The sequence below is a fragment of the Dipodomys spectabilis genome, unplaced genomic scaffold (genome assembly GCF_019054845.1).
Source record: "Dipodomys spectabilis isolate Male_0828 unplaced genomic scaffold, ASM1905484v1 ptg000422l, whole genome shotgun sequence".
NCBI lineage: Eukaryota > Metazoa > Chordata > Mammalia > Rodentia > Heteromyidae > Dipodomys > Dipodomys spectabilis.
Genome location: NW_024871099.1, coordinates 4,541,601 through 4,785,393, shown reverse-complemented (window position 1 = coordinate 4,785,393; position 243,793 = coordinate 4,541,601). Strand labels below are relative to the sequence as shown.

The window sequence follows — 243,793 nt, the reverse complement described above, 5'->3', positions numbered from 1 at the left end:
AAGAGAAGTCGGCCAAGCACCAGGGGCTCACATCTGTCATCCTAGCTCCTCAGGAGACTGAGATCTAAGGATCGAGGTTTGAGGCCAGCCTGGGAAGAGAAGTTTGTGAGACTCTTATCTCTGACTAACCACTAAAAACAAAAAGAAAGAAAACAAACGCTGTGACTCAGTGGTAGCATGCTGGCTTTGAGTTGAAAAAGCCAAGGGCCTGAGTTTAAGCCCCAGGACCAGCACACACACACACACACACACACACACACACACACACACACACACTCAGGAGGCAGACACAGAGGACCTAGGCCAAGACAGCGAAAGATGCGGAGATCAATGGGCATTGTGGGGTCCACTGTGAAGACCCCCATTTGGACCCTCCTGATGCTCACGGGGCTGATAACCACAGGTGAGTCCGGCTCCATGGTTTCCCTTTTCATTCTCTAGGCCTTCTCTGCCCTTTCCTACCAACCCCTCTGTGTTCACAGGCCTAGCCCAGTCACCCACACCAGCTGCAGCCCGTCGCGGCTTTTGGGAGCTGCCTAAAAACCTGACGGCTGTGGAGGGGACCGCGGTGGAGCTGCGGTGTGGGGTCACAGCTCCGGGGAGTGTCATACAATGGGCCAAGGATGGGTTACTTCTAGGCCCTGACCCTCGGATCCCAGGCTTTCCAAGGTACCATCTGGAAGGAGATCCAACCAGAGGTGAGTGATCAGAGCCTGAGACAACCCCCCCCCCCCCCCCCCCCGCCCCTTCCCCAGGCCACCAGCAGAGGCTGTGGCCCTAACTTTGGGGGTCTCCCCACAGGTGAATTCCACCTCCACGTGGAAGCTTGTGAGCTCAGTGACGATGCAGAATATGAGTGCCAGGTTGGCCGTTCGGAGTTGGGCCCTGAGCTCGTGTCTCCTAAAGTGTTTCTCTCCGTCCTGGGTATGAGAGAGACCCCTCCTCCCTACCTCCCTCTGAACCCACCAATCTGGGCTTCCAGCCCTCTCCTGCTCTAGACTCAGAGGGCCACACTCCCAGTCTGTCCTGTCTCTGACTCTGGAAACATGATTTCTTTGTTCTCTTCCTCCTCCTCCTCTTCCTCCTCCTCCTCCTCTTCCTCCTCCTCCTCTTCCTCCTCCTCCTTTTCCTCCTCCTCCCCCTTCTCCTCCTCCTTCTTTCTCCTTCTTCTTCTTCTTTTGTGCTGGTCCTGGAGCTTGAACTCAGGGCCTGGGCACTGGCCTGAGTGTTTTTGCTCATGCTAGTGTTCTACCTCTTGATTTACAGTGCCACTTCTGGCTTTTTTTTTTTTTTTTGTGGTTCATTGGAGATAAGAGTCTCACAGACTTTCCTTCCCTAGGCTGGCTTTGAACCCCAATCCTCAAGATTGAGGTTCTGATCCACAAGATCTCAGTTTCCTGAGTAGCTAGGATTACAAGCATGAGACACCGGTGCCTAGCTGCTCACATCTTTCTTTTCTTTTCTTTTTTTTTTTTGCCTGTCTGGGGCTTGAACTCAGGGCCTGGGTGCTGAGCTTCTTTTGCTGAAGGCTAGCACTCTTCCGCTTGAGCCACAGCACCACTTCTAGCTTTTTCTGTGTATGTGGTACTGAGGAATGGAACCCAGGGCTTCATGCATGCTAGGCAAGCACTCTACCCCTAAGCCACATTCCCAGCCCTCACAGCTTTCTTTTTTTTTTTCTTTTTTTTTTTTATTTTCTTTTATTTTTATTTTTTTAATTTAATTTAATTTTATTTGTGAACATACTGTACAGAGGGGTTACAATTACATGGGCAGGATAATGCGTACATTTCTTACCAAGCATTGCAGCCTCCTCCTTTGTTTACCCTTTACATCCCTTCCCCCTCACATCTTTCTTGATATGACATTTTCTTACCAGTTCCCCCCAAGACGCTTCAGCTGACCCCTGAGGCCGGAAGCACAGTTACCTGGGTGGCTGGACAGGAGTATGTGGTCACGTGTGTGTCTGGGGAGGCAAAACCAGCACCTGACATCACCTTCTTCCAGAGTAAGTGTGGGGGGTCATTGGGAGCAGCATGACACCCCTGAAGTGGGGACAGGGTGTGTTCTTGTCTGTTGCTTTCTCCTTCCTTCCTTCCTTCCTTCCTTCTTTCCTTCCTTCCTTCCTTCCTTCCTTTCTTCCTTCCTTCCTGCCTTCCTTTCCCTTTCTCCCTTTCTTTCCCCCTCTTCCTTCTTTTCTTTTTCTCTCTTTTTCCATCTTTCTTTTTTCCCTCCCTCCCTCCCTCCCACTCTCCCTTCCTTCTTTCTTTCTTTCTCTTTCTTTCTTTCCTTCCTTCCTTCCTTCCTTCTTTCTTTCTTTTTTTTTTTTGGGTCCGGCTGTGGAGCCTGAACTCTGGGTCTGGGCACTGTCCCTCAGCTCTTCAGCTCAAGGCTAGCGCTCTACCACTTGAGCCACAGCGCCACTTCTGGATTTTTTTCTTTTTGCTTATGTGGTGCTGAGGAATCGAACCCAGGGCCTCATGCATGCAAGGCAAGTGCTCTACCACTGAGCCACCTTCCCAGCCCTTTCTTTATCTTTCTTTTTTAATCTCTTTCTTTCTTTTTTGTGCCAGTCCTGGGGCTTGAACTCAGGGCCTGGATGCTGTCCTTGAGTTTCTTTTTTGCTTAAGGCTAGTGCTCTACCTTTTTTTTTTTTTTTTTTTTCTGGTGATGGGGCTTAAACTCTGGGCCTGAGTGCTGTCCCTGAACTCTTCGGCTCAAGGCATAGCATTTGATCATTTGAGCCACAATTCCACTTCCAGCTTTCTCATAGTTTTATTGCAGATAAGAGTCTTGAAATTTCCTACCTGGGCTGCTTTTGAACCTTGATACTCCAGATCTCAGCCTCCTGAGTAGCTAAGATGACTGGCATGAGCCACCAGTGCCAGGCTTGTCCAGTACATTCTAGGAACCAGAAAAGGGGTCATGCCTGACACTGGGACCCAGGAGCCAGCAGGAGGAGACATAGAGGGGAGGCATCCAGAAAACCAAGACTGCTGATTTAGAGCTTAAGAGAGGCTGTGGCATTGGGAAGGTGGCTTAGTGTTAGAGTGCTTGCCTAGCATGCACAAAGTCCTGGGTTCCATTCCTCAGTATCACATAAACAGAAAAACTAAATAAAAAAAAAAGAGGCTGAGGCACTAGTAGGACAGGGGTGATGATGGCGGTGTGGAAGTGAGAAACTGTGGATGGCCTGCAGGGTAAAACACTCTAAGGAGGTGAGCAGAATGGAGAGGCTGCCGGGTGCTGGTGGCTCATGCCTGTCATCCTAGTTACTTAGGAGACTGAGACCTGAGGATCACCGTTCCAAACCAGGTCCAGGGTAGGAAAAATCCATGAGACTCTTATCTCCAATGAACTACCAAAAGCCAGAAGTGGAAGTGTGGCTCAAGTGGTAGAGTGCTAGCTTTGAAGGGAAGAATACGAAGGGAAAAACTCAGGCTCTGAGTTTAAGATCCAATACCAGCACAAAAAAGAAAGAAAAAAGAAGGGAGGGAAGGAAGGAAGGAAGGAGGGAGGGAGGGAGGGAAGGAAGGAAGGAAGGAAGGCAGAAAGGAAGGCTCCTGAATGAGTGGAGGGGATGGAACTGGCACCTCAAGTTCTTTACTCTAGAACAGAGAGGGAGCGGTTATCAAATCCACCTGGAAACTTCCAGGCCATGCTCCCCAGAATCTACTTTGAGGGGAACCCAACCCTATCCCATTGCCCTTCTCGTTCCTCAAGGTGAACAAAAAATATCTGATGTCTCTTCTGATGTGAGTGAGGGGTCCCAGGAGAAACTCTTCACCACCGAGGCCACGGCTAGGTATGCAAATTGGGGGTTTCCTTCTTCCCTGACCTCCAGACTCCACCCCCCAAGAGCCCCATATATCAAAGAGACCAAAGCACAGAATATTGGGATGCAGATAAACATCTGGTCCAATTCTTCACCTGAACACTTGAAAGTCGTTCATGGGACCCTGAGGTTCAGAATTCTATTTTATTTTATTTTGTCAGTCATGGGGCCTGAACTCTAAGCCTGGGTGCTGTCCCTCAGCTCTTCAGCTCAAGGTGAATGCTCTACCATTTGAGCCACAGCCCCACTTCCAGTTTTATGGTGGTTTTTATTGGAGATAAAAGTCTCATGGGGGGCTGGGAAGGTGGCTCAGTGGTAGAATACTTGCCTTGCATGCATGAGGCCCTGGGTTCGATTCCTCAGCACCACATAAGCAGGAAAAACCAGAAGTGGTGCTGTGGCTCAAGTGATAGAGTGCTAACTTTGAGCTGAAGAGCTGAGGGACAGTGCCGCGCCCAGGCCCATAGTTCAGGCCCCACGACCGGCAAAAAAAAAAAAAAGTCTCACAGACTTTCCTGCCCTGGCTGGCTTTGAACCGTGATCCTCAGATCTCAGCCTCCTGAGTAGCTAGGATGACAGGTGTGAGCCACCAGTGCCTGGCTTGTAGTTCAGAATATTAAGCACAAAGATTCATCCAGGGGCTCTGCTGCTCATGGCTCAATTCCCAAATCTCACCCATGGGGCTCCAGATCCTAGAGGAAGTTAGTGTAATGGAGACTGAGTTCAGATGTGGGGAACTCAGATGCACCCCCTCTTCATCCTGACTGCCTACACTTCAGATGGTGACCGAACCCCAACTTCCTACCTCAGGGTAACACCGCAGAGCTCCGATAATGGGCAGGTATTTGTCTGTGAAGGGTCCAACCCAGCTTTGGTAACTCCCATCCAGGCCTCCTTCACCATGAATGTTCTATGTGAGTAGAAAACAGAGGCAGCTGTGGGCTGTGGGCTATGGGGGGAGCAAGGTCTGGGAAGGGGGTGGTTCCAGGGTTCCAAGAAAATCCAGGCACTCCGAGAAGACACAAGAGTCTTCAGAGGCAGGCTACGTGGTATTCCCTAGTCCCCCCAGGACCTCCTGCCATCGAGTGGCCAGGCCTGGACAAGGGACATGTGCAGGCAGGACAGAGTCTGGAGCTGCCCTGCGTGGCCCGAGGGGGAAACCCACTGGCTACCATACAGTGGCTAAAGGTGAGGGAAGAGGCAAACATGGAGGTGGTGGGGAGGAGAGGGCAGGGAGTGGATGCTGGCTTCTGGGCTGGTCTAAGCCTGTCCCTTTGTCCAGAATGGCCAGCCGATGCCCACAGCCTGGGGCACAGAACATACCCAGGCGGTGGCCCGCAGCCTCCTGGTGATGACTGTCCGGCCAGAAGACCACGGAGCACGACTCAGCTGTCAAGTCTATAACAGCGTATCCCCAGGGACCCAGGAGCAAAGTGTCACACTGCAGGTCACCTGTGAGTGCAGTGCCAGCTTTCCAGCTGTCAAACTCATGTCCCCGAGGAACATCTGTCTGGGTCCTAAATCTTTTTATTTTTGGTTGGTCGTGGGGCTTGAACTCTGGGCCTGGGCGCTGTCCCTCAGCTCTTCAGCTCAAGGCGAGCGCTCTACCACTGGAGCCACAGGGCCACTTCCAGATTTCTGGTGGTTCACTGGAGATAAGAGGCCCGCCGACTTTCCTGCCTAGGCTGGCTTTGAACCATGATCCTCAGATCTCAACCTCCTGGGTAGCTAGGATGACAGACGTGAGCCACCAAATCACTTCTGACACTAGGGATCTCATCATCTGGTCTGTGGTCTGTCTGTCTGTCTGTCTGGGCTGGTCTGTGATGACCTCTCATTCCTTTCTATCTGTCCTCCAGTTCCTCCCAGTGCCATAACCATCCTGGGATCTGCATCACAGTTGGAGAACAAAAATGTGACTCTCTGCTGTGTCACCAAGTCCAGTCGCCCACGGGTCCTGCTGCGATGGTGGCTGGGCGGCCGGCAGCTGCTGCCCACGGAGGAGACAGTTATGGATGTGAGGAAGGGACCAGCCTCCAAGACTTGGCCATGATTCCTCATCCTGATAAAGGGACAGTGTGTGTGTGTGTGTGTGTGTGTGTGTGTGTGTGTGTGTGTGTGTGTGTGTGTGTGTGTGTGTGTGTGTGTGTGTGTGTGTGTGTGTATCCTGGGGTGGGTCAGATCTCTGAAGTCATGGCTCCCCATGTCTGAAGTTCCTTTCTGCTAGGGCCTGCACGGTGGCCACATCTCCATGTCCAATCTGACATTCCTGGTGCGGAGAGATGACAACGGTCTGAGCCTCACCTGCGAGGCCTTCAGCGAGGCCTTCAGCAAAGAGACCTTCAAGAAGACGCTCACCCTGAATGTAAAATGTGAGTCCTACCCCAGTCCCAGAACCCCCAGGCCTCAGAGACTCTGTCCTGAGGCCCAACCCAGAGAAAATAGTTATTCTTCTCTCCTCTCCTCTCCCTTCCCCACCTCTCCCCTCCCCTCCTCTCATCTCCTCTCAGATCCTGCCCAGAAGCTGTGGATTGAGGGACCCTCTGAGGGGCAGCGCCTCAAAACTGGGACTCGGGTGAGGTTGGTGTGTTTGGCCATTGGGGGCAACCCAGAACCCTCCCTCATCTGGTTCAAGGTGAGTGCCAAGCAAGGCATATGTGAGAAACAATTCCAATGCTCTCCTGAAGAATTATGGGAGGGAGGCTGGGGATGTAGCTTAGTGGTAGAGTGTTGCCTAGCATGCATGAAGCCCTGGGCTCCATTCCTCAGGGCCACATAAACAGAAAAAGCTGAAAGTAGTGTTGTGGCTCAAGTGCTAGAGTGCTAGCCTTGAGCAAAAGAAGCTCAGGGACATGGGCTGGGAAGGTGGCTCCGTGGTAGAGCGCTTGCCTTGCATGTAAGAGGCCCTGGGTTCGATTCCTCAGCACCACATAAGCAGAAAAAGTCAGAAATGGTGCTGTGGCTCAAGTGGTAAGAGTACTAGCCTTGAACTGAAGAGCTGAGGGACAGTGCCCAGGTCCAGAGTTCAGGCCCCATGACAAGCAAAAAAAAATTGAAAGAAAGAAAGAAACTCAAAGACAGTGCCCAGACCCTGAGTTCAAGCCCCAGGACTGGCAAAAAAAAAGAAGGAAGAAAGAGAATTGTGGGAGATCTCGGGGAAAAAATACAACAAACAAAAATTTTCTTTAAAAATAAAATCAAGGGCTGGGAAGTCGGCTCAGTGGTAGAGCGCTTGCCTTGCATGCCTGAGGCCCTGGGTTCGATTCCTCAGCACCACATAAGCAAAAAGAAAAAAGCCGGAAGTGGTGCTGTGGCTCAAGTGGTAGAGCGCTAGTCTTGAACTGAAGAGCTGAGGGACAGTGCCCAGACCCAGAGTTCAGGCCCCACGACCGGACCAAAAATAAAATAAAATAAAATAAAATAAAGCCAGGGGCTGATGGCTCATGCCTATAATCCTAGCTACTCAGGAAACTGAGATCTAAGGATCACAATTCAAAGCCAAAGCCAGCCCCGGCAGAAAAACCCATAAGACTCTTATCTCCAATTATCCAGCACAAAGCTGGACTGGAGGTATGGTTCAAGTGGTAGAGAGCCAACCTCAAATGAAAAAACTAAGAGATAGTGTCCAGGCCCCCTGAGTTCAAGCTCCAGGACTTGTACCATGAGAGAGAGAGAGAGAGAAAGAGAGAGAGAGAAAGAGAGAGAGGGGGGGGTAAAGGAATGTAGGATATAGGAGAAGGATTTGGAAATCTAAGGAATGACATTGGAATGAAGGGGAAAGGCAAAGGAAATCTTTGGGGAATGGTGGGGGAATTCTAAGAAAAAGAACTGAAAAGGGGGCATGGGAAGAAAGAATTCTACACAAGGCTTGGGAATTTCAAGGGCTTTCCTGGCACAGGCTGTCTGGTAAATTATGGATCGAAATTATAGATTGACAGAGGATAGTCAGGGATGACTGGGTGAGGGACAGGGGGCAGATACAGGGGACCAGAGGAAGCCAGAGCCACACTTGGTTTGGGAGGGGCTTAATTCTAGGCTCCATGTCTTCACTGTAGCTAGGTGCCCACTCCCCACAAAGGCCCTGTTTGGTCTGCAACAGGGCCATTTCTGGGCTGATTGGTTGGGCTAGGGCCAGGACAACCCCTTGACCATCCAGTCAGTCTTTGTTCTCAGGACTTGAGGATGGTAACTGAAGCACGACAGGCCCAAGAGTCACCACAGCGAGTACAGCTGGGAAACCTGGAGAAGTCGGGGAGCACCTTCTCCCGTGAGCTGGTATTGATCACAGGCCCCTGGGACAACCAGGCCAAGTTCTCATGCAAGGCTGGTCAGCTCAGCGCATCCACGAGGCTTGTGGTGCAATGTGAGCATGCACCGGGCAGGGACAATTGGGAAGGGTTGATAGGCAGGGAGTTGGGGTGTGGGGCAGGGCAGCTACCACCGATCTGGGGTGCTGGGTGGGGATATGGATGCCCCCCTGAGTATTCATTTCTCTAACCCTTTCCCTAAGTTCCCCCAACCAATCTGACGATCTTGGCCAACACCTCGGCTCTGCGCCCAGGAGATGCAGTAAATTTAACTTGTGTCAGCATTAGCAGTAACCCTCCGGTCAACTTGTCTTGGGACAAAGAAGGAGAGAGGTGAGAGTGTGACAGGCCATCAGTTTCTCCTTGCTTTGGGCCAGATCCTGTTCCTGCCCTAGTAGTATTTCAACCCTTGTAGCTCTCAGGTCTCTGTCCACAGTCCCACCTCTACACCAACCGTGACCTGATCAACTCATTGTTGGGTTACACACAGGCTGGAGGATGTGGCTGCGCCTCCCCAAAGCGCCCCCTTTAAAGGCTCTGCTGCATCCAGGAGCGTTTTTCTTAGGGTGTCATCCCAAGATCATGGCCACCGTGTGACCTGCTGTGCCCACAGCGTTGAGCTCCGGGAAACCATGAGCGCCTTCTACCGCCTCAATGTGCTGTGTATGTGTGCGGGCCTGGAACCCCTTTTGATTCCCTCTGGACCCTACATTTTTCATCTGGACACTGTCTCTTACATCTAGTCAAACATCTATCCTATCTAACTCCTGACCCCTATCTGGACACCCTCTCTCCATCCTTAAACTGGACCCTGGGTCCATTGTGCTTGCGTGTGTGCATTTTGTGTGTGTGTGTGTCATTCCTGGGGCTTGAACTCAGGGCCTGGGCACTGTCCCTTAGCTTTTTTTTTGCTCAAGGCTGGTGCTCTACCACTTGAGCCACACTTCCTCTTTCTGCTTTTTGCTGTTGAATTGGAGATAAGAGTCTCACACACTTTCCCACCAAGACGGCTTCGAAACTCCATCTTCAGAACTCAGTTTCCTGAGTAGCTGGGATTACAGGTGCAGGCCAATAGCACCCTGCTTGCTTGGATCTTCTTCTGAGTTTATCGGCCCTGAGTTTTGCTCTGACACCCTTAAATTCATGATTCTGACTTTAACCCTTGAAACTGTATCCAGTCTCAACTCTACCCCTGACCCCTGGATCTTGTCTTAAATTCTTGGGGTGCCCCCTCTGAAGACCCTCCAGAGTTCCTGGGAGAGCAAGTGCTGGTGGTGACCGCGGTGGAGCAGGGCGAGGCACTGCTGCCCGTGCTGGTGTCCGCTAACCCCGTCCCCGAGGCCTTCAACTGGACCTTCCGGGGCTATCGCCTCAGCCCAGGTGCGCGGGGAGAGCGAGCCCCGAGAGGGGTGCAGCCCCCACCCCAAACTCGAGGACCCAACAGAGGCCCTCTCCTGACCTTCCCCCAGCGGGCGGCCCCCGGCATCGCATCCTGGCTGGCGGGGCTCTGCAGCTGTGGAACGTGACCCGCGCGGACGGCGGCCTCTACCAGCTGCACTGCCAGAACTCGGAGGGCACCGCGGAGGCGTTCGTGCGGCTGGAGGTGCACTGTGAGTATCCTTATCCAATAGGAAACTAGCATCGCTGCCAGCCACGCCCCCTAGGAGACCACACCCTCTGTTTAAAGCCACGCCCTGAAGAAACCCCCTCAGCCACACCCATATGGAGAGTCACGCCCTACAGATGCCATGCCCACAGGACAGCCACACCCACTTATGGAAGCCACCCAACCAAAACCACGCCCCCTGAGAAGCCACGCCCACTACGGAAAGCCACACCCACTACGGAAGCCGCTCCCACTCAAGGCAACTTGCCCATTGAGGACTCCCCTCATTGTAGACTCAATTGGGACACCCCATGGGGGAAACCAGTCCCCAATCATCCCCGAGGCACAGTACAAGATGGGGACAATTTCACAAGCCCTGAGACCTCTCCTTCAAGGTTCCATCCTTGGAAACAAACTATAGCCGCATCTCTGACCTTCCTGGACCCCCTCTGAGACCCCTCTCCTACATGGAGCCCTCTTCCACCATGGAACCAAGCCTTCTCCAATCTCCAATCTCCTAACCAGATGCTCCCACCATCCGTGCTCTCCAAGACCCGACTGAGGTGAATGTCGGGGGTTCTGTGGACATGGTCTGCTCTGTGGATGCCAATCCTGTCCTCCCGGAGATGTTCAGCTGGGAGAAGCTGGTGAGCATCCAGCTTTAGTGAGTGGAGGTAGGGTAGAGGCGATGTAGATGCTTGACTGCGAACTCTTTGGGAATGAAGGCACGCCGATGTGATTCTGTATAATTATATACTTGGGCATGCTGGAACTGTTTGCTGAAAGGTGGATGAATTGGGTGGATGAGTGGATAGACAGGTGAGAGGGTGGAGATGGAAAAATAGGTAGGTAAATGGAAGGACAGGTGGGTGGATGAATATTCAGTAAGTCTACGGATAGATAGATGAATGGCGAGAGGGAGGGACAGATAAATGAACACAGGGATAAATGGCTGAATAGATTGCATGTAATTATGAGTTTGTGTGGGGATAGACAAGGTGAATGGAAGGTATAAATGTGTGGGTGAATGAATGGATGGATGAAAAGATAAATTGGATGAATGGATTGAAAATCATATCTTTTGTGTAGTCTAGGCTGGCTTGGAACTTGCTATGTAGTCTGTGTTCAACTTAAACTCAAGATCCTATTTTTAAGTGCTGGTAGTGAGACTTGAACTGGAGCTCTGGCTTGGCTTTTTCCCTCAAGGCTGGTGTTCTACCACTTGAACCACACCTCCATTGTGTGTGTGTGTGTGTGTGTGTGTGTGTGTGTGTGTGTGTGTGTGTGTGTGTGTGCCCACCGAGGGACCTGAACTCAGGACCTGGTCACTGTCCCTGAGCTTTTTTGCTCAAGGTTAGCACTCTACTACTTAAGCCACAGTACCACCTTCAGCTTTCTGGTAGTTAATTGGAAATAAGAGTCTCCCAGGCTTTCCTGCCCAGGCTGGCTTTGAACCTTGATCCTCAGATCTCAGCCTCTTGAGTAACTGGGATTACAGGCTTGAGCCAAGGACGTCCAGTGGCCTTCTTTCCCTCCCTCCTTCCCTTCTTTCCTTCCATCCTTCCTTCCTTCCTTCTTTCTTTCCTTCTTCCTTCCTTCCCTCCCTTCTTCTCTCCCTCCCTCTTTCCTTTCTTTCCTTCTTTCCTTCTTTCTTTCCTTCTTTCTTTCTTTCTTTCCTTCTTTCTTTCCTTCCTTCTTTCCTTCCTTCCTTTCTTTCTTTCTTTCTTTCTTTCTTTCTTTCTTTCTTTCTTTCTTTCTTTCTTTCTTTCTTTCTTTCGTGCTGAGATTGAACCCAGAGCTTTTGCATGGTAGGCGAACATTCCATCACTGAGCCATGCCCTCAGCCATACATGGTTGAATGAATGGTGGAGGGGAGTGGGGAACAGACAGATGTGCAGAAGAGTAGTTGGCTGGCTTGGTGGAGGAATGGAGGAATTGGATAAATGGTTGGATGAATGGCAGGAGACATTTGATCTTCAGTAGCTATGCTAGGGTGATTGTGGCTGGGAAAATTAGGCAACAGATGAAGCACAGTTTGGGGAACAATAGGTCTAGAGCCAAACTTGGGGCCAAATCTTGCATCTTGGTCCACTAGGGGGAAGAGGAGGAGGAGGACAAGAGCTTGGATGATATGGAGAAGATATCAAAAGGATCCACAGGGCGTCTGAGGATCCACCATGCCAAACTGGACCAGGCTGGCGCTTACCAGTGCATCGTGGACAATGGGGTGGTACCTCCAGCACGTGGAGTAATCCGTCTGGTGGTCCGATGTGGGTAACACCCAAACAAATGCATGTACTTACGAGTGGATGTTATGTATGAACGGAAGAGTGAATGGATAGAGAGCCACAACAGTGGATTAGTGGGTACAGAGAATAATGGATGGGTCAATGCATGGATGGATGGATGGATGGATGGAAGGATAAATGGATGGAGGGACAAAGGTAGGAGGAGGAGTCTGAGTAGAAAGCCCACCACTGAGTCTACCTTTTTTTTTTTTTAATTTTGGCTAGTCCTGGGGCTTGAACTTGGGGCCTTGGCACTGTCCCTGAGCTACTTTTGCTTAAGGCTAGCGCTCTACCACTTGAGCCACCACTTCTGGCTTTTTCTGTGTATATGGTACTGAGGAATCGAACCCAGGGCTTCATGCATGCTAGACAAGCACTGTACCCTTAAGCCACATTCCCAGCCCTAACTCTACAACTCTTAAATCTTCCCACATACCTCTGGTTGATCCCCCACTCAACCCACCCTAGTCGCCCCCCAGGTGGAGCACCCCACTCCCTTATCTAAGGTGGCGGCAGCTGGAGACAGTACCAGCTCTGCCACCCTGCACTGCCGTGCCCGAGGCGTCCCCAACGTCATCTTCACTTGGGCCAAAAATGGAGTTCCACTCGATCTCCAGGACCCCAGGTGAACCCAGAAGCAGCCAGGCCTCAACTCTTATTCCTCCCCACCCCTCCCACCCCCTGCCTCTGATCCCTTCCCTGATCCCTGACCTGCATCTCTCCAGATTCACGGAACACACGTACCACCAGGGGAGCATTCACAGCAGTCTCCTGACCATCGCTAACGTGTCTGCCGCCCAAGACTATGCCCTCTTCACGTGCACAGCAACCAACCCCCTTGGCTCAGACCACACCAACATTCAACTCGTCAGCATTGGTATGGCAGGAGGAGAGGGAGCTGGGAGTGCCCTCCAGTCTGTCACCATGGAGGTCCCCGCTTGCCCTTGTCCAGCAGTGGTCCTGAAACCTGAGACGTATGGGTGACTGGGAATGGCATTTTTATCCTGAAAATCCTCATGGGAGATTGCATCTTCAGGGAACTCCACAGCAAAGACAGCATAAGTGGTTCACACCTGTCATCCTAGCCACATAGGAGGCTGAGATCTGAGGATCACAATTGGAAGCCAATCTGGGGCAGGAAAGTCCATGAGACTTTTACCTCCAACGAATCACCAAAAAAGCCAGAAGTGGAGCTCAGCTCAAAAGATAGAGCACTAGTCTTGAGGAAAAAATATTTAAGGATAGCACTCAGGCCCAGAGTTCAAGCCCCAAGACTGGCACCAAAAAAAAAAAAATATATATCCCAAGAAGAACCAATATATGGAGATATTTCTTTTTGTTGTTGTTGGTGGTGGTCATGGGGCTTGAACTCAGGGCCTAGGTGCTATACCTGAGCTCTTTTCGCTTAAGGCTGGTGCTCTACCATTTCGAGCCACAGCTTCATTTCTGGTGATTAATTGGAGGTAAGAGTCTCACAGACTTTCCTGCTTGGGCTGGCTTTGACCTATAATCCTCAGATCTCAGCCTCCTGAGTAGCTAGAATGACAGATGTGAGCCAACAGCACCAGGCAGAGACATTTCTTAGGATGCAAAAACAACTTAGTAAGCCAGGCACTGGTAGCTCATGCCTGTCATCCTAGTTATTTAGGAGGCTGAGATTTGAGGATCGCGGTTCCAAGCCAGCCTGCAGGAAAAGCCATGAAACTTTATCTCTGATAAACCACCAAAAAACCAGAAGTGGCTCTGTGGCTCAAGTGGTAGAGCACTAGTCTTGAGCTGAAGTGCTGAGGGACAGTGCTCAGGCCCAGAGTTCAAGCCCCATGACTGAAAAAAAAAAATTAGTGTTTTTTTGTATGACTCAATAGACTCTGAACTTGAGTATTTATTTGGTTGTTAAATTGACAGTTGTAACAAAATCTTATGGAGTTTATTCTTTCTCTATTTTCCATATATATATATATATATATATGTTATATGTATGTGTGTGTGTGTGTGTATATATATATACACACACACACACACACACACATACACAGTTGTACCAGTTTGTATATAGTATATCATAGTATATCATACATAGTATATCATGCATTTGTGCCAGTACTGGGGCTTGAACTCAGGGCCTCAGGCTCTTGCTTAGCTTTTTGTTAAAGTTGAGCCACAACTCTATTTATGTCTCTGCTAGTTCATTGGAGATAAGAGTCTCATGACTTTTTTACCTGGGCTGGCTTCAAAACTCAGTCATCAGGGCTGGGAAGTTGGCTCGGTGGTAGAAGCGCTTGCCTTGCATGCCTGAGGCCCTGGGTTCGATTCCTCAGCACCACATAAGCAAAAGGAAAAAAGCCGGAAGTGGCACTGTGGCTCAAGTGGTAGAGTGCTAGCCTTGAACTGAAGAGCTGAGGGACAGCGCCCAGGCCCAGAGTTCAGGCCCCACAACCAGACCCCCCCCCCCAAAAAAAAAAAAAAACTCAGTCATCAGATCTCAGCCTCCTAAGGAGCTAGGATGGCAGATGTGGGCCACTGGGTACCTATTTGAATTCAAGTGATAACAATGACAACTTCCTGTGGAAAAATAGTCTCACAATTGAGCTGGACATTTTTATTTTTTGTCAGTCATGGGGCTTGAACTCTGGGCCTGAGCGCTGTCCCTCAGCTCTTCAGCTCAAGGCTAGCATTCTACCACTTGAGCTACCGCGTCACTTCTGGTTTTCTGGTGGTTTATTGGAGATAAGAGTCTCATAGCTTTTCCTGCCCAGGCTGGATTTGAACCAAGATCCTCAGATCTCAGCCTCCTGAGTAGCTAGGATTACAGGTGTGAGCCACCAGTGTCAGGCTAGAATCTTCTTTCTTTCTCAAGGCCGCCCTGACCCCCCTCTGGGACTGAAGGTGGTGAGCCTGACCCCCCACTCAGTGGGGCTGGAATGGAAGCCTGGCTTCGATGGGGGATTGCCCCAGAGATTCCAAATCAGGTAGGTTGCTGTCTAAGCAAGACAGTGGATGCGCCACATCACTGTCTTTTTTCTTTCTTTTTTTTTTTTTTTAATTTGGTCAGTGACTGGGACTCAAACTCATAGAAACATAGGCTCCATGGTATCCCCCATTTGCAATAATTTGTATATGTCTAACATAGTCTCAGCAGAGGATCCCAGTGGCTCAATAGCTATGTACATATGACCATATAAAATGATGTTAATTGAAATGAACTCCAAGATATGGAAGCGAGAGGCTTTTCTTTGGTTTCTTTGTTTTTGTTTTTTAATATACTGTGTGAAGTTCTTTTTTTTATTATTCATTTCCCCCCTTCACCCCACCCTTGGTTTATCCCCTGTTGTCACTGTGTCTTGCCTGTGTGTGTGTGTGTGTGTGTGTGTTTATCTGATTTAGGGAAGGGAAGGAGAAATCACAAAATGGTGAGACAAAGGACAAAGGGTGAACCAATGTAACGACATTACTCCCAAGACACTAGGTTGGGCCGGGCACCATCGGCTCATGCTTGTAATCCTAGCTACTCAGGAGGCTGAGATCTGAGGATCTCGGTTCAAAGCCAGCCTGGGCAGGAAAGTCCTTGAGGCTCTTATCTCCAATAAACCACCAGAAAACTGGAAGTGACACTGTGGCTCCAGTGGTAGAGCGCTAGCCTTGAGCTGAAGAGCTCAGGGACATCGATTCCTCAGTACCACATACACAAAAAAAGCCAGAAGTGGCGCTGTGGCTCAAGTAAGTGGTAGAGTGCTAGCCTTGAGCAAAAGAAGCTCAGAGACAGTGCCCAGGCCCTGAGTTCAAGCCTCAGGACTGGCCAAAAAGAAAAGAAATGTACTCATTACTTTACTTATGTAACTGTATTTCACTCTTATAATTTAAAAAACAAAATAAAACAAAACAAAAAAACAGCATTAGCTAGTATTCTACCAATAGAGCCATGCCTCTAACCCCAGAACTTCTTTTGGGTGTGTGTGAGCCAGTCTTAAGGCTTGAACTCAGGGCCTGGGTGCTGTCCCTGAGCTTCCTTAGCTCAAGGCTAGTGCTCTACCACCTGAGTCACAGCGCCACTTCTGTCTCCTGCAGGTATGAGGCCCTGGAGACTCCAGGATTTCTCTACGTGGATGTCCTGCCACCCCAGGCCACCTCCTTTACCCTGTCTGGACTGCAGCCTTCTACTCGATACAGGGTCTGGCTGTTGGCCAGCAATGCCCTGGGCGACAGTGGGCTCGCAGACAAAGGCATCCAGCTGTCTATCACCACCCCAGGTGGGCGAGGATGACCTTGAGCAAGTGGGAGAGGGAAGCAGAGCCACCCACTGGAGGCTCACATCTGTTATCCTAGCTGCTCAGGAGGCTGAGGTCTGAGGATGGTAGTTCAAAGCCAGCCTGGGCAGGAAAGTCTGTGAGACTCTTATCTTCAATGAACCACCAAAAAAGCCAGAAGTGGAGCTATGGTTCAAGTGGTGGAGTGCCAGCCAGTCTGGAGCAAAAGAAAAAGCAGCTCAGGGAGAGCACCCAGGCCCTGAGTTCAAGCCACGGGACTATCATTACAAAATATAATATAGGGCTGGGAAGGTGGCTCAGTGGTAGAGCGCTTGCCTTGCATGCCTGAGGCCCTGGGTTCGATTCCTCAGCACCACATAAGCAAAAAGAAAAAAGCTGGAAGTGGTGCTGTGGCTCAAGTGGTAGAGCGCTAGCCTTGAACTGAAGAGCTGAGGGACAGCGCCCAGGCCCCACGACCGGACCCCCCCCCAAAAAAAAACAACAAAAAACATAATATACAGATGAAACAATTGTATGATAGTACCTACAAATTATTTCTTGGTGGTGGTGGTCATTGTGGAGCTAGAACTCACAACCTGGGTGCTGTCCTGAGCTTTTTTTTTGTTGGTAATGGGGCTTGAACTCTGGGCCTGAGTGCTGTCCTTCAGCTCTTCAGCTCAAGGCTAGCACTCTACCACTTGAGTCACAGCGCCACTTCCAGTTTTCTGGTGGTTTATTGGAGATAAGAGTCTCACTAATATATATATATATATATGTATATATATATATATATATATATACATATCCATCATGTAATTAGTTTTGAACTGAAAAAAAAAAGTCTCACTAACTTTCCTGCCTGGACTGACTTTGAACTGTAATCCTCAGCTCTCAGCCTCCTGAGTAGCTAGGGTTACAGGTGTGAGCCACCAGAGCCCAGCTTGTCCTATGCTCTTTAGCTCAAGGCTAGCGCTCTACCACTTTGAGCCACTGAAATCTTCACTTTCAGTTTCTGGTGGTTTATTGGAGATAAAGAATCTCTCTGACTTTTCTGTCTAGGCTGGCTTTGAATCACGATCCTCAGATCTCAGCCTCCTAAGAAGCTAAGATTACAGGTGTGAGCTACCAGTGCTAGGCTACAAATTCTTGATATTCATTTGCAATCTCTTTGTCCTTGTTTCAGGCCTGGACCAACCTTCTGGAGAGCCTGGCCTCCAGCCACCCACGGAGTCTCCTGTAGGCAAGTCCCCCCTCTCCTGAGTCCACTGCAAATGGAGCCTTCCGATTTCCACCCCCCCCCCCCCCAACCATGCTCACAGTTGCTTGAGTCCAGCCATGAACTGGCAGACCCCCAGGCATCCTTAGCTGCTATTCTAAGCTCTTCTGGTCAATTGTCTTTGTCCCTAATGTGTGTGTGTGTATGTGTGTGTGTGTGTGTGTGTGTGAGAGAGAGAGAGAGAGAGAGAGACAGAGAGAGACAGAGACAGAGAGAGACAGAGACAGAGACAGAGATAGAGACAGAGACAGACAGAGACAGACAGCGAGGGAGGGAGGGAGGAGGGAGGGAGGAGGGAGGGAGAGAGAGTAGTCAGGGCCTGGGTGCTATTCCTTAGCTTTTTTGCTCAAAGCAGACACTCTATCACTTAAATCATGCCTTTTTCTTTGTTGTTATTGTTGTTGTTGGCCATGGGACTTGAACTCTGGGCCTGGGTGTTGTCCCTCCGCTCTTCAGCTAAAGGCTAACACTTGAGCCACAGCACCACATCTGGTTTTTTGGTGGTTAATTGGAGATGAGAGTCTCATAGACTTTCTTGCCCAGGCTGGCTTTGAACCAAGATCCTCAGATCTCAGTCTCCTGAGTAGCTAGGATTACAATGCCTCTTTCTGGCTTTTTTTTTTTTTGCTCTTTAATTAGAGATCAGAGATTTACAGACTTTCCTGCCTGGGCCAGCTTCAAACCTGGGTCTTCAGATCTCAGCCAGCTGAGCAGCCAGGATTACAGGCATGAGCCACGGGTGCCTGGCGGTAGAGGAAGGCAGGGACAAACATTCTCAGAGAGTCCTGCACAAGGTCTAGAGTGGAATTTCCTTGACTCCCTGAAGGGTGTCTCCCCCCACTCCCCACCCCTGCTCAGGACCACCTGGACTGCCACTGCTGCCCGTGCTGTTTGCAGTTGGGGGTCTTCTGCTCCTTTCTAATGCCTCCTGTGTTGGGGGGTTCCTCTGGCGGAGGAGGCTGAGGCGTCTGGCAGAGGGTGAGGAGACATCCAGGGCTGAGGGGGGCTTGGGGTGGTTGCATTAGAGAGAGGCCTAGGATGAATGGAAGTCTCTGGAACCTTCCTCCCTACCCCTTGCAGGCATCTCAGAGAAGACAGAAACAGGGTAAGGAGGTGTTTTCTATAAAAGCTCTGAGAGGAGGAAACGGGGCGATAGATAGCAGAGGTCCGGTGCCCCAACTGCCATTCACACCTCTCTCCTGGAAGGTCGGAGGAGGACAGAGTCAGGAATGAATATGACAGCCAGGGGACCGGAGACCGCGACACTCAGAGTTCCACGGTGAGTATGGGTGGGGCAGCCCTGTTGTCGGAGAGTGACAAAACCACACACACTAGCTGGGTGTGGTGGCTCACGCCTGTAATCCAAGTGCCTCCAGGAGGCTGAGATCTGAGGATCGGGGTTTGAGGCCAATCTAGGGCAGAAAAGTTTGAGACTCTCATGAACCACCAAAAAGCTAGAAGTGGAGCTGTGATTCAAGTGGTAGAGCACCAGTCTTGGACAAAAAAAAAGCCAAGTGAGAGCTTGAGGCCAAGTTCAAGCCTTAGTACTCTCTCTCTCTCTCTCTCTCTCTCTCTCTCAGACACACACATACACACACATATCCATTGTCTTCAGTTTACTCACTGGCTTTTCATGGATGTATGTTTTGTTTGTTTTGGCTTGCTTGGTGTGTGTGTGTGTGTGTGTGTGTGTGTGTGTGTGTGTGTGTGTGTTTGTGTGTGTGTGTGTGCGCGCACGCCAAACCTGGGCTTGAACTCAGGGCATGGGCACTGTCCCTGAGATTTTGTGCTAATGCTCTGCCACTTGAGCCACAGTGCCACTTTTGGCTTTCTGGTGGTTCATTGGAGATAAGAGTCTCACAGACTTTCCTGCCCAGGCTGGCTTTGAACCACGATCCTCAGATCTCAGCCTCCTGAGTAGCTAGGATGACAGGCATGAGCCGCTGCCCCCTGGCTTTCATTTGTTGTATTGTATTTGCGGCAGGTCAGCACCATGCAAATAGAGCCGTACTATCATCCCATGAGAGACCTTGGCCCCCGGCTTCCCCCGACACTGGAGGAGACATCTTACCCCCGAGGTGAGTCGTGACTCTCCTCGTTTGGAGCTACCCCTCCGCAGGGCCTTGATCATTCTTCCTTCTGTGCCAACTCCAGCCTCCGCAGGTGTTGAAGATGAGGGCGTGGTCTTTTCTGGACACCTGTATGACGATGTGGGAGGAGCTTACCACCCTCCTGGGACCTGGGGACCCCTCTACGATGAAGTCCATGTGGTAAGATTTGTGTCATCAGCCCATCTAGGCTGGAAACTCACCTCCTGCTGCTTGTATTAGTTAGAGAAAGCTCCCGTGACAAAAAGGCCCGACCTTAATACAGCAGCCTAAAGAAGGCAGTTCCAGAGCCAGGCATGATGGCCTGGATCTAGGATCTAGCTGTTTTATTTTGCAGCCAGGGGGTGGGAGGAGGGGGAGGAGAGGAGGGGGGAGGGGAGGGACTAGTGGGTGTGGTCCTGGGCTTTGACCTCAGGACCTGAGCACTGAGTTCTTGTGTTCTTACCACTTGAGCCACAGCTCCACTTTTGGCCTTTTTGATGGTTCATTGGAGATAAGAGTCTCACAAGCTTTCCTTCCCAGGCTGGCTTTGAACTGCCATCCTCAGATCTCATCCTCCTGAGCAGTTAGGATGACAGGTGTGAGCCATAGCACCTGGATAATTTTGCACAGGCAGGCCTCAAACTGGGATCCTTCTATCACCACCTCCCGCGTAGCTGGAGGTACAGGCTTGTGCCACCATGCTCAGCTGGAATGCCTGGCATTCTGTGTTGGTCTTGGCTACTGTTCTCTGTCATCTCTGAGCTATGAAATTCCCTCTTAACAAAGCGCAACCCCTGCCCGGTGCTCAGATCTTAACTCCTCACATCAAAGAAAGAATGGGGATCGCTGTCCATGGTGCTAGACTGCACGGGCTCTAAGAAGCATGGATGGCGTCTGCTTTGTCTCTGCATGGAGCCAGTCGCGATTTGAGTTTTGTGGGACATTAGGGTCTCCCTCAAAACTCGTCAGCACTGCTTCTTGAGGGTGAAAAAACAGAGCTGATTCCAGGCACTCAGGAGGCTGAGATCTGAGGATCACGATTTCAAGATAGCCCGGGCAGGAAAGTTTGTGAGACTTTTATCTCCAATAAACTACTCAGAAGAAGCTGAAAGTGGTGCTGTGGCTCAAGTGGTAGAGCACTAGCCTTGAGTACAAAGAGGCTCAGGGACAGCACCCAGGCAGAGTTCAAGCCCCAGGACCGGCAGAGACAAAAACAACAACAAAAACAGCTGATGCATGCTGAACCAATGAAGCCAGATTTCAATGAAATCTTATATTTGGACACTCAAATTTGAATTCTGTGTGTGTGTGTGTGTGTGTGTACCGGGCCTTGAACTCAAGAGATCTTCAGCTCTCAGCCTCCTGAGTGGCTAGGATGACAGGCATGAGCCACCAATGCCCACCTTGTAATTTGAATTTCACAGCATTTTTAAAAATTATAGTTCAATATTATCCTTTTCTGATTTTTCTGAATTTATATCAACTCATTCTTTAGCTGTCAGGTAGTATAAAAGCAGGAATATGGAAGGCCATATTGGCTTGTGAGCTAATTTGCTTTTAAGTTTGGTAGAGCTAAGCAACTAGTTTTTTCCTAGACTGAGAACAGAGCTCACACCTAGCCAGAACAAACATTCATGGACTTTCTCTTCCTTTTTTATTTATTTATTTTTTTGTATTGGTCCTGAGGCCTGGGCACTGTCCCTGAGCTTCTTTTGTTCAAGGCTAGCCCTCTACCACTTTAAGCCACAGCTCCATTTCTGGTTTTCTGGTGGTTCATTAATTGGAGATAAATGAGTCTTGTGGACTTTCCTGTCCAGGCTGGCTCTGAATCATGATCCTCAGGTCTCAGTCTCCTGAGTAGCTAGGATTACAGGTGTGAGCCACCAGCACCTGGCTGTCTTCCTTTGTTTTTTTTTTCTTTTCTTTTTTCATTTTTTGTGTATGTGGTACTGAGGAATTGAACCCAGGACTTCATTCGTATTAGGCCAGCACTCTACCACTAAGCCACATTCCCAGCCCTGTCTTCCATTTTGATGGGAGAAATGCTTTGGATCTAATGGAATCAGGACTCACCCCACAATGATCAAAGCTGATGCCATGAGTGGAGAGGTATACCCGTCAGAGCTGTAAGGATAGTTAGTACCCGGGGGTCGATCTTTACAGTTCTAACTGCATTTCTTGCCTGTCAGGGCCCTTACAACCTCCACTGGCCTGAAGACAAGTATGAAGACCCACGGGGGATCTATGACCAGGTGGCAGGAGACATGGGCACTGTGGAGTCGGATTCTCTGCCCTTTGAGCTCAGGGGACATCTGGTGTGATGGCTGGTCCCACAGCTGCACAACTGAGCTTGTGAAGTTCGTTTTTTTTTTCAGGGTGGGGGGGAGGAACAAACTTTCTTTTTTTGTTCTGTTTTGTTTTTATTGGTTGTGGGGCTTGAACTCGGGGCCTGGGAGCTGTCCCTAAGCTCTACAGCTCAAGGCTAATGTTCTGCCACTTGAGCCACAGCACCACTTCCAGTTTTCTGGTGGTTTATTAGAGATAAGTCTCATGGACTTTCCTACCCAGGCTGGCTTTGAACCCTGATCCTCAGATCTCAGTCTCCTGAGTAGCTAGGACTACAGGTGTGAGCCACCAGGGCCCAGCTCAAGCTGGGACATGGGCTAGGACATGGGAAAGGACACGAGCAGGAGGGGTTGAGTTAAAGATGCCACACAACAAAAACCAAACTCTTGGCTCATTTTGAGTTCAAGTATATCTGAAATAGCAAGTAATAATAAATGGAATTTATGAACTAGTGTTGTCCCATCTATTCTTATTTTAATTTTGAGATTTCAATTTTTTATTGTTATTATAAAAGTGGTATACCATTTTGTAAGTCAGGTAATGAGTACCTTTCTTTTCGGACAAATGTCACCTTTTGCTCTGTCTCCTAGATTTCCCCCTCTCATCCCTACCCACAAATTGTATAGTTTGTTTTCAACATAGCTCCCATCTATTCTTGTTTGCTTGCTTGCTTTAGGCTGGAACTGGACTTGAACTCAGGACCTAGGACTCACACATTGCTTTTCAGTCCAAGGCTGATTTCTACCTCTTAAGCCACAATTACTCCATTTCTGGCTCTGTGTGTGTGTGTGTGTGTGTGTGTGTGTGTGTGTGTGTGCGCGCGCGCGCGCGCGTGCGCATATGCTAGGGCTTGAACATAGGGCCTAGATGCTGCCCCCTAATTTTTTCACTTATGTGTGGTGTTCTACCACTTAAGCCACAGCTCAATTCTGGCTTTTGGCAATTCATTGGAAATAAGTCTCACAGACCTTTTTACCTAGGTTGGCTTTGAACCATCATCCTCAGATCTCAGCTTCCTGAGTAGCTAGGATTACACGTGAATCACCAGCACCTGGACCTACTCTTGTTTTCTTTTCCACCATATCAAAAACATTAGAATAGGGCTGGGAAGGTGGCTCAGTGGTAGAGCGCTTGCCTTGCATGCCTGAGGCCCTGGGTTCGATTCCTCAGCACCACATAAGCAAAAAGAAAAAAGCCGGAAGTGGCGCTGTGGCTCAAGTGGTAGAGCGCTAGCCTTGAGCTGAAGAGCTGAGGGACAGTGCCCAGGCCCAGAGTTCAGGCCCCACGACCAGACCCCCCCCCAAAAAAAACACATTAGAATAGACCATGACAGACATGGGAACACACACTCAAAAAGCTGTAGATGAAAAAGAATGCCTATTTTATGATTTCCTTGATAAGCAAAACTCATGTTTATGAAATGAAAACCTTACTCTTACTAAGGACATGCTATTATGTCTTTAGGGTTCAGAGTCTACGGTGCCTTGGATTTATTCTTACACAGCTGAGAAAACATAGCATGCCATTTTATGTTAACTCAAAAATACCAATATATTTTAAACCATACCCCTAATTTTTATGCACGCCTTGATGTGTTATATTAATAATGTCAGGTAAAGATGAACTGTTTCTACGCACACAAACTCTTGACAGGACATTTTCAGGTAGTTGTGGATTTGGTGTAAAACCTTCATTTTCCTAAGCCCCTGATTTCTAAGTCTGAAGCATGTTGGGACAATGGAACCATCACAAGCATTTGCACAAAGCATCCACCAGGGGTCAGTACTGCCTCGTTTGAGAAAACTGGATGTAGCCCAGGAGGGTAGGGACTATATCTGTATATTCTGGGTCTCAAAGCAGAGTTCTATGGGCTGGAGGTTAATAGGGGCCAGTGGGTGTTGTCTGTCTATAAGCAGCCACTAGACCCCAGTGTTAAAGGACAAGTAGCTGTGCAGATGTAGGAGGTAGGACGCAAGCTTGTAGCTCATGCTGGTCATCTTAGCTGCTCAGGAGGCTAAGATCTGAGGATCACAATTCAAAGCCAGCCTGGGCAGATGCTATCTGTGATTCTTATCTTCAATTAACCAACAAAAAGTCAGTGGAGGTGTAGTTCAAATGGTAGAGCACCAGACTTGAGCAAAACAAACAAACAACAAAAAAGCAAAAGCATGCAATCTTCAGATCTCAGCCTCCTGAGTAGCCAAAATGTTAGGTATGTGTGGCTGGCTCTGTCTTTTGTGATAAGAGTTTTCTTGCTCTTTTCTTTTTTGGGAGAACCAAGGGCCTTACACCTGCAACACAGACACTATATCACCTACGCATGCTCCAGTCCTGTTGTAACTCTCAGATACTTCAATCTTCCTACCTATACTTCCCCATAGCTGAGATCACAGGGATGAGCCACCAAGCCTAATTTACTGATGTAGGATCTCACTAACCTTTTGCCTAGGCTGGCTTCAACGTTGGTCCTCCTAATCTCCACCTCCTGAGTAGCTAGGATGACAGATGTGTGCCATTCCTTGTTTTTTTTTTTTACATTTTGACCACCCATACAGGGGTTTTCATTTATGGACCAGTATATCTGTTGCCTGTCTAGCTTCTTTCACCCAAAAGGTCCATGTAGGATTTGATCTCCTGGCTGTGTGTATCCACAACTCATTTTTCACTACCATCTAATATTCCATTGAACGAATGCATACATTGTGGTATGACAATGTATCTCAATAGTCTCAATGGATGAAAATTTACACAGTTTACATTTGGGACTATTGCGAATGCTCTTTCCTGATATGTCTCTTCAAGTATATTTAATAACACTCCAGATACTTGTTCCTCCTTGTAAGCCCTAGAGATTGCAACAAGACATTCTAAGTTGCTGGTCCAAGATCTCCAAACCAAACCACTGTGAACCTTGTGCCCGTGAAACTCACTCACTCAGCTAGGAAGCACCGAGGTGGCTGTTGGGGGGCTGTCACTGGGGGGTTGCCTCTCCTGTTACCGTTAATTTGAACTCTGTCCCCACCTGTTAATAATTAACTGCCCACCTCAAGGAGTCTGTGATGCTAAAGGTTTTCCCAGTTAATCAGTCACAGCTGCACCCCCTGGTTGGGCTGGGGACAGGGGTGCATCCCTTGTTTCCAAAGCCCCTTCTTCTAGTGTGTCAGCTTCACAGGATTCTCCAATGCTCCAAGCCCAACGAGCCCTTTGTTCCCAGGCCAGGCCCTCGGCTGGGGGCTGGCAGGCCCTGCGTTTCGACGGTGGGGCCTTCCGTCTTAAGAGCACTGCAGAGCTGGCAAGGGCTTTGCTGGTGCTGAGGCTCTGTGCCTGGCCCCCTCTGGTCACCCATGGACTGGCGGTGAGCGGCGACTCCCCCCCCCTTCAAGGCCTGGCCTGGAGAAGGCAAGGGCCTCGCTCTGACCCTTCATTCCCTGGTCCTCAGCTCCAGTCCTGGGCTCAGCGGCTGCTGGGTTCCCGGATCTCAAGTGCCCTGCTGAGGTCATCCATCTATGGGCAGTTTGTAGCTGGGGAGTCAGTGGAGGAGATCAGGGGCTGCCTGCAGCAGCTCCATGCCCTGGGCCTCCGCTCCCTGCTGGCAGTGCCCACCGAGGAGGAACCAGATTCGGCCACCAAGACCGGGTGAGTTTGGGGCGGGGGTGGGGGGATGGTGGTGGTGGTGGTGAGGGCAGGGCGGTGGGAGGGGGTCCACAGGCTCCAGACTCTGACCTCTGCTGACTGGGCAGCGAGACCTGGTATGAGGCAAATCTCCACGCCATGCTTCGGTGCGTGGACCTGTCCCGAGACCTAGTGGTCAGCCCCGGCCCCAGGCTCATGCAGCTGAAGGTGACAGCACTCACCAGCCCGCGGCTCTGTGTAAGGCACTGGGGAGACTGGGAGGCAGGTGGGGTGCAGCCACCTACCGCATTTCCCTCACTGCTGTCACTCACGTGCACACGCCCCATTTCAGAAGGATCTAACTTCGTGGATCAGAAGGCCAGGGCCCTGTTCAGAGCTGAGCCCCGAGAGGCTGGCTGAGGCCATGGACTCTGGGCAGGTAAGGGCCATGACAGGAGGCTGCTGTGTGTGAATCCTCAGACCAATGGACTCTCTCTCTCTCTCCTCCAATCCTCAGATCTCAGCCTCCTGAGTAGCTAGGGTAATAATCATGAACCACTGGCACTTGACTTTCCTTGACTCTCCTCTTTTCCCCTCCTTCTTCTCCCATCCCCTTCCCTTTTCCTCCCCTTTCCTCTGTCCTCTCCCTTTTAGACAGGTCTTGCTGTGTAGCCCCTGCTGACCTCAAACCTGCAATCCTCCTAGTCCTAGGGTTTGAACTCAGACCCTGAGCACTCACTGTCCCTAAGCTTTTTTGTTGTTGTTGTTCAATGCTAGTGCCACTTGAGCCACAGCGCCACTTCTGGCTTTTTGCTGGCTCATTGGAGGTAAGAGTCTCCCAGACTTGCCTGCCCTGGCTGTCTTGGAATGACGATCCTCAGCTCTCTGCCTCCTGTGTAGCTAGGATGACAAGCGTGAGCCTCCAGCACCCGGTGTGCTTGTTACTTTTTTGACTTCTCACCATTTCTAAACTTACGGTGGAGAAGCTGAAGCATAGGTTTGAGAAGGATGCAGAAGTACTAACTACTCCCCGTCCCCCCCTCCCCCCCTCTTCTCCTCCGCTGCCCCCCGCACCCCAGAACCTCCAGGTGTCCTGCCTCAATGCTGAGCAAAACCAGCACCTCCAGGCATCCCTAACCCGCCTGTACCGGGTAGCCCAGGTAAGCCGTGAACCCAGGCCTCAACCCCCTCCGCCTCCTCCTCCCCCGCACTGCCCCCTGCCCCGTGGTGGGGACCACAATTTGTCCTCTTCAGTATGCCCAGGCTCAGCACGTGCGACTCCTGGTGGATGCTGAATATACCTTCATCAACCCTGCGCTGTGCCTGCTCGTGTCCGCCCTGGCCCTGCGCTACAACAAGCCTCAGGAAGGCGGGCCCTGGGTGTGGAACACTTACCAGGCCTATCTGAAGGTGAAGGGTGCACCCTGGGGGACTGGCGGGGGAGGGGAAAGAAACGCAGCACCTTGATCCACGGGAACCTGCTCTCCACCCCCTCCTCCCCTGTGCACAACAGGACACGCACGCGCGGCTGGCACAGGATGCTGAGGCCGCACACAGGGCCGGCCTGGCCTTTGGAGTGAAGTTGGTGCGAGGGGCATATCTGGAGAAAGAAAGAGCCGTGGCCCGGCTCCAAGGGACAGGAGATCTCACTCAGCCGGACTACGAGGCCACCAGTCGGAGGTAGGACCTGGCTGGGCTGGACTTGTGTGTGACAGGCATGCGTGGTCCCTGGGGAGGGGGGGCGGGGAAGGGATGGTCCTCTCCCACCAGGTTTGCTGAACAAGCCCCTCCTCTCAGTTACAGCCGCTGTCTGGAACTGATGCTGAGCCAGGTGGCCAGCCACGGACCCACCTGTCACCTCATGGTGGCTTCCCACAATGAAGAATCCGTTCACCAGGCCACTAAGCGGTACGAGGGGGCGAGGGGCAGTGGGTCCCCCTGAGAAGTCCCTCCTTTCACCCCCGGAACTCACACGCCTGGGGTGGGAGGAGGACATTCACAACAGCCACCACTATGCTCTGCCTGTTGGTCCCATAGGCACCAGTTGGATGAAGTATTGTCATTTTCTGGGGGTGTTGAGGAGGTCTGTGAGTCCCAGGGAGTGGCCAGGACCCACTGGAGGTGGGGATGCAATGTTCAGATGTTCATTAGAATGGCTACTTATCATCATGTTTGGAAGTGTAAGCATTTCAGTATCCATGGAAGATTGGGTCCAGGACCAACACCCCCCCAATCACCATGGAAACCAGAATCCATGGTTACCAATATCCTTGGATGCTCTGGTAGAAAATGATGCTGTGTTCGCTTATCACCTAGGCATACCTTCCCATAGACTTCAGATCTTTTCTAGATAACATAATTCCCTACAATGTAAATACTTATAAGTACAGCATTACATAAATATAAATAGTACAATATAAATAGTATATATAGTATATATATAGTATAAATATAAATAGTATAATACTATCTCTTCCTCCTCCTCCTCATTTCTCTTTTGTGCCAGTCCTGGGCCTTGAACTCATGGCATAGGTGCTGTCTCTGAGCTGTTTCATTCTTTTTCGCTCAAGGCTGGTGCTCTACCACTTGAGCCACAGCACCATTTCTGGCTTTTTGGTGGTTCAGTAGAGGTGAGTCCCATAGACTTTCTTGCCCAGGCTGCTTTCAAATCTCCATCCTCGGATCTCAGCCTCCTGAGTAGCTAGGATAACCGATGTGAACTGTCAGTACTCAGTTTAGCCACTATGTGGGTTAATGAGGTGGCCTTTTCTGTAGCATGTGGCAGCTGGGTATTCCTGTGGATGGGCCTGTCTGTTTTGGACAACTTCTGGGCATGTGTGACCACGTCTCCCTGGCACTGGGTATGTGGACGACCAACCTTCCCCACCCCCACCCTCACCCCTCATCCCAAATCTCAGGTCCCATTCCTCTGGCCCAGACTCCTTCTGTTCCTCCCACTCTGAGAGCCTGCAGCAGGCTCCTCTGATGGCCCCTTCCAGACAGGTCAAAATCTCAATATTGGAGGCCCCTGTAGGGCTGTCTGCCTGGTGTCTGCTGTCTCTTGTTTTTGCAAGTTCTTCATAGTGCCGCTGTGGTTTCCTTCACAGGGCCTCAGACTAGAACATTTGTTTCTTTCTGCTGGGTTTTAATGGCTACCAAAGTGCTTTACCCTAAATTCGAGCTTTATTTATTTAGTCCCATGGGGCTTAAACTTATGTGTTGTCCTTTAGCTTTTTTTTTTTTTTTTTCTGGTCCTGGTGCTTGAGCTCCGGGCCTGGGCACTGTTCCTGAGCTTCTTTTGCCTAAGGCTAAGTGCTCTACCACTTGAGCCACAGCACCACTTCCAGCCTTTTCTGAGTAGTTTATTGGAGATAAGAGTCTCATAGACTTTCCTGCTCCAGCTGGTTTTGAACTGCCTCATATCTCAGCCTCCTGAGTAGCTAGGATGACAGGTGTGAGCCATTAGCACCTGGTTAGCATGTTTTGTTTTGTTTTGTTTTCCCTTATCACTTGTGTCACAGCTCCTTTTTTTTTTTTTTTTTTGCTTTTTGCTGGTTAACTGGAGATTTCTCTGCCTAGGCTTGTATTTGAACCTCGATTTTCAGATCTGTCTCTCCTGAATAGCCAGGATTACATGCATGAGCCACCAGTACCCAGATCTTAAAGGTTTTTTTTAGATATTTGCTCTACCATTTATAGCTCTTTATCTTTTTTTAATAAGATGTTTTTGTAATGTGTGTGCAGATATCAGGGGGCTTGAACTCAGCCAAGCTATAGCTTGGCTTTTCTCCTCATGTCTGGTACTCTAACCACTTGAGCTATACCTACAGCCCTCCATTTTGCTGGTAGAGATGGAGATGGAGTCTCGTGGATTCTTTTTTTTTGGGGGGGGGGGGAGGGGGTCCGGTCGTGGGACCTGAACTCTGGGCCTGGGCACTATCCCTCAACTTTACCACTCAAGGCTAGCGCTCTACCACTTGAGCCACAGTGCCACTTCCGGCTTTTTTTCTTTTTGCTTATGTGGTGCTGAGGAATCAAACCTAGGGCCTCATGCATGCATGTAAGGCAAGCACTCTACCACTGAGCCATCCTCCCAGCCCCTCTCGTGGATTCTTCTGCCCAGCTTGGCTTTGAGCCTCCAGATCATAACCTCTCAAGTAACTACAATTCATCTTCTCCAATTCACCTAGTCCACCAAATTCTCAGAAATGAAAGTCTCAGTTGCAGAGAGTGCTTGGGAGCGCCCTTGCCTCAAGCCTGAAGCTGAGTCCTACCACCCTTCTCCCTCCAGGGCAGTCTGGATATGCAGTGTATAAGTCCATCCCTTATGGCTCCCTGGAGGAGGTGATCCCCTACCTGATCCGCCGGGCCCAGGAGAACCGGAGTGTGCTGCAGGGTGCTCGAAGGGAGCAGGCACTGCTCAGCCAAGAACTGTGGCGGAGGCTACGAGGGGGAGACCTAAGGGTACCCCATTAGCACTTGGGGGGTCATAGTCAATAAAGGTCCAGAGTTATGGCCCAGGTTGTTCTCCTGCCCTGAGGCTGCCTCCTTGGGCAAGGATTCCTCTTTGTACTGTCACTGGGACTTGAACTCAGGGCCTGGGTGTTGTCTCTGAGCTTTTGTTGCTCAAGGCTGGTGCTCTACCACTTGAGCTTCCACTTCTGGCTTTTTTGGTGGCTCATTGAAGATAAACCTTCCAGAAGGCTGGGAATGTGGCTTAGTGGTACAGTGCTTGCCTACCATGCATGAAGCCCTGGGTTTGATTCCTTAGTACCACATAAATAGAAAAAGCTGGAAGTAGCACTGTGGTTCAAGTGGTAGAGTGCTAGCCTTGAGCAAAAGCAGCTCAGGGACAGTGCCCAGGACCTGAGTTCAAGTCCCAGGATTGGCAAAAACAAAAAAAACTTGGAGTAGCTAGGATTATATGCATGAGCCACCAGCTCTGCCAGCTCTCTAGATGGGCATTAACAGAGGAGTAAGGATAGGCCTCCTCTAACTCTTGAAGCAGCTCATCCTTGGATGGACTAGGTCAACAGCCAAATCTGGAAGTTGCTTTGTCTCAGGAAGAGCCTGGAGATAAGAGTTTCACACTCTTTCTTTCCCAAGGCTGGCTTCAAACCTCAATCCTCAGATCTCAGCCTCCCGAGTAGCTGGGATGACAGGCATGAGCCACCAATGCCCAGCTCCATTCTTATATTTTGAAATCAGGATCTCACACATGCTAGGCAGGTGGTCTTCCACTTGAGCTACCACACTTCCAGCCCTGGGGGAGACTGAGGCTCTCTGGGGTGCCCCGTGTGTGTGTGATGGACCAGGAGGGAAGGAAGGACAGGCAGCCCAGGAGAGCATCCTACAGGACCTTCACATCTGGATTGGGCAGAGGTTGGGGTCAGTTCTTGGTGTGAGGAGCACGGAAGTCAAGGACGCAAGGTCAGATGGCTCCAGAGAAGTCCTGGCGTGCAAGCAAGAAAGGAGGAGCAAGCACACAACAGCAGAAAGCTCTTCAGCAGACACATCTGCGGGTCTAGAACCTGGGGGGGGCCTCGTGGAGGGAGGCTACTGCGCAGGCGGACCAGGTGGGCCCTAGTGCGCATGTGTGAAGGTCACGTGGCCGTCACGTGCTGACCACTGTGGAGCCTAACGGTAGGTGCCAGCCTAGAACTTTTCAGAGCCCTCAGCTTTTCACCAGAGGACGCCTTTCCCCAGCCACTGACCCTGCCCCATCCTGGAAGCCTCACCTCCACGATGACAACCTCTCCAATAGACAGTCCCAGCCAACACGTCCCATCCACAAACCTGCCTCCCACAGCCTTCATGCCCAGCCTACAGGCCCACCTGTCCAGGCCCCGCCCACAGACCCACCACACAGCCTTCAGCCCCGCCCTCAAGCCTTGTCTCTCACACCCTTCAGGCCACGCCCACAGGGGGGCCCTCTCACAGCCTGCAGGCCCCGCCCACAGAGGACTCTCACACCCTGTGTCCCCACCCACAGACCTGCCTCTCAGCTCCAGGGCCCGCCTCTCACACCCTTCAGGCCACGCCCATAAACCTGCCTCTCAGTCCCAGGCCCCGCCCTCATGCCCGCCTCTCACACCTTTCAGGCTCCGCCCTCAGGCCCTGCTTCTCACATCCGTGGGTGAGGCTCTTCCACCTGGCCGTGGACCCTACTTAGGTTCTATCTTGCTCTCAAAGCCCTTTACCATCCTTGCCTGCCCTGCCCTAGCCCCCAGTCCCCTCAGCCCCTAGGTTTCCTTCAATCCCTTTCAGCTGTCTCCCGTTGACCCCTGACCTTCTGGTCCAGAACTTTCCCTCCTTGCCCCAAGCCTACTTCTGTTCCCATCCAGATGCGCCTTCCTTCCCAGCAGACCCACTTGAACCCCCTTCCCACCCACCCTGCCCCTCCCCTCCGTCAGCTAGGGACCGGATTGTCTCCGTCCCCAGGTCCAGCGCTCATGAGGGCCCCTAGCTGACACCCCCCACCCCCGGAGCTAAGTCAGCAGCCTGCACAGGCCCTCGAGCTTCCCTGTGGAGCTGGGCTCCATGCGCGATCCGGATGCCCAGGTGAGCCGGCTGCATCGCCTGGCTGTGGCCAGGTACACCAGCTGGGGCCTGGCCAGACTCCTGCGAAGAGGTGAGAGGGGACACTTATGAAGAGGTCAGGGGGATGGCCTGTTGGGGAGGGACCAAGGGGCAGCTTCACTGGGCTATCCAGGGCACCGGACTGTGTGCCAGGCTCTGTGGGCTCAGCTGGGGATTCAAGGAGGGAGACTCTGGGCTCCAGATGGTTAGATGAGACCCCCTGGACAGGAATGACACTGCACTTAAGTCTTACACTATGAGAGCCAAGCGGGCAGAAAGCTAGGACGAGAGCTTGGTTAGATGCAGTGTTGGAAAATCTTGGTAAAATGCCGAGCTTGTTTTTCTCCGTGGACTTCCTGGAGGACTGGGGTCCCAGGACACTGAGATGACATGGCATGTAAGGGTCAAGGGTCCCCTAGTCAAGGAGGGATTCTGGAGACTAGGAATTGGGCAAGCGCTTCCCTAAAGGCCCCTACGAGCTCCTCCCCAGGAGGACAGAGCCAGCCTGAAGCCTGGCCACCTGTCAGTTGTCCAGGTGGATGGAGAGAACTCCCAGGGGCAGACAGCACTCTTTCTCTCGGCACTACTGGGCCGATGCTCTGCTGTGCGACTCCTGCTGGACTTTGGTGCCAACCCCAATCAGTGAGTAGACAGACCTCGGGGTCCCCATTCTCCTAGTGCCAAACTCCCCTCCAGCCCCTAAATATCCCTGCCCTACAAGCTAACTCCCAGCCATTCTTTCCATTTTCCTGGTGCCCTCCGGGCTCACTGCCAGCCTCTCATCCTCCAACACCCCATTCATGCCCCGTGGCAGTGGCTCATGCCTGTCATCCTAGCTACTCAGGAGGCTGGGAGCTGAGGATCAAGGTTCAAAGCCAGACCAGACAGGAAAGTCCATGAGACTCTTTATCTCTAGTTAGCCAGCACAAAGCTAGTAGTGGAGGTTTGGCTCAGGAGAGTGCCAGCCTTGAATGAAAAAGCCAAGCAAGGGCTGGGAAGGTAGCTCAGTGGTAGAGTACTTGCCTTGCATGCATGAGGACCTGGGTTCGATTCCTCAGCACCACATAAACAGAAAAAGCGGGAAGTGGCACTGTGACTTAAGTGGTAGAACTGAATAGCTGAAGGACAGTGCCCAGGTCCAGGGTTCAGGTACATGTGCACGTGCACGCGCATACACACACACACACACACACACACACACATATTCATCCTAAAGGGCTCCCATCCTCTAAGGCTACCTATGCTGCTAACGGATCTCCTCTACCCCCAGAGCCTCACCCTGTCGCTTTTTGTCCCTATTCTGACAACATTTCATCTGTTCCCACCCACTCCTGTTTCTTTTGCCCCAGCCGCTGTGTGGATGGCAGCACACCCATGCACGCGGGTGCCTTCTCTGGCCGCAGTGCTGTGATGCTGTGCCTGCTGCAGGCGGGTGGTGACCTGCGTCTGCATGACCGGCAGGGTCGCACGCCCCAAGATTGGGCTGAGCAGGGTGGTGCAAAGCATAGCTGGAAGGTGAGCAGAGATCTGGGGTTCTGGGGGAGAGAGGGGTCTTGAGGCTAATGCCTGCACCCAGCCTCACCCACATACCCCATCCAGGTGCTGGAGCTGTTGGAGCTGTGCCGAGACCACATGGCAGCTCTGGTGCAGGGCAGGGCATTGGCATCTAATGCGATCCTGGGTCAGCTGCAGGCCTGCTCTGGGCGTGGTCTGTGTGGCGCCCTGTGCTCACTGCCAGGATTACAGGCAGACAGGTAACAGCTCCCACCCTGGAGCCCACCTGCCCACCGCCTCCCACCATTCCCATCTATTCACAGTGCCCATTACCCCAGGACACTGAGACCAGGACACATTGGCAGATCCTCTCAAGCCTCAGTCCTGGGGTTTGGCCAGGTAAGTAGAAGAGGTTTTGGGGAACAGGGACTACCTGTCTTTTTAGTGCCTCATGGCCTTGCTCCCCACCCCCAGCTGAGCAGCCTGCGGCCCCTGGCACTAGCAATGGGCATTCCCCTGGTGGACGCCCAGGAGCTGCTGCCAGCCCAGGGTGAGCCGGACTGCACCTACGAGAACAGTTCCTGCACTCTCATGACCAAGTGAGAGCCCCCCCCGTGCCCCCGCAGGGTCCCATGCCCGCTCTCCCCTCCCCTCCAACCCACCCTCTCCCACTGCGTCTTCTCCAGCCTCCTCTGGAGGGGCCACCCCATGACCGTGCGTCAGTTGAAGCCCCCCAAAACCCAGCCTGACGTGCTGCTGGCTGACCTCCAGTGCTGCAGGTACCCCATCCCAGCTTCCCCTGCCCAGCCTCTTGCAGCTGCCATGGTGATGTTTGGTGTCCAGCTCAGGGCCAGCTGGGTGGGAGCAGTCCCCCCTTCCCACTGGCAAAGTGGGGGCCAGTTCTGTGCTGGGGAGGGAAGGGTACCCCGGGCTGGTGAGTGGTCTGCTCTGCTCCCACCCAGTGCCCTGCACCATCCCAGCCTGCTGCTGCTGCTGGCCCTGAGCCTCTCGGCAGACCTGTCAGGGCTGTGCCTCCTCTTCGAGCCCGTGTGCCTGGGCTCCCTCTATGTTGTGTTGCACCAGCCAAGATCAAGTGAGCAAAGATGGCAGCCTGGGTCAGACCTGCAGCCTGGGCCCCTGCTGCTGCAAGTTCTGGAGGCCCTGCTGTTCCTGCAGGCCCGCCGCTGGGCCCATGGCGGCCTCAGCTCCCACGCTGTACAGCTGGTGCGGCCAGGGCTGGCAAAGGTGGGCAATCTGGAGCACGGGCGCCCTCTGCACCCATCCTGGCTACATCTCAGGTGAGAGCCTGCCCGCCTGTCTGCCCACCCTTGGCCCTTCCCCACCCAGCAGCCCCTGACTCAGTAAGCAACTTGGGTTTCATAGGTCACAACATGGCTACCTTCCCGGAGGCCCGGGGCCGGGGCCTCCCCCACCTCCTGAACTGTACCCATGGCTGCCCCTCGAGCTGATCCATAGTGATGTACCTGCTGCCACCTCAGACCTCTACAGCTTCTGCATTCTGACCCAGGAGGTCTTCACTGGTCAGTGAGTGCCTCTACCCCCCTGCCTCTCCCCAGCAGCACCCCAGAGGTACAGGTCCCCCAATACTGCTTCCTCACAGGACAGCTACCCTGGGCTGGGAGAGCGGGTCTGGAAGTGAAGGCTAAACTGGAGGCTGGTGAGAGCCCAGGCCTGGACCCTCTGGTGCCAGCCCCCTACCAGGCCATGGTTGAGGCCGGGCTGGGCCTCAAACCTGCTGACCGCTGGGGCAGTTTGCAAAGTACCCGCTACCTGCTGCGGAAGGCCATAGCCCAGGTACAGGAGGGCAGCAGGAGGTAGGGGCTGTCACAGAGGCCCAGCGTGGCCTGTGTCCTCACACCCAGCCTTCTTCTCACAGGATGTAGCCCCTGAGGTCAGCTCCTCCAGGAAGTGGACAGTGTCCCCTGGATCTCCATGCTGCCCACCAGGTGGGGGGGCAAGGACGTGTGATGCCGGGTGCTGGACACAGCTGAACTGGGCCTGCCCATGCCCACCAAACTGATCCATCTCCCCAGAGAACCTGTACTTTGAGACAGTGCCCAAAGCCAGGCTTGTGCCCCAAGGCCTTGTCCTACCCCAGGTAGGAGCCAGGGGAAGGATCTGGATGCCCAGGGGTGGTGGGGTGCACCTTGGCACTCTATGCCAGCTCTCCCATTGTCCTCTGCAGGCGCTGGACACTCCTGAGTTCTCAGATCACAGTGGGGGCCTGGCGGTCACAGACTGGGACTCAGGCAGCAGCCTGACTCTAAGCAGCGGATGCAGTCTCAATGCCAGCGTTCACACAGACTCCAGCCAGGGCCCTACAGCCCGCGTCAGCCCACGCTGCTGCCAGGGCCCCAGCCCAACCGTGTGGGCACCCCGGTGCTTGCTGTCATGGGTGACTTCTGACCCCAGGGGTCCCCTGACCAGTGACCCCCTCAGGGACTCTCCTCCCTCACTAACCTGTGTACTCAGCCACCCCTGCCCCCTTCGGGGCCCGGCCCTGCCCTGCTGTTCTCAGGCCACCGCCGTTAACTGGTGGGGATGCCCGGCTTTGTGGAACAGTTTGGCCGAAAGTTCTCAGTCAGGATGTGAGTTCTGCCGGGGCTGCTGCTGCACGCTCAGCGCCGACACGCAGGTCCCCCAGCCCCATGAGCCCACCCTGCCTGCTGACCCTCAGGAAGGCTGTCCACACCCCGTGGGGCAGGTAAAGCCAAGGACCCTGACCCATCCTGGGCCCCCACCGCCCCTCCCAGGGCACCGGATGCCTGCTCCGGCCTTTCTCTCTCACAGGCGCCCAGCACTGAGCCAATGGGAGGAGGCTCCTCCTCCAGCCTGCAGAAGTGAGTGGGGGAGGCCCCAGCGGAGAATCCCTGGGCTGGCCCTCATCCCTAAGGTATGCCCAGTTCTCCTTGGCCTCTGCACTTCAGGCCGGACCTGCTGGACGAGAGCCTGACGGAGCTGCCCTGTGGATGCCTCTTGGGAGATCAGCCCAGCCTTGGTGCCACAACCCCTGGTTCAGATTCCTAGGGTACCCATGATATTGCCCCTAGAACCTTCCAGAAGGGGACAAGCCCCACCCCCATACCTGTCTCAAATGAAAGAAAGCCACAAAGCCGCCCTCTGTCTGCTTCCTCCTTCACGAATCTAACCCCAACAGCCACGTTTCCACCATTTTATTCATTAGTGGGGTCAGATGGTTTAGAGGGGCACACGGGGGAGAGGTGGGCAGCCCCGTGCACAGGTCAGGGCAGGCTGGGGGGCTTCTGGAGAGAGAGAGAGAGGACTGGGTGTCAGCCTAGCCCTCTTTCAGATTTGTGCGAGGGCCCCCAGAAGGGAGGGGAGAGGGAGGGGCGTGCTCTGCAGCCCAGCATGGGGGGAGAGGCTATGATTTTAGTTAGAGACCCACATCAGAAACAAGTTACAAAGTTAGAAAGTTGGGGGATAGGTGAAGGCTTAGAAAATACAAAACAAGGGATTGGGCTGGGCCAGGGCAAAGGGGAGCCAGGGGAGGGAGGGGGAGGGGAAGGGAGGGCAGAGCAGAGCAGAGTCCTCAGTCCTAGCTCAACAGTAGCTTCGAGTCTGGCCCTCTGACTGGAGGGACCAGCTGGGAGTGGGGTAAGGGGGTGGGGGGCCAGCCCCCTCCCCTCTCTGCCCCCCATTTCTATATAAAGACCCTCGGTGGTGCTCCCCTCCCCTCCCATAGGCTGGTGGGGCTGCTCTGTAGAGCAGGAGAGGTTCCGGAGGGCCCCAGGGTCCAGGCATCCTATGAGGGGTTCGGGGGCCCCAGGGTACCCGCTGTTTCTGGGGGAGGCGGGGGGCTGGGAGCCCAGGGTCTGACCGGCTTCGGGGGTGGGCGGGAGGGGAGGAGGAGCAGGAAGAGTCAGGGGAAGGACCCCTGGGCCCTGGAGCTAGGTTGACATAGAGGGGCTCAGGATGGTTGGGGCGCCGGGCAGAGTGCTGGGGGGCTGAGTGGCTAAGGTGGTCAGGTGGAAAGCAGGAAGTGGATGATGGGTAGTTGAGCAGAAAGTCGGGGGACCTGTGGAGTGGTGGTGATTGGCCAAGCATACCATATGAGGCATTGAGCCTATCTGGGGGCATGGAGCGAAAGGGGCTCCAGCACCGGTAGGGGGACCCCTCACTAGCGCCCCCTATCTCATAGTACAGGTTATCTCCCCTGTCAAGTGGTATTGGGGGGCCGAGGGAGTTCCTCCAGGCGGGGGCTGGGGAGCTGGGCTGGAAGGATGGAGGACCCAAGGGATACAAGCCTGGTTTGGGGACCCCAAAGAAGGGTGGCAGGCACTCCCGGGGGGGTGAGGAGAAGAAACCAGGGGTTGGGGCCTGCGGGGGGATGGAACATGGGGACTGGGCTGTGGCCTCTGGGGCCTCTCTGTATCCCCCGCCTGCCCTGAGCTGGGCACTGACCTGCGCAGGGCCTTTGAGCCCCCTCCGGGAGGTCCCCAGGGGCCTCTGGCTCCTCACCAGGCTCCCATCGCTTTGTTGCCTGGGTAGGTAGGATGGGGGTCCTGGGGCCCATACCCCCAGGTGGGCTAGGGAGTGAGGGAGTGGCCCACTCCCTGGGGTCCCCACGGGCTCCCCGCCTACCTCGAGGGACAGTGAGCGGCGGAAAGGGGAGCGGGGAGCAGGTGGGGTGACCCCGTGCTCTTGCTGGCTCTGTTGCTCGGCTACCTGCTGAGCCCGCTCAGCCAGGGCCAGGGCCATGAGACGAGCTGGGTTCTTGGGGGGCGGGGGTGGGGCTCCTCCAGGGCGCAGGAGGGCCAGGGGTGGGGGCAGCAATGGTGACTCCATTCCAGGTCCTACAGAGAAAGAAATGGGAGTGGGCTGGGGCTGGGGTGGCCTGGGGTTGGGTGAGGTGGGGGGCGATGGGGGAGGAACAGGACTCACCATGCTGGGCCTGGGCTCCCCGGGAGGCTGGCAGTGCCACCTTGCTGCCCACTTCCTGTTGGCAGGTGTCACTCAGCAGCAAGGGGACGATGTGGGGGTGCAGGCCCGGGCCAGGACTGAGAGCTGGTGTTGGGGAGACTGAGGCAGGGGTCCCCCCAGCCCCCAGCAGTTCCAGGACAGCAGGTGGCACTGATACAGCCAGGGGCTCAGAGATGTCCAGGGCAGCGGGGGAAGCAGGGTTGGTGGGCCCGTGGGGTGAGAGGGTCTGAGGGGCCGGTCGTGGTGGGAAGGCAGAGGCAGGGGCTGGGGGAGCCGGACTGGCAGGAGGTGCAGGGTCCCCCGGGGTGGGGCTGCTGCAGCGAAAGGTAAGGGGATCGAAGTCCAGTCCCCGAAGCCCCTCCAGGCAGCGGGGCGGGCTGAAGTCCAGTTCATCCCCATCATCTAACCAGGCTGAGGTGCGATGTGAGGGGGACCCAGAGAGGGGCCCCAGGCCAGCAGTGGAGGACTCCGAGGAGGAGGAGGAGGAGGAGGAGGAGGATGAAGAGGAGGAAGAAGAGGATAGGCTCTCGCAGGAGCCAGCAGGTGCTGGACCCACCGGAAAAGCATCGCTGCTGGAGTGGGGTCGCCGCAGCCTGTGGAGCCTCTGCAGGCCTAGAAAGAATGGAGGCAGCGAGAGGCCCAGCTGTATACATGCGTACCCCAGGGACACTGGGCCCAGCGCCACAGAATAGCCAGGAAGTGGCAAGAGGCCAGGTCCTGGAGGGCCATGGAGGCTGAGAATCAGAAAGGTAGAGCCAACTCATGGAGAGAAGGCAATGTCACAAAACGTCACACACACACAAAAAGATAACCTTGCAAGCAGAGCACTGGTGGCTCACATCTGTAATTCTCACTACTCAGAAGGCTGAGATCCAAGGACCATGGTTCAAAGCCAGCCTGAGCAGGAAAGTCCGTGAGACTCTTATCTCCAAAGAACCACCAGAAAATTGGAAGTGGCGCTGTGGCTCAAAGTGGTAGAGTGATAGCCTTGAGGGAAAACGCTCAGGGACAGTGCCTATGCCCCAAGTTCAAGTCCCATGACTGACCAAGAAAAAGAAAAGACACCTTGCAAAGACTTTGTAAAGCACGCAGGACTTGCACACTTGCTTATGGCAGCTTAGAATGAGAATGATGACCATTCAATGAGAGGAAGTCTCTGCTGGGGGCAGCAAGCATGAGCAGCTCAGGGAAGGTAGTAAGACTCTTGTAGTTTGCCTAGGGAGTTTGTGGGTGCTTATAATTTTTTTTTTCAAAAGAGAGAAATACACAAGGGCCCTGTATGAGTAAAGTATGTAGTGGATCATCTGCATTTAAATCCAGATTTAAAAAATCCCCCTTTCAATCTGAAATAATACTTAGAGGCAAAAATATCCAGACACAGTGGCTCACACCTGTCATCCTAGCTACTGAGGAGGCTGAGATCTAAGGATCACAGTTTGAAGCCAGCCCAGGCAGGAAAGTCTTTGAGACTCTAATGAACCACCCAAAAACTAGAAGTGGAGCTTGGCTCAAAGTGGTAGAGCGCTAGCCTTGAGCACAAAGAGACTCAGGGACAGCACCCAGGCCCTGAGTTCAAGCTCCAGGACTAGAAAAAAAAAAGGCAAAAGTAAGTCCCAGTTCCTGCCTGCTGTGCTTACCAGCCCCGCTGGCCTGGGAGGACAGAGACTCCTCGCTCTTGGCAGATCTCAGGGTGACGGTGTCTGGGCGGGTGCCTGTAGGAAGAGGCGGCAGAGGTAGGAGGGCCAGCCTCAGACCCCTCCCACCATCCAGATCCCACGGCCTCTGACCTGAAGGCTGTGGTGGGGCTCTGGTGCCCCCTAGCCAGGGCAGAGGCTTCTTTCGGGGTACACTGGGGCCGCGGCCCAGAGCAAAGAACGTCTTCCAGCTGCTGCCTCCGGGCTTCCGCTGTTTCTCCCCTCTCTCCCTTTTCCGCCTGGGGTTCAGGGTGGAATGGGGGTGAGTCTGAGGGAGTGGGGCCTCCAGGCCTCCTCCCTCCTCCTACAGCATCCCACTCACCTTTCCAAGGGGGAAGACCGGGGTTTGGGGGCTGTGGGCTCAGTGGGTGTTCCCAGGCGGCCCTGGGTACGAGCCTGGGCTTCCTCCAGGGTCAGCAGGCGAGTGGAGGGGCCACTCCCTGCCAGGGACTTAGGCCTGGGGAGGAGGCAGCGACCTGGGGAGGTTGGGAAGGGGACAGCTGTCAGCATCGCAGGCCACTTGGGGCCACAGGCAAAGCCAAGCGCCACAGCCCAAGCCCCGGCCCCGCAGCGTGCCCACCCGGGCTGGCAAGGCAGGGGGCCAGGGTGGATCAGGCGGGGAATGGGGGGCAGCAGGCAGGTGAGGAGGAGGAAGGTGAGGCAGAACGAGCCGATGAAGAGGCAGCTCCCAGCAGCCAGCGAGGGTGGTGGCTCTGGTCAGTTACCTCGGGCCAGAGGCCCCTCCGACGAGCTGAGTCCTGATTGGGCTGGGGTCCCGGGCAGGGCAGGGAATCTGGGCGGGGCTGGGGTGGGGTCAAGTCTGGGGACCTCCCACTTCCTCCCAGATGGACCCAGGGCCCCAAGCGCCCCCAGGATCTAGAAAGGGTGAAGGAAGAACGGCGTCCTGGCCAAGAGGTGGGGATCCTGAGCGTAGGAGCTGAAATGAGAAGGAGGGGGGGGGGGGCGCGGGGAGGGATGGGCCGGGGCGGGATCCTCAAGGGGCCAAGAAGGAGTCCAGCTTCAGTGGCGTAAGGGTAGGGCCAGAAGCCCACCTGCCCGCCCACTGCAGCCCTAACACTCAGGGACAGTAGCCAGGATGAGGGGGAGGGGACACCCATACCTGCAGGGTCCAGGCCGGCAGAGGTGAAGGTGTCACTGAACAGAACCTCCACGTGGGTGAGCAAGAATTCCACCACCACCGACTGCACTCGAACCTCTCGAAAAGCTGCTGCTCCGCCCAGCCCCACCGACTCCAGCTCCATGGACCTGGAGGCCAGAACGGGGGCATCCACCACCCCTTCAGCTTGGGCCATGGTTTGCCAGTATGGAGGTAGCAGTGGGGGGATGGCTGTCAACACCTCTGCCCTTCTCAAAGCCATCACATCTAGAACTGGACTTTCAGCTTCCCCCCCAAACCTGCTCTGTTCTCACACTTCACTTAATGCCAATCACCAGAGCTGTCCTCCATCTCACTGTCCCACACACCTGCATGCAGTCATCGAGCCCTGTCCTACCAACTATAAAATCTATCCCGATCATGCTGGACGCTGGTGACTCATGCCTGTCATCCTTGCTACTCAGGAAGCTGGGATCTGAGGATCACTGTTAGAAGCCAGCCCAGGCAGGAAGTCCCCATGAGACTTTTATTATTTATTTTGTTGGTCATGGGGCCTGAACTCTGGGCCTAAGCACTGTCCCTCAGCTCTTTAGCTCAAGGCTAGTGCTCTACCACTTGAGCCACAGCGCCACTTCTGGTTTTCTGGTGGTTTATTGGAGATAAAGAGTCTCATGGATGTTCCTACCCAGGCTGGCTTTGAACCTCCATCATCAAGGTCTCAGCCTCCTGAGTGGCTAGGATAACAGGCGTGAGCCATTGGCACCTGGCTTAAGGATCACAGTTTGAAGCCAGACTCAGGCAGGAAAGTTTATGAGACTTTTTTTTTCTTTTTACATTTTTCTATTGTAAAAATGCTGTACAAAGGGGTTAATTACATGATCAAGGTAATGGGTACATTTCCTATTGAGCATTGTTGCCTCCTCCTTTGTTTTTCCCTTACCATTCCTTCCCTCCCACCTCCACAGCCATGAGACTCATGTCCAATGAACCAGCAAAAGCCAGAAATGGAGCTATGGATCAAGTAGGGGAGGTACCAGCCTTGAGCAGAAAAGCTAAGCGACAGCACCCAGACTCTGAGTTCAGGTCCCAGTACTGGCGAAAGAAAGAAAGAAAGAGAGGGGGGGGGGGGAGAGGGAGAGAGGGAGAGAGGGGAGAGAGGGAGAGAGAGAGGGAAAGAGGCGGGGGAGAGAGGGCTGGGAAGGTGGCTCAGTGGTAGAGTGCTTGCCTTGCATGCATGAGGCCCTGGGTTCAATTCCTCAGCACCACATAAGCAAAAAGAAAAAAACCAGAAGTGGCACTGTGGCTCAAGTGGTAGAGCACTAGCCTTGAGTTGAAGAGCTGAGGGACAGTGCCCAGGCCCAGAGTTCAGGCCCCATGACAGGACCAAAATAAAAAGAGAGAGAGAGGCTCACGCCTGTAATCCTAGCTACTCAGGAGGCTGAGATCTGAGGATCGCGGTTCAAAGCCAGCCCGGGCAGGAGAGACCGTGAGACTCCTATCTCCAATAAACCACCAGAAAACCGGAAGTGGCGCTGTAGCTCAAGTGGTAGAGCACTGGCCTTGAGCTGAAGAGCTGAGGGACAGCGCCCAAGCCCAGAGTTCAAGCCCCAAGACCAACAAAAAAAAAGAGAGAAAAAAAGAAAGAAAGAGAGAGAAAGGAAGGGAGGGAGGGAGGGAGGGAGGGAGGGAAAGGAAAGGAAAGAATAAGATGTTGGGCAGGTTCTCAGGGTGGCTGGGGAGTTACTTGAGGCCCACCTCATGGGAGAGGGCTGGTGGTGGCCAAGCTTACCGTAACAAGTTGGGTGCCCAGACGATGGCCAGGTTGCGGGCATGCATGCTGGTGTTAGCACTGTGTCTTGCCATGCGGGCTAGGTGCCTCAGCAGGTACTCCAGGGTCCTGGGGGTGGGGACAGATAGTCTCAGCTTCCTGAAACTCCAAGCCAGCCCTCCCTGGCCCCCCACCCCCACCCCACCCACCCCTGGCCTTACCTGTAGTGGGGTGGAGGGAGCTGCTGGATGACATCATGGACTCGCACCAGGCGCTCCTCCTCCCCGGGCACTGACATGGCCTCCTGAGGGGGTGAGTGGGCATGAGGGGGCGTGGCCTGGCACGTGGGCACCTGCCACCCTCCCAGCTCCCTCACTCACACTGAACTTCCCATATAGCTGGTAGGTGAGCAGGGGGTTGGGCAGCTCCCGGAAGTAGAGCTTGCAGAGGGAGGACACGCTGTGGATGTCCTGCAGGAAGGCGGGCCCAGACAGCTCAGGGATCCTCTCACTGTCAAACTCGTGCCTGTGACGGCCAGGTGAGGAGAAAGAAGTCTCCAGTCAGCCTGGCTCACTGGCCACGTCCCCTCTTGCCCCACAGCTGGTTCTAGCTTATTCCCCAGGCCCTGTGTGAACGTATCTCAGGATCTTAGGTCTTGCCAACCCTTGCCCTTCCAGCAACCCGATGTGGCCCATTTTATTTTATTGTATTGTAAAGATGATGTGCAGAGGGGTTACAGTTACAGAAGTAAGGAAACGAGTACATTTCTTGTCCAACTGTGTTATTCCCTTTATGTCCCATTTTAAAGAGGACACTGCGGGTTCTTTGCTCTGTAGCTACCCAAGGCCTTCGGATGCCAGAATGTTCCATGCTCTAACCATAAAATCATATTCTTTTGGTTTTGTGTATGTGTGTGTGTGTGTGTGTGTGTGTGTGTGTGAGAGAGAGAGAGAGAGAGAGAGTCCTGCGGTTTGAAGTCCAGGCCTTGGCACAGTCCCTGAGCTTTTTTGTTCAAGGCTAATGCTCTTCCGCTTGAGCTACAGCTCCACTTCTGATGTTTTTGGTAGTTGGAGATGAGAGTTTCACAGACTTTCCTGCTCAGGCTGACTTTGAACCACTGTCCTCAGATCTCGGCTCTTGAATAGCTAGGATTTACAAGTGTGGGCCACTGGCCCCAGGCCTTTCTTTTGGTTTTAAGCAGTCACTGCAAAATGTAGCTAAGACCTCACCATACCCCAGTGCCCCACTCTAGTAGTCCCCACTACAGCTTCATTCTGCCGACTGAACAGCATCATAGCTTGCTGTAGCACTCCGTCCCTCCCCCCCCCAACTCTGGCCTGGCTCTTCTTCCCTCTACTGGCCATGCTTGCCCAGGACTATCCATCCACACAGCCTGTTCCTCACCTCACCCCCGCCTCCACGACACCTCTACTCCCACTCTCCTTCCTGCTTGATGACCCCCTAGTTCCTCAACCCACTTTGCTCCACAGCATGTGTCACCAAGGAAACAATCACCCAGGAAATGATCGTCTCCTCATTTGTCTCTAGCAGGTGGACCCAATGCAGGCAGTGGCTCCCTGGCTGTGTGTCTGGTGCCTAGGGCAGTGCTGGGCATGAGGCCAGCGCTCAGTGAAGGTGATCTTTCAGCTTGGGATGCTAAGCATCCTCTCACTGTTTAGTGGAAGCCCTCTCTGACCCAGCTCTGGTCTGCCCTAACATTGCCCCTGGCTCTGAAGGCCAGTTGTGGGAGGGAGTGGGGGGGGGGGGGTGAGGACCTCACCGAAGCCTCTGGATGTTGGAGGACACCCCCGAGAGCCGGTATATTCCATCCACCACTCCATGGGCCTCGATGAACTCAGAGCAACAGCGCAGCACCTGGGGCACTGGGAGAAAAGCAGCAGGTCAGACCCTGGTGGGTCACCTCCTAGATGGCAGGGTGAGGCGAAGCAGGGCCCAGGTCTCACCATCCTGGCCGGAGTTGCTAAGGTGCTCTCCCAGGTCACAACCGAACACCCTCTGCCGCAGGATCCCCCGCTGCCGTAGCCGTTGGCGGGAAGGGCGGGAGCGCATGAAGGTGCGGAGGAGGCCAGCCAGCTTCCCACGGGGCCGGGGCACCGCTGTAGGGGGCAAAGGGAGGCCACCTGGGGTCAACACAGCCACAGGCCAGGAGCCACACAGGGGCAGACACCTGAGCCCTTGTTTCCATTACCTGAGGTCAGAGCAGAGACGCCCTGTGGAGCTGCAATGCTACCGAGAGGACCATCAGCATCTGTGGGAGTGGGGGGGACAGTGGGTAGAAAGGACGGGGGGCGGTATGCAGAGGATACAGGAGGGCCCCACCTGCGCATGCATTTACCTGTCTTGAGACCAGGACCTGGCCGCTCCGTGAAAAGTTCCACACACTCACTGGGAAAGAAACCCACCTGAGGAAGAGTCAAGAGTCTGTGGCTGGCCACTCAGGCAGGAATGGCGCCCTGCCCCCAACATGCCCCCCCCCTCCGCCCCCAACTAAAGCCAGGCTTACCTGGAAGCCTCGCTTTCCTCGCCACCAGCTCCGATCCTCTGTGGGTGGCATGTCAATCACAGACACAATGTCTCCCACCTGGAGAGGAGAGAGGGGGTGAGGAGGGTTGGGGAGGATGAGGGGACCAGCTGGAGTCTGCACCCCGTCCCCCAGGCTCACCTCAAAAGATAGCTCATCTGGTGCCTGAGCCGTGTATCGCTTGACCACGTGAGCCGCAGCCACGGCAGGGACATTGAGTGAGGCCTCCTCACTGAGGAGCAGCCTCCGTCCATGGTTGTCCAGCTGAGATGGAGGAGGGGTCAGGGGTTAACACAGGGAGACCATGCCCAACAATATCTCCAATCCTATCTGCCTTCTCTTCTTCTCCTTCCTACTATATCCAGTTCTCCAGTTCCCCTAAGACCTACCATATCTCATTTATCTAAAACCCCTCTGGTGTGTTGGGCACCCGTGGCTCAAGCCCATAATCCTAGTTACTCAGGAAGCTGAGATATGAGGATTGGGATTTGAAGCCAGCCCAGGCAGGAAAGTCTATGAGACTCTTATCTCCAATAAGGTACAAAAAGACAAAAAGAAAAAAGAAAAAGAAAGAAATAAAAAGCCAGGAGTGGAGCTGTGGCTCAATGGTAGAGCCTTGAGTAAAAAAGCTAGAGGCAGTATTCAGGCTCTGAGTTCAAGCCCCAGGATGGCACAAAAAATACATAAATAAAACCCCTCTGGTGTAATACCCTCTTAGGCAGGCATTCTAAGTGACACACCAACTTTCTAATAGGTAGACCCTTAAATCCCCATCCACAACACCTGCTGAAAAACACATGCACAGGCATGCATTCGCGCGTGCGTACACACACACACGCACACACACACACATTCTGTCATAGGCTTGTGCCCACACAAACACTAAAATACCAGGGCCTCTCCCACACTCTCCTTTCTTTCCTGTGCCCACACACTCTCTGAAGCTGGTCCTTGCACTGCAGACCCGCCTCGCTCCATCCTAACTCCCAGCCCCAGGGCCCTGGCCCACCTCCATCCAGGTGAGCACTGGGCCGCAGTTGAGGTTACTGTCCACCAGTCCTGACAGGGTCTCCAGGTACTGAAGCAGCAGTGGCACCAGCATCTGGGGGCAGGTCATGAGCAAGGGCTTGTGTGAGGGCATGCTGAGGGCTGCCATCTGCCCTCCCACAGGGCTCTTGATCATCTGTGAGCAGACCTGTAGGCATGCTTCAAAAATATTGTCAGAAGCCGGGTGCCGGTGGCTCACGCCTGTAATCCTAGCTACTCAGGAGGCTGAGATCTGAGGATCGTGGTTCAAAGCCAGCCCAGGCATGAAAGTCTGTGAGACTCCTTTTTTTTTTTTTTTGGGTCCAGTCGTGGGGCCTGAACTCTGGGCCTGGGCACTGTCCCTCAGCTCTTCAGCTCAAGGCTAGCGCTCTACCACTTGAGCCACAGTGCCACTTCTGGCTTTTAATTTTTTGCTTATATGGTGCTGAGGAATCGAACCCAGGGCCTCGAGCATGCAAGGCAAGCGCTCTACCACTGAGCCACCTTCCCAGCCCATCTGTGAGACTCTTATCCCCAATAAACCACCAGAAAACTGGAAGTGGTGCTGTGGCTCAAGTGGTAGAGCGCTACCCTTGAGCTGAAGAGCTGAGGGACAGCACCCAGACCCAGAGTTCAAGCCCCAAGATGGACAGAAAAAAAAAAAAAATATATATATATATATATATACACAGAGAGAGAGAGTGTAAGAGAGAAGAGAGAATCGGGAACTTGGCTCTGGATTGCACTGATACTGCTACGCTGCCCTTCCATGGAACCCCTGGGGCACTTCCCCATGGTCCCCAAACTAAAGAAGGCTCCAGAACCATCCTGTTGGCACTCAAACCATGGATCCCACAGTATGGGACAGTTTAGCCCACACTGGTCTCTAAATATCTCTGTATAGCCTGGTCTTGAAGGCTCCACTCAGGTTGCTGAGGAAACTGAGGCTGAGACAACACACGGTTACCTGGGCAGCTCTGGCGCCCTCGGGGGGTGGGGGGAGTTCTGGGAGGCAAGAAAACCTCCGGTCAAATATGCAGCGATGGAGGTGGGCGTCCAGGGAGCGGAAGTCATCGTAACTACGGAGAACCGGCCAGGACCGGCCCTGTGGAGACCAGGATGGGGGAGGGGGTGGAAGGACAGAGGGAACAGGTCCTGTTACACTGAATCTGAGGACTTGGGGGGCCAGTCCCTCAGGCTAGATGAATGGCAGGCGTCACCTCACCTGACAGGTCACCTGCACCCCAAACACCAGTTCATTCTCTCCAGAGAGGCTGGGGCCTTCCCGCTCTGGAGACAGCAGCAGCTGCAGAAGGAAATCAAGAACCAGTAAGAGCCTCACTTCCTTCTCCATCTTGACCTCTCCAGTTCAACACTGTCTAGGGATCCATGTGTACCCCTCCTGTTGCTCCCCAAGGACAGGGCCTGCTGCTGTCTTATTCAGAGTACAAAGCAGCAGACACCTAATAAAAAGTTGCTGTTGATGTCAGAGCCTGGTGGCTCACACCTATCATCCTAGCTACTCAGGAGGCTGAAATCTGAGGATCAAAGTTAGAGGCTATCCTGGTTAGGAAAATCTGTGAAACGCTTCATGAACCACTAAAAAAGGTGAAAATGGATCTGTGGCTCAAGTGGTAGAGTGCCAGCCTTGAGCACAAAAGCTCAGGGACAGCGCCCAGGCTCTGAGTTCAATCCCTAGTAATGGCATACACATGTGTACAGGTCACTACAGAATAAGTCAAAGGAATGAAGGAGCATCTGGCCCCAGCTACTCCTGCTAGTGACTCAGAGCACCCAGTCACAGGGTCAGGCTTCAGGGCAAAGCAGATAAGAGGGGTTCAGGGCTGGGAGGTTCTCACCTGCCACTTGGGTACAAAGCCTCCTACCTGAATGTGGCCAAAATCAACGTTTTCGTAGTGGAAGTGGGCACAATCAGCCAGCCGGGGGAAAGGACCTCGAGGAGCAGAAAGTCTGGGAGACAGGTGACACAAGACACAAGACAGGGGTTGTGTCATGGAGGGGCAGCTCCCTCCCTCCTGAACTAAGCCCATCCATCCCTGCCCTCCTCACCTCTTCCCAGGCTTCCCCTTCACACTGGGCCCCCCAGTGGGGGCAGCAGGTTGCACGGAGCCCTCCCCCGGGCCATCCAGGCTGTCTGTGCTGCGGGCCTGCGAAGCAGAGAGAAGACTCTGAGGGCCCAGAGATGGGGAGCAGAGAGAAATGGAGCATTGTTATCTGCCAGAGGCCTGCTTGATCCATACACAGTCCAGATTCTGGAGTAAGAGGGTAGGTCAGGGGGATGGGAGGAGGGGAAAGGAAGTCTGGGCTACAGACAAGCCTGCTTCTTGTGTGGTCTGGGGTGGAGGGCTGGAGGAGCAGGGACCCAGGGTGATCAGGCAACAGGAGAAAGGGCATGTGGGCCCCATCTCTCCCTATTGAAGACCCTGTATCCCAAATGGCAACTACTGCAGCTCTGCAGGGTACAGTCACCTCCTGCCACTGTCTGGACTGTCACAGCCCATATCTCCTCCTCCTCTTCTTTCTCCTCCCAACTTCTTCCCTCCCTCAACTTCTTCAGGAGTGCCAGGATCATTTTCATAAAGCACAAATGTGGCCCTGTCTGGCCACAGATCCTGGGCCTTCAATGACCCTCAGTTGTCTTCAAGATGAAACAAGAATTCTGTACTGATGATGTTCATACTTCTTTGAGTTGGCCTCTTTTTACCTCTCCAGGCCCTCTCTTCCCCATTCTGAGCTCTTCCACTTCTCAGAGTCCTGGGAAAAATGTCATCTTCCCATGTCCTTCTACATCTGCACCTCAGTCTGGAACCCCGGGCCCTGTCCCTAGGTTCTTGCCTCAGCCCCAGGTCTCAGCTCTCATGGGTATTTTAGAAAGCCCTCCTTGCGTCTTTAGATTGTACCCAGTTTCTCTTCTGGACTCCCCCATCTCCAGAGGTCTCCCATCCCAGGCTCCCTGACTCTGCCTGAGCTCCCCCAGCACACCTTCCAGCACTGGGAAATGACACTGTCTGCTGACAAGCCCAGTCTGTCCCATTGGACGCTTACCTCCCCAGAAGCAGGGTCTGAGATACCCTACCCCACACCCCCCCCCCCTGCCCCGGCCAAGGACAGAGCTGGGCACAAACTTGGGGCTCTTCACATGAAAGATTGTCCTGGATTCTTTGCTGGGTCCCCAATGCCCAGCCCATGCCAGCTGTGTCACCCAGCAGGAGTTAGATAAAAATGTGATAAATACATTTAACCAGCTGCCAGATGGGCTTCTCCCTCCTCCATGTCCCTGCAACCCCAAGTTCATCCCTGGGTCTCACCCTCGAAGTCTGTCCCCTGCCAGCCCATGCAGCTCCCCAAGGCAGGATGGGATCTGACCGTCTCTGTGCCTGGAGCATGGGGCCTGCACAGAGGAGGTCTCAGTGGATGTCTGCTGAGCGAGGGAAGGAGGGAATAAATGGATGAATGAGCCGGAACAGCATGGTGGGGGGCAGGGGGAGCCGAGATGGTGGAGGAGGGGAGAGGACAAGAAGGCAGAGGGAAACCCTGTGGATGAAGCCAGAGGTACAACAGCCCTGGCTTCCTGGGTGGGGTAAGGAAGAGGAGGAGAAGCTGGAGAGGTGGGGGGGGGGGGGGGAGTAAAAGGTTCAGATGGAGGCGGGGGCAGCAGCGAGATTGGGGGGAAGGCTGGGAATGGGGTGAGGAGGAGGGAGAGAAGAAAAGGGTCAGGCCGAGGATGGAGGGACGGGTAGGGTGGGGCTCAGGCTCGAGACCAGGGCTGCTGGGCGTGGAGGGGACGCTAGATCCGAATGGGGGGGGGGGATGCTGAGCCAGGCGCCGGCATGGGATGGAGGCTGTTCTCCAGCAGACCCCGGCCCGGGGGTGGGGGTCGGGAGGGAACCCCCCCCGGGATGACGGCCCCCATCGGATGCGCGGGATCTTGCCTGGACCGGCCCCTTCTTCTCTCCAGCCCGAGGTCCTCCGCCACTGTCACCGGGTTCAGGACGTGGAGCGTGGAGGGGAGGGCGGGCCGGGGGATGTGCGCTGCGGGGGGGGGGGGGTCGGGGTCGGGGTTCGAGCCACTGGGTGGGGGCCTGGAGAAAGGCGGGCGGGCGCCCCCGGGGTGCCGCGGCGCGGGCCAGGGAGCTCGGGCGGGGCCGTGGGGCGGGGGCGCGCAGGGCGCTGGGACGCGCGCGGACAGACGCACACGCGGACGGACGGACAGACTTGACGGCCGCGTGGGCCGTGCCTCACCACCATGGTCGCGGTGGCCTTTCTCAGGTTCCGACTGCGCTCGACCGCTCGTTCTTCGCCTTCGCCGCCGCCGCCGCCGCCATGGCGACACAAAGGGGAGGGCGCGAGCCGCGCGCGGGCGGCTGCAGGCCCCGCCCTTAACGGCCGCCCGAAGCTCCGGCGCGCGCCCCACGGGTGCAGGGAGAAGGGCGGGGGGGGCGGGGAAAGGAGGGAGGACGCGGCGACGCGTCTCATTGGCCAAACCCAAGGCCTTAGGGGAAAGCCACGCCTACCCCGGTGGCTTCTCATTGGCTCTGTTTGGGGCTTCACATCCCCCCCGCCCCCCCGCCACTGTTTCCCTCGGCCCCGCCCCCTGAAGTTTGACAGCGCCACGCCCACGGCTGCTTCTCAGTGGCCATCTCCCCCTCCTGAGACACGCCCCCCGGGTTCTTTATGCCCGGCGGCTGACACTTGTAACCCTCAGCCGCGGACCATCTCCTTTATCCGCTCTCGGAGACCGCTCCTCTGACGTTCTTAATTGGTTCTATGCCCCTCTAGCAGCTTTTCCAAGTCCTGTTCTGTCAGTCCTGCCTCCGATTCTTCCCCATAGAATCGTAAGGCCTGCCCACGCTCCTTTTTCCCCCCTCTCCATGAACAACCTGTCTGCCTTGAAATATATAATTCTAGGATCTCTGCGACATGGCCTCCCCTTACCCACTGGACATTTTCCTTGTCTCCTCTTCTACCGGTTATTTCAGGCTGGCCTGCAACCTTGAGTCTGTTTTTCTTGCCAGAAATTATGCTTCCCTTGGGGCTGGGAAGGTGGCTCAGTGGTAGAGCGCTTGCCTTGCAAGCCTGAGGCCCTGGGTTCGATTCCTGAGGACCACACAAGCAAAATGAAAAAAGCCGGAAGTGGCGCTGTGGCTCAAGTGGTAGAGCGCTAGCCTTGAGCTGAAGAGCTGAGGGACAGCGCCCAGGCCCAGACTTCAGGCCCCACAACCGGACTCCCCCCCAAAAAAACCCAGAAATTATGCTTCCCATAAAATCCCCAATCCTGGTCTTTCCTACAACTAATTGAGCAATGCCCTGGAAACACTCCAAGAAGGATACTGACATTGGTCATCAATAGAGCCCTAACTTCAGAGGGCCTGGCTTTAATATCCCCATTGTTCATAAAAATACAAATAAAACTCTGATCACAGCTGGACATCAGTACCTCACACCTGCAATCCTATCTACTCAGGAGATCTGAGGATTGAGGTTCAAAGCCAGCCCAGGCAGAAAGTCTGTGAGACTCATCTCCAATCAACCACCAAAAGGCTGGAAATGGAGCTGTGGCTCAAGTGATAGAGATCTACCCTTGAGCAGAAAAAGCTAAGGGATGCACCTGACCCCTGAGTTCAAGCCCCAGTACCAGCATTAAACAAACAAAAAACACACAAACCCCTCCCTCAGCACAGTGATTCCACTTCTGGTGTCAGCTAAATTTGTTTTTGTCTCTGGCAGGTTTGATAAGCTTTGTAATGAAATTTTAAGCTGTAGATTGACAAATTTTTTTAATGTTGCTTTGTTTAAAAAAAAAAAAAAAAAGAGGAGGGCTGGGAAGGTGGCTCAGTGGTAGAGCGCTTGCCTTGCATGCCTGAGGCCCAGGGTTCGATTCCCCAGCACCACATAAGCAAAAAGAAAAAAGCCGGAAGTGGCACTGTGGCTCAAGTGGTAGAGTGCTAGCCTTGAGCTGAAGAGCTGAGGGACAGCGCCCAGGCCCAGAGTTCAGGCCCAACGACCGGACCCCCCCCCCAAAAAAAAGGAATAGGAAGGAAAGGAGGTGACAGCATCAACGCAATTCCTTAAGCTAGCACAACCCTTGGGCCTTTCCACAAAATCCATTTCTTAGAGATTGACTTGGGGAAAAAAATGTTTCATTGGGCAAAAGAGAATATATACAATTCAAAGTCGTCTGGCCTCGAAGGAGGCTCCTTCCCTCCGCAGCCTCCTTGGGGACCTCCTTCTTGGTGATATGGCTGGAGGAGACCAAGGCTTGGGGTCTTCAGTGTGGCACACCAGGAGGGATATTTGAGCTTCCACTTTCCTGGAGAATAGTGGGGGAAGGAGAGACTAGGGTTTGTGCTCAGGATTCAGGTCTTGGGTTGTAAATGGGTCTGGGAAAGGGGCTCAAAGGAGGGTCGGACACCCAATCGGAGAACACCGAGCCTGGTGATGGAGGGTCACCTTTTCTGCTGTCGCAGCTCTGCCCTCTGAGCTCTCAGCACTTGCAGCACAGGGTCGTCCTGAAACTCGCTGCCGTCGGAGTCTGAGGGGCAGGGGGGCGGAAAGCGTGAGACTTCATTCAGGGGGTGGGCTGGATCCCCACCCAAATCCCGGAGGTGAGCAACCAGCTCACCTTCTGCGGCCTGCAAAAGTTGGGCGGCCTGTAATAGTAACTCCTCCGAGGGGGTGTGGCCACCGGAGGGCGTGGCCACGGGTCCCCGAGTCCCCGCCTCCAAGGCCCCCGCGGGGGTCGGGGCAGGCTGGTCCGCAGCTTCCGCTGAGGGCGTGGCTTTACCTGCCCAGAGCTCCCGCCCTCCGCAGGGGGGCGTGGCCTTGGCTCTCTGGGCATCCCCCTCTGATCCGGCTCGGGAGTCAAGCGGAGAGGGCGTGGCCTCTTGTCCAGGGGGCTTGACTTTGGCTTGGGAAGGTCTAGTCTTGCGAATCACAGATTCGGCCTTGGATGGAGGCCTGTCCTCCTCCGGGCTGTTGGGGAACAGCCGAGCGGTCACTACCTGGCCCAGGGCCCCCCTGAGCTGCGGGCCAGGCCCCTCATCCGTTGTCTTGATGCCCCCAGCAGCCTCTTGACGGGGAGCTCTGGTCCTCAAAGGCTCGGGACTCAGCTTCTGGGGCTGAGCGGGGCTGCTTTGTTCTGGGGTATGAGGGCCCTGGTGGGTAGCAGGGGGCCCACGGATGGAGGGCTGGGAATTTGGGGTGGAGGCTGAGGGATCTGGGATGGGAGCTGGGGGAGCCGGGGTGGAGGCTGGATGAGCTGGGTTGGAGACTGGCAGCACTAGGGTAGAGGCTAGAGGAGATGGAGTGGAGGACAGCAGTGTGGGAGGAACTGTCCCTAAAGTTACCCAAGAACTGGGCTGTGGGGCCCAGATGAAGCCATGGGGGCTGGAGGCCCAGAGGACGTGTGGAGAGGCTCCGGGTGGCACAAAAGGTCTCTCTATATAGGTCTCAGGGGGACCAGCCTGAGCCAGACTGGCCCACGGTGGAGCACAGCTGGACTGGGTCCCCACAGAATTAAAGGAGGTCTGAGGGGCAGGAGAGGCCTGTGGACAGACAGGAGGAAGGCTGTGAGAGGGAGAGGAAGACAGAGGAGTTCCCCTGGGGATCCTCCTTCCTCCAGTCCCCTCTGGCCTTGCCCTCTCCCAACTCACCAGAGCGGTAGGGGCTGGGGGCTGGGGCTGCACCCATGTTCCATCGCCCTGGCCTCCTTGAGCCTGTTCGCGTTTCCGACGTTGCCTCCACTGATACAAAATGTCTTCCTCAGGTCGAAGGGGTGCCCGGGAGGAGGGAGAGGCGGTGGCTGCGGTGGCTGCCGCTGTGGCTGCCGCAGCGGCTGCAGCGGCGGCTGGAGCTGGTGTTGAGAGAAGTAGAAGGGTGAGGGTAGGAAAGGAGCCAGTGTGTCAGCAGGCTGTTCACCTCCCTCAGCTGTGCCAGAGACAAGGCTGCTCAGGTGATGCCCAACTCTGTGCCAGAGAGGGATGGGGGAGGGGGAGTCAGAGGACAGACACTCCTCCGGTTTTCAACCTGCCAATAGAGTTGTGTGTATGTGGTACCAGTCCTGAGGCTTGAACACAGGGCCTGGGTGCTGTCTCTTAGCTTTTTTGCTCAAAGTGGCACACTACCATTTGAGCCACAGTTCCACTTCCAGCATTTTGCTGCTTCCTTGGAGATAAAAGTCTCATGGGCTTTTCCTACCCAGGCTGGTGTTGAACTGTGATCCTCCGATCTCAACCTCCTGAGTAGCTAGGATTACAAGTGTGAGCCACTGGTACCCAGCTCAACCTATCTTTCAGTTCATTCAGCCAACTAATATTTATGGAACTCTTGCTATGTGCCATGCATGTGAGTTCTGGACATTGGGGTTTCAGTAGTGAAGAGGCCAGATTCTTCTAAATCTGTCCATTCTCCTGCTCCTGCCACTGCCCTCCCCGTGGTCCAGCCCTACTCACCCTACCTGTACTACCACCACAGCAGGCTTCTTGCTGGATTCCTACTTTCCTTGCTTGCCCATTCATAGCCACAGAGAGTCTGTGGACACCTGAGTGGTCAGGGCCTCTTGGCAGGAATCCTTCCCTAATTGTATCTCTTTCATGGTAAAATTTAGAAGCCTAGCCAGGCATAGTGGCATATACCTGTAATCCCAGGCTGAGGTAGGATGACTTCAAAGGTCAGGCTAGCCTGGCCATAAAGATTCTATAGTGACTCAGGAGGCTGAGATCTGAAGGATTGTGATTTGAAGCCAACTCAGGCAGAAGTGTCCTTAAAACTCTTTATCTCCAATTAACCAGCAAAATATCAGGCTAGAGGCCAAGCCAGTGTGGGGCCCTGAGTTTAAGCCTTGGTACTAGCCAAAAAAAGGGGGGAGAGGGGATATTCTAAATACATTCAAGATAGATTATAAATAATCTCATAAATCAAAATTTGCTTTTAAATAAATTGGATGCCAAATTTCAAAAAGCATTTTTTTTTTCTTCAGACTTTGTTCAAGATGACATGACCAGCAAGGACTAGAGGCAGCAATAAAAGCCTCTGCCTAACAAGCACAAGGCTCGGAGTTCAAACACCAATACTGCAATTCACCTGTCTGGAATCACAAAAAGTGCTAGGCCTCTCATATACATGCTAGCTGTTGACAGCTGAACCAAAGTGTTCTCCACCTGTCACGAATTCATTTTACCCTCACAAGACCTGTAGAAGAATCCAGCTAGCACTCCTCTTTTACAGCAGGGGAGACAGGCCCCCATGACATTCCAAGGTACCCAGCTGGTAAATGGTGGAGAGGAGATTCAAATTCATGCTGTTCTCCCTTTTGGATTCCCAGCACTTACCAGGTGCTTTGGGGCCAGAGTCCTTGCTGGAGTCAGGGGTGAAAGTCATGGGGAAAGGAGGGAAGCCATCGGAGCTGACAGGGAAGGAGGAGCTGCTGGCTTCACTGGGGCTGAAGGAGGAGGAGATGGAGGCCTTGCTGTAGGGAGAAGGCAGAGCTCTTAGAAGCAGTTGGACTAGGCTGTGGCTAGAAGCAATGGGAAGGTTGATGGGCTGGGAGGTGGGCACCTGCGTTTGAGCAGTCTGGCTGCTCTGCTTTGTAGGCTCAGTGTCTCCAGGTCCAGCAGGGATGACTTCCAAGTGTTGAGGCTCTGCAAGGAGAGAGGGGTCAGAGCCCCTCACTACAAAGGCTGCTGGGAAAGAAGCTTGGACAGAAGGCCTGGAGTGCAGTCTAGACTCCAGCTGGCATCTTCATGGCCTCCTTCTCAGGGAAGATGTGCTTCTTTGGAAGCACATCCATCTGGTGCAAGTCCCACCCCCCCCCCCACCCCCACTATTGGAACTGGCTCTACCTTCTGCTTCAAGGTGATTGACTTAAGAATGAGCAAGTAAGAGTGTACCCTAGGACTTTGAATGGAGCTACTGGAAACACCATCACTTTTCACTGCAGAAGCTGAGTTAGCACCATGGCAGCCTAGAGCCTTAACTGGGGCCATCTTGGCTACTGAGAGGGGCAAGCTTGCCTAGCAAAGAAGAACACAGAACCTCAAGCATTAGGTTCCTTCCAACACTGTCCAGACAGCTGGATCTGGCTGTTCCTGAAAGCATCCACTTTTGGAATTCAAATTTACATTCGGCCCACAAGTCCTTTTTTTTTTGTCAGTCGTGGGGCCTGAACTCTGGGCCTGGGTGCTGTCCCTCAGCTCTTCAACTCAAGGCTAGTGTGCTACCACTTGAGCCACAGTGCCACTTCTGGCTTTTTCTGCTTATGTGATGCTGAGGAATCAAATCCAGGGCCTCATGCATGCAAGGCAAGCACTCTACCACTGAGCCACCTTCCCAGCCCCAAAACAAGTCCCCTTTTTTTTTTTTTTTGGTAGTAGGGCTTGAACTCTGGGCCTGGGCGCTGTCCTTGCGCTCTTCAGCTCAAGGCGAGCTCTCTACCATTTGAGCCACAGCGCCACTTCCGGTTTTCTAGTGGTTTAATGGAGATAAAAGTCTCACGGACTTTCCTGCCTAGGCTGGCTTTGAACCACGATCCTCAGATCTCAGCCTCCTGAATAGCTAGGATTACAGGCGTGAGCCACCAGTGCCCGGCTCACAAGTCCTATTTTTGTTTATGATTTCCTGAGTTGAGGATTGGCTTTAATTCTACCCCAGGGCTGGGGCTGTCAGTTCAGGCACCCAGGGGAGGGAGTGCTTTATTTCCTGAAGGAGAACCCTGGCCTGGGATGTGCCGGTTACCTTGGTGGGAGTTGGGACTGCTGCTGCTCTTCTGGATTTTCCTTCTGACTCATTGGCTCCTGCTGAGAAACTTCAGTTGAGTTACAGGGACCAGGAAGAGTGGCTGCCAGGGTCATGAATCAAGAAAGATTTTCAGCTGGAGGTGGATGGGACCAAAGAATATACCTGTGCCAAACTGACCGCTGGTGTCTGGCAACTCAGGTTGCAGCCACCAAAAGTCTGCTGGGGTTGGGCCTGCAGGCTGACGTTCCTCTCGGCTTGTGGGCTGAGCTTGGCGGAACCTGTTTATGTACCTGCAAGCATCAGGCAATAGGAAGGGAAGGGATGAGGACTGCCAGGTAATAATAATAACAACAACAACAAATTATTATTATTATTATTACAAAAGCCAATGTTTCTCAGGGCCTGGCTGCTGTCCCTTAGCTTTTCCTCTCAAGGATGGTACTCTGCCACTTGAGCTGTAGCTCTACTTCTGGCTTTTTGTGGGTTGATTAGAAACAAGAGTCTCACAGACTTTCCTGTTCAAGCTGGCTTCAAACCATGATCCTCAGATCTCAGCCTCCTGAGTAATTAGAATGATAGCCATGAGCCACCAGCACCAGGCAGCTCCAGAACTCTTAACATACATGAAGTGATTGGTCCTTAAAAGTGATAAAGATGGGCAGCCTTCTCCTGCCCTCCTACCCAAACTCCCCTGTCCCTCAGGACTTCTGATACTTACTTGGCCACCACAGAGTCCTCGCTGTCCATCAGGGTGGGTGGCAAGGTGCCCATCTGCCCATCATTAGTGCTGGGTGGGGATGGGGTCGCTGAACTAGATGGCCAGGAGTCCTCTAACAGCTCAGAGGAATCGCTTGCAGCTTTGGGAGCCTGTGGGAGACCGGATCTCTGAGACCTGGATGGGCTTAAGGGCTAAGATGAGGGAGAAGACCAGAAGATAATGCAAGAGCTGAGAAATCAACTTTGTACGGAGCAAAGGCATGAGTATCTCAGTCCAGAAGAGGAGAAACAAACCCCATGAGGTTATTCCACTGTGAACAACCCAGGGTAACTGGGGGAAATGGTGGCAGATCCAGGTGGCAGAGAGCTGGACAGGGAGAGCTACAGGGAGGAAATGTGAGTTCAGCCTCGTGTGTGTGTGTGTGTGTGTCTGTGTGTGTGTGTGTGTGTGTGTGTGTGTGTGTGTGTGTGTGTGTGTATCAGTACTGGGGCTTTAACTCAAGAGACTAGTGCTGTCCCTTAGCTTTTTCACTCAAGGCTGGTGTTCTGCCACTTTAGCCACACCTCCATTTCTGGCTTTTTGGTATTTCACTGGAAATGAGACTCATGGACTTTCCTGCCCAGGCTGATTTAAAACACTGATCTTTATATCTCAGCCTCCTGAGTAGCTAGGATGACAGGCATAAGCAAGCCACTAATACCTGACTGTGAGGCTGTCTCTTAATCTATCTACACATGACATTCCTCTAGTAGTCACTCCTGGTTAACAGGCTAGAACCCAGCACTCTCCATGGGGTATCCTTACCTTGGGACACCAGGTCTGGCTTTTGGATGGCCAGTAATGGCTTTGACCCAGAGTATCTCCAAAGGGGCTGTCTTGGGTAGGAAGAACTGAGCAACTATAAGAAATGAGAAAGGAAGAACCAGATCATGAGCATGGATTCCTGAAAGCAACAGATTATAATTTTTTTTTCTGGGTCCAGTCATGGGGCCTGAACTCTGGGCCTGGGCGCTGTCCCTCAGCTCTTCAGCTCAAGGCTAGCACTCTACCACTTGAGCCACAACACTTCTTCCAGCTTTTTTCTTATGTGGTGCTGAGGAATCGAACCCAGGGCCTCAGGCATGCAAGGCAAGTGCTCTACCACTGAGCCAACTTCCCAACCCAACAGATTATAATTTTATGAAGCACTATTGCACATTCAAAATAACGACAGAAGGGCCTTCTGAAACCACAGCCATGCCAGGCACTGGCAACTCATGCCTGTAATCCTGACAACTCAGGAGACTGAAATCAGAGGATCATGATTAGAAGCCAGCATGGGCAGAAGTGTCCAACAGACCCTTTTCTCCAAATAACCAGCAAAAAGCCACAAGTGGAGGTGTTGTTCAAATGGTCAGCACCAGCCTGGAGTGAAAAAGCTAGGGGCAGCACCCAGGCCCTGAGTTCAAGTCCCAGGACTAGCACACACACAAAAAATAAATTGACACAGGCTAAATGTACACATTTATAAAGGTACAGTTTGATAACTCAATACATATATAACAAGGTATAATGGTCGAATCAGGGTAATTAGTATTTCCATCTTCTTAAACACTTCCCAGGGGATTCTAGAGTGCTGCTGCTCGGGTAACAATTACTAAATCCTTTACTGCACATTTCCCTTAAGTCCTTGGGAGTAGAGTAAGTGGACTACAATTCCCAGGATTCACCGGGCTGGCTCCACCTCGCGAGAAACAAAGACAACGCCCATGGGTGCCTGGAGGCAATTTCAAAAAATAAGCTGAATTTACAAGCTGCCTTTGGGCACCCCCGGGGCAAATAATGCCTGAGGGCCACCCAGAGAGGGTGTGAGAGGTTGACAACCCCCTCGGGAGGTGAAGTCTGCAGCTGGAGCTGCCCGAGGCTGGGCAGGATGTTGGGAGTTGTAGTTCCAGTGCGGCCTAGCCCAACGCTTCAGTTCCTCGAGAACCTGTTGCTGTTCTCGCCCTGGGACCTCCCTTGGCTTCCCGTGGTCTTCGGAAGAGCGATCAGCCTCACCTGCGGTCCATCCCGCAGCTACTTGATGGCTGGACCCTGCTTAGTTCGTTCACCCGACAGACACCGCGCGCATCCGTGTCGCTTAGCAATGCCCTTTCAGCCCCGCCCCTCTTGGAAGGCCCGCGCTGGAAGAGAGTGGCGTTCAAGACGACCAATAGTGGAGAGGGAAATAAAAGGAATTGGAAAGTGGGCAGCTCGAGGGGTCTTGTGATTGGCTGTGAGATTGGCCTGCTTGGAAGCCTGTGTCTGATTGGAGAAGCTGTAGCGTGCAGAAGTGATAGGCAAGAGTATGGACCAATGGACAGGATCTAAGGCTGGGCTAGAACCTGGGGGCGAGTACATTAGCTTTCCTTGCACTCTTGCTTTCTCACCTCTCTTGGTGACTACAGAAGAAACCTCCCTGTTCCAGTCTCATTCCTGTTCTACTCGTTACAAGGCAATTGGGAGTCTAGCCCTCCTTTAGTTGGGTCAGCCAGCCGGTCCCGATGATCACCTAGCCACTTCCTTCTTGCCGCAGAAGCAGCTGGTTGCACCACTTGCCAGGCCCGGGCTCCTGGCCCAGGTAGCGGGATCAAAATGAGCTATTTTGGGCTCCGACGCGCGGCCCCCGAGGGGCCAGACTGGAGTGTTGTGCTCACGCCCCCTGGCCGCTGTGCACCCAAGGCTGAGTCAGAGGCACAGAATTAGGCCCGACCTGCGGGGGTGGAAAGGGGGGCTGGGCCTAAGGTCCTGCTGGAGGTGGGGGTAGGGTCTGTTCAGTGTCCTCCTGACAGTCTGGCCTTGCCACCACATTTTCCAGGAATCTGCCCCCAAGGTCTCTGCGTCATCTTCATAGTTGCCAGAGGGGTGGGATGGATTAAGGGAACTGAGGAAACTTGGGGGGGGTTGGAGATGGGGGTTAGATGGGCACGTTGTGTTCTCTACACCGCCAAGGGTCCGTCCCCCAATATGCCTTAGTTTCTCTTCCTGAAAGCTGAAAAGAAAATTGAATTGACATTTCCCTGGGGTCCTCTCCGAGGCATCCAGTAGGCGCCTAATAAATGGCTAAGTCATTATCGGGTTTCTAAATAAGGACACTCATGGCCGAGTCTGGCCACGATCCAGATGTCCCGGAGAGGCCGGGCCGAGGGGCTGGCACCGGGCACACTATAAATGAGCAGCTGGGGACGAAGGGGAATCGCAGAGCCCCGGACGGCGGCAGAGGAACAGGATGGAGATCCCGGTGCCTGTGCAGCCGTCTTGGCTGCGTCGTGCTTCGGCTCCATTGCCGGGATTTTCTACCCCGGGACGTCTCTTTGATCAGCGTTTCGGCGAAGGGCTGTTGGAGGCAGAGCTGGCTGCGCTCTGCCCTGGAGCGATCGCCCCCTATTACCTGCGTGCCCCCAGTGTGGCACTGCCCACTGCCCAGGTGCCCAGGCCTAGGGCAGGGATACTTCGACAAAGCTGGAGGGGGGGAGTTTCTGGGTTAACCTGGGAAGGGAGGGCGCGGGGATAGAGAGGTGATTTTTAACAGAGTGGAAAATTGTGGCACTCAGAGGACTTTCCAGAGGTCCCCGAGTATGGAATATCGAAAACTGTTATTCTAGTGAGTTAAAGGTGTGTGTGTGTGTGTATGTGTGTGTGTATGTGTGTGTGTGTGTGTGTGTGTCCTTGTCACTGTGAAAGGGTCTCAGAATTCCGAGGCGAGTGAAAAGGCTGGGTCACTCCCAGGAAAGTCTTGAGGCCTTCAAAGGAGGCTGGTGACCCAGGGAATCTGGGGGAGAAGGTGAAGGATTGGAAATGGTGTGGTGTCTCTCCTGGACAGGTAAAGGGTTAGGAAGAATTCTGTGACTTGATAAGCCATTCTGAAATGGAAGGGAACCAGTAACTGCAGAGGGGGAGGGAGGTCTGGTGACCCCAGGGCTCTGAAGACTGGGAGAAAAGAGGCATCTTGGCCGTGGCTGGAGGGGTGGGGGGGCGGGAAGAGAATAAGAGCCCTTGTGGCGAGGGCATGGCTACTGCATGACTCGGTGACACCGGTGGGAAAGGGCAGACAAGCTCCCTCTGGGCAGGCGGAGGTCCCTAACCTTGCAAGGGGAGGGGCCCTATATGAACGAGAGGGGGATCCCAGGGATCGCGGGTGAAAGGGGATATAAGATGGAAGGGTACAGACTCCCCAGGTACAGAGGCCTGAGTTGTTGTAGTACCAGAACCAACCGACTGGGGGGGGGACGGGGATAGATCCTCGGTGGGTGACACCCCCCCCCCCCCCCCCCCCCGTCGGATGACTCCCCTGCCCGTGCTCGCTGTGCTCAGGTGTCCACGGATCCCGGCCATTTCTCGGTACTGTTGGACGTGAAGCATTTCTCCCCAGAGGAAATCGCTGTCAAGGTGGTTGGTGATCACGTCGAGGTGCACGCGCGCCACGAGGAGCGCCCGGTGAGCTCCTGGACCCGGCGGGAGACTTGGAGACTTGCTCAAGCGCAAGGGGGCGTGGCCAGGGGGATGGGTGTGATCTGTAGGGGGGTTTGCGTTGCGGAGGGCGGGGTTTCCAAAATAGGCGTGGCCAGATAGAATAGCCGGACCAGTGTTGCCTTAGAGGGCGTGGCCGGGGAGGGGCGTGGCCAGCTGAAGCCCCTCTCCCCTGCCAGGATGAGCATGGGTTCATTGCCCGCGAGTTCCACCGTCGCTACCGCCTGCCTCCCGGTGTGGACCCCGCGGCCGTGACCTCGGCGCTGTCCCCCGAGGGCGTCCTGTCCATCCAGGCCGCACCAGCTCCGGCCCAGGCCCCACTGCCGTCACCGACTGCTGCCAAGTAGGGGATGCGGAGCATCTGAATCCTGAGAGCCACTTGGGCTCTTTTGAAAAAAGCCTATCTGACTCCGCCTAGCCAGACCCCCGACGGCGCCAAGACAGCCCCTCTGACCCAAGCCAGATTCTGCCTTGCACTGGGCCTTGACGGCCCAGCCTGGCCAGCCTCAGACCGCCCCCCTCAACCCAACACCCCACCCCACTTTCTTGGCTTATATCCCTCTAGGGCTCCCTCCTGCATTCCTTCTGATTCCTATGAAATATCTGCCCTCCCCCCAACAGATGATAAGAGTGTAAACACTCCCCCATTCCCTTCTAGTCAGGCAAAAACTCCCTCACCCGTCCACATGCCCCAGACTGCAAGGGATCTCCCACTGCAGACAGACCAGGCCTTGTCCCCAAGACTCTAGATCCTGCCCTCAAAGACACTCCCCTACCCCAAGCCTATTTTCTTACCTGAAACCCCAGCCACTCACCCACATTCTTGAATTCCTATTAGACCCCCTCTACAGGCTCCCAATCCTTGGGAAAACTAAACAGGCCAACCAGGACCCCAACTTCAAACTGTAGACTTCTCAGACTAGGTGCCTGTGCTAAGTTCCCCTCCCAACTCACTAGCAGTCTTGTCCAGAATTCCAGACCCTCCAGCCTGATAGATATTCTAGACAACGCCCTCCAACTCCACATACTCCAAGAGCCAACTAAGCAGCCAGCTTTCATTCCCACAGCCTGGCTTCCTGTCACTAATAAAGATGTTAGACCTGTGTCAACTGCTTCCTGTCTGGCCAGGAAGGGAGGGGCTGGAACACAGGGTTGGGGGGGTAGAACATGTTTACTGGGGTGAGGAAGGGGAGGGGTCAGGCACATCACTGGCGATCATACATCTCCCGCAGGATCTTCATGCTTTCTGAGTATCGAAGCTGGTTCCGATGAGATGCCTCCTTCCACCTAGGGGAGGCAGAAGGCAGAGGAAGGCCTCAGTAATGGCACAGACAGCCATAGAGGAGGGAAAGCAAGATGGAGAATGCTCACCTCTGGCGGATGCGTTTCCAGCGCTGCATGTTGCGATAAATGAGTGTAGAGGGGGAAGGCTCGGGCTCAGAGGGCTGTGTGGACAGAGAGGGCAGGCTGGGTGGCCACATCTGACCACTTCTTCCCTACAAGGTCCACCTTCCTGTCTCTGCCTCCAGGGTCAAGTATGCCACGGTCACCAGTCCTGCCCACCCCAGGGGCCCTCATTCTGTCACCCATCAGCCTTGTAGACCCACCTCATCATCTGGGGTGCCTTGGGTCTCTGGCTGCAGCGGGGATGGAATGCGGGATCTGCAGGCCTCGCCTGGTGGTCCTGGAGCCGTGGGTGGAGGCAGCTTGTATACATCATGACTCTTGCTGTTGGTGACCTCTGAACCCTGGGGGGGATAGGGAGGGGCCCCATACCAGGCCCAAGGGTTAATTAAGTGTGGCGGTTACCCCTTCCTCCCTTTTCCAGTGACAAGTGTCATGAAGGTCTCACCAAGAAACCCATGCTTGGAGAAGTTATGCTTCAACAACAGAAACAGGATGCTTGCTCCAGAGACACACTACACCTGTCAGTCCAGGGCAGATGCAGCCTGTCTGCTTCAGGGAGTCGTCTAGGAATCATGTTTGTGTCATCTAGATTCTCACCATTCCCCAGGACATAGCGGCCAGGTCTGCTGTGATCTTAGCAGTGGCTCATGTCTGTCAGCTTAGCTACTCAGAAGGCTGAGATCTGAAGATCATGGTTTGAAGCCAGCCCAGGCAGTAAAGTCTGTGAGATTCTCATCTCCAAAGAACCACTAAAAAGCCACAAGTTGAGCTATGGCTCAAGTGGTAGAGTGTCAGTCTTGAGCAAATAAAACTAAGGGACAGTGCCTAGGCTCTGAGTTCAAGCCCAAGTGCTGGCACCAAAAAAAAAAAAAAAAAGAGTGGGGTCATGTCTGTCTACCCTCTCAGATCAGATGGTTAACACCCCACCCCCTGCACTGGCTATCCCTAAGCAGCCCAGAGGGTCCCTTATCTGCTGACCCAGGCCACATCTGATAACCACACTGTCTGCATTAATGATCCCTGACCAGTCTGTTAAAGTTTTTGGAGACCCTGAATCTTAGAAGTCAGGTAGACCTGTCTGGGGAGCCCTGGTCCCTTTTCCTCCAAGTTAGGAAGCCCTATCTGTCTGCCCTAGGGACCTCCATCCATACCTCTAGTTTGAGGGTACATAGTGTGTGTGTGTGTGTGTGTGTGTGTGTGTGTGTGTGTGTATATACACCAACACTGGGGCTTGAATTCAGGTCCTCGGTGCTGTCCCTTAGCCTTTTCTAAGCTCGAGGCTAATACTCTACCACTTAAGCCACAGTTCCACTTCCAGTTTTCTGGTGGTTCATTGGAGATAAGTCTCACCGATTTTCCTTTCCTGCCCGGCTGGGAACTGTGATCCTCAGATCTCAGCCTTCTGAGGTAGTGAGGATGACAGGTGTGAGCCATGCACACGCTAGGTTGAGATGTATGCCTGTCACTAGCATGCACGGGAGGAGCATTCCTTGAGCCTGTCGACCCCACTGCCCACCCTGACTGCTGGGCTGGCACCCACCCACCCATCCCACCTCCTCATCCTCCGGCAGCGGGGGCAGTGGTGAGCTGGGGGAACGCTCCCGCTCTCGCATTGCAGGGCTGTTACGCATCCAGGCTCGGCAGATTGGGTACAGCGGTGTGTTCTCACTGAACTGAGCCAAGTCCACACTCCGGTCAAACAGCTTGATCACATATGTGTCTGGGGTGGTGGGGGTGGGAGGGGAGTGAGCACCGTTGTGGAGCCCCTGGCTCCCTTGCCCACCCTCGACTAGGGCCACAGGCATACTTACTGGATCGCTGAGGCCCTCCCTCGGCCAGGCCGTCCTCCATCTCCCTCCTCTTCTTCCTCCGCTGGTGAGGGAAGCGAGCAGATGGCCTGTGTGGGGGCGGAGACTGTCAGGACCAGGGCGGGGCTAAGCATCTCACCTGCAGCTGGCTGGAACTGTCATCTTACCTTTTTCCAGTAGCTGTGATGGAGCAATCCCTGAGGGGGGGTGGGGGGGCAGAGACAGGGCATTAGCAAGGGGACCCTCAAACAAACACCCACTGAAGTTCCCACAAAAGACACCCTGGGGATACTTGCCCCTCTCCCCTCACCACTAAGTAGGCTTTGTGCTCCACCTCTGTCCCATCTTCACATAGGTGAGTGCTGAGGGCTGCGATGGAACACGCCCAGGGTGGGGTGGGCAGGGCTTAACTGCCCAGATGCCACCAAAACACCTGCTGGGCACCAGTGGCTCACCCCTGTCATCCTAGCCACTCAGGAGGCTAAGATCTGAGGATGCTGGTTCAGAGGCAGCCCAGGCAGACAAATCTGTGAGGCTCTTATCTCCAATTAACCAGCAAAAAAATAAACAGAAACAAAACCACCTGGAAGTGGGGCTGTGGTTCAAGTGGTAGAATTCCATCCTTGAGAGAAAAAAAAAAGCCAGGCAAGACAAAAAGGCTCTGGGTTCAAGCCCTAAAACTGGCACAAAACAGTAACAACAGCTGGGAATGTGGCTCAGTGGTAGAGTGCTTGCCTAGCATGCATGAAGCCCTGGGTTCAATTCCTCAGTACCACATAAACAGAAAAAGTCAGAAGTGGTGCTGTGGTTCAAGTGGTAGAGTGCTACCCTTGAGCAAAAGAAGCTCAGGGACAGAGCCCAGGCCCTGAGTTCAAGCCCCACAACCAACCATGAACAAATAAATAAAAACCTCCTTACTTGTTGTGGGTGTCTGAGGTAGTTTTCCCAGCTTCCTCATCCAGTCGCTCCCTGGTAGGAGAAGAGAACTGAAGACTCAGGAGTGGGACAGTATGGAGTGGCCTCCTGTGAGATACCCTTCTCCCCTGGAGTCTCAACCCGATTCACCCAGGATCAGAGCATCCAACCTGCCACAACACACAGCCCTGAACCCCAGCGGGACCAGGTCCCAACCTGTCCATGTGACTCTTTTCCAACAGGCACTGCAGAACGGCATCCAGCTGGTTCCGAGCCTTAGCCATCTCCAACTCTGCAGGAAGAGGGTACCAAGCAGGAGTCAGCTGTGTGTGTATTTGATCCACCTGGGCAGAGACTGGCCCACACTGGGTCGATCAGTGTCACTCACAGGGAACAGACTAAAGACAGGGATGGTACAAGCGAGATTGCACTAATGAGCCATGGGCAGGAACCAAAGGGATGAATGAATGGTGCCCATATCTCTGTCCTCAGCTTTGGCTTTCCTCAATCTCAAGTTGTGGATCTCATAGCCTGGAAACATCCACTACACCCCCTTTTTTTTTTTTACTAGGGTCTTGCCACTGGCCTCAGTGTCTCAGATCTGAAAATCACAATCTAAAACCAGCCCAGTCAGGAAATGCGAGACTCTTATCTCCAGTAAACAACCAAAGAAAGCCAAAAGTGGAGTTGTGGCTCAAGTGGTACAGCACCAGTTGAGTGAAAAAAGTGAACACACAGCACCCAGGACCTGAATTCAAGCCTCAGTTACCCCCCCCCCCCCTCCCCGCATTGTTGCTCCAGGCAGGCTCTGAGATTCTGAGTTCAGTGATTCACCTGCTTTAGCCTCTCTAGGAGCTAAGGCTATAGAGATTATTGCTGCAGCTCCAGTATTTATGTAAGATATATGTATTTTCAGACCCAGTCTTATTATTATTGGTATTCTGTTTGAACTAAGGGCCTCAAGCTCCCTTGGCTTGCATGCTGCTTTGGTGTTCTACCACTTGAGTCATGCCTCCAGCCACTGATTTTGCTATTGGAGATGGGAGTCTCAGAGACTTCTCTGCGTGGGCTGACCTCTCAAGTATGATCCTTCAGATCTCAGCCTCCTTAGTAGCTAGAAATACAGGCATGAGTTACCAACTTCCTGATTGATTCGTATTTTGTTTTTTATTAACACTTTATCCCATTTAACACGCTACCCCATCTTACAATTATTTTCTGTCTGGATTCTGGGCCTCTCTACGCTACTTCTCATCACCTCTGCTCCAATCCAGAATGACTTCCTGTACCTGAGCTTGATTCCCGCAGGACTTTCCTGAGTCCTGGAATTATTGGAATACAGCGATCGCGAGGATTAATAGTCCTTGCACTGTGGGCCCATCGCACAAAGCCAAGAAAAGGATCCCTTCACGGAGTTACCGATTTGGGACCCTCACACACAACTTTTGGCAACAGCAGTTTAATCTCAGAGCTCCTGGGAGCATATTGGGAGGGTGTGAAGGTAGCAGCCATCGCTTGCCGCCTGTTACAGCGATGGTCAGACGGGCTGCAGGGCGAAGTCATGGAGCCCGCCTTTTCGTGATGGAGCTGTCCGTCAAGGCCTCCCCTACCTAGATCGTCCGGGTGCGCCCCCACCCCCACCCCCGCGCCCTGATCCTCACCTGATTTCTCCACTTTCACCTTCACTGGGAACATGGTTAAGATCGGTTTCTGGCCAGCAGAAAAAAAAATCCAAAAGCAGCAGGCAGGAGAGACCAAACGTAAGCGGGTGCACGGGTTGCACGTCCAACCTAAGCAATGTACAGCCACGACAGCCGCCGGGGCCACTACCTCCCTTTTTTCGCTTTCTGGAGGCGGGCCCCTTCAGCAGTTACCTGTTCCTATTAGTCAGGGAAGCCGTCAATCTCCTCCCCGAACCAATCGGCAGCTACAGCCAGCGCCTCCCAGCTATATAAGTCCACCTTCTTGGGTGGGCCCCGTTTCCGGAAACAAATCAACGATAACGCAAGATGCCTCCTGGGAGTTGTAGTTCCACCTACCTAGACTCAGGGGGAGTAACAACGCCTGCGCCGCGCAGGGCACGATGGGAAACAGAGTGCGCCCCCCCCCCCCGCCGCCGCCTCGCGCACCGTGGTGCCTCCTGGGACTTGTAGTCTTCAGTTGCAGCAACACCAATTTAGCTATTTACAGAATTTGACTTAACTACTCAGGAAACTGGATTTAGTCCCTGAAACGGAGACCTAAACTGGGATCAGGCTAGATCCTCTCTTACGGAGCTCTCACTAGATGCCAACTACCTGCTGGGTCTTTTCAGGTATGACTATGTTTCAAACTATTAGTGTGCTAGGCATTCATCTTAAGCTGTGTGGATATTGCAGTGCAAAAAAACAAACAAAAATCCTTGCACTAATGGACTGTTTTTTACAGAATGAAAGACACCCAATAATCAGCTAGGAAAAACATTGCAAGATGGGCTGGGAAGGTGGCTCAGTAGTAGAGCGCTTGCCTTGCATGTCTGAGGCCTGGGTTCGATTCCTCAGCACCACATAAGCAAAAAGAAAAAAGCCGGAAGTGGCGCTGTGGCTCAAGTGGTAGAGCGCTAGCCTTGAGCTGAAGAGCTGAGGGACAGCACCCAGGCCCAGAGTTCAGGCCCCATGACTGGACCCCCCCCCAAAAAAAAAAAGAAAAAGAAAAACATTGCAAGGTGTCATTGTCAGAGTTCAAGCCCTACCACCAACAAAGAAAAAAAAAAAAAGACTTGAAAGGGTCATAGGGAGCATCAAGATATTTTTCATTGTTGTTGTGGCAAAACCGGGGGGTTGGTACTCAAAGCCTTGCTCTTGCTAGGCAAGTGCTCTACTGTTTGAGCCACCACCCCCAGCTCTTTTTGCTTTTATTTTCTAAGTGGGAGCGTTACATTTATGTGGGAAAACTTGGACCAGGATCCTACTTATACTTCCTGAATAGTTGGGATAAAAGACATGAACCAATCAATATCAAAAGTTAGGGTCCTTTATTATGGCATGTCAGGGAGAAGATGTGAGATGGACACATTTAGGGCTTGAGAATGAGCTTGGAGCCCATAGAGGGAGAAAGAACAGATTGTCAGCCTGTACTGAAGTTGTCAGGGGGTTCCTAGGGGTATGGTGAAGGAGAGGTAGTCCCCAACGGCACCCCAGCGGGGCCGGTAGATCTGGAAGATGGTAATCCAGGTAGTGAGCACAATCACCCAGAAGAGGAAGCCCACAGCAGAACGCCAGACATCTATAATGAGGAACAGGAGTGTAGGGGGAGAGCTGGCTTCCAGCTGCTCTCAGGACTTCCTCAGACCAGCCTTCATCCTCTCCCACTAACCAGGAAGGAGTTCTGAAGGCTCCACCCTCCCTTCCCACCACCAGTGGCTGGCCTCCCTTCCTGCCCTGGACTCACAGCCTTTGATTTGGCTCTGCTCTGTGTAGGCTGGGACAAGGAAGGCCTCTCTGAAGAACCACAGGATGTTCACCAACCAGAGAAAAGGCAGGAAAGCAAATCCACCTAAGGAGGGGGAAAAAAAAACCCACACTAGGACAGAAATCAATAAAGATCTGCCTAACTCCCACCTCCAAAGCTCTGTGTGTATGTGTATACATGTGCCATGCTTGAACTCAGGACCTGTCCCTTAGCTTTTTCACTTACTTGAGCCACAGCTCACTTCCAGTGTTTTGCTGGTTAATTGATGACAAGAGTTCTGCAGACTTTTTTGACCAGGGTTGGCTTCAAACTGTGATTCTCCAGATCTCAGCCTCCTAGTAGCTAAGATTATGAGGTGTGAGCCACAGACACCTGGAAGAAGGCCCATTTTGGAAGGTTCTCTCATACTCATGTTCAATTGGAAGTCTCCACTGTCAAGGCTTTACGAATCCGGGCTCCTTCCTGGAGTCTGGAAATCTGATTTCTCAACATCTCCTCCTCTGGACCCAAAATTCCAATTCTTTTACCATCCTCTCTTCAGAAATGGACACCTAACCAGTGGCTGGTAGCTCATACCTAGCTACTCAGGAGGCTGAGATCTGAGGATTACAGTTCAAAGCCAGCCTGGTCAGGAAAGTCCATAAGACTCTTATCTCCAATTAACCACCAAAAAAGCAGGTAGAAGAGCTGTGGCTCAAATGATAGAATGCTAGCCTTGAGCAAGAAAAACTCAGAGACATTATCCAAGTCCTGAGTTCTAGCCCCAGAACTGGTGCACCTGTGCATGGGCAGCAAGGTGCTGGTGGCTCACGTCTGTAATCCTAGCTGCTCAGGAGGCTGAGATCTGAGTTAAGGTCCTTTATTATGCCAGCCTGGGCAGGAAAGTCCGTGAAATTCATCTCCAATTAACCACCAGAAAACTGGAAGTGGTGCTGTGGCTCAAAGTGGTACAGTGCTATCCTTAAGCAAAAGAACTCAGGGACAGCGCCCAGGCCCTGAGTTCAAGCCCCACACCACCACCAACAACAACAAAAAAGTGTAGGCCTCACATTCCTCTTTCCTCAAGACCCACCACCTCTCTTCCCAAAGACCCAGGATTCAATGTCAGATCTCTAAGCTGCTTTCCCCTTGAGACCCACAATCCAGGCTGGTGGAGAGTCTCAGCAGCCTAGTCTCATCCCCTCTCCCCATCCCCTGGCAGCCAGGGGCTCAGCCTTACCCAGGTAGTATTTCCGACACAGGTTCAGCTTCTCCTCATTGGACACCCGCTCCAAGTTCATAATTGCGCTAAAGCTGGGTAGTCTCAAGGGTCTGCAGGACAAACACCCAGGGTGACAAGTTCAGGACCAACCCCACCTCGGTTACAACGAATCAGAGCTACCTATGGCCGTGAAGAGGTCTGGTGAAAAGAAAGATACGCTCACTCCCATCAATAAATGATCGGGGTTAAGCCGGGCGCCAAGTGGCTCAGGCCTGTCATCCTAGCTATTCAGGAGGCTGAGATCTGGGGGATCACGATTCGAGGCCAGCCCCCCCCCACCCCCCGGGGCAGAAAAGTCAGAGAGATTCTTATCTCCAATTAACTACCAAAAACGCGGAAGTGGAGCTGAGGCTCCAGTGGTAGAGTCCTCGGCTTGAGCCAAGGCAGCTCAGGAAGGCGTCCAGGCCCTGAGTTCAAGCCCCAGAGCGGGTACGTACCCCCCCCCCCCCAACTGTCCGGGATGAAAAGACTGATGACATTTACTGGGCGGCTCGAATGGACTCACCACTCACCGGTGGCGCTGATTCCTTCTGCCTCGGGTGACTTTTTTTATTCTTTACAACGGACGTCTGCGCGAGATTTCAATGGAGTTTGTAGTATTTTTTTTTTTCCGCCCCCCTCCTCCGCCCCCCAGCTAGACAAGGTTGTACGCATGCGCTGCTTGGGAACCTCCGCCAGTCGCGGAAGGGATGTGTGGGCGTGGCCAGATCCTACGCACGCGCAGTAGCGAGTCTCGAAGCACGTGATGGTGACTCGGAAAGCAATGCCAACAAACTACATTTCCCAGTGCTCCGAGGCAACGGAAGTGACGTCAGGAGCAGGCGAGTGTGTGTGCTGGGGGTGTCCGGATCAACATGGCTGAATATTTAGCTTCGATATTCGGGACTGAGAAGGACAAGTGAGAACGGGTGCAGGGAGTGACCTCCCCGGGGAGTCAGGACACTGGACCCAAGTGGTGGGGTGGCTTAGGGGTAGTGTTTCTTGGGGTGTCCGGCCTCTCCGGCCCTCAGTTTTCAAGCTTTTATCTTTGCACCTTTTCCAGGGTTAACTGCTCTTTTTACTTTAAGATCGGGGCCTGCCGGCACGGGGACCGGTGCTCCCGGCTTCACAACAAACCGACTTTCAGCCAGGTGAGACGCGCGGCCGTGCGCTTCATCCTGCGGGTTAACGCCTCCTGGCGTTTCCCTTTCAGCTGTCCATCATCTCGAGCTCCCGCCTTTTCCGGGGTTTAAGGTCCATCCCATTTAGGCTTCCCCTTTACCTGTCCATCATCCCTAGGTTCCGCCTTTTCTGGTTTCTATAGTTATCCTACCACCAGTTGGCTGCTTCTCCCCCCCCCCCCGTGTGTGTGTGTGTGTGTGTGTGTGTGTGTGTGTGTGTGTGTGTGTGTGTGTTCGTGCGCGTGCGTGCCATCCCTGGGGCTTGAACTCAGGGCCTATGCATTGCCCCTGAGCTTTTTTATTCAAGGCTAGCGTTCTATCACTTGAACCACAGTTTCATTTCTGGCTTTTTTGGTGATTAGTTGGAGATGAGAGTTACACGCATTTTCCCCTCCGAGCTGGCTTCGAACCTTGCTCCTCAGCCTCCTGAGTAGCTAGAATGACAGGCGTGAGCCACCAGTGCTCAGCCCTGGCTACTTTCTGATGGGACCTAAGTGTAGAGTTCTCCTTGCCTAGTGCATTGGTCAGGACCCCAAGGTCTCCTGGTCTTCCCAATTCTTAAGGGCAAGCCTACCCCACTCTGAGCTCAGGCCCTACCCCTTTAAATTCTGTTCAGACCATAGTGCTGCTCAACCTATACCGGAATCCACAGAACACCGCCCAGACTGCAGACGGATCCCACTGTGAGTAAAAGGAAGGGAGGCAGGGAGGGCAGGATGGACAGTCCCCAGCAGGCCTGGGCCATCTTCCCATCCCGATTCCAACCTGCATTCCTCTTCCAGGTCATGTGAGCGACGTGGAGGTGCAGGAGCATTATGATAACTTCTTTGAGGTGAGGGCTGGCAGGGGTAAACTGGCTTTCCTATGCTCTAGGAGCTGAGCTGAGTTTCCTCCTTGCCTTCTGCAGGAAGTGTTCACAGAACTGCAGGAGAAGTATGGAGAGATTGAGGAGATGAATGTGTGTGACAACCTGGGGGACCACCTCGTGGGCAATGTCTACGTTAAGGTGCTACTGTCCTCCCCCTCCCTCCCGCTTTAGAGCTCAGAAGTGTTCTGTTGATCACCACTGAGATCTCACCACCCAAGACTAAGACGGCTATTTCCCTGAAGATCTTGAGCTCCTCAGTTTTCTCTGACTCACTTTCCCCTTAGTTCCGGCGAGAAGAAGATGCAGATCGGGCAGTGGCTGAACTCAATAACCGTTGGTTCAATGGACAGGCTGTACATGCTGAACTGTCTCCTGTCACTGACTTCCGGGAGTCATGCTGCCGTCAGTATGAGATGGGGTATGGCTGTGCAGGAGTGGGAGAGGGTGCACGGAGTTGCAGACTCTTGAGGCTGTCAGTGACAGTGGTCTACCCTCTTCTCAGGGAATGTACCCGTGGTGGCTTCTGTAATTTCATGCACCTTCGACCCATATCCCGGAACCTGCGCCGGCAGCTGTATGGCAGGGGGCCCAGGCGCAGGTACCTCAGAACCAGACTACCCAAGATATCTTTTTCTTTTGTTTTGTGCTGGTACCGAGGCTTGAACTCAGGGCATTGCGCTTATCACTTGTTTTTTTCTGCTTAAGTCTGGGTGCCATACTGCTTGAGCCACAGTTCCACTTCCAGCTTTTTGCTAGTTCATTGGCAGTAAGAGTCTCATGGACATTCCTGCCTGTGGCTTGGAACCACAGTCCTCAGTCCTCAGATCTCAGCCTCCTGAGTAGCTAGAATTATAGGCATGAATCACCAACCAGTTCCTGATCCCAAGATGTCTTAGGCCTTAAAGCTCATATTCTCTAAGATAATTCTCACCTGACTCTTTCCTAAGAATATTCCTGCTGGGCACTAGTGGCTCATGCCTATAACCTTAGCTACTCAGGAGGCTGAGATCTGAGGGTCACAGTTCAAAGCCAAATTGGGCAGTAAAGTCCATGAGACCTAGCTCCAGTGAACCACCAGAAAATGGGAGTGTCACCGTGGTTCAAAGTGTTTAGTGCTAGCCTTGAGTAAAAAAGTTTAGGGAGGGCTAGGAAGGTGGCTCAGTGGTAGAGTGCCTGCCTTGCATGCATAAGGCCCTGGGTTCGATTCTTTAGCACCACATAAGCAGAAAAAGCTGGAAGTGGTGCTGTGGCTCAAGTGGTAGAGTGCTAGTCTTGAGTTGAAGAGCTGAGGGACAGCGTCCAGGCCCAGAGTTCAGGCCCCACGGCCAAAAAAAAAAAAAAAAAGTTTAGAGACAGTGCCCAGGTCATGAGTTCAAGCCCCATGAATGGCAAAAAAAAAAAAAAAGAATATCCCTGAGACTTATCTGAAGATCCTCACCTGTCTCAACCCCCAAACCAAATGGAACCCCAAACTAAAAGCCTGGGTTTGCAATTCCAAGTTGGATCCCCCCAATACCTCTCCTAAGATGATCTGGGGTCTAGATACATTAATATCTACCTCATCCTAGCCCAGAGCAGAGCAAAGAGGCAGTCAGGCCTGGGACATCTTTGCATCATTGCCAGCCATCCTAACACAGCTTTCTCCACCCCTGGCCCCCCAGATCACCCCCACGGACCCATGCTGGCCACCGTCCCCGAGAAAGGAACCGCCGGCATTCTCCAGACCACCGCCATGGCCGCTTCTGAGACTCTAGCTCCTTGCCTGAGAGACATAAATGTTCCTGGCCAGGACCCCTTCCCAGTGTTCACCTTACTCTCCAGCCTCAATTTCCCCCTCACTCCAGGACTCCATCCTATAATCTGTTCAACACAGGGACCATCTCCCAACAACCCTCTCCTAATAAAATTCCCTGTCTCCAGTAGGGCTTTGTTGTTGCCTGCCTGTGGGCTGTAATTTCCTTCCATCTTCACAGCTGACAAAAACGGTGAGAGAGGAAATTCACACCAGGTATGGAAGAGGCTTGAGTCCAGATCTGTACTGGTGGGCTGGGGTTGCCTTCCTGTCGGGAAGCTCAGCTTTTCTGCCTCATACTCCTGAGGGAGCTGCCTGGGTGTGATAAGCATGGGAGGCGGAGGGGGCTGGGGGTCAAGAAGGAGCCTTCATTGAGGAGGGCGGGGTCTTTGAATCCCACTACCTTGAGCTGGGACACATTGACTTCATGTTAGGAGCTGTTTTACAAAGTCTTCTTTCCTTTTCCTTTGTCTTGGGGGAGGGGACCACGACACAGGCTGGCTCAAGTGATCCTCTCACCTAAATGGATTCTCCATATTAGCCCTATGAGAATTTGGGGAATGGAAAAGGGAGGAAGAGAAGTTCTATGAGGATACAGTGATGAGCCGAATCTGCAGTCTGGACCCCAAGTTTTCCTCAACCATCTCAAAGCCTTGGGCTACATTTCCAAAGGGACCTTGGAACTCTGTGTCCCCCACACCTGCGACTTCCTTCTTTCACCTGGGTGCCCTGGAAAGTTGGGACCAAGGTGGTATGGGTAGAAATCCTGTGGACACTGCCCCCTAGGTTGCAGGCCTCTCCAGATGGGACCCAGAATCTTCCTCCAGGTGGCCACAGTGCAGGAAGCCTCCCAGTACTGCAGCTGTATCAGTGCTGGTACCCTGACAACAGATGCTGCGCAGCTGTATCAGTGCTGGTACCCTAACAACAGACGCTGCTGCAGCTGCCTACAACTCTTTAGGCCGCCTCCTGGCTCAGGTGGGGGGTTTATGCCTAAATCCTAGTGGTAAGGCAGGGTGATGGTGGAAAAGGAGGTGATAGAGGCAGAGGAGGCGACGTGGGGGGTATGAAGAGGATGTCTTGCTCTGGAGCTAGAGCGCTAAGACAGATGGCCCTGGCCTGGTGAACCCGTGCAGGAGTCTGTGTAGGATATGCTAGGGGCCGCGTGCTAAGGGGCAGCTCTTTAAGTAGTCAATAGGGGCGTGGGAGGTGCCTGGTGTGCAAGACCCGCACTGATTGGCTAAAGGGAAGGGGCCTCGTGGGAAAGGGGAGGCTGGGCTGTACGCTGATAGGATGGGCGCATATAGGGGGCGTGGCCCGCTGGATGGGGCGGGGCTCGGCAGCCCCATTGGCGCCAGCATCTCCCACTAGACAGCTGTGTAGCTCTAGTGGCAGCTCACCACAGGCCCGACTCCTGCCAGGAGTGCACAGAGCAGCAGAGTTGCTGGTCGGCTCGGGGTGCAGGAGGAAGCCTGTGTATGGTAGTCAGGGTGGATGGGGTAAGGGCAAGACTGTGTCTTCCCGTGACCATAGAGAATTCCAGTCTCAGAGTAACTCAAAGCAAACTCTGCCAGGCTTTCTTCTGCCCCTGGTGATGGGTACTCCCTTGTGATCGTGGCGGCCATCCTCCTGCTCCCTGGCAGAGGCTCGAGGCCCACAGGCAAAGGGGTTCAGGGGTTTCCATCCCCAGACCTGCCCTAGCTGGAGGAATCGTCCATACCTACACCACTGTACTCAACCAGAGTGGAACACTGGATCCACTCCTAACCAGATGTTAATGGGAAAGACCGGTTATGTCTGGATGGCCTTCCTCCCTTCACCTTTCCCAGCTGGCAGGTGTCTGGCCCTGAGCCTGGGGCAGCATTCAACACCTGCTGCCTGCTCCCATCTCTGCCTGCTCACTGCCATCCTGAGGGCCTTGACAGAAATGGTGGTAGCAAGAGAGCCATGGCCTCTCTGGGCCGGCTGGGCACACAGCTGGCCCAAGTGGGGCCAGCAAAGGTACTATGCAATCACACTAGAGGAAGCACAATCCCAATGGGGTGGAGGACACACAGCCTCTTTTCCCAGAAGTGCAGATGATCTGTGAGTGCCCCAGGGCTGAGGGTCCCCGCCCGCCCCCAGGCACTCAGTGCTCCACATAAGCAGAGGCTTGGGCTGGAATTCTGCCTGCTGGCAGAATTAGGGCTGGTGGACTTCCTTGGTCAGGATGGGTGTGGGGTGGAAAGTGGGAGTTCACACACAAGGGAAGACTATCACCTCTCCAAACATTGACAGACTTTATTGTGAGGGGTTCCCACCTGGAAGCCCCCCCCTCTTAAATAAAAAAGTGCATAGAAAAGAAGGGATTTAGAAACCTTTGTACAGTATCTACATCCTGGGTCCCCAGGGCGGGAAGGGGGTGATGGCTGGGTAGCCTGGTGGGGTGGACGCAGGGCCCGGCCGGGGTGCCCCACTCCGCCCTGAGCAGGAGGGAGGAGGGAGGCACTCTGGGAGGACTGGAGCCATGGTGAGCTTCTTGTCAGTTGAGGAAGCGGCGGCAGCGCTTGGCACCGCAGTTGCAGGGCAGCTTGTTGCTGGCATCTTCGATGGGGAACTTGTAGTCGTACGTGAGCTCCTCCCCACGCAGGATGCGGCGCAGGGCGAAGATGACAATGTGCTTCTGACCCTCCACGTGGATGACACGCGAGAAGCAGTTGGGCTCACACGAGTGGTTGATGAAGCGGGCAGCGTTGCCATGCATTGTGGCATCCACCACGTCGAAGTCATCCATGCGGAACATGTAGCACCCGATGCCCTAGGGGATGGGCACGCAGATGAGGCGCTGCCCCGCAGACCCACCTGCCACGCACCCCATGCCCCCACTGGCTGGGGGTGCCCACCTTGCCATCGTAGAACTTCTCCCGCTTGTCCGTCAGCACGGAACGGATGACGATGCCCGAGTACTCAATGACCATCTCGCCAGCGTCGATGTTGCGCTTGCAGAACAGGCCTCGCCCATGGATGGCTGACCTGCAGGATGGGGGGAAGCGGCGCTCAGGAGGCAGGGCGGCCACTGGGCAGCCTTCCACAGGGCATCTGTCCACTCACCCAAGCCTACTCACCGGTAGACCCCCACAGCCTCTTTGGACGTCTTCTTGAGGTGGCGAAAACGCATGGCCATGGGCAACTCCAGGCTGGTGGCACGTCTGGTGGCGGACGGCAGTGTCATAGGCTTGTCTCCAGGGATGGTGCCCTTGCACCCCTGCCCACCTGCCTGAGAACCCTCTCACCCCAGCTTGCCCTCCACACCTGGTGGACCTGAGCTGCACTTCATCCTCTTCCTCATCGCAGGTGGCCCCCTCGGGGAGCACCCGGTGCTGAGAGGCCAGGAAGTTGAACATGTCAAAGGTACACTTCCTGCAGAAGGGAAGGAAGGAGGGAGGGTCACAGCTTGTCCTTCAGGGAGATGATGCCTGCCCACTCTGACCCAGGCCCCACTTGCTGCTAACACCTAGCTGAGGGGAACTGGGTGGGGTGCTTGCTTGCCGCGTGCCTCTAGAAACAACTGGTCTATTTTCTTTTTTTTCTTTTGGGTCGGTCGTGAGGCTTAAACTGTGGTCCTAAGAGCTTGCCCTAACCTCTTCAGCTGAAGGCAAGCACTCTACCACTTGAGCTACACTGCTACTTCCGGTTTTCTGGTGGTTTATTGGAGATAAGAGTCTCATGGCCTTTCCTGCCCTGGCTGGCTTTGAAATTGATCCTCAGATCACAGCCTCCTGAGTAGCTTAGTTTACAGGCGTGAGCCACTAGCGCCCAGCTTCCCTGAGCTTTTTTGCCCAAGGATAGCACTCTACCACTTGAACCACAGCTCTACTTCCTGCCTTTTGTGGTTAATTCAAGGTAAGAATCTCAAGACTTTTCCTCCCTGGGTTGGCTTCAAGCCAAGATCCTCAGATCTCAGCCTGCTGATACCTAGGACAAGAGGCCTGAGCTATTGTCACCTGGCTTCTGTCTAGATTTCATTCCCATGGGGTTCCCCAACCTCTCACCGGAGATAGACCTCAGCGCGGGCAGCCCCGTGGGGGTTTAGGGGTGGCTCCTCCTGGCCCTCTCCCTGCTGGTGGTAGCGGAACTTGTAGTGCTGGCAGCGCTGAGCCCCTGGCAGCTGCTCGGCCAGGAAGATGACAGCATCATGGTGGATGCCCAGGAGCCTGGCCCCACTCATTCCTGAGAGGAGTGGAGGACAAAGGGAGGGTGGAGGCCCCGCCTTGCCCTTGGGGATCACCCAGGCACCCCAGGGGGAAGCCCACTTACCACTAAAGGAAAGATGGCGGAGGCGTGCATGCCCTCGGGCCTCCTGCACTTTCTCAATAAGAGCTCTCCAGGCCCCTGGGGTGAGGGTGTGACCAGAGCAGGGTCAGCCCAAGGTCAATGGGACACTTTCCCTCTCAGCCACCCCCCCCACTCACCCTCCAAACTCTCGGCCTCCACGCTGAAGCCGTCCTCACTGCTGATCTCGAAGCGCAGGTGCGGGCCGGCACGCTTGGGAGCCAGGTTCTCCTTGTCCTCCGGGGACAGAGGCTCTTCCTCTGAGCTGGAGGCCTCACCTAGTCACAATCATCAGGGAAGAATAGGCACATCACCTTCTAGAGCCACAAAGTAGTTTCAGAAGCACAGTGCCACACAGTACTGCAGGTCACACCAACTGACACTCCCTCAAAACCAGTCTATCCCTAACCCTATCTGCCTGCTACTGGTCTTCCTCACGGATTTCAGCTCTTGTCGATCTGTTTTTGTGGACGCACTGAAATTCTTTTCCTTTAGTGCTAGGGATTAAACCTAGGGTCCTTTGTGTGCCAGGCAAGCCCTCTACTGTTGAAGCAACCCTCAGAGCTATACAGGGTACATTCCTATGTTACAAATCTATTACAAATATACAGATGCACCCAAATGGATCCAAGACCACAATAGACACTATATAGGTTACTTAAAGGAATTTCTTTGGAGTTCACAGAGACAGGATCTTATGTTGCCCAGGCTGACCTCAATCTGCCTGCCTCAGTCTCCAGAGGAGCTACAGGCATGTGCCATGCCCCAGCTTAGGGAGTACAGTTTAGACGGAGCAGCCAGCATTGGCTGCTGGAGTGTGGGTGGAGGAGTGGTCAAGGACAACCTTGAACGGACAAGGGGAACAACTACCATTGGCAGTGAAGGCCAGGGCAAAGGATAACAAGTTGGGGGTGAAGGTCAAGGCCTCAGGTGGGGACATGCTGAGTGCAACCTTGCTGGTGGAGGCAGCAGAACCAGGAGCCCCAAGTCCAGGGACTGGTTAGGGCTGGAGTCAGGATTTAGAGGCCTGAAGCCAGGAGCGAGAGGGAGGAGACATGGAATGAAGGCCAAGGCCCTGGCACACGGTGGATAGCGAGGGCCCGGCCAGAAGAGAAAGGACGGTGTAGGGTCACGGAGGAGAACAGGCTGTGTAGATGCTGACTGTGAGACCCCACTGGGCACAGACTCCTTTGGACAGCCCCCACTGTGGGCTGCACTAGGGACATCCAATCCAGCTCCATGTGGTCACCACCACCCCTCCAGGCTGTCCCTGCCCTGCACGGTGCAGTCTGCTTCTTCAGTCACAGCTTAGCATTATGTGCTGGAAAATGTCCAAACACTGGGGTGGGATTGTACCCCAGCCTACTGAGCCAGCCAACTTTGCCCCTCTTCTCCAATGCCCAGGGCGCCTCAGCAACCACAGCCCACGCTATGATGCCAACTACACTCTCAGCATCTTCCTCACACACACCCCTACCTGGAACCTGTGGGGTCTGAGGGCAGCTGACCACCTCTGCCCTGACCCTCTGGGGTGCTCTGTTCATCTGCCCCACCCCCAGATAGAGGAATCTCTCTGGGTTCCCTGGGTAGCGCTGCTACCCCCAACCCTGCAGGCCAGGTCTGAAGCGCTCCCAGGCCCTCAGGTGGGCCGCACGGGCTGAGGCACAGGAGCCGGATGTCATCTCCATGTCTGTCTGCCTGTGTCACGGGCTAGCTCAGTGACTAGCGTCCAGTCTCCGATGGGCCTTGCTTCTGCGTGGTTTTGGGGTGTGACCAAGTGCGGAAGGTGGTGAGGCAGGAAGGTGGGCTTACCTGAGTAGTGGTGCCATTGGGACTCGAGCAGCAGGTCTGAGGGGGCCTCCGGGGCCTGCGGGGGGCCCCCATCTGGCAGTGGCAGCAAAGGGGAACGTTCCTGGAGGGACCTGCAAGGAGAGACGTGAGGTGGCAGAAGAACAGGGGTCCCCCGGGACACACAAGGAGCGGGGCCCGGCCACTCACCCTGGGCTCTCCTCTCCAGAATGGTCCAGGTCGAGGACCCCACGCACTGTGGGCGTCTTCATCCTCACTCGACTGAACCTAGCGGAGGAGCCACGGGACTGAGCTGAGCCGCCGTGCGCCCCCTGCCCTCCCTCGCCGCTCCCACCTCAGCCGACTTGCTTACCCACTGCTCCCAAGCCCTGGAACTTGAGGGGCATCGTCCAAGGGTTCCCCCTCTTCGTCCAGCCGGGGATTCTTATTGGGGGGAGGTGCGGGTGGGGAGCGGCCCGAGAAGGTGGACACCCTCTTAACGCGGATGGCCTGGCGCGGTGGGCTGGGGGGCCCACTGCTGAACACCAGTGTGAGTGGGGTTGGGGGTCGGGGTGGGGGCGGTGCGGGGCGCACCACCCCCACACCCACCACCGGCAGCACGCTGAGCAGGGGCCCTGTGGGCAGAGTCCAGGAGGCGGGGGCGGTGGGGGGGATGATTGGGGGCAGAGGGGGCTGCTTTACTGGGGGAGGCATGGGCTCGCCCTCCCCAGCCATCTTCACAAACACTTGCCCTAGCTTGTTGACAAGAATGATTTTGGAGGTGGCAGGTTTGGGGGGCTCAGGAGCAGGGCCTAGGCTCAACACCCGGACCCCAGGGGCCCCTGGTAGCCAGGCAAACGTCCGGGCGGGGTCGGCCGGGCTGGGGGGCAGGCCTTGGGAGGGCTGGCTGCCATTGGCCAGAGGAGGTGGCGGGGGAAGTGACTCTTCTCTGGGACCAGCAGCCCCCTCTCCAGGCCCCCCCAGGTTCTTCAATACAAAATCCACGATTTCTGAAGGAAGGTCCTCAGGCGGCCGGGCTCTGTCCCCTGCGACCCCCAGGGTGCCAGCTCGGCCCACGCCGGGCCCTGGAGGCGGTGTGCCCTGGCCCCGGGGCTGCTGGACTGCCTCGGCCTCACTGTCGGTGCCGTCATCCACTCCATCCAGCTGCTCAATTCGGGGAGTTCCAGGGATCGGGCCAGGGGCGAGGGCGGGGCTGGACACCACCGTCACAGGGAAGTGGATGTAGCGAGGGGTGGGGCTGGCCTCTTCTTCTGAGCTGTCCCCGGGGCCCCCATGGCTGCTGCCCACAGCCCCTGCGGCCACAATCTCCTCCTGGAAGGGCTCGGTCCCCAGCAGGCTGGCTGCAAAGTCCAGGTCGGCAGCACTCAGTCCTGACACCACTTCCATGTCCTCAAAGTCCGGGCCCAGGTCTTCGGTGGGAGGCAGAGGAGATGGGGCCAGGCCAGGGGGAGCCAGCTCCCCTGAGGTAGGTGAGAGGGCCGAAACGACTGAGGTAGGAGTGGGCACCCTGAGCGGAGGGGAGGCTCGCAGAGGAGGGGAGGCTCGCCAGGACAGAGGGGGCCTGGGGGCCAGCGGGCTGGGCCGCCGAGCGCGTCTGGGAGGAGCGGGGAAGTCGAGGTCTCCCACTGTGGGGATATGGTGGGTCAGAGAAGGGCTTCCTGTGGGAAAAGGGCAGTGTCAGGCAGCAGCTCCCCTACCTCCCTCCCAGCCCCCTCCTGGGGGGGGGATGCACCCCTAGGCTCACCAGGGGACGGCAATGGGCCAAAGGAGACACCTCCCAGGGGCCTCCGCGAGGGGGAATAGTTGGGCACTTTGATTCGAGCCCCTGAGAAGGAGCGGGGGGCTGGAGGAGGAGCGCTGCTGGCATCCAGCCGCAGGGGGGGATCCAGATTCAGGATGGGTGATGGGTGCTGGACAGCTCCAGGGGTGAGGGTGTCTGCATCTGGCGGGGATTCCTCATGATCTGCAGGCTCTGGAGAAGCAGGACAATTACACTGGGGGTGAAGAGCACCCCATCAAGGCCTCCCATTTGAAGTCAATGGCGTCTGGCCCAGGCCCCAAACTCTGAAATTCCCCCAAAATCCTCCGTCAGGGCCCCCATACCACTTCCACCCTCACCCACGTCCCTGCACTCCCTGCCTGGCCACGGCACCCGGGCTGGACCGATAGTCAGGCCTGCTCTGCAGCCTGGCCAGTCCTACAGCTTTCCTCACCTGCTCTCACATGCCACATCAAAGGAACCCACCAGTCCTGGGTGCTGGGCGCACTTCACTGCCCTGCCCTGCCCAGGCTTTACAAGCTCTCCTGAGCCTCTCAGCCCACTCGCACCTAGCCAGGCCAGAAGCAGCCATCTAAGCCCCATGGCTGTCCTGTGTGGCCTGTGATGACCTGTCCTTTCCAAGCCTGCAACAAGCCCACCCTGGGCACTGTGCCATGCCGCTCTCAGCGCTGCACTCACTACCTGCCTGGCTGGAACACAGCTGCCCCCCAAGTACAGGGCAGCGGTGCATGCGCCAACCTCCAAGCCCCAAGTCAGGGAGCCATGAGCGCTGCTCCTATCCTCACTGCCCTCAGGCTGGCTGCCTGGTACTCTCCTTTCACTTCCTATAAAATGTTCTGGCACACCCTGGCATGGTCTGTAAATTCTGTTACTGCCCTTCCAGCAAAGCCAGCTCTGCAATTTCTGGGAGGAGGGTGTGGGCAGGGAGGCTCACAGGGCAAGCCCAAGGCCATACCTGGGGACGGGGTGGGGCTGTGCACAATGGTCTGGTTCTCCTCGGCAGCCTCTAGGTGGACAGGCTCCTCCCTAGGCCCCCACGGGCGATACTCCAGAATCCGGCACCGGTACCAGCAGCGCCTCCGAGCATCCACTGTGCTCCAGTAGAGGCGGGAGCACCTGATGGGCATGCATAGAACCATTTGGGTTAGGAGCAGTGGGTAACTAAGAACCAAGATGGGGTCCCAACGACTCCTCCCCTTCCCCGCAGTGCTCCTCCTCACTGGTAGCCGATGGGGAAGAGACGGCCCTCACAATCCGAGAGGTCAGACAGAGTGCCAAGGGAGTCAATCCGGATGGAGCCTGAGGGACCAAGGAGCGGAGAGGAGAGGTGAAGAGAGATGAGACGAGGCGAGGCGAGGAGAGGAGAGGGGAGGCAGGCTGGCGGGGTCAGGAGTGGTGGAGGACAAGTGGCTTACCAATGAGCACATTGATGGCATCAGGTTCAAGCCCTGTCAAGAACTTTCGCTTGAAGTTGATGCCCTCGAAGTCCACATAGACGCGGCGGAGAACATCGAACCCATCAGGGGTCACGATCTCCTGGGAGGCAAGTGGAGGCAAGGCCGTGGGTGAGGACGGAATGACTGTGGACACTGCCTGAACACAGGGCAACGGTCTCCCTGGGCCTGGCGCACCTTGCCATCCAGGAGGTCGGTGTGCTTCTGGCAGAAGACCTTCTTGTCATCCTGGAAGATGCAGTAGCTGGCCCGGGCACACATGAAGTGGAAGTTGCTGAGGCAGGAGGACAGGCAGCAGCCCACCGTGGCTCCGGGCTTCAGGCAGAGCTCGCAGCGCTGCGGGAGAAAGGGCTGCTGACGGAGAAGCCTGGGCCTTGGCCTGGCCCTGGGCAGCACTGCTTCCCCCAGCTTTGAGGGCTGTGTGCACATGTTGAGTGGGGAGAGCGTCCTGAGTGGCACTTGCTCCTTCTACATCACTCTGCCCTACTCTGTCCTCACAGATACCCTGTGCCCAGTACACCTACCATCCAACTCGTCAGAGCTTGGGGTGCTGTCCAGGCCCCACACAGTAAGAATTTGAACTGGACCACTCCCAACAGGAGGGCTACAGTGGAGGAGAGTACCAGCACAGGCTCAAGCAGAGAGTCTACCTAAAGTCCCTAGGCTGTGGGCCCAAACTATGGTCAAAGAGCACAAAAGGGAAATGCTGCTGTTACTAACCCCCCAGGGGAAGGACATGTCCAGCCTCACACTCACCATCTGCCGCCCCCGAGCCACGGCGGCATGCACATTCTTGAGGGACCCGTCGTTCTCCTCAAATACTTCAGCTGACCAAATGGCACAGTTGACGTGTGTCCACTCATTCTGCCCAATGTAGAGGAGCCGTCCCGCCTCCTGGGGGCAGCAGAGGAGTGGCGGGATGGAGGTAGGGAGACTAGGGACTGGGCCTCGCCCCTCTCCCCCTGGCCTCATCCCCCTCCTTCCCCCAGGGGCTCCACGGGGGAACACTCACTTTAGAGTCAGCATCCCCATACTTGAGGCAGAGCGCACACTGCCGAGGGTCCTCCAAGTGTGAGAATGCAGCTGCATCCTTGCCCTGCACAGCTAGAAAGGAGCGAGGAAGGGAAGAGTCACCACTGGGCACCTGGCCTACCATCTCAGAGGAGCTGGCTTCCAACACCCACTTCCTAGTACCTGCTGAGGGATCCCCTGGAGGCTGCCCTGATTCTGGGGTCTCCAGTTCCTGCTGTCTCCACTGAGCATAGACGTGATCCAGGGATGGGGGTAATACCGCGTTGGGGAGGACTCCACTGTGGACAGGCAAAGTTAGCACCTGCCATGGTCCACCAAAGCAGCTGGGAGGGGGCCTGCCCACCCAGCACCTGCCTCCACCAGTCCACGTGGAATCCTCTCAAACAAACCCGACCCTCTCGTGCCCCCTTCCACAAAGAATGAGCTCCACTCCCTGCCTGGAACTCCCCTCCAGCTCGTGACTTGCGTGGCAACACCTCCTGGGTTTCGCCACCTCTGCCCTGACCACCTGGGTCGCCACCCAAACATGGGCTCTTTAAGCTGAGCACAGTCTTCACTGGCTCACTGTCGCTACTCTGTCCACAACAACCTGGCACTAGGTAAAGCAAGTGAGCTCTGGTTCCACAGCTTCAGCCTCTGCTGCTCCAGCCACATTCACCGGCACCCTCCTTCCTGGCCTCCCAGCCCCGCCTCATCCCGGGCTAGCCCTCACTCCTCAACGCCCCAGCTGCTCCCCAGCCCTGCTCACTTTGGCAGCCGGGTACTCCGTCGCCAGTACTTGGGATCATGGGCGTCGAACCAGCCGAACGCAGACTCTAGCAGCTGGGGAGGGGTTAAGAAGATGAGAAGAACTGGCTTCCCTGGCGTGTAAACTGTGTAAGTGAGCCTCTCCGCCCACCAGGACTACTCAGCGCTGAGCTCACCTTTAGCAGGAGCCCCTTCACCTGAGCTCCTGCCCGACGCTCAGGGGCCTCGCCTTCTTCTGCGCGCCTCGTCAGGACACTCACCATGTCCTCCATGAAGCTGTGCTGTAAGAGGCTTTGTCAGGACCCCACCCTGCCCACTCCTCACGCCACTCCCCCACCTCACGTCCACTCACCACAGACGTGTAGTGGCCTTCCTCAAAGCGCTGACCTACAGCTTGCAAACCACAGGCTCCTGGGTGCAGGCGCTTCCCATCCTGCCCACACTGCAAATGAAGACAGTCAGCATGGCCTGCGCCAGGCGCAGAGCAAGCCCAGTGCCACCCCACCTGCCCCAGAGCCCCCCCGACCTGGGTACACAGCAGCAGTGGGACCGCCACCTTGGAGCTGAGCAGGCCCTGGAGCACCTGGCGCAGGCCCCCCTGGAGGGCCCCACTCAGGGCCTCCCGCCATCGGGGCTGTGTGGCACCTGCACACGGCCCACATGTGTAGAGCACGGAGTCTGGCAGCCCAGAGAGAATCTCATAGTCTTCGTCTGCAACAGTTGGGTAAGAAGGCAGTCAGGGGGCATGAGGACGCCCCGAGCAGGCAGACCACCTGGGGTGGTCACCTGTGCACGCTCCAGGGTCAGGGCAGCCCCCATCAGGCAGAGACCAACTTGTACCTGAGAGCCCTTCACACTTGGCGTGCACCCAGTGGTCACACTGCGCGCACTGCATCATCTTGCTTTCGTAGTCATTGTCTTCGTAACAGCGGGTGCAAATTGGGCAGAAGTTTCCTAGAGGAAGAGACCAAGTGGGAAGAGTCAGGTGGGGCCCCACCCTGGGCCCCATTCAAAGATCAAGCACACCTTGAAGGGCGCCTCCATCACAACCCTGTAAGCCGAGTGAGGACTAAACCAGTGCTCCTACCATGCACAGGGCCTTGCCAAGTGCACTGCTCCAACACACAAGGAACACCCCGGGAAGACTTGAGGTTCTGGGAGTGGCTTCAGAAACCAACCAGGTGGCTTCCAAGCCTGACCCCCAGATGCCCTTCTGAGGCTCTGTGTCCCATTTACAATACACTAGACAGGGTTGGCGGCATGCCTCAAGAGCCACCCATCAAGAGCAAGGCTGACTTCAAACCCCAGCTCCGCACATGCGTACACACACATGCATACACACACATGCACACACATAGGCCCCCAATGGGACCCTACAATCAGGAGCCTGGCCTGCTCCCCTGCGCCCCCAGTGCTGTCCCACCTTTCTCATAGAGCTGGGTGCACCTAGGGCAGAGGCTATAATCCCCAGACCACTCCACGTCCCAGTTCTTGCCCGGAGTCGCCCCACAGCTCTTACAGCGCACGCATGCTGAACAGATCTAGGGGAACATGGCAATGTCAACAGATGGGCCGGAAAGGGCTCAGAGAAACAAATGATGGGGAGGGGACTGGGTGAGAGACGCACAAGAGAGCAAGAGGGGGACAAGAGGGCAAAGGGGTCCCCAGCTCAGAGCCCGGGGCTGTGGGATTTCAAGCTGGACTCTGCCTGCATCTTGCCTAGTGAAGTTTGGGGGAGCTGTTCTTGTCACATTCTCAAAGCACTCCCAGCCCTCCCCGGCTGAGAGCTCTGGTTTTAAGCAGGCCCTGGGATGGGGAGGAGAGGAAGAAGAGAGGCTAATAACCCCAACACCAACCAGGCGAGGGCTCCAGTCTCACCCAGTGGCGACGTCTTCGAGTGGCCCGGGTGGGGTAGCTGGGCCCTAGGCAGGCTGGGTGGTAGGCATGGCGGCAGCGCTCACACTCTAGGAGGTGCTGAGGAACAGGGTGGAGAGACAGCGATGCAACCTTACTGCTCATGGATAGCCCTCTGCCAGGCCTCCCCGCCCAGGCTGGCCCAGTGCCTGAACCTTGGATCCTCGACCTTTTCGTCCACAGACATGGCAGAATTTGCAGCGGCGGCAGCACCAAGAGTCGTGATGCTGGGGAAGGGGCCTCTCCGCCTCCTCCAAGCAGAATGGGTGGAAAGGGTCACAGCAGACTTGGCAGAACACCAACTGGAAGTGGAGTGGGGTGGGGGAAGCAAATGATGGCACAGTGTGAGGCTGGGAAGCCAGGGGATTACACCCAGATGAGAGAGCCCAGCCTGCCAGTCAGGGGCTCACAGAGACTGACTTGGAGTCTGTGAAGAAAGGGCTGTGTACCAACCTCATGGAGGCCTTTGCTGGCACACAGCAAGCACACCATTGGCGGCCCCCCAGGCACGGACGTCAGCACACTCAGGCCACCCATCAGCCACACATTCTCTAGGTCGCAATCCTCCTGAGCAAACAGGTTCAGAAACAACCAAAGCACAAGTTATCACTATGCATTTAAAAGAAAAATACACGTTGTTATCTTTAAGTAGTTATGCAGAGAAGTTGCCATTCAACAAGGCTGTTTATGAATATAATTCATCCTGTTCAACGTCAATGCTTCCAGCCTTCTCCATCCCTCCCAACCCAATCCCTTCTATCTAGTTTAATTCTGTAGGATATGCACTGAGGTTTTTTTTTTTTTTTTTTTTTGCCAGTCCTGGGGCTTGAACTCATGTCCTGGGCACTGTCCCTGAGCTTCTTTTGCTCAAGGCTAGCACTCTACCTTGAACCACAGCGCCAGTTCCAGCTTTTTCTGTGTATGTGGTACTAAGGAATCGAACCCAGGTTTTCATGCATGCTAGGCAAGCACTCTGCCACTAAGCCACCTTTCCAGCCCCATACATTGAGTTTTTACTACAATCTGAACCACTTCCTCGTTTCATGTGCCAAGTTATCTGCAAAACCCTGGTTACAAAGCACCTGAACACATCCTCCCAACTGGCCCTGCACACCACTGCCCCCCACAACACACCTTAAAGTCCACACGGACCCGGTGCACGCCATCAGGAGACTTCTGTTTCCCAGTCCAGCCATTGGGAAAAGAAGCATAGGGGCCAGAGACCAAAGCATCCTAGAGATGGAGGAGGGCGGCTCAGAGGCTGCCAGCGCCATCCCCTCTGCAAAGCCATCCTGCCGCCCTACCCCCAGCCTGCTGGGCCCTGCCTCTTGCCCAGACCCCACGCTGCTTTTGGGTGGGTGAGGAGGGTGGGCGGGCCTCACCCCCGGGCCTGTGCTCAGGTGTGGACACACCACGGCACGCGGGTGTGCCCGTCACCCTGACTTGCCAGGTAGCTCCTGGAGAGCAGGAGCCACGCCTCACACAGGGCTGGGGGTTCTCGGAGTGGGCCGTGCTGACCTTGTCCAGACGCCTTCGGGCCTTGAGCTGCAACACAGGCTGCAGGGTGGGTTTGCGGGGCCTGCTCTGCTCCTCAGGTTCTGGCACAGGCAGCTCTAGGCCAACACAGGAAGAGTTTGGTGCCTTAGCCCTCCTTCTACAACCCCAGACTTCCTTCACCAACCACAAGGATGGCCTTTAAGCCCTGCTTAACCAGCCCAGGGAGCAGCAGGCACATCAGTTCCCTTTCTCTGCCCTCAGCCACTCTCTTAAGAGACTAATGAGCCCCAAGACTGGGAGAGTGCGTCTCAGTGGTATAGCATTCATCTAGAATGTACCAGGCCCTGGGTTCCATCCCAAGCACAGCAGAGCAAACTAGAGGCGCTGAGCGGTGGTTCGCACCATGTTCTCTGGGAGTCCGGCGCCGTGGAGCAGGAGCCCCGGGCTCCGAGTCGTCTGAGTCCTCGAAGACATCATAGGACGGCCGCTGTTTGACGCAGCGCCGGGCTGACTTGCGCTGCAGTAGGAGGGAGTCCTGCTCCTCGGGCCCAGGGGTGGGCCCCACCTCCTCCCGGGGCCCCCCAGCTCCCGCCCCCCGGCGTGGGCCTGGAGGACCAGGGGAGGCCTCAGGAGATTCATCGGAATCCCAGGGCAACAGCGTCTTCACTATCGTCCGGCCTGTGGGAACAGGGGACTTGGTAGGATTTGAACTCAGCCACGGACACGGGATGCTTGGGACAGAGGAAAAGCAGAAAGAAGTGGAGCAGAAGAGGAGGGTGGAAGCCATAGGAAAGCGCTTTTGGGAGACAAGGACAGAAGTGTGCAGCTACAGAGATGGAGGGCAGGGAGCAAAGGCAGTGGGCGGGGCCTCTGCTGCACCACACCTCTCCTGAGGCCTTATAAACAAATGCTTCTTAAACCTGGGTACCTTTTTTGGCCAGCCGCTCCATCTTGCGAGCCTCTATCTTGTCACACTTCCGGTATCTGAGGAGGGGAACAGCATGTCACCAGGGTAGGGGACTGTGGTCTGGGGAAGAGAGGAAGCTCTCCATGGATACCAGTCCCACTGCTCTTAGGGGGGGAAAGAGCGACTGGAAGAAAGGCTAGGGCTAGAGGCTGACAAGCCAGGAGGGAAGGGGAAGAAAGAGGCCGTACCGCAGCTACTCACACACAGCACTGCTTCTTCGTGTTGGGGCCCCCAAACTTAGGTTTGTCTAAGCAGTTGACACAGGACCCACAATCCTGCACACGCAGACAGCCCCGACAGTGCCCACAGCGGGCCATCCGCATCTTCTTGCCATGGTGGGAGGGCAGGGGGCGCCGGGGTGTGTGGGCCAGGGCGCCTCCAGACCCCGCAGGCTCCAAGTCTCCCCCAGGGCCTGCTGCTTCCACCTTTCCTGGCTGGGACCCGGATGGTACACTCTCGGTCTCCGACGCTGACGATGTATCTGTTGCAGCAGATGAGAAATGGAGCCATGAGGCCACCAGGGTCCCACCTCTTACCTGCATCCCCTCAACCCACACTTCCCACACTCACGAGTTCTGGCCATGTCAAACCTACAGCTAGTGCTCCAGCCCACCCACCACCTAAACTCCGGCTATCTCCTTGGCTCTTGGTCCTCTTCCAAACCAGACAGCCATCAGTCCCCGTGACATAGCCCCCTACCCTCGGTGGCAAGGTCCTGCCGGTCCCGGAGAGGGAGGGCACTGAGGCGGGGGACATCTTCAGGCACCATGGCCCGTGCCTGACCCAGGGCCACAGCAGCATGGCGGCAGACATGTTTGATGCGGGGCCCTTGCACAGGGGACTCAGGGCCCTGGAGAGAAGAAACCAGAAGTATGCATCAGGGACCGCTCCCCATGCTTCTGTGGCCAGCCTTCCTCAGAGGACCCCCCCCATTCACGGCATACCGATGCTCGCTCTCTCTTAGCTTCCAATGATTCATCTTCAGACTTGACACCACTTCTGTCTGGGACCTGCTTGATGGGCCCCACGGCCTCTTCCATTTGCCCTCCAGGGCTCAGCTGGTAGGGGAATAAACAGGGTCAGGGGCAACAGGAACAGCACAGGGCGGGGTAGGGCTGGAGCAGCAGCACAGGGTCCTGGGGATGAAGAAGGACTGCACTGCGAGTGTCCCGGGAGGCAGCTGCAAGGACCAGGTCCAGGGGCCTGGCCACATCACCATGCTCACCGGCATTGAGGCCGCCACTTTCTGCTGCTGCTGCTGGTCAATCTTAAACAGCTGCACCTTGGCTCTCTTGAGAAGGCTGAACATTTTCTCCTCCACCCCAGACAGTGGTGACGAACCCAGGCTTGTGGCCCGGGCCTTCTCCAGTACGGCTGTGTGCTGCGGTGATGGCGAGGCTGGCTGCAGCTGGAACTGTGGCTGGGCTTGGGGCTGCGGTGGAGGCAGTGGCTGGGGCAGGAGCTGGGGCTGCAGGGCTTGGAGGGGCTGCTGCCCACTGCTTGGAGCAGGAACCCCGTGGGGAGGCACCTCGGCCTTAACAGGAGTGGTGACCACAGGGACAAATCGTGGTAGGCTGAGGTGGTTGGTGCGGCCCACTGCCCGTGGCTCAGGCTCAGCGGGAGAGTCGTCAGCGGGAGGAGGCTCTGGCTCAGGGGCTTCCGGAGCCCCAAGGGGAGTAGTAAGCACCGATTCATAGATCTTCAGGTGGGCTTCACTTGGGGTAAACTGAGGGGCACGAAGGAGTAGGGGCCTCCGGGAGGGAGCAACAGGGGCAGGGGGTGGTGATGGGGCTGGGGGAGGGGCGGGTGGGGGAGGCGGCGTCTCCTGGGTGAGTGAGGTCCAGCGGAATGTGGGCTCCCTCAGGATGGACCGTCTCTTCTCAGGGAGTGGAACTGGGGTGGATGGGGGAGTCGGGGCACGCGGTGGAGATGGGACTGGCGGTGGTGGTTCTTGGGGAGCAGCTGGGGAGGTGGCAATGGGAGGTCGCAGAACAGGGGAGACCTCCACCTTTGGGGGCTTGGGTGGGTCTTCATCCATAAATCGCCGGGGGGTCTTGATGACACGGGAGGAGCGGGCACTCACCACGGGCATAATAAACTGCCGTATATTCTTCAGGAAAGTGGTACTTTTGGGGGCCACGGTGGGACTGTCTTCTGGAGGGCCTCCTACAGTGGTGCTGGGGTTTGGAGTGGGAGGACAGGTGCTTTCTGGCCCGGCCCGAGCAGCTTCCCGTTCTGCCCTCTGGCTGGCAGTCAGAGGAGGCCGGCCCCTCTTTCTAGAGCAGGTAGCTGGGACCACAGGAGGAGGGGACTCTTCCTGCTCCTCAGGGGCTGGAGGCAGTGGAGAGGAGGGTGGGGGAGGGGGAGAGGCTGAGGAGGGAGGAGGGCAAAGTGGAGGTGGAGTTGAAGAGGGGGGTGGAAGGGGGGGAGGAGGAGGAGGAGGAGGAGGAGGAGGAGGAGGAGGAAGAGGAGGTGGAGGAGGAGGTGGTACAGGAGCTGGAGGAGTCAGGGGCGGTGACAATGGCTTTGCTTCTTCCTTTTCCTTGGCCAGCATCACCTCTTCCTCTACCATAGCTGTCTCTTCCTTCTCCTCTGCCAGCTCTTTGTCTCCCTCTGCTTCTTTTTTCTTCTCCTCTCCTTCCTCCTCCAGGTTCTGCTCCTGCTTCTTCCAACAAGGACCCCCTTCCTGTCCAGATTTAACTCTTCTCTGGGGTGTATCCTGCCAGCTTTCCCCATGTTGACCTTGACCCTGACCTGATTCGAATCCCAAGGACAACTGTCCCATCTTCACCTTTTTGGCCTTTGAAACAAACTTGATCATGAGGGGAAGCCCGCCTCGGCCTCTGCCCCTGCCTCCACGGCCTCCTCTCCCAGGCTGTCCTCCATGCCTGGGAGTGCCAGGTCCTGGACCAGGTCCTTCCTTGCACTTCCAGCTGCCAGTTCGGTGTTTTACTGGAACCATAGGAGGTGGGGGCTCAGGCTTAGGGATTGTCACAGCCGCTTCTGCTACCACTACTGCTTGCTGCTTCTTCCGGCAGGGGCCAGCTGGCCGTCCTGGGGGTCGTCCCCGAGACCGACGGGGGGTTGAGGGTTCACATGCCCGGTTCCGGGGGACTGGGGGTGCCTGGGCCCGCCGGAGAAGTTCAGTCAGTGCCTGCACCATCCGTTCTGTGCCCTCCTCACCCCGTTTCCGAGCAGGGGTCTTTGGGGGGATGGGAGTCACATCTGCTAGGCGAGGAGGAGGAAGGGGGGTCGTCTTATGCTTTCGGCCCCGACCTCGGGGGGCTCGACCTAAAAAGGAGAATAGGTGTGGGGAGATGGGTCAAGCTGGCCCTGCGAGCCAAGAAGGGGGTCTCTGTTTTTTTCCCCACCGCCCAGCCTTGCCTGGACTTTGAACACAAGGCACGCTCAGTAACTGGGGGGGGACCAGGCGAACAGGGGAGCGCTGACACAAAGGGCAAGAACAACATCCCTGTAAAGCTAGAGGTCCAGTTTCCCCCATCACTCACCTCGCTGGGATCGGAGCGCAGAGCGCAGGGAACTGGGGGCCACATCTTCATCTGAATGAAAACCCTGAAACTCCTGATTTAGGGGACCAAGGGTGGAGGGAGAAACAGCAGTCAGTGCCCAGGCCTTGGTTCCAGTGGGGGACTCAGATCTGGAGGAACTATCCCCCAGCTTCCCCTTAAATGCACCCCTGCTCATTTACGAGAGAATTAAGCTCACTGAAAGGTTTGAAGGGAGATTTAAAACAAAACAAAAAAACTAGGGCCTTCTCCCCAGGGACAGTGGCACAGGCATTTTCTGAAGTCCTATCTCTAAGTGCCAGGCTACGGAGCAGTGGCTCCCAGGCCAGAAGAAACACACAGTGGGGTCTCCCTACAAAGACGGCAGAGCCCAACTCAAGAAGTGGGATGTCCAATCACACCCTTTCAGACACTGTTTCCTGCAGGAAAATGAGCATGAGGACACCGGAGTGAGTATGTATGAATATGTATGGATGTGAGTGTGTAGGGGGAAATCAATGGCTTATCAGATGCAGTCCACTCTGAACCTTCAGGTCATCATATCTAAGCAACACATCCACACCTCCTTGCCTTTCCGTAATGGCCAAGGGATTATCTCCTGATCTGAACTCAGATCCCGTCGGCCAGTCTCAAGACTCTGCCTTGGGTGGTGTCCCTTTAGCCCCGATTACCCCAGGAAGCCCCTCTAACCACTCTACCATAGACCCGAGGAGGAGCTGAGGCACTGGGGGGGACGTGTCAGAGGTTATGAGGCCCAAGCAGAGAGCAGCCTACAGGTGAAAAAGCCACGCTGCAGCTGCTGCTTCTGCTGCTACTGCTACTTGCTGTCAACCAGTGCGGGTCTTGCACGCAGTCCCCTATGGCCGCCCCAGCCCCACCTCTCCCGCCCTGGCTTTGCTTCTGAGAAGGATCAGCTCGGGACACTTGGGGCATGCTTGCCCCGGAGTATGCCTGCCCGGCTGCAGCCAAGGGGCTCCTCCGTCTACTCTCAGAGGCCAGAGATCGGTGCAGCTGGTCGTCTCCTTCCACGCCGCTAACCTGGGGCTCCTTTCCGCAGGAGAAGGGGGGGGAGTCCGGGCCCTGACGATACCCCCCCCACTTTCCCACGCCACCCTTCGAGATAAGCCGGAGCCCGCAAGCCCCCTTCGGGCTCCGCCCCGCCCGCCGCCGGGGGACGCGCCGACCCCCGCCTCACCTCCTCGTCCGTGTCCCCGTCACTGCTTTCCTCCTCCGGCACGCAGCCTCGGCCCGAGCCCCAGCCACGGCCCCGACCCCGGCCCCGGCCTCGATGAACCCGCGGGCCGGCCCACAGGCGGCGGAGCCGGCGCAGGCCCCGACGGAATCCCAGCAAGCGGAGTAGGGCCGTGTCCTCTCCGGGTTCGGCCCCGCCGGGCCCCACCGCGCCACCGCGCCGCAGGGTTACCCGCACTCTTTCGGCCCCGCTGCCGCGTCCGCCGCGGCCCCCGCCCCCGCCCGAACCCCGCGGCCGGCCCGGGAAGCGGCCCCGCGCGGAGCCAGGCCCGGGGCAACTGCCGCCGCCCGCCGCCGCCGCCATCTTGGCACCGTGAGAGGAGCGGGGAGGCGGGGGGAGGGGCGGCCCGTGCGCAGGGCCGGGGGGAGGGGAGGGGAGGAGGGGCGAAGCGGGGCGGCTCGCCGGCCGCTCGGCGGCCCTCGACAACAACCAGCGCCGCCGCGGGGCCGGCGGGAGCCGGGGGCTGGGCCGGCCGCGCGCGAGGCACCACGGGAGCGGGAGTCCGGGGCCGGCCCGGCCGTCGCTCTCAAAGCCGCACCTGGCGGAGCACTGAGCCCGGCGTTGCACGCCCGGAGGGTCGGGGCGCGGGAGGCTCTGCTTCTGGGAAATGTAGTCCAGACGCCCCCGCTCCTTCCGCCGGGCGCTAGGGCGCGCGAGCGCAGACTACGGGGGTCCCGGACACCCCCCTCCCCCGCCCCCTTCCGACCAGAACCCGGAAAGTCAGTGGGGCCTGCCTCCAGGAGGTGTGGTCCTCGCCTCAGACTCCTCCCATTGTTCTGCTCCCAGCCAGCGACCTACAGGAACTACAACTCCCAGAGTGCCGCGCGTGCGCTCCGGACCCTGGGAACCCGGCAGACGCTGGGAAATAAAAGTTGGTGACGGGCGGGAGGTGCGCGACGGGAGGAGGGGGCGGTAGTGCCGCCGCGTTAGCCCCCGCGTTCTCCCCCGCTCGGGCGGCCGCACTCCGGAGGCCCGCTCTGCCCCGCCCCGCCCCGCCCCGCCCCTCCCCAGCGCGGAGGGGAGGCTCTGGAGGGGGGAAATCTGGCGGCTGCTCCAGTGCGCTAGGAAGAGGGGGCGGGAACCTGAGAGCCGGCCCGGAGCATGCGCTCTTTTCCAGTCCCGGGGCTGGGCGCGCCCTGGTCGGCGTCCGCCCGCAGAGCGCGGCTGTGCCCGAGGCCTGGGCCGGAGGGGGGGATGGCGAGGGGAGGGGCGTCTTAGTGACCCGCGACCCCAGGGCCGCCGAGGCCAGCGGCTTCTGGGGCAGGGGGGCGGGGGGAGAGGGCGTTTCTGTCCCGCTGGTTAGCTAATGCAAACCACCAGGGGCCGCTGCAGGACCAAGGGTGAGGCTGGGCTTCCTCTCCCTTCCCCGCCCCCCCTCGCCCCCAGCGCGAACTCAAGCCTGGACTCCGCTTTCTGGTCCAGACCCAGAGAGCGGGCGCTGGAAACTTTATTATGGCAATGCCATTGACAGCCCTCTGACTGTTCATCCTCCTCACGTTTGCGAACCCAGAGGCTTCTTTGGTACCCTGGCTTGGGCAACACGTGGGTCTTCCGGGGAGGGGGTGCTGCTGGGAGGGGGTGCCAGCCCTGAGGGCATCCGTGCAGCCCGATTTGCTAGGTCGTCTTAGCATCGGGGCCAGCTCGGAGAGCCCAGCCCACCACCACCCTCCCTTTTTCATTCTTTCAGTCTAGCTGCAGCCCAAAGCCAGGCTCATACCCAACCCCGTCCGATCAGGAGGAACTCCCGGGAGAGGACGAGGCGCGTGTCGGCTTCGAGGACGAGGAGGAGTAGAGGAAAGTGGAGCGGATGGTCCATCCCGGCGGGAGTTGGCTGGGCGAGTGGCCCCGCATGTGCGCCTGCATGGAGGCCAGGCTGGGGCAGCCGGCCCCGCAGAGCGGGCAGCGGTAGGGCGCGGCCCCGTGCGTCCGCAGGTGCTTGGTCATGGCGGAGAAATCCCGGGATCGCTGAGGACAGAGGCTACAGGAGAAAGGCTTCTCTCCTAGGGCAGGCGGAGGGGAAACAGCCATTAAGGGAAAAAGGAAGCTGACTCAGCTTGAGGAGGGGGAACTCAGAAGTGGGTATATCTGAGTTGCAAATGAAAAGCATAAGTTGACCGCTGGGCAGGGCCGCCCATACCTGTGTGGACCCGGTAGTGGGTCTCCATCTGATGCTTGAGAGAAAATCTCTTCCCACAGACGGAGCAGGAATAGGGTCGAGACCCGGCTGTGGGAGGCCGCCGAGATAGGCGGCCTGAGGTGCCCACATGACCCACACAGGTTGCCAGCACACCTGTGTGGACAGGAGTTCCAGAGGCCCAATCAGTGGAACAGGCAGACAAAATGAGAAGTTACAGTGGAGCTCAGGCCAAGTGCACTCACCCTGCTCATCTCCATACCCCCATCCAGACTCTCCCATCTCCATGGGGTCCTGGGGAAGGGAACCTGGAGGGAGCAGAGGGGACCCTGCTAAGGCTGGACTCCTTCCTGAAGCCCAGCCCTGGGGGAGAGACCCTCAGTGCAAGCCAATGAGGGATTTACCTGGGGTGGGATTGGAGGAGCCCACCTGATTCTTACTGCAGAGCCCCTTGGGGCTGATCAACGTCAGCGGGATCCTGGAGAGAAAGAATTACAGCCTGGCCAAGTCTGGTCCCTTCCTGAGAAAGGGGTTGGAGTCTTCTTGTCTCATCCCCCTAGCTCAGTAATTACAGCTAGGTGGCCTTCCCAACCTGCCACTGCTGCCTCTCCTACACTATTTTTTCCAGCCTCGACATTTTCCATTAATCCTTTTACTCACCTCTGGTCTGGAAGCCAGGCCTGCCAGATGCCAGTGCCAGAGGTGCTGGGAGAGAAGGGAGCGCCATATCTGGGGGGCCACATCAGGATGCTCCACACAGCAGCCTGGCCCTCCCCCAACCAAGGAGTTTCTGCCCACCAGGTCCTGGGCGTGCCGTGGCTCTGGAGAGAACTTGGCTGGGGAAGAGAGTCAGGGAACTCCCGCACCTTCTCCTCAGAGCCTTCTGGGCTCTCTGTCACCTGCATGACCACTGCTTGCCTCCCAACTGCTTCTCCTTGGCCAACAGAGGCCTGGCTCAGTTTCCCCTTTGGTCTCAACTCTCCCCAGCCATCCTGTGTCATTCCTGCCACCTCCTGGCGCTCTCTTGGTGGCTTGTGTAATGTCTCTTGTTCTCTCCCACCAAGTCTAAAATCCTCTGGCTTCTGCTCCTTGCCAAGGCTCCCTTGTCCTCCTTTCTTCAGTCCTGCCTCCTGCACATCTTCAGCTGGGGCCCTTCGAGCCCTCCTGCATGCTTCTTCCAGAGCCTGCACCCCCAAAGCCCTGGCTGCATCCTCAAGGAGCCCCAGCTCCCCGGGCTGCAGCTCTACACTCTCCCCATAAACAAAGTTCAAAAGCTGGGCAAAGGTGGAAGGGCGGATGCCTTCTGCCAGGGCCCAGCGGCCCCTTCGGCCCAGCTGCTGGCTGACACCTGCCAGCACCAGGCTGTGAGCGGGGAATTCGTGGCCCCCGACAATGATGAGGGTGTCACATAGTGCTGGCCGCAGCTGGGCTGCCAAAGAGACCAACCGATCAGAGCCGTAGGGGCTGAGCAGTCTTGGAAGGGGTAGAGCCATCAAGCCTTGATTGGATACCAATCTTAGGGGCTCTGAGAAAAAGGCTGTGATGTGGGGCCCCTGGCAGAAAGGGGAGGGAGGATCTGCATTTGTCTCAAGCCTGTGGAGGGGAAAGGAGAAAGAGTGAGTTGCTGTTCCTCAGTGGGTCACCCTCAGTCCTGAATGAAGCCAAAAAAATGAAGCCACAGTCATTATTGGGGCCAGTGATTGGCGGGGGGAGGGTGTTAGGATAGTAGGTCAAATTCATTGCTGGGCACTGGTGGCTCATTCATGTAATTCTAGCTACTCAGGAAACAGATCTGAGGATTTCAGTTCAAAGCCAGCCCAGGCAGCCAAGTCCCCGAGACTCCTAACTTCAATAAATTATCAATAAAGATGGAAGTGGAGTTATAACACAAGTGGTAGAGCTCTAGCCTTGAGCAAAAGAAGCTCAGAGATAGGGCCCTGAGTCCAAGCTCTGGAACCCGGGGGGGGGGGGGGGGCCGGAATGTGTGTGTGGGGGGGGGATTAAAATTAGGACTTAGAGCAAAAGCCAGGCAACAAACATGAATATCAGATAGATGGCCAAGCGCCTTAAAGGAAAAGCAGCTCCAGACACTTCAGCCTCTAAAGGCCTTTCTCTTTCTCTCTCTGTGTCTCTGTCTCTGTCTTTCTGTCTCTGTCTCTCTCTCTCTCTCTCTCTCTGTGTCTCTCTCCCTGTCCATCTCTTTCTCTGGTGTGTGTTTTGCTGAGATACTGGGGCTTGAACTCAGGGCCTGGTCACTGTCCCTTAGCTTTTTTACTCAAGGCTGATGTTCTACTACTTGAGCCACACCTATACTTCCAAGCTTTTCTGGTGGTTCATTGAAGAATCTCACACTTTCCTTCCCCAGCCTGCAATCAGGGATCTCAGCTCCCTGAGTAGCTCAGATTACAGGAGGGAGCCACCACCTCTAGGCCCTTTGGTGGAGAAGAACCTCTGAGCAGGCCAGCCTTCCTCACTGCACACAATGGGATGAGCACAAAACCCAGTCAGGCCAGATCCTTAGGGAAAGAGCCAGGCACAGCTGCCGGAGGGGCTTAGAATGCTACGGCTTCTCCCCTAACAGGCCCGTCACATGGAAGCCCTGGGCCTGGAAGCCACAGTGGACATCATGATGGCCAGGTCAGGCTGTCACAGGGCGAGTCCTAAACTTTAGGGTCAGAGAAGCTGCTCAATTATCTCCCTGAGGGTTAAGCTTCTAGAACACATTCTCAGAAGGAACTGGAAGAGACCAGAGACTCCCATCTAGAAATTAAAAGAGCAGGTTTGGAATTGACAGCTTCTGACTCAAGAGTGGAGAAAGTTTTGATGCCAGGGGGAAGGGAAGAGAGGGAAAGAAAGCTGTTCTAAAAGAAGAGACTTGGGGCTGGTAAGGTGGCTCAGTGGTAGAGCACTTGCCTTGCATGCATGAGGCCCTGGGTTCGATTCCTCAGCACCACACATAAGCAAAAAGAAAAAATCCAGAAGTGGTGCTTTCACTCAAGTGGTAGAGCACTAGCCTTGAGCTGAAGAGCTGAAGGACAGTGCCCAGACCCAGAGTTCAGGCCCCACGACCGGACCCCCCAAAAAAATTAAAAATTAAATTAAAAAAATAAATAAGTAAAAGAAGAGACTTCCCGGGTTGGGAAGGTGGCTCAGTGGTAGAGCGCTTGCTTCGCATGCATGAGGCCCTGGGTTTGATTCCTCAGCACCACATAAACAGAAAAGGCTGGAAGTGGTGCTATGGCTCAAGTGGTAGAGTGCTATCCTTGATCTGAAGAGGCTCAGGGACAGTGCCCAGGCCTAGAGTTCAATCCCCACAACCAACAAAAACAAAAACAAAAAATGAAAACAAAGAAGATACTTCCTCTTAAGATTAGGATGAGAGCTATGGCTCACACCTATTGTAATCCTAACTACTCGGGAGGCTAAATTCTGAGGATCAAGGTTCAAAAGCCAGCCCCAGCAAGAAAGCCTGTTAGATTTTTGTTGTTGTTGCTGTTGGTTATAGGGCTTGAAGTAGGGGCTTGGGCAGTATCCTTCAGCTTTTTGTTGTTGGTGGTGGTGGTCTTGGGGTTTGAACTCTGGGCTTCAGTGCTGTCCCTGCACTTCAGCTCAAGGCGAGTGCTCTACCGTTTGAGCTATAGCACCACTTCTGGTTTTCTAGTGGTTTCTTGAAGATAAGAGTCTCACGGACTTTCCTGCCTGGGCTGGCTTTGAACCGTGATCCTCAGAAGCTAGGATTATAGGCGTGAACCACCAGCGCCCGGTTTATCCCTCAGCTCTTTTGCTCATGGTTGGTGCTCTACCACTTTGACCACTTCTGCACGAGACTCTTATTATCTCCCATCAACCACCAAAAACTTAACGGTAGAACTATGGCTTCAGTGGTAGAGCACCAACCTTGAGCCAAAAAGCTAAGAGAGCTGGTGGCTGGTGGCACATGCCTATAATCCTAGCTATTCTGGAGGCTGAGATCCAAGGATGGCGATTTGAAGCCAGCTGGGGCAGGAAAGGCCATGAGACTCTTTTCTCCAACAAACTCCTCAGAAAAGGCCAGAAGTGTTATTGTGGTGTACACACACACACACACAGACTAGGATAATTAAGAAAAAAAAATTTTTTTGTAAGCTAAAAATTGAAGGCTAGAAAGACAGAAGCCAGCAAGGCACGGTTTAACACACATCAAAACCACCACAGTGGCTTTTAAGAAAAAGTTGGTTACCCAGAGAAAGAGACCCGGCCTGGGCGCCCTGCAAGCACAGACCCTCCATTCTAAGGATCCCTGTACCGGGAAAGGGTTACTATTTAGATACCTCAGAGATGGGGGTTCAGGTTGGTAGGGAGTAGACTGGAAGAGGGGGTGCAAAGGGGAGAAGCGACCACTCACCGCTGGTAGCTGCCTCTGGGCACCAGGCACCTCATGCTCTGAACTGGGGGTAGGGATCCTGGTGTGTGTGTGGGGGGGGGGGGGGCAGAACTAGAACTAGCCCCGCCCCCTGACTTCAGTCCTTCATTGGACATCCCCAGTTTCAGTGTGCCCCCAAGGGGTGTGGCTTAATGGCTATGACTCTCTGGTATAGGCTGGCAGGAGAGACCGCATCTGCTTCTAGGACCCATAAGTAGTGCTGCCTAGCCTCTTGCCTCTGCCCTTGTCAAGGAAGCCAATCAATCTATGGACGTTAAGGAATTATCAGACTTGCATTCTGGTTTCATCTCTGCTATTTACTAGTTGAGTCACCTCTGAGCCTATTACCTCATTCATGAATAAGGGTCCTGTGCATGACTCACTGGGAGGGTGAAAATGAAATGACATGAATGCTAAAAGTGGCTTGAAGCTGGGTGCCAGTGTCCCATGCCTGTCATCCTAGCTTCTCAGAAGGCTGAGATCGGAGGATCGCAATTGAAGCCAGACAAGGCAGGAGAGTCCATGAGACCTTTATCCCTAATTCACCACCACAAAGCCAGAAGTGGAGCTGTGGCTTGGGTAGAGCAGTAGCCTTGAACACAAAATTTCAGGGACAGCACCCAGGTCCTTAGTTCAAGCCCCAGTACTTGCCAAAAAAAGAATGACCCTCGTCTCCTGGGCCACATTGGCTGGGGGTTATGACTCAGTTCTACAGAAGGGGGACAACCCCAGGAAGGGCCTGCGGTGGTCTTCGAAGAGAAGGTCTCTTTTTTCTGGGCTGATGACAAATTGCATTTCTCTGAAGTTGAGCCCAGAGGTTTCTTCCACTTCCTGCTTATGTGGTCAAGGTCAATGTTTCTGGAGATTTCTCCCTCTTCTCATTTTGTACTTTTTCATTCCAGGGAGGGATATGGCCAGGAAAACTCCCATTTCTCTTTCTGGCTCATGCCTGTAATCCTAGCTACTCAGGATGCTGAGATCAGAGGATCGTGGTTTGAAGGCAGCCCAGGCAAGAAAGTCTATGAGATTCTTATCTCCAATGAACCATCAAAAAGCCAGAAGTAGGGGCTAGGAAGGTGGCTTAGTGGTAGAGTGCTTGCCTTGCATGCATGAGGCCCTAGGTTTGATTCCTCAGCACCACATAAGCAAACAGAAAAAAGCCGGAAGTGGCGCTGTGGCTCAAGTGGTAGAGCGCTAGCCTTGAGCTGAAGAGCTGAGGGACAGCGCCCAGGCCCAGAGTTCAGGCCCCATTACCAGACCCCCCCCCACCAAAAAAAAGCTGGAAGTAGAGCTCAAGTGGTAGGGCACTAGCTTTGAGTACAAATGCTCAAAGAGGGTTTGGAGGCAGGGCTCCATTGGTATAGCACTAGCCAATGAGCAACAACAGCAGGTACTGAGTTCAAGTCTCAGGCTTGGACCTAAATACAGAAAGAAAAGAAAGAAAGAGAAAGGAGGGAAGGAAGGAAGGAAGGGAGGGAGAGAGAGAGAAAAGAAACAAAAGAAGAGAGGGAGGGAGGGGGAGGGAAAGAAGGAAAGAAAGCAAAAAAGAAGGGCTCACAGAGTACTCAGGTTCTGAGTTCAAGTCTCAGGACCGACACACAAAAAGAAAAGTTAAGCAAGCCACCTTCTGAAGGTCTGATCTAGTGACAGACACAGCCTGCTTTTCCCTTGGATGCTGGTCTCCTCTTACACCCCAAAACCGTTTCTTTAAACTCCCATTCTTCCCTTTCATTTCAGAACTCCAATAAGTACCAAGCAGCCTTCTGATCTCTCCCACAGGACCAAAAATGCCTTCCCTCTCTTTCTAACTGGTGTGCAGGCAGGTGTGAACCCTGCCTCGATGGGACAGGGTGTGTCTGTGGGTGAGGCTGGTGGGACAGTAGTTGAGGGGAGAGGGGAAGATGAGTCAGAGTGAAAGGGAAAATGCAAATGGGCAGGCTGAAGGTTGAATAGTTTTCATTTCTGAGCTTTTTAATGCCTCACATTACCACACCCAGGGAAAAGGACATACCCCATGTCTATTTTTCTTTTTAAATTTTTTTCTTTTGTTGGTCGTAGGGCCTGAACTCTGGGCCTGGGCGCTGTCCCTCAGCTCTTCAGCTCAAGGCTAGTGCTCTACCACGTGAGCCACAGCGCCACTTCCAGTTTTTTCTGCTTATGTGGTACTGAGGAATCGAACCCAGGGCCTCATGCATGCAAGGCAAGCACTCTACCACTGAGCCACCTTCCCAGCCCCTAAAATATTTTTTATTGTTATTAGAAAGGTGAAGTACAGAGGAGTTACAGTTTGTCTTTCTATTTATTTTTTTCTTTTTGTGCCCATACTGGGGTTTGAACTCAGGAGTTTGCCTTCTCACTCAGCTTTTTCACTTATAACTGATGCTCTACTACTTGGGCCACAGCCCCACTTCTGGTTTCCTGGTGGTTCATTGGAGACAAGAGTGTCACAGACTTTCCTGTCCAGGCTAGCTTTGTACCTCGGTCCTCAGATGTCAGCCTCCTGAGTAGCTAAGATGTCAGGCATGAGCCACTGGCACCTGACTCCTGTGTGTCTTTTTTTTTTTTTTGGTCCGGTCATGGGGCCTGAACTCTGGGCCTGGGCGCTGTCCTTCAGCTCTTCAGCTCAAGGCTAGCGCTCTACCACTTGAGCCACAGCACCACTTCCGGCTTTTTTCTTTTTGCTTATGTGGTGCTGAGGAATCGAACCCAGGGACTCAGGCATGCAAGGCAAGCGCTCTACCACTGAGCCACCTTCCTAGCCCTCCTGTGTGTCTTTTAAGACATCAAACATCCATCTTTCTGATGGAGATAGAAACAGAGCCTTCCTCTAGGCCAGAAGCACACATAAATACAGAAGGAAAATTACAGGGGTCTGAAGATGTCTTTGTCACTCAGAAGATGGGGCTCCCTCCCTCCCCTCTAGTCCGCTATGTTCCCACCAGTGACTCAACTGCCCCTATGTGGTTTGCCCCATGACTACAACTGTGAAAACTGTTTGAAAGCCATCTTCAGGGTACCTACAAGGGCGGGTGAGGGGCAAGGGGACTCCCCTCTGAGTGAACAAAAGCCCCCCAACAAGGGGAAAGCCCATTTTGCCTCCCACTTGGTGTCTACCCTTCTCAAGGGTATCCCCTCAGAGAACGCCTTCTCAGAGGGGTATTCTGCATGTAAACTGGGTGCTGGTGATGTTCTAGGCCCTTCTCTGGCCTTCCCTAGATTCCTGGTTTGGGGGGGGGGGGTGTCCAAGCCTTCCTGAGCAATGACCGCAGAGGCAGAACAAACAATACTTAAACCTGGAAGGGTAGTGACTGTGGCTTCTCCTCTTACAAATTCCTCTTGCCCACAGTAGGCATAGTGACACAAGCCTGTAATCCCAGCAACTCAGAAGACTGAGGAGGATCATGCTTTTGAAGCCAGCCTCTCTCAAAAACAAAAGCTAAGCAAACATAAAAACACCTTGCCTACCTTCTGTTTCTCAGTTCACTCAAGAGTCAGCAGTAGGGGCTGGGAAGGTGGCTCAGTGGTAGAGTGCTTGCCTTGCATGCATGAGGCCCTGGGTTTGATTCGCCAGCACCACATAAACAGAAAAAGCCAGAAGTGGCGCTGTGGCTCAAGTGATAGAGCGCTAGCCTTGAGCTGAACAGCTGAGGGACAGCGCTCAGGCCCAGAATTCAGGCCCCAGGACCGACAATAAAAGAAAGAGTCAGCAGTAACCCTCAGCCTGGGGTAGAACCAGGAAATCAGAGGGCAGAAGAGAACACGCTTGCATCCTAGCAGATGTGAAAAAAAGACACATAGTTTGAGACTGGAAGAGGAGTATAGGGAGAAAGAAGGATGTTGTCTGCTTATTCTTTTTTTTTTTAAATAAGTTTTTTATTGTGAAAATACAGGTTATTTATTTATTTATTTTTAGGCTAATGCTCTACCACTTGAGCCACAGTGCTATTTCCAGTTTTCTGGTAGTTAATTGGAGATAAAAGCCACATGGAGACTTTCCTGCCCAGGCTGGCTTTGAACTGTGGTCCTCAGATCTCAGCCTCCTGGGTAGCTAGGAATACAGGCGTGAGCCACCAGCGCCCAGCTTTGCCTGGATGAACTTTGAACCCCTGTCTTTAGATCTCAATCTCCTGAGAAGCTAGGATTTCAGGCATGAACACCAGTGTCCAGCTCCCAGTGACCTTTTAACCTTACCAACACTCACTGAAAACCCCAGAAATGTATCCTCCCACAAATTTCACAAGTTTCATCCCTTGGCAGGTGAGTCTATAAATCAAGGGTTGCTTGTAGATCAATCCAGACTGAGCCAAGGGTTTCCAGCCTTCCCAGAACACACATTAGAGTATGGACCAAACTCAGAGAACACACTTGGCTTAGCTTTTTGTCCAGCATCGACCCAAATACTGTCCAGGACCCCCATTTCCATCCTCTCCAAACAGAGCCAGGCCTCAAAACCTAAAGCTGCCAATCATCACTTCCGATCCTCAATGGTGCCTCTCAAAATTCCCAGACCCTGGAGAAAAGGAGTGGGAAAACCATGGCACTCACCAGCTCAGACTCTGATCCTCCTCCCCACTCAGTTTCAGCCATATTCAGAGAGGCTCAAGCTCGAGTGGCCGTTAGAAAGTGAACAGTGGCACGAGAATCTGGACAGGTGACCAGTCTCCTCCCAACCGGATCCCGAGGCGGATGCTGATTGGCTGGCACCTACTAAGCATATTAAACAGCCTGGAAGATATCTTAGGACAGTGCCATTACCTCCCTGCAGCTGATTGGCTGTGGAGCTCCGCACCCTGCTGAGGAGGGCCAGTCTGATTGGTCCAAGGGAATAAGGCTTCAGGCTTCTAAGGCTGACATCTCATTTGCATTTCAGATGCTCGCCAGCGTTGATTGGCTACGGAGTTTGTCCATTCCCGCCCTCTCTGCTGGACCACTTGCCTCCCTAGTTTGTCTGTGAATCCTCTCATATTACTCTCAATCCAGTACAATTTTTGGAGATTTACAACCTGTTGAGAAATATGAACGGGGTGTTTGTGTGTGTGTGTGTGTGTGTGTGTGTGTGTGTATACAGATCGTGGGAGGCCCCCAAGAGGCAGGACGGTGCCTCATACCTGTAATCTTAGCTACTCAAGAAACTGCGGTCTGAGGATCAGATATGGCAAACACAGTCCCTTAAAACGCTTATCTCCAATTAATCAACAAAAAGCGGAGTGGAGTTGTGGCTCAAGTGATAGAGGCACCAGTCTTGAGTCAAAAAGCTAAGGGAGGGGCTGGGAAGGTGGCTCCGTGGTAGAGCGCTTGCCTTGCATGCTCGAGGCCCTGGGTTCGATTCCTCAGCACCACATAAGCAAAAAGAAAAAAGCCGGAAGTGGCACTGTGGCTCAAGTGGTAGAGCGCTAGCCCTGAGCTGAAGAGCTGAGGGACAGCGTTCAGGCCCAGAATTCAAGCCCCACAACAACAACACGAGTTCAAACCCCAGTACCAACAAACACACACACATACACACACGTATGTACACACTTGATCAAGTACTGAAAGGCGGCTCCCCGTTCCCACCTGTTGCCCTGCACCACCACTGACTGGCTGCACAATTCATCTTGCCTTACCCAGCAGTATTTTAGGGCTTAATGAAGATAACATGGCATCCTCTGAACCCCTGATTGATCTAGATACCTAGATTACAAAACTCTTCTTGATTCCTACTGCTGAATTAGCGCTGGCTGAGTAATTTAGGTGCCAGCACCCCCCCCCCCCCCAGAGAGCAAGGCCCGTTGAAAGACTCCCAATATTAACTGGCTGTAGATGGCTTTTTGCCTGGCATGGGATTTTTACTTATGCTTTAAATATTTATTTGTTTGTGCATTGTGGGCCTTGAACTCAGGACCTGGGTGCCGTCCCTGAGTTCTTTTGCTCAACCTATTTCAAGCCACAGCACCATTTCCCGCTTTCTGGTGGTTAATTGGAGGTAAGAGTCTCACAGACTTCCCTGCCCGGGCTGGCTTTGAACCGCGATACTCAAATCTCAGTCTCTTGAGTGCGTGGCTAGGATTACAGCAGGAGCCACCGGCGCCCGGCAAGGATTTTTAGGTTGTAAACACCTCACCAAACTGGGCACCGCCTGCGGAGCGCTTCCGGCTCGCGTCCGCTGCGCTGCGGTGGCGCCGCTGATTGGCTGGCCCCTCGCTCATCCAGTTTGCAGACACACCCAATGAGATGCGAGGGCGTTTCGGGGAGGCGGGCTTTGCACTGCCGCTGACGTTTCTGATTGGCCCCGAGGTTTTGCTCTTGATTGTCCGGGGTGCAGCAGCAGCTGGAGTGGGCGCTGATTAGGAATCTGTGCCTGGATCTGCGGAATGTTCTCGACGTCGGGATCCTGATAGAGTGGGTAAGAATGGGGGATAGGCAAGAAGTCTTTTCGGAGAAGGGCAGCTCACAGAAGAATCTGGATCCGCTGGGTGCTAATGATGCACACCTGTAATCCTCGTTACTCAGGAGACTGAGATCTGAGGATCGTTGTTCAAAGCCACTCTGGCAGGAAAGTGTGTGAGATGCTGATCCCTAGTTAACCAACCTAAAGCTGTGGCTCAAATGGTGAAGTGCCACCTTTAAGTGAAAAACCTCAGGAATAGCACCCAGGCCTTGAGTTCAAGCCCCAGTACACACACACACACACATACACACACACACACACACACACACACACACAGCTTGGGAGCTTGTCTAGTGGTAGTGTGCTTGCCTAACTAGTGAGAAGCCCAAACACTTTTTTCCCCCCCATCGCTTGTAGGGAGTGAACTCAGGGCCTGGGCACTATCCCTGAGCTCTTTTTGCTCAAGGCTAGTGCTCTACCACTTGAGCCACAGTGTCATTTCCACTTTTTGAGTGGTTAATTGGAGATAAGAGTCTTATGGACTTTCCTGCCCAGGCTGGCTTTGAACTGAGATCCTCAGATCTCAGCCTCCTGAGTATTTAGGATTACAGGCATGAGCCACCTGCGTTCTGAGAAAAACCATTTTCTTACCCCTTTATTTTTCTATTTTATTCTTTGCATGTTAGTGCCCAATGCATCTGAGAGAACTTCTAAAAGTCATCGGAGAGAAACTTCTTCATGTCCTTAATAAATACCTTATTGAATAGATTACCTGAATTGTAACCCCTCTGTATGGTATTTTCACAATAAAAAAAAAATAGATTACCTGGTTTTTGTTTTGTTTTGCCAGTCCCTGGGCTTGAACTCAGGGCCTGGGCACTGTCTCTGAGCTTCTTTTGCTCAAAGCTGGCACTGTATCACTTGAGCCACAGCACCTCTTCCAGCTTTTTCTGGAACTGAGAATCGAATTCATGCATGCTAGGCAAGCACTCTACCACTGCCACATTCTCCACCCTTGTTTTGCTCTGTGTGTGTGTGTGTGTGTGTGTGTGTGTGTGTGAGACAAAGTCTATATTTAAGCTCAGGTTGGCCTTGAACTTGCTCTGTAGCCCAACAATTTTCCTGCCTCAGCCTCCTGAGTGTTCGGGGTATAAAGACGTAAGCTACAAAGCCTCGTTGTGTTTTGAAAGATTAAAGTTGATGAGGAACTTTGTGTGCTCACTCTTTTGTGATATCTGAACTGCTGATAAAAAGCATCTGTTTGATTGGCTAGCTCTCAGATTGCTGGAGGAACAGCCCCAGGTCCTGACTTTTACCACTACTTACCTTCTGGTCTCTTCCTAGGATTGCCTGTCTTAGAGGAGACTCTGAAATTGGAACACTAAGTAGGGGAAGGTTGTGGTTTGGTTTGGTTTGGTGGTACCTGTAGGTACCACTGCATAGTTTGGATAACAGGTATGCAGACTACACTCAGCTTTTTATTGATTTGAATGAGGTGTCTCTGATTTTTCTACTACTCAGGAACTGAGATCTGAAAATCACAGTTCAAAGACAGCTTGGTCAGGAAAGTCTATTAGACTCTTCTCTCCAATGGACCACCAAAAGCTGTAAGTAGAGCTGTGGTTCAAGGTGGTAGCCTTGAGCAAGGTGCCAGATTTGAGAAAAAAAAAGAAAGAAGAAAAGAACGAAATAAAAGAAGGAAGGAAGGAAAGAAAGAAGGGAGGGAGGGAGGGAGGAAGGAAGGAAGGAAGGAAGGAAGGAAGGAAGGAAGGAAGGAAGGAAAAAGCTAAGGGAGAGAGTGCTTAGGTCCTGTGGTTCAAGCCTCAGTACCAGCACAAGAAAAAAAGAAAGTAAAAACAAACCAAACCAGAAAGTTCTTTCTCATACTTCTGCTTTCTCTCTTTCCACGTGATGAAGATATAAAAAGAGAGTCAATTTTGTGCAAAATAGTAATTGTTTCCCTTTGTTGTGTGGCGTTCCTAAGTAGCTAGGACTTATAGGCTTGAGACTGGGGCACCTGGCCTAAAACCACTTTCCAGGTGCTGAACCCCGAAAGCCTTTATGTCATACACTAGGCCAGTGCTGGGCAAGTGAGCTGGCTACAAACTCAGACCAATAAAGCTATTTTTCCCCTTTGTGTGTGTATGTGTGTGTGTGTGTGTGTGTGTGTGTGTGTGTGTGTGTGTGGCAAGGGGGAGGAGGGTGAGGCAGTACTTAAGGTCATCTGCTGTGACATGGAGAGGAATAAAGCCATCTCCTGGCCACAGGCTAGAAGGAATTAGAATGAGGAAGTGCTGGAATGGGGGAGAGAGGAACAACAACCCAATAACAAAAACCTATGATTCCTCTAGGGGACGCCAGTGGCTCACGCCTGTCATCCTAGCTAATCAGGAGCCTGAGATCTGAGTTTGAAGCCAGCCTGAGCAGAAAAGTCTCCAAGAGACTCTCATCTCTAATTAACCACTCAAAAACCGGAAGTTGAGCTGCAGCTCAAAGTGATAGAGTGCTAGCCTTGAGCAAGAGATTTCAAGGACAGCATCTAGTTCAAGCCCCATAACAACTACAACAAAAATCACAAAACAGGGCTGTGCTGGGAATGTGGCTTAGAGGTAGAGTGCTTGCCTAGCAGGCATGAAGCCCTGGGCTCCATTCCTCAGTATCACATACACAGAAAACACAGGAAGTGGTGGCACAGTGGTTCAAGTGGTAGAGTGCTAGCCTTGAGCAAAAGAAGCTCAGGGACAGTGCCCAGGCCCTGAGTTCAAGCCTCAGGACTGGCAAAAATAAAAAAATAAATAAATAAAATAAATCACAAAAGCCCCGATTCCTCCTGCGTGCTGCTTGCGCCCTCTAGTGACAAAGCCTCACAACAGTGGTGATAAAGCTGTCAACCAGCCACGGGGAGCAAGGGGTGAGTGGTCTTTTTGATCCCTGGTGGCAGCCCACCCTTCCCTAGTGTGGGGTCTGAACCTGAGCTGGATATTACCAGCTCTCCACTGGCAAGTGCCACAATGACTTTATCCCGGCTTCCAGAGTAGGTCTGTGCCATGATGTGATTGACAACAGCACAGCCAAATCCCCTTTGGCCAGAACACTCCAGAAGCCACACCTCTGCTGGCAGCTCAGAAAAGAACACTCTTTTTTTTTTTTTTTTGTCGGTCATGGGGCTTGAACTCTGGGCCTGGGCGCTGTCCCTCAGCTCTTCAGTTCAAGGCGAGCACTCTACCACTTGAGCTACAGTGCCACTTCCGGTTTTCTGGTGGTTTATTGGAGATAGGAGTCTCACGGTCTCTCCTGCCCGGGCTGGCTTTGAACTGCGATCCTCAGATCTCAGCCTCCTGAGTAGCTAGGATTACAGGCGTGAGCCACCAGCGCCCGGCTAGAAAAGAACACTCTTGTGGAGCTGAATCTCAAGTCCTTAGGACTTCCCTTCCCAGTGCTGGGATTACAGGTGTGCATCGCCATACTCTGCTTCTGCTTTTGAATTACCCCGTATCGGGTCTTTGCACAAGCTCTGGAGTGTATTCTGCAGAATAATAGATTCCCAGGGAGGAGGGTGAAAAATAGGGTATAGGTTTTACATTTAAATAACTTCCTTTCCCTTATAGGTGAAGTATAAGGGAAAAATGAGCTATCAGAAGTCTGAGCCCTGATTGATTGCTGTAGAATGGTTTTTGTTTGTTTGTTTTTAATGCAAGTCCTGGGGCTTGAACTCAGGGTCTGGGTGCTGTCCCTGAATTTTTTTTTTTTTTTTTTCATTCAAGGCTATTGCTCTACCACTTGAGCCACAGCTCCACTTCTGGCATTTTAATGGTTCATTGGACAGTATCCAGAGCTGTCCTGCCTGAGCTAGCTTGGTCCCTTGATCCTCAGATCTCAGCCTCCTGAGTAGGTAGAATGACAGATGTAAGCCACTGGTGCCCGGCTTTGTTCTTTTCATTTGGTGACATCAGAGGGTTAGAGAGAGAAGACGCCTGGCCCAGTAGGGCAGGAAAGAGACAGATAAGCCTGGACTGATGGGCAAGCGATTTAGCTACAGGGGCCAGTCAGTGTCAGGTAAGAAGGGTATAGATGGTTGGAGGTGGGGCTGCCTTTCTTTGTGTGGTCCCAGCCCTGGCCCATCACCTCCTCTCTCCCTTCTCACCCACAGACCTCTGAGTGAGGAGCCAGAGCAGACAAACCTGTCCTGCAAGCTGAGGCCTCCCTGCTCCAGCCACACTGCTGCTGGTCTGGTTGAGGCAGACTGTGCAGGTATGTGGCCAGACCGAGCCAGAGAGGGCGGTGAAGGGGGCTGGGACAGAGAGGGACTGCCCGGAGGCCAGCTCCACACCACAGCCTCACAGTAGGTCAAGGCCAACTGCTTAGAGAAATAATTCTTCCCTCCAACAATGATTGTGGTTGTGTTGTTAGTTGTGGGGCTTGAACTCGGGGCCTGTGTGCTGTTTCCTGAGTGCTTTTGCTCAAGGCTTTTGCTCTACCACTTGAGCCACAGTGCTACTTCTGGTTTTCTGGTGTTTTATTGATGATTAAAGTCTCACGGACTTTCCTGCCCCAGCTGGCTTTGAACTGTGATCCTCAGATCTCAGCCTTCTGAGTACCTAGGATTACAGGCGTGAGCCATTGGCACCCAGCGTTTATTAACATTTGATTCGCTGTTTTTGTTGGAAGAAAAAAGCAATGAGCTTCATTTCAAAATTTGAGCTGAGTGCTGGTGGCTCACACCTGTAATCCTAGCTACTCAGGAGGCTGAGATGAGGATTTTGATCTAAAACCAGATCAGGCAGATATATCTAAGGGACTCTTATCTCCAATTTATCAGCAAAAAAGCCAACGTGGAGGTGTGGCTCAAATGGTAGAGCACCAGCCTTGAGTAAAGAAAAGCTAAGGGATAAAAAACACCTGGACACACACACACACACACACACAAAGTTGGAAAATACTAAAAATCCTCTAGGAATGCAATATAAACACTTGGTGTCTTCTGCTTAATGGCCAATGTTAGCATTTGGAAGAACCATTTTTCTGTTTGTGTGTGTGTGTGTGTGTGTGTGTGCTGGTCCTTGGGTTTGAACTAAGGGTCTGGATGCTGTCCCTGAGATTTTGTGTTCAAAGCTGGTGCTCTACCACTTGGTTCACAGCTCCAATTCTAGCTATTTAGTGGCTCATTGGAGATAAGTGTAAGATCCACTCCTGGATGGCTAGCAACCTCCCCCCTCCTCGCAGCAAAGTCTCCACCCAGTACCTGCGTTACCTAGGCAACTGGGATACCTGGAAGAGGCCACATCTGCATCTGCTGAGGTCACATCTGAATTTGATGTGGCCACACCTTTCTCCGCCCATACCCTAGATAAGGCCTAGCCCAGGCCCAGATGCCCTCGCTCTGCTCTTTTCTAGCTCTTTCTCAGCTCTTTCTTTCTCTTCTCTTTCCCAGCTCTCTTCTCTTTCCTAGCTTGCTCTTTCCCACCTCTTTCCCAGATGCTCTCTTTTCTAGCTCTTTTCTCTCTCTTTCCCAGCTCTCTCTCTCTTTCCCAGCTCTCCCAGCTCTCTTTCCCAGGCCTTTACCCACTGCGTGGAGGACAAAGATGGCCTGGTGCCAGCCAGAACGATGAATAAACCTACCCCTTACCTAAATACCACATGCGTGCTGCTGTTCTTACTCGGCTACCTCTTTTTAAAAACCTAACAATAAGAACCTCATGGACTTTCCTGTTGGACTGGCTTTGAACTACGATCCTCAGATTTCAGCCTCCTGAGTAGCTCGGATGGCAGGCATGAGCCACCAGTGCTCAGCTGTTTTTGTTTTCATACTTAAGACTGCTTAACTATGCTAGCTGAAATTCTTCAGTTGCTCCTCCCCCCCCCCCCCCCCCCCCCCCCCCCACGCCTGGGACTTGAATTTGGGGCCTGGGCACTGTCCCTGAGCTTCTTTTACTCAAGGCTAGCACTCTGCCACTTGAGCCACAGCACCACTTCGGGCTTTTTCTGTAATGTGGTACTGAGAAATTGAAACCAGGGCTTCATGCATGCAGGGCAAGCACTCTACCACTAGGTCACGTTCCCAGCCTTGAAATTCTTCAATTTCTTGCCGTCATAGAACTTGCTGGAAGCAGAGGTATCTGTCACTTGTATCATCTCACCAGCCCCTTTGATAAACAAGTTTCCTCCCCAACACCATACTAGATGGCCCCCAAGCAAGCTTCTAGTTGCCTTCTTCAACCAAAGAAGAGACTTGAATCCCTAAACTCAGACAATGACCTTCACTCGACCTTGACCCAAGTTAGGAAAGCTCCTGTGTTGCTTAAATAGAAAGATGGAAGTCTAGTGATGCTGGAGAAATCCTGAGAATGGGGCAGCTTTCCTGACAGCCTCTGTGGACCTCCTAGGTCCCGGCATGCCTGAAGCCTGCCCTCTTAATTCAGAGATCTGAGCCCATTGGTTCCATTTTATGTTTGTGTTGGAGTCAATACCAGTCCCAGCAGAAGATGTCTTATGCCAAAAGAAAACAAATTCATCCACTTAATCAATCAGCTAGGATTTATTGAATATTTAGTCCATGTGGGGGGGTGGGAGGGTGACAGGTCAGTAAATGACCACCAAGAACATACCTCCCTCCCATAGCAAACCCAATCTGCCAGAGCACAAACACACAATTGCAACCTATTCACAAATTCAGGGAGTTTGGAGAGAGCAGGATGTGTGTGTGTGTGTGTGTGTGTGTGTGTGTGTGTGTGTGTGTGTGTGTGTCTGGGGCTTGAACTCAGAGCCTTGGGCACTATCCTCCTAGCTTTCTTGCTCCAGGCTGGTGCTTTACCACTTGAGCCACACCTCTACTTCTGGTTTTTTGGGGCTGGTTCCTTGGAGATGAGTCTCCACGGACTTTCTTTCCCCAGGCTGGCTTCAAATCTCAATCCTCAGATCTCAGCCTCTAGGATGATAGCCGTGAGCCAATGACATCCAGCTATGGAATGTGATGTCTTATTGTCACTGTCATGTCCAAAGCAACATGAAAAGACTCTGGGCTCAGGGTCCAGCACACAAATCCAGGCATGGCGGCGGGGGGGGGGGGGGGGGGGGGGGGGGAGACGGGCATGCTGAAAGCCCAGGAGGGCTCAGAAACTTAGAAAGATGTCTCTGGGGACAGAAAGCAGGCAGGTGGGCATGGGAGAGGGGAGGCAGTGGAGGCAAGAGGCACAAGATGGAGGCCGGATGTGTCCTTGGCATCCCTTCTGGGTGCTCAGAGGGTAGTGTAGAAGTACATGGCTATCAGCATCACAGGGAGCTAGGTAAAGAGACAATGAGATAGGAGGGCGCCCTGCACATCCCTCCCCCCCACCAGCCTCTTCTTCCACCTCTTCTCCCCCCACTCCCCACCTAGCCTCTGGCTTCTCACCGTCCACATCAGGATGGCGAATCCAAACCATGAGATGCCCCACGTGTAGCTGTCAATGGCATGGCCAATGTGCTCGAAGCAGCCCTGGCGGGGATGGCAATACTTTAGGAAGAAACTGGCAGCTGGGGGCAGGCCCTGTGGCCCTGACTCCCCTGGCCCAGTAGGAAAAGGATGGAGATGCTGCGTTCCAGGCTCTGACAATTTGCTTAGGCCACAGGCTCCCCCCTCCACTTTCATCCAGCCAAGAACTGGCAGGCTAGCTCCGAGCCTGTTTCCCCATTTCCTGAGAAATGGCCACCCTGTTTTCACTCTGGAGACAGTGACTGGGCTTCTCCTCTCCAGGACACCTGCCATAGGGGCCCCCACACCCAAGCAGCTGGATACACATCTGTGCCAGTTTGCCTCTTCATCTGTCCTCCAGTTTCTCAGCCCTGGTCTGCACTAGTTAAAATACCCACTCTCCGTGGCCACATGACTGAAATCAAGTTCTGGCTCCCTTCCTCTCTCAGACTCTGTGTGTGTGTGTGTGTGTGTGTGTGTTTATCAGTCCTGGGGTTTGAACTCAGGGCCTAGATGCAGTTCCTGAGCTTGTTTTGCTCTAGGGTAGCACTCTACCACTTGAGCAATAGCTTCACTTCAGGCTTTTTTGCTGGTTCATTGCATATAAGAATCTCCTGGCCAGCGCTGGTGGCTCATGTCTGTCATCCTAACTACTCAAGAGGCTGAGATCTGAGGATCATGGTTCAAAGCCAGCCTGGGCAAGAAAAGTCTGTGAGATTCTTTTTTTTTTGGGGGGGGGTCCGGTCGTGGGGCCTGAACTCTGGGCTTGGGCGCTGTCCCTCAGCTCTTCAGCTCAAGGCTAGCGCTCTACCACTTGAGCCACAGCGCCACTTCCGGCTTTTTTGTTTTTGCTTATGTGGTGCTGAGGAATCGAACCCAGGGCCTCAGGCATGCAAGGCAAGCGCTGTACCACTGAGCCACCTTTCTAGCCCCAAGTCTGTGAGATTCTTATCTCCAATTAACTACCAGGAAACTGGAAGTGGTGCTATGGTTCAAGTGGTAGAGCACTTGCCAAGGCCCAGAGTTCAAGCCCCACAACCGACAAAAAAAAAAAAAAAAGAATCTCATGGACTTTTCTGCCCAGGCTTCCTTTGAACTTCAGTCCTCAGATCTCAGCTTCCTGAGCAGCTAGGGTGGCAGGTGTGAACCATCTTTGACTGGCAGTTGTTGTTGTTTTGTTTTTGTTTTTTTGGGTCAGTTGTGAACTCTGGGTCTGGGCTCTTCAGCTCAAGGCGAGTGCTCTACCACTTGAGCCACAGTACCACTTCCGGCCTTTTCTGTTCACAAGGTGCTGAAGAATCGAACCTAGGGCCTCAGGCATGCAAGGCAAACACTCTACCATGGAGCCACCTTCCCAGCCCAGTCCTCCCCACCCCTCCCCGCTCTGGTTCTGGGGCTTGAAATCTGGGCCTGGGCACTGTCCCTCAGCTCTTCAGCTTAAGGCTAGCACTCTACCACTTGAGCCACAGCGTTATTTCTGGCTTTCTGGTAGATAACTGGAGATAGGAGTCTGGCTTTGACTCGGGATCCTCAGATCTCAGCCTCCTGAGTAGCTAGGATTACAGGTGTGAGCCCCTGGTACCCAGCACTCATTCTCCTCTCTGTCCCTGAAGGCAGTACTGGAGAGATAGTAAAACAAAAATGGAAAGTGTTTGGTAGGATGCCTGGCACAGAGGCCGGCACAGCCATGGTGGCTGGGTGGTGTGCCATTTTATATTCTGGTATTCAATTGCTGCTCTGCTTTGTGGATGATCTGGGTCAGACAAAACCTGGGTGCTTCCTGCAGAGACAGTGGGGGTGGAGAGCAAGCCAGGTAGGGGAGAAGAAAAAGAGGAGAGCCAATAAACCCTCTTACTGAGGGAGGAGACACACCTTGGTAAACAGGTAATCCACGTGGCCCACGCGGCAGCCCTCTTCGTTGAGGGGGATGAAATTTCCGGTCCGGCGGCAGCACAGTGGGGGCCAGGGGAACAGCACTTCCGGAGTGGCAGCCCGGAACGTGGACGTGTAATTCACCCAGTCCATGGGACCAGACGTGCCACAGCATTCTTGCTGAGGAGAAAAGGGGCTCAGAGAGGGCTTGGCACCTGCCTCCAGTCACCCAGTCAGGAGAGGCAGGGCTGGGCTGGGGCACAACTGGCCCCAGCTTGTGCCAGGCCTGGCATCAAAGTGTGTGTGTGTGTGTGTGTGTGTGTGTGTGTGTGTGTGTGTGTTGCTGGTCCTGGATCTTTTTTGTTGTCGGTCCCTCAGCTCTTCAGCTCAAGGCGAGCGCTCTCCCACTGGAGCCACAGCGCCACTTCCGGTTTCCTGGTGGTTTATTGTAGATAAGAGGCTCATGCACTTTTCCTGCCAGGCTGGCTTTGAACCGCGAACCTCAGATCTCAGCCTCCTGAGTAGCTAGGATGACCTGCATGAGCCATGGCGCCAGGCTTATGATCATCCTTAATAGGGAGGAAGTGTGGGCTCCCTCCGGCTCTGATATGTATCAGCGGTACCATCCTGGTGACCTAAGCTTCCTTGTTCTCTTCCTTCCTTCCCGCCCTTCCTTTTGTGTGCGTGTGACTTTTCTTTCCGAGCCCGTTTACTCCTGAGGAAATAATCAGGCCCAAAGACGCCGTCCCGCATCCCCCGCGCAGAGAGCTCCCAAGACAGCAAGCCTTCAAAGCAGCGGCTCAAAGCAGGAGGGCGGGGCCCAGCCTCGGCCACGCCCACACCACGGAGGTCACTCCCGTGCTGTAAAAGCCACGCCCACACAGCGCCTTCTCGTGTCCATAACCCCGCCCATACAGCGAGGCCACGCCCACCTCGGTCATGATGCGTTCCCACAGGCGGGTCAGCTCCCGGCCCTGGTCCGTGTCCGCGCTGTAGAAGGTCAGCATCTGCTTGGTGATCAGGGACGGGTTCGACACCATCTGTGGAGGGCCGGAGAGGGTGGGATCCAGCAGGGCTGGGTGGGGAGTAGGGTGCCCCCCTCTTCCCGCCCTCTCACAGGGACCGGCCCCCAGGCTCACATAGTCACGGTGGGTATAGGAGGTGATGCAGGAGGCACACTCAAAGATGTAGACGATCAGCATCAGCACCAGATACTGCAGGGCGGGGAGGGGGTGTCTTCAGTAAGGGGGGGGCTATAAGGTTGCTCCCCCTCGAGGAGGAGATGCAAAGTGGGGTGCTGGGTATGGTTTATTGGTAGAGCATTAGCTAGAATGCATGGGGCCCTGGGCTTCATCCCCAACCTGGAGAAAAGGGAAGGAGGGAGGGGGAAGGAGAGAGGGGGAGGGTTGGTGTGGACAAGGTACAAACCTAGCTTTTCTGTATATTTGAAATGATTTCTAATAAACTGTTAGGGGAAAGTAAAATCAACAAAAAATATGGAAGGCAGTCTCTGAAATTAACTATTGGCTGGGGATGATGCAATAAATGTCTACTATTAAAAGAAATAAAAGGGCTGGGAAGGTGGCTCAGCGGTAGAGTGCTTGCCTTGCAAGCATGAGGCCCTGAGTTTGATTCCTCAGCACCACATAAACAGAAAAAGCCGGAAGTAGTACTGTGGCTCAAATAGTAGAGCACCAGCCTTGAGCTGAAGAGCTGAGGGACAGTGCTTAGGCCTAGAGTTCATCTATGACCAACCAAAAAAGAAGAAAAGAAAAAGAAAGAAAAAAAGATAAAAGCCAGGTGTTGGTGGCTTACACCTATAATCTTAGCTACTCAGGATGCTGAGACCTGAGGATTGAAGTTTGAAGCCAGCCGGGGCAGGAAAGTCTGTGAGACTCTCACCCCCAACTAACCAGCCCAGTGGAGTTGTGGCTTAAGTCGCATATCACCAGCTTTGAACAAGGAAGCTCAGGGAAAGCGCTCAGGCCTGGAGTTCAAACCCAGGACCATAGCGGGCTCTTGTCACTTCTACACTGGACCTCACCGTGAGAATCATGGACCGGCGTCGGCAAAGTGCAGCCCCTACACCAAAGCTGGCCACCACGAAGAAGGAGAAGCCACAGAAGATGGCAATCCAGGCACCCGCGAAGACATCATCCTTGCCAGAGACGCCCATCAGGGGGTACACGCGGTACTGGTCAGCTGTCACCCAGACTGTCTCAGCAAACAGGGCCAGGCCTGACAGCTGGACAGGGCAGCTGGTTAGGAGAGTGTGCTCAAGGCCAGCAGCCTGGCTCTGTGAATCTCCATAGTGAATTGCTTCCCCTTCCTGTCCCCCCACCACCCCCCTTGGCTAGGTTTTGGGGATGAAAGCTGCTGTTTGCCCAATCTGCAGCCATAGACATAAAGATGACAAACACTTGGAGCCTTCCACCCAGCCATTCCACCTGTCAATCAGTCCTACATATGCCCACCGGTACAAGAACATTGCATTGACCCCTTCCCTGCCATGTAGCACAGTGATGGGGTCCAGGATGCCCTAAGGCTCTTCAGTTGTCAGAAGGGTTACATTTGGGACAAGAAAGGAAAGAAAGTTTCTAGCAGGTGCTAGGCTTTGGTACCTCACCCTTTGTAATCTTAGCTACTCAGGACATTGAGATCTGAGGATCTTGGTTCAAAGCCGGCCTGGGTAGAAAAATCCATGAGACTATTATTTTCAATGAAGCAGCAAAAAGCTGGAAGTGGAGTTGTAGTTCAAGAGGTAGAGTGCCAGCCTTGAGAAAAAGAAAGAAAGAGGGCTGGGAAGGTGGCTCAGTGGTAGAGCGCTTGCCTTGCATGCATGAGGCCCTGGGTTCGATTCCTCAGCACCACATAAGCAAAAAGAAAAAAGCCGGAAGTGGTGCTGTGGCTCAAGTGGTGGAGCGCTAGCCTTGAGCTGAAGAGCTGAGGGACAGCGCCCAGGCCCAGAGTTCAGGCCCCATGACCGGACCCAAAAAAAGAAAAAAAAAAGAAAGAAAGAAAAAGAAAAGAAAGGGTGGAGGGAGGGAGGGAGGGAGGAAGGAAAGGAGGGAAGGAAGAAGGGAAGGAAGGAAGGAAAGAAAAAAATTGAAGAAACTGAAATTTTGATTACCTACAGGATGGAGTATGGGGAAGGAGGGGCAGGGGATTCTCCTCTGTGGACATCTTACTATAAAGCTAACATATATTCCTGTTAAATCTGGCTCACAGATAGGAAAACTGAGACCCACCTCCAGATCCTGTAACTACAAAGTGCTAGTAGAGCTGGGATTTGAATCCAGGCTGCCTGGCTCCAGAGCCTTGGACAAGCATCACTGTTTTTATTTAAAGCCAACATGAAGTAAAAGACATTATTATAAACCAGGCCTGGGTAGTGCATACCTGTAATCTCAGCACTTGGGAGGCTGGATCATGAGTTCCAGCCCCCCCTTCCCCCCCCCCTGCCCCCCACCCCTCCACTGGACTACATAGTGAGACCTTGTCTCAAGGAAAACCTAAAACATCAGATGATTCAATTTTCGGGATTCCTTGGCACCTGTGTTTTATGGCAAGATACGGCTTTTTCCTTTTCCTTTTTTGTGGTTGTTGGTCATGGGGCTTGAACTCTGGGCCTGGGCACTGTCCCTTAGCTCTTCAGATTAAGGCGAGCGCTCTACCATTTTAGCCACAGCGCTACTTCCGGTTTTCTGGTGGTTTATTGGAGATAGGAGTCTCACGGTCTCTCCTGCCCGGGCTGGCTTTGAACTGCGATCCTCAGATCTCAGTCTCCTGAGTAGCTAGGATTACAGGCATGAGCCACCAGCACCCGGCTCTTTTCCTTTTCTTTTTGGTGCCAGTACTGGGGTTCTACCTTCACCTTTTTTTTTTTTTTGCCCAAAGCTGGTGTTTTACCACTTAAGACACACCTCCACTTCCTTTGTTTAAAATTTTGCTGGTTCATTGGAGATGAGTCTCACTGACTTTCCTGCCTGGATGGCAGATCTTCAGATCTCAGCCTCCTGAGTTGCAAAGATTACGGGCATGAGTACCAGTAACCTGGCTTGGTCACCACTGCTGAGTTGAGGGAAATATGAGTTCCTCTCTCCAGCCACTGACATGAAGAGGATGTAACCTAGATAGGAGAGGCCCAGTTACCCCCTGCAAGTCTCACAGCTGGGAGATCTGAGCTGGGATTCGAAGCAGGCTGCTCTGCCTTGGGAACTGGGCAGCCCAGGCCTGCTGACAAGTGAGAAGCCCTCCACCCTCAGCCCACTGTACACCCAGCACAGGCTGCATCTTACCAGGATAATGATGTTCCCCACAACCAGCAGCCCCACCACCACGGGGGACCCCTTCTCCTCCTCCGCTGCTGTGGAAGCCATCGTCCTGTGTGTACCAACAGAAACAGGGGTGACACCCATCTGAACTCCCCCATCCCCATCCCCCAATTCCAGCTGCCCTGCTTTTCTTTCAACCCTGGTGAAACCTGGCCACAACCCAGGGCTGCCTGTCTGTGCCTCCATCCTTCCCGAAGGCCCTACCCTGTGCAGGCCCCCAGAACCCCCTCCTCACCTCTTCCAGAATCTTCTCTGGCCAGATCCACTCACAGCAGCTCCCTATATAGGCCCAGCCCTCCCCAGGAGGGGGACAGAGGAGGGGACAAGATGCCCAGAGGCAGCTCTGCCACTCCAGTGATTTATAGACCTGAAATTCCAGATTGGGCTAACTTCTGGTCACCTGGGCAGGGCTATTACAAGCATGGCCTCTGACACCCCCTTCCCAGGTTGTGGAGAATGGGAGGAGGGTGAGGCTGGAGGTGAGGACCCCATCTCATAGCACTCTTCCTAGAACAAGGCTGGGGACCTTAGGCAGTGGCCAAGAGCCCCAGGGAGGCCCAGGCTGCCCCCCACCCTCTCCCCCCTACCCCCCCCTCCCACAGATAAAAACAGGGCTGCAAGCCATGGCACCTGTGGTTCATGCCTGTCATCCTAACTAATTCAGGAGGCTGAGATCTGAGGATCGCAATTTGAAATCAGCCTGAGCAGGAAAGTCTGTGAGACTCTTACCTCCAATGATCTAGCAAAAAGCCAGAAGTGGAGCTGTGGGCTCAAATGATAGAGCACCAGCCTTGAGCACAAAGAAGTTCAGGGACAGCACCCAGACCCTGAGTTCAAGCCCCAGGACTGGCACAAAAAAAAAAAGTCTGGGCAGTGGGGAGGAAATGAGGGGAGAAGTGGAAGGCAGGCTGAGGGGTGCATGCAATAGGGTTGGTGGGCAGGTAAGGATGGACATGGATGCACATGGCAGTTTGACAAGTGTACAATGAAATAGAATGTTCTAAAAATAAAAGGACGGGAACAATATATTGAAAGGACTTAAGTGGGAGAAAAATAGCTTCCTTCTCTACACACACACACACACACACACACACACACACACACACACACACACACACGGGTGTGCACATAAGGACTAAGTCTTGAGTGGAGATTTCTCCAGGCTGCAGATTGACAAAGGTTCTGGGTTCAAATCTCAGTCTGGCCTCCTCTTTGCAGCATGCCTTGGTATGCCTATCTGTGACACAAGTAACCACATCCAGGACCCTGGGCCCAGGGGGACCTGTGCCAGGGAAGGGGCCAGCCAGGCTGCTGTTTAGCCTTGCTCTGGGGAGCCCCATGTCCTTCTACAGCGCCCCCTATGGTGTGGGCCTAATTCTGCAGGAGGAAACAGGTTGGGAGTCCCAGAGGGGCTCCAGGAAGTCTCAACCCCAAAGCTTGTACTGCACTTTCTCCCCCACAGGTGGTTCTGGGCAAGTGAAGAGAACTTGAAACCCCAAGCTTGGGGAGAAGACTCATGTTTGTTTCCTAATTTAAATGGTCATGGCTGTAATCCTAACTACCCAGGAGGCTGAGATCTGAGGATCGGGGTTTGAAGTCATCTGCAGGCAGGAAAGTTCATGAGATACTTATCTCCAATGAGCCAGCAAAAAGCTGGAAGTGGAGGTGTGGCTCAAGTGGTAGAGCACCAGCTGAGTAGCAAAAGCTAAGCAAGACCTTGAGGCCCTGAGTCCAAGCCCCTGTACTGTACTGGTGTGCACAGGCACATATACAAGGTCCACATGGCTTGCATATGCTAAATAGTGGGGAGGCATTGTATGATTCTCAAAGATTCCAGAATTCAGGGTTGTTGTGATGCCTGGAAGAGATGGGGGAACCTCTTTCAGGTTGCCTGGCTCTATCTCATTGTTAAGTGGGCTTTTCTGTGTGTCTTCAGGAGTTTTAAACTCCAGTACCTTGTAACGAGGGTAAAGCATTTCAAATAAAGCCACTCATGTGTTTGAGTGGTGTTTGCTTTCCCACGGGCAGGGGAGCACCTGTCTAGCACTAGCACGCATGTATGAGGCTCAGCCCCAGCATCTGCACAAACAGGAAAGTGTTGTTTGCCAAGTTCTGATAGAGCCTGGCTGAAGATTTCACAGAGAAAGCCCAACTGGACACTCTGGTGTCTCTAGTCGTCTCTAAGGTGGCTTAGGGTGGCCCCCAGCATTAACATACATTGTATTTAAGACGAAATGCTGGATTTTGTCTTGTCATTGGCTGGTGTTTGAACTCGGGGTTTTCACACTTGTCAGCTAAGTGCTCTGACACCTGAGCCACATCCCCAGCCCTTTTTGCTTTATTCTTCATTCTCACTTTGTGTGTGTGTATGTAGCCAGTATTGGGGCTTGAATTCAACACTTCATGATGTTGCTTAGCTGGTGATATACCACTTCAGCCATATTTCCTTTTTTTTTTTTTTTTCTGCTAGTTAATTGGAGGTAAGTGGTCTCATGGACTTTTCTGCCCAGGCTGGTTTTGAGCTGTGATTCTCAGATCTCAACCTCAGACCAGCACCTGGCTGAGTCTCATCTTGTTTTGCCTGGTTAGGCCTCCATCCCTCCTTTCTTTTTTTTTTTTTTTTGTCGGTCATGGGGCTTGAACTCTGGGCCTGGGCGCTGTCCCTCAGCTCTTCAGCTCAAGGCGAGCGCTCTACCACTTGAGCTACAGCACCACTTCCGGTTTTCTAGTGTTTTATTGGAGATAGGAGTCTCACGGTCTTTCCTGCCCGGGCTGGCTTTGAACCGAGATTCTGAGATCTCAGCCTCTTGAGTAGCTAGGATTACAGGCGTGAGCCACCAGCGCCTGGCTCCATCCCTCCTTTCTATGTGTCCTGGTAGCTGGATCACAGCCACATGCCACCATACCCAGCTTGCTAGTTGAGATGGTGTCTTATCTAGGCTAGCCTTGAACTACAATCCTTCTGATCCTTTCCATTTCCAATGGATTTTTTTTTTTGTCCAGGCCTGGGGCTTCAACTCAGGGTCTGGGCACTGTCTAGCACTCTACCACTTGAGCCACAACACTTCACTTCTGGCTTTTTCTGTGTATGTGGTACTGAGGAATGGAACCCAGGGCTTCATGCATGCTAGGCAAGCACTCTACCACTAAGCCACCTTTCCAGCCCTCTAATGGAAATTTAAAGCTATGGGGCTGGGAAGGTGGCTCAGTGGTAGAGTGCTTGCCTTGCATGCATGAGGCCCTGGGCTCAATTCCTCAGCACCACATAAGCAAAAAGAAAAAAAAGCCAGAAGTGGCGCTGTGGCTCAAGTGGTAGAGCGCTAGCCTTGAGCTGGAGAGCTGAGGGACAGTGCCCAGGCCCAGAGTTCAGGCCCCACGACTGGACCCCCCCAAAAAATAAAAAAAACTACATTTTATATTTTACTTATAAAACTCCTTTCCTGATGGGCGCTGGTGGCTAATGCCTGTACTCCTCGCTACTCAGGAGGCTGAGCACTGAGGATCATGGTTCAAAGCCAGCCTGGGCAGTAGTCCGTGAGACTCATTTCCAACTAACCACCAGAAAACCGGAGTGGCACCGTGGCTCAAGTGGGAGAGTATTTGCCTTGAGCTGGAAAGGCTCCGGGACAGCGCCCAGGCCCAGAGTCAAGCCCCATGACCGACAAATAAATCTCCTTCCCTATCTTCCTTTATTGGGTGTCAGATGACACAGGCTGAATGACTCCTTCCTCTCTGGCACAACACGTCCCATGGTCCTCCAGCACCCCCTGCTGGCTGCCAACACTGAAGGTCTAGAACAATGTTCTAAAGCAACTAGGTCTCAGAATATTCTTCAAGATGGATCTTAGGTTAGTGTGTGAAGTAACTCCCATTAAATTGAAATAGCTGAAATGGGAAAAAAAAAAATAGCATTGTTCTTTGATAACAATGGAATGAAACTATCCATTAATGTCGTAATAAGAAGTTTGGAAACTGGGTGCTGGTGTGTGTCATCCTAGCTACTCAGAAGGCTGAGAACTGAGGACTGGATTTGAAGCAAAGCCAGGGCAGGAAAGCCTGAGAGACTCTTATCTCCAATGAACCAGCAGAATGCCGTTAGTGGGACTGTGGCTTAAGTGGAAGAGAGGCAGTCTCTTAGCAAAACAACCTAAGGGACAGCATCCAGCAGCATCCTGAGTCCAGGCCCCAACAGTGGCAAACAATCGTACATAAGTAAACAACCAGACATAAGTAAAGTTAAAAGTTGGTCCAGATACTGAGGGCAAGTGGACAGATCAGTTTTAGCCCCTCAGAGATTTGAGGCACTGACTATGCCCACTGCCTGTCTAGCAGGAGGTGGCCAGAACTCAACAGGGTGGAAAGAAAAGGACTGGCAAACAGAGAGGATGACCATCCGAGCCCATTTACCACCCAGTACCAACCCGCCCTGCTTCTCATCCCCCATCCGGCTTCATTCACAGCCAGCACTTTCCTGTGATGGTTTATTAGTTAAGTAATGGTACACAGTCCCAGGGCGGGGACTATCATGTCCCCAGGTTCCCCTCATATCCCGGGAAGACCAGAGGATAAGGAGAGACAGCTGGATCGGGTTCAGATCTTCCCAGGAAACGTGCCTTCTGCCCGGCGATCGTCCCACGCTGAGACCTGTGGGAAGATAGAGGCGTCACTTCCTGCTCTGCAGGGAGAGTGCTGTGGGCTTTCCTTCTCAAGGTGCCTCCTCTGGTGCACTGGGTCAACCAGAAACCACAGGTGCCTGCTCTGTGCCAACCATTGTGATGGGAGCCAGGGAACAACACTGACACTCTCTCCAAAAAAAGCCCCCAAACCATCTGGTCCTAAGTGAGCTAAGTTACCAGGTAAGAAATGGGAAGAGAAATGCTAGGCTCAGCTTTGAGAGTGTGGTTCAGCCAAATCATCACACTATTTGTCAAGACAGAGGAGAGGTGGAATAATAGACAACCATGAACAAGCTCTGTTTTGATCTGTTCAGAACAGTTCATGTTGTGCTGGTACTGGGGTTTGAATTCAGGGCCTTCGCACTGCCCCTTAGTTTTTTTTTTTGTTTTTTTTTGGGGGGGTCCGGTTGTGCGGCCTGAACTCTGGGCCTGGGCACTGTCCCTCAGCTCTTCAGCTCAAGGCTAGCGCTCTACCACTTGAGCCACAGCGCCACTTCCGGCTTTTTTTCTGCTTATGTGGTGCTGAGGAATCGAACCCAGGGCCTCAGGCATGCAAGGCAAGCGCTCTACCACTGAGCCACCTTCCCAGCCCTCCCCTTAGCTTTTTTATTCAAAGCTGTCACTCTACCACTTGAGCTATGCCTCCATTTCCTTCTTTTGTGTGGTTCACTGGAGATCAGAGTCTCATAGACTTCCCTGCCTGGGCTGACTTTGAACTCTGAGCCTCAGATCTCAGCCTTCTGAGATCTAGAATTACAGGTGTGAGCCACCTGCACATGGCTTGTTTCATTATTATTTTATTTACTTATTTATTTTTGGCCAGTCCTGGGGCTTGAACTCAATGCCTGAGCGCTGTCCCTGAGCTTTCTGTGCTCAAGGCTAGCACTCTACCATTTGAGCCACAGCACTACTTCTGGCTTTTTCTGTATGTGATACTGAGGATTCGAACCCAGAGCTTCATGCATGCTAGGCAAGCACTCTATACCACGGAGCCACATTCCCAGCCCCATTATTTCATTAGTTTTTAAGAAGTTTAGCACAATAATATTGGCATATACAGAGTCTGATTTGTGATTTATGACTGTAAGGCTCACTGGCACCTCGCACAATTTTATGGCAAGCAGGCAAACATCAGGTGATAGAATAGGTGATACTTAACCTCTGGGAAAAGGTGGTACTGTTTAAAAATACTCAATACCTGACTTATGTAACTTGAACCCCTCTGTACATCATCTTAACAATAAAAACTTAAAAAAAAAGTTTCACATATCTTGCAACATTAGTCATGGTGTCCTCTGATTTGATGGAATGGGGGTAAGGATGAATATAAATTCTTCAGCTGGCCAGGTGTGGGTGGCTCACGCCTGTCATCCTAGCTACTTAGGAGACTGAGATCTGAGGATCATGGTTCAAAGCCAGCCCAGGCAGAAAAGTCCGTGAGACTCTTATCTCCAATTAGCCACCAGAAAACCAGAAGTGGCGCTGTAGTTCAAGTGGTAGAATGCTCGCCTTGAGCTGAGGACCTTAAGGACAGTACCCAGGGGAGGGTCTTGGTTAGAGTGTGTGACCAGCTGCCTACCAAGTATAAGGTCCTGGCTTTGATTCCCAGTACGATTAACCAAAAAAGGTGAGAAGCAAAAGTGTTAAATATTGCTAAAAATGTCTTGTCAGATCAAAGCCAACAAAGACTGCCTTCCTGTGTCCTTTTGTCTATCAAAGTAGTTAGGGTAAAATGACATGCCTCATTAGCAAAGAAAGAAGAAAAAGAATGGAAGTAGATGAAGAAAATGTGGAGGAAAAAAAAAACCTTCATAACTGTGAGCTAAAGGCGACAAATCTGGGGTCACTGAATCATTCTACTTTAATCACTGAATCATTCTGATTTTAAAAACCACCAGAAAACTGGAAGTGGTGCGGTGGCTCAAGTGGTAGAGCACTAACCTTGAGCTAAAGAGCTGAGGGACAGCGCTCAGGTCCAGAGTTCAAGCCCCACGACCAACAAAAAAAAAAAAAAAAAAAGGGCAAAGGCAAAGGGCAGGATAGTGTGATGCCAGTGGCTCATGACATAATCCTCACTACTCAGGAGGCTCAGACCTGAGGATCACAGTTCAAAGCCAGCCTGGGCAGGAAAGTCCATGAGACTCCAATCTCTAATTATCCACCAGAAAACCAGAAGTGGCAGTGTGGCTCAAGTAGTAGGGCACTTACCTTGAGCTGAAGAGCCCTGGGACAGTGCCCAGGCCCAGAGTTCAAGCTCCATGACTGACCAAAAAAAAATGGGCAGGAAGACTTGGGGTATAGCTCAGCAGTTTTGAGACTCTGAGTTCAATTCCCAGCCCCCAGATAAATACATTCATGCACACAAAATTCAAAATTTAAAGAGAAGGATTGGACAGGCTACATGTGCCGACATGAGCGGGATGAATCTGATAAGATGACCCCAGTCACCTTGGCTGTGGGCCCTGACCGGGTGAAGAATAGGAGGTCAGAGGCAAGCATATCATGGAGAAATGCCCATGGGCAGTGGGGCACTGTCCTCAACCTGCCCCACGGAGAACAGCCTCCACCAACTCCCCCTGCTCAGTCCCCACCCCAGCACCCCAAGGGCTCCCCTGGAAGACACCTACCCAGGATACAGGGCAGAGGGACTTGTACACCCGCTGGTACCACTGGCACACGGACACGTCGCCCCCTTTCTCCGTCATCGCTTTCTCACAGCGGTGAAAGTCTGGGAAGGAAGGGATTAGGAAGAATTAATGAACACCAAGGGCTGGACATAGCTTCAATCAAAATGCAGTGAGGGCCAGGCGCTGGTGGCTCACCCCTGGAATCCCATCTACTCAGGAGGCTAAGATCTGAGGACTGCAGTACGGGGTCAGTCTAGGCAAGTCCATGAGACTCTTATTCCCACTAAGCCAGCCAAAAAAAAAAGATGGAAGTGGAGCTGTGGCTCAAGTGGTAGACCACCAGCCTTGAGAAAAAGAAGCTCAGGGACAGTGCCTAGGGCCCACGTTCCAGCCCCAGGATCGACACATGCACACGCACATGCGCACACACATACACGCACACAAAATAAAGCTTCCAAGAGGCAAACCTAACTGTTGGTAAAAAACCAATGTGGTCATCTTAAGTTGGTGAGCAGGAGAGAGTACTGTGCTTAAAGATAGGGCACAAGCCGGGCACTGGTGGCTCCCGCCTGTAATCCTAGCTACTCAGGAGGCTGAGATCTGAGGATCATGGTTCAAAGCCAGCCCGGGCAGGAAACTCTGTGAAACTCTTATCTCCAATAAACTACTAGAAAACCGGAAGTGGCGCTGTGGCTCAAGCGGTGGTAGAGTGCTCGCCTTGAGCTGAAGAGCCCAGGGACAGGGCCCAGGCCCAGAGTTCAAGCCCCATGTCCAACCAAAAAAAAAAAAAAAAAAAAGACAGGGCACAAACCACAACATCTGTTTTTCTGTATGGGTCACAATCGCACAGGGGGCTCATTTCACAATTACTCATTTGGTTGTATATTTTATTTACTCCTTGCAAGTATGTGCATACATGTGTGCACATAACGTGTACATAACATGTACATAGCATGTACATAACATGCACACACAGGTGTGGGTCCATGTATGCATACACTCCCTTAAAAAAAAATCTTCGTAAGAGCTGGGAGCGGTGGCACAAACATTCAGTCTCAGCTTTTCAGAGGCGGAGGCAACAGATCACAAGTTTATGGCTAATTGGCCTGGACAGAGTTATTGAGAACTTGTCTTAAAAGCAAAATGAATCCAGTTCTGGTAATCCCTGATACTCAGCAGGCTGAGATTGAGGATCAAGGCTCAAAGCCAACCCAGGCAGAAAAGTCCATGAGACTCTTTAGCTTTTACATCAACTAATCTCAGAACCAACCTGTGTGAGTTAACAAATCCCCACGTTGCCAACTGTGGCAGGAATCATATTCCTTCTTACATGTACCAAAATCTCATATTCAAAAATGAGTTCTGGGTTGCAAGAGAGGATTTACTATTTGCACCTGTCTGTAAGGCTTTGTTACAAATTAAACAAAGATACACACACAAGTGCTCTCCATGAGACTATTATCTCCAATGAACCACCGGAAAACTGCAACCCAAGTTCAAGCCCCACGGGCCCACACACATAAAAAAGGCAAAACAAAAAAGGGCCAGGTAGAGCCGGGCACTTGTGGCTCACACCTGTAATGCTAGCTACTTAAGAGACTGAGATCTGAGGATGGAGGTTCGAAGCCAGCCCAGGCAGAAAAATCCTTGTGAACACAGCTGGTTCCTGGGTCTGGGCTCTCCAGGGCCAGGCTGAGATGTGTGTAAGGAAACAGAGGCAACTCCCCTCAGCCAAGTGTCCCTGGCAGGGAAGATCTGCCACCACACCCTTCCCAGGCCCTGCATACCCAGGTAGTTCTGCCAGCAGTTCCTAGTCTGGTTCTGGTTAGGGAAGCGGCTGTCAAAAGGGGCCGTTTTATAGTTCTTGATTTTGCTCTTGATGTCTTCTGCCATGGTGCTGAATCCTGGAAACAAAGAGAATGGTGTTGGTGTGGGCTCAGAAGGATGAGGTGGGAACAAGCCAGGCCTTCCTCCCTCTTCACAAAATCTATACACAAGTCCTGTCCCCAAACACTACTCCATGCCAGGAGCTGTTCTAACACCTTCCTACTACAGTCTGAAAGGCAGGGCTAACACGACTATCCTTGATATTCAGACAAGGGAGAGAGACAGGGTATCTAAGTGACTTGCCAAGGTCACCCAGAACATGATGGCGGGGCTGCTTCGATCATTGGTAAACTCCACATTGCAAAGATCTTTAAATTGCTTTTTTTTTTTTTTTTGTCAGTCATGGGGCTTGAACTTGGGGCCTAGACACTGTCTCTGAGCTCTTTTGCTCAAGGCTAGAGCTCTATCACTTTGAGTCACAGTGTCACTTCCAATTTTCTGGTGGTTTACTGGAAATAAGAGTTTCACTGACTTTCTTGCCTGGGCCAGCTTCAAACCTTGATCTTCAGATCTCAGCCTCCTGATAGCTAGGATTACAGGTGTGGGCCACCAGCACGTGGCTAAATTTCTTTTTTGGTACCCACAAACAGTTTTCTCAGAATATGTTCAAAGATAATAAAAATTGCATAGACTGCAGGGCACCAGTGGCTCACCCCCCTAAACTTATCTACTATGCAGAAGGCTGACATGTAAAAGAAAAAGAAGAAAAGACTGAGACCTGAGGATTGATGTTTTAAGCCAAGCCAAGCAAGAAAGGCTGTGAGACTTTAACCTCCAATTAACCACCAAAACAAAGTGTGTGTGTGGGGGGGTGCCTGGAAATGGAGCTATGGCTCAAGTTGTAGAGTGTCTGCCTTGAGCAAAAAAGCTAAGAGACAGTGCCCATGCCATGAGTTCAAATCCTGGTATCTTCACACACACAAAAAAGCAAAGAAAAAAAAAACAACTCCAAACTGTTATATGTAGGTAAGGACATGCATATTAAGCACCACAATTCTAAATTAATCACGAGTAAAAGTAGTAATCTGTGACACCAGCCAATCTAAACTGATAATATCTGTGATTTTGACTGCGATAAAGTCAGATGCTGCCAGCCCCAGTTACCGGGAGCTCAATGACAGGTTAGTAAAATGGTGGATGTAACTCCTCCTTTCTCCAGCTCCTTGAATCTTAAAAAAAAAATTATACCTTCATCATGCTTAAGTAATTGTACAAAGGGGTTACCATGCAACACAATAGTTTATAACTACAGTGAATCTTGTCTGCTATCATCCCTTTGATCACCCTCACCCCCACCCCCATCTCTCCCAGCCCAAGAGAGCTCCCTGAATTTTACAGGCCCTGAGGACCAGGATTCAAAACCTTTGACGTCTCTGAAGACACTGACACGCAGCTTCCATCCAGAGAACTAGTAGAAAATGTCTAATTCCCATGAACTGGAAGAGCCAGGGTGCTACTCAGGGTCAAATTCATGGGACCCAAGGTGGGGTGCCCGGGGCACCGGAATCGTCTTTTGGGAGGCTGAATGGGGTGGGGGCGGAATCTAAAATGCCATCCGCTGGGACACAGACCAGTCGCTGTAGTTTGTGCAAGATCTCGACCTTGTATTTGAGAAGGTGAATGAAAGGGGGTGCTGAAACCAGACCCCAGTGGCTCACGCCTGTCACTTCAGGCCTCGAGTTCAAGCCCCAGGTCTGGCACACACACACACAAAAAAAAAAGAGGCAGGGGGATGCTGGATGTTCAAGGGGGGTCAGGGAGGAGACACGAGGAGCGGCAGGCCGGTGCCCCCGCAAACCACGGGAGGCCATGCCTGCGGACCGGTCATCAAAAGCCCCCCTCACCGGGGGTTTAACTCCTAAGCCTCAGTTTCCCGGTGGTCAGAAAGGATCATCACAGACCCTGCCTCACCGGGCGGCACGGAGGGTCAAATGAGCTCATGCATCGCCCACAATGATCTGCCACCACGGTTGGAACGACAGGACCCCAGGGTCCAGGGCGGGCGGCCGCCCGGCGGACCGGAAGTCTAATTCCCTCCTCGGGAAAGCTGGGGTACTGTTCTTCCATCCGCTGGGCTGGGGAGGAATCTCAGGTCCGGGTCCCCCACACTCACCTAACGACACCCCTGAGGTACCGCACGGCTCAATGTCACCCTTCGCAAAGACGCCAAAGACGAGACCGGAAGCGGAATTCAGACCGACCGGAAGCTGGCTACGGAGAGTGGGGGGGGGGGGGAGGGAGAGGCGAGTCTTTTCCCGCGGCTAGAGCGTCCGACAGGAAGGCGGGCCCTGAGGCTCTCAGGCCACGCCCCCTCCAAGAGACTTCCCCGCTTCTATTGGACTGAATGTCTACTCATCATCACTGCCCGCCCAATCGTGAGCTGGCGCGGCACTTGGGATGGCTCTGAGCGTGGGACTCTGCACAAGCACCTCCTTCTGTTTTTATCCTAGGAAAGTTCTTAATCCTCCCGCGGCCCAGGCTGGCGGGAAAGTGGTCATGGGGAAAATGTCTCAGAGACAGTATTTTTATTGAAGCCGAACATTGTTCAAAAAGTGTACGAAGTGGCGCTGTGGCTCAAGTGGTAGAGCGCTTGCCTCGAGCTGAAGGGACAGCGCCCAGGCCCAGAGTTCAAGCCCCACAACCCCCCCACCCCCCCCAAAAAGAGTGTACCTCTTTACCTGACTTAGTAATTGTAGCCCCGGTTTTCTGGTGGTTTATTGGAGACAAGAGTCTCACGGACTTTCCTGCCCGGGCTGGCTTTGGATCGCGATCCTCAGATCTCAGCCTCCTCAGTAGCTAGGATTACAGGCGTGAGCCACCAGCACCCGGCTAAAGATACTAAACTTTTAAGTACTTAAATAAATAGCTGGAGGGACTGGGAAGGTGGCTCAGTGGTAGAGCGCTTGCCTTGCATGCATGAGGCCCTGGGTTCGATTCCTCAGCACCACATAAGCAAACAGAAAAAAGCCGGAAGTGGCGCTGTGGCTCAAGTGGTAGAGCGCTCGCCTTGAGCTGAAGAGCTGAGGGACAGCGCCCAGGCCCAGAGTTCAGGCCCCACGACCGGACCCAAAAAAAAAAAAAAAAAAAGTACCCTAGGCACTAAAGGAAGGGGTTCAAGAAAGTGGCAGTCAGGGGGCCACCAAGTCACTGATAAGTGGCCCAGGCTTATGGAAGAAAACAGATAAGGGTTCCGATGGCTGGGTCTTGGTGGTTGGGAAGCCCAAAACTCCTAAACTTTGGGGTTAAGCACACTTGGCTTCCCAGTGGGTTCAGGCAGAGAAAGGATGAAGACAAACACACAAGACGAGGTTCGGAGGAGTATTTTTTTTTTTCTTATTATTATAGGGTTTCTGTTCCCTGCCCATTCCCAGCGCCATCGGGACAGGCTAGGCCGGGCACACGGCCCCCAAAACGGTATGTGTATTTGCGCCCACTGCTCTTGAGCACGATGTCACGGCGGTAATAGTATCGTAGACCTCGGCTCAGCTTCTCATAGTTCATGCCGGGCTTCCTCTTGCGCTCACCCCACAGCCGAGCCACCTAGGGCGGAGACCGAGGGGGCGGGGTTTAGTCTCGATGGGCGTGGAGGGGCAGGGCCTAGGGAATTTAAGCCCAAAGGATCCCTTGCCTGAGCCTGGGTGGAGCAGTAGAGACTGGGGCGAGGCCAAAGGTTGGGCCCAGCTAACCCGGGGGACTAGGCTGGGTTGGAGCCGTCAGGGCGGGACTTGGAGGTCCAGGCAGGGGAGCTGTCCCACCTCTTTGGGGTCGCACAGCTGGAACTCGCGGCTGTTGCCTGTCCAGCGGATGCAATTGCTACGGGCCTCGTCGTGAAGCAGCTCCAGAAGAAACTGCCACAGCTGAATGGGACCTGTGAGGCAGAGACAAGTGTGTGAACACCTAGGTTTGCCAGCCCCAGACCACGTCGCTTCGATAACCTTAAGAGTCGGGGATCCTTCCCCTCGAAGGCTTAGAGATAGATCCAGATCCTTTCGACTTGGGGACCTAGGAATCTCCCCATCTTCGAGGATCCACGAGTTCAGATTCCTCTATATAAGAGACCCAAGAGTCAGCCTCAGACACCTAGGCATCCAGGCATCCTAGGCACCTAGGCATCTGGACTTAAGGCTTTGGGAAATGCCTGCTCCCCATCTCGGATACCCAGGGCATCCGAACCTTCTCTCTCACCTAACCTAGGAGTCCTCCACCCCTTTGATCTACCCTAGAAGAACATTTGTGCCTCCGTCCTCTTGCCCCGCCCCTCTCCAGCTCGAGACCAAGGCCCCGCCCACCGCGGCGTTTCACGAACCACGCCCCCTTCTCGAGTCTAGCCACGCCCCTCGACGGCTTTAGGCCCCTCCTCTTTGCTGTCCTCTCTGCTCCCCTTTGACAATCTTCACGGGCCTCTCACCTCGGTGATTCGTGTTGGGATAACGAAGCAAGATGGCACGGTCCTTTCGCTGCTTCTGTTCAGCGGGAAAAGCTGGACTCTGGAACCCCGTTGAAGAGATGCCGCAGTCCGTAGGCAGCAGCCCCGGATTCCACGAAGTGCTACAGTCCGAACCCTCAGGCCCACCCCAAGAAATGGTACAGTCCGCGCGGGGGTCTCCGCCGAGGCCCCTGTCCCAGTAGGTAGCACCGTTGGGGTCCACGGAAGAGTCCCAGCTGGCGACGCTCCAGGCGGTCTGCTCGAGCGCCCCTGAGGTGCTGGCTCCAGCCGTTGGGGCGCAATCCTGGCCCCCTATGGAACCAGTGAGGTGGGCGGGGCCTTCGGCGGAGAGGGCGGGCCCAGTGCAGTGAGGGGCGTGGTCGTGGAAGACAGAGGCGGGGCCATGGCCCCCAGCCGAGTCTACGCCAGAAGGGGCGGGGTCATGGCAGAGAGGGGTGGGGCCCGCGGCCTGAGGGGAGTGGCTCCAAGGGTCCCAGGCGTCGTAGACCAAGTCTGTCCAGTCTCCCGACCACGGAAGGGCTTGAGCGGGGGTCTCTATGAAGAGGACGAACCCCAAACGAGTAAGACCCAGATGTCCTGGTCCCCCACCATGGGGGGTTGTTTTGTACCCCGGCGTCTAGGGCCCCAGAGCTCCTAGATCCAGCCCCAAGCTACCTTGAGTACCACTCCCTCTTCCCCCGCCTTTCGGCACGCACTCACCAGTCCCCCGAGGAACTTCGGAGTGCGGTAGCGCAGGACTCCGGTCCAGTTCTGGGAAGCCTAAGAGTGATAATTTTGCAGCTGAGTTTTAGGAAGGGGGTGTGAGTAATGAGTTAGAATCTCCTCCATCATTCCCTCCCCCACCCCACCCCGCGCCCCATCAGCCATCAAGGTCTGGGAGTCATTTACTTAGTACCCGGGGACTCTTTCAATCTCCGGGCTCAAGCATGCGCCCTCACCCCGATCCCAGCACCCAGAAATCCCACAGCCTGGCAGTTACCTTTCCAGGATGTCTCAGCCGTCGGTGCATTCCCTTGCAACTCCAATTCAGGGTAATAAAAGCCAAAGTCGGTTGCTTCTGCAGGCACTGGGGACATGAAGGCAGGGTCAGGGGTCAGCAGAGCCATCTCCCTTCCAGCCCTGTCAGTCACCCACTGTGCCAGCCTCTTGTTACTTACCCAGTCCTGACAGCTTGCTCCCCGGAGGAACTTCCTGCGATGGCACCTCATCCCAAAGCCACAGATCCATGGGTGCGAGGTGTGAAGGTCCTAGGTAGAGAGAAAGTGCCAAGGGCAATGAATGAGCTTGCGACATCTTGGGACCCTGGCAGTCTGGGTCCCGGCACTGATTTCTCTCAGACCCCAGGAGTCGGGGGGCTTCTCTCTCTTCCCCCAGGAGCCTGGAATCTTACCCTCTCCCCCAGTCCCCCTTTTGTCTCCCACCCAGAAGTGCAGGCTTCCAGTTTCATGGGAGTCTCCCCATTCCCCTACCCCCCTACCCCAGGGCCTTCCTAACCCATACATCCAGGCATCCATCCAGGACCCCAGTTCATAGCTCACCTCTGGCAGGTTCCTCTGTCTCTAGGCTGGGGTCTCAGCCCCATTTCATACCATGCACCCCCTCCCTGGGGGCCCGAGGAGGGGGGGGAATTTTCCGAGACGTCAGAGCTGGGGGTCGCAGGCTGGGTCAGGTTGCAGGGGTAGGGGCGGGGCGGGACCACGCCCCCCCTCTTCCCCCCCCCCCTCTGGTGTTGTTCTGGGCCTGGATGGCTTGGAGAAGAGACTGGGGAACAGTGTTTGGGGGGTCAGGGGATGGAGGATATTTTTATGGGCTGGCGGCAGTGGAGTGAGGGACTGGATAGACTGGTTTTCTGTCTTGGGGATTTGATCCTGCGACATGGGAGGTGGGGGGGGGGGTGGAGGGCCTAGGGTCAGCAGGGCTGCACTGAGCTTATCGGCAACAGGAAGAGGGATTTCCGGCCAGATCCCCCCTCCTCCCCAGCGTCACCCTACGTCATAATCGCCAGGGGTGGCTGGGGGGATGGTGTGGGGTGGAGGGAGGCCAATCCTGAATCCTCCACCAGGCCCAGTGGGGGAGGGGGTCCTGGAGCTGCCAGTGATGAGGCATGTCAATCATAATAAAATCTGTAACACCAACAATTGGATAACAATTATAATAGTGATAGCTCACATACATATATGTATGTATATATACATATGTATGTATGTATGCATGTATGTATGTATTTGTGCTGGTCCTGGGACCTGAACTCAGGGACTGAGTGCTGAACCTTATCTTTTCACTCAAAGCTGGTACTCCACAACTTGAGCCACACAGCTCCTCTTCCAGCTTTTTGCTGGTTAATTGAAGTGTCTCACCAACTTTTCTACTCAGGCTGGCTTTGAACAACCATACTCAGATCTTAGCCTCTTGAGTAGCCAGGATTAGAGTCTCGAATCACCAGTGCCCAGCAGTAACAGTTAAATTTTTTTTTTTTTGGTCAGTTATGGGGCCTGAACTCTGGGCCTGGGTGCTGTCCCTGGGCGCTGTCCCTCAGCGCTTCAGCTCAAGGTGAGCGCTCTACCAGTTGAGCCACAATGCCACCTCCGGCTTTTTCTGCTTATGTGGTGCTGAGGAATTGAACCCAGGGCCTCATGCATGCAAGGCAAGCACTCTACCACTGAGCCACTTTTTTTTTTTTTTTTGGTCGGTTGTGGGGCTTGAACTCTGGCTTGGGCACTGTCCCTGCACTCTTCAGCTCAAAGTGAGCGCTCTACTACTTGAGCCACAGCGCCACTTCGTTTTCTAGTGGTTTATTGGAGATAAGAGTCTTACGGACTTTCCTGCCCTGACTGGCTTTGAACTGTGATCCTCAGATCTCAGCCTCCTGAGTAGCTAGGATGATAGGCGTGAGCCACCGGTGCTTGGCTAACAGTTAATATTAAGTGAGGTGTTTACTGGAAAAATGGGCCTTCATGATCTTATAAGATGGATACTATTTTTTTTTTTTTTTGGTTGGCTGTGGGGCTTGAACTCTGGGCCTGGGCGCTGTCCCTCAGCTCTTCAGCTCAAGGCGAGCGCTCTACCACTTGAGCTACAGCGCCACTTCCGGTTTTCTGGTGGTTTATTGGAGATAGGAGTCTCACAGTCTTTCCTGCCCGGGCTGGCTTTGAACCGCGATCCTCAGATCTCAGCCTCCTGAGTAGCTAGGATTACAGGCGTGAGCCACCAGCGCCCGGCTAAGATGGATACTATTTTTATCCCTATGTTATGAAGAGGGAAACTGAGGCATGCCAACCTTCCTCTTCTCTTTCCACAAGCCAATGTCATCCTATGATATAATAGTTTGGGGATAATTGAGAGTAATTTTCTTGCATGTGATAGTGGAAAGATATGAAAGATATTTCCCTTAGGAAGTGAAAACATGAATATATTTAGGTATGAAAAGAGCTTTTTCTTCATTGCTGTTTTTCTTTTCCTTTTGTCTTGTTCATTTCTCTGTCTTTGGGAGTGTAAGAGGAACATAGAAATGGAGGGACAAAGGTGAACTATGTGGGAAATGAACTCTACAACTTGTGGATGGAGATGGGAGGGAAAAACTGGGAGAGAGTGAGGGAAGGGGTGACACTGAACAAAAAGAAATGTACTCAGCTGGGCGCCAGTGACTCATGCCTGTCATCTTGACTACTCAGGATGCTGAGATTGGAGGATCCCAGTTCAAAGCCAGCCTGGGCAGGAAAGTCCCTGAGACTCTTACCTCCAATAAACTGCTCAGAAAAAACTGGGGCTGTGGCTTAAGTGGTAAAGTGACATCAAAAAAAAGCTCAAGAGCAGGGCCCAGGCTGAGTTCAAGCCCAAGGACTGGCAAAAAAGAAAAAAAGAAGGGAAAGACAGAGCTGAAGGCAAGACATGTCTCATGTAGTAAAATGCTTGCCCAGCAATCATGATGTCCTGAGTTCGAATTCCAGTACCACTATGTTGAAAATGAACAATATAACTTATAGAGACAGGGGAGAAAAACTGGGAATGAGGGAAGGAGTGACACCACCCAAAAAGAAATGTACTCTTTACCTGACTTATGTAACTGTAACCTCTCCATCCATCGCTTTAATAATAGTAATTTTTTTTTGGGGTCCGGTTGTGAGGCCTGAACTCTGGGCCTGGGTGCTGTCCTTCAGCTCTTCAGCTCAAGGCTAGCGCTCTACCACTTGAGCCACAGCACCACTTCCGGCTTTTTTCTTTTTGCTTATGTGGTGCTGAGGAATCAAACCCAGGGCCTTGAGCATGCAAGGCAAGCGCTCTACCACTGAGCTACCTTCCCAGCCCCCATAATAATAATTTTTTAAAAAAAATTCTAGTACCACATACAAACAAACAAACAAAAAATAACCACAAAATCCCAGTGGATGCAGGTGGCTCATGCCTATAGTTCCTAGCTATTTGAGAGAAAGAGATCTGAGAATCAGAGTTCAAAGCCAGCCAGCCAGAATAGTCTGTGTGACATTCATCTCCAATTAAGCAGCAGAAAGCCAGAATTGAAGCTGTGGCTCATGTAGTAGTGTGCCAACCTTGAGTGAAAAGCTAAGGGTCAGTGCTCAGGCCCTGAGTTCAAATCCCAGCACCAGTACCAAAAACACAAAGACACCAACCACAACACACACACACACACACACACACACACACACACACACACACACCACTGAATTGGAGATTGAAACTACCACTGAGTTTGAGGTGGAAACTAGTCCCAGTATTTAGGGAGTCATTGAACTCTGGGGCAGCACCAATCCTCTGTCCATCCATTTACTCAGGATGCTGAAGCCAGTCCTGGCTGCCCTGCCTTACCAGACCTTATCTCCTCTCCTGGAAGCTGCCTTCCTTCTCTGGTTGAGGTCCCCAGCTGTGGCTCCCTGCTGTTTTAGATCCAGCTCTGAGGAGTTGTCACCCAGTCTCTCTTGACACGTCTCAGTCCCTCCCTTTTCCACATGGCACCTTCTTTTCCACCTTTTCTTTTTTTGGGGGTGGGGTGGGGGGTTGAACTCAGGGCTTGTGCACTGTCCCTGAGATTTTCTGCTCAAAGCTAGTGCTCTACCACTTTGAGCCACAGCTCCACCTTTAGTTTTCTGGTGGTTCATTGGAGATAAGAGTCTTACGACGTTTTTTTTTTTTTTCTTTTGGCCAGGGCTGGTTTTGAACTGAGATCCTCAGATCTCAGCCTTCTCAGTAACTAGGATGACAGGCATGAACCACCAGCACCAGCTCTTTCCCATCTGCGTGTCTCTGGGTCTTCTCCCATCCAGTTCTCCATTGTTGGTGTTATATTGGGGTGGTCTTCATCTGTGTTTGCCTTTCTTTGTCCCCTGTCCTGTATGAGATTCCTGTACACTCAAAGAAACTTGGGTATGCTTCTGCTTTCTGGAATCCTCTCTTCCCATCTCCTTTCTTGCTCTTGTTTTTGCAGGGAGCACAAAGTTAGGGTCGGGAAAGCTAGGGATGGGGGAGGAGAATTGTGGGTCCTGGACTCCGTGGGCTAGCCAGGTGGCAGGGAGTCAAAGGGCATTTCCTGTCAGGGTGGGAGGTCCTCCTCCCTGGGACCAGACTGGAAAATGTGACGTCACAGAGGGGCAGTAAAGGTGGGGGGGTGAGGGGGGGAAAGGCACTGGAGAAATCTGATACCTTTCCTGGGTGATCTGTCTTGAGAGATACTATCTTCACAGCCTCAGGATCCCCAAAATCCTTATTCCTCCACTAATTTAGGGTTCTGATGTCTGTGTACCCCAGGGGAGACCTTCACCCATCTCCCTCCAAACCTCCAGCACAGGGCTGATTTCAGGGCTTTTTTTTTTGGGGGGGGGGTCCGGTCGTGGGGCCTGAACTCTGGGTCTGGGTGCTGTCCCTCAGCTCTTCAGCTCAAGGCTAGTGCTCTACCACTTGAGCCACAGCACCACTTCCAGCTTTTTTCTTTTTGCTTATGTGGTGCTGAGGAATTGAACCCAGGGCCTCAGGTATGCAAGGCAAGCGCTCTACCACTGAGCCACCTTCCCAGCACCCCCCCCCCTTTTTTTTTTGTCGGCCGTGGGGCTTGAACTCTGGGCCTGGGCGCTGTTCCTCAGCTCTTCAGCTCAAGGCGAGTGCTCTACCACTTGAGCTACAGCACCACTTCCGGTTTTCTGGTGGTTTTATTGGAGATAGGAGTCTCACGGTCTCTCCTGCCCGGGCTGGCTTTGAACCGTGATCCTCAGATCTCAGCCTCCTGAGTAGCTAGGATTACAGGCGTGAGCCACCAGCGCCTGGCTGCCCCCTCCCCCCCTTTTTTTTAATGTAACGTAAGCTGGTCTTAAACTCAAGTGTTTCTGCCTCAGACAGCATGGAGGGATTCCAAGTGTGTATCACCATGCTTTGCTTTTTCTTTTCTTTTTGGTGTGGGGCTTGAGTGAGCCTGGGCTCTGTCCCTCAGCTCTTCATCTCAAGGATAGTACTCTACCACTTGAGCCACAGCGCCACTTCTGGTTTTCTGGTGGTTCACAGGAGATAAGAGTCTAGGCTGGCTTTGAACCACATTCTCAGATCTCAGCCTCCTGAGTAGACGATTATAGGCATAAGCCACTGACACCCACCACTTAGGTGGGTACACAACCGTGATGCCAGGCCCTGCTTGCTTCCTGAGGTCCTGTAGCTGGGCTCTGGGTAAGGCCTAGGTATGGCACTCAAAGGCTTGTGTGGACACCTCTCAGAGGGGCACAGGCAGACCTGGAGCTGAGAGACCCACGGTGGCAAGGAGGGCAGAGGCTGAGAGAGACAGACATCCAGAGACAAGGCCAATAGGTGCCAAGACGATATTCACAGGGGTGCCCTGGGACTTGGCAGAGCGCAGAACCAGAAACAATCATAGGAAGACCTGCAGGTCAGCACCAGGGTCCCGCCCAAGCCCTGACCACTGTGATGGTAAGCTATGAGCCTTGAGATGGCCCCGGGTTTGTCACATAGACCTTGGTTGGGTTTGCTCAAAAGGTCCGGAGAGGCACAGGGTCTGAACAGGCTGGAGTCTGAACATGACCTGAGCCTCAGCTTTTTTGGGTCTGCCCAGCCCAAAGGCAGGGCCTGTTCCTGATTGGGCCACCCCAGGCTGGCACTTTATGAGGTGGAAAGGAAAGGGAAGAGCCACCGCTGCATGGCTGGGCTCAGGACTGCACATCTGGATGTTTGTCTTAACTTTTTGAAGCTCTTCACATGATGGTGGTGGTGGTGTGATGGTGGGAGTGGGGCGGGGGAGGGGAGGAGACATGGAGCTCCATCCCAGAGTGCATTCAAGCCAGCCAAGGGATGGAAACGAACATAACTTTATTGAAACTGGTTTTGGGGGTGGGTGGTGAACAGCTGGGGGAGGGGGGAGCATTTTCCAAAGGTGGCTGTTGGGAAGGAGTCAGCACTTGGCCACAGACCCTATCTGAGGCCTAGTTTCTTCTTTTCCTTCTGCTTCTTGCGTACCACATCTAGGTTCCGATCCTTCCACATGCTCTTGCGGAGCTTGATGGGCCTCGAACCCACGTACTTCCCTATGAGAATGGTGGGTTCCATGTTAGCCTTTGGGGGTGGGGTGGGTTGGGCTGAGACCAGATGCTCCTATCCCCCACACCCACTGTCCCAAGGGGAGGCCTCACCCACCGTTCATCTCCCGCATGGCGCGAACATAGTCACTGGGGTCCTTGAAGCTGACGAAACCATAGCCCTTGGTCTTGCCGGTGCGCTTGTCCCGGATTACCTTGGCCTTCAGGAATGACGGGAAGCGGCTGAAGGCGCGAGCCAAGATGTCGTCATTTACCTCATTGCCCAGGTCCCCACAGAAGATCCGGAAGTCGTCTGGGGGTGGGAGAGAGACCAGGGGATGCATATGGTGGCCCAGAGTCCACACTATTTGATGACCCTGCTTCCTGGGCTCCCCGGTTTCCCCTCCCCACACGTTCCCTAAGGTCCACCACTGAAAACTTGGTGGGCACGGGGCTCAAATGTGGAGATCCTCAGCAGGCTCCCACACTGAGGCCTAGCTGCCAAACCTCCACAAGCAGGAGGGGGCAGAGCGGGGATGAGAGCCCACGCATCTGGCTCTTGATTATTCACTTGGTTTTGGTTTTTGGTAGAGCACTTAAGTGGTCGAGCACTAACCTTGAGCAAGAGAGCTCAGGTACAGAGCCCAAGCACTGAGTTCAAGCCCTGTGACAGGATCCAAAAAAAAAAAAAAAAGCCCAGAAGTGGAGGTGTGGCTCAAGTGGTAGGGCATGAGTTTTGAGTGAAATAGCAGTGCGAGAATGGAGGCCTTAAGTTCAAGCCCCTGTACTGGCACCAATAAATAAAGTCAGGCTGGGAAGGTGGCTCAGTGGTAGAGCGCTTGCCTTGCATGCCTGAGGCCCTGGGTTCGATTCCTCAGCACCACATAAGCAAAAAGAAAAAAGCCGGAAGTGGTGCTGTGGCTTGAGTGGTAGAGCGCTAGCCTTGAGCTGAAGAGCTGAGGGACAGCGCCCAGGCCCAGAGTTCAGGCCCATGATGGGGTCCTCCCCCCAAAAAAAAGGCCCAGTTCTTAGTTGTAATAATGTATTATGATACAGAAAAAAGTCTTGCTTAAGGGATGAATACTGAAGTAGGGGAAGGTGAAGTAGTTATTTCACTTTTAACTTGTATCAAGAATTGAATGAATAAAATGCCAACAGTAAAGACTGGGAATAAAGCCCAAAGGTACAAGGCCCTGTGTTCCAGTCCTGGCATCAAAAACAACAGAACAGAAGATGTATGCAGCAGGAGTGGGAAATGTTGGCCTGTGGGTGGTATAAAGCTCAGGAAACCACCTGGCACATGATGGGACAGACACGTACGCTCGTCATTGTCTTCCTGTGACCCTGTCTACATATATTGATAATTGTGTATGGTCCTCAAATGATGTTATTAATATCTAAACAGCCCTTGGCAGTAAAAAGATTCCCCACCTTTAAACAGAGGAATACTGAGTAGAATAAAATACTAACTGCAGAATCTAGCAGGTAGATAGGGTGTTTAGTGTGTCATTCTGGGATTAAACTTTCTTCATAAAAAGTTGAAGAAGGTCTAGGTGCCTGTGGCTCATGCCTGTTATCTTAGCTACTCAGGAAGCTGAGACCCTGAGGATCATGGTTTCAAGCCAGCCTGGAAAGAAAACTCCTTGAGACTCATCTCCAATAAATTACTTAGAAAAAATGGTGCTATGGCTTAAGTGGTAGAGTACTAGCCTTGGGAAAAAGAAGCTGAGGGACAGTGTTCAGGCCCCTGAGTTCAAGCCCCAGGATCAGCAAATTAAAAAAAAAAAAAAAAAAGTTGAGGAGGTTTGGGTGCAGTGGTATACATCTGAATTCCCAGCTACAAAGTACAAAGGAGGCAGAGGGAGGAGGATCTCTGTACAAGTTGGCCTGAACCAATGAGCTCCACCCCAGGACCAAAAGGGAAGGAAAGGCTGGGGAGAAGAAATGCTCTTTGGAGGTGGGAAGGTGGCTCAGTGGTAGAGTGCTTTCCTTGCATGCATGAGGCCCTGGGTTCAATTCCTCAGCACCACATAAGCAGAAAAAGCTGGAAGTGGCACTGTGGCTCAAGTGGTAGAGCGCTAGCCTTGAGCTGAAGAGCTGAGGAACAGTGTCCAGGCCCAGAGTTCAGGCCCCACGACCGGACCACCTCCCCACCCCCCCGCCCCGAAAAAAAAAATGCTCTTTGGTCTTAAGCTGGTCATTAGTCTATTAGTTGGACAGTGAGTGGTTGCAGACCTGAGGTGCCATCATCTCCACAAGGTTCTAGCCTCTGGCTGGGGGAGAGATCAACCCCTCAGAGTGGTGGATTGGAGATCTGGAGGGGAGCCAGCAGCAGTGCACAAAGCAGATGCCCTGTCTGTAGCTGCTGAACAATGTCCATGCCCACAGCACAGCCGCTTACCCGCATCCCACTCCAGCAGGCTGAACAATGTCCATGCCCACAGCACAGCCGCTTACCCGCATCCCACTCCAGCAGGCTGAACAATGTCCATGCCCACAGCACAGCCGCTTACCCGCATCCCACTCCAGCAGGCTGGACAATGTCCATGCCCACAGCACAGCCGCTTACCCGCATCCCACTCCAGCAGGCTGAACAATGTCCATGCCCACAGCACAGCCGCTTACCCGCATCCCACTCCAGCAGGCTGGGCAATGTCCATGCCCACAGCACAGCCGCTTACCCGCATCCCACTCCAGCAGGCTGAACAATGTCCATGCCCACAGCACAGCCGCTTACCCGCATCCCACTCCAGCAGGCTGGACAATGTCCATGCCCACAGCACAGCCGCTTACCCGCATCCCACTCCAGCAGGCTGGACAATGTCCATGCCCACAGCACAGCCGCTTACCCGCATCCCACTCCAGCAGGCTGGGGTCCTCCCAGCTGCTCCCTGCTGCTGTGCGGATGCACCGCTTCAGCTTCTCTGGTTTCCCTTTCTTCTTGTCCTCGCCCAGTGGCTCTGGGACCTGCAGAGGAAAGGAAAAGGAAAAGTCCACCTGGGTACTGGCCTGGCCTACTGTCCTGCCACTGGCCTTAGGGACTGCAAGGATCAGATGTGCTTCTAGGTGGGGGCCTCCTCCCTCCCTCTGGACAGGACCAGGTCCACTCCTGTGAGGGGGCCCTGGGCTCAGGCTTCCCCTCCCCCCCTGACCCAACTTCTCCCTGCTGGTCTGTACTTACCTCTAGAGCCATGAGACCAGGGGGAGGCTCAGGCCGAGGGGGCCGGGGCCGGGGGCGCAGGGACAGGAGCTCTGGGATGCGCAGAGGGGGCAGTAGGCCCCGCACCACCTCCAGAGGGAGAGGCAGGGGCTCGGGCTCAGGCAAAGGCATGGCCAGGGCCAAGGGCAAGCTGGGCCCAATGACCGCAGGGCCAGCTGGGGCTCCTCCAGGCCCAACAGCCACTGCTGCAGTGGCCTCCTCCAGCCCGGCTGCAGCTGCCACCACAGCCTCTTCCTTCTCTTTCAGGCCCAACCCCAGGCCTAGGCCCAGCTCTCGGGGTGCTGCTGGCTCTTCCTGTGGGAAAAAGGAGGGCATGAGGTAGGGAGGGACAGGTCTCAGGCTCTGATCTTCCTTCCATTCCAATCCCATCCAACAAAGCGAGGGCCTGGGAGCCAGAGACAGGTGAGTATGGAAGTCTCCAGTCAGTAGGAAACAGAGCCACAGGCCGAGAAGGAGAGCTGGACAGACACATGGGTCCACATCAAGGGAGATGGAGGGAGGAAGAGGGGTGGATGATCAAAGGAAAAAGAGAGCCAGAGAGCCAGAAATACAACCCAGCGTGTGTTTCCGCCTGTGTGCTTTGGTAAGAGGAATGAAAGCTGAGTGTGGTAGCACATGACTGCCATCCCAGCACTTGAAAAGCTGACATGGGAAAATATAGAGATTTCGAGACTAGCCCAAGCTACATAGCAAGAACCTTATCCAAAACAACAAAAGACTTGGTCATTAAAAGACAGAGGTTTAGTAAAGGAAAGCAGTTAGGGAAAAGTAGACTTGGTTTCCGCCCACGGTGCCATACTCACCAAGGGAGGCCTGAGGGCAGCCATGGAGCCCAGGGGGGGCCCCGGGGCCCGTGCCATTGGTGGCAGCATCATGGGTGGTCCAGGAGGCCCAGGCAGAGGGGGTCCTACGAGAGCCTGGTGAGGGGCCCGCAGGGCCATTGGGCGGGGACCCCCAGCTGCAGAAGCGAGAGCAGAATCTGTCAGGGTGTTAGTGGGATGGTTGCAGGGCTCGGGGCGGGAGTTATGCAGCAGGGATGACGGCCCTGGCCCCTCACCTGCTCTCTGCAGCACGTGGGGGACGAAGGCCGGACGCAGTATTGGGGCCCTCTGAGGAGCCACAGCTGTGGGAGACAGAGATAAGAGGGTCATGGGATACAGGGACACTTGCAGGAAGGTACATGTGGCGTACTCTCAGTATCCCAGAAATCCTGGAGAAGTTAGGGGGCCCTTCTGGAAGATGTGGGTCATTGTCATTGGTCTAGTCCACAAAAGCTGTACTTGAGGACTTGTGGTGGGCTCTAGTCCTATGGTGGGCAATGCAGGGACTCACCACAGAGCAAGTACAAAAAAGGCCACACATCACCAGAGTGACAGCCCCAGAGAGGTCAGGGCTGGACTTGGGGTGTTGTAGGGGAGAGGCCTAGACAGAGAGGTCTGGGCCAAGGGGACGGGGGAAGACCAGGGAGCTATCAGAGCTCAGGGGAGCCCACTGACCCTACCAAGGGGGTGGGGGCAGGGTCACGTGAGCTGAGATCTGAAGAATAAGGGGGTCAGGCAGAGAGCCAGTGGAAATATCCCAGCAAGGAGAACATAGGGAAAGCCTTCCTCCTGATTCAGTCTAGTAGGACTGTCACAGGGGAAATGGGGCTGCAAGGGTGCCAGGTGTCTCAGCACAACCGTCTAGGCTGCATGGGGTCCTTCTGAGGGCCCTAAGGAATCACAGCAGGGCTCAGAAGTGGCCAGGGTGACTGGACTGGATTTGTATTTTGATCAAAACTATAATAGAAAAAGAGACATTAATGCTTCCCAGATACCATTGGGTTAAAAAAAAGTATAACAGGATTTAGTTAACATAATGACCAATTTCCCAGATTTACATCCCAACAAGAACATACATATATTTCATACATATGCAGGAGAAAAGTCACAATGGACAATGTGTCCCTGTTACTTGAAGAGTGGGGGGTTAAGAAAGGTAGGGAGCTGGACGCTGGTGGCTCACGCCTGTAATCCTAGCTACTCAGGAGGCTGAGATCTGAGGATCGCAGTTCAAAGCCAGCTCTGGCAGGAAAGTCCATGAGACTCTTATCTCCAATAAACCACTCAACTGGAAGTGTCGATGTGGCTCAAGTGGTAGAGCACTAGACTTGAACTGAAGAGCTGAGTGACAGTGCCCAGGCCCAGAGTTCAAGCCCTATCACTGACAGAAAAAAAAAGGTAGCGTATAGCCTTTGGATGGGACAGGTTGGAAGAGTATGGTTGAGAAACAAGAAACAGCAGAAAGCACTTCTAGTATGTCTTAGCAAAGTCAAGGGCTCCTGGGGGACTGTGAGGATCTCTCTTTGCAAGGAGCCAGGTCACCCAGGGGCTAACCATGAGCCTGGGACTTGCCCATTCTCTCATGAGAAGTTGATCACACCTGCTATGTGGCAGGAACCAGAGGTCTTCCCTTCATAAAACTTGTATTTTAGAGGAAGCACAGCTGATAAAAAGTAAATTATACAACTTGGTATAAAGCGTGAAGAGCTAGGTTAGCACTTAGCAAAGGTTTGGGAAGAGGCTGCTTAGCAATGACCAGGTCTAGGCCAAACTGACAAGATAGACAATCAAGGAGCACGGGATCAGGTTTGTGTTTTACAAAGATGACAACATGAGGGTAGGGATGAATGGAGAAGAGGATTTAAAGCAGCCAAACAGGGAAGAGGCTGAAGCCTGCCTCAACACATGCTCCTGGTTAAATGTGGGCCTCCTGGTTCTGGACCTACCTGCTCGCCTGAGAAACATGGCTTCTCGAGCCTCTGGACTGTCCAGGTGACTCCGATCACCAGGGCCAAAGCCAACTGTTGGGAAGGGAGAGACGAGGATGGTAAAAGGTAAGTCACGGGCATTCCTTTTTATCACCTTCCCACACCTGATCCTGACCTTACCTTGTGTCTCTTTACTTACCTGGGCCCACAAAAGGAGGGCCCCCCACCATGGGAGGAACTACTGTGGCTGCAGCGGCTGCCCGGGCCTCCAGAGTCTGTTGGACCTGTGGGAAAAAGGTTGGGAATAAGGGGCCTGACTCAGTGTCCGCCATCAGAGGCATAGACTTCTACCCTTTGAGCTCTGGTGATCTCTCAGGGCTCAGTTAATGTCACCTGGGAAAGGAGGCTTTGGGACCAAGGAACTAAAGCTGCCTAGGTCTGTCAGTCTCAGTGCTGCCCATCACTCTGCTTCCTCCTCTCCACAGCACTCTGAAGTTAGGTGCAACCTGTGCTCCCCATCTCCCACATCCTACCCCAGCTCAACCCATCATCTCCTCTTGTCTAGACTATTATACTAACCTTTTACCCTCTACCCTTAGACAGCCAGCGCTGCTCTGTTAACCTTGGAGTTAAATTACTACCAAGAATCCTCAACAGCTCCCCCTAACAGAGGAAACCATACAAGATTTGGCCTGTCTTTATCTCCACTTCCTTCTGTTTTTATTCCACTCCAGACACTGATCTCTTGCTGTTCCTCAAATGTGACAATTACGTGCCTGGTTCAGGGTCTGGGCACTGACACTTCTCTGCTTGGAATGATCATACTCCAGACATGTGCATAGTTCCTTATACCATCTCTTTTATGTATGTATGTATGTATGTATGTACGTGCTAATATTCTGGGCCTTGAACTCAGGGTTTGGGCACTGTCCCTTAGCTTTTTTTCTTTCCCCTCAAGGTTATCCCTTGTGCCACAGCTTCACTTCTAGCTTTTTCAGTTTGTGGGAAATAAGTCTCTCAAGAATTTTCTCCAGCCAGTTGCTGGTGGCTCATGCCTGTAATCCTACCTAGTCAGGACGCTGAAATCTGAGGGTTGAGGTTCAAAGCCTGCCTGGGCAGGAAAGTCCATGAGACTCTTATCTCCAATCAACCACCAGAAAACTGGAAGTGGAGCTGTGACTCAAAGTGGTAGAGCACTAGCCTTGAGCTGAAAAGCTCAGGGACAGCACCTAGTCCCAGAGTTCAAGCCCCACAACTGACCATTACCACCACCACCACCACCAATAAAATAAATTTTCTCCAACTGTGATCCTCGGACCACAGCTTCCAGAGTAACTAGGATTACAAGAGTGAGCCACTGGCACCTGGACTTCCCCTTTTCTTAACACTAGTCAGAGAGAGATAGTTATTGAACACTTGAAATTTGACCAATGAAACAGAGGAACTATTTAAACTTCAGCAAACAATCAACAAATAGGGAGCAGAAAGTTTGCCAAACAAAATGTTCTTGCATGGTAAACTCCCAAAAGGAAGTGATGTCTTAGTATACTCAGTATCTCCAAACCTGACATCTGTGATACTCAATTAACAAGCCAAAAGAATCAAGAGCTCGTGGATATAAACACTTGCTGAGCTTGCTGAGGTTCAGACACTGTGTCCCCGGACTAACCCGCCAAAGCTCAGCCTCACCTGCTGGTACGTGTTGGTCGCAATAATTGGTCGGATCACAGGAGCTGCTGGGACCTGCATCGCTTCTACCGTGGGCACCGTGGGCACCGCGGTTGGGATCCCAGTTACTGGAGCTCCCAGAACTTCCTGCTCAAATCTGAGGAGAGAATCAAGAGATACAAGTCGGATCCCCTGCTGGGACTCTGGGTACGTCGTGGTTCCACTCCTGTACTCCGCCCCCCCCACCGCCGGGAGCCTCCCGAAGGTCCCCGCTCCCCTAGAGCCGCCCGAATGCTCCGGGCCGGGTAACTTGGTTCTGGGGCGGCTTTTCCCACTCCTTCCCTCCGGCCTTACAGAGCCATCTCCGCCTCCATTTCCTTCAAACGCTCCTCTCCACTTTTTCCCGGAATGCCTCCACCAGGGCCTGGTACTACGGGTCCTCCTGTAACCGGGAGCCCCGGAGCTGGTCCGGCCCCAGCCATCGTTGCAGCCGTCGCTGTCGCCGCTCCTATGGTCTCAGCTCTGCCGCCGCCGCGGGATCGGCTTGTCTACTCTCCGCCTTCGACAGGGTGGGCGCCCGCGAGTGACGTAAAGCAAGCGACGGACGCGGTGCGTGACGCCATACGTTCGCGAACATGGGCCAATCAGGCACGGACACACCCTATGGGGAATGTAAGCCAATCAGAGTGCCGGAAAGGAGGGAAGCACTCGGACCAATCAGAGCGCCTCAGAGACATGGCCACACCTTCCTAGGGGAAGGTGAGCTAATGAGGTGGAAGCGAAGTCAGCTGGTCCCACCCCCACCGTGGAATACAGGCCTGGGAGAAGGCCGCGAAGTTCGGGGCGTTGAGGGTGCCCGCGGGCCCCCGGGCGAGAAGTTTGTAAACATGCGGAAGTGCGCGTTAGCGGGAAGCCAGGCGCGAGGCCGGGTTGATTCGAAGCTGAGAGGAGGCGCCTGGCTCAGGCTTTGGGGCGGAAGTGAAGTGACATCCCGTGACTGTTTTTGGTGCCAGTCTTGGGTCTTGAACTCACGGCGTGGACGCTGTCCCTGAGCTTTTTTGCTCAAGGCTACCACTCTCTACCGCTTGAACCATAGCTCCTGAAATATCCCGCGATTTCCCGCCGTTCTCGAGAGACAGTCCGACACTCAAGTCAAATCGGGCTAGGAATCTTTATTAGCTGTAGGGGGATTGTCCCCCACCACAGCAGCAGTGGGAAACAGCACCGGACCCAAGGAGCTCAGGGTATTTTTGTCGTTGGTCACGGGGCTTGAACTGTGGGCCTGGGCACTGTCTGTCAGCTCTTCAGCTCAAGGCGAGCGCTCAGTGCCACTTCAGGTTTTCTGAGTGGTTTATTGGAGATGTGAGTCTCACGGACTTTCTGCCCAAGCTGGCTTTGAACCGCGATCCTCAGATCTCAGCCGCCCGAGTAGTTAGCATTACAGGCGTCAGCTACTGGCACCCGGCTAGCTCAGGGTATTTAAAAGCCAGAACCACAGAGGCCACTCGCAGGTGATCAAGTTCCATATTTTAGCATATTTGCTGAGCAAGCAAGAATAACACAGGTTATCAGCGGTTGGTTAGCCTTACAGACAGCCCGATTTTTACCAATTTCAGTAAATGCCAAGCCGCAATTGGTTCCATTTCCAGAGTTTACTTTTCAGCTCTTGGGAGTTGTTTGCCCCTATTTAAATTTCTTTCTTCCTTGGTCTAATTAATATCCTATCTGCTTTTTTTTTTTTTTTTTTTTTGGTCCGGTCGTGGGGCCTGAACTCTGGGCCTGGGCGCTGTCCCTCAGCTCTTCAGCTCTAGGCTAGCACTCTACCACTTGAGCCACAGTGCCACTTCCGGCTTTTTTCTCATGTGGTGCTGAGGAATCGAACCAACCTAGGGCCTCAGGCATGCAAGGCAAGCACTCTACTGCTGAGCCACCTTCCCAGCCTCCCATCCGCTTATTTTAACCTGGCTTGGTGGTGGTTAATTGGAATTAAGAGTCTCAAGGATTTTTCTGCCTGGACTGACTTTGAACTACATTCCTCAGATCTCAGCTTCCTGAGTGTGAATCACTGATACCCAGCATAGTTATTTATTTATTTATTTTTGCCAGTCCTGGGGCTTGAACTCAGGGCCTGGGCACTGTCCCTGAGCTGCTTTTGCTCAATGCTAGCACTCTACCACTTGAGCCACAGCACCACTTCCAGCTTTTCTGTGTATGTGGTACTGAGGAATCAAACCCAGGGTTTCACGCATGGCAGGCAAGCACTCTACCACTGAGCCACATTCCCAGCCCTGGCACAGTTATTTTTCCTAGCAAGATACAGACATTCTGTTGGCTTTGGTGGGATGTAAGGGCAAGGGGCAAGGGAAATGAACAACAGAGAGCCTCATGTGGGATAGAGACAAGGGAACTGGCCAGTCCTAGTGATGTTTTTAAATATTTTATTGAGGGAGGCACAGTGTTGGGATAAAATTCATTTTTTTTCTTTTTTGGCAGTACTGAGAATTGAACTCAGGGCTTCCAACTTGCTAAGTAAATGCCCTACCACTTGAGCCACCCCCTAGGGTTTTGTTTGTTTATGGTCATGGGGTTTGAACTCTGGGCTTGGGCACTGTCCCTGAGCTCTTCAGCTCAAGGCAAGTGCTCTACCATTTGAAACACAGCTCCACTTCTGGTTTTCTGGTGGTTAATTGGAGAAAAGAGTCTCACAGACTTTCCTGCCCGGGCGGGCTTTGAACCATGATCCTCAAATCTCAACCTCTTGGGTAGCTACAATTACAGGTGTGAGCTACCGGCGCCTGGCTAGATTCTTGACTCTGATTTGAGCTTCTCTTCATTTGCACAACTGCTGCAGGGCTCCTTGTGCCTGGACCCAGCGCAGATGCCATTGGGAAAGAGACAGGCCCTGGCAGAGCTCCTCGGAAAGGGCAGCCTGGCCTGGCTGCTCCCACCTGAGGAAGAACATGGCATCAGAGGTTAGGCCCAGCTCTCCAGACATTCTCTGGCTTCTTCCATCACCAAGACCTGAGTCTTGACTCCACCCATCTCACTCCTCTACCCCTCATGTGCCCTCTCACCAGTCCCCCACGACCCCCTGCAGCTCAGGGACACGCTTCAGCGCCTGCTTGAGCAAGTTGTCCAGCCGCTTCAGAGCCTGTCCCACGCTCTCTCTCTGCTCCTTTTCCTGGGAGGCCTGGACCTGCAGCAGCTCTGGGGGTTAGAAATTGGAAGGCAGCTTTGAGTCCTTCAGCTGTCTTCAGACTTAAAAACCAATGGGGGGCGCTGGGAAGGTGGCTCAGTGGTAGAGCGCTTGCCTTGCATGCATGAGGCCCTGGGTTCGATTCCCCAGCACCACATAAGCAAAAAGAAAAAAAAGCTGGAAGTGGGGCTGTGGTTCAAGTGGTAGAGCGCTAGCCTTGAGCTGAAGAGCTGAGGGACAGTGCCCAGGCCCAGAGTTCAGGCCCCACGACCGGAACACCCCCCCTCCCCCCCAAATAAAAACACAAACCAATGGGGTCACAAATTCTTTGGTGATCTCAGCATCTTTCCCAAACCTGTCCCTTTTGAGTCTTCATCTCAAGGACATACCTATCCCAGGCCTCATCCTAGATGCCTCTCCACAGAGCCCTCTTAACCTTTCCTACTTTCCTGGTCAGCCTCCCTTCCAGGCTTCAGGCTCCCACTAGGGTCACTCACAACAGAATGATCTTCCTGGAGTTTCAACCTGACCCTGGAAGTGGAGCTGTGGCTCTAGTGGTAGAGCACCAGGCTTGAATGAAAAAGCTAGGGGACAGTGCCCAGGCCCTGAGTTCAAGTTCTCCCTCTCCAGCTTAGATCCCTCTAAGTCTTCCCCAAGGTAGAGCGAAGCTCGCCAGTCTGGTATTTGGGAGCTTGCATTACATGGCCCCTGTCCACCAAGTGAGGTATCCTATTTCCACTTGGGAAGTCTTCCCAGCATCCTTCACCCCCAAGCTTTCTCCTCAGCCTACCACAGCCCCTTACTCCAGCAGTGTTTCCCCTCAGGATCATGACTAGGCTTAGTCCCTCTCCAGGTGCCCACACAGGGCCTTGCTCATACCAAGTAAAGATCAGCAGCCTCACTAGACCTGGTGGCTCTGAATCTGGCTCAATTTCCTCCTGTCTCTGTAACCTTGATCACCCTTGGGGGTGATAGGATGGGGTGGGGGTGGGGAGCTAACACTAGGGCTTGGACTCAGGGCCTGGGCGGTATCCCCTTAGCTTTTTCACTCAAGGCTAGTGCTCTGCCACTTGAACAACAGCCCCACTTCTGGCTTTTTGGTGGTTAACTGGAGATGAGAGTGTCACAGATTTTCCCGCTTTGTCTGGCTTTGAACCAGGATCCTCAGATCTCAAGCCTCTAGAGTAGCAAGACTGTAAGTCTTGAGCTACCAACATCCAGCCACAGCCTTGCTTTTTACCTACTTCAGAACACTATCTGATAGAAGTACTTTGCAAATGGATGGGCTGTAGATCCTCATGGTAAGAGTGAGACTTCTGGCTGACTACCTGGGTTTAGCTCCCAGCTCGGCCATGTGGGCGAGCTACTAAGCCACGGGCATCTCAGCTCCCTTCTCTATAATGTGGGGAAATGGTGTGCTTACCACATGGCCTTGCCCTGCAGATTAAACCAACAAATGTGTTTTAAGCTCACAGTAAGGCCTGGGTGAGTGGGGGTGTTTGTTAGCACCGCAGGAGACCAGTGCTGCTGGATCCAGGAAGCAGGATAGGCCTACCCTGGGTGGTCAATTCTGGCTGTAGATGGGTCTTCAGGTGGAGTAAACTGGCGGAGCGGAGACTGCGCTGGTCCTGGAGGAATAGAAGGTCTTGGCGAAGAGAGGCAGCCTTCGGGAGGAGCAGCTCTGGTGCCTGGAGGGAAGGAAGGAGGGAGCGAGGGAGGACAGTCACCTGGGACAGGGATGGGGACAGGGGTAGGCAGACAGGTCCCAGGGGACAGTGGCTCACCTTCCCTGCAGGCAGCCCCAGTATGTGGCTCAGTGCTATGAGGCTAGAGCCCACTGGAGGTGTGGGGTGCAGCTGGTGGATGGATGGCAGGATGGTGGGCAGTGGCTTGGAGCTAGAGTGGGAAGGCACCAAGGCAGATGGAACAGTGAGAAGGGAGCGTGGGGAGGGAGTCTGGGGACTAGGATGCCAGACCTAGGTGTGGGAGCTGGGAGGTGTGGCAGCTTGGCACCCCTGGGGTTCGTTCACTGAGGAGACTTTAGGGAATGACAGTCCCTCAGGGCAGGAGAGGTGGGAGCTGGCCGTTAGCCTCACCCTTCGGGGCTGTGCCGCAGCAAGGGGCCCAGCAGAATATCTGGCAGATGCCGGGCTACCTCCTCCAGGCAGCGGAGCAGCTCCTGGCTCTGTGGTGCCACAGCCTCAGAAGTGGGAACCACCTTCCGCTCAAGCAGAGCCAGCACCTGGGGCCGGGGAGAGAAAGGACAGGCGAGCCGGGGTCCAACCAACACCCCCTCACGCGTGGGTCCCCCCCCCCCCAGCCCTTACACCTGTCTCACCTCCCCAGGACCCCGGCCCAGGCGCGTCTTGCTGGCTGAGTTTCCCTTGATGAGCAGGCGGATCTGTTCCTGGGTCTCCTCCTGGGGGGCCGGGAGACCAGAGACAAGCTGCCACCCCTTCACACTGGTCCCACAGGAGTCTTGCCCTGGGTACCCCACTCCCAGGAGCCTCTGAAGTCTCCATAGTGGCTCTCGCCCAGGTCCAAGGCTTGGTGTGTGCCTGGATCATGATCGGCCTATTTTCTTTCTTTCTCACCACCAGCCGGCGCCAGTGCAGGATCCTCTGCTGCTTGGCCTGGAGCTCCTTCAGCAGAAGCTGCTGGTGTTCAGCTGTCTCCTCCAACTCCTGGCTCTGGGCACACAGGGCCTTGAGCTCTGCTCTGAGGCCACAGCACCGAAGCCCCAGCATCAGCACCTTCCTGGGGAGACCGTCAGAAGACAGGAAAGGGGCTGAGGCCACCAGGAACAAGATGATCAGGGATGCACAAGGAACCCCAGACACTGACAGACAGAGACCCAGGACAGACAGTGCCAGAGGCCTCTACTAAGGCAGCCCCTCACCTCTGGCTTGATGCCAGGACGCATTTCTCCACCTCTTCCACCACATCCTGGAGGCGGCCAGTGAGGACCTGGTATTCTTTCAGGAGGGCGCCCTGCTGAGTGACCAGCGCACCAAGGGCCTGCCAGCCTTCCTGAGGGTACAGTCCGTGTGGGTATGGCCCATGGGGGTGAGGGACAGAGGGGGCCTTCTGAGGGCTCCTCAGTTACCTGGATGAGATGTACCATGGATGGTGCTGGCTGGTCAGAATCTGACTGGTCGGGTACCTGGGGTCTGAGGTGGGAACAAAGCAAATCTCTGAAGACCAGCTTGGTGCCAACATTGGACACCCAGCCCAGCTCAACCTGAAGGTCACCATGTGTGTCCTCCCCCCGTGCCTGCCCTGTCTGCAGGAACCTGCGGCTCCACACCTGGGTAGCTGGGCCTCTCCCAGTCCATCATCACTGCGGCATTGGGCTAGGATCTCAGCCTCCCGCTCTGCAGCCAGGTACTCCAAGGCGGCCAGCACATGGCCTGGTGGGTGGTTTGTCAGCAGGGTCTGGCAGGAGGAAGGGAAGGCAGTGAAGGCATGGGGTGAGGGCAGGGCCGCAAGCGGGGACCATGGGGCAGGACACACAGTTAGGGGCTGGCCTTTCTGGAGATCGCCACTTTCTCACCTCCACTGAGCTAAGCCACTGCTGGTAGGAAGTTCCAAATTGGTCATCTCGAGAGTTTCTGGTATTTGGATAAGAGGATGGAGAATACATAAGACTTTACAGTTACCCTTCTATAATTATTCTATCCTACTTTGCTGATAAGGAAACTGTCTCCACCTGCGCCTCCAATTATGCCAACACGCCAGTCTTCCCATGTGCTGTTGACCTGGGACGCCAATGCGAGCCTTCACCTTTGCCCTGTCTCCTCACCAGTCCCCTCCCCTCCTTAGCTAGGTAAGGGACTCCTTTGGGGTGCCCAGAGCCTCTTCCCCACCCCTAATGCCTTGGCCACCTGGTCGCTACTTGTCTGTGATGGGTGTGGCCCTTTGTGCCAGCCTGAGAACCCCAGTGTCTGGGCTAACGTAGCACCCTGAAGCGCAGATTGTTCTGTGGGGTTTCTGGGGTGTGTGGGTACTCACTGGACAGGGCCTCCTTGGGCCTGGGGCATGAGGAGGTTCTGAAGGAACCGGGCGCGGAGGTTGCAGGCTGCTCGGACATCCCGCTGGGGAGAGGAGGGGAGCCATGAGTGGGGACCTAGGCATTGCCTCACCCTGGACGTCTCAACTCTTTCCTCACAGCCCAGGGTCCTTACCAAGGCCTCAGGCTCCAGGGCCAGGGTTGCTGATGTCAGGGGGCCAAAGGTCACCTCCATTTTGGCCTTCCTGTAGTAGCAACACAAATAGGGTCAAGGGCCAAAGGACCAATAGATGTTTGTGTCCCAACTGCTGCCATGGTCCGCATGGCTGGTCACAAGAATTGCTGAGCCCCAGTGGCCACCTCTCAGATTAGGACACTGTCAACCTCCTAGCCTGTTTGGACGTTAAGTGTTCCTGATGGGAACCTGGAATTCTGGAATTGGGAAGGGGTCAGGGCCAAGCTCAGAGTGGTGGTGGGAGAGGGGAGGCAGAAGAGGTTACTCTAAGGCTATCAGGTGCCCTTAGGCAAGATGAGGCCTACCTTTCCATGTCCTGCAGGCGCTTGAGCTGGTTGTGCAGCCGCTGCATGGGTCCTCGGAGTCCATGCTGCTGTTTCCACACAGCCCCGGCTTGGGCCTGGAGGAGGAGAGCCTGACGCTGGGTGTCACGCATGCTCTGCAGTGCCTGCTCCTCGGCTATGTCTGTGGGAGGAACACCGGGGTGGCCCTCAGCATCTTCTCCACCCTCAGCCCCACTTCCCATCTTCCTGGCCCCGTGGGTCACTTTGAGTCTCGGTCTCCTGATCCATCAGCTCTAGGCTCTGGTCCAGCTCTTGGATCTCAGCTCGGAGGCGGGCAGCCGTGGCTTCCAGTTCCAACTTGCGACGAACCTGGTGTCGTCAAATACAGGGTTAGCTGTAGCTAACCCTCCACTTCTGTCTTTTTTGCTGGTTAATTGGAGATAAGAGTCTCATGGATAGAAGGCACAAGGCTCTCAGGAGGCTAAGATCTGAGAATGGCAGTTTGAAGTCAACCCCAGGTAGGAAACTACAACACGCTTAGCTCTATCTGACCATCAAAAAGTCCAATGTGGAGCTAGCCCCCCCAAAACTAAGCCACATTCCCAGCTCTAAAAGAGAATCTTATAGAAAAGGCTTCTCACCTCTGGACTATCCTGGTAACCATACCTGAAAAAAATGAGACTGGTGTTAGAGATGCCTGCGTTTTAAGCGGGGAAGGCTGAAGTATGAGACTGTGGGTGGGGACAAGGCTAGAAGGGAATTGGGAAGATAAGAAGGGATAGATTTTTGTTACTGGGGCTTCATCTCAGGGCCTAGGCACTGTCCCTGAGCTTTTCCTGCTCAAGGCTGACGTTCTACCACTTGAACCATACCATCACTTTTGGCTTTTTAGTGGCTAGTTGGAGAGTTTCATGGACTTTCCTGCTCAGGCTGGCTTTGAACCATGATCCTCTGATCTTTGCCTTGGAAGTAGCTAGGATTACAGACTAGGAAGGGACAATTTTGAGCAGTTACCAGAGCAGATTTCCCCGGATCTTCTTTAGACTCCTGCAGTGGAGAAAAGGAGGAAGGGGGGTTGCTGTGGGATCTGTCCTTGCCCCAACCCTCAACCTTCCCCAGCACAGGCTTGGCTCACCTCTGACTGTGGACATGCTTCAGGACATATGCCCAGATGTCAGCTCCCTGACCCAGACACAGCCTGTGGGGTGGGGGAAGAGTGTTAAGGTCTATCCCTCATGTACCACACAGGGCTCAGACGCTCTCTCTCTCTCTCTCTTGTTGTTGGTCATGGGGTTTGAAGGGCCTGGGTGCTGTCCCTGAGTTTTTGCATCCAAGGCTAGCACTCTACTACTTTGAGCCTCAGTGCCACCGGGTGCCTGGCATGGAGGACCCTCTTTGGTGGGTAGATGGGTGATGGGAAATCCTGAGTTCTCACTTGGGGGTGGGTGGGTAAGGGTAGGGAGGGATAGGGCCGGATTGGGGGAGATCAGGGAGGCTTGTTCTAAGGCCAGGTGAGATATGTATGACACTGCCAGAACCAGGCATGAATCAGATTCAGCTCCAGTGTAGTGGGGGTGATCGCTGCGGACCGGGATAAGATCGGGATGCCCTTCATTAACCCTAGGCAATTTTTAACTGGTGCTGGGGGCGAGGGGGGCGGTCCCTGATCGGGATGACCGTCTAGGTTGCAGGGGTAACCTCCAGGGTCCGTCACTCAGCACCAGCATTAGGACACACATTCTCAGGGCAGGGATCCCTCAGGAACTTGGGGTGCGGTCTCGTCCTGGATAAATGCATGTGTGTGTGTGTGTGTGGGGGGGGTCGTCTAACTCCAGAGACGTTAGCTCCGGGATGGAAAGTCTTCATTCTTGGCGCAATCTCACCTACGCAACGTCGACTCCGGGGCTCGAGCTGCCAAGGGTACCCCCATCTCTTCTACCGCCCAGCAGTCCAGTTCCCGCGCTTCCCGCACCAGCTCCATGACAAACGCCAGACCTGGGCGGCCGCCGCCACCTCCCGCGCCCGCTTCAAGCGCGGCGCATGTCTATGACGTCACGAGAGCGACGCAGGTGATGTCATCGGTTGCTGGGCAGACTACTGAGAGCTCCTGGCTAGCTGGGACTTAGGGACCTTGCATCAGGGTATTTTTAAAAAACATTATGTTCAAGATTTATTATACTTAAACATATTTCCCTGTTTATTGTTCATTAGTCTTGCAAATAATTCCTTAAACACTCATACATTAATATGTATACGTTTACATATATATTGTTGGGCCATATGTGTGTGTATATATATGTTCATATACACACACACGTTTATATATGTCTTTATGTGTGTGTATTTAATCGTATCTTGGGAAAACTAATGTAATCATTACAGTAAATATATATAATATAATTACATACTTATTATAGTTATATAATTATAGTTTATAATATGTATTTATTATACATTAATTATATAACATATTTTATGCATTTACTATAATACTACATTATAATAATTACAATATATTTGTTTCCATTTCTTGGAGTTCTTTTTTTTTTTTTTTTTGGGTCCGGTCGTGGGGCCTGAACTCTGGGCTTGGGCACTGTCCCTCAGCTCTTCAGCTCAAGGCTAGCACTCTACCACTTGAGCCACAGCACCACTTCCGGCTTTTTTCTTTTTGCTTATGTGGTGCTGAGGAATCGAACTCAGGGCCTCAGGCATGCAAGGCAAGTGCTCTACCGCTGAGCCACCTTCCCAGCCCTTTTCTTGGAGTTCTTTTTGATAGATATAACTTTATATGATCAGAAGCACATAGGCCAGTGGAGGGGTCTACACTGAGTGAAGATGGTTCATTGTATGAGACTCTATGTGGACCTGAAGACCTGTCCTGTTGTCTCCTCTCCACTGCTATGCTTTGTGAACTCTAGCTGCCTTGACTTACTGCACTCCTAGTGGAGAGCATTTCTACTTCAATTTGTGGTTGAGTTCAGGTCTCTCAGTAGTAGGGAAAGACTAGCCCTACGCTAAATGCTGCTCTCATGCTGACTAAAAATATTAAAAATCAGATCAAGTAGCTCACACTTGTAATTCAGGAGACTGAGATCTGAGGATCAAGGTTCAAAGTCAGCCTCAGCAGGAAAGTCCTGAGACTCTTCTCTCTAAGTAACCAGCAAAAGGTCGGAAGTGGAGATGTGGCATAAGTGGTAGAGCTCCAGCCTTGACTGAAAAAGTAGTAGTAGCGCACACACACACACACACACACACACACACACACACACACACACACAAAGTTATTTTCATTTATAATTGACTCTTTGAGAGTTTAAAAAATATATCAAGGATATGAATCCTTTGAAAAGTTTTTGTGATTTGCAGGGATAGGAATGTGTGGTTCAGTGGTACATTATGTGTTTAGAATGTATGAGGCACTGGGGTTTGATCTCGGCACTGCCAAGAAAAAATGGAGGAGAAAATTAGAGCACTAGCCTTGAGCTGAAGAGCTCAGGGACAGTGCCCAGGCCCAGAGTTTGAGCCCCACAACTGACCCAAAAAAAAAAAAAAAGACTGCTTTATGGGGCTGGGAAGGTGGCTCAGTGGTAGAGCGCTTGCCTTGCATGAATGAGGCCCTGGGTTCGATTCCTCAGCACCACATAAGCAAAAAGAAAAAAGCTGAAAGTAGTCCTGTGGCTCAAGTGGTAGAGCGCTAGCCTTGAGCTGAAGAACTGAGTGACAGCGCCCAGGCCCAGAGATTCAAGCCCCACAACTGGACCAGAAAAAGAAAATAGTAAGACTGTGCTGGAATTTATTGCTTGGAGGCCATTTCAACCCCACCAGTGTGTATGTGTGTGTACATGCACACACATGTATGGTTTACAAATATTTTCTCCTGGTAGCTTATTTTCTTTCCTAACAGGATTTCTTGCAGGGAAGAGTATTCAATTATCTCAATCTTTTTATTTTATGGATCACTTTATTTTTGTGCCAGTCTTGGGGCTTGTAGTCCAGGTTCTGTCCCTGAACTTTTTTGCTCAAAAAAAGCTCCACTTCAGTTTTGTTTTTGTTTTGGAAGTTAATTGGAGATAAGCGTCTCACAGACTTTCCAGCCCAGCTGGCTTAAAACTGTGATCTTTAGATCTCAGCCTCCTGAATAGCTAAGATGATAGAAGTTAGCTGGTGTCTGGCTAGGGGAAATATTTTGCAATGTTTCACGGATCACTTTTAATACAGAAAAACACATCTTTGAATCTTGCACTTTAGCAATGAAATAACATAACGAATCTCCTTTCCAACTCTACCAGTATAGATTAGCTTTACTTTGCCTTTACTTTTTGCATCGCGAGAAGTCCATAGTGCTTTCTTGGGGAGAGAAGGTACAGGTTTGAAATCTTTCAACCAAAGATCATGGGGTTAAAAGTGACACCCAACGTCCCTGGGTGGGCTTGAACCACCAACCTTTCGGTTAACAGCCGAACGCGCTAACCGATTGCGCCACAGAGACATGGTTTCTACAGGAGCACAGGACATACAGGGAGGGAGCAGCCACTGCACTTGCTTCCCTGGGGAAGGGCGGGGCTGGGCGTGTGTTTCTCGGAACACTGGTGTTAAGTTACAAAACCTGGGAAGTATGCAGAGGTGTGAGATCTTGCATCATGTTTTTGTCACCTTGGAAGCTCCTGTATACTTGGGGGAAGATTCTGATACTAGAAAGACAGCCTTCTCCCTATGCTTATTTAATTAAGTGATCTTATTTAATTAATCTATCCTTATCTTCCTCGGAAGAAGCCTAAGAAGGGAAATCAGAGGAGTTTCTGGACTGGACTGTCCCTACAGGGTGTGCAGAGCTGTTTCCAGAGGAATCAGAATGGCAGCAAGGAACAGGAAGAGCTCATGTACTCAACAAACCCACTGCATGCCCCTTGTACCCCTCTGAGTCATGTATGACTTTGGGATCCTGAGGGCTGGATAGTCAGCCCCTTCCCAGCCTGAACACCTCCGGCTCCTGTGCCTCTGGGCACCCCTGGGGTAGACCGCCTTGGCTGGAGAGATGGTTTCTGTTCATAGGTGCTCCTAGAAGATACCTGGTGAATAAAACATTGATTCAAATGTCTAAATATCACCCCACCTTAGCAAAATTACTATTGTCTATTTTACAGACCAAAAAACCCGCCCCACATTTTGTCAAAGGATATCTTTATTTCTATTTGGTCAGCACTGGGGCTTGAACTCAGGGTCTCTTACCCTCCACTGGCTTTTTCCACTCAAGGGTAGCACTCTACTATTTGAGCCATGCCTCTACTTCTGGCTTTAAGAGTCTCTGGAACTGAGTGTTGGAAGCTCTTGCCTGTAATCCTAGCTACTCAGGAGGCTGAGATCAGAGGATCACGGTTCAAAGCCAGTCTGGACAGGAAACTCTGTGAGACTCATCTCCAATAAACCACTCGGAAAACCAGAAGTGGTGCTGTGTCTTACGTGGTAGAGCGTTAGCCTTGAGCTGAAGAGCTGAGGGACAGCATTCAGGACCAGAGTTCAAGCCCCATGACCCACAAAAAGAGAGTCTTTGGATTTATCTGCCCCAGGCTGGCTCCATACCGGGATCCTCAGATCCCAGCCTCCTGAGTAATTAGGATTACAGGTGTGTGCCACCAGTGTCTGGCAGTTTTTTTTTTTTTTTTAATGCCATAGGGAAGAGAGGCTAGTGTACAAATCCACAAATGTCCTCATTTCCTGTCCCTGGCTTTACTATCAGAATGTTCTAAGTTTCCACATAATCTAGGAAACACATAGCCCCAGTGAAATACAGACAATCCCCCCCTCCCCCAACCTGGGGAAAAACAACAAAGAACCAAAAACCATACAGACACAGGAGAAGCCAGAACAAACCCTTCCATTTTATTGGGCAAAGAAATAGTTTTCTGAAAGAGCATCCCCGTAGAACTGAGGGGATCTAGCGCATAAAGCGCAACCCATCATGGTGGATAAAGACAGCTGTGGAGGCGATAGGAACCTACGTGTCACTGACAAGCGATTACCAATGTCCATGAGCAGGTGAGTTGCTTGGATGTTGAGTTCCTTGGTTGATAGGTTTCTTGGCTAGGAGATTGTCTCAGCTACTGAGTTTCTCACATGGTAGCTGGTAATGTCCTGATGAGAATGGACTCCTGGGATACTGGTCTGTCCTTCACATATATAACGTATACACGTAAATGATAGCTAAACCAATGAGTATGGCGAACACATCCAGCCAACCAGTCCAGCCAGAGTTGATGTAAGCCTGCTCCCAGTCTTGGTTCTGGTTGGCCTCGGTAGTCTGTAGGCAGGAGCACAGATATGAGATTCTGAGCCCAGAAACCCTTGGGAAATCCCCTTCCTGGGTCCCAGCCAGAAGCACAGACAGGGGGGCAGGAAGAGAATAAAATTGGCCATCTTTAGTTGCTGGTGGCTCATACCTGTAATCCCAGCAATCAGAAAGCTGAGATCTGAGGATTGAGGTTTAAAGCCAGCCCAAAGTAGGCAAACCCAAGAGACTCTTCTGGCCAATTAACCATCAAAAAGCTAGAAGTGGCCCAGTGCTGGTGGCTAACGCCTGTAATCCTAGCTACTCAGCAGGCTGAGATCTGAGGATCGAGGTTCAAAGCCAGCCCGAGCAGGAATGTCTATGAGACTCTTATCTCCAATTAACCACCAGAAAACTGGAAGTGGCACTGTGGCTCAAGTGGTAGAGCATTAGCCTTGACCTGAAGAGCTGAGGGACAGTGCCCAGGCCCAGAGCCAGAGTTTAAGACCTATGACCAATAACAACAACAACAAAAAGCTGGAAGTGGAGGTGTGGCTCAAGTGGCCCAGCACTGAGTAGAAAAGCTAAGCAAGGGCACAGGCCCTGAGTTCAAGCCCAAGTCCCAGTACTAGCACACACACACACACACACACACACACAAAGACAAGGAAAGAAGCAAAAAGGAAGGAAGGAAGGAAAGAAAGAAGGAAAAGATTGGGCATTTACCCAAATGATCACAAACAAGGCCATACTAAAGCTACCAGCACAACTATGTTCATTATAGCATTATTCACCATAGCTAAAATATGGAACCAACCCAGATGCCCCTCAGTAGATGAATGGATCAAGAAAATGTGATCTATCTATCTATCTATCTATCTATCTATCTATAAAACAATGGAATTCTATGCCTCCATCTGATACCACTCATTTGTTAGGAAATGGAAAGACTTGGAAAAAATTATAGTAAGTGAAATAAGCCAGACCAAGAAACATAGGTCCCATGGTTTCCCTTATTTGCAATAATGAGTATACGTCTAGGATAATCTTACCAGACAATCAGAAAAGGTAAAAAACTATGTACATATGACCATATAAGATGATGCTAAGTGAAATGAACAGCAAGATAGAGACTCAAGAGGTTTTATCTTTGTCGCTGTTGTTTTTAATGTACTATGTGATTTCTTTGTTTCTTTTGTATGTTCTTCCCTCATGATATAACCCCTGTTTTCACTGTATTTGATTCAGGTGCCCTACATCTTATATATACATTTTTCTAATTGGGGAGGGGAAGGGAACTAACAAAATGCTGAAATAAGGATACAGGTTGACCCATTGTAACAATGAGATGTACAAGACACTATGTTGAAAAAGAACTTTACAACTTGGGAGGGGGAGGGAGGAGTTGGGCAGGTGGGGAGGGAAGGGATGGTAGGGGAAAAACAAAGGAAGGGGTAACAATGCTTGAAAGGAAACGTACTCATTACCTTACTCATGACACTGTAACCCCCCTGTACTGTATCTTTACAATAAAAATATATAAATTAAAATAATAATACTATTAAAAAGAAAAAAGTGGGGGAAGAGAGAAAAAAAAGGAAGGAAGAGGCCAAAGCCTGAGCACTCTTTTACCTTGCTGCTAAAGTAGACAGCTGCCAGTCCCAGGGGAGGGAAAAAAATTACTGCAAAGACAGTCAAACATATGTAATTTGGAGCATAAAATTCCAGTCCTTCAGGCATCTGTAGACTTGCTGATGTCTCTTTAGGGGCCTCACTTGGGCTAGCTGGGGTCTCCAGGGCACTTGGAGCTCCTGGGGCAGCTGGAAAAGCATCTGGGGCAGCTGGGTCATCTTTGGGTATGGAGATCATGATCAATCTATTCAGATAAAGACAGATCTTTAGTGTCTTGAAATCAGAGGCCCAGCCCCACTAAACCTCCCCTTGCTCTATCCACACAACCCCAACACCCAAACAGTCAAGGCCAATTCTTCACAATGGAGAAATCAGCACCTCAAGCCCTGATTGGCTGCCCTCATAAGGGGGTGTGGTCGTAGTGCTGTCTGGCAATTCAGGCTTCAGTGGGTGGAGCCAGACTCTGCCCCTTATTAGGTCATGACTGCTCCCACTTTGATAGGGATTGGTTGAATGCGGTAAATTTGGATATTGGCTCTTGCTGGTGTGGTGGCCCCACACATCTCTGTCTGTCTGTCTGTCTATCTGTCTGTCTGTCTATCTATCTTTTGTCCTTCCTTCCTTCCTTCCTTTTCTTTCCCATCTGTCCTCTTCATTTCTTTCTTTTAACCAGTAGGTCCTGGACTTGAACTCAGGGCCTGGGCTCTGACCCTTAGCTTTTTCACCCAAAGTTGACACTCTACTAGTTGAGCCACAGCTCTGTTTCTAGACATGAGTCTCAAGCTGGGTGCCGGTGGCTTACCAATGAGAACATACATCTGTTTCATGCATATGCAAGAGAAAAGTCACAATGGACAATGTGTCCCTGTTACTTGAAGAGTGGGGGGTTAAGAAAGGTAGGGAGCTGGATGCTGGTGGTTCATGCCTGTAATCCTAGCTACTCAGGAGGCTGAGATCTGAGGATCAAGGTTCAAAGCCAGCAGAGGCAAAAAAGTCCATGATGTGGTGCTGTGGCTCAAGTAGTAGAGCACTAGCCTTGAGCTGAAGAGCTGAGGGACAGTGCCCAGGCCCAGAGTTCAAGCCCCATGACCACCACCAACAACAAAAAAAGTCTTAAAGACTTTCTTTGCCTGTAATCCTAGCTACTCAGGAGGCTGAGATCTGAGGATTGCAGTTTAAAGCCAGCCCGGGCAGGAAAGTTCATGAGACTCTTATCTCCTATAAACCGCTAGAAAACTGGAAGTGGTGCTGTGGCTCAAGCGGTAGAGCACTCGCCTTGAGCTGAAGAGCACAAGGACAGTGCCCAAGCCCAGAGTTCAAGCCCCACGACCAACAAAAAAAATGATGGCTTTGAACTATGATCCTTATATCAGCCTCCTGAGTATCTAGGATTATAGACAAGAGCCATAGGTACCTGGCTCTTCATTCACAGTCAGTGGGGCTTGAACTCTGGGCCTGGTTGCTGTGAGCATTCTACCATTTGAGTCACAGTGCCACTTCAGGTTTTCTGGTGGTTAATTGAAGATGAGTCTCATGGACTTTCCTGCCCAGGCTGGCTTTTAACTGTGGTCCTCAGATCTCAGCCTCCTGAGTAGCTAGGATAACAGGCATGAGCCATCGTTGCCCAGCTGAATTTCATTTAACTATTTTTTTCTTCCGTCTCTCCCAAGGGCTGTGAATCCCAGGAGAGCTATGGTCTTTTCCATCCAGAGGTATTTGTGGGCCTCAAGTCCCAGCCCAAATCCTAAATGATGGTAGATTACACTCAGTATTCACTCTGGAAATGAGACTCACACATAGATAGTGAGCCAATCAAGAGTTCAAAACAGAATCCACAACAGAAAAAGGACAGTTTATCACTCAGTCTTCCAGTCATTGCAAAAGGGATGTGATGGGGAAACACCTCTTACAGACATTGACCAATCAGAAGCCAGATATTAGAGCTGGAGGCATGCTCTGAACAGAGTAGCCAATCACAACAAAGTAGGGACTAATGGGCTACATCCTGTGAGTCTTAATTGCCTGCCCAGGCTTAGCCTCTGGGACTAGGGGAGCCCAGGGAGGTCATGAGAACTTTGACTGTGTCTGTGATGGGTTTATCAGCAATGCTGCGGGATGGGGGGGGGGGTGCGTGAGAGGGACGGGGGTGGTGGTGGTGGTGGTGGTGGTGGTGGTGGTGGGTGGTGATAGTGGTGGTGGTGGTGAGAGTTGTAGTATGTGTTTCCACAGAGGAGAAGCTAGAGGAGATGAAACAGTGGGAAGGAGACAAGGGAGGGATTATGGGGGCACAGGAATGACAGAGGCTGGCTGTGAGGTATTGTTCTAGGACCATGGAAGTTACATGGGAATGTGGAGTTTGTGGTGAGCTTTGGCTATTTGGGGACAGGCTGGGTTTTTAGTATATCTAACCAGAAAAGGTATGGCTTAGGGCACTCAGATTTCCCCTGCCTGACCCTCTTACTTGTGTCTGTAATTTTCTTTTTTTCTTTTCGGTCAGGGGGCTTGAACTCAGGGCCTGGGAGCTGTGCCTGAGCTTTTCTGCTGAAGGCTAGTGCTGTACTGCTTTGAGCCATAGCGCCACTGCCGGTTTTCTGGTGTTTCATTGGAGATAAGGGTCTCACTGACTTTCCTGTCCAGGCTGGCTTTGAATCCAGATCCTGCAGACCTCAGCCTCTTGAGTAGCTAGGATTACAGGCGTGAGCCACCAGCGCCTCACCCTGTGTCTCTATACTGCACTCTCTCTGTGTCTCCCTCCCTCCTCAGGAAGGACCTCATAGCTAAAAGAACCCACTCCAAAGATCCAGAATCTCAGATCAAGTTAATGCAGCAGCATAAACAGCCACTGGTGCTGCAGACTGTTGTCCTGATGCCCCTGCTTCTCCTCCAGTGGGATTTCTTGGGTCTCTCCATCATTTCCATCTTCTTCCTCATCCTGCTGGCAATCCCTGCCCTGTTTTACTCCTTTAAGGTGGGCACCACACAGCTCCCAATTGAACCACACCTCCAGATTTTTGTGTGTGTGGCTTTCATTATATTCCAATAGGAGCTTCCATTATGCGAAGCACAGCATAGGCCTCTTTAAAAAAACAAACATTGACTGGGTACCAGTGACTCATACCTGTTATTCTAGCTACTCAGGAGGCTGAGATCTGAGGATTGAGGTTCAAAGCCAGTTGGGGCAGGAAAGTCTGTGAGACTCATATCCCCAGTGAACCACAAGAAAACTGGAAGTGGCGTGTGGCTCAAGCAGTAGAGTGCTAGCCTTGAGCTGAAGAGCTGAGGGACAGCGCCCAGGCCCAGAGTACCTCAGGACTGACTAAATAAATACATAGGTTGGGATGGGGGTGGGGGCTCTCAAATTTATTCTTTCTTTCTTGTTTGCTTGCTTTCTTTCTTTCCCAGTGTTAGGGCTTGAACTTGAGCTTCTTTTGCTCAAGACTAGCACTATACCACTTGAGCCACAGCACCACTTCCAGGTTTTTCTGTGTATTGTGTGTGGTACTGAGGAATGGAACCCAGGGCTTCACGCATGTGAGGCAAGCACTCTACCACTACGCCACATTCCCAGCCCTCAAATTTCTTTTTCATTAATCCAGATTCAAACCACCATCTGCCTCCTATGCAGCTAAAAATGCGGGCATGAACCACTTTGGCCTAGATGGCCATTAAATCTTTTGTCCTTATGTCTGTATCCTCAGCCTCTCACTTTTCCTCTGAGGGACTGCTTTGAAATCCTGGGAGGGCCAGGTGCTGGTGGCTCACACCTGTAATCCTAGCTATTCAGGAGGCTGAGACCTGAGGATCGTGGTTCAAAGCCAGCCCAGGTAGGAAAGTCCGAGAGACTCTTATCTCCAATAAACCACTCAAAAACCGGAGGTGGCGCTGTGGTTCAAGTGGTAGAGTGCTTGCCTTGAGCTGAAGAGCACAGAGACAGCGCCCAAGCCCAGAGTTCAAGCCCCACGACCAACAACAAAAAAAAAGAAATCCTGGGAGGACTTTTCTCTTTTTCCCCTCACCTTCTGGCTGCCTTTCCTCCTCCAGAACATGCTTCCCACCTTGTGTAATTCCAATGTCCTACCCAATACTCTCTCCCTCCCTCCCTCCCTCCCTCCCTCCCTCCCTCCCTCCCTCCTTCCTTCCTCCCTCCCTCCCTCCCTTCCTCCCTCCCTCCCTCCCTCCCTCCCTCCCTCCCTCCCTCCCTTCCTTCCTTCCTTCCTTCCTTCCTTCCTTCCTTCCTTCCTTCCTTCCTTCCTTCCTTCCTTCCTTCCTTCCTCCTTCCTTTCCTTTGGGCACTGGGGCCAGAACTCAGGGCCTGAGTACTTTACTTTTTCACTGTCAAGGAGTCACTGCTCCACTTCTGGCTTTTTGCTGGTTCACTGGAGATTAAGAGTCTCATGGGCTTTCCTGCCTGGGCTGGTCTGAAACCTAGATTCTCTGATCTCAGCCTCCGGAGTAGCTGGGATTACAGGGGTGAGCTACCAGCACCTGGCTTTATCTCTTTTTCTCCTGGGGCCTTTAACACTACCCTGGGGCCTCCTTTATACCACAGTCCCACGCTTGCATTCTACCTCCTACCCCACCTTTCCTGTTCCTAAAATACTTCTGCCAGCTTGCCTCTACCCATCCTCCCACAGACTGGGGAAGCCAACTTCCATCATGATCAGAGAAAGGCCTAGAAATATTCCAATCTGGCCTTGGGCTTCAGAATCTCCAGCATCCTGGTGGGGGCCATTATGATCTCCAGCTGCCTTGCGTTCGAAATCATGAAAGGGAAAACGTGAAGGCTGCCTCCCCTCTGTGAGTACTGGCCTAGTCTTCCTGGAGTCCTTGAACTTGACATCAGCCATTGCCTGGCCCAGAGGAAATCTCCCAGCTGGCAGCACTTTTAAGAACAACAAAGTTTATGAGGAAGATCTGCTTTTCCATCACCTGTATATGTGTGCCCATATTTGTTCACATGTCCTCTAGGTCCCTCTTCTATCGTGTAAGTGTGTGTGTGTGTGTGTGTGTGTGTGTGCACACGCCAGTACTCAGGGCCTCGGTGCTGTCCTTTAGTTATGTTCAAGCCTGGCACTCTACCACTTGTTTTTTGGGGTGGTTCATTGGAGGTAAGAGTCTCACAGACTTTCCTGCCTTGGCTAGCTTCAAACCATGATCCTCTAGATCTCAGCCTCCTAAGTAGTTAGGATGACAGGTGTAAGCCACCAGTGAGTAAAAGAAAAAAAGAACATTCCAGAGAACAAAGAGTCCTTCTTGCTTACTTGGCAGTTAGTGAGGCCAGAGTCCCTGTGCCAGTTTTTTTATTTTTATTTTTTTTGGGGGGGGGGGGCAGGAAACAGCCAGGGGACATGTGTGGTAGAAGAAGGGCAGTTTACAGTTTACAGGGGCGGGGGGCGCATCCCTGGGCTTTGGGTGTCTGGTGAGGATCAGCGGAAGTACTGGGCAGCTGGATTGCAGCTGGGAGCCGGGAGGGCCCTGGCCTGACTTGTGTGCGCAGGCTCCCTCAGTGTTCAGGTAGAAACCCAGTGTGGGGCAGAGGTGGAGCTGGAGAGGAGGGCCTGCTGGCAGGTCAGGGCGGGAGAGGGTGGGACTTCCAAGGAGAAGCAGGAGAGAGCGAGTCAGGATTTGACCTTGAAGTCCCTGCACAAGGTCAGCCTGGCCAGGGTCTTAGGAATTGAGTGGCTCTGCACTCAGCCCTGGGGATGTGGACCCGCCCAGTTGCACCGAGTACAGGCAAACTCAGCTGCCAGTTTGGGCAGCCTGAGGTGTCAAGCTTGGCCCTTGCTCTCCCCTGGTCCTGTCTGCAGAAGAGAGACAAGCAAAACCCCTGTCTGCCTAGTCCCTCTCCTGGGGTCTGGCAGTGAAAAAGTGAAGGGCATTCTTGGGTCCACTATCTTATCAGAGAGAGGTGCAAACACACACAGAGATTCAAGGTCAAGGTCCTGGCGAAATTCTGCATTCAGCAAATATTCCCTGGGGCTGGCTGGGGCTGGGTAATACAGGGCACAGGGCAATCATGGAGACACCCCAGGCCCTGTCTCCACAGAGACTGCAGTGAAGATGAAATGTCTGGGTGGCGATGGAGGAATTGGTGGCTCACATGGTCAGGGCCAGGCTGGAGACAGACAGGGGGTATGTGTGGGAAACCCCAGTGGAAGACTAGATGTAGCCTTGGATCATGGACCAAGGAAGGCACAGGGAGAAAAACTGTGTTCTAGCCAACAGGAATGGTATTAAGATAGAATATAGAATAGTGGGGATTGGGAATGTGGCTTAGTGGTATAGAGTGCTTACCTAGCATGCATGAAGCCCTGGGTTTGATTCCTCAGTACCCCATAAACAGAAAAGGCTGGAATTGGCTCTGTGGCTCAAGTGGTAGAGTGCTAGCCTTGAACAGAAGAAGCTCAGGGACAGTGCCCAGGTCTAGAGTTCAAGCCCCAGGACTGGCACAAAAAAAAATCCAGGCACAGGTGGCTCACACCTGTAATCCTAGTTACTCAGGAGGCTGAGATCTGAGGATCGTGGTTCAAAGCCAGCCTGGGCAGGAAAATTTGTGAGACTTATCTCCAATTAACCACCAGAAATCTGGAAGTGGTGCTGTGGCTCAAGTGGTAGAGTGTTTGCTTTGAGTTGATGAGCTGAGGGACAGAGCCCAGGCCCAGAGTTCAAGCTCCACAACCAGAAAAAAAAAAAAAAGAATATAGAATAGCATCTCTAGCATCTCCAACAGAGCCGAGGAGTATGTGTTCGTGGCCACAAAAGAAGCATTTCAAGCTGGGTGCTGGTGGCTCATGCCTGTCATCCTAGCTACCTCAGGAAGCTGAGATCTGGAGGATCATGATTCAAAATCAATCCAGGCAGGAAAATCCATGAGACTCGTTTTTTGTTTTTGTTTTTGTTCTGTCGGTTGTGGGGCTTGACCTCTGGGCTTGGGTGCTGTCCCTGTGCTCTTCATCTCAAGGCTAGCACTCTACTGCTTCAGCCATGGTGCCACTTCCAGTTTTCTAGTGGTTTATTGTAGATAAGAGTCTCACAGACTTTCCTGCCCGGGCTGGCTTTGAACCGTAATCCTCAGGTCTCAGCCTCCTGAGTAGCTAGGATTACAGGCATGAGCCACCAGTGCTCAGCTTATGAGACTCTTATCTCCAATGAACCACCAGAAAACTGGAAGGGGACTGTGGCTCAAAGTGGTAGAGCACTAGCCTTAAGCAAAAGAAGCTCAGGGAGGTGCTCAGGCTTTGAGTTCAAGTCCCATGATTGTCCTCCCCTCCCCCACAAAAAGGGGGGGGAGAAAAAAAAGCATCTTGGGTTGGCGGGATAGCTCAGTTGGTAAAGTGCTAGCCGATGAGCAAAAGCATCAGGTGCCAAATTTGAGTTCTGGACTCGCACCTAAAAAAAGAAATGAAAAAAAAAGAATCTGGGCAAGGGAAGGAAAATGAACAGAAGGATAAAGGACTGTCAGAATTCTGAAGGACACTGAGTCCCTAAGACTTTTTATAGGCCTGGTCCCAGGAAGTTCCTGTGCAAATCCCCCCTAAAACCCATTTACCACCACCTGCAGATGGTTCATGCCTGTCATCCTAGCTACTCAGGAGGCTGAGGTCTGAGGATCACGGTTTGAAGCCAGCGGTGACAGGAAAGATCGTGAGACTCATCTCTAATTAACAACCCAAAGCTGAAAGTAGAGCTGTGGTTTAAGGGGTAGAGAGCTAACCTTGAGTGAAGAAAGTTCAGGGACAGAGCCCAGACTCTGAGTTCAAGTGCCAGTACCAGCACATACACATAGGAACCATTTACTTGTCCCTTGTCTATTTAATAATCTACCCACTGGCTTTTCCTTCTCAGGAAAAGAAAAAGTTTTCGAATTCTGACCATTCATTGGTCTCAAGCAAGTTTCCAGTGATTTGCCCCAGGCTCAGAAAGACCTGGAATTACCAAGACCATCGTGTTATGTCACACTCGCCACATTTCTGGGGAGAAGTTTTTGCCAGAAGCTGCCCATCAGCCTGAGATGCCATTCTCTCTCTCTCTCTCTCTCTCTCTCTTTCTCTCTCTCTCTCTCTCGTGCTCGCTTTCTCTCCTTCCTTCCTTCCTTCCTTCCTTCTTTCCCAGTCCTGGGGCTTGAACTCTGGGCCTGGGCACTGTCCCTCAGCTCTTCAGCTCAAGGCTAGCACTCTACCACTTGAGCCACTGTTTTTTTTTTTTTTTCCTTTCTGGTGGTTCATTTGGAGATAAGAGTCTCATGGACTGAACCTCGATCCTCAGATCTCAGCCTTCTGAGTAGCTAGGATTATAGGCGTAAGCCACTGGCACCCGACTATTTTTTTTTTTTTAAGGATTGAATCTTGGAGTCTTTATTTAAAGGCCAGTGGCTGCATGGTGGATTCCTGTCTCAAAGACCAGCAGCCAGAAAATATACTTAATACTGTTAAAAAAAACAACAAGAACGGGGCGGGGGGGGGGGGGAGGTTGTATGTAGGAGGTCTCTGAGACATTGGGGAGGAATTCTGGGAGACGAGAAAAGGATGTGTGGACTCAGGATCAGGCAGTAGCTCTATGGATTCAAGACTTAGGTAATGCCTTGTGGACTCGGGTTCAGGTAGTAGCTCTGTGGACTCAGGCTCAAGTAGTGACTACATGGATTCAGGCTCAGGTAGTATAGTGTAGCTATGTGCAGTCAGTATCAGACAGTAGCTCTGTGGACTCAGGCTTAGGCAACACTTTATGGAATCAGGTTCAGGTAGTAGCTGTGTGGACTCAGGCTCAGGGAATGACTATATAAATTAAGGCTCAGGGAATGACTATATGAATTCAGGCTTAGGTAATATAGTAGCTGTATGAACTCAGGATTAGAAAGTAGTTGTGGGGACTCAGGATCAGACAGTGGCTATAAAGATTCAGGCTCAGGTAGCATAGAAGTTGAATGGATGCAGGCTTAGGCAGTAGCTAAGCAAGAAGGGAAGCCTTTAGAAGGATGTAAATTGAAGGAGTACCCTATCTGTTTTACACCCCTAAGTTCAAGTTCAGCCAGTACTCAAATGGTCTCATTTCAAGGGCAGTCAGGGTGACCACACCCTATGCTGCCTCCTCTCCTAGGCCCAGGGCAGGCTGGGGACCAGCGGCTGGGTAGTGTGGGTGAGCCCAAGCTACTACCTGCTTTGACTTTTCCAGGTGGTGCCCTGCTGAGGAAAAGGGTATCAAAAAGGTGATTAGCTTATCAAGTTCACTCATAGCTGCCCTTGGAGACATGTCAGCTTCTGGAGGCCAAAGCAAAATCATACCCAAGACTCCATCATTAGCCAAGTGCTGGTGGCTCACGCCTGTCATTCTAGCTGGTCATTCTAGCTTCTCAGGAGGCTGAGATCTGAGGATCGAAGTTTGAAGCCAACCAGGCCAGGAAAGTCTGTGAGACCCTTATCTCCAGTGACCCAGCAAAAAGCTGGAAGTGGAGCTGTGGTTCAAGTGGTAGGGAGCTAGCCTTGAGCAAAAAGAAGCTAAGGGACAGTGTCCAGGCTCTGAGTTCAAACACACACACACACACACACACACACGCACACACACACACACACACACACACACACACACACACACACACACACACAGAGTACACACAGACCCCAACATTCTGCCAGCCCCACTCCTCACTTCCAGAGAGTCCTTCCTGGGGGAACTGCAGGAGGGTTCCCAACTTTCCTTGTGCCTTTGTTCCTTTTCCTGGACAGGAATCGAAACAGCTGAACGTGTAGCATACCACTCGGACTCTCTTTGAACCTGTTTCCCCATCTGCACAATAGGTATATGAGAGCCCCCTTCACAAATGACCAGGAAGTTCTGCAGTTGATTTCAACCCTGAGTATTGTCACTTGACTCCCCCAGTGCCTCAGTTTCCCCAGCTGTAATGGAGTCCTCACCTGGAAGGGTCACTGGAAGGTTAAATAAGTGAATACCCGCCAGCTCAGAATACCCACTGGCTCTTCCCATTGGCTGTTCCCCATGGCTCCCAGGCTGAGTGGTAAGGTGTGCTGGGATTTGGGCCGGTTGGGGCATCCAGGAGGAAACACCTGGGCTTTCCAGGCCTGGAGGTCACTCCAAGGAGCCTTCTAGTCAGCTGCCGTCAGCCAGGTCTGCCCTGCCCCACCCCATCTGCCCTGGGTATATCAGAGCCAGTCCAGACCCCAGGAGCTGGCAGAGACAAGGAAGGCAGAGGGGCCAAGCACCATGGGGAAGGCAGTGAGTGACTCCTGTGGGGTCAGGGCGGGAGGGCAGGGGGGAGGGGGCAGGGGTCTCAGTGGCATCTCTTGCCTTCCTTGTTGCCCTCCATCCTTAGGAAAATTACGAGCTCTATTCCGTGGAGCTGGGATCTGGCCCTGGTGGGGACATGTCGGCCAAGATGAGCAAGAAGAAGGCAGGCGGTGGGGGAGGCAAGAAGAAGGAGAAGCTGGAGAACATGAAGAAGGAGATGGAGATCGTGAGCCCAGGGCTGAGGGCCAGGGAGGAGGGACGGAAGGCTGGGGGACTGGGGCCAGGAAGAGCTAGAGTCAGTGTCCTGTCCTCAACCACAGAATGACCACCAGCTGTCAGTAGCCGAACTGGAGCAGAAATACAGGACCAGTGCCACCAAGGTGAGCTGATGTAGGGGTGAGGAGGGACAGGGAGAGAGGGAGAGAAGAGAGGAAGCATTAGAGGGTCAAACTTGGTCCAGATCATGCCTGGAATCCCAGCTACTCAGGAGGCTGAGATCTGAGGATTGTGGATCGAAAACAGCCCAGGCAGGAAAGTCCATGAGACTCTTATCTCCAATGAACCACCAGAACACCGGACGTGGCGCTGTGGCTCAAGTGGTAGAGCGCTTGCCTTGAGCAAAAGAACTCAGGGACAGCGCCCAGGCCCAGAGTTCAAGCCCCATGACTGACAATAAAATAAAGGGTCAAACTGAGGAGAGGGGAGAAGGAAAGAGAGGGGAGAGGGAAGGAGAAACATGAGACACACAGGGAGGGGGAGGGTGTGTGGACTGGGCAGGGGAGCGGGCCCTGATGTGACCTCACCCCTGCATTCCCAGGGCCTGACTGCAAGCCTGGCGGCCGAGTTCCTGCTTCGGGATGGGCCCAATGCTCTGAGACCCCCAAAGGGCACCCCGGAATATGTCAAGTTTGCCCGGCAGTTGGCGGGTGGTCTGCAGTGCCTCATGTGGGTGGCCGCCGCCATCTGTCTCATTGCCTTCGCCATCCAGGCCAGCGAGGGCGACCTCACCACCGACGACAACGTGAGTGTGTGGCGCTGCCCGGCAGACACGGCACACAGGGACGGGACGTGAGGGGACGGAGGAGAGCAGCGCGGACCAAAGGGTCACAGGCTGAGGAGGCAGAGCGGTGGAGATCCCCATCCTGGGGGGTAACGGGGGCCAGAGGTCATAGGTCACAGGGACATTGGACATGAGAGGTAGAGGAACACGGAAATGCCATATGTAAAGATGGAAGTGGGGTGGGTGGAGATGTGGCTCAGTTGGTAGAATACTGGCCAGTGAACAAAAGCAGCAGGTACTGAGTTCGAATCCCAACTAGAACTTTTTATTTATTTAGTTAGTTATTTACTTACTTACTTATTTTTGTCAGTTGTGGGGCCTGAACTCTGGGGCCTGGGCGCTGTCCCTCAGCTCTTCAGCTCAAGGCTAGCGCTCTACCACTTGAGCCACAGCACCACTTCTAGCTTTTTCTGCTTATGTGGTGCTGAAGAATTGAACCCAGGGCCTCACGCATGTGAGGCAGGCAGTCTACCACTGAGTCACCTTCCCAGCCCAACTAGGATTTTTTTTTTAGGTCCAAACCTAAACAACAACAAAACCCAGAGCAGAGGTAGGACTTGAGTGCTGTATCTCAGGGGCTCACACCTGTCATCCTAGCTACTCAGGCGGCTGAGATCTGAGGATCACAGTTCAAAGCCAGCCTGGATAGAAAAGTCTGTGAGACTCTTCTCTCTAATGAACCACCAAAAAGCCAAAAGTGAAGCCGTGGCTCATGTGGTAGAGCACCAATCTTGAGTAAAAAGACTAAGGGACAACTTGGTGCTAGTGGCTCACACCTGTCCTCTTAGCTGCTCAGGAGGCTGGGATCTGAGGATGGTGATCGCATGAAAAGCCTATGAGATTTTTGTCTCCATTTAATCACCAACAAAGTCAGAAGTCAAGTTGTAGCTCAAGTGGTAGAGTGGTAGCCTTGAGTGTAAAACTAACTAACTAACTAACTAACTAACTAAGGGACAGCTCCCACGTCATGAGTTCAAGTCCCAGGATAGGTATACACACACACACACACACACACACACACACACACACACACACACACACACTTGATGCAGGAAACCTCAGAATATGAGGACTGTGAAGACCCAGGATGTAGAAGCCATAGGATTAGGGACACAGTGACACAATACACAGGAAATAAAGGTATGCATAAGCAGGAGCTGGTGATTCACACCTGTAATCCTAGCTAAGATCTGAAGATCAAGGTTCAAAGCCAACCCAGGCAGGAAAGACTCTTAACTCCAACGAACCACCAGAAAACCTGAAGTGGAGCTGTGGCTCAAAGAGGTAGAGCACTAGCCTTGAGCAAAAGAGGTTCAGGAAGAGCACTCAGGCTCTGAGTTCAAGCCCATGACCAACACAAATAAATAATAAGTAAATAAATGAATGGATGCACAGGACCCGGGGACAGGAGCTCAGACCCCAGGGAGCAGTGCGGGAGGCTTCACAGTAGCATGGGGGGAAACCCTGGAGGTGATGCCAAGAACACCAGGGGACACAGGAGGCCCCTTGGTGTTGGGCAGCGGCCTTGGGCAGGAGTGTCCAGCCCCTGTGCATAACCCTGTCCTCTCTCCCTTCAGCTCTACCTGGCCCTGGCTCTGATTGCTGTGGTGGTGGTCACTGGCTGCTTTGGCTATTATCAGGAGTTCAAAAGCACCAACATCATTGCCAGTTTCAAGAACCTGGTGCCACAGGTGGGTCCTCCTCCCGTGCCTGGAGCCCTGTGACGCTTTCTATCATCCCCAACCATCCCTGTCTAGGCTGGTCATCTCTCCCCCTATAGGAGCGGGAAGAAGTCTTTGCTGTCAAAGGCTGTATGGATATTCCTAGCATCATTTGCCAGCCATAGAAAATGATCAATGGTTGGGTGCTCGGTGGCTCACGTCTGTAATCCTAGCTCCTAGGAGGTTGAAACCCGAGGAGAACAGTTCAAAGTCAACTTCTGACAGGAATATCTGTCAGACTTTTTTTTTTTTTGGTGCTGGAACCCAGAGACTGAGCATTTGTCCCTAAGCTTCTTTTGCTCAAGGCTAACTTTCTAACACTTGAGTTCCACCTCCACTTCTGTTTTGTTTTTGGGTTTTTTTGGTAATTGAGTGGAGATAATCTTAGGGGCTTTCCTTCCATGGGCTAGCTTTGAACTTCAACCCTCAGATCTCAGCCTCCTGAGTAGCAAGGTTGACAGGCATGAGCCACAAGCACCTGGAAACTAGTGATCCTGTCTGTGAGACTCATATCTCCAATTAGCCCACAGAAAACTGGAGGTGGAGGCATGGTTCTAGTGGTAGAGCACCAGTCTTGAGTGGAAAAGCTATGGGACAACACCCAAGCCCTGAGTTCAAGCACCAATATTTGTGCATGTATGCACATGTGCACACACTTTATTTATTTGGTCACGAGGCTTGAACTCTGGGCCTGGGCACTGTCCCTAAGCTCTTCAAGGCTAACGCTCTACCACTTGAGCCACAGTGCCACTTCCAGTTTTCTGGTTTATTGGAGAGAAAAGTCTCATGGACTTTCCTGCCTGGGCTGGCTTTGAACCTCGATCCTCAGATCTCAGCCTCCTGAGTAGCTAGGATGACAGGCATGAGCCACTGGTGTCTGGCTACACACACATTAGTAATACAGGCAGACAGCCACAGGCAGCGGACTAGCAAGATCTGGTGTGTGTCCTGTCACGTGCCAAATGATTTCCAAGGCCTTATAAAGCCCTCAGGCCAGATGTTCCCCACTCCTTCTTTTAGGGCCTCAATTCTTCCCACCTTCCACCTCCTTATGTCCCCAATCCCAGTCAGCGAAGTCTACCTGTACCTGTCTCATGCCACTCTGCTGTTCCCCACAGCAAGCCACTGTGATCCGGGATGGGGACAAGTTCCAGATCAATGCAGACCAGCTAGTGGTGGGTGATTTGGTGGAGATGAAAGGCGGGGACCGCGTGCCGGCAGACATCCGTATCCTGTCAGCCCAGGGCTGTAAGGTGGACAACTCTTCGCTCACGGGAGAATCGGAACCACAGACCCGCTCTCCAGAGTGCACACACGAAAGCCCCCTGGAGACCCGCAACATCGCCTTCTTCTCCACCATGTGCCTTGAGGGTCTGTGCTCCTCCTTGAGAGCCACCACTGCCTTCGTGATCCCTCTTAGGCTCCCCGCCTCTTATCTTCTGTGACCCACACCTCCCCACTCCCAGGACAGCCACAGAGAAGGCTCACCCCCAGCTGCTCTCCCTGCAGGCACGGCTCAGGGTCTGGTGGTGAACACAGGGGACCGCACGATCATCGGCCGGATCGCATCGCTGGCCTCGGGAGTGGAGAACGAGAAGACACCTATTGCCATTGAGATCGAACACTTTGTGGACATCATCGCGGGCCTGGCCATCCTCTTTGGTGCTACCTTTTTTGTGGTGGCCATGTGCATCGGTTACACCTTCCTGCGGGCCATGGTGTTCTTCATGGCCATTGTGGTGGCTTATGTGCCAGAGGGGCTGCTGGCCACTGTCACAGTGAGTGGGGGACACAGAAAGGGACCTAGAGAGCTCAGAGCCTGTTCATCTGTTTACCCATCCAGGCTTTCCCCCATTATCTCCCTTCCTATCCCTCATCCATCCATCTCCCTGCCATTCACCTTCTACTTTTCCATCATTCATCGGTTCAGCAACCACCAAATGCGTGAAGGCTCAGGGAGTAGGCTTGAGGCCTAGTGTGGGCAGCCAGTGTGTATCCAGGCTTTGTGTGTGTGTGTGTGTGTGTGTGTGTGTGTGTGTGTGTTGTGGGATTGTCCCTAAGTTCTTTTGCTCAAGGCTAGGGCTCTACCGCTTTAAGCCACAGCCTTACCTCCAGTTTTCTGGTGATTAATTGGAGCTAAGAGTTTCATGGACTTTCCTACACAGGCTTGCTTCAAACTTCGATCCTCAGGTCTAAGCTTCCTGAATAGGATTACAGGAGTGAGCCACTGGCACCTGGCTCCAAGCATTCATTTACATATTTATTTTCTGCTGGTACTGGGGTTTGAACTCAGGACCCAGGCACTGTCTCTTGTTTTTGCACTCAAAGCTGGTGCTCTACCACTTGGAACACAGTTCTACTTCTAGGTTTTTGTTTTTTTTGTGTGTAGTTTATTGGAGATAAGAGTCTCATAGACGTTCTTTTCTGGGCTGGCTCTGAATTATAATCTTCAGATTTCAGCCTCTTGAGTAGCTAGGATGACAGGCATGAGCCACCAGCAACCTGGCTTAAGCCTTTTTCATTCTGTTCAGTTTTGCTTTGGGGAGCAGGATGCTGCACTTGCCAGATGGAGGCTGGAATAAAGGATCTCCTTCTCATCTCCAGCTCTGAGAGAGGAGTAGAAGGTACTGGAAGCAGTAATTGGCTCCAATGCCTGCATCTCTCACCTCTCCTCAGGTCTGCCTGTCCTTGACAGCCAAGCGGCTGGCCAGCAAGAACTGCGTGGTCAAGAACCTGGAAGCCGTGGAGACCCTGGGCTCTACATCGGTGATCTGCTCCGACAAGACGGGGACCCTCACCCAGAACCGCATGACTGTGTCACACCTGTGGTTTGACAACCACATCCACACAGCAGACACCACGGAAGACCAGTCAGGTATGGAGGTGGGAGGAAGAGGGGGCCAGGTTTCCGATTGTGGTGATCTTAAGTGAGCTTAGGGAAGGCTTTAAATTAATGGGGGGTCTCTTCAGCTCGTGTCTGTCAGGGTGCTCAGAATCCCATCTCAGAGACTTGAAGACTTGATATGAGGTCTGGGGAGCAGGTCCTGTTGTGGGGTGTGAGGAGGGGACCTGTGGGACAGGCTCGGGGGGCTCTGCCCCGGCCTCCCTCCTGGCCCCAACCTGGATGCTTGGTCTCCAGGACAGACGTTTGACCAGTCCTCGGAGACGTGGCGGGCGCTGTGTCGCGTGCTCACCCTCTGCAACAGGGCCGCCTTCAAGTCTGGCCAGGACGCGGTTCCTGTGCCCAAGGTGAGAGCCTGGGGGATGCCAGGGGATGCCAGGAGCCTGGTGACACCCACTGCGACCTTGACCTTTGTCCTCACTCCCAGCGCATCGTGATCGGAGATGCGTCCGAGACTGCACTGCTCAAGTTCTCAGAGCTGACGCTGGGCAACGCCATGGGCTACCGGGACCGGTTCCCCAAAGTCTGTGAGATCCCCTTCAACTCCACCAACAAGTTCCAGGTGCGCAGGGGGGCTGCAACGGGCCCCCGCTCGGGAGCCTCAGGCCCCGCCCACAAACCAAAGCCACGCCCACGAAACAAAAACCATGCCCATCAAACCAAAGCCACGCCCACAAAGCCCCGCCCACGAGCCCCCAGGTCTCTCTCTCTCTCTCTCTCTCTCTCTCTTTCTCTCTCTCTCTCACACACACACACAGAGCCCCCTTCCACATCCCCATTTCCCATCCTGCCACAGGTTAGGCCACACACCCCCAGTCCCTCCCCCACCCACGTCCTGCAGCCTTCTCATTTTGGGGTGTAGGGAGTCGGGAGTAACTACTCATGAAATGTCTCCAGTCCAACTCTGCACCCCACTCTGCGCATTCCTCGTGCCCAGGACCTTGTCCTAGCCTTTAGTCTTTACCAAAGTCTGTCTCTGGGTACAAGCGCCTTAATCCCTAGACTCCAAGGCCAGTTCTCAGCCCCGCCCCATCTTTCAGGCCACGCCCACACCTCAGCCCCGCCCCGAGTAACCGCTCCCACAAACACAACTCCGCCCTTGGTGGTCACGCCCACAGCCCAGTCCTCCCCGTGACCACGCCCTCAGCCCCCAACGCCCCGCCACCGTGCACACGCGGTACGGCCACGCCCACAGGTGGCCACGCCCCTCCTCCCACAGCTGTCCATCCACACGCTGGAGGACCCACGTGACCCGCGGCACTTGCTGGTGATGAAGGGCGCCCCCGAGCGCGTGCTGGAGCGCTGCAGCTCCATTCTCATCAAGGGCCAGGAGCTGCCCCTGGACGAGCAATGGCGCGAGGCCTTCCAGACGGCCTACCTCAGCCTGGGGGGCCTGGGCGAGCGCGTGCTGGGTGAGCCCGCCTGGCCGGGCCGGGGAGGGCCGCGGAGGGGGGCGTGGTGCCTCCCCCTCCCGCTTCCCCCTCACGCTCCCTGCTTCCCGGCCAGGCTTCTGCCAGCTCTACCTGAATGAGAAGGACTACCCGCCTGGTTATGCCTTCGACGCGGAGGCCATGAACTTTCCCAGTAGTGGCCTCTGCTTTGCGGGACTTGTCTCCATGATTGATCCTCCCCGGGCCACCGTCCCGGATGCTGTGCTCAAATGCCGGACCGCAGGCATCCGGGTACGCCACTGATGGGGAGGGGGGGGGTGAGGACGGAGGATGGATGAATGGGGGGGGGGGTTGAGGTGACAGAAAAACCCAACTACAAACTCCTGAGAAATAGAAGGACAAAAAGAAAATTCAGATATAGCTGGATCCAGGAGCTCAGTGTCGTTAGGGATTTACCTTTCTCCTGGCCTCTGCCCTGCTTTTCTCTGTTCCCCCTCACCCCACCCCAGTAGCTTTAACTTAAACCTCTCGCCTGTCTTGCCAGATTGGGTCACATATGTATTCACCCCTGGACCAGTTATTACTGTGTGTAACTGGGACAGAATAGCTTGTTGGGGCCAGGTCTGGGCTTAAGTGCCCAATCATAGCCAGGGATCTCATTTCAACCCAATGGCCAGAAGGGCTGACATGGTTCTTAAATGACAAATCAAGGGTAAAGAGCTACTGGAGAACAAACCCTTCCAGTGGTCTTTAAGGACCTAGCAAGTGGCTTTGCCATCTTTCTAATCTACTTCTTCTCTTACCTCTTATCCACACCTCTCTAGGCACCGCTATTTTCCCAGAAATTCAACATGTTCTCACCCCAAGGCCTTTGAACTGACAGTTCTTCCTTCAAGAATCTCTCTTCCTCCAGGTCTCCGCTTAAATGTCACCTTTCTAGTAAAGTCTTTGCTGGACCTAATCAAGTTGAGCTACTCCTTCATGGAGCTTATTTTCCCTTCTTTTATTAGCCTGCTGTATAACTCATTTGTTTAATTTGCCTGCTTTCTGTTTCTTCCTGCCAAAATGTCAGCTTCTCAAAGACAGGAACAGTTTTGTTTTTTTTTTTTTTTTTTTGGTCAGTTGTGGGGCTTGAACTCTGGGCCTGAGCACTGTCCCTCAGCTCTTTAGCTCAAGGCGAGTGCTCTACCACTTGAGCCACAGCACCACTTCCAGTTTTCTGGTGGTTTATTGGCGATAAGAGTCTCACGGACTTTTCTGCCTGGGCTGGCTTTGAACCATGATCCTCAGATCTCAGCCTCCTGAGTAGCTAGAATTTCAGGCGTGACCTACCAGCACCCAACTCTGGTGGTGTTTTGTCTAGGCAAGATAGTAGGTCATCATGTTTGGTTGAGACAATCAATGGAGCATATGAGCTTTCTCTCAGGGAAGATGGGGAGCTTGGGTCTGCTGCCTCCTACCCCTTGCAGGTGATCATGGTGACGGGTGACCATCCCATCACAGCCAAGGCCATCGCAGCCAGCGTGGGCATCATCTCAGAAGGCAGTGAGACGGTGGAGGACATTGCTGCCCGCCTCCGGGTACCTGTGGACCAGGTTAACAGGAAGTAAGCCCTTCAGCCCTCCCCCATAGCTCTCCCTGCATCCCATGCAGCCAGAAGAGGCCCCAGCTCAGCACTCTTCCCCCTCCCCAGAGATGCCCGTGCCTGCGTGATCAATGGCATGCAGCTGAAAGACATGGACCCAGCGGAGCTGGTGGAGGCATTGCGTACCCACCCCGAGATGGTGTTCGCTCGTACCAGTCCCCAGCAGAAGCTGGTGATCGTGGAGAGCTGCCAGCGGCTGGTGAGAGCCTGACTGGGGTGGGTGGCAGATGGGCCAGGCTAGACCCTGAGCATTCTCCCACTGAGCACTTTCCTGCAGGGTGCAATCGTGGCTGTAACAGGGGATGGCGTGAACGACTCCCCCGCCCTGAAGAAGGCAGACATTGGTGTAGCCATGGGCATCGCTGGCTCAGATGCTGCGAAAAATGCAGCCGACATGATTCTGTTGGATGACAACTTTGCTTCCATTGTGACAGGCGTGGAACAGGGTCCGAGCTGGGCCAAGGAAAGTGGGGGGCGGGGGATGGGCAGTGTGTGGGCTCAGGAGGAAATGGGCTGGGAGGAGGCTGATGTATCTGCTGCCTCCCTACAGGCCGGCTGATCTTTGACAATCTGAAGAAGTCTATCGCGTACACCTTGACCAAGAACATTCCAGAACTGACACCCTACCTCATTTACATCACCGTCAGTGTGCCCCTGCCCCTTGGGTGCATCACCATCCTCTTTATTGAGCTCTGCACTGACATTGTGAGTTCAGTCCCCAGGCCCTGTGCTGTGGTGCCCCACCCCCAGACCCACGCCCCCAAGTGGCCACAATAGGCCAAGATTAACATGCCTCTGTGTGTGTGTGTGTTGCTGCTACTGAGGCTTGAACTCAGGGACTGGACACTGTCCCTGAGCTTTTTTTCACTCAAGGCTAGTGCTGTGCCACTTCAGACACAGAGGTGGAGAGTGACAGAGACATGGAGACACAGAGAGAGACACACACAAAAGCAGAGGCAGTCATAGAAAATGGCTAGAGACTAGACACACAGAAACTAAGAATCCAGGAACTGGATGGCTGTAGTACATTCCTGTAACCCAAGCTACTCAGGAGGCTGAGATCTGAGGATCTTAGTTTGAAGCCAGTATCTGGACAAGCAAGTCTGTGAGACTCATCTCCAATTAATCAGAAAAAAGCTCACATGGTAGAGCACTAGTTTTGAGTGAAAAAGCTAAGAGATAGGGGCTGGAGAGGATGGAGGAGAGGGAGAAAGTAAGAGAGCCAAGGACAGCGCAACAAAAGCTAACCTTTTAATGGAGATGACACATTACCCAGACGGGCCGCTGCAGGCCCTGTCTCTTGTTCTTGCCTGGTGGGTGGAGGATGGCTGGAAGTGTGGGACAGGACCCTGGCCACCCTCAGCTCTGCTTCCTTCTGCTCTTGGCCAGTTCCCATCTGTGTCCCTGGCGTATGAGAAGGCAGAGAGTGACATCATGCACCTGCGTCCGCGGAACCCCAGACGCGACCGCTTGGTCAATGAGCCCCTGGCTGCCTATTCCTATTTCCAGATAGGTGAGCGTGCATCGGGGCTCTCCTTGCTGCACACACCTGCCTGGGTGTCTGATCTTAGGTCCCCTATATCCCTGCTTTCCCTTGGGTCTTTGTTTCTGAGGGTTCTCTACATTTTTCTGTATCCCTTTCCCCTTTTTCTGCCTCTGTCTCATGTCTATCTCAGGGCCTTGATTTTTTTTTTTTTTGGTCCTGGGGCTTGAACTCAGGGCCTGAAAGCTGTCCTTGACAATTTTGCTCAAGACTAGTGTTCTACCATTTTGAGCCACAGCTCCACTTCCAGTTTTCTGGTGGTTCATGGTTGATAATCTCACAGACTTTCCTGCCCAGGCTGGCTTCAAACCTTGATCCTCAGATCCCAGGTTCCTGAGTAGCTTGGATGACAGGTGTAAGCTATCGGCGCCCGGCTTTCTCTTGATCTTGACTTAATGTCCCTGCCCCTCCCTGCTGCCCACCTCTTTCCCAGGGGCCATCCAGTCTTTTGCTGGCTTCGCCGACTACTTCACGGCCATGGCGCAGGAGGGCTGGTTCCCTCTGCTGTGCGTGGGGCTGCGGCCACAGTGGGAGGATCACCACCTACAAGATCTGCAGGACAGCTATGGCCAGGAGTGGGTGAGCTCCTGTCCACCCAGTCCTGGGACTGCCCTGATCCTGTGCTACCTGATCTGGGGCAGTCCACCACGGCTCTATGGGGACAGGCTAGCCAGCTGTGCTGGTGCCTTCTTGGAGGCAGATTGCCTGGGCTTGTGGTCTGGTATGGCTTTGACAAGATGTGTGACCTTGGGCAAGTTGCTTTGCATCTCTGTGCCTTGTTTCCCACTGGTCTCTACAAATCCTGCCTTGGGACTCCAGTCCTTCCTTTCCGGGCCTCTCCCCTGGGCTGTCAGGAAGCTGCTTCTCTGCTTTGGTTGTGAATGCCAGGCAGCTCGGTGCACAGCCTGTGCAGCAGCATCCGAGCTCTGCATGCTCAGGTCACACAGAGCCAGCAGCCGAGCCTCCTGTGAGGGGAAGGGAGGCATGGGGGGTCCTAGCCCAGGGCCATGGGGCCCCCGGGGGTAGCTGATCTGCCTGGGCTCAGGCTGGCTTGGTTTTGTCCAGACGTTCGGGCAGCGCCTGTACCAGCAGTACACCTGCTACACCGTGTTCTTCATCAGCATCGAGATGTGCCAGATCGCAGACGTGCTCATCCGCAAGACGCGCCGCCTCTCGGCTTTCCAGCAGGGCTTCTTCAGGTGACCCCACTGTTCCCTGCATGTCCACCCCTCGTCCCCCTACCCCCTGGCACTGGTCCCTCCCCATACTGGCAAGCCCCCGCACCACCACGGCAGGCTGTGCACTGGTGCATTAGTCCTTGCTGATGCAGTGGGGGGACTGCCACCGCAGAGTTACAGCCACCCCATGTTTAGTGTCTGGGGACGCCCCGCTGCCACCACTTTTAGTGCACCGTGACTCAGTGCTGAGTTCCCAGCCTGCCTGAGCTTGTCCTCCCTCCCTGGCAGGAACCGGATCCTGGTGATCGCCATCGTGTTCCAGGTGTGCATTGGCTGCTTCCTGTGTTACTGCCCGGGGATGCCCAACATCTTCAACTTCATGCCGATCCGGTGAGGGGCTGGGGCTCGGCGGGGGGATGGGGTGTGGGGTGTGGACATGGTCTGGGCATTGCCCTCACCCACCGCCCCCCTGCACCTGCAGCTTCCAGTGGTGGCTGGTCCCCATGCCCTTTGGCCTGCTCATCTTCGTCTATGATGAGATCCGCAAACTTGGAGTTCGCTGTTGCCCAGGGAGTGAGTGTAGGGGCTGGGTGCCCCTGACTTGTGATCATCTACCGCACCTCTCAATCCTCTCCCAGCCCACCCCCCAACTCATTCCCTCACCTTGGGGCCTGGCTCCCCACTTCGCAGGTCTTGCTCTAAGCCTTCTCCTCCCCCCCTCCCCTAGGCTGGTGGGACCAGGAACTCTACTATTGAAAGGACACTGTGCCTACTACAGGCAGAAGGGGGTAGACACATGGCTCCTCCACAACAGCTGCACAGCCAAACAGTGTCACGCCTGCACCTGTGCGTGTCCCATCCAGAGGCCCTGCCCACTGTTCCCCCAGCCCATCCCTGCCCCTGAGCCCGGAGAAACAGCTTCCCAGGGGGCTGGTACCTCCCAGTGGGATGTGTGGATGGAAGCGTGGGCCTGGGGGCTGCTGGGTGGAAAAGTTCACACTGCCTGAGAGTAATAAAACCATCCCGCTCTGCAAGCTGGGCAAGTGCCATCCAGACTCTGTTGCTTAGCTTGTCATACCCACTGGGCCCACAGGCACTGGTCCCCTGCACATCCCGACATGGCATCTAGGCCACCACCACCACCACCTTGACCAGCTCTGGCCTCCTGGCTTCAATTTCCACTCAACAGTCATGGCCTGGACCCGTCCTTCCCCCTACCTACAATTCCTCCTTGTCCTGTTCAATTCTCAGCCACACCTCCATCAGCCTAGGCTCCATTGGAAAGCACCTCTGGGGTCAGGGGCCGGTGTCTGGTACTTGTTTTCTTGGCTACTCAGTTGGATGAGATCTGAGGATCATGGTTTGAAGCCAATCTGAGCAGGAAAGTCTATGAAGACTTTTATCTCCAATGAATCACCAAAAAAAGCTAGGAATGGAGCTGTGGCTCAAGTGGTAGAGCGTTAGCCTTGAGTAAAACTCAGAGACAATGCCAGGCCCTTCAGTTCAAGCCTCAGGATTGGTGTGCATGTGCATGAGCATGCGCTCACACACACAGCACCACTTATAGGTTCCACAGACCCGTTACAAACCTGAGGCCTGGACCCTTACTGTCCTACTGCCCAGGCTTCCATCCCAGCTCTGCCATTTCTGGCCCATGATCTCACAGAACATCTCCCCAGGTGGGGTGCGTCCCATCCCCCTTCCTCTAGCATGAAGTCAGATGATCAATGACTCCCAGGTCTGACCAGACATCTACCTGTGGAGTGGGGCCAGCTGATGGCTTCCCATCAGAGGACAAACGATCTTTCTAGAAACAGCAAGACTAGCATAGGAGAGCCAAACAGAGCTGTCTCTTCCTAAGACCTCATGAGCTTGGCAGAGAAAGGATGAGCCATTGGGAACAGCAGGGTTGGGCACCTCACATGACGATGATGATGGAGCTGGAAGCATGGCACTCCAAGTCCTGCCTGACACGGAGGCCCACAGGAGAAAGGGATGGGGTGCAAGGTGGGCGCTGGCAGGGGGGTGAGCCCGGCAGGACACTATGCCAGCTGGTCAGGCTGTTTGCTATTTGGCTGTAACTGAAATAGTCCACCACTCTGAGGAAGACACAGGGCAAGGATTTCCAAAAGCTACAGAACTGAGTGAAAGCACTGAAAAGCCAGGATCCAACTGTGGTAGCTTGAATGAATACTAACAGAGAGAGAGAGAGAGAGAGAGAGAGAGAGAGAGAGAGAGAGAGAGAGAGAGTGTGTGTGTGTGTGTGTGTGTGTGTGTGTGTGTAGTGAGCCAGTGGCACTGGGCTTAGTGATCATCTACTTCAAGACTTCAGTCCACTGTGGGAACCTCAGGAGCCCGAGGACCTACTCCAGGAACACAGAACAAGGCTGGGGGCTGGCAGTACCCCATCCTGTCTACTTGGTTTTCTTTTCTTTTGTTGGTCGTGGGGCTTGAACTCTGGGCTTGGGCGCTGTCCCTGTGTTCTTCAGCGCAAGGCGAGTGCTCTACTGCTTGAGCCACAGCGCCACTTGGTCTACTTGGTCGCAGAGGCAGAACAAAGAGTCTTTAGCACAGATATGGGCATGAAAGTGGCAAACATGACAGGGAAACAGAGGCAGGAACAACTTTCCAAATACTGTTTACTTCATAAACACCTGGAGAGAGGCAGGGAAACAGGTCCAGTGACTCTGGGACACCAAGTCTAGGAGTGCACATTGACGACGGCGATGTACAGGGCCAAGGTACTGAGGGCCAGCAGCCCCGTGACTACCGCTCGGGCCAGCAGCGCTGTCCAGCTGCCCAGGGAGCAAAGGTGTACAAAGGTCCTAGAGGGAGACAGCACTGTGAGGAAAGGAGAAGAGAAAACTCACCCTCCTTTGCACCCAGCTTCAAATCCCACTCAACTCACTCCATGACAAACGCCTTGTAGACACTAAGAAACATGAGGAGGAGGACGGCTGGCCGGAAAGTGTGGTAGAGGTCGTAGCGTGTGATCATCCAGACCTGGGCTGAGGCGACGATGTAATGCACCTGGAGAGGGAGAAGCAGGAGGGAAAGCAGTCAGGGCCAGGCTTTCGTGGGCAGTGGCAGCACACACAGGTGGTGAGGAGGGGCAGATGCCGACTACGCACCAGGCTGATGTTGGAGTCGATGCTCATCTGGATGTATTTCCAGTCAAACTCAATGCCCCGTGCTCCGACCCACAGGGGGATGCAGCTGAGGAATGCAAAGAGAAGCAATCTCTGGTACCCAGACACCTTCTACATCCAAACTCCAAACCTTCTCCTGCCAGTATCTCTGTAGAACCCAGGGTGTCCCTGTCCTCAAGGGACAGAGTTCCAGATTGTTCTACACACCGGGACATAATGAGTTCTGCGGTGGCCCAGCCAAGGGCAGCTACCATGATCTTGTACTCTCCCTTGCCGGCATTCCGGGACATGACAAGGTTGAGGCCTATCAGGTCTGCCACATCCACGCTGGCCTTCATGAATTCCTGTGGGTCAGGTGGAGGCTGACATAAGCACTGGGGTATAACAGGTGGGCCATTCTTGTCCCTCCCCACATCCTTCTGGTCTCACTCACCCCAATGAAGTCATAGATGCCACCTTCCCAGGTGGGGAAGAAAGTGGCCAAGAACAGCATCTGAAAAGAGAAAGCAGAAAGGTCACCTCCAGGGAAAGGGAGAAGGGGAGCTAAGCCACTGTGGGTTTGATGGGAAGTTAGGGTGCAGATGGGAAGCAGGGAACTTGGTTCCAGGGGCTCATCTGGAAAAGGTGGCGAGATTGCATCCATCTGGAAGAGGTGGTGAGATTGCATCATGGGGGTTGACAGAGGAGGAGGTGCTTTGGCCTCTTAAGGGGCTGAAAGTTCTCAGAGGATGGGGGCTAAGTCTAGAAAGGCTGGAGAGAGATCAGTGGGTAACAAGGAGATCCACCACCCTGGAGCATGGCTCAGTTGGTAGAGTGCTAGCCAGAGGCAAAGTGACAAATGGTGGGTTCGAGTCTGTCTCGCAAAAGCAGAACAGTACTTAAGCCAGGAGCTGGTGGCTCACACCTGTAATCCTAGCTACCCTGGAGACTGAGATCTCAAATTGTGGCTCAAGACCAGCCAGGGCAGGAAAGTCCCTGAGACTCTTATCTACAAGAACCACCAGAAGACCGGAAGTGGCTCGGCTCACAGTGATCTAGAGCTAGCCTTGAGCAAGAGAGTTCAGGGATAGTACCTAGACCCTGAGTTCAAGCCCTATGACCGACTAAAAATTAAAAAAAAATTAAGACCAACTCGACAAGTGAGATTTTTCTCCATTTTAATCACAAGTGCTTAGAAAAAGTAGCTTCACGATCTCACCCCGGGTTCATACACACGATCTTTCTAAAGTGCGTCGGGCTATAGGATGGGGGAGGGGAGGAGGGGAGGTTCCCCAACGTCGGGGAGCTGGCTCCCAGGGATCTGGAAAGCCTAGAGTCCAGAACACGTGGGTCCGGGAGGCCCTCACCTTGCATAGCTGCACAAAGAGGTAGGTGACCCCGGCCTGGACGCATTTCCAGAAGGCGTTGTACTCAGACCTGGAGAAGCGGTCGGTGAGCGGCCGGCCCGGCAGGCGGGGGACGTCCCTCCCCGCACCCACTCGGAACCCCCGCGCCCGCTCCGCCCGCACTCACAGGCCGCTGCACTTGTACGTGATGAAGTAGGGAAAGTAGGCCAAGGCGAAGCAGTTCCCGAAGTGGAACAGAGTCATGACGCCGGCCGCCCGGTCCCCGCCGCAGCGGGAGTCACCAGGCACGGCGTCTCCGAGCCGGGTGCCTCGGTTCTACCGGCGCCCGGGCCAGGCGCCCACTTGACTGGGTCGCAGTCTGCGCGCGAAGCCCTCTGGGAGTTGTAGTCCAGCTCCGGGGAAGCGTCGCGCGCAGAGTGACGTCAGAACACCCACCACACCCGGTCTTTAAACTTTTCCGCTGGTCCCGTCCACGCCCCGTCTCCGCTGGGGAACCGGCGCCGTCCCCTTCGGACGCCCGCTGTCGAACCCAGACCTCCACCCACCCTGAGCGGCGCAGACACACCGACACCGTTACCAGTACTCTTTTTTTTTTAATTTCAACGCTTCCGCGGGAGAGGTGGCCGACACCTTGGGCGGGAACGCCGGAAGTAACGAAAGGGGCGTTCCCAACGGAAGTGGCGAGGAGGGCCTCTCCCGCCGGAAGCGGAGGAAGGGGGAGCGTTTCCGCTTCACTTTTCCCGGCTGTACATGTAGCGGAGGAGGTCGACTACTCGGTGGCTGTAGCCGTATTCGTTGTCGTACCTGAGGAAAGGGAAGACAAAGGCGTCGAGGAGGGGCGGGTGTGTCTGTCTGTCTGTCTGTCTTTCCGACCCCCGCCACCCCCAGACTTCCCCTACAGTCATCTAACTCCTTTACCAGGAAATGAGCTTCACGAAGCTGTCGTTGAGGGCGATGCCGGCCTTCGCATCGAAGATGGACGAGTGGGTATCGCCGAGGAAGTCCGTGGAGACCACCTGGGTGTCGGGATTTCAGAGATGGGGGGCAACTTAGCAAAGATCTCCAAGGAGGCCAGGTACCCCCTCTTAGGCACCTCGTCCGTCTGAGAGTTCCGTGCCTGGGGAAAGGGCACACGGCCCCTGCACCGGGGGCTCACGCCTGTAATCCCACCTACTCTGCAGGCTGAGATCTGAGGATCGCGGGTTCGAAGCCAGCCCAGGGAGATAAGACTGTGAGACACTTTTATCTCCAGTGAACCACCACCAAAACCCAGAACTGGAGATGTGGCTTAAGTGCTGAAGCACCAGCCTTGAGCAGAAAAAGCTAAGGGATAGCTCTCAAGGCCCTGAGTTCAAGCACTATTACTGTCTCATACATATACACACAGAGGACACACCATTGCTAATACCCTTAAACATTCGGGGAACAATGCAGGTAACTTGGCATGGATATGGGGTAGCCTTGAACTCGTTTTTCTTTTTTTTTTTTTTTTTAAAAGATATAGTTTTATTAAGGTGTTGTACAGAGAGGTTACCGTTTCATGAGTCAAGTAATGAGGACTTTTCCCTCCTTCCCTTCCTTTCTTCCTTCCCTTTCCCCCAATTTCCCCCTCCCATCCCTGCTCACAAGTTGCATAGTTCATTTTCCATGTAGGGTTTACTGAACAGCATGATTACATATTGAAACCTGGGTTTTGATGGCAGAGGCCCGTCCATTCCTCCACTCAGCACTGGGTCTGAGGTGGAAGGAAGTCCCCGCTGGTGAAAAGGGACACGGGAGGGTTTCCAGCAGGAGGGTTGATATCTGATCTGAACCACGTGATCCTGGCATGAAGGAGGGTGGATTGGAGTTCAGATGGGGAGGAAGTGAGGGCAAACCCAACTGGGGTCCAGTGTTACAGGCTAAAGCAACTTCAGGTGTAAAGACCCCTGAGACAGGAGTGTATGTGCCTAGCTCTGCAGTGCCTGTGTTGGTACACTGAGAACAGTTCTCACGGAGAGCAAGTAGAACTCGGAGCCTCCACTCTTCCCTTCCAGGGTCTTAGCTCTTACCAGGTCCTCGGTGTACGCAAGGATGCCCGCCAAGGGCCCCTTGGCTGCTTCTTTTACAGCATCCTTGATGGCAGAGTAGGGGGCAGGGCGGGCCAGGCGGCAGGTCAGGTCCACCACAGACACATCTGGAGTTGGCACCCGAAAGGCCATTCCTGTTAGCTTCCTGAAGAATTCCACATGAGGGGTGGGACTCAGAACCCAGACACCTTGCCTTGCATCTGGGTAAACCACTGAGGATCAGGGACCCTCCAGTCCTGGGGGCATGGTCCCCACCCCGCTTGCAGGGTCCTCCTACCCTTTGAGCTCTGGGATAACTTTGCCCACAGCACTGGCTGCCCCCGTGGAGGCTGGGATGATGTTCTGGTGGGCACCCCGTCCATCTCGCCAGGCCTTTTTCGATGGGCCATCCACGGTCTTCTGAGTGGCCGTATAGGAATGGACTGTGGTCTTGGGGAAAGAAGAGAGTGTTGAGCTGAAGGCTTTGTCTCTCCTAGAAGAGCGTTGGAGGCCTATGGGCCATCCTGGGCTGACAACAGGAGTGGTGACAACAGCCTTGCCTGAGGGTTAGGGGTATCTTTTCCTTTTGGAGATGTCTTTCTGCTGACTCCATATTTGGGAAGAAGAGATTGGATTTCTGTGACATCCCTTGCCCCCCCCTCCCCCCGAGATCCGGCCTCAACTTACCATGAGCCCTTCCACAATCCCAAATTGCTCATGGATGACCTTGGCGAGGGGGGCCAGGCAGTTGGTGGTGCAGGATGCATTGCTGAAACAGTCGAGGGGTGCCCTTAGTCTTTGGGTATGCACCAAGGCCAGTAAGGCGCCCCTCCCCCAGACGAACAAGGTGCCATGGACGCGGGAGGAGGAAGCATCCTAAACAGGTTCTCTGGAGGTCTTGCTCCCTCCTGTCCCTCTTGCAGGGCAGGGGATGGAAACTCAGGACCTTTGCACATGCTAGGCAAAGCTGGCTACCACTCAACCCCTCCCCACCCCAGCCCTGCATGTCTAACCGGTAGTCAGGGTGACCTCTGAGACTGCGCATTACCTGACGATTTTCATGGAGCCAGGGTTATATTCCTTTTCATTCACACCCATGACGAACATCGGAGCATCCGGGGAGGGCGCGGAGATGACCACACGCTGGGCACCGGCGTTGATGTGTGCCTGGGGAAGTGGCATGGGGGAGGGGGGATCAGGTGCTTCAAGTGCCCCTACCCCCACCCCATCCAGCCCTGGACACCACACCCCGACTTACTGAAGCTGCCTCTAGGGACAGGTACACGCCCGTAGACTCTACCACATAGGGGCTCCCCAAATCCTTCCAGGGGATTTCTTTGGGGTCCTTGCTGTGGAGGGGGGTAAGATCAGTGTTTCTGGGGGGCAGTCGGGGCCAGGGCTTCAGAATTTAGTCTTCACCACTGAAAGGCTGACTTGACACCTGCTTGACCGGCCACCACCCTCTCCCTTCCCTCATGCCCAGATGGTTGCCCAGCTGCTGGGCCTTGCCCCTCCTCCACTCCCATCCCTCATCAACTTGGTACCCACCAGAGCGCAGAGTCTGTGATGTCAGGGTCTGCGAGGCTGTACACTGCTCCCAGCCCTGAACACCCTTGTCTGAAGCCCGCCTAGCCCCTCTAGTCTTTAGCACTCAGCCCCTGGCCCAATGCCAGTTTCCTGGCATCCGCAGGGCAGACTCCGTGTGCAGAGGCTGCAGGCAGCGTGCTTACAGAGGAAAAGTGCGTGTGGCTTTCTGTGGCTTGAATAGAGTTCCCCTCCCCCCACTGAGAATTGAACTCAGGGACTCTCCAATGCTGGGCAAACACTCTACCACTTGAGTCCTGTTGTGGAGGGGGAGGAGAGAGAGAGTGTGTCCTGGGGCTTGAACTCAGGGCCTGGACATTGTCCTTGAGCTTTCTCTCCTTAAGGCTGGCACTCTACCACTTGCCACTTCCACCTTTTTGATGGTTCATCAGAGTTGAGAGTATCACAGACTTTCCTGCCTTGGCTGGCTTTGAACTGAGATCCTCAGATCTCAGCCTCTTGAGTAGCTAGGATTACAGGTGTGAGCCATTAGTGTCTGACTCTAGGTAGAGCAGTTGCTATGCCTAAGAATGGAGGAGGGGGGCTGCAGATATTTCTTGATCATTTTAGGGGCCAAGGACCTTTTTTAACCCTGTCTCCAAATGCATACCCACAGACACACTCTCTCTCTCTCTCTCTCTCTCTCTCTCCTCCCTCTCCTCTCCCTTTCTCTCCCCCCCTCCCCCCCCCCCCCCTTAGACAGTGTGGGGCTACAAACTCCACCGAAGGGGCTGGTGTTACCTACCATTGGTACAAGCAGATCTCCCGGTTGTCCACAACCAAGCGTCCACCCTTGTGCTCCACATTCCCTTTGTATCTGCCATGTGTCGAGTCATACTTGAACATATATGCCTGCAGGGGACAGGGGGTCCCAGTCTAGAGGAGGAGGAGGTGCCCAGAGGGCTGCCCCTGGGCTGGAAGTTCCACCTTTTTGGGTGAGAGTAAGCACTGGGTGGGGGGGCCTTGAACTCAGGGCCTTGTGCTCTCACTCGGCTTTTTTCACTCAAGACTGGTCGATGCTCTACCACTTGAGCCACACCTCCACTTTTGGCTTTTTTTTCTGGTTAATTACTGTTAAGAGCTTCACAGACATTACTGCCTGGGCTGACTTCAAACCCTGATCCTCAGATCTCAACCTCTTGAGCTGCTAGGATGACAAGCACGAGCCACCGATGCCCAGCTATCTGAGGACTTTTCTAGGAGACCTCCCTCATTTTCCTCCTCCATCCCACCCCTCTGCTCCCTCCCCCACCCCCAGTCTGCTGCTCACCATGTATTCTGGATCGATAAATGGGTCATTTATTGCCACCACCTTAACGCCCTTCTCCATGCAGGCTCGCAGCACCAGGCGACCGATGCGTCCGAATCTGTCCAGGGAAACACCATGCCGAGGAAAGGGTGAGGGGAGAGAACTGGAGAGGGTGTGTGGTTTCAACACATGCTTCTCCCACCAAAACTCACGTTAAGAGGGAATCCCACTGGCGCCTCAGCAGAGGTGGGAACTTGGGGCCGCCAGGCTTTCTCTAGCAAGGTGCAGAGCTGGCTAAGCTTCAGTCACCCCAGCCTCATCCATGGCCCCTTTCCTGACCAGGTTGGTAAGGCCTACACTTAATTCCATCTGCTTGGGTATTTGAACGGTTCCCCCTCCTCCAGTCCCCCAGGTGGAGCTGTCCAAGGTATCCCTGCTCTGTGGACAGTCATGGAAATGGAATAGAAATAGAGAGATGTTCCAGCTGGTCACCTGATCAGGGTTGGGGGTAGGGGGGTCTGACGTTAATTACCCACTCAGGCGGGGGGGGGGGGGCTCTTACCCATTGATGCCCACGATCAATTCCGGAACTTCAGGGGATGGCTTGGGTGGAGGTGGTGGTTGGACTTGGGGTTCCTCCCTTGCTGGCTCTTCCCTTATTGGCCTGGGTGGAGGAGGCTCATCAGGTGGTGGGGGAGGAGGGGGTCTGACCACTGTGGGAAGGAGAGTCAGAGAGGGGACAATGGGCTGTGGCAGCTGTGTGAAGAATAAGCCATTGTTGCTCCTCCTCCCCCCCCAACCTGTGGAGTTCCTGGCCTCTGGTGGCCAATTGTGTTACTTTCCCTCACACCCCCAGCAGCCTGGGAGCAAGAAAGGAGAGCACTTGTCTCTCTCTCATTAAAAAACAACAACAACAGATTGTGTGTGTGTGTCTGTGTGTGTGTGTGTGTCTGTGAACTCAGGGCCTGGGCACTGTTCTTGAGCGTTTTGACTCAAGGCTGGAGCTCTACCACTTGAGCCACAGCTTTACTTTCGGCTTTTGGGTGGCTCATTGGAGATAAGAGTCACATAGACTTTCCCATACAAGCTGGCTTTGAACCATGATTGTCAGATCTCAGCTCCTGAATAGTTAAGATGACAGGTGTGAGCCACAAGCACCTGGTTCATTTTATTTTGTTGTTGTTGATAGTATTTCTCAAACTTGAGTCATAGGGTAAGCCAGGGGCACTGTGTGTGTGTGTATGTGTGTGTGTGTGTGTCTTGTCAGTCGTGGGATTGAACTCAGGGCCTGGGTGCTGTCTCTGAGCTTCTTTTTGGTTCAAGGTTACCACTCTACTACTTTGAGCCACAGCTCCACTTCCAATTTCTGGTGGTTCATTGGACATAAGAGCCTCATGAACTTTCCTGCCTGTGCTGGCTTCAAACTGCAATCCACAAATCTCAGCCTCCTGAGTAACTAGGATTACAGGTGCCACCTGTGCCTGGCTTGGGAGCAGGTGGTTTTAAAAGGTCAATGCTGTGAATAGAACCTCTACCCTGGTTGCTCTGCTCAGTGGGGATGTAGTTCTAGCTGTTGCTCCAAGGGTGCATGCCTTGCGCCTCAGTTTCTTATTCTGTAAAATGGAGTGCAAAGGGTGTTTTCCCTCAGAGGGGGGGGGGGGCACTGTGAGGACTAGGGAAGATAGAAAATTAAGAAATGTTTCTCACAGCTTTCTATTTCAAGAACATTTCTTGTTGTTTTTCCAGTACTGAGGATTGAACCCTGGGCCTCTATACCACTTGATTCAGGTTCCAAGTTCTTTTAGTTTGTTTTTCAGATATGATTTTATATTTCTTTTTTATTGTTGGGACTTGAATGTGGTGCCTGACACTTTGCTTATTGGCTGGAGCTCTACCAACTGAGCCATGCCTCCAGTCCTGACTTTATGTTTCTTATGGCCTCAGACAAAGATCCTCCTATCTCCAGCTCTTGAATAGCTGGTATTACAGATGGGCACTATCATGTCTGGCCTTCACAAATCATTTCTGGAATTTGACAGTGAGTCATTCTGAGTCCCCAAATGTTTCTGATGAGCTGACTCACCTAGGGAGGCCTCTCCCGAGATAACTCTTGACTCAGTGGCTTTGTACTGAGACCCAAGAATTCCTCTCCCCCTCTTTTTTGTGTGCTGGTCCTGGGGCTTGAACTCAGAACCTGGGTGCTGTCCCTGATTTTTAAATTTGTTTTCCTCAAGGCTAGCTCTCTACCACTCGAGCCACAGTGCCACTTTCCACTTTTTTTGGTACTTAGTTGGAGATAAGTCTCATGGACTTTCCTGCTTGGGCTGGCCTTGAACTGCAATCCTCAGATCTCAACCTCCTGAGTAGGTAGAATTACAGGCATGAGCCACCAATGCCCGGCTCCTCCCTCCCTTTTTAGGCATTATGGGATTTGAACTTAGGGCTTCAGGCTTGCTAGGCAAGTGCTCTACTGCTTAAGTCACATGGCATTCTTACTGACATTTTATTTTGCTAAAGGCTCAGGTTAACTTTACCCGAGCTGGTTTTAACTTACCAGTCCTCCTACTTCTGTCTTACCAGCCGCTGGGACTATAGGCATGTCCCACCACATTTGGCTTGTCCTGGGGACAAGGTCTTGTTAACTTTTCCCCCTGGACTGAACTCAGAACTTCAGTCCTCTTACATCCACCTTCCAAGTAGCTGGGACTACAGACGTGAAGTATGTTACCACCCTCGGTCAAGAATATCATGTTTAACAAGCACTCTGACAGTTCTCATGCCCAGGGAAGCTGAGGAGGTAGCGTGTATCCTAACTTTATGGCATAAGTGAAAAGCCCATCAGCACCCACTGTCTCTGCGCTCCAACCTCCATCCTGTGCTTACAGGTGTGTTTCTGCCTGGTTTTGGGTGACAGAGGGTGATACAGTATTTCAAGCTGAGAAGTCAGGCCTGAGTGCCAGTCCCTGCTCATCCACTGGCCACCCATGGGCCAGAGCAGGTGACTAAAGCTCTTGGGAGCCAAACACTAGTGGCTCACACCTGTCATCCTAGTTACTCAGGAGGCTGAGATCTGAGGATCATAGTTCCAAGCCAGTCTGGACAGGAAAGACTGTTTCGAGCAGTTGGAATGGGGGGAGGGGGGGCCTTGGGGGGGAAGGCGGGCAGCAGGGGATTGGTGGAGCTGTCCTGGGTACTGAAATCAAAAGCGTTCTGGAGATTGGTAGGCCAGGAGCTAGGGGCCCTGCCTCTATCTTTGACTTCTGCCTGCTGCTCAGACCTGTGGCCCAAGACTGATCTGTGTGTGTTTGTGAGGTCAGTGCATGTTTATAGGGTGTCACTCAGTGTTTACTGGTGGCAGAGGCTCTGGTCACACCAGTGACCTAGAAGATGTTTGCATTCCTGGAGGCTCTGTTACTGCTGACGTAAAGGGAGGACATTTAAGAACACCTGCAATAAGATCAGAACTGTGAGCTCACTCAGCAGCCTTTAGATGGAAGGCCTCAGCTGGTGGCTTACTCCTGTAATCCCAGCTACTAAGGAGGCTGAGATCTGAGGATCACAGTTTGAAGGGAGCCCAGGCACAAAAGTCTGTGAGACACATCTCCAGTGAACCACCTGGAAGTGGAGCTGACAGATTAAATAGCTTCTGCACTAGCTGGGTGCTGTTCTCAGTCCCCTACTGTGTGAGGTGTGCACTAGAAAACCCACTTTCTGGAAGGGACAATGAAGGTGGAGGCCACAGAACACACCAGGCCTTGCCTGTTACCCCATCTACCGCAATGCCTTCTGGGATCTTGAGGTCAGCTAATGCTGGGTGTCCCTGCCCCCCCCCCATCTCCTGCTGTGTCCTGGCTCTTCTCAGCCCACCTGTGGGAAGTGAGACCCTAAGACAGGTCGGGTGACTCACACCTGTAATCCTAGCTACTTAGGAGGCTGAGACCTGGAGGGACCATGGTTTGATGCCAACCCCAGGGGAAGAAAAGTCAGCGAGATGCCATCTCCCAACTTGTAACCAGCAAAATGTTGAGCTGGAGGCGTGGCTCATGTGGTAGAGTGTCAGTGGATCAAGCAAGCTGAGCAAACTAGAGCCCCCGAGTTTTAACCGTGGTACTCACACAAAGGTGGGGAGCTAGAACTGTTTTCCTGGGGTGCCTGTGTGTGTGTGTATATCTGTGCAGTAGGCACACACACACACTCCGCTGGCTAGGAGCAGGAATCAGGAGTTGCCCCCACGGGCGGACTCCCAAGTCTGCCATTCCTTGGTGGAGAGGCAGGGAAGGGCTGTGCCCTGCCTCGACCTCTGTTGGCAGCTCTGAAATGGGCACGGTGAACACCCCGGCCTCACCTGCCATTTGTGAGGCATCAGCGAGGCAGCCGTGATCAGCACTGCCCTTGGTGCAAAACCAGGGAGCACAAAGCCCTCCCACCATCCCTGGCGGCCTTGTTGGGGAAACCAGCCTGCCTACCTTCTTCTGCTCCTTCCCCTGATCCTACGGGGGGGGGGGCACCTCGATTCTGCCCAGGGGTCAAAGGTGCCATCCCCTCCCCCCCCAGCCTCCCACCCCCAAAACAAACCAGGGTGTGTGTGGGGGAGGCGAGGAGGGGGCACTGGGCAGCACTGATTACAGGGGACCCCGCCACTTCAGGGCGCTCCCCCCATCCCTCCATGTCCCCCTCACCCGGGCATGGCTGTCGCAAAAGCTGGACAACGGTGACATTGGTGAGGACGACGTCGCGCTTCGACATGGCCTCCCTCAAGGTCTCATGGCCACCCCAGGCCTCACGGTGATGTTGCTGAAGTGTGAAGCCCCCGCCAGACCTCCCGGAGACAGAGCTTCCAGCTGGAGACGTCACAGTGCCCGGCGACGTCACAGTGGAGGGGGCGGGGCCACGGGCGGCCTCCGCCCTGCCCCCAGGGGCTTGTGACGTCAGCTCGCACCAGCCTGCGCAGGCGCAGCTGCAGTGCGCCCTATTCAGGCGGTCCAAGTTGGGTTGCTCCTGGCTTCTCCTAGTCTCTCCTGCTCCCTCCCTCCCACTGTGTTTTTGTGCTGTCTCTCCACCCTCCCCAGCTCAGTTTGATCATATTTTTTTTCTTTTGTGTCGGTTCTGGGATTTGAACTCAGGGCCTGGGCTCTGCTTTTGTTTTACTCAAGGCTGTCATTCCACTGAACACAGCTCCACCGCCAGCTGTTTTTGGTGGTTCATGCGAGATAAGAGTCTCATGAACTTTCCTGCCCCGGCTGGCTTTGATCCCTGATCCTCCACTCTCAGTCTCCTGAGTAGCTAGGATGACAGGCATGAGCCACCAGCGCCTGGCCAGTCTTTTGGCGGCACTGGGGTTTGAACTCAGGGTCTTAAGACTTGCTAGGCAGGTGCTCTACCACTGAGGCATGCTCTGGTCTTCTAAGTCTTCTCACAGCAGCCTATTGTTTGTCCTTGTAGCTCTTCCAGTAGATAGTTAGGCTCTAGCGACAGGCTCACTAGTTCCCTGTCTGCCCCCATTGGGCTTCAGGCCCTCCCCGGGAGGGGGGTTACTCTGGTACTTGTGTTCGCCACCTTTGACAGTGTCAGACACAAAGCAGGCCTTCTGTAAGTGTTACAAGAACAGGTGGGACTGGGAAGGTGGCTCAGTGGTAGAGTGCTTGCCTTGCTTGCATGAGGTCTTGGGTTCGATTCCTCAGCACCACATAAGCAGAAAAAGCCAGAAGTGGTGCTTTGGCTCAAGTGGTAGAGCACTAGCCTTGAGCTGAAGAGCTCAGGGACAGTGCCCAGGCCCAGAGTTCAGGCCCCACGACCAAAAAAAAGAAAAAAAAAAAAAAAGAACCTGTGTGGGTGGTAACATTATCCAAAAAGAAATGTACCCTTTACCTGCCTCATGTAACTGTAACCCCTCTGTACAGCAACTTTATAATAACCAAAACCAAAGAGTACAGGTGAACTCATGATGCCCCAGGGGGTAAGGGTTTGGTTGTACATCAGTGACTCATGGCCAGGCACCTTCACCTGTAAGGCTGGTTAACACGTAGCTGTGACCAAAGGGGTGTGGGGCCTCGTACCAGATAGGAGTCACCATCCTAGAAAGAAGGGTGGAAGAAAAAAAATAATATCACAAAGTGACATCATCTCCTTCTCCAATGCATGGGAGCTAAGGTTCTAAGTACTTCCTATGGGACAGTAGTTGGTGGGACTTAGCTGTTTGAATAGCTTGAGACAAGTAGAACTGAAAATAAATGGGAGCTGAGTGCCAGTGCTCACACCTTTAATCCCAGCTACTCAGAAGGCTGAGATCTAAGGATCACAGCATGAAGCTGGCCTTGGCAGACAAGTCAGGGAGACTCTTATATCCAGTGAATAAGCATAAAGCCAGAAGTGGAGTTGTGGCTTTAAGTGGTAGAGTGCCAGCCTGGACCCTGAGTTTAAGCCCCACTACCTGTACAAGAGGGAGGGAAAGAGGAAGAAAGGAGGAGGAGGAGGAGAAGAAGAAGGAGGAAAAAGAAGAAAAGAATGAAAGAAAGACGGGGCAGCAAGGACAAGAGTGAAACAATTCATCACACAAGGATCCTACGTAACCAAGGAGGGAAAAGTCCAGCGCAGGCAAAGCTAGAACTGAAAAAGAGTCACTAGGAACAACTTTTCAACCACATGTGTGAGATGCCATCAAAACTTTTGTTTAAAAAATGTAAAGACCCATGGGGCTGGGAATGTGGCTTAGTGGTAGAGTGCTTACCTAGCATGCATGAAGCCCTGGGTTCGATTCCTTAGTACCACATAAACAGAATAAGTTGGAAGTGGCACTGTGGCTCAAGTGGTAGAGTGCTAACCTTGAGAACAGAGAGGCTCTGGGACAGAGCCCTAGGACCTGGAAAAAACGGTAAAGACCCAAAGTGATAAACAGCCAGTCATAGTGATGCATGACTATAATCCTAGTTGTTACTCAGGAAGAGGTAGAGGTAGAAGAACTGAAGTCGAAAGCCAGCCTGGGCAAAAGTGAGAGGATGCATTGAAGTCATAGTTGATACGGTAGAGTGCCAGCCAATGAGCAAAAGTCAGCATTGGATTTCAAGTTCAAGTCCTGAAAAAACAAACAAACAAACCTTGATCCTCAGATCTCAGCCTCCTGAGAAGCTAAGGTGACAGGCGTGAGTCACCTGTGCCAGCTTAGTGTGTGTGTGTGTGTGTGTGTGTGTGTGTGTGTTTGTTTGGGTCCGGTCGTGGGGCCTGAACTCTGGGTCTGGGTGCTGTCCCTCAGCTCTTCAGCTCAAGGCTAGCGCTCTACCACTTAAGCCACAGCGCCACTTCCGGCTTTTTTCTTTTTGCTTATGTGGTACTGAGGAATCGAACCCAGGGCCTCCGGCTTGCAAGGCAAGCGCTCTACCACTGAGCCACCTTCCCAGCCCCAGTGTTGGTTTTTAAATGCATTCCATCCTTGCTTCGCTGTCCTTTGAACATCCCTCCATCACATCTCAGCCCCCATTGCTCTTCTCACGGATCTGCCGTCACTTGGGACTGTTTGATGCATGACTGTAACATCTGCCTTCATAAGTGAAACATAAAAAAAAAAATAAAAATAATAAAGCGGGAGGAGACTCTATTTGAAAACCAAACTAAAAGCAAACTGGCCAAGAGTGGATGGCTCAAGTGATAAAAGCAAACTGGCCAAGAGTGGATGGCTCAAGTGGATGGCTCCAAGCCCCCTGAGCTTGATCCCTAATACCAAACAAATAACAACAAACAGGTAAACATCCAGTTCGGTGGCACACACCTGGAGCCTCAGCACTCAGGAGGCTGATGCGGGAGTGTGCCCATGCAGTTACAGCAGAGGCCAAAATGGTTCTTGAACTACTGAAACTTCTTCCTTCTGCTCTAGGATTTCCAGGGACCACCATGTTACCTAGCAGAGGCTGCTGGTAGAAGAAAGGATAAATCTAACTAATCTCACTTAGGAAGGCAGATGTTAAAGTCCTGCATCAAACAGTCCCAAGAGACAACAGATATATGAGGAGAGAAATGGGGGCTGAGACGCAATGGAGGGATGCACGAAGGATAGTGAAGGAAAGATGGAATGCATTTAAAAACAAGCTCGAAGCTGACACAGGTGGCTCACACCGGTCATCCTAGCTGCTCAGGAGGCTGAGATCTAAGGAGCTCAGTATTCAAAGCCAGCTGGGGCAGGAAAGTCCATGAGACTCTTATCTCCAATGAAGCATAAAAAGCTGGAAGTGGAGCTATAACTCAAGTGGTAGAATGCTAGGTAGCCTTGAGCACAAAAGCCCAGGAACAGCATCCAGGCCCTGAGTTCAAGCCCCAGGTCTGGCCAAACAAAACAAAAGAAACTTGGAAACAGATCTCATGAACTCCAACCTGTCGAGATGGCCCAATTTAGTCACTCGCTGTTGACAGAGATGGGGAAGTGGCAGAAACTTCTGGAACTCTGACCTGAGCTGGGGGTGGTGGATTCTGGGTGGAGCCATGGGTTGTTTGAGGGGAGTGGGTCCTGTGCCCTGGTTTGAAATCACATGTAGATACTTACCATACCTGGGCACCACACCCAGCTCACACACCCCATCCATTCCTCTGTGCCATGCCTGCCCACCAGCCCACCCCGGCCACCCCCTCATGCAGGCTCAAACCCAAATATCTTCCACCCCTGCCACCCAGCTGTCCCCACCCACAGCCTTCAAAGCAGCTCCCAGGTAGGCATGTGGCCACGAACCCACAAGCTACCCCCAACTCATCCTTCCAACACACTTAATCACATTCTCTGTAATCTCATGGCTCTGTGTGTGTGTGTGTGTGTGTGTGTGTGTGTGTGTGTGTGTGTGTGTGTGTGTGTGTGTGTGTGTGTGTGTGTGGTTTCTCCAACCCAAGCGGATCTGCCAACATATGGGAATTTAACTCAGGGCTTCGGAAGCTTTAGGAAAGGAGAGCAAGGAAGGAAAGCCATCCTGGCCCCCTGCCCACATTCTGGCTGGCAGCCACAGGTCTTTTTGGGGGGAGGCCCCTCCCCAGAGTTGCCTGAACCGGCTTTTCAGGAGACACTGCGTCCTGCTTCTGCACGTGGCAATCTGCCCCCTGCCCTGGCCTAAGGGCTGGGAGGCGGGAGGCCTGGCTCTCTGTTTGGCCAACATGATCCTGTCTCTAAAATCTACCACATTCTCTTAAGGGACCCTGCCCCCCACAGGCTGCTGTGGAACTCCTGATGCCCTTCTTTGGAGCAACTTGAGAAACTCAGGCTTAAGCTTGGACTCTGTTCCCAGGGCTTTCTCTAATCCGTGCTGATTGATTTTTCACATTGTTGTAAATCAATCCTTCCTTCCTTCCTTCCTCTTTCTCTCCTTTTCTTTCTCTTTTCTTCCCTCCTTCCTCTCTTCCTTTTCTTTTTTTTTGGGGGGGAGGGGGCGGTCATGAAACTTGAACTCAGGGCCTGTCCTTGAGCTTTTGTGCTCAAGGCTAGCACTCTACCACTTTGAGCCACAGTTCCATTTCCAGTTTTCTGGTGAACTGAAGATAAGAGTCTCATAGATTTTCCTGCCCAGGCTGGCTTTGAACCTTGATCCTCAGATATCACTTAGCCTTCTGGGTAGCTAGGATTACAGGCATGTGCCAATAAGTGCCTGGATTCTTTCCTTCTTTCCCTCCCTCCCTCCTTCCCTCTGTCCTCCCTCCTTTCTTTCTTTCTTTCTTCTTTGCTTGAACTAGGGCCTGGGTGCTGTGATTTAGCTTGTTCCGTTCAAGGCCAATGATCTACCATTTGAGCCACAGATCTACTTCCAGCTTTTTAGGTGACTCATTGAAGATAAAGAGTCTTACAGACTTTTCATTCCCAGCTGGCTTTGAACCATGATTCTCTGAGCTAAGCCTCCTGAGTTGCTGGGATTACAGATGTGAGCTGCCATGCCTGGCATATTGCTGTTCAATTCTGAAGAATAGCATAACAGTAATTCCACACCATGTTCTGGGCTGTTCAGGTACCATCAGGAAAGGCTTTAAAATAGAATTGGAGGAGCCCTCCGCCCCCCTCCGAATCTCTGGGTTCTGTATTCTAGACAAAAAAGAGCAAGGACTCGAGTGTGGGAGTCTCTGAGAAACTGACACATCCTATGTGGCTAGTGCAGAATGATGGCGGAACCTCAAAGAAAAAGATCTGATGATAGTCCCTCAATTCTCCTGGAGTACTTCCCTCCTCTTCCCTCGGACCTCCTTTTGTCTTTCTTTTATTTTGTGCCTGAGCTGGGGTTTGAACTCAGGGCCTAGGCGCTGTCCCTGAGCATTTGTGCTCAAGGCTAGCACTCTATCACTTCAGAACTTTTTGTTGGTAGCTAATTGGAGATCAGAGTTTTATAGACATGCCCCTGGCCTAGGCTGGCTTTGAACCACGATCCTCAAATCTCAGCCTCCTGAATAGCTAAGATGACAGGTGTATGCCACTGGTGACTGGCTCCATTATTTCTTTTCTTTTCCATTTTCCAAAACTCTCCATGCTCGGGAAAATTAGATGTTTGGGTCCCTTAGGGGAGAAAATGGGAGCTGTAGCTACCTATTCACCTGGATTTAAGAGAGAGACAGAGACAGAGAGACAAAGAAAGCCAGGAGCTGACTGGTGGAGTAGGCAGCCTCCTCCAGGGTGGAGGAGCCTGAGTAGAGCAAGGGGAAGAATGCCAGGGCATCTTGTCTGTGCTTGACTCACTCATCTTCCTCCTCTTTTAGATTGCTCAACCCAAATCTCCCTGGGAAATACCTCCGTCCAGGACCAAGTCTGTGCTGCACACAAGGGTAATTGAGTCACGAGGGGTGGAGGAGAGGGCGGGAGGCGGAGGATAAATAGCAGGCTGGCCGCCCGGGCCTCTCTCTGCACCCTTCCCTCCTCTCCAGCAACATGCATCGGGCAAGTGTGCTCAGCTCCTGTTGCCTCCTCCTGCTTTTGGGGGCACTGCCTGCTCGGGCAGCCAGCGAGGACCCCCTGGAGAAGGTGATTGAAGGCATCAACCGCGGGCTGAGCAATGCCGAGCGGGAGGTGGGCAGAGCCCTGGAAGGCATCAACAATGGCCTCACACAAGCCGGAAGGGAAGTGGAGAAGGTGTTTAATGGACTGAGCCACATGAGCAGCCAGGCCAGCAAGGAGGTGGAGAGGGGCGTCAACACCGGCATGGACAAGGTGGTCCATGGGATCAACAATGGCGTCGGACACACAGGAAAGGAAGCAGAGAAGTTTGCCCATGGGGTCAACCACGCTGCTGGACAGGTTGGGAAGGAGGCAGACAAAGTAATCCATCATGGGGTCAATCAGGCGGGAAGTGAGGCAGGGGGGCATGCCGCGGGGCAGGCCGGGAAGGAGGCTGGGAGGCTTGGCCAAGGGGCCCACCATGCTCTAGGGGAGGCAGAGAAGTTTGGCCAAGGGGCTCACCATACTTTTGGCCAAGGTGCCCACCATGCCGCAGGGCAGGCTGGGAAGGAGGCAGAGAAGTTTGGCCAAGGGGCTCACCATACTTTTGGCCAAGGTGCCCACCATGCCGCAGGGCAGGCTGGGAAGGAGGCAGAGAAGTTTGGCCAAGGGGCTCACCATACTTTTGGCCAAGGTGCCCACCATGCTGCAGGGCAGGCTGGGAAGGAGGCAGAGAAGTTTGGCCAAGGGGCCCACCATGCCGCAGGGCAGGCTGGGAAGGAGGCAGAGAAGTTTGGCCAAGGGGCCCACCATACTTTTGGCCAAGGTGCCCACCATGCTGCAGGGCAGGCTGGGAAGGAGGCAGAGAAGTTTGGCCAAGGTGCCCACCATGCCGCAGGGCAGGCTGGGAAGGAGGCAGAGAAGTTTGGCCAAGGGGCCCACCATGCCGCAGGGCAGGCTGGGAAGGAGGCAGAGAAGTTTGGCCAAGGGGCCCACCATACTTTTGGCCAAGGTGCCCACCATGCTGCAGGGCAGGCTGGGAAGGAGGCAGAGAAGTTTGGCCAAGGGGCCCACCATGCCGCAGGGCAGGCTGGGAAGGAGGCAGAGAAGTTTGGCCAAGGTGCCCACCATGCCGCAGGGCAGGCTGGGAAGGAGGCAGAGAAGTTTGGCCAAGGGGCCCACCATGCCGCAGGGCAGGCTGGAAAGGAGGCAGAGAAGTTTGGCCAAGGGGCCCACCATCCTTTTGGCCAAGGGGCCCACCATACTTTTGGCGAGGCTGGGAAGGAGGCAGAGAAATTGGGCCAAGGAGTCCACCATACTTTTAGTCAAGCTGGAAAGGAAGTTGAGAAATTTGGCCAAGGGATCCACCATGCCGCAGGGCAGGCTGGGAAGGAGGCAGAGAAGTTTGGCCAAGGGGCCCAGGATGCTTTTGGGCAGCCCGGGAGGGAAGCAGAGAAGTTTGGTCATGAATTTGGCCAAGGGGCCCACCATGCTTTTGGTCAGCCAGCGAAGGAGGCTGAGAAGTTAGGGGAGGCGGCTCACCACACCCTGGAGCAGGCTGGGAAGGAGGGAGGCAAGGTGGTCCAGGGCGCTCACCATGGGCTCAGCCATGCCGCCATGGAGGCCCAACAGTTTGGCCATGGCGGTGGTCATTATTACTCAGCGGGGCAGGCCGGGGGAGTGGGAGAAAGAATAATTCCTGGTGTTCAGGCTGGGGTCAACCAGGTTGGGAAAGAGGTGGAGGCGTTTGGCCAGGGAGTCCACCATGCCGTTGAACAGGCCGGAAAGGAAGCAGACAAGGTGGTCCCGGGGGTCCACGATGGGTTCCATCAGGCCGGGAAGGAGGCAGAGAAGCTTGGCCAAGGGCTCAACAATGCTGCTGGTCAGGCCGGAAAGGAAGCGGAGAAACTTGGCCAAGGTGTCCACCATACTGCCGACCAGGCCGGGGAAGAAATGGACAGGTTGCATCAGAATGTTCATTATGGGGTCAACCAAGCCGGCAAGGAGGCCAATCAGGTGAACTGTGGTGGGGAATGGAGAAACCCCTGGGGGATGATTAGGGGCTGGAGGAGGGAGGGATTCAACCTTGGGGATATTTGGGGGGGGTCCATGGAGCCTTTGCTGAAAGAAGTTTGGGGAGCCGGCTCACACCTGTCAGCTTAGCTACTCGGGAGGCTGAGATCTGAGGATCGAGGGTGGAGGTTGGAGGCCAATGTGACTCTTGTCTCTAAGGTACCCCCCCCCCCACCCATGCACACAGAAATCTGGAAGTGGAGCTAAGTGGTAGATGTTAACCTAAAGATGGAGAAGAAAGAAAGAAAGAAAAGGAAGGAAGGAAGGAAGGAAGGAAGGAAGGAAGGAAGGAAGGAAGGAAGGAAGGAAGGAGGGAAGGAAGGAAGGAAGGAAGGAAGGAAGGAAGGAAGGAAGAAAAGAAAGCTAAGGGGCAGGGCCCAAGCTTTGAGTCCAAATCCTGGAACTAGCAGAAAAAGAAGCTTGGGTAGCTGTGTATCTGTGCTCCCCTCCTTTCTTCCCCATCTTCTTTATAGAAGAGCTGGGTCAGATGCATCTTATCTGCAAAGCGCAGTCCAGACAGAGCAGAGGGTCCCCGTCCTCAGGGAGCTGTCCTTAGTTAAGGTAGACTAAAGTAGAGGGGACCATGAAGGCCTCTCCTAGGAACAGAAATCAGATTTCTCTAGTACAGATGTGGTGGAGGGGAGCCTGGAGGTAGTGGGATGGGCCCTTTATTCCTTAATGCTCAGATAGGGAAACTGAGGCACACCTGCCAAGGTCATGAACCAGTGCCAGATGGGAAATTGCAGGTGCTGGCTCTTTCTCTTCTTTGCTCTGATAAGGGAAGGGAGGCTTCCTAGAGGATCCACTAGCCATTTAAGTAGAGAGAGGCCCCTCTGGAAGCCAAAGAAACAGTTATCTCCCATTCATTCTCCAAGCTTCATGAACAAGCTAAGATGCCATCTTGAAGAATGGTCTCAGCTTTCAAGGACACCCCTGAGTTCCAGACCAAGGGTGTCTTCCATGAGGAGAGGTCCCTAAGTCAGACTTGCACATGTGGAGGCTTGGAGAAAAGCAGGTGCAGGTGCGCGTGCAGGTGTGCATGCACACTTGTGTGTGTGTGTGTGTGTATGTGTGTGTGTGTGCATGTTTGGCTTAGGACTAAGACTAGACCTGGTAGGCATTACCTTGTGGGGGTCCTCTGGGTCCCCCCTCTTTCCATTGAGGCCCCTTTTTTACAGAAATGAGGGGCTTGGCTAAATATTAACAGGAATCAGACACACATCTGAGGCTGGGTGGGCAGGAAGTTCTTCTCACTGCTTGCTCTGTGCCATGGGTGGGCTTTGGGGGGGATCTCTCTGGACAGTGAGTGTTGAGGTCAGGGGACAGGCCCAAGTCATCCTAGAGGGGTGCAGGACCCGGGGGGGGGGGGAATGCGGGAGGACCTGCAGGATGGAGGGGTGGCAAGAAGGATGATCTGGTCTTTGTTCACAGGGCAGCAGCCATCAAGGCGGGGCTTCCGGCCATCAAGGAGGGGCCGCCACAACGCCATTGGCATCTGGGGTAAGTCTTTATGTCCCCCCCCCCGCACGTGGGGGAAGAGGGTGATGGAGGCAACTTAGGATTCCTCCTAGGATGGCCTGGGGGGGGGGGAGCTGAGGCTGGTGACTGACCTTGTCCTTGATTTCCAGGCGTCGGCCAACAAGCCTTTCATGGATTTGCAGGCTCTGTGGAGGGTGAGTGCGGGGCAGGGCTGCTTCCTTTTCTCCATGATAACACTGGCTCTCCCATCGCATCCCCCAACCTAACGAGTCCAGCCCGCCGGTTCCCCCCCACCAAGCTCTGCTCCTGCTCTTTCTCTTTTGGGGGGAGGGGGGTAAGGGAGCTTTCCATTTTCATCTAGCCAACATAAGCTGGCAGAAACAATGCCAAGGCATCTGGAAGTCAGGGAAGGAGAGTGTATAAAAAACATCTTTCAGCTGGGCACCGGTGGCTCACACCTGTCATCCCAGCTACTCAGGAGGCTGAGATCTGGGGCTCATAGTTCAAAGTCAGCCCGGGCAGGAAAATCTATGAGACTCTTATTACCAATGAACCACCAAAAAGCTAGAAGTGGAGGTGGTTCAAGTGGTAGAGCTCCAGCCTTGGATAAAAAAGCTCAGAGGTACCACCCAGCCCTTGAGATAAAATAAATAAATAAAAATGGGGCACCTCATGGCGGTGAATCCTGGGTTCACCCCTCTCCTCTCCTCTTTTGCAGAGCGTCGCCGACATCATGCCATAAACTGATGCTCAGCGACAATGTCTTGGTCGCCGTGGCCTGGAGAAGCTGGGGGGGGGGAGGCTCCCGGATTTCCTTAGCGGGGGATGGGGTGGGATGGGGGGAATCCTGAGATTTGTGAATAAATGTCTGTGACCCATTGTCATCTCTCTGCCTGGTCAGCTGTGTTGCCTAGAGAGGGAAGGGCAAGAAGCACAAATGCTACTTGTCCAGAGGAGTGTGTGTGTGTGTGTGTGTGTGTGTGTGTGTGTGTGTGTGTGGTGTCTGTGACATAGGGAAGATTTTTTTTTGGGGGGGTGGATCTGGGACTTTGGGCAGATTGAGCTGAAGTTTCCGTAGTAATGGGCCCAGCGAGGGCATGAGCCACACTTTGTGTTCAGTACTGGGCCTGGGCCTCTGGCACGGGTGTCATGGTGGAGGGGTAGAATGGAGGTGCCGAGGTGGAACCCCCCAGGGCTGGGACAGGGTTGTCACGGGGTGGAGACACTCAGGAGTAACAATAGTGGCTTGTGTTGGTTGTGCAATGCCCGTGTGTGTGGTGCCGGGCACCTGACAGGCCGGACAGGCTTCACACCAACAAATCTTCCTCTTAGGTAAGAGGTTCTGGGGCTGTGTCCACCTGGGAAGCAGGCCGAGACCTGCGGAGGTGGGGAGACACACCCCAACTTCTGTGTGTGGTCGGGACGTGGAGGGAGAGAAACAGACTGGGGTGTGTGTGTGTGTGTGTGTGTGTGCACCAGTGGATCTGCATCAGAGGACAAATGCACAAGGACCAGGCATCCAAAAGATGGAGAGACATGGAAGCATGGTTCAAGTAGGAGAGCGCCACCCTGGGGTGAAGAAGGAAAAAAAAAGCCAAGCAAGAGCTTGAGGTCCTGAGTTCAAGCCCCAGAACTGGCATGTACATGCGCGTGCATGCATGCACACACGTGCACACACACGCACGCATGTGTGCACATGTACACACAACAATAAAACCACCAAAACTTTTGAAAGTGGAGTGTGGCTCAAGAGGTAGAGTGTTAGGAGCCTTCAATGAAAAAAAAACAAAAACAAAGTGAGAGGCTGGGCACCAGTGACTCACGCCTGTCATCCTAGCTACTCAGGAGGCTGAGATCTGAGGATTGTGGTTTAAAGCCATCTCAGGCAGGAAAGTCGGTGAGACTCTTATCTCCAATAAACTACCAGAAAACTGGAAGTGGCGCTGTGGCTCAGGTGGTAGAGCACTCGCTTTGAGCTGAAGAGCTGAGGGACAGCGCCCAGGCTCAGAGTTCAAGCCCCATACTGACCAAAAAAAAAAAAAAAGTGAGAGTTTGCAAACCCTGAGTTCAAGTCCTGGTTCTGAAGGGGGAAGTGAGGAGGAGGGAGGAGAGAGGGAGAAGTAGAGAAAGCAAGAAGAAAGGAACAGAAGGAGGAAAGAAAGGAAAAAGGAAGGGAGGGGAGGAGAGGGAGGGGAGGAAGAGGGAGGGGAGGGGAGGATGGTGGGAAGAACCTTTTAGCAAAGACATGGGCAGGGACACCGATTCATCAGATTCATGGACCGCTCAAAACCCAGAGCATGATGTTTTGTAATCACTGTGCGATGAGCCCTTAGCTCCCCAGTGCTGCACAAAACACAGGTCTCCTCTCTCGTCTTCTTGGGTGGAAGAGGGAAACAGGCTCAGCAGGACACATGTAGTGAAACCCCTAAGAAAGTAGCAGAAGCTCACACCTGTAATCCCAGCTACTCAGGAGGCTGAGATTTAAGGATCAGGGTTCAAAGTCAGGAAAAGTTTGTGAGACTCTCATCTAAAAAAGGATGGAAGTGGAGCTGTGGTTCAAGTAGCAGGATACTAACCTTGAGCACAAAAGCTCAAAGATAGTGCCCAGGCTCTGAGTTCAAAGCCCAGGACCCACGCAAAAGAAAGAAAGACAAAACCCTTGGAACTACATTTGCTTTCTGTTTGTCAGAACCCTGCCTCTCGCAGGTACCCAATGTATCTCTTATGACTCACCTGGGAAACCTGTACTACAGGAGGCTGCTACAGAAGGTGTCTCAGGCAGCATACTTCCCCATACTGAGGCCACAATTATAGACAAAACCATGAGATGTGTCGCCAGGCAAGAGACACCACCATGTCCTCACAGCTCCCAAATTCCAGTCATCCGAGGGACCAGAATGAAGAGCTCCTGATCTCAACGGCTTGGGGGAGAAGTGTAGCTTTTGTGGGGGATATGAGGCCATACAGAATGGGGGTGCTCCTGCCTCTTGCTCTGTGGGACACCAGCATTTCCTTCCCTCCTTCCCTCCCCTGCCTGTAAAAGTCTGAACACGGCTAATATGCCCAAAAGATAGAAGAAACTTACAGTGGACACCCGCTTGTCCCCCATACCACACACACTCAAATTCCACCAGTATCATTTTATTAAATTTCCCCAATTTGGGGGGAGGGGGGAGGCTGGGAAGGGAGGTGAAGGGTAAACCAAAGGAGGAGGCTGCAATGCTTGGTAAGAAATGTACGCATTATCCTGCCCATGTAATTGTAACCCCTCTGTACAGTATGTTCACAAATTAAATTAAATTAAATTAAAAAAAATAAATTCCCCCAATCACACCTGTCAATACTTTTTTTTTTGTCGGTCCTGGGGCCTGAACTCTGGGCCTGGGCGCTGTCCCTCAGCTCTCCAGCTCAAGGTGAGCGCTCTACCACTTGAGCCACAGCGCCACTTCTGGCTTTTTCTACTTATGTGGTGCTGAGGAATCGAACCCAGAGCCTCATGCATGTGAGGCAAGCACTCTACCACTGAGCCACCTTCCCAGCCCTGACATGCTTTCTTTTTTTTTAAAAAAAAAAATAGGTACAAATTATATACATTTATTAATAATTTAAATAACACTCTTGTATAAATTCTTCCATATATTCAAATGATACACAAATTTAGAAATGCATCAGGAAGCCCAGAAGAACATACGTATGAGACTTTTTTTTTAATTTGTGTTAGAATTTTAGTGACATAAATATAAGTTTATTATTTCAGAAACATTCCCTAATTGCTTGGGCTAAGTTTTAACTTCTTACAGAGTGCTTGTGCCTAACATTAAAACTTGACTTTAAATCATTTAGCTTTTTTTTTGCGGGGCGGGGGGGGGGGGGTCTGGTTGTGGGGCCTGAACTCTGGGCCTGGGCGCTGTCCCTCAGCTCTTCAGCTCAAGGCTAGCGCTCTACCACTTGAGCCACAGCGCCACTTCTGGCTTTTTTCTTTTTGCTTATGTGGTGCTGAGGAATCGAACCCAGGGCCTCAGGCATGCAAGGCAAGCGCTCTACCACTGAGCCACCTTCCCAGCCCCTCATTTAGCTTTTGAACTAACTTGAATCTGCAGCCCTGGGCTCCCACCCTGGAACTGCTGCTCCAGTTAGTGCATGTACATTAGCAACAACAACACAGAAAGATTCCCAGCTGCCTTTGAAAAAGCATCATTCAAAACCACGGACGTTTCAGTGATCATAACCTTCAACCTTTGATATTAGTTGATTTCTTTAGATGAATCGGTATGTTCTTCCTGCTTTTCCCCTTGGCATAGTTACTGGCTCAGGGTTCAAGGGAAAAATGCATTCACTTACTGTTACACTCCAGCACAAACCAAACCTATCTTAGCTCTTAAACTCTTCACTAGCAAGATCTTAACAGGCCGAAAGGTCTTTTGTGGAGAAGGTCAGAAAGACTTTCTTAGCTCTAACAGGTCACACTGGCTTGCTTCTTTCTTCTCTTAATATTTTGTCAGAGGGCTGGGAAGGTGGCTCAGTGGTAGAGTGCTTGCCTTGCATGCATGAGGCCCTGGGTTCGATTCCTTAGCACCACATAGGTAGAAAAAGCCAGAAGTGGTGCTGTGGCTCAAGTGGTAGAGCACTAGCCTTGAGCTGAAGAGCTGAGGGACAGCACTCAGGCCCAGAGTTCAAGCTCCACAACCGGACCCCCCCAATATATATATATTGTCAGAGAACTTCCCTTGTGATGTGAAATTCAACCTAACTTATCTCAAAATATAAAAATCAGGGAATATTTGTTGTAAGTCGTGACAAGTTCACATATATAGATATCATCACATGCATGACTATTATCCTACATTAGGTATAGAACTGAGGCGAACGATCTAACAACCTGTGTTCCATCAAAATCTGACAAGAAATATGGCTGCGTTAGCTCTCTGATTCCAGAACAGCACAAGAGCTAAAAACTAGAGTCTGAATTCAGGGTCTTGTACTTAGTAGGAAGGCGCTCTACCACTTGAGCCATTTCTTCAGTCAAGGGCTAAATATCTGGAAGGTACGCAGTTGACCCAAATGAACTAGTAGATGGCTGAGTATTGCTTAATAGTCACTTACCCTAGAAATACTGGGACTAGAGATCAGCCATATAATTTGAAGCGTATACGAATTCTGCTCCTCTTTCCCCCACCCAATCTCTACCCTCTCATTCCACATCTGCTCTTTTCTCTCCTAAAACCCAGGTATCCCTGGAAAAAGTAATTCATTAAGTCCATAGGACTTTGGTACATATGAGGGTTTTACTATTTTTTTCCCTCTATAGCTGGAGAAATTCCATTAATAAAAAGAGCCCTGGAGGGCAGAAAGTGGAGAGGGGAAGGGGGAGGTAAGGGAGTACAAAGACCTGTTTAACGATACCTAAAGCATCTATCAGAAATACATAAGGGTTTGCTAAAATGGGTTAATTAAAAATGCATGAGGGGTTACTAAAATGAATTAGTGAAGATAAAAGTATCATTTAATAGCAGCAACCTGACCTGCTTTCTTAAATCTGTCACTGTAGAAAAATCCACAAGATCTTCTTTAAGATTTTCTTGTTTCGAAAGGAAAAAAAAAAAGGTAATTGCATTTTAGCAAAGGTTCTGTCCTCCCAGCAAAGCCAGCGCTGCTCCTGCAAACCCTCACCGAGACCCTTGCTGCTCCTCTTCTGTCCGCCAAAAGCGCCAGACGGAGTAAGCAGTCTGAAGCGAGGTGTCAGTGATCAAAATGGGAAGCGAGCTGGAGCCTAAACCGTGAGGAGTCAGGTGCTAACTGTATTCAGCATGATGCCATATGGCGGTGCTTGTGCGTGCGTGCGTGCGTGTGTGCGTGTGTGCGTGTGCATGTGTGAGCACCCACACGCGTCAGTCCTAGAGCTTGAACTCAGGACCTCGTGCTTTCACTTGGCTTTTACCACTCAAGGCTGGTGCTCTACCACTTGGGCCACATCTCCACTTCCAGCTTTTGGGTGGTTCATTGGAGATAAGAGTCTCACAAGCTTTTCTGCCCAGGCTGGCTTCAAACTGTGATTTTCAGGTCTCAGCCTCCTGAGTAGCTGAGATTATGTGAACCACCAGTTGCTTGTGGCCTTCATTTTTTTTTTTTTTTTTGCTGTCAAGTTGCAGTCAGGGAGCACAATACTCTCTAAGGTCCTTTAGTTTTTAGGGATATTTTGTCTATCTATCTATCTATCTATCTATCTATCTATCTACCAACCTACCTACCTACCTTAGGACCTTAAACTTTGGCCAGGGACTAGCCTTGGATGATGATCTTCCTACGTCTGCTGCTGCTGCTGCTCCTCCTCCTCCTCCTCCTCATTTCTTTTCTTCTCGGTCATGGGGCTTGAACTCTGGGCCTGGGTGCTGTCTCTCGGCTCAAGGTGAGCACTCTACCACTTGAACCACAGTGTCACTTCCGGTTTTCTGATGGTTTATTGGAAATAAGAGTCTCATGGACCTTCCTTCCCTGGGCTGGCTTTGAACTGCGATCCTCAGATCTCAGCCTCCTGAGTATCTAGGATGACAGGCGTGAGCAGCCAGCCTGCATCCTCCCCCATCTCAGGCTTCACATTGTGGTGGCAATTTGTCATTGTATCACCATTGTATCACGGAAGAGCTGTTTTCCTCCTCGGTTAGGAGTTCCAACACCAGGTCAAGGCCAGCTCCCAAGTGTGGTGTTTGAGCAACTGACTTGAGAAAGACTTCTGGGATCAGAATGAATGAGAAATGGGTTTCCTTGCCAAGAAGGGTGGACAGAGGCCGGGAGGCATGGAGGAGAGGAAAAGCCAGTTTCCACCCAGGCTGGCGCAGGCTGGCGCAGGGTGAGGAGTCTGGGTGGGGTCTGCACAGCTACCTTTTATTGGCTGCTAACTGAATCTGTGCTAAGCACTTAGGGACGTGATTCATTCCATCCTGGCCACCTCCCACGCGGCCAGGACCATGATTAACCCCCTCTCCAACAATGGGCATGAGGCTGAGAGGGAGAGCATTACCTCAGGACACCCAGATCGCACAGGGAAGCCAGCACTCCAATCAAGAATATTTCCCTGCTGGGTGCTGTGGCTGATGCCTGTAATCCCAGCTACAATGAAATCTGAGGCTTGCCATTCAAAGCCAGCTAGGCAGGAAAGTCCATGAGACTCTTATCTCCGATGAACCACTAAAAAGCCAAAAGTAGAGCTGTGACTCCAGTAGTAGAACACCAGCCCTGAGCAGAAAAAGCTCAGGGACAGTGCCCAGGCCTTGAGTTCAAGCCCCAAGACAGACAGACACACAGATGCACAGACACACACACACTGAGCTTCTATATGTGGACATGGTGCTTCATGCCTGAATCCCCAGTAACTGTAGAGATACGGAGCCTCAGTATTCAAGGACAGTCCAGCAAAGAGTTTGAGAGACCTCATCTCAATAAAAGCTGAGTATGGTGTCATGGACCTATAATCCCAGCTATGACCAGGGTGTGGCAGGAGAATGGTTATCTGGGGCCAGCTCCAGGCAAAGACTTGCGGCTCTATCTGAAAAATAAGTAGGGTCACGGCTCAAGTGATAGAGACCAGCAAGCTCAAGGCCTTCAGTTCAGACACACTCCCAAAAAAAGCACCAGCATTTGTTTGGACCTTTCCAGAAAGGTGTGTGTGTGTGTGTGTGTGTGTGCGTGTGTGCACACACACAGAGATACTGGGCTTGAACTCAAACCCTATTGCTTGACTTTTTCCTTCAAAGTTGGCACTCTACCACTTGAGTCACAACTCCACTCTGGCTTTTTGCTCAGATAAGAGTCTCATGGACTTTCTTGCTTGGGCTGGCTTTGAACTTCAATCTTCAGATCTCAACCTCCTGAGTAGCTGGGATGGCAGGCCAGAGTGTCTAACTTCACATATTCTCAGGTCAGAAACTAAGCTGGTGTAAGAAAGGTCTTGTTGATGGAAAGGGGGTGGGGGATGGGAGGATCAGCGCTGGGAATGTGGGGTTCTCTGGGAGTGGCTGGGAAGAAATCTCTGCCCAGAGCCCCTTCTCTGCCCCACACCCCTGGCTGATGGAAGTGGGGGCAGGCTGGGGCCTCAGGAGCCCAGAGTTCTGCTGCAACCCTGAGCTGTTCCTCAGAGACGAAGGAAGGGGAGGGGAGGGGGCTTCCATGGGGAGGGGAGTATGCTGGAGTGATTGACAGGCCTGACACAAGGGGCGGAGCTTTCACAGCCCCTGTGTCTGCCCTTAAGTGGGACGGTAAGCCAGGAGCTGGTGGCTCACACCTGTCATCCTAGCTACACAGGAAGCTGAGGTCTGAGGATCAGGGTTCAAATCCAGCCTGGGCAGGAACGTCCATGAGACTCTTATCTCCAGTGAACCAACTAAAAGCTGGAAGTGGAGCTGTGACTCCAGGGGTGGAATGCCAGCCTTGAGTGAAGAAATTAAGTTAGACAGCATTCAGGCCTTGAGTTTGAGCCCTGACACGCACACACACACACACACACACACACACACACACACACACACACGACAATCTCCCAGAGCGGCGTCCAGTTGGATGGGCTGGATCTGCCCTTATGACTACCATTATTTTCCTCATTACCACGAGCACCATTATTATCCTCATTACAGCGGGCAGAGGGCAGAGGCGGGAGGCGGGAGATGGAGGCTGCCAGGGCAGGAATGGTGTTTACCTGCTGAAGAGACGCGCTGGGGTGCGGGCGTGGGGTGGAGCGGGAGAGGCATTGAGAAAGGCCCCGTGGAAACTGGCCTCTCCTAACTCAGTGATGGATTCCAGCGATACAGGACGGGCCCAATGGGAGGCGGGGGGAGGGGAGGGGTGAGAACCGAAGCGGCCATACTTGCTGGAGGTGGTGACTTGAATTCTCCATGTCAGGCGAGGAGCAGGGTGCTGACAGATGCCTTCTGCCCTCTGGTGACCCCTTCTGTGCCGGCTCCTGGAGGGAGGCTGGGCCCCCGGGGTGTGGTAAATCCTGGGGTGCTCCTCCCCTGTGGCAGCCCTGAGCTCACTGTGCATTTGCAACATGTGTCCCTCCATCCAGGTAAACAGGATGGAGACCTGGGTCAGGGGTCCCTCCCTTAGTCTCTCCCTCCCACTGTCCGTTCCCTCCCTCCTCCCCCCCCACCTCGAGAGCTAGCCCGCCTAGCTCACCTGGCTCCACACCCAGCTTTCTCCATGACGGGGCTGAAGGGTAAACTGAGGCATGGCCACCACCAATCCCATGGGTCTGTCGCCTCATGTCCCCCGAAGCCCCAGGGCAGAACTTGAACTCAGGCCTGCAACACCCGATCGGCTCTCCGTCACTTGACGATACCATGGAATAAGAAAGCAGCCATCTTTGGGGGTGCCCTGTGGAGGGGACCCCTACCAACTCAGACCGAGAGGAGCCAAGCCTGGCTCCCTGTACCCTGACATGTGGTTTACCTAAGATGAGGGTGTGCCAGTGGGCGGTCCCCTTTAGATGGGCTCTCTTCTTTCCCTCTCTGGCTTGGGGGTCCCATCTGCCTAAGTGGGACCTCTCCCTCAGATTGTCCCCAGCTGCCAGCCTCTGGGGACCCGGTATGTGGCTCCTCAGCTGGTCCCCACCCCATCCTGTGCCCCAAATTCTTAAAGGTTGGGTAACAAAGAGATTTTTTTGTACTCACCTCATCCCATTTCTTCTGTCCCTCCCCGGGCCTAGTGCGCCCTCTCTCTCTCTCTCTCTCTCTCTCTCTCTGTCTCTCTCTGTCTCTCTCTCTGTCTCTCTGTTTCAACACTCTCAATTAGGACTCATTACCCTATCAGTGGCTGGGCTTTGAGTCACAGGGAGGAGGGACCCAAGGCCACCCAGCCCTGTCAACTCTGTCCCCAACCAACAGTATAAGGGCAAGTGGCAGGGAACCCACATTCTAGAAAGGACCAGAAAGGGCTGTGCGTTTCCAAGGAAGGCTGAGGAAGAGAAGGCCCAGGGGGGCGGGGGAAGAAAAACCAAAGCCGCCTGGGGGGCAGGAAGAAGATCAGGGGGGTGTGCCTGAAGGACGTGGGGCTTCTGGGGGGAGAGATGCAGGTGTGGGGGTCCCTGGGCTGGCTCCTGCTAGCGCTGTGTCTGGGCAGCGGGGCGGCTGGCCCCCTGCAGCACGGGGGCCTGGGCGAGGCCATTAGCCATGGAGTTGGGGAAGCGGTGGGTGAGGGCGCGGGCCAGGCTGCCAGCCAGGGCGTGCATGAGGCTATGGGGCAGGGAGGGGGAGACGCCGGCCGCGCGGGGCTCCAGGGGGCGCTGGGCCAAGGCGCTAAGGAGGCCGCCAGCTCAGGGGTGCAGGGGGCCCTGGGCCAGGAGCACGGAGGCCATGAGCTGGGAGAAGCTGCCCGCAGCCTTGGAGAAGAGGCGGGCAGACAGGCAGAGGACATGATCCGGCGTGGACTGGAGGGGACCCACCACTCTGGGGTGTGGGTGAGTACCCCAGGGGGACCCCGGGCAGGGTTGGGAAATGGTTGTCAGGATCCCCGGGTCTCAGGTGGGAACGCTTTCTGCCCCTAGCATCTGTCCCTCGTCATTCATGAGTGGATTTGCTCTTGGGGTGCCAGTCCTGGGGCTTTGAACGCAGGGCCTGGGCCCTGTCTCTGAGGTTTTTGTTTGAGTGGCTCAAGGTGAGCGCTCTGCCACTTGAGCCACAGCTCCACTTCTGGCTTTTTGCTGGTTCATTACACCTAAGAGTCTTGAGGACTTTCCTGCCCTGGCTGGCTTCGAACCTCGATCCTCCGATCTCAGCCTCCTGAGCAGCCCAGTAGGTGATCTGTGGCTGCGAGAAGCCCCATGTGCCATTCTCCCTTTCAGGGCACTTCTGGAGGCCATGGCATGTTCAACTCACAGGGCAATGCTGGGGGGCCCTGGTCCCCCTTGGGGCACGCGCACCCTGGAAGCCCCCAAGCCAGCTTTGGAACCAACTCTGCGGGCGGCTCCGCCAGCCAGGGGGGGAACGCAGGAGGGCCGCTGAACTACAGGACCAACGACCAGGTAAGGGGACGCTCCTGCCTTCCCTTCAAGCCACATGGCACCCCCTTAGTTTTGGGGTGTTGTCCGCATCTCAGATTCCTGTCTTCCCCTTTCCTGCAGGGAGCTGTGGCGCAGCCCGGCTATGGCTCTGTACGAAGTAGTAGTTCCGAGGTAAGGGGCGGGGGGGGGGGGGTTCTGAGGGACAGAGACAGCCATGGGGTTGGGAGGGGGGGCTGATGGGGGGCTTGGCAGGGGGGGGAGGGGAGAAACCCAGGCTGCAGCCTGGCCATGACAAAACTGTCACCTCCCCCCCCCCTAGTGCACCAACTCACCGCCATCCGGCTCCGGGGGCAGCTCCAGCAACTTGTTGGTAAGAGAGGGGGGGTCCCCATGGCACCCCGTGCCCAGTGGGGGCATGGGCAGGGGGCCAAGGCCTTGATGATCTTGGCCTTGGCCCTACCATCCCGTTCTCCTCTGCCCCTCAGGGAGGCGGTGGTGGCGGAGGAGGCAGTGGCTCTGGTGGTAACAGCCACGGCAGCGGCAGCCACGGCGGCGGCAGCCACGGCAGCGGCGGCCACAGTGGCCAAGGTGGCAGCAGTGGAAACAGTGGCAGCAGCAGTGGCAGCAGCGGTGGCGGCGGCGGCGGCGGCAGTTCTGGGTCCAGCAGAGTGAGTTTTGTCCCTCAGCTGAAGGCAGGGATGGGGTGTGTGTCCTGGGGGGCCCTGTCGAGGAAGGAAGTTCTGGGGTTCCCCGGGAGCCACCACAGTGCCAGCCTGGCTGGCCTCAGTCAGCCATGCCCCTCGTGGAGCTCTGTTCCCCCTCTTTGCTGTCCTGCTCATCCACCTGGGCAGGGCAAGCTTCCCCAAGAGCTGCCCTGTCAAGATGGGAAAGTTCTACCCGTTGTCTCACCTTGATTCCGGGCCTGATCAGCCTGTCTGAGCAGGGTGGGGAGGAGAAAGGAAGGAAGGCAGGTAGAGAAGAATACCAGGGCTGGGAAGGTGGCTTAGTAATAGAGAGCCTGCCTAGCGTGCATGAAGTCCGGAGTTCGATTCCTCAGTATCACATACACAGAAAAAGCCAGAAGTGGTGCTGTGGCTCAAGGGATAGAATGCTAGCCTTGAGCAAAAGAAGCTCAAAGACAACGCCCAGGCTCTGAGTTCAAACCCCAGGACAGAGAGGAGGGTCAACTGGGGTCCACAGGTAAAGGTCTAACAAAGGGCGTGCAAGTACAAGTTAGCCTTTAGCATAAGGCACTCAGGGACAGCACCCAGGCCCTGAGTTCAAGCCCTAGGACTGGCAAAAAGACAAGAAAAGGAGGTACAGAAAAAAAGGGGGGGCACTGGTCCCAGCTTCCCTGGGGTCTGTGGTATCAGCAAGAGAGGGGGCGGTAATAATGAGAAGTATCTTTCATGTGCAGCCTCTTGTACTAATATCTTTCCTCCTCCATCTAGGACAGAGAAACTCCTAACTGTGATACGTCCTTTTCCGTTTCCAGGGTAAGGATTTGGGGGACCCTGCCCCCCACATCTGCTTTTCTTCTGTGAGGGGTGGGGAGGAAGGGCTGGGGCAGAGCAAGCTCCTGCCTGCCCCCTGGTGGTGGATACTGATAACGCACCTCTAGAATATGAGCTCCTGCCTGCTCCTGGTGATGGATGGTGGCATGCACACTGGTGTGTGCGCTTCTGTCTGCCCCTAACCTGCCCCTGGTGGTGGGTGATGGTAATACACCACTAGTGTGTGAGCTCCTGCCTGCTGCCTGGTGGCAGTGGTAATGGGCCTCTAGCGTATGAGCTCCTGCTGGCCCCTAGTGGTGGGTGGTGGTATGCAGCATTAGTTGTGCTCACTCCTGTCTGCCCCTAACCTGCCCCTGGTGGTGGGTGATGGTAATGTACCATTATTGTGTGTGCTCCTGTCCACCCCCTGGTGGCAAGTGGTGGAAACGTGTGTGTGTGTGTGTGTGTGTGTGTGTGAATGTGTGTGTATGTGTGTGTGTGTGAATGTGTGTGTGTGTGTGTGTGTATGTGTGTGTGTGAATGCACCTCTGTCTCTCTGTGAGAGATGGACAGGACAAAAATTTAGATTCCCCAAATCTCAACATTTCCAAATGCAACCAGCCACACCTAGCACTCTGCTGTTCAGGTAAATGCCCCACCCCCAACCCCCACACACCTTAGGCAGCTGAGGAGGGCATGGAGGGTGGAGAAGAGGGTTGGAACTTGATGGAGGGTCTCCTCTACACAGGGGCCTGGAACTCAAGGCCTGGGCACTGTCCCTTGGCTTTTTCGAACAAGGCTAGGACTCATCATTTGACCCACAGTTCCTTTTCCATCTTTTTGGTAGATAATTAGAGATGAGAGTTCTCACGGACTTTCCTGCCCAGACTGGCTATGAACTGAGATCCTCAGATCTCAGACTCCCGAGTAGCTAGGATGACAGGTGTGAGCCACCAGCTCTGGCTTGAAAATTGGGTCTTTTTTATAAGTCCTTTTAAAGATGGGGGCTCTTGTTTGTTTCCAGGGAACTGGTTCTGACTCCTCAAGCAGTAGCAGTGGAAATAGTGGCAGCAGCGGAAGCCGAGAAACTAGTGGCAGCAGTGGAAGCCGAGAAACTAGTGGCAGCAGTGGAAGCCGAGAAAATAGTGGGAGCAGCGGAAGCCGAGAAACTAGTGGCAGCAGTGGAAGCCGAGAAAATAGTGGCAGCAGCGGAAGCCGAGAAAGTGGCAGCAGTGGAGGCGGTGGAAATGGTGGAGGAGCAGGCAGCATGAGCAAACCCGAGGTGAGTGACCAGGAAGGGAGGGAAGGTGGACATCAAAGTCTCAAACTCTGAAAGAAAAGAAACCGGGGATAGCAAACCTTGGAGGTTGGGGGATGTGGGGTGGTTGCAGCTACTGAAAATATTTCCCTTTGGGGGCTGGGTGCAGTGGCTCATGCCTATAATCCGAGCTATGTGGGAGGCATAATTAGGCCAGGCTGGGGCAGGGAGTGGGTGAGAAACTAGCTAGACCTCATCTCAACTGGGTGTGGTGGCTCATGTCTGTAATCCCAGCTCCCCAGATCCATAATCTACCTCTCCAGAGGCAAAGGTAGAAGGTTTTTGGATGAAGGCTGGTCTCAGGTTTCAAAGTACAAGATCTTATCTGGAAAAAAAATTTAAACTGGGGGTGTGGCTCGGGTGGTAGAGCATCTGCCTAGCAAGGGTAAAGCCCTTCTGAAAAGAAAAAAAAGCTGCCTTTTAGGGGCTGGGATTGGTGACCCAGAAAGGACTAAAAGTCTCCCATTTCCACAGTGTGAGAATTCAGGGAATGACGTGTGGATGGCCAAAGAATCTGGGAGTCAGGTAAGGACCACAGACCCTAGCTTGTGACTGCCCAGTGCCCGAGTCACCAGCCCCCCCCCCCACATGCCTGAGGCCCATCTCCAATCAACAAGCAGGAGGGCCCATCCTAAACATGGAATCCAGAACACCAGCTGTCAATCAACAGCAAGAGCAGGGCTGGTCCTAAACAAGAAATACAGAGCATGAGCTGTCAATCAAGTCTGTCTCTCACTTTACATCCAACTGGTGCTGTGAGAAATTGCTAGGCTTGGAAGATTGAGGTTCAAAGCCAGTCTGGGCAGGAAAGTCCATGAAATTCTTACTTCCCATGAGCCAGCAAAAAAAAAAAAAATCCAGAAGTGGAGGTGTGACTCAAGTGGTAGAGTGCTAGTTATTGAAAAAGCTAAGGGACAGCGTCCAGGCCCTGAGTTCAAGTCCCAGTGCCAACACGCATGCACACACACAGGAGGAAGACAACTAGGGGAGAGCCAGATGCTTTGGGAGAATTTGGGGCAGTTTGTACAAGTGAATTTAACAGACAGGGATTGGAGGCGTGGCTCAGTTGGTAGAGCACCAGCCAATGAGCCAAAGCAGCAGGTCTGAATTCAAGTACAAGTCACAGGTCTGAAGAAAAAGAAAGAACGGACAGACATTGTCCCGAAGCTACTCATGGGGTCCCTCAGATGAGAGCTGGGCACAGGTCTGCCAGAGAAGATGGACTGCTGCCCAGCGAGGAGCTCCTCTGGGGTCCCAGCACCCACAAGTCACCCCGTACCTGCACCCTGCCGTCCTGCCATCCCTCCTGCTCACTTCCCACTCTCTGTCCCCCTAGGAAAGCAGAGAAAGTGGTCACTCCCTGGGGAGCTCACAGAGTGGCCATCAGGTGAGCCAGAGGACAGGAGGGACCCTGGGGCAGAGGGTAGAACTCCAGGCCCAGGGAAAAGAACCAGAAAAATCCTTATGGCCTGCCTGCCTTCCTTCCTTCCTTCCTTCCTTCCTTCCTTCCTTCCTTCCTTCCTTCCCTCCCTTCCTCCCTTCCTCCCTCCCTCCTGTCTCCCCTCTTTCTTTTTTTTTTTGCCAGTCCTGGGACTTGAACTCAGGGCCTGGGCGCTGTCCCTCAGCTCTTCAGCTCAAGGCTAGCGCTCTACCACTTGAGCCACAGCGCCACTTCCTGCTTGTTTATGGTAATTAATTGGACATAAGAGTTTCACAGACTTTCCTGCCCAGGTTGGCTTTAAGGAAAATAAGTCAGGCCTCGGTGTCCCAGATTGACCCCCGGGAAGCCAGTGCTCACAGAGCATGACAGGGTATAGAAGTGGTATTTGAACCCCCACCTTTGAACCCAAAGTACAGTGACTTGTAGCAACTCCACAGGAGCTGAGTTCAAGTACATCACACACACACACACACACACACACACACACACACAGAAGCATCATCCACCCAGAAATGTGGTAAGATAAGACTCAGTGCATGGCACACACAGTAGGACCACACGGGAGCTATGCTTACCATTTTCAGTGGTGCTGTGAAGACAGGAAGAGGCCAGAGCTAGGATGGGGTGGGCGGAGCTAGACTGTGCCAATCACTCCAGGAAGGCGGGGCTTGGGTGGGGCCGCAGGGGCTGAATGAGGGACGGCACAGCCGGTGTCAGATGTGTACCCCATATTCGCATGGTCACCAGCACCCCCTTCCTTCACCCAGGGCCAAGGGTCCAGTGAGGAGAGCGGAAGAGGTGACACCTTCAGCGGACTCAATACAGTGGTGAGTTCAAGTCTCAACTACCTCAGTGCCAGGCCCACTCGGCCTCTGACCACCATACTTCCTGACCCTGCCTCAAAAACACTGGTACTGGGGCTTGAACTCAGGGCCTGGGTGTTGTCCCTGAGCTCTTTTTTTTTTTTTTTTTTCCTCTGCTCACAACTGGTGCCCTATCACTTGAGCCACAGCTCCATTTCTGGAATTTTGCTGGTTTATTGGAGATCAGAGGCTCCCAGACTTTTCTACCCCAGAATGGCTTTGAATTGTCATCCTCAGATCTCAGCCTCCTGAGTAGCTGGAATGCAGCCACCGGCTCCTGGCTCTATCCTGGCCTCTTGCTCACAAAGTGACTTCTTACTTCTTTTCTGTATGTTTCCTCAGAACTCTCCGAAGTCTCCTGGGCCCTTCAACTTTGACTACTTCTGGAAGGTGAGTCTCACACGATTGTTCTGGGGTTCCTTCTTCCTTTGGAAAACTCACGCTGGCCATGGCCCTACAGGCCCAAGTACTTTCATTTATTTACTTGTTTGAATGCAGGGTCTGGACACTGTCCCTGAGCTTTTGTGCTCAAGGCTAGTGCTCTACCACTTGAGCCACAGCTGAAGTCTGGCTTTTTGGTGGTTCACTACAGATAAGAGTCTTAGTGATGGGCTGGGAAGGTGGCTCAGTGGTAGAGTGCTTGCCTTGCATGCCTGAGGCCCTGGGTTTGATTCCCCAGCACCACATAAGCAAAAAGAAAAAAAACTGGAAGTGGCCCTATGGCTCAAGTGATAGAGCACTAGCCTTGAGCTGAAGAGCTGAGGGACAGTGCCCAGGCCCAGAGTTCAGACCCCACGACCGGACCCAAAAAATAAAAAAATTTAAAAAAGAGTCTTAGTGACTTTTCCAACCAGGCTGGCCTCTATCCTCAATCCTCAGATCTCAGCCTAAGCAGCCAGGATGCTGGGTGCTGGCCACCAGTGCTCTGGCTGATGACCAGATGTTTGGACAATTCTTTCTGTTTCTCTGCAGAACTTAAAATCCAAGATGGGCTTCATTAACTGGGACGCTGTGGACAAGGTAAGGCGGGAGGGAGGAAGGCTTTGCCTCTGCTCCAGCTTGGGGAGGGAGGGGCCAGGACGAGAGCCAGGGTCTCTGAGAAGGAATCAAGGCTCAAATTGATCCCAACCACTTATGGAATGTTCTTGAGATTTCGGGGCCATCAAGCCCCAGCTGGGCCATCTGGACTTGTGCAGTGATCATGGCAGCCTCAGGTCCCTGTGTACCTCAGAAGCAGCATATTCCTACTCCCCTGCCTTGCCTCAATGTCCCTCCCCTGAAAAAAGAAAATGCCATTCTTCAAGCCTCTTTTTTTGTTTTTTGTTTTGGTCAGTCCTGGGGCTTGAACTCTGGGCCTGGGCGTTGTCCCTGAGCTCTTCAGCTCAAGGTGAGCGCTCTACCACTTGAGCCACAGCGCCACTTCCTGTTTTCTGGTGATTCATTGGAAGTAAGAGTCTCATGGAGTTTCCTGCCCGGGCTGGCTTGGAACCATGATCCTCAGATCTCAGCCTCCTGAGTAGCTAGGGTGACAGGCGTGAGCCACCGGCGCCTGGCCTCAAGCTTTCTCTTAGAACACTTTTCTTTTTGCTCAGGAGGAGGGGATAGGAGCCCCCCCCCAACATTAACCCTACTTAAGAGTCCCCTCAAGGGTCAGGCACCAGTGGCTCATACCTGTAATCCTAGCTACTCAGGAGGCTGAGATCTGAGGATTACAGGTCAAAGCCAGCCCTGGCAGGAAAGGCCGTGAAATTCTTATCTCCAATAAACCACCAGAAAACCAGAAGTGGCGCTGTGGCTCAAGTGGTAGAGTGCTCACCTTGAGCTGAAGAGCTCACAGACAGCACCCAGGCCCAGAGTTCAATCCCCATAGCCAATAACAACAACAACAAAAGACTCTCCTCCAAACCCTCAGCCGGAAGCCAGCCATGGTGCTTCTCAGCCACCTGTCTCTCCTCCATTCTTCCATCTCCACTGCTGTCCTGGGTGGATGGGTGGGTGGATCAGGGGTCAGAGAAGCACTGGAGATGCGGTTTAAAAAATGGGGAGGTCTGGGTCCCCCAATTCTGCTATACAGATGTCCTCCCAAGGAAGGGGACCAGGAGAAGACAGAACATGCCTGTGTTTTGGGGACGGGGGGGGGGGGGGGGTGAGTTGGGCCTTAGATCACTGTGGCCCTTGCAAACAAGTCTCCCCATTTTTTCATTCACAGGGTCACGTCCCGTCTCCCAGCACCCGAGCTCTGCTCTATTTCCGCCGACTTTGGGAGGTAGGAACTGTCCCCCTCTCCCAACAACCTGGGGGGGGGTCCTGGATCATCCCTGCCCCACCCCCCCACCATGAATGCCTTCCTTAACTGCACCCAGTGACTCCATGGGGCCTCTCCCCCAACACCCCAGAGCCCCAAACTCTCTCTAGCTTTTCCCACCCCCACCCCGCACCGGGAACTTGAACTCAGGGCCTGGTGCTGTCACGTGAACTTTTTTTTTTTCACTTGAGACTAATGGTCACCCGCAGCTCCATTTCTGGCTTGTAGTGGTGCATAGGGAGATAAGAGTCTCATAGAATTTCTTCTCCAGGCTGAGTTTGAACCATGATCCTCCGATCTCAGCCTTCTGAGTAGCTGGATTACAGGCATGCGCTACACTGCCTGGTTCAAGATTGTCCTAGACCCTCTCAGTTTTCTGGCTTTCTGAGAGACTGCTCACCTGTCCTCCCTTCTCCCTTTCAGGATTTCAAACGCAGAACTCCTTTCTTCAACTGGAAAGAGATTGAGGTAAGACTGTAAAACTTTCCATTCTGGGAAACCGAGGGTCAGGGCCTTTGGCTTATTGATTCTGGTGTTCTGGCTTCTTCCCCTCCCTCCTTTCTGACCCACCTCCTTGCTTTGTGCCACCCCAAATAGGTGGGGTGTAAGAAAGCCTGTGAGTCATGAACAAGGAGTATGGGGATAAAAAACCCAAGACAGCTGGGCGCTGGTGGCTCACGCTGTAATCCTAGCTACTCAGGAGGCTGAGATCTGAGGATCACGGTTCAAAGCCAGCCCGGGCAGAAAAGTTTCTAAGACTCTGAGACTCATCTCTAATGAACCAGCACAAACCAGAATTGGTGCTGTGCTGTGGCTCAAGTGGTAGAGCACAAAAAAGAAAGAGAAAGAAAGAAAGCAAGCAAGCTCAGGGCAGCTCCCAGGTCCCCAGTTCGAGTTCCAGGACTGGCATAAAAAATACACACATACGGGGCTGGGAAGGTGGCTCAGTGGTAGAGCGCTTGCCTTGCATGCATGAGGCCCTGGGTTCGATTCCTCAGCACCACATAAGCAGAAAACGCTGGAAGTGGCGCTGTGGCTCAAGTGGTAGAGCACTAGCCTTGAGCTGAAGAGCTGAGGGACAGCGCCCAGGCCCAGAGTTCAGGCACCATGACTGGCAAAAACACACACACACACACACACACACACACACACTAAAACAAACCACCCAGAAAGGTCTGGTGAGCATATGCAGCTGAGCTGTGGAGTGAACTCCTCTGTCCCTCGGTGGGGGGCGGGGGGCGTGGTATCCACTTGGCCTTGTCCATGGTGGGGTGGATGTGGGGCCGAGGGCGGGCAGGGCAGAGGTTGTGCACCAGCGCTGGGGTTGCCTGGATCAGAGGACCGTGACAGCCATGACAGAGCTTCTTTCTCCTCTCAGGACTCAGACGTGGTCTCCTTACAGAAGAGGGCCGGGGGTGCTGAACAGGTGAGCCCCAAGGCCTTGCGCCCACCTAGCCCTCCTTCTGCACGTGGTCATTGTCCCAGCTGCTCAGGATCAAGGTTCAAACCCAGCCAGGGCAGGAAAGTCTGTGAGACTCCTATTAAGCAGCAAAAAGCTGCTGTGGCTGTGGCTCAAGGGGTGGAGCATTATCCTTGCACAAAAAGCTCAGGCACAGTGTTCAGGCCCTAACTGCAAGCCCCCGGAGCTGGTACTATGCGTGCACATGCACACACACACACACACACACACACACACACACACACACACACACGCAAGGGTTTCAGAAACATCCAGCTGGCCTCAAATCCAACAATCTTTCTATTCCTACCTCCCAAGTAGATGGAATTATAAGTGTGAACTACTATGCCTAGCACTCCTACAACTGCTTTCCAAGAGGAATTAGCTTGTTTTTTTTTCCCAGTGCTCCATGGCACCCTTACACACACCTCAACAGAAAAGGTTGGGCATGGTTATGTGCACCTGTCATCCCAGCTATGGCAGGAAGTATAAACTGGAGGATTGCAGTCCAGATTGGCCCAGGTTTTAAAAAAGGAATAAAGCAAGACTGTATCTCAAAAATAGCCAAAGGAAGGTCTGGGAAGGTGGCTCAGTGGTAGAATGGTTGCCTTGCATGCATGAAGCCCTGGGTTTGATTCCTCAGCACCACATAAGCAGAAAAGCTGTAAGTGGCACTATGGCTTAAGTGGTAGAGCGCTAACCTTGAGCTGAAGAGCTGAGGGACAGCGCCCAGGCCCAGAGTTCAAGCCCCACAACGAAACCCCCAAAAACATAGCCAGAGGAAGAGGTGGCAGAGGCATGACTCAAGGCATAGAGCATCTGCCTAGAGAATGAGAGGACCTGAGTTCAAACCCTAGCATCGCCAAAAAATAAGAATAAAAAAATGAATAGTGCTGGGCGCCAGTGGCTCATGCCTGTCATCCTAGCTACTCAGGAGGCTGAGATCTGAGGATCGCAATTCAAAGCCAGTCTGAGCAGGAAATTCTGTGAGACTCATCTCCAATTAACCACCAGAAAAATAAAATGGAAGTGGCGCTGTGGCTCAAGTGGTAGAGCGCTAGCCTTGAGCTGAAGAGCTGAGGGACAGCGCCCAGACCCAGAGTTCAGGCCCCACGACTGACAATAAAAAACAAACACAAAAATTAAGAAAACCACGCATGAATAGTCAGAGCAGTTTCAATGTGGGCAGGGAGGGCTTATCCCAGAACAAAGCACCTTCAACTCTTCCCCTTCTTGTCCCCCATAACCACAAGTACAACCAGCAAGCGTACGCCTCTGACAAAGGCCAGCAGAACTCCATGAAGGCGCCCCCGAAGGTGAGTCTGGACCCAGCCTTGTTTGACACATGGGTGCCCTGTGAACAGCTCAGAAGGCAGCAACTGGCCAGGGCTCTTTAAAACGGCTAAAAGAGCTGGGCACGGGTGGCTCACACTTGTCATCTTAGTCAGGAGGCTGAGAGTGGAGGATTGCTATTTGAAGTCTGAGGTCTGTAGCTAGCCTGGGCAGCAAGCAATCTGTGAGACTCTTGTCTCCAATGAACCACCAAAAAGCAGGAAGTGGCACGGTGGCTCAAGTAGTAGAGTGCTAGTTTTGAGCACAAAAGCTCAGGGACGCCGGGCTCTGGTGGCTCACGCCTGTAATCCTAGCTACTCAGGAGGCTGAGATCTGAGGATCATGGTTCAAAGCCAGCCCGGGCAGGAGAGACCGTGAGACTCCTATCTCCAATAAACCACCAGAAAACCGGAAGTGGCGCTGTAGCTCAAGTGGTAGAGCGCTCGCCTTGAGCTGAAGAGCTGAGGGACAGCGCCCAGGCCCAGAGTTCAAGCCCCACGACCAACAACAAAAAAAAAAAAGCTCAGGGACAACGTCCAGTCCCTGAGTTCAAGTCCCAGGACCAGCACACACAAAAAAGTTTGTGTGTGTGTGGTGCAGCCATGGTACATTGGTGGGGGGTGAGGGAAGCTAAATCCTTTTAGAAAGCAGTTGTGGGAGTGTCAGGCATAGTAGTTCACATTTATCATTCTAACTATTGGGGAAACATGGGTGGATTTGAAGCCAGCTGGGGTTAAAAAACCAACAACAATGAGATGTTATTTCAATAAACAGGCTTAGTAGCATGCACTTGTAATCTCAGCTACGCTAGAGGTAGAGAGGTAGGAGGGTTGCATTCTGAGACCAGCCTATGCAAAAGCCTGAGATTTTATGCATACATATATATGTGGGGCTGAGTGTGCAGCTCAGTGAGCCTACCAAGCTGAATGAGAGCTTGAGGCCCCAGCGGCTGAGGGAGGGAAGTACGGACATAGTGAACACGTGTGGGTGTCCATAACAGGCCAAGATCTGTGGGCTGTTTCTACCTACTCAGCAGCCAGAGCGCCACCAGCCTGGATCTCTGCAGGCTCAGGGCCCGCGGTCAACCTCGTCTCCATGAGAAAATGTTCTCAGCATGACCAATGGGTGGGGGATAGAAATCCATAGTGAGGCTGAGGTCACACACAGAGCCCACCAAGGCTGCTGGGGCCCCGAACAACCTCCTCTGCTCTTGTCTTACAGGGAGGAACCACACCTTCTTCCTCGGTGAGTATGTGGCTGGGGACAGAGCGGGCCTGAGGCTGGAGAGGGAGGAGGGCAGTCCACGTCCATTCTCACCTGCCCTCCGCCTCTTTGTGTCCCAGGCATCCCAGGCACAGCCTGATGTGCTGAAGTGGCTGAAGTTTTGGTAGGTAAGTGCTGGGCATAGGTGGCTCACGCCTGTCATCCTGGCTACTCAGGAGGCTGAGATCGGAGGATCTCGGTTCAAAGCCAGCCTGGGCAAGAACAGCCATGAGGCTCTTATCTCCAGTAAACCGCCAGAAAACCGGAAGTGGCGCTGTGGCTCAAGTGGTAGAGCGCTAGCCTTGAGCTGAAGAGCTGAGGGACAGCGCTCAGGCCCAGAGTTCAGGCCCCACGACTGACCAAAAAATAAATAAATAAATAAATAAATAGGAAAGAAAGAAGGAAGGAAGGAAAGGAAGGAAGGAAGGAAGGAAGGAAGGAAGGAAGAAAGAAAGAAAGAAAGAAAGAAAGAAAGAAAGAAAGAAAGAAAGGAAGAAAGAAAGGTTACCTCCAGCCAAGCCTGCAATTGTAGCTAGTCAGGAGGCTGAGATCTGTCTGAAGCTAGCCTGAGTAGGAAAAGTCCCAGAGAGTCTTATCTCTAATGAATCCACTAAAAGTGGATGTGTGGCTCAAGTGGCTGAGTGCCGGCCTTGAGCAGAAAATCCCAGCCCCTGAGCTTGCTCAAGCCCCAGGATGGTAGCAAGCAAGAGGGGGGAAGGGAGGGAGGGGAAGGAAGGAAGGGAAAGAAAAAAAGAAAGGAAGGGAGGGAGGGAGGAAATAAACGAAGTGTCACCCCTGGGGCCTTGGGGCCCTTGCCGTTTCCTGGGGCCTCATCAGGAGTGAAGTCCAAGGGTGCTCTGGGAGGCCAGACCCCTCTGTGGGTTTTGTGTGCAGACTCTACACCCAGGGCCCCAGGCCCATTTGGGAAACAGGATTGAAAGGAAAATGGAACCGACATGGCAGAGTTCCGAGAAGCAGGGTGCTGAGTTGCGGCATGGACCGGAAGTGGGTCGGGGAACTGGAGGCACGGATGGCCACTGAGGGGCCAAAGGTCCCGGAAGAGGCCCTGGCAGTGCCAGAGGCTGCTGGTTATCCATCAACCTGGGGGGACCACAAAATTTGTTTTAGTGGAAGGGGGAAAAAAAAGAGGGGAACCCAAGGTGGATGGAGGGATGAGGAGGGGAACAACAAAGAAGTCTCTGGAGCACTGTCCCCCCCACACACCCCAAATCTGGGTGAAAGGTCATTGAAGTCTCAATGTCTCATTTGAGTCCCCCCCCCTTTTTTTTTCCTTCTAGAAAATTCTTTCCAGTCACCCCTGAGGCCTGATGAAAGTGCCCCTTTCTTCAAGGAGCCTGACTGGGTTTCCCCCAGACCCTCCCAGCTGTGGCAGCCATTTTGGGGGGGAGGTACTGACATCTCCCCATCTGCTCAGCTGGGGACTGGGGCTCACAAGATCCTCATTTCCCACCCCACCCCCCCCCCCACCCCCGCTTCCGATCTGATGTCTTCATGGCCCTCAGTCATCATCGGGTCCCCAACTCTGTGCTGGTTTAGAAGGAGAACCCCACCCCCACCCCGGCCCGCACCCCTACTTCTGTGTTTCCCGGTGGAAATAAACCAATGACCTTTATTTCCCTAGGACTTTCTCAAAGTGTGTGCTTTAATTCTCCACCGGAGGCCTGGGGCTGGGCGGAGGGGACACTGCCATCTCCCTGGGGTCACAGCAAGCATGGAAAGCACACACGAGGACTTGGGGTTTGAGTTAGAAGTAGTGCTATGCCTCAGTTTCCCCGTGAGATGTACTATCTGTAATGCCAGGCCTGTAGCTCTTGGAACAAGCAGGAAAAAAAAAAAGAAAAGGCAATTGCTCCAGTCAGGAGTTTGGAGTATGGAGGGTATTCAGTGAGAGGAACAGTCAGGGAGTTTGGGGGAGCAGAGGGAAGTAGGGGTACAGCCGGGCAGGGGAACATACTCAGGTTTTAGATTTGGGGGTGAAGTTGCGTGCAGGTGTTTAAAGCGTTGGGGGGATGGGGAGTCACATGGAGGCAGGGGGTGGGAGAAGGCTGGGTGATTTAGACACCCCCTCTATATCAATGGGAAGAGTCTGCGGCTTACGCCTGTAATCCCAGCTACTCAGAGGGCTGAGATCTGAGGATTGTGGTTTGAAGCCAGGCTCCCCGTTAGAAAACTTGGGGGAAGAGTCTTATCTCCAAATGAACCACCAAGAAGGTGGAAGCAGAGGTGTGGCTCCAACGGCACAGCACCAACCTGGAGTGGAGGAAACAAACGAAAAGCTAAGCAAGAGCGTGTGAGGCCCTGAGTTCAAGTCCCAACACACACACACACACACACACACACACACACACACACACGGAGTCAATGAGAGAAATCTGCCCCCCTCCCCAACTGCCTCAATCAAAAGCCAGTTTGATTAAACCCATGCCTGCCCGGGAGGAAGATGAGGGCTCTGCTCTTCCTCCCTTTCTTTGGGTCCTTGACAATTTTCAGTGTATGGCCTCAGGTGGCCCTGCAGTACCACGCATGGACACAGGGGGGCGCACAGGACACGTCCCCAGCTTCCTGCAGCATAGTGTGTATGGGGGTGGGGGCGGGGAACACGTGTATTTCAGTTCTACCCGAATCCTCACACCGGTCCCCAGGGCCTGGTCCAAGGGCTTGAACGCAGCCAAGGCTGGTGCTCTACCACTTGATCCACACCTTCCACTCCTGGCATTTTTGCTGAATCTGAAAGACCCTAGCCCCCTAGGATACTTTCGTCAACGGGAGGGCGCCCCAGAAAACTCAGACTCCAGGCCGGGAGATGCAATAAGCAAGAGGAGTTTATTTGACGTTTGCGCAAACGGACTCTCTGTCCCGACCAGACAGGGAGCCCCGAGCAGCGGTTACAAGCACTTTTAAAGGCAAAAACCACAAGATTAACGCATCACACAAAGCATCCCATGATTGGTCCATTTAAAAGTCACCATATACACCAACAATCACTTTGCCACGCGGGAAATTTTGTAACACTCTTTGTAAAATGACTGGCCCATGGTTGGTTTAAGGGGGGGTTTACATGGTTACAGGCCCATGATTGGCTGACACTTGGCTCAGCTTGTGGTCTTGCCAGGTGGTCGTTGTCAAGGTTTGTCCCAGGGATGGCTTAATTAATCTGGAACTGAAAAACATGTACTATCTATAACCGCTGTCCTTGTCCTGGGTGGGCTGATATCCGGACATCTGGGCCTGCCAATACTTGAGTTACTGCCAATTTTATCTCCCAGGCCAAAGGGGGTCTGAATGCAAGCATATCTATAGAAGCAAAGTCAGCAGTTAGCAAGTTAATAATGGTAATGGTGAAGTGAGGTTCCTAATTTTTAACTTTTCAAATCTTTCTTTTTCTTCTTTCTCTTGGTTATGCGGCTTGAACTCAGAGCCTGGGTGCTGTCCTTAAGTTCTTGGTTCAAGGCAAGCGCTCTACTGCTTGAGTCACAGCACCACTTCCGGTTTTCTGGTGGTTCATTGGAGATAAGAGTCTGATGGAGGGGCTGGGAAGGTGGCTCAGTGGTAGAGCGCTTGCCTTGCATGCCTGAGGCCCTGGGTTCGATTCCTCAGTACCACAGGAGCAAAAAGAAAAAAGCCAGAAGTGGCACTGTGGCTCAAGTGGTAGAGCGCTAGCCTTGAGCTGAAGAGCTGAGGGACAGCGCCCAGGCCCAGAGTTCAGGCCCCACGACCGGACCCAAAAAAAAAAAAAGAGTCTGATGGACTTTCCTGCCTGGGCTGGCTTTGAACCATGATCTTCAGATCTCAGCCTTCTGAGTAGCTAGGATGATAGGCGTGAGCCACCAGAGCCCGGCTGTTTCTCTTTTTGTATTTCTTTCCAGGTCCTAAATTCAGGAGTTCCTCTCCTCCCATCTTTATTTAGGATTGTTATTATGATCATTATCATCATTATTATTATATCACCCTGCCTTCTTCACACCTCCTATCATTCTCCCACAGTTCCTTCATTGGTTTATTTATTCCATTTGGTTTATTTATTTATTCTTTCATTGGTTTATTTATCCTTAGAGCCCACGTGACTAATCCAGACATCTTCATGGATTAGCAGTCAGGCAGGAGAAGGAGGGGGAAGGGTGGGAATAAAGTGTGAGCAATCCCGGAAGTCTTCCTGGAGGAAGCCTCCGCCAAGGAAGGACGCCCAGGGTGGGTTACAAAGAAAGAACCACACTGGCTGCGCCAGGCAGCTACTTTTTTTTTTTTGCTGGGTGTCATAATGGCATTGGGGCGTCAGGAAAAGGGATAGGACAGGGCGTCCTAGGGTTAATCTCCCACGTCCTGTCCTGACACCCCAAATTCCAGCACCCTTGGCTTTCAGGCTGGTCGCCCACGTGTTCACCAAGGTCCTGAGGAACGTAGGCTCCATTTTTTTTCAAGCTCCCTGTTCAACACCCTGATGTTGGCTCCCAGCCTGGGTGTGTGTGTGTGTGTGTGTGTGTGTGTGTGTGTGTGCGTGCGTGTTGCAATCCGGGCTGCTCCCCATCTCCCGTCCACATTCAAGTCCTGGCCTATCTGGGGTGTGGTGAGAACTGGCCTGTGGGAAAACAGGCCTGCACTGGGATCCTTGGGGACACAGAAGAAGCAGACTCAGAGACGGAGGCCCGCGGCCTGCTCTGTTTCTGTCTACTCACCCTCCCTCCCTTCCTTCCCTCCTTCCCTTCCTCCCTCCTTTTCTTCCTCCCTCCCTCCCTTTTTCTTTCCTTCCTTCCTTCTTTCTCTCTCTCTTTCGCACCAATACTGGGGCTTGAACTCAGGGCCTGGGGGCCATCCTTTAGTCTTTTTTTTGCTCAAAGATGATGCGCTACCAACTGAGCCACAGCTCCACTTTTGGCTTTTTGCTCATTAATTCAAGATAAAAATCTCATTGACTTTCCTGCCGGCGCTGGCTCCAAACCACAATCCTCAGATCCCAGGTTCCTGAGTAGCTGGGATTACAGGTGTGTGACACCCATTTGGCATCCATTTTGAGATGGGACCTCACCTCACTGGATGCCCCAGGCTGAATGGGAACTGTGCTCTTCCTAGCTTTGCTCCCCAAGTGGCGCACCCAACACCCTTCCCATGTCAGCCAGTGAATAGACACGGGAGCCACAGGAGACTGGGGGTGCTGCAGGGGCTCCCCCCGAGCCGGCAGGTGTTAGCCTAATCTGAGGGCTAACACGGTCTCTTCCAGTTGCTTAGGAGTGAGGCTCACGTTTTATTTTTTATTTTTTTGTCAGTTGTGGAGTTTGAACTCTGGGCCTGGACGCTGTCCCTCAGCTCTTCAGCTCAAGCGAGGGCTCTACCACTTGAGCCACAGCGCCATCTCTGGCTTTTTGCTGCTTACTTGGAGATGAGAGTCTCATAGACTTTCCTACCCAAGGCTGGCTTTGAACCAAGATAGCCCCTGATCTCAGCTTCCGGAGTAGCTGGGATTACAGGCATGAGGCACTGGTGCCCGTATCAGTTGGTCACATGTGATGCCAATGTGCTTGAGAGCCTGGCACACGCGGAACACTTCTGGGCTGGACCCTTATGCCTCAAGAAGATACAACCCAGTCTCAGGCTCCTGGGGCCCATCAATGTGATACTGTGACCTGGGTTTAAGTTATTGACTACGTCGTGGGCTGGATTGCCCTATCACATCCAGGTTAATTACAGTCTCTCTGGTACAGAATCTCTGCTATTTCCGTGAGGTCATGGGCAGGAGGATATTTAGCTGGGCACGCAGCCAGTTCTCAGGAAATTAGCCACCGTGGGGGAACACAGGCGGCCGGTGTTACCTAAGATCTAGCTCTGAGCCAAACCAGGTGCTGGAGCTCCAACGCTGCGTGCCAGGGCTGGTCCCTCATTAGCATATGCTAATGATGCTGGTTTGCATAACCCCTGTTCTTGGCATCTTGCTCTTTGTTCCTTCCCTGTGCTGGTGCAGGGTGGGGGTCTGATGGGTAAGAAATGTTTCCAGTTGCTGCTTAGCCAATTAGAAAAAGAGCCATTTATTCCGGGGGGGGGGGGGGGGTGGGATGTGGAACTCTGCCCACTTTCTACTTTGTTGTTTTGTTTTTGTTAGGGCCAGCACTGGGACCTGGGTCTTGTCCCTGAGTTTTGTTTGTTTGTTTGTTTTGCTTAACGCCTGCACTCTACCACTTGAGCCACAGCTCTCCTTCAGGCTTTTTGCTGGTTCATGGGGGATAAGAGTCTCGTAGACTTTCCTGCTCAGGCTGACTTTGAACTGTGATCCTCAAGATCTCATCTTCCTGAGCAGCCTGGATTACAGGCGTGCGCCACCAGCCCTGTCCACGCTTCTTGCGTGTCTCTCTGCAGTCCCCCTCTTTGGCTTGCGCTGCTGACATCTCTAGTCATCGGGTCATCTGAGATGACATGAAAGGGGACAGACACAAGACAGGGGGACAGCCCTGGAGGACTTGACCCAGGGGCCCAATCTCTGGTGTGTGTGGGGGGGGGGAGTCGTCCTAAAGATGGCCCACGTGGGCTCGGTAGGCCTCCCACTCCAGGCTGCCAGGCAAGTGGGCTGCGGTGGGCTGGGGTGGAGGCACCGCACCCTCAGATAAGGGCTGCCTCTGCCTGGGGGCCCCAGCCTCTGTCCTGACCGAGCCCAGGCTTATGCCAGGAACCAGCCGGGCCAGCAGAGCCGCATTGTGGAGCGGACCTGTGCCAGGCTGTGCGGGGCAGGGTTGGAGGCTAAGCTGAGGGTGGGGTGGGGGGAATGGGCCTGCGGGGTGACCAGGCGCTGGCAGTCAGCATGGCGGCTGCCTCTCTCCACAGGGATCTCTCAGAGCCTTGCTGCAGTTTCTCCAAGCCTCCCGCTCTCTCTTTTTGAGCCAGCCCTGGGGCTTGAACTCAGGGCCTGGGTGCTGTCCCTGAGCCTCTCTGTGCTCAAGGCTAGCACTCTACCACTTGAGCCACAACACCACTTCCGGGCTTTTTCTGTGTATATGGTATTGAGACATTGAACCCAGGGCCTCAGGCATGCAAGGCAAGCGCTCTACCACTGAGCCACCTCCCCAGCCCCTGAGACATCGTTTCTAATCACATCCTCGGTCCAGGCCCAAGTTAGGGTAGCAGAGAAGTATGATAGATGAATGATCACCATGATTTCCAATATGCCTCCGCTGAGCAACGCGAGGTCTTCCTGTCGTCTGCATGAGGCCTATGCCGTGCCTAGAGGATGGAAGGAAGGGCCAGGCCGGAAGAAAGCAGCATGGAGACACAGAATGGGGAAGATGGGCAGGTATGGCCAATAGGAAGAGGTGGAGAACTCAAGGCAGGCTGGCCAGGGTGAACAAGGAAAAGGCCTGCTGGGAATAAGGGAAAGCCTGCTACTCAGGAAGCTGAGAGCTGGAGGATCACAGTTCTTTTTTTTTCATTGTGGTTGTTGTCGGTCATGGGGCTCAAACTCTAGGCCTGGGGGCTGTCCCTGAGCTCTTCAGCTCAAGGCTAGCGCTCTACCATCTGAGCCAGAGCACCACTTCCAGTTTTTTCTGCTTATGTGGTGCTGAGGAATCGAACCCAGGGCCTCATGCATGCAAGGCAAGTGCTCTACCACTGAGCCACCTTCCCAGCCCCAGCATTGCAGTGTTAAGCCAGCCTGGGGCAGGAAAGTCCATGAGACTCTTACCTGCAATGAACCACCTGCAAACCAGAAGTGGTGCTGAGGCTCAAGTGGTAGAGCGCTAGCCTTGAAAGAGCATAGGACAGGCCCTGAATTCAAGTCCTGCGTGCGCCACACACACACACACACACACACACACACACAGAGCTGTGTGAGTGACAGAAGGTAAAAGACACAAAGCCGAAGGAGCGGTGGCTGGGTGTGGCGGTGGCTCGGGAGGGACAGGTCCAACCTGCCCCCATCCTACGAGCCCCACGGGTGCCCCGGGCACGCAGGCCCCAACCCGCCAGCACCCCGGGTGGGGCAGCTGGCGAATTGCGAAATCCACGGCAGTTGGGGAGCCACTGCAGGCCACCCCTCCCCGCCCGAGGGTGGGGGTGACTCACGGGGTGCGGACCCCACTTCTGTCCCATCCACCTCCTGGGGGAATATAAAGAGCCAGGCCCTGCCTGAGAGCGCCCCGAAACGCACACCATGAAGCTCCCCGTCCTCCTCGCTCTGGTTCTCTTGTCCCTCCTGGCCTTCCACTCGGTCCAGGGCGCCGCTCTAGAAACTTCCAAGGTGAGCTCAGCCCTCATCTTCTTATTATCGACCCTCTCTCTCACTTCCTTCTTTTTTTAATGCCGGTCCCTGCGCCTTGAACTCAGGGCCTTGGGTGCTGTGTCCCTGAGCTTTTTTTGCTCAAGGCTGGCACTCTACCACTTGAGCCACAACTTCATTTTTCACTTGTGATTGTTGTCTTTTGGCTGATTCATGGGAGATTAATAAGAGTCTCACAGATTTCTTTCCTATCCTGAGTCTGTCTTCAAATGGTGATCCTCCAGATCTCAGCCTCCTGAGTAGCTGGGATTACAGGCGTGAGCACCAGTACCCAGTGCGTCTCCTCACCTGGCTTTTCTTACTCTTCTACCACCCAGGGACAAGGGGCTCTGGTGTTTGGCTATGGCGGAGAGGGGGGTGGGGGGAGGTAGTTAGAAGCCGGGGCTCTGGGAGAGAGAAGGGAGCAGCCGGAGGCGGCCAGGAAAGCCAAGGGAAAGCCTGGGGTGGAGGCAAGGCCTCCGGACTCCTGAGAAGGGACCGGGGCTCAGGAAAGTTATTGGGGTTCCACGTTGCCTCCTCTATCAAGAAGAACACCTGGCATCCTAGCTACTCAGGAGGCTGAGATCTGGAGGGCTGTAGTTCAAACAAGCCAGGGAAGGAAAAGTCTGTGAGACTCTTTCATCTCCAACTTAACCACCAAAAAGCTGGCAGTGGCACTGTGGCCCAAGTGGTAGAGCACCAGCCTTGAGCAAAAAAAAAAAAAAAGCTCAGGGACAGCGCCCAGGCTCTGAGTTCAAGCCCCAGGACTGATACAAAACAAAAGGAAAACCCAAACCCCCAAGCATGATGGGATTGTGGCTGCTGGGCCTGGGGCTGCACGGTCGGGTTCTGTGAAGAGGAGCTCTGGGTGGCAGAGGAAGGAGGGGTAGGGAATCCAGCATGCT

At 53.4% G+C, this 243,793-nt stretch overlaps 23 protein-coding genes, 1 long non-coding RNA gene and 2 other non-coding genes across 36 annotated transcripts in view; 9 read left to right on the top strand and 17 right to left on the bottom strand.

Moving 5' to 3' along the window:
* Positions 1-239: 239 nt before the first annotated feature.
* On the top strand, positions 240-22,070 carry Nphs1 (NPHS1 adhesion molecule, nephrin). Of its 2 annotated transcripts, none has more exons than XM_042667972.1 (29): positions 240-403; positions 483-698; positions 802-924; positions 1,880-2,008; positions 3,724-3,805; positions 4,646-4,749; positions 4,896-5,023; positions 5,118-5,289; positions 5,695-5,852; positions 6,063-6,207; positions 6,346-6,470; positions 8,009-8,198; positions 8,346-8,475; positions 8,633-8,805; positions 9,382-9,522; positions 9,612-9,752; positions 10,274-10,395; positions 11,844-12,018; positions 12,505-12,661; positions 12,762-12,913; positions 14,894-15,005; positions 16,102-16,283; positions 17,464-17,520; positions 18,415-18,534; positions 18,637-18,661; positions 18,763-18,835; positions 19,541-19,634; positions 19,720-19,826; positions 21,836-22,070. In XM_042667972.1, exons 1-29 carry the CDS (start codon positions 319-321, stop codon positions 21,965-21,967), a joined length of 3,750 nt encoding a protein of 1,249 aa, XP_042523906.1. In that variant the 5' UTR covers positions 240-318; the 3' UTR covers positions 21,968-22,070. The 2 variants fall into 2 exon arrangements, with proteins under 2 accessions (XP_042523906.1, XP_042523905.1); XM_042667971.1 differs by having other exon boundaries at positions 19,711-19,826.
* On the bottom strand, positions 12,678-28,428 carry LOC122097531. The gene is made up of 3 exons (XR_006145541.1): positions 28,348-28,428; positions 26,397-26,406; positions 12,678-12,688 (listed from the first exon to the last, which is right to left on the bottom strand). It is a non-coding gene; the product is annotated as an uncharacterized LOC122097531 (long non-coding RNA).
* On the top strand, positions 25,137-30,150 carry Prodh2 (proline dehydrogenase 2). The gene is made up of 10 exons (XM_042668040.1): positions 25,137-25,347; positions 25,432-25,628; positions 25,733-25,862; positions 25,957-26,043; positions 26,684-26,764; positions 26,859-27,014; positions 27,118-27,284; positions 27,402-27,512; positions 28,380-28,465; positions 29,896-30,150. The coding sequence occupies exons 1-10, from the start codon at positions 25,174-25,176 to the stop codon at positions 30,078-30,080; spliced, it is 1,374 nt and encodes a 457-aa protein (XP_042523974.1). The 5' UTR covers positions 25,137-25,173; the 3' UTR covers positions 30,081-30,150.
* Positions 30,151-32,055: 1,905 nt separating this feature from the next.
* LOC122097339 (inactive serine/threonine-protein kinase TEX14-like) lies at positions 32,056-36,788 on the top strand. Its single transcript, XM_042667770.1, has 15 exons — positions 32,056-32,235; positions 32,711-32,825; positions 33,533-33,698; positions 33,783-33,937; positions 34,016-34,076; positions 34,152-34,276; positions 34,364-34,456; positions 34,640-34,975; positions 35,061-35,218; positions 35,299-35,492; positions 35,575-35,644; positions 35,732-35,796; positions 35,884-36,402; positions 36,489-36,538; positions 36,626-36,788. The coding sequence occupies exons 1-15, from the start codon at positions 32,145-32,147 to the stop codon at positions 36,723-36,725; spliced, it is 2,298 nt and encodes a 765-aa protein (XP_042523704.1). The 5' UTR covers positions 32,056-32,144; the 3' UTR covers positions 36,726-36,788.
* Positions 36,789-36,875: 87 nt separating this feature from the next.
* Arhgap33 (Rho GTPase activating protein 33) lies at positions 36,876-51,109 on the bottom strand. Its single transcript, XM_042668092.1, has 22 exons — positions 51,050-51,109; positions 50,116-50,228; positions 48,857-48,954; positions 48,673-48,757; positions 48,012-48,092; positions 47,754-47,891; positions 46,770-46,862; positions 45,902-46,024; positions 45,743-45,820; positions 45,575-45,641; positions 45,428-45,487; positions 45,183-45,335; positions 44,999-45,101; positions 43,599-43,743; positions 43,440-43,522; positions 43,240-43,347; positions 41,454-41,599; positions 40,656-40,809; positions 40,427-40,572; positions 40,277-40,351; positions 38,601-39,251; positions 36,876-38,512 (listed from the first exon to the last, which is right to left on the bottom strand). Exons 2-22 carry the CDS (start codon positions 50,191-50,193, stop codon positions 37,260-37,262), a joined length of 3,918 nt encoding a protein of 1,305 aa, XP_042524026.1. The 5' UTR covers positions 50,194-50,228; positions 51,050-51,109; the 3' UTR covers positions 36,876-37,259.
* Positions 51,110-52,811: 1,702 nt separating this feature from the next.
* On the bottom strand, positions 52,812-60,395 carry Proser3 (proline and serine rich 3). The gene is made up of 11 exons (XM_042667769.1): positions 60,297-60,395; positions 59,064-59,157; positions 58,260-58,450; positions 57,704-57,831; positions 57,539-57,597; positions 56,363-56,445; positions 56,137-56,273; positions 54,460-54,653; positions 53,430-54,351; positions 53,258-53,339; positions 52,812-53,117 (listed from the first exon to the last, which is right to left on the bottom strand). Exons 1-11 carry the CDS (start codon positions 60,305-60,307, stop codon positions 52,976-52,978), a joined length of 2,043 nt encoding a protein of 680 aa, XP_042523703.1. The 5' UTR covers positions 60,308-60,395; the 3' UTR covers positions 52,812-52,975.
* An 872-nt stretch (positions 60,396-61,267) lies between these two features.
* Positions 61,268-63,856, top strand: Hspb6 (heat shock protein family B (small) member 6). The gene is made up of 3 exons (XM_042668074.1): positions 61,268-61,704; positions 62,592-62,714; positions 62,927-63,856. Exons 1-3 carry the CDS (start codon positions 61,507-61,509, stop codon positions 63,092-63,094), a joined length of 489 nt encoding a protein of 162 aa, XP_042524008.1. The 5' UTR covers positions 61,268-61,506; the 3' UTR covers positions 63,095-63,856.
* Positions 63,857-63,915: 59 nt separating this feature from the next.
* Lin37 (lin-37 DREAM MuvB core complex component) lies at positions 63,916-68,716 on the bottom strand. The gene is made up of 9 exons (XM_042668060.1): positions 68,539-68,716; positions 67,094-67,169; positions 66,881-66,931; positions 66,130-66,159; positions 65,966-66,051; positions 65,708-65,874; positions 64,355-64,495; positions 64,119-64,192; positions 63,916-64,034 (listed from the first exon to the last, which is right to left on the bottom strand). Exons 1-9 carry the CDS (start codon positions 68,570-68,572, stop codon positions 63,953-63,955), a joined length of 741 nt encoding a protein of 246 aa, XP_042523994.1. The 5' UTR covers positions 68,573-68,716; the 3' UTR covers positions 63,916-63,952.
* Positions 68,717-69,873: 1,157 nt separating this feature from the next.
* On the bottom strand, positions 69,874-72,225 carry Psenen (presenilin enhancer, gamma-secretase subunit). Its single transcript, XM_042668080.1, has 4 exons — positions 72,094-72,225; positions 71,547-71,638; positions 70,307-70,411; positions 69,874-70,141 (listed from the first exon to the last, which is right to left on the bottom strand). The coding sequence occupies exons 2-4, from the start codon at positions 71,605-71,607 to the stop codon at positions 70,002-70,004; spliced, it is 306 nt and encodes a 101-aa protein (XP_042524014.1). The 5' UTR covers positions 71,608-71,638; positions 72,094-72,225; the 3' UTR covers positions 69,874-70,001.
* A 179-nt stretch (positions 72,226-72,404) lies between these two features.
* Positions 72,405-75,588, top strand: U2af1l4 (U2 small nuclear RNA auxiliary factor 1 like 4). Of its 6 annotated transcripts, none has more exons than XM_042668053.1 (8): positions 72,405-72,486; positions 72,631-72,718; positions 73,365-73,431; positions 73,531-73,580; positions 73,656-73,681; positions 73,901-74,034; positions 74,119-74,214; positions 75,278-75,588. In XM_042668053.1, exons 1-8 carry the CDS (start codon positions 72,443-72,445, stop codon positions 75,568-75,570), a joined length of 798 nt encoding a protein of 265 aa, XP_042523987.1. In that variant the 5' UTR covers positions 72,405-72,442; the 3' UTR covers positions 75,571-75,588. The 6 variants fall into 6 exon arrangements, with proteins under 6 accessions (XP_042523987.1, XP_042523988.1, XP_042523991.1 ...); XM_042668054.1 differs by having other exon boundaries at positions 72,408-72,486; positions 73,901-74,022; XM_042668057.1 differs by having other exon boundaries at positions 72,408-72,486; positions 73,656-73,754; positions 73,901-74,022; positions 75,278-75,538.
* A 2,090-nt stretch (positions 75,589-77,678) lies between these two features.
* Positions 77,679-96,001, bottom strand: Kmt2b (lysine methyltransferase 2B). Its single transcript, XM_042667969.1, has 37 exons — positions 95,642-96,001; positions 94,429-94,501; positions 92,145-94,210; positions 91,864-91,977; positions 91,619-91,769; positions 91,121-91,400; positions 90,881-90,936; positions 90,355-90,630; positions 89,974-90,068; positions 89,590-89,688; positions 88,909-89,022; positions 88,611-88,757; positions 88,420-88,515; positions 87,965-88,082; positions 87,382-87,495; positions 87,068-87,252; positions 86,894-86,983; positions 86,718-86,822; positions 86,543-86,616; positions 85,957-86,072; positions 85,775-85,866; positions 85,519-85,656; positions 84,940-85,098; positions 84,724-84,844; positions 84,529-84,607; positions 84,264-84,424; positions 83,273-83,500; positions 81,881-83,186; positions 81,718-81,795; positions 81,532-81,641; positions 79,860-79,997; positions 79,705-79,779; positions 79,440-79,617; positions 78,700-78,807; positions 78,513-78,596; positions 78,291-78,420; positions 77,679-78,205 (listed from the first exon to the last, which is right to left on the bottom strand). The coding sequence occupies exons 1-37, from the start codon at positions 95,999-96,001 to the stop codon at positions 77,930-77,932; spliced, it is 8,190 nt and encodes a 2,729-aa protein (XP_042523903.1). The 3' UTR covers positions 77,679-77,929.
* Positions 96,002-97,136: 1,135 nt separating this feature from the next.
* On the bottom strand, positions 97,137-102,259 carry Zbtb32 (zinc finger and BTB domain containing 32). Its single transcript, XM_042668031.1, has 6 exons — positions 102,217-102,259; positions 98,493-99,425; positions 98,237-98,310; positions 98,078-98,140; positions 97,836-97,988; positions 97,137-97,698 (listed from the first exon to the last, which is right to left on the bottom strand). The coding sequence occupies exons 1-6, from the start codon at positions 102,249-102,251 to the stop codon at positions 97,430-97,432; spliced, it is 1,527 nt and encodes a 508-aa protein (XP_042523965.1). The 5' UTR covers positions 102,252-102,259; the 3' UTR covers positions 97,137-97,429.
* A 13,437-nt stretch (positions 102,260-115,696) lies between these two features.
* On the bottom strand, positions 115,697-122,304 carry Upk1a (uroplakin 1A). Its single transcript, XM_042668059.1, has 7 exons — positions 122,222-122,304; positions 119,968-120,168; positions 119,063-119,137; positions 118,856-118,963; positions 117,924-118,103; positions 115,992-116,075; positions 115,697-115,880 (listed from the first exon to the last, which is right to left on the bottom strand). Exons 1-7 carry the CDS (start codon positions 122,300-122,302, stop codon positions 115,836-115,838), a joined length of 774 nt encoding a protein of 257 aa, XP_042523993.1. The 5' UTR covers positions 122,303-122,304; the 3' UTR covers positions 115,697-115,835.
* A 4,420-nt stretch (positions 122,305-126,724) lies between these two features.
* LOC122097523 (cytochrome c oxidase subunit 6B1) lies at positions 126,725-133,653 on the bottom strand. Its single transcript, XM_042668085.1, has 4 exons — positions 133,561-133,653; positions 131,348-131,464; positions 129,561-129,661; positions 126,725-126,901 (listed from the first exon to the last, which is right to left on the bottom strand). Exons 2-4 carry the CDS (start codon positions 131,451-131,453, stop codon positions 126,848-126,850), a joined length of 261 nt encoding a protein of 86 aa, XP_042524019.1. The 5' UTR covers positions 131,454-131,464; positions 133,561-133,653; the 3' UTR covers positions 126,725-126,847.
* On the bottom strand, positions 127,925-160,811 carry Haus5 (HAUS augmin like complex subunit 5). Of its 3 annotated transcripts, XM_042668005.1 has the most exons (21): positions 160,665-160,811; positions 159,917-159,979; positions 159,796-159,828; positions 159,423-159,447; positions 159,045-159,150; positions 158,803-158,962; positions 158,438-158,507; positions 158,265-158,347; positions 157,807-157,864; positions 157,561-157,688; positions 157,360-157,423; positions 157,153-157,283; positions 156,848-157,010; positions 156,592-156,672; positions 156,350-156,495; positions 156,038-156,149; positions 155,809-155,941; positions 154,132-154,264; positions 153,858-154,005; positions 133,951-133,956; positions 127,925-127,940 (listed from the first exon to the last, which is right to left on the bottom strand). In XM_042668005.1, exons 1-19 carry the CDS (start codon positions 160,760-160,762, stop codon positions 153,888-153,890), a joined length of 1,905 nt encoding a protein of 634 aa, XP_042523939.1. In that variant the 5' UTR covers positions 160,763-160,811; the 3' UTR covers positions 127,925-127,940; positions 133,951-133,956; positions 153,858-153,887. The 3 variants fall into 3 exon arrangements, 2 of the variants coding, with proteins under 2 accessions (XP_042523939.1, XP_042523938.1); XR_006145536.1 differs by lacking the exons at positions 127,925-127,940; positions 133,951-133,956 and adding an exon at positions 141,299-141,311 and having other exon boundaries at positions 153,793-154,005; XM_042668004.1 differs by lacking the exons at positions 127,925-127,940; positions 133,951-133,956 and having other exon boundaries at positions 153,783-154,005.
* On the bottom strand, positions 130,876-131,005 carry LOC122097629. The gene has a single exon (XR_006145550.1). It is a non-coding gene; the product is annotated as a small nucleolar RNA SNORA40 (small nucleolar RNA).
* Etv2 (ETS variant transcription factor 2) lies at positions 134,787-137,121 on the bottom strand. The gene is made up of 7 exons (XM_042667768.1): positions 137,052-137,121; positions 136,874-136,951; positions 136,594-136,653; positions 136,282-136,428; positions 135,856-136,185; positions 135,203-135,315; positions 134,787-134,987 (listed from the first exon to the last, which is right to left on the bottom strand). Exons 1-7 carry the CDS (start codon positions 137,119-137,121, stop codon positions 134,787-134,789), a joined length of 999 nt encoding a protein of 332 aa, XP_042523702.1.
* Rbm42 (RNA binding motif protein 42) lies at positions 143,198-151,645 on the bottom strand. Of its 2 annotated transcripts, none has more exons than XM_042668038.1 (10): positions 151,412-151,645; positions 151,079-151,214; positions 149,589-149,673; positions 149,408-149,482; positions 147,698-147,763; positions 147,444-147,598; positions 146,602-146,934; positions 146,270-146,387; positions 143,539-143,733; positions 143,198-143,429 (listed from the first exon to the last, which is right to left on the bottom strand). In XM_042668038.1, exons 1-10 carry the CDS (start codon positions 151,537-151,539, stop codon positions 143,317-143,319), a joined length of 1,404 nt encoding a protein of 467 aa, XP_042523972.1. In that variant the 5' UTR covers positions 151,540-151,645; the 3' UTR covers positions 143,198-143,316. The 2 variants fall into 2 exon arrangements, with proteins under 2 accessions (XP_042523972.1, XP_042523971.1); XM_042668037.1 differs by having other exon boundaries at positions 147,444-147,619; positions 151,412-151,644.
* Positions 160,812-163,196: 2,385 nt separating the features above from the next.
* Trnan-guu lies at positions 163,197-163,270 on the bottom strand. The gene has a single exon. It is a non-coding gene; the product is annotated as a tRNA-Asn (tRNA).
* A 1,680-nt stretch (positions 163,271-164,950) lies between these two features.
* LOC122097336 (transmembrane protein PMIS2-like) lies at positions 164,951-166,915 on the bottom strand. The gene is made up of 2 exons (XM_042667767.1): positions 166,679-166,915; positions 164,951-165,079 (listed from the first exon to the last, which is right to left on the bottom strand). The coding sequence occupies exons 1-2, from the start codon at positions 166,913-166,915 to the stop codon at positions 164,951-164,953; spliced, it is 366 nt and encodes a 121-aa protein (XP_042523701.1).
* Positions 166,916-176,850: 9,935 nt separating this feature from the next.
* Positions 176,851-189,173, top strand: Atp4a (ATPase H+/K+ transporting subunit alpha). Its single transcript, XM_042667973.1, has 22 exons — positions 176,851-176,908; positions 177,006-177,146; positions 177,241-177,300; positions 177,738-177,941; positions 179,558-179,671; positions 180,820-181,072; positions 181,211-181,479; positions 182,378-182,576; positions 182,841-182,950; positions 183,031-183,165; positions 183,823-184,015; positions 184,110-184,285; positions 185,464-185,600; positions 185,688-185,838; positions 185,917-186,085; positions 186,190-186,344; positions 187,029-187,152; positions 187,616-187,761; positions 188,248-188,381; positions 188,649-188,750; positions 188,842-188,933; positions 189,088-189,173. The coding sequence occupies exons 1-22, from the start codon at positions 176,897-176,899 to the stop codon at positions 189,114-189,116; spliced, it is 3,105 nt and encodes a 1,034-aa protein (XP_042523907.1). The 5' UTR covers positions 176,851-176,896; the 3' UTR covers positions 189,117-189,173.
* A 1,809-nt stretch (positions 189,174-190,982) lies between these two features.
* On the bottom strand, positions 190,983-193,222 carry Tmem147 (transmembrane protein 147). The gene is made up of 7 exons (XM_042668069.1): positions 193,022-193,222; positions 192,856-192,925; positions 191,943-192,002; positions 191,717-191,853; positions 191,492-191,576; positions 191,269-191,390; positions 190,983-191,185 (listed from the first exon to the last, which is right to left on the bottom strand). Exons 1-7 carry the CDS (start codon positions 193,096-193,098, stop codon positions 191,062-191,064), a joined length of 675 nt encoding a protein of 224 aa, XP_042524003.1. The 5' UTR covers positions 193,099-193,222; the 3' UTR covers positions 190,983-191,061.
* A 317-nt stretch (positions 193,223-193,539) lies between these two features.
* Gapdhs (glyceraldehyde-3-phosphate dehydrogenase, spermatogenic) lies at positions 193,540-202,819 on the bottom strand. Its single transcript, XM_042668050.1, has 10 exons — positions 202,797-202,819; positions 197,758-197,854; positions 197,233-197,339; positions 196,162-196,252; positions 195,952-196,070; positions 195,591-195,672; positions 195,202-195,353; positions 194,907-195,069; positions 193,774-193,871; positions 193,540-193,659 (listed from the first exon to the last, which is right to left on the bottom strand). The coding sequence occupies exons 1-10, from the start codon at positions 202,817-202,819 to the stop codon at positions 193,587-193,589; spliced, it is 1,005 nt and encodes a 334-aa protein (XP_042523984.1). The 3' UTR covers positions 193,540-193,586.
* A 5,793-nt stretch (positions 202,820-208,612) lies between these two features.
* Positions 208,613-212,912, top strand: Sbsn (suprabasin). The gene is made up of 6 exons (XM_042668012.1): positions 208,613-209,030; positions 209,157-210,026; positions 210,147-210,634; positions 212,123-212,191; positions 212,320-212,364; positions 212,889-212,912. Exons 1-6 carry the CDS (start codon positions 208,613-208,615, stop codon positions 212,910-212,912), a joined length of 1,914 nt encoding a protein of 637 aa, XP_042523946.1.
* A 9,315-nt stretch (positions 212,913-222,227) lies between these two features.
* Positions 222,228-234,762, top strand: Dmkn (dermokine). The gene is made up of 17 exons (XM_042667766.1): positions 222,228-222,617; positions 223,002-223,181; positions 223,281-223,331; positions 223,480-223,526; positions 223,646-223,778; positions 225,678-225,935; positions 226,446-226,496; positions 227,308-227,358; positions 228,180-228,239; positions 228,618-228,665; positions 229,248-229,295; positions 230,485-230,541; positions 231,004-231,048; positions 231,959-232,045; positions 233,293-233,355; positions 234,593-234,616; positions 234,715-234,762. Exons 1-17 carry the CDS (start codon positions 222,228-222,230, stop codon positions 234,760-234,762), a joined length of 1,641 nt encoding a protein of 546 aa, XP_042523700.1.
* A 7,984-nt stretch (positions 234,763-242,746) lies between these two features.
* LOC122097521 (keratinocyte differentiation associated protein) overlaps positions 242,747-243,793 on the top strand; it is a 3,130-nt gene continuing 2,083 nt past the window's right edge. For both annotated transcript variants that reach the window (XM_042668082.1, XM_042668081.1), the window contains exon 1: positions 242,747-242,870. In XM_042668082.1, the coding sequence (XP_042524016.1) occupies positions 242,784-242,870 (87 nt within the window). In that variant the 5' untranslated portion in view covers positions 242,747-242,783. The remainder of the gene's footprint in view (positions 242,871-243,793) is intronic.

Excerpts from the sequence above, each read along its gene's own strand:
- Nphs1 (XM_042667971.1), top strand. The coding sequence starts at position 319 with ATGCGGAGATCAATGGGCATTGTGGGGTCCACTGTGAAGACCCCCATT. Across the intron at positions 8,199-8,345 it reads CACGAGGCTTGTGGTGCAAT|TTCCCCCAACCAATCTGACG; the intron begins GTGAGCATGCAC and ends CCTTTCCCTAAG. Across the intron at positions 17,521-18,414 it reads ACCCACGGAGTCTCCTGTAG|GACCACCTGGACTGCCACTG; the intron begins GCAAGTCCCCCC and ends ACCCCTGCTCAG.
- Prodh2 (XM_042668040.1), top strand. The coding sequence starts at position 25,174 with ATGCTCCAAGCCCAACGAGCCCTTTGTTCCCAGGCCAGGCCCTCGGCT. Across the intron at positions 26,765-26,858 it reads GCCTGTACCGGGTAGCCCAG|TATGCCCAGGCTCAGCACGT; the intron begins GTAAGCCGTGAA and ends TGTCCTCTTCAG. Across the intron at positions 27,513-28,379 it reads GTTCACCAGGCCACTAAGCG|CATGTGGCAGCTGGGTATTC; the intron begins GTACGAGGGGGC and ends CCTTTTCTGTAG.
- LOC122097339 (XM_042667770.1), top strand. The coding sequence starts at position 32,145 with ATGCGCGATCCGGATGCCCAGGTGAGCCGGCTGCATCGCCTGGCTGTG. Across the intron at positions 34,277-34,363 it reads TCCTGCACTCTCATGACCAA|CCTCCTCTGGAGGGGCCACC; the intron begins GTGAGAGCCCCC and ends CGTCTTCTCCAG. Across the intron at positions 35,219-35,298 it reads GACCCAGGAGGTCTTCACTG|GACAGCTACCCTGGGCTGGG; the intron begins GTCAGTGAGTGC and ends GCTTCCTCACAG.
- Arhgap33 (XM_042668092.1), bottom strand. The coding sequence starts at position 50,193 with ATGCTCCAGGCACAGAGACGGTCAGATCCCATCCTGCCTTGGGGAGCT. Across the intron at positions 45,642-45,742 it reads GAGGAAAGCGAGGCTTCCAG|GTGGGTTTCTTTCCCAGTGA; the intron begins GTAAGCCTGGCT and ends ACTCTTCCTCAG. Across the intron at positions 45,488-45,574 it reads AGGTCCTGGTCTCAAGACAG|ATGCTGATGGTCCTCTCGGT; the intron begins GTAAATGCATGC and ends CCACTCCCACAG.
- Proser3 (XM_042667769.1), bottom strand. Across the intron at positions 57,598-57,703 it reads CAGCGGTCAGTTTGGCACAG|GAGCCAATGAGTCAGAAGGA; the intron begins GTATATTCTTTG and ends GTTTCTCAGCAG. Across the intron at positions 53,340-53,429 it reads ACTTTTGCAGGCCGCAGAAG|ACTCCGACGGCAGCGAGTTT; the intron begins GTGAGCTGGTTG and ends CCTGCCCCTCAG.
- Hspb6 (XM_042668074.1), top strand. The coding sequence starts at position 61,507 with ATGGAGATCCCGGTGCCTGTGCAGCCGTCTTGGCTGCGTCGTGCTTCG. Across the intron at positions 61,705-62,591 it reads TGGCACTGCCCACTGCCCAG|GTGTCCACGGATCCCGGCCA; the intron begins GTGCCCAGGCCT and ends CGCTGTGCTCAG. Across the intron at positions 62,715-62,926 it reads CGCGCCACGAGGAGCGCCCG|GATGAGCATGGGTTCATTGC; the intron begins GTGAGCTCCTGG and ends CTCCCCTGCCAG.
- Lin37 (XM_042668060.1), bottom strand. The coding sequence starts at position 68,572 with ATGTTCCCAGTGAAGGTGAAAGTGGAGAAATCAG. Across the intron at positions 66,052-66,129 it reads ATCACAGCTACTGGAAAAAG|GCCATCTGCTCGCTTCCCTC; the intron begins GTAAGATGACAG and ends GCCCCCACACAG. Across the intron at positions 64,193-64,354 it reads AAGGCACCCCAGATGATGAG|CCCTCTGAGCCCGAGCCTTC; the intron begins GTGGGTCTACAA and ends CTGTCCACACAG.
- Psenen (XM_042668080.1), bottom strand. The coding sequence starts at position 71,607 with ATGAACTTGGAGCGGGTGTCCAATGAGGAGAAGCTGAACCTGTGTCGG. Across the intron at positions 70,412-71,546 it reads GTGTCGGAAATACTACCTGG|GTGGATTTGCTTTCCTGCCT; the intron begins GTAAGGCTGAGC and ends CCCCCTCCTTAG. Across the intron at positions 70,142-70,306 it reads GCAGAGCCAAATCAAAGGCT|ATGTCTGGCGTTCTGCTGTG; the intron begins GTGAGTCCAGGG and ends TCCTCATTATAG.
- U2af1l4 (XM_042668053.1), top strand. The coding sequence starts at position 72,443 with ATGGCTGAATATTTAGCTTCGATATTCGGGACTGAGAAGGACAA. Across the intron at positions 72,487-72,630 it reads TTCGGGACTGAGAAGGACAA|GGTTAACTGCTCTTTTTACT; the intron begins GTGAGAACGGGT and ends CACCTTTTCCAG. Across the intron at positions 74,035-74,118 it reads TGCCGTCAGTATGAGATGGG|GGAATGTACCCGTGGTGGCT; the intron begins GTATGGCTGTGC and ends CCCTCTTCTCAG.
- Kmt2b (XM_042667969.1), bottom strand. The coding sequence starts at position 96,001 with ATGGCGGCGGCGGCGGGCGGCGGCAGTTGCCCCGGGCCTGGCTCCGCG. Across the intron at positions 88,516-88,610 it reads GAAAAGGTCGAGGATCCAAG|CACCTCCTAGAGTGTGAGCG; the intron begins GTTCAGGCACTG and ends CCTGTTCCTCAG. Across the intron at positions 78,421-78,512 it reads GAGGCTGTGGGGGTCTACCG|GTCAGCCATCCATGGGCGAG; the intron begins GTGAGTAGGCTT and ends CCCATCCTGCAG.
- Zbtb32 (XM_042668031.1), bottom strand. The coding sequence starts at position 102,251 with ATGAGGTGCCTGGTGCCCAGAGGCAGCTACCAGCG. Across the intron at positions 99,426-102,216 it reads CCCAGAGGCAGCTACCAGCG|GCTTGAGACAAATGCAGATC; the intron begins GTGAGTGGTCGC and ends TCCCCTCCACAG. Across the intron at positions 97,989-98,077 it reads GGGGTATGGAGATGAGCAGG|GTGTGCTGGCAACCTGTGTG; the intron begins GTGAGTGCACTT and ends CTGTCCACACAG.
- Upk1a (XM_042668059.1), bottom strand. The coding sequence starts at position 122,302 with ATGGCTTCCACAGCAGCGGAGGAGGAGAAGGGGTCCCCCGTGGTGGTG. Across the intron at positions 120,169-122,221 it reads TGGGGAACATCATTATCCTG|CTGTCAGGCCTGGCCCTGTT; the intron begins GTAAGATGCAGC and ends TGCCCTGTCCAG. Across the intron at positions 118,104-118,855 it reads GGGAACGCATCATGACCGAG|CAAGAATGCTGTGGCACGTC; the intron begins GTGGGCGTGGCC and ends TTTTCTCCTCAG.
- LOC122097523 (XM_042668085.1), bottom strand. The coding sequence starts at position 131,453 with ATGGCAGAAGACATCAAGAGCAAAATCAAGAACTATAAAACGGCCCCT. Across the intron at positions 129,662-131,347 it reads CTGCTGGCAGAACTACCTGG|ACTTTCACCGCTGTGAGAAA; the intron begins GTATGCAGGGCC and ends CTTCCTTCCCAG. Across the intron at positions 126,902-129,560 it reads CCCTCTGCCCTGTATCCTGG|GTCTCAGCGTGGGACGATCG; the intron begins GTAGGTGTCTTC and ends ATCTTCCCACAG.
- Etv2 (XM_042667768.1), bottom strand. The coding sequence starts at position 137,121 with ATGGATCTGTGGCTTTGGGATGAGGTGCCATCGCAGGAAGTTCCTCCG. Across the intron at positions 136,952-137,051 it reads GAGCAAGCTGTCAGGACTGG|AAGCAACCGACTTTGGCTTT; the intron begins GTAAGTAACAAG and ends CAGTGCCTGCAG. Across the intron at positions 136,654-136,873 it reads GGCTGAGACATCCTGGAAAG|GCTTCCCAGAACTGGACCGG; the intron begins GTAACTGCCAGG and ends TATCACTCTTAG.
- Rbm42 (XM_042668037.1), bottom strand. The coding sequence starts at position 151,539 with ATGGCTGGGGCCGGACCAGCTCCGGGGCTCCCGGTTACAGGAGGACCC. Across the intron at positions 147,620-147,697 it reads CCACGTGCTGCAGAGAGCAG|ATTCTGCTCTCGCTTCTGCA; the intron begins GTGAGGGGCCAG and ends ACACCCTGACAG. Across the intron at positions 146,388-146,601 it reads CTGGTCTCATGGCTCTAGAG|GTCCCAGAGCCACTGGGCGA; the intron begins GTAAGTACAGAC and ends TTTCCTCTGCAG.
- Haus5 (XM_042668005.1), bottom strand. The coding sequence starts at position 160,762 with ATGGAGCTGGTGCGGGAAGCGCGGGAACTGGACTGCTGGGCGGTAGAA. Across the intron at positions 158,963-159,044 it reads TCAGGAGACCGAGACTCAAA|ACATAGCCGAGGAGCAGGCA; the intron begins GTGACCCACGGG and ends TTCCTCCCACAG. Across the intron at positions 158,348-158,437 it reads CCCTGGAGCCTGAGGCCTTG|CGGGATGTCCGAGCAGCCTG; the intron begins GTAAGGACCCTG and ends TCCTCTCCCCAG.
- LOC122097336 (XM_042667767.1), bottom strand. The coding sequence starts at position 166,915 with ATGATCTCCATACCCAAAGATGACCCAGCTGCCCCAGATGCTTTTCCA. Across the intron at positions 165,080-166,678 it reads CTGTCTACTTTAGCAGCAAG|ACTACCGAGGCCAACCAGAA; the intron begins GTAAAAGAGTGC and ends TCCTGCCTACAG.
- Atp4a (XM_042667973.1), top strand. Across the intron at positions 181,480-182,377 it reads GGCTGCTGGCCACTGTCACA|GTCTGCCTGTCCTTGACAGC; the intron begins GTGAGTGGGGGA and ends ACCTCTCCTCAG. Across the intron at positions 185,839-185,916 it reads TGGAGAGCTGCCAGCGGCTG|GGTGCAATCGTGGCTGTAAC; the intron begins GTGAGAGCCTGA and ends ACTTTCCTGCAG.
- Tmem147 (XM_042668069.1), bottom strand. The coding sequence starts at position 193,098 with ATGACTCTGTTCCACTTCGGGAACTGCTTCGCCTTGGCCTACTTTCCC. Across the intron at positions 192,003-192,855 it reads TCTTTGTGCAGCTATGCAAG|ATGCTGTTCTTGGCCACTTT; the intron begins GTGAGGGCCTCC and ends TTCTCTTTTCAG. Across the intron at positions 191,391-191,491 it reads TCGACTCCAACATCAGCCTG|GTGCATTACATCGTCGCCTC; the intron begins GTGCGTAGTCGG and ends CTCCCTCTCCAG.
- Gapdhs (XM_042668050.1), bottom strand. The coding sequence starts at position 202,819 with ATGATCAAACTGAGCTGGGGAGG. Across the intron at positions 196,253-197,232 it reads GAGATCTGCTTGTACCAATG|CAAGGACCCCAAAGAAATCC; the intron begins GTAGGTAACACC and ends CCCCCTCCACAG. Across the intron at positions 195,673-195,951 it reads GGCTCCATGAAAATCGTCAG|CAATGCATCCTGCACCACCA; the intron begins GTAATGCGCAGT and ends CGACTGTTTCAG.
- Sbsn (XM_042668012.1), top strand. The coding sequence starts at position 208,613 with ATGCATCGGGCAAGTGTGCTCAGCTCCTGTTGCCTCCTCCTGCTTTTG. Across the intron at positions 209,031-209,156 it reads TGGGGTCAATCAGGCGGGAA|GTGCCCACCATGCCGCAGGG; the intron begins GTGAGGCAGGGG and ends CTTTTGGCCAAG. Across the intron at positions 212,365-212,888 it reads ATTTGCAGGCTCTGTGGAGG|AGCGTCGCCGACATCATGCC; the intron begins GTGAGTGCGGGG and ends CCTCTTTTGCAG.
- Dmkn (XM_042667766.1), top strand. The coding sequence starts at position 222,228 with ATGCAGGTGTGGGGGTCCCTGGGCTGGCTCCTGCTAGCGCTGTGTCTG. Across the intron at positions 228,240-228,617 it reads TCAGCGGACTCAATACAGTG|AACTCTCCGAAGTCTCCTGG; the intron begins GTGAGTTCAAGT and ends ATGTTTCCTCAG. Across the intron at positions 232,046-233,292 it reads GCCCACCTAGCCCTCCTTCT|TACAACCAGCAAGCGTACGC; the intron begins GCACGTGGTCAT and ends CATAACCACAAG.